Below are 232,725 nucleotides of genomic sequence, written 5' to 3' on the forward strand. Positions count from 1 at the left end.
AATATGTACTTTCCAAAAGGTGAAGGGCATGTAGCTTCTAGGCTACTGTTGGAGGGAAGCTGATGAAGAGGCTCCATGGACTTCTCAGTTGTAGGGAATAATGGTTTTGACTGACCTTTTTTTTTTTTTTAAGCAGGATGATATATATATAACTAAGGTAATTGGAATCAGCTGGGGGTGGGGGGAAATCAGGCTCCAGATTGGACAGCTGAGCAATGGATAAGCAAGTCTCTTGTAGGAATACATTAAAGATAGTTGCAACTCTTCCTGTAGCAAGGAAGACCATTTATATTGGTACCATAATGGGTAAAAGACACCAAGATGCCTCTCAGTGCTAATGGCTTTCAATAGGGGGAAAAAAACTTCCTCTAGCAAGATGGAGGTGGAGATTACAAAAGAGGGAGTACCTTCTGTTAGATGGGGATCTGGAAACATTTTTGAAATAAAACAGCAAGGTTTTTTCCAGATGCCAAGGCACAAATATGTTCAGGCCGCCTGTTCATGCATTTATTTTGTCTCCTCTTTCCAGGATCTCTGTAACACCACATGGAGAGGCTCTCGGACACTCCTTTTTTGTCTTCCAACAAGGAAATAAGCAAAAGGATTGAGACTGCAGCTGATTAAATTAAGGAAACAAAAAATATCAAAGAGAAATCCATCAAATGTCATTTTTGGATACCAGTACAGTATCAGACAATGCAACCTGAGTGGCACCACAAAAATGAGAAACAGAGCAACTGTTACAGCAATGGTCAGGCAAAGCCGTGCTGGTGACTTTGGCTGTGAATGTCGCTGGCATAACTGTATTTTGACAAACAGGCTCAAACTGCAAATGACCATGACTGGAGTAAAAATGAGGAAAATGGTGCTAAGGAACATAGTTGTAGTATTACATGCTGGAGAGTATTGTTCTTTGTGTGAGATATATTCTGACCAGCAGCTGAAATATTCCACTCCTGTCATCAAGCAGGAGAGAACCCACAGAAGAGCACATAATATGGGTGAGAGATCTTTTGGCCGTTTATATTGGTACCATAATGGGTAAAAGACACCAAGATGCCTCTCAACGCTAATGGCTGTCAATAAAAAAAGACTGGTGTCATATCCAAAAAAGCTCAGGATGTCAAATGTGGTATACAGGTATTCAGTAAAATCTAATGTTCCACTCATCATTACACTGGCAGCAAAAGCTGTCATGTGAACAAAGAGTACAATGAAGTCAGCAATGGCCAGATTCAGTACATACACGGTATACTTAGTCCTTTTGATCCCACAGCAGAGAAACCTGAACACAATGCCATTGGCAATTAGTCCCAAAAGGTTGATAGGACTAGCAACATAGATCAATATTGTGAAGACATCACTGTTTCTGTAAGTCCCATTCAATTTCTGTGTCTCATTTGCCAATACAGCAAAGTTAGTGTGCGTGGACAAGGAGCTGGACTCTGTCATTTGGACAATTTAAGTGTGCACAATAATCTTCTCTTCCCTGTAAAAACAGAAAATAATTTCCATGATTAGGCTGCTCAGTTTTGATATTATAGACCAGCAGTCTGGTAATGCCCAATGCACATCTAACAAGAATGGGTACCTCTACTAACAAGAATGCCCACCTAAGGCAAGGAAAAGCAGTACTGCCCCGGAACCTTTTGCCACTTTGGGAAGTGGGGAGCAGCCAGCAATATGAACAAGGAATCCTATCTAAACTAATATTAGATTGCATGGATTTAAAATGAAGTTTGTTTAGTATTTTGCTTTAGTGAGGAAAATTTCAAGTGTATATTCTATCAAAGCCCATAGCAATGGAGGTGCTTGTATTTCAGGTTGGATCATCCCTCAGGAATGATGATGCAGACTGGTAAAACTCCCTATTTTCACACAAGGAGGGTAGGTTAGAAGTTGCATGTCTGCCTATTGGCCATGGATGCTGGAGTAGTGGCTGATGGGATTGTGTCTGTGTGTTTTTTCAGCTCTCCTCCCCCCCCCTCATCTAGTGCTAAACTAGGACAGGACCCCAACTTTGTTAGGCTGATGTTACTCCTGTGTAGATACTAGGCTGTAATCTTTCTCTCTAAAAGCTATGCATATGGATAAGAATGGATATTTTAATAGTAAGAATTAAAAGTTCTACATAGAACAGCTTAACACACAATTAAGGTCATTATATAAAAATAAAATATTAAACATCCTCATACATATACCAATAAAATACTATAAAAGTATCCCAAATTGTGTAGTAAAATTGTGTTTGCAAATGAGCTAAAATCTTAAAAGCAAGTCAGTTCAGTGCTGTGATGCCAAACAATTTGAAGTCTGAAAGTCTTGACCAGTATATCAAACATGCTTTGACTTTAAAGTCTTTCTCATTGACTTTATCATGTGCTATCATGAGGGCATAACTCCTCCAGACTTCTGTAAATGAAACAACTAAATTCTGTAAAAATTACTACCTGCCCCTCATTTGTATCCCTCTGCTCATCACCTTATGGAAAAACAAGAAGGAAACAAGCTTACCAAGTTCTCCTACTCACTTAGTGACACATTCTTCTTCTTATGGTTATAAGGCCCTGGTTATAAAAATCAAAATGCATAAGCTAAAAAAGTAGCCATGTCCTGCAAAGTTACCAGGGACATAAAATAGGCCACATTTGTCATCTTTTAAATATGCTCAAGGAGGCTTTCATATATAAAATTGTATCAATCACCCAAAGTTCAGTCTTTTAAAGGGACCATGTTCTTATACTACCTAAAAGGGTCTTTTGTGGTGTTTTGGTTTAACTTTTGGATCAGAGATACACCCTGTTTTGTGTTGTGATTACGTTACTCCAGTGTAACCAGGACAATGGGCTAACTAGAGTATAGGATTGCCCAATTAAAAGCTTACATGCTCCCCAACAACTTAATACCATCTGATAAAATAAAACATTTCCCCTGCTTTGTATCTTCTGGTGTATTATTATACTATTACAGAAATAATAATATCTTAGAGACCTCTACCATAATCATCATCTGATCAAATGATAGAGATAGTGTAATGTTAGAACTACAAACATGTTAAGCATTGCACAAAATGCTTAGTCTTGTTTTCCAATAGTAAGCTTTTAGGGCAAGGACGAAAGCTTTCCACTTCCAGTGGCAGATATATGTATGTTTTTACTTTTCAGATCACAAAAGGAAGCAATTTGTTCAGCTTCTAGTGTTGTGAGTTATTTCAAAACCTGGACTGAGACACGCTGCTCTTTTCAATATGAGAAATCTCTGACCCCAATTTAAAGGCCATGGTTCCATGATTCCATGGGGATTCTCTCAATCTTCTCAGCCTGGAAGCCATTTCTAGCAGAAGGCTGGTCTCTGATTTGGACTGGAATTCAGCTTAAATTGTTTGTGCGTTACAGTATAAAAGAATGAGAGCCAAGAGAAACTCTTTAGTGAACATACCATATATGCCCTAAAAACAAACATAACTATATGCAGTGTTTGGTCCCAACATTTAGAAAGATGACAACTCCCTGTTAGGGATGTGTAAACAGGTTCAACATTGAATGGGTTCAACATCAAACCGGTTTAGTTCAGCAGTTCGGGGTCAAACTGAACCATCCCCTGTTCGGTCTGACCTTGGACCAAACCCCACCTGGGTTTGGGGGCTTCTCTGAGACTGCGAGTGTGTGTGTGTCCCCTGCAGAGGTTCCCCTCCCCCCGCAGGCCTTCCTTGTGGCAAAAATCGCCCGGTCCAGGCGTTCTTCGGCCCTTTCAAGGCCTTTCACATATTGCAGTAGCCATTTTGGAGGCTACCACACATGAGCAATGCACAACACGAATGACAGGTATCGAGGATAGTGATAATTTGTAACTATAGCATAAATTTGACTCACACCCCCAACTGAACTGGGGTGGGGGGAACTGAACTGGTCTAGTCCTGTTCGGGTCCGCTTCAGGCTCGAACCGGACCAGGCCAGCTGGTTTTGTGCACACCCCTACTATTCATAAAGGTCTTTCTTTTTTATCCACACATTGCTAGACCAAATACACCACCACACTACTGTTCCTAAAATGTAGGTCCTATTACAAATGTAGGTCCCATTCCTATTCTGTTCCTAAAATGTAGGTCCTATTACAGAACATATAATGCAAACAAATGATCCAGGGCAAACTAAGGGCTATTATATCAGCATAAATTATGCAACAATGGATGACTCACTGTTCAACGTTTGGAGGATGTCCTCTGCAGAGGCCTGGTCTACACATGCAGCAGAAAAGAGTCCTGAAATAGAGTACAGACTAAAAATGGGGGATGCACTTTTTGAATGCTGTCCTTGATAAACAAAACTCTTTGCAAGCTTAACACAATAAGGAGTGATCTTGGCTAGAACTCAGCAGGGATTTTTTCATAGTGGAAAACAGTAAAAATGCAGAGCCAAGGAAATGCAGTCAAAAGTGTTACAATCCATTCTTCCATCTCAGGATACCTCATTCTTGTTGCATATGTAGACCAGGCTTGAAAAATATGTCTTGGGAGTAATATGAATGCTATATCTGAGATGATGGTTGAGTCATAATGGCTCATCGGCACACAGAAGTCATGCTACTACAGTTGTCAAGTGATAAACTACAAGCATATATGAACCACCTTTGTTTATCTAAACGGCCAAGACTGATTCAGAATAAATTAAAACCTTCAGGTAAGCAGGAGTTTTGTTTACATAGGGTTACACTGATACACACACATATGGGAGATTCATAGTGAATTCAGCTAACCAACATTTCTGAGCAATTGATGTTTGGCCAACAGCAGCACCCAGGCATCAGGGACCAAGAGCACTTGAGTCCATAGAATGTCAAGAACTATTACTACTACTATGTGTGTGTATACATATGTGTGTGTGTGTGTGTGTGTGTGTGTGTGTACATAGTAGTGTGTACACACTACTATGTGTGTGTATACATATACTGTTCTCCAGCAAACGTTATCAAAGAAACCATATCCCAGAGCTCCTTGGGACACTGGCATGAGCATGCTCAGCAGAAACCTAGGTGCAAGGAACTGCAAGAGATGTAGCTTCCAGAGCACATGATATCCATAGTAATGGCTAGATGTCCTGGAAAAACAATTCCCAGAGTCCCTGGCATCTAAGATGCTTCCAGTGCAGCTGGGGCAGTCCAAGACATTTTGCTGCCTGAGGCAAAGGACAATATCACCCCCATCTGCAGGTGGGTGCTCAGCATTCTCTGGCCATGCTGCCAAGGCAGTGGTGGAGGTGAAACATGAGCATTCGCAGACTAGGCCACCAAGCCAGTGGTGTTCCTAGATGAAATCAGTGAGGGAAGTAAGAGCTGCATCTCAGTGGGGTTAGGAGGGGAAAATGAAGAGTGCCACAGCAGGGCAAGGAAGGGTGGTGGCAGAGAACAGCCTGTGATGCCTGTGATGGCAAGGGCCTGGCACATTCAGCTTCATGTTCCTCCCCACACTCACACCACACGGAAGGGCTGTCCCTGATTGCATAATTGAAACCATCTAGGAAAAGCTCCAGGAAAACCTTGGCATCATCATCATCATCATCATCATCATGTAACTGGGAAAGAAAGGAGACAGCAGGAAAGTGAGCTTGGGGGCCTCATGGGGGGAGTTGGAGGATAGTGCCATTGCACTCCTGATGATGTCACTGGCAGACATGGTTGGCTTCAAATGTCAGAACTGGGCTAGGCAGAACAGAATGATTTTCTGTTTCAGGGGAGAGGGGAATAGGTCAATTTGCTGACCTCAGTTCCACATTAAGCTGAAGGGACTTTCCACATTACTCCACAGACACATTTTGGCTTTGCTCTAAAAACTGTTTCATCATATTTCCCTGCTTCCTGCTCAAAATACCATGCCTACAAATATGGGGGTGCAGCTCCTGGGAAGTGTTTTTGTGCCATTTTTGCTCCATCATGTTTCTTGCAGCAAATAGTTGTATGTGTTGTGAGCATCCCAACTTCTCTTGCAATATCCTTATTCCCCTCCCTATGTGATCACAAGTGTGTTGTATCTAAATGCTTTATTAGATATTTTCATCAGAATATGATAGATATCGAGAATAGTGATGACTTGTAATTAAAGCATAATTTCCCCCTGCATAATTCAATTAAATAATCAGTTTAAACATCAAGGAAAAGGAAAAAAGGGAGGGGGGAATCATCTGGTTTTTACAAATGAACATGCACTTTCACCATGAATAAATGTAATTTAGGGCATTAGGGTCATGTATTGGATTTTTGACATCTTCTATATATCTTCAGAAGGCTTCCCATCTGGCATAGTATAATGTACTTTGGACTCGATGGGTATCATTTTTCAAGAATAAAGACACTTTCTCCATAACCATTGTAGACCTTATTTTGTTGAACCATGTTCTAATCAAAATGTGACCTCTTCCCCCCACTGTGAGGTGATAGTTAAAAGGCTCTTCTTTTCCACTCTGTTTGACCTCATTACAGGTAGACCTCATTATCAGCATGGTGTAGGGGTTAGAGTGCTGGACTAGGACCGGGGAGACCTGAGTTCAAATCCCCATTCAGCCATGAGACTTGCTGGGTGACTCTGGGCCACTCACTTCTCTCTCAGCCTAACCTACTTCACAGGGTTGTTGTGAGGAGAAACCTAAGTATGTAGTACACTGCTCTGGGCTCCTTGGAGGAAGAGCGGGATATAAAATGTAAAAAAATAAAATAATAATAATAATAAATAAATCCGCAGGGGTTTCATTCTTGGCTGAAGCCGTGGATAGCAAAACCGTGGAGAATGAGGCATTAATGCAATGGGAATTGGAGGCTTAGGTTTCTGGAGACTAAGAAAATGGATTTGCGGAACCGCAGATGTTGGGACCACAAGGAACGAGGTCTACCTGTTGTCAAAAGGCTAAAGAGTTCTTTATTCAATGTAGTCGAATAAATAATTCAGTGAGTTTCAGTCCAGCTCTATATTTAATATTGCTCCAATATATTTATGTACATGTAGCCAAAATCTATATATTTAATTTTCTTAAATGTACCTGTCGCTAATCCCATGTGTGGCAGCTTTCATGAAAGTTTGGAGAGCTGCTGGATAGCAATGGGGAAGGGTGGGGGGAACAAAATGGTTGCAGCCAGCTGGTGGGCCCAGGAGTTAACAGTGGTAGCCAGCCAATGGCCAGCCAGCCAGGAAAACGACAACGGCGCTGGCAGGCAGGCAGAGAAGGCAGGGGTGGCTGGCTGTCACAAGCTCACTCGATGGAAGGCGCTGGCCAGAAATATATGACACAATAGCCAGTAGCTCAAGTTTCAGTTTTACTGCTAAATAGTCAAGTTTAACAGTCTCACCACAAGAATACAGAAGTGAGGAGTTAGAAGCCCAAATTCCAAAGTCACAATCTCTCCGACATAAGCTCCAAGCAGATTTGACGTGTTGTTTCCAGCAGTTTGTTCAAGGCACAGGCTGCCTGATTTATAGCCAGCAGCCACGTGCCCTTAATCAACACTCCACCCCCGCCAGCTGCCATAAATTCAATCCGGCTCCTGCTGTCTTCTTGCCAGTCAACTACTCCCCTGTAATTCCCTCACCTGCTGCTGATGTTTTCCCCATCTGCGTTCTCGAGGAGATAGTGGCCGTTCAAACTCTGGCTCAGATCCTGGCCCTTCTCTCCAAAGACCACCTGGCCCTGCTGGCCCTTCCTGTGCCAAACACTCGCCCTGGCCTGTCTCAATTACCTCCCCATTCACATCACCAGCCTGCTCCTCCTCAGGCGCCTCCCCACTTTCTAGTAAGTCGCCTGCCTCCCACTCCTCTCCAATGTCCTCGAGTAGGGGCACGACACTGGTGGGCAGCCAGAGGGAGGGCGGCCGGCCGAGAAGTGGCTGGCTAGAAAGCAGAAAGCCTGGTCGGCTGGGTGGAGGAGTGAAGAAGCAGGTGGGCCAGGTGGGCTGCCAGCCAGAAAGCGCCAGGTGGGGTGGGGAGAAGTAGGCGGGGGAAGAAGCAGTGGGCCAGCTGGCTGGAAAGTGGGGAGGGGGTGGTCAGTGGTGGGGGGAGAAGGACAGGACCAGCATAGGCGATAAAAGGAACCTTTTTTCCTGCAGCCTTTCAACACAAATGGGACATGCCTGGATTTGTTGCAGCTACATTTGAAAGGGTAAGATGCCATCTGGTTAATATTTTAGAATTCTCTTCTTTAATGTTCAAAGAAGAAGAAAGCATTGACTAGAACTTCCAGATATTCTTCCATTGATTATCAGTGATTTCTTTGGTAAAAAACCAGCTTGATCTTCATGGATAAAATGCCTCAGTATAACCCTCATTCTTCTTGCCAAAATAGCAGCAAAAAGTTTATAATCATTATTTAAAAGTGAAATTGGTCTATAGTTTTTAACTAACGTTACCAAAGAGACAATTGAGAGATAATGTCAGAACAGTCTTGAATGTTCTGGAGTATTATGAAAAACATAATGATAAACAAATGGCGATGATCTTTTTGGATGCAGAGAAAGCCTTTGACAATATTTCGTGGCAATTTTTGTGGAGATTACTAGAGGTAATGATTGCTGGCAATAATTTTATTAGGGCAATTAAGACAATTTATTCGGCGCAATATGCTAAAATTATTGTAAATGGGGAACTATCAGACAATTGTGTAATACAAAAGGGACAAGACAAGGATGCCCACTTTCCCCATTGCTTTTTATATTGGTTCTAGAAGTGCTCTGCAGAACTATCAGAGAAGATGACAAATTACATGGTCCCAAAATTGGGAAACAGGATTATAAACTGAGAGCTTTTGCAGATGATGTTGTGCTGTTTCTAGAAAATCCAATGGATAAGATTGAAAGACTCTTGGATAAAATACAACAATTTGGCCAACTGGCTGGATTTTATATAAATAAGACCAAGACTAAGGTTTTAACTAAAAATATGGACCAGAAAACTAAAGACAGATTCTCTCAAATAAGTGAGCTGAAAGTGGAGAAGAAAGTTAAATATCTGGGGGTTTGGTTATCAAATAACAACTCCCTGTTGTTTATAAATAACTATGTCAAAATATGGAATTCAGCGAACACTGATCTAGAAAGATGGTCCAAAATGAATCTCTCTTTAATGGGAAGAATTTCAGTGGTGAAAATGAATGTCTTGCCTAAAATGTTGTTTCTCTTTTAGACTATTCCCATAATTAACACTTTAACTTGTTTCAAGCAATGGCAGAAGGATATAACTAAGTTTGTTTGGCGGGGAAAAGACCAAGAATTAATTTTAAGAATCTAACAGATGCAAAGGAAAGGGGTGGTCTTACCTTGCCAGACTTAAGGTTGTACTTTGATGCTGTTTGTTTGACATGGATAAAAGAATGGATAACGCTAAGAAACCCTAGAATTCTTGATTTAGAAGGATTTGACAGAAGGTTTGGTTGGCATGCGTATTTATGGTATGAAAAAAGTAAAATACATAAAGATTTTTTGAACCATTATGTGAGAAGGAGTTTAATGAGGGTGTGGTTAAAATATAAAAATTGGTTTGAACCTAAAACTCCATTATGGGTATCTCCGATTGAAGCTTTATCATGTAAAGAAGTAAATATGCAAACAGGTTGGGGTACCTATAGGGATTTGGTACATTTTCACAAAAAGGATTGTAAGTTAAAAAGTTTAATTGAAATACAAGATATAGTTAGAGATTGGTTTCAGTATCATCAGTTAAATGAGATGTATAAGAAGGACCTTAAAGTCGGATTTGAGGACCAGACTTCAAATTTTGAGAAGGAATTATGTCAAAATGATGAAAAATTAGTTTCTAAAATGTATAAACTGTTGCTTTTGGAGGAGACAAGAGAAGAAGTGGTTAAAACAACTATGATAAAATGGGCTCAAGATGCGGGGCGTAATATAGAAATGGCAGCCTGGGAAAAGTTATGGAAAAAGGATTTAAAATTTACTGCATGTTATGCTATCAAAGAAAACTATTATAAAATGATGTATAGATGGTATCTGACACCAAAAAGACTGGCTTTAATGTATAAAAATGTTTCAAACAAATGTTGGAAGTGTGGACATTCTGAAGGCACATTTTTTCACATGTGGTGGACCTGTGGGAAGGCTAAAGCCTATTGGGATATGATATATAATGAACTAAAGAAAATATTTAAAATGACATTTCCTAAGAAGCCAGAATCCTTCCTGCTGGGAATAACACAAGGAGCTATCTCTACAACCAATTTAACATTTTTTATGTATGCCTCTACGGCAGCTAGAATTATATATGCACAGAAATGGAAGTCTAGTGAACTGCCTTCAAAAGAAGACTGGCTGATAAAAATTTTGGAATATGTGGAGATGGCAAAACTTACAGCACTATTAAGTGATCAAAACTTGGAATGTTTTAAAGAAGATTGGAAACCATTTTTGTTGTATTTAAAAAATTACTTCCCTACTATGGACTTGACAGCAGGGTTTGAAATTTAGTATAAATCGCAGGTTGGTTAGTTTAATTATCTTCGTAAGGGCTTGAACTTATGTTTTGAATTATTATTATAGCAAGGATAAATTTTATAGTTGATGATTCACGAAGAAATGTGAGCGGGAAGTCCATCTTTTATGTGTGTATTTGTAATGAATGATTGCTATTGTTAAAATTAATAAAAAATGAATTTGGGGGAAAAAAAGATTATCAGTGATTTCTTGATCCAAGTCCTGTGCCCATCTCTTTTTATATAATAAGATGCAATTCGATTTTTCATTTAGTAGTACGTCATATTTTTGAGATAGTAGTCCTTTATTATATGTGGTATTGTCCATTATTATTTTTTTGAAAAGTGTTTTAGTATGAGTAGATTTTTTTGAGTATGGGCATTATCATGTGAGTTATTTGATTTTATTCATACTATGGGAGATGTGTATCTTTTGTTCTAGCAATTAATTCCTGCTTTGAGATTATTTTGTTTTTTATTAACAACATTATGTAATTTTGTAAGTCCTTATTTTCACTAATATTGAAGTGAATTGACTTCTATAGCAGGCAAAAAAAAAAAAAAAAAAGTTGACCATGATTTGGGGTTATAGGTGATGGATATGGCGTAGTCTCAGGTTTGTTTGCTTGTATTTCTACTCATTTTGCATCAGTACACAATGCATCTAAATATAATGTATGTCAAAGAGAAGGACTCTCTCAAAACAAAGTTTCGTAATGGTAGAAACCAAAACCCCTACACTTGATCTTGGGGCTGAAAAGGAGGTTGAAAACAAAATAATAATAATCTCCACAATTTTGTGGTTCTATATCCATCAGCATTAACCACCAAGACAAATAATTATCAGTCACTTTTGCAAATTCATCCTAGTCAGAAACTCAGTTATTTCATGTAGCATTTTTACTACTTCAAACAGCAGAAGCTTTAATCAGACAGAATAGCCACAAAAGGGAAAGGGTTAGAGAAACCATCCTTTCTAAGTCTATTGGATCACAGTTCTTTCCATATATTGCACTCCTTATTATATGCCTGGAAGAATGTATACATTTTATTCATCAATGAAAATTAATAAGGTCTTCCTAAACCATTTTTTAATAATGTGTCTGGACTAGTTCATGCACTTTCTGCTTTGTTGACCCAGATTCTAGTAGAAAAACATGTCTAAGAACATACAGATTAAGAAAAGAAAGAGAATATACTGTAGGAAAGTACATGTAAGCAAGAAATAAGGAAGGAAACAATATTTTTTCTTGGAGAAAATATAAGGCACAGAAGAAAGCTGCATTCCCTGAACAAACCTGAACACTTTATAACAACAAAATGAATGCATCTTATTAGAATTACTTACCAATCTTTATCTTGGGTGGCGTTTCAATAATGTTTCTTTGGGAGGAGTCCAACTAGGGAAGAATTTGTGATCTTAAAGTTCTATTATGTTGATAGCGTGAGAAGAAATATAGCTGAGAAGAGGAGAAAGATATTCCTTACTCCTGCTTCACCTGCCTTTGATTTAATCACTGGCCATTGTTGGACTTGTACTCTTTTATCAGTGCTTTGCGGAGTGAATTTGGCTGCCGTGCAAGTGCAAATAATTATCTGAGAATATGAGGAAATGGAATATGTTGTTTTCTGAAGCCTATGACACATCTGGCCAGATGTTGTGTGGATCCTGTGATGACTGCCTGTGCCCATTGAATGTTCTCACTGTGCTCTTGGTAGAGGCTGGAAACGTCATGCATGCATACCCCTAAACTGATGCATTTTGCATTCAGGAGCAATCAGTGCAAAACAGATAAAGTCCGGAGTGTTTCCGTTCAGCTAATAGGAGTACATTGGCCTCTTTTTCTCACTAGTTTCTATAGGAAATCACAGGAGCAAATGGTACAGTCTTTACTTTTATCCCATGCTCTGTAACTTGCACTCATGACCATTGTTAATCAGATTTATTCTGTGGCAATAGGGGATAAAAGTGACACAAGGTGAAAAAAGTGCTGTTTAGAAGCACCCATAGATAATACCTAACTTTCTCTGGGTTATGGTATTCCTGGTATAGCAAACAGGAATTTTAAAGTTAATTTACTGAAATTAGAAATAATTGGCTAAGAAATAAAGGTTTTGATCTTGGCCTTGGCGTCAAAATAAAATAAAAGATAAAACTACACATTAGACCACATACATGTAACAAAACACTGACACCCATATAAATATATATAAAATAGCCTTTTTAATAGCCTTGATCCAATTAGTAAAAACACAGCTTAATCCTGTCCATGTTTACTCATAAAAAAGACACGGAGAGCAATGAAACTTGCTCCCAAGTAAGTGCATATTATAGGACTGTAACTTGAGGCTGATTAATTGTTTGAGTTTTTCGTTGTTTTTAGTTTTTAATGAATGCCATTAACTCGTAGATAAAAACAAGAGCTCTGTAGTAAGAAATATACTTGTATTGTTTTTAGATAATGTGTGGTTTGTGCTGCAGCAGGTATAATCTTAGAAAAGGCATTCTCTCCTATTTTCTTTATATAGAATTCGCTAAGGCATACCCGTGGCTAATCCCATGTGTGGCAGCTCTCGCGAGAGTTCGGCGGGGACAGATGGGGGAAAGAAAATGGTGGTGGCAGCCATCTTGTGGAATGTGCTCCCTGCTGAGATACAATCTTCCCCATCTCTGGCAATTTTCAAAAAAAAACTGAAAACCCATCTTTTCACCCAAGCTTTCTCAGCTTCCTAAATTTTGGAGGTTTAAATATCTGGTCTATTTTAAAATTCAAAACCCGACTTTGGGGTTTTTAATCACTGTAATTGTTTAATTGATGTTTTAAAAAGTTTTTAGATTGTTAATTGTTATATTGTTTTTAATTTATTTTAGCTCTTTACTGTTTTAGTGGTTTGTTTTGATTGTAAACCACCCTGAGCCATTTTGGAAGGGCGGTACAGAAATCAAATCAAATCACTCAATCAATCAATCAATAATCTGGCTGGAGGGCTGAGAAATAATGGTGGTGGCGGGCAAATGGCGGTGCCGGTGCGTGCAAGGAGAAGGCAGGGGCGACTGGCCAGCTGGCGGTGGGAGAAGGTGGGGGCAGGCGGGAGAAAATGTCGACAGTGGGGGTGGAGGGGAGGGCGGGCGGGTAGGGGAGGAAACAGCAGCGGGGATAACTAGAAAGCCCCAGCCAGGCCAGCCAGCAAGTCACCCCTGCTAACTTGGCAAGGAGGCACCTTTTAATGTGGTGATTCTCTTTATTTAGCCAGGGGAGAGTAACGGGCCCTATTCACCCCCAGCACAGTACCTCCAGTGACTGTTGCTGGTGCCTGTCTTGTGTTTCTTTTTTATTGTGAGCCCTTTGGGGACAGGGATCCATCTTATTTGTTTATTATTTCTTTATGTAAACCACCCTGAGCCATGTTTGGAAAGGCGGTATAGAAATCAAATGAATGAATGAATGAATAAATAATAAAAGCACCACCGGTGGGCAGTGAGGGAAAGCTCCGGCCAGGTCGGTCATCGAGGGATAGTGGATGGGATGGGGAGAACGGACTGGGGCTGAAGGGGGGGAAATGAAGATGGGGAGGAGAGATAGGGAGAATTAGGGGCACAGATGCTCTGCGCCGAATCAGCTAGTTTTTTATTAATCATTTATTGAGTAATTTCTCCCAAACAAGGAACAATTTACAAAAAGAAAAGAAATGAAAAGTTAAGAGGCCTTAGTAGGAGAAATGTAACAACTTAGGAAAGCCCCATGAGATTCAGCTGGTTCAGATGTCAAGTATAACCACAGTCTTGGTTCAGCACAATGTCCCCAGCCTTGGGAGCATCTTTTTCCTTCCCTTGCCTGTGCAGGCCTCAGCAGAATTCTGCTTCCAACTGAGGTTAAAAATAAACCAAGTTTGGTTTTAGGGAACTCGGTTATGATAAACCAAGATTGGGTTTTATGTCCAAATTGAACAGTCATTTTAACCTCAGTCAGAATTTTGCTGAGGCTCCCAGTGGCTGGGGAGGCAAGATCACACGCTCCCAGTGGCACACCTAGGTAATTTTGGAACCCAGACCTGAAGGGCTTCGGAGGCCTCCCTTTAAAGATTTTTTTAAGAACAAAAATTATCTCCCCACCCCCAGCTCTGGCTGCTTGTTTTCAGCACTTCTCCTTGGCTGAACATTTTTGCAGAAAGCTTTTGTCCCTTTGCTGGGGGTGGGGGTGAGGAGGGGAGAGTTCTCCTGGCCTTCACCAAAGGGAACTGCTGCAGGGAGGGTAAGAGGGGAGAGTTCTCCCTTTTACCAGCAGAAGGAAGGCGAGAGGCCTGTGCAGTCTCTTGGGAGGAGGGAGGGGAGCTGGAAGGTGCTTGATGCCCTCAATCCTTATTATATGGTCCACGGACTATCATGAAAGCTGTGTGAACTCGACTGCAGCACACCAACTTTCCAAATGCAGTAACTCCAAGTTAATTAATGTTAATGAGATGTTTGACATTAATAAGTAGATGTATGTGCTTCAGGATTTACCTGCTTTTCTCTCTATTAATGATTTACCTTGATGGTTAGCAAGCAATGCTACAAAATGATTCTGTGACCACACAAGATGTTTCCATTACTTGTATGTTTGTTTTTCTTCTGATCAAATTAAAAAAAATGCAAAGAAATCTAGAAAAATGAGTGAGTGCAAAACTTTTAAACTTGATTGTAGTTTATAGGAAATTGTCACCTATCCAAGACTGTCGGGTTGAATTTGCATATGTTTACACTAAGTACAGAAGGGGCTGTCCAAAAATGATGATTCTAGTACTTAAGTATTTTGAACATTTCAGAAACTATCCATCATATTTAAGGCTTTTTTTAAAAAAAAAGACCTTATAGCAGGAGATAATGTCTTGCTGTAGGTATATATAATATCAACTTAAAGGTTTGGTCAAGTCACCTAATGGTGCAGCAGAGAAATGCTTGACTAACAAGCAGAAGGTTGTCGGTTTGAATCCCCGCTAGTACTATATCGGGCAGCAGTGATATAGGAAGATGCTGAAAGGCATCATCTCATATTGCGGAGGAGGCAATGGTAAACCTCTCCTGTATTCTACCAAAAGAAAACCACAGGGCTCTGTGAGCACCAGGAGTTGAAATCGACTTGATGGTACACTTTACCTTTGGTCAGGTCATGGCTATAGTCATTTAAAAAACAGTTCCACAAATCACAAGAGTGATTTCGTTACTTCAGAGGAATTGCCCTGATGTACCATCCAAAACTGTAATTTCTGTAATTTGCTTCTTCTAATATTGTAAACCACTTTGGGTGCCTTTGTCAAGGTAGAAAGGTGGTATAAAAATGTAGCAAATAAATAATAATAAATAAAACATCAGTCAGTCATTGTTTTGTTTCTTTCTGTGGACTTTTTCATGCTTCCTGACTTCTTTAGAATATGTTTTTCTTCATGACACTTCTCTGAATCATGAGGCAATCTATCCAGATATGATACTGTTTCTATTTGCTCTTAATTTCTCTGTCTTTGCACGCTTCCTCATTCTTTCCAGCCTTCTTCTGATCATTAAGATCTGCCATGATTCTTGGAGATCAATTTAATGAAACAGAGATTGTTACAGGCCAGGCCTGATCTATATACTAAACATGCTCATTAGCCAGTATATAAAATAGGTCTGGACCAAGTTCTTTTGTATTAGTGACCACGTATGATCTGGATGCAAGAAGAAAGGAGACCAAACCAGTCCTCAAGATTCAATGGGCTTTATTGAGTTTAAAAGACCTAATCTAGCAAGGCAAAAAGCAGAACCCTCTATCAATTTTAGCAACAGTAACTAAACAGAACGTCCTAACCAGTACCAATATTCACCGTGTGCCTAACTAGCTTATGTGTGTGTAATTAAATCTTCCTAGATTCTAATACATTTCAAATACAGGCAGAAAAGAGGGAGGTGGGTTTGAGAGAGGCTGAGGGCTGGCATGGTTTGGAGTTAGTATAGGAAAGGAAGGGGAGAAGGGAGGGGGAAGGAGAAGGGAGCAGGGAAAAGATGGAGGGGAATCCAAGGCCTATAAAGGAGCAGCATATTTACCCAGGATCCAAGGCTGGAGAGAGAAGAATCACTTCAGTTGAAGAAGTGAGGCGCTGGCGGAGACAGGAGCTGTGCAGTTGCTTCAGATCAGGCAGCTTGGGCAGCAGAACTCAGGCATTGCTGTAGTTTCTGTTCATGAACAGAGTTCCTGCTTTGCCCCGCAGCTTTAGCAGCAAACTCTGGGATCTTGTGAGCAGCTTTGCTGTAAGCAAAGATTGCTCACTCTCTGTCTCAAAAGCCTCATTCTTATAGTGATTTTCTCTTTGATCCTTGAATAGAATCTATTCAAAGATCTCCTCTTTTCCTGGATGTCCAAAAGGTGATAACGTGCTGCTACCTTCTGAACAAAGTCTTAATTATTCAGGATATTGGCCAGATTCAGAGAGATCTCTGAATCTCATCTTCTGTAAACTGCGCGCTCAGGAAGGGAGGGGTGGGGAGCATTGCCCACAGCAAATCTGCATATTTGCATCCTTGCCAGTCGAAAAGGTGTTAAGAAGTCAAGAATTAGTAAGGGGATTCAGGATATTCTGTGTGAGACAGCAATTACATTATTTCTTATGTACCTTTATCCAGTGTTTTTCTTGTAATGGAAAACAAGAGAATATTTACATGTGTGGGACATTCAATACATTTTGGCTAGGACAGAATCATCAGTGAGAAGATACTTAAGCCCACAAGTATTTTCTCAGTATCCATTTGACTATATTGAATTTCTATAGACAGCAATTGTGCTAACCGTCTGGCAAGGATTAGCATGGATCTCTGCAACAGGAAAGAAGTTCATTCCCTGGCCTCTCTCACAGACACCTTGGTAGTCAGTTGCAATTTTGCATATGGATTGTAGCATTCAGCATTCAGACCTGGCCTCATTGTGTTTCCTTGCATATCCATTAACAACACAATGCTGGATTCCTCCTGCTCCCAGAGCAGTTGACCTGGGTGCCAGAGTTCAGGTATCATTTCATTTCTTGATAATAAATGAGGTCAGACACAGGCCTATATATTTGTCCACCAAGTATTTATTTATTTTATAATTTATATACCCCCTTTCTGTTAAGAGGCACTCAAGGTGGTGCACAACAAAACAAAATAAAAAGATATAAAACCACAATAAAAAGATGGATTTCTCAACTACTTACATCTGAAAGGTTGACTCTAATTGACATCAAGTTTTGTGTGTATGTACACACACACATATATATACATACATACACACACACTTATATGTCTCTATCCACCAGCTCCAGCACAGCATCCCTCTAGTGCCTGTTTGCTTGTATTTGCCTTATGTTACTTTTTAGATTGTGAGCCCTTTAGGGACAGGGGACCATCTATATTATTTCTTTTTCTATGTAAACCGCTTTGAGAACTTTGGTTGAAGAGTGGTATATAAATAGTCATCGTCGCAGTAGTGTGTATGTGTGTGTGTGTGTGTGTGGTAGAGTAGTTGTTTACAGTTGTTTATCTAGAATAAAAGAATTTCAAGTTTTATGTGCTCTATTCCTTACTAAGATTATGACAATGACTTGAGAACACCATACAGCATCAAAATATGCTACATGCTTTGGTTTAGAAAGCAGAACACTGCCACCATTTGGCAACAGCACAGTAGAATATTTGTGCTATGTAAACAGTAATCTAGAGCACAGTTTCTCAACCACCGGTCCCTGGACCGCTGACGGTCCGCGAAGGGTTGAGTGCCAGTCCCTGACTGGGAGTCAACACCCCCCCCAACAACTGCAATCAAGGCACTCACTTCCTCAATTTTGCACATGGCACAGAAGAGGAAGAGGAGGAGTATCACGGAGGCGTGGGACCCTGCTTTCACCTTGCCTCCACGTGCTGCTGAGATCTTCCTACAGCTATCTTATTCCCTGTCTTTACAGCTTCAAACTGTTTGTGGTGTGGGGGCATTGAGGAAAAGGTCTGGCAGCGGGCGCCACTTGAAGGGCTGCTGGTTCTTGCATGGTCATTGTTTGCAGCCAAAGGTTGGTTGACTGAAACCCAGCTGCTTATTGCGGCCGAGGCACCTTGAGAGGGAACACTATTTCCCTCTTGCATCGGTGGGGTGTTGTGGTCCCTCGGCCCCCTATAACTTCCTGGTCTGCACCGCCAGTGGAAGACAGCTGTCCATTTTGTGACCTCACCAGAGGGTGGAACCTCTGGCCGGGAGGGCTAAGTGGTGGAGGGAGGGAAGGCTTCCTTGGCTTGGGCTTTGCAGAAAGGGAGTGCAGGTGGACCTTCCTCGGGGGAGGGAGAGCAAGCACGCATAGCAAGGAGGGCTAAGTGGCAGAGGGAGGTGGCGTGGTGCAGGGCAAGAGGCAAGATACCATTTTGTGTGTTCATGCAAAAATTGGATGAATGGCACTGGAATGAAGTGATCCTGGGGATTTGATGCCCAGCGTGATTCGTGTTCGATCCCAACTGATTTAAAACCAGCTGCCTGTTGCGGCCAAGGCACATTGAGAGGGAACATCATTTCCCTCTTGCATTGGTGGGGCGTTGTAGTCCCTCGGCCCCCTATAACCCCCTGGTCTGCACCGCCGGTGAAAGACGGTGGTCCCCTTTATGACCTCGCCGGGCGGGGGGGGGGGGGGCGGACAACCTCTGGCCGGGATCATGAGGGCAAAGCAGTGGAGGAAGGGAAGAGGGCTGCCTTGGTTCGCCTCGCAGTGACACATGGGCAGCATGTGGGACCACATGAGCTGCTTGGCCACAAAGGCAGGCTGGTGTGATTGGCACATGCAGGGGAGTTGGGAGAGGGGCACAGAAGCATGCGTTGGGAGAGAGGATTGAAGAACACCTGCTACACTCTGGTGCGCAAGTACAGAGGCAGCAGCTCTTGGACCCAGGTGACCTTCCGAGTGCGGGCCGGTGCACCATTGCCTTGCCCACCCTGAACAGTGCCCAGCGAGGAAGACGAGGCATCCACCACTACAACGCCCCACGCCCCCCGTCATCTCAGAATTGTCCCCTTCCCTTTTACACTAGGTCCCCACCGCTCTTCTTCACATTTTCTTTCACCATTAAAAACAAAAACAAAAAAAACCCATTCCCAGCACCTGCCACATAACTGTTTTTAAGGAGTTTTGGAGGAGCTGCACGGGTTTCATTAGGTCCGCCTCACAACGTGCACATCTAAGAGCAGGATCCAGATCAAGCCAGCTGATCATGACCACGCAGCATTGACACAAATGAGAGATGATTAAAATAATTTCAGTGGGTGGTCCTGACTAACGTGGTCTGGATCCGGCCCTGCGACTACAGAACTCCTGCTAAAACTCCACCTCCATCAAGAGAGGGTTAAACTGTAGATTTCGGGCTCTACTGACAACTTACCCAGCTCTCCTCTCCTCACCTCCTTTTTGCTTTGCTTGACATCCAGCCTGATGAAGAGTTTTGGGGAATTCAAAAGCTTGCTTGTGTGTTGTTATTGTTGGCCCCATGTAGCTTTTGGATTTTTCTAATGGCCCAACATCCCCTCTCCACTGCGTAATCACAAGCACCCCTACCTCACACATACTGAAGACATACTGGAGACATATTTGTTCACCCAAGCTTTTAGATTAAGGGGTTCTCAACCTTGGGTCCCCAGATGTTGGTGGACTTCAACTCCCATAATCCCCAGCCATAATGGCCAAATGCCATTGTAGTTGGGGGTTATGGGAGTTTAAGTCCACCAACATCTGGGGACCCAAGGTTGAGAACCCCTAATATTCCATGTTTGCAAAAGATTCAAAATTTAATGATTTTAATGCTTATATTATTTTAATTGTAAACTGCCCAGAGATGCAAGTTTTGGGCAGTATAGAAGTCTGTTGAATAAACTTAAACTTGAAACCCCGATACTAACTGCTGGTCCAGGAAACTGCGCATAAAGAATGTAGCGGTCCTTGAAACTGTGCACGAAGAATTTAGCGGTCCTTGACTCCAAAAAGGTTGAGAAACACAGATTTTCTAGAGCAGGAGTGTCCCACCTTGGGTCCCCAGATGTTGTTGGATTACAGTACCTATCATCCCCATCCACAATGGCCTTTGGCTCAATGACATCTGGGGACCCAAGGTTGAGGGAGCCTGCTCTAGAGGGAAGGCTTTTGATCACAGATATTGTTGGGAAGGGAGTTGATCATAGATGTGTTTGCTTTATACTTTACTGCCAGTTCATTATTTATTTATTTGTTAAAAATTTCTTGTATACCGCCTCCTCCAAAGACTTGATGAACAACAACAATAGCAATAATTTTTAAAAAAACAACACCAAGGACAAAAGGAAGGAGGCATTATGCTTCCATTATGCTGTAAGGAAGGAGGCATGAGCTGCTACAATCAGGAATTATGCACCGCATCACATTATTCTTTGCAGAATGCAGTTGTGATTCATTACCACTTATAGCTGGCTACAATGTGGTAGGTACTTAGGGAACTGGGTCTCTACAGCAGGGGTGGTAGAATTCATACTTGTAGAACCTGCTTAGTTTTGTACTATAACCAGAGCCAGATAGCAACAATGGTGGGAGTGGAGAGGGCACACAGCAGCTGTACGTATAGAACTAAGGAGCAGGGCCCCTCTGAGCAAGTACTCAAAACCAGGAATTAGTTTCCAGGAGCAGAAGTTAGCTCTCAGTCCTTCCACTCCAGATGACTGACACATACACACATATACACACACTACTTTTCCTTCAAAGAGTTCAGGGCACAGTGAAGTGGTTCCTCACCAATTCTATCCTCACAATGACTCATGAAGTAGGTTAGACTGAGACATGAGTAGGTTAGACTCATGAAGTAGGTTAGACTGGCTCAAGGCGTCCTGGTAAGCTTTGTGGTAGAGCTAGGTCCTGAATACAGGTCTTCCTGCTTTAAATCCAGCATGGTAACCACCATGACCATAAGATACTGCTTCCCATGTCCTACATGGCCATTTATTTATTTAATTTATATCCCACTCTTCCTCCAAGGAGCCCAGAGAGCTCCCAGGGAGCCCATGATTATGTTTATACTCACAACAACCCTACCTGCTGTGAAGTAGGTTAGGCTGAGAGATAAGTGTCAGGCCTAGAATCACTCAGTGAGGCTATTCCCACGATCTCTGGTAGGTGGGCTAAGGGAGCTTAGCCTGTTTTCCAGGGATCATGGGAACCACCAGGCTTGCAGGCGAGCCCGGTGCTCCCAAGGTGGCTAGCCAGCCTAATTCTCCCTCCCCTTAAATGAGGTTAACGGAGCAAGCGCTCCGTTAACCTCATTTTTTTGCTCATGTGTCGCCGCAGCACGTGACGACACGAGTAGACCCCCAACCTGGAGGCTGCAAGCAGCCTTCCAGGCTCAGGGGTCTCTCCAGGATGCCCCCACGTACTTGTGCAGGGCATCCTGGAACTTCTGGGGGCCGCACGGCCTTCGATCCCCATAGCCCCGCTGGCTCCGTGACAATCCAGCTGACCAGCTACGAGCATTTGCTCGTCTGTGGGGAGAGTGGGCTAAGCCTGCTCTCCCCGCAAGCCCAACAGAAGCTCTTCTCACTGATCATGAGAAGAGCTTCACAAAGTTTCATGACTGAATGGGGATCTGAACTTGTGTCTCCCCAGTTCTAGTCCAGCACTCCAACTATTATACCATGCTGATGACTCTAACAGTTGCCACGTGTGGCTGCATGTTGTAAACAGCCAGTTCTCCATGTAGCTGCATCCACCACATGGCAAATGGTCATCTCTAATCATTGTCTTCAGTGCAGCTGGGTGGAAGATCAGTAAGAATTAAGGAATAGTGCTGTGTGACTGGACTTTTCCATCACCTCCTGGCTATGCTATTAGCTAGGATAGTGATTCCAGTGTGGTTCAGCAGTTAGAGTGTCAGACTAGGAGGACTTGAGACCCAGGTTCAAGTCCCCACTCAGTCATGAAATTCACTGGGTGACTTGTTCACTCTCAGCCTAACCTACCTTACAGGGTTGTTGTGAGCATAGTCAGGGAAAATGTATGCTGCCCTGAGTTTGTTAGGTGGGATAAAAATGCAATAGATAAAATAAGTAGTAGGTCACAGCAGGCTACTATGGAAAAATCACCTGGTGATCAAATGCAAAGAAAAAAATAAGCAACATAATCCATAATGCTCTATCCCCTAGAATCAATAAAACCTTACTCCTTCAAGATTAGGTCTGTACTTGCAGATCTACTCCAAAAGTAGATCTGAATCCCACACAACCTCTCATGAAGACACAACTGCACATGAGTATGTATTTGATCAACAAAGCTTGGAATTATTTTTGAAAACACACCCAGTAAAAGAGAGCTAACTGAATTCAACAGCTTGAGGTAATTCCCTAATTTCAGAACACTGTGTTTGTAGGAGGCATAATAGAGGAGCACAAAACTAATTACACTCTTAGAAGATTTATGGCTTAATTTGTTGTAGAGTTCATCTGGAACCTGTCCCACAACTATTTTCAGTGTCTTGGAATATATGCTGAAAAGTGCAACTTATCATTTCCCCTCATCTCTGAGTAACCTCCACCTGACCTGTATCAAGCACTACTAATGTTTTAGTTACTCTACAGGACAAAAATGTGAAACGGGGATCCATCGGAAGAGGAGCGCTTCTGGGAAAGGTGCCCTGGCTTCCCAAAAAGCTCAAAATCTCGTGATTTTATTAAACTAAGCACTACCTAGACTACACAGGGCTACTTCACACGTGTACATCCCTCTTTTCACACCTGCAATAGCAAGGGACAGATAGGTGGTTTCTATTGGTAAGCCATCCCAGTGACACTTTGTCACCGCACGCAACATATTGCAGAGGAGTCCTTTCACACCTCCAGCTGCTCCGTCTCAAGGGCAGAGTAAGGATGTCAAATCAAGTGAAGCTGACGCACGTGTGAACCAGCCTCATTTACAACTTTACACTTAGGGCCCGGCAACCTTCGACACAGGCTGCCTCTAGCACATCCGCCCACAGCCGTCCCGTTAGACGCCGCCCCCGTCCCGCGCCGCTCCGAAAGTAACTAGTCATCACGCCCCGCCTCACATGACTGCCGCCACGTGACACACAGCGGGGCCGGTCACATGAGCGTCATTGGGCTGGTGGGAGGGAGTCACATGATACTTTGGCTTATGCTCTTCCTTTTTTCCTGCTGCTCGATCATGTCCAAGGAGTAGCGTTAGCGCTGCTCTGGGATCTGCGCCCACCTTTGGCGCCGCCGTCCTGGTGCTGCGTCTTTCGTCCGCCATGAGGCGCGTCACCTTTGCCCCTGGTTGGGGGGCTCCTTCGCCCTGGCCCTTCTCACCTGGGGTTCTGCCCTGGCTGCATCTGCTGCTGCTCCTCCCGATTCTGCAGGGAAGTAACTCCGCCGACGCGGCCCAGAGCCGCAGCAGCAGCTTTTACCAGGACCTGTGTAGGTGAGTGGCAGCCCCTTCTTGGGTCTCCTTTCCAGCCATTGGGGAGTCGTATCTCATTAGCAACTGCAGGGAGAAGAAGTGGGGCTGCAGATGGGGCTGAAGAGCGGCTTGTAGGTTAGAAAACTCCCTGTGGGGTGGGGGAGATGGCTTCCATTTGTGTTGGTGTACAGCGCCTGGCACGCCGTTGCCAGGTATGACTATTAACTAAGAAGCGCCGAAACTCTTTCTTAACAGTGTTTGTAATAGTTATGAGAGAGCTTCAAGTTTTCAAAGTAGCCTTTTCTTACTTATCGTGCTCCCCCTTTTTATAGTGGGAATGCTTTCTTGTTGATAGAAAGCTGCCTTCCATCTAATCACCCAGGCCCATTCTGCAGCGAATAGAGTGGCTTCTCTCTTGTTTAAAACAAACAAAACAACTAGTGTTAATTAGACAAATGCTAACAACTTATTTTGTCAGGTGGCTGTGTTTCTTGAAGGATGGATACGCTCTGCAAGGAGTTATGTTAGGCGCTAGCTGCTGTGACATAGTGTAATGACTTCATTGTAAAGCAAGGTCTTTTAATACCTGGATGTAGCCTTTTTTCATGGTTTTTTCTTGTCTTTTGAAATAACATTCATATCTGGTAGCTTTTTAAAAAATTTCTGTTGAATCTATGACCCTTTGCCAGGGCATGTCTAGAAAAAATATCCCCTAGGGAATATTATTGCACAATGCATTTAATTACTCTGATTCAGGCTTTCCACTATGTAACTCTATAATTGTTGTGTGTTCATGTAACTTGTGTAGTTGGCTTGGATCCTGTGGGTTCAAAAGTATTGCATATGCTTAAAACATAATGTGTGCAACTGCAAACAGAACAGGTTTTTCTTGCTGCCAGCTTAATCTGGCACTTGCTTAAATGCTGATGAAAAGTTGTGTATTCTGGTGGCAGAACAGGAAGAGCTGTTCAAATAACATCCTTTGCCTCCTTTTTTATTGCATATGGCTCAAAATGTCAATGTGTTTGACTCTGTGTGGAAAGGAGGCTCAGCCACCTATTGCAAAGACAAGTTTTCTATATTTGCCCAGCACACACACACACTTCTTGCACTAGTTTGCTGCTTCTTGCTATGTTAAACAAAACAATTCTTGGCATTTTTTCTAGAACTTTGAACGCTCAAAGAGGTTATATATGCTCTTAGTAATCCCATTCAGTGGGTAGGCAACCTTTGGCATTCCAGCTGTTGAACTACAACCCCCACTCTACCATATTGAGGCTGGGGGTGATGGGAGTTCATGTTCAGCAACAGCTGGCATGTCAAAGGCTGCCTGTCCCTACCATGCAACAACCTTGTGTAAGGTAGGTCAGCATTGTTACATGCTCTTCATTTTCCTGAGTGAAAAGTTCTTGCGCAGTGCTGCAGGGTTTGGTTTCTCTTGGATGGGAGAGCACTGGAGGCAGATGGTTGTGTCCTTAATACTTGCTGCTTTGAAGTATGCAAGTAGAGTATAAGAGGTACTTGTTCAGCAGGCATTAAATTGACTGATGTGGCATTAGAATAAGAGCCACTGTTGTAGCTCCTCTGTGGGTGCACCCCCAGGACTAATGCCTGCTAAAGTCAGTCTCTCTCCCCCCTCTTAACTGAATCTGCAAACAGTGTGTATGTCTCACTCTGTAGAGGTATTTCCTAAGACCCCACTCCTTCCATGTGAATTGTCCATTCTGGAGACCATCCACTAACTCCCAGCAAAGGAAATTTGTCAGTCATCTCTAAATATGAACAAGCAATTGGCTGTGCAAACATGGTGGATATACATTTTCTAAACTATTCAAATTCAAATTGGATTTATATATATATATATATATATATATATATATATATATATATATAATATCTTATTTAACAAATGACATGGCTAAAGTTAAATTGCATCATAATGCTGTACCTACACTTAGTTTTTTAAAAACAATAGTGTTCTCATGCATATGGGCATTCATTTCAGTTCCTCTCATGAAAATAACTCCTGTCAGCTTGGCACTAGTAACTAACAGTTCTTCCTTTTTTGAAATTTCTGGGCTTTCACTCTCTGTTTCTGAGCAGATGCAAGTTACATGTGGGAAGAAAGTCTGGATAGTAGGACTGTTGCTGGTGAAGCTGGACCAAGGCAGCAGAGTTGGTTAAGTCAAAGAGATAACATAGAAAAGAAAGCAGAGTAGAGAGAAACCATAAAAACAAAAAAGGGAAAGCAATATTCAGTGCACAGCTTCCCCGTACTTGCCACACAGTTTGTCAGGGCTTCTAGTTATAAGCAAGACCTTATAAAATATTCTAAGATATTTTAGAATATTTTGTAGAACTGCCTTCCTGAGTAAAAAATGGAAAACATGTCAAGTGCTGGCATCACTAAAAGGAGATGCAGGGTAGCTTGACATGGGCAATGAATAAAGGTATACATTACACTTAAAAAAGGGCTATGTACTGTTATTACGCTTGCTCCAACACGTGTAACTACCATGTCTGTATCTATGCTTTTTGCCCAAATAGGTTTTTAGAGTTAAATTTCTCTAATCTTGCAAATGAGTATAACTAAGGATTGTAGGCAAATACCAGTCTTACAGACTACAGTACCCCTAGGGGAGCAAACAAGCTCAGAGATGAGACTAGAAGCAAGGTTCATTCATGCAACAGACACACAATGCAAAATGGCAACTTTGGCTGTGCCAAGGCTACAAACAATGCAACAAGAAGGGGGAACAAGGGACTGAGGGTTATGCAGGCAATTGTATGATGGAGGGAGAGTGTTAACTGAGCACTCTCTCTCCATCAGTTTCCCCTGCTAACTGAGCAGAGGCACTTTTTTCACATGGTGATTCTAGTTGTTGAGCAGGGGGAGAGCAACCAGCCCTACCAGCCCCAGCACAGCATCCCTCCAGTGGCTGTTGCTGGTGTCTGTCTCATGTTTCTTTTTAGATTGTAATCCCTTTGGGGGCAGGGAGCCATCTTTATTTTTATTTCTCTGTGTAAAATACTTTGGCAACTTCTGATTAAAAGCAGTATATAAATATTCTTGGTGGGCATTGCAAAAAAGCATAGGGGAAGGGAAGAAGGGGAAAGAAGTAAAGAGCACAGATCTGGAAGAGGGGAGAGAGAACTGTGTTAATCTGCTGTATCATGTTGTCAAGGAGTCCCTCCCACCTGTGAGGAGGGGAGGAGCTGGGGTCCCATATTAGGTCTGTCTGTCTGGAATACCACTCAGGGAGTTCAGGAATTCCCAGACAGTCAGAACACAAGAACAATCTCATGGAAGACAATACAGAGTTTCTCCAAGGACTCTGGTTGCAGAGAACAATCAGGCAGTAAACAAGTGTCCCATGCAAGGTATGCTCAAAGTCAGTGACTTAGCTAATGATTCTGGATCCTGCAATCCAGTGATCTCAGCTAGAGGCTCACCGACTTAGTGATTTCAACTCATGGAAGGCGGGGTTGGGAGAAGAATGAACACTGCTTCAAGTATTCTGGTGGAAGGATCCTCTGGAGCAGTTATTTGTCAATTTGTGTTGCCAAACCCCACATGGCAGCAGGCCTTGTGTTCTCAGTGTGATTGAGCAGGACTTGTGCCCTTAGAGTCATCACACTTAGGACAGAGACGCTGGACTTTTTGTACTCTGATAGGAAGGCACACTTTTTATAGGGTTCTGCTAGGCTAAGTCTCCAAAGATGTGGAAACTGCTACTCTCTCTCGCCCATTCAGGTAACTGGGGTCTTGAGAGAGAGGTGTGGGCTCAGTAATGGAATAGGTGCAGGACTATTCAGAAGATGATCAGGATAAAACAGCTATATTGTTTTCAGTCTACTGACTCCATGCAAGTTCCGGAGTTTGATTACATCCCTAGATTGAAACTACTTGTAGCCTTTGTCCACCAGAACTCTTACTTTCTGCACATTGCTCAGCAGTGGAGGAGCCACCCATTTCCAGGTGGGTTTCCCACTGGTAGAGTGTTTGTTATGACCATCAGGTCCTGTTGGAAACCACGTATCTTTCTCTAAGGCTTTAGATACTTATTTTGTTGCTGACTGCTTGGTTGGGGTTCCCAGTATGGAAAAAAGTAAGGTGGTGGTGGAAGCAGGCTGTCTGCTAGCACTATTTCTTGAGTTAGTAAAAAAATACACAAAATATACCCTCCTAAATGTTGTAAAATAATATGCTCTAGTGTTCACATATTTCACATACTGCAAATCTGAAGAGTATCATTGGGAAACTTGATTTAAGTTGGGGTTTTTTATTTAAATTTATCCATCCTATTTTCAAAGTATGATCTAACAGCTGTAACACCTCTTTCAGAGCAAGACAATTGAACAGACTAACAGAATCTACAATTGTAGCTTTATAAATATAAGTACAGGTGACCCTTGTTATTCATGGGGGTTTTGTTCTTGGCTACAACCGTCGATAATGAAACCGTGGATAACAAGACCTCAAGTCAATGGGATTGGCGGAGGGGTTGGTTCCTGGAGGGCAAAAAAGCAATTAAAAGCTGAAATAGGTGAAATGAAATACCATTCCAGGTGTCCAGCTGTCCATCAATGCCCCCCAAATGTCGAATTCCACGGATTTCCCCCCATGAAAAATCAAAGGGAATTAAAAACAACTAAGATCCACAAAAAGGCTCCTTTTAACAAAATGGTGGCTGGAAATTGCAGGTCATTTCTGGCCACCCAGGAATTACAGATAGGTGAATTTTAACCATTTTTCTATTTGTAAATAATGAGGTTGGGTCTCCATTACTGGACCACGGATATGCAAAACCGAGGGTGCTGGGACCATGGATAATGAGGGCCACCTGTAGCTAACAATGTATTTCTCCATCCCTATAGAGGTTCTCAAACTGGGGGAGAATTCCCTCTTGGGAGACACTCACTAGAATTCATCTAGGGAGTGGCCAAAGAAATGGCTTTGTTGCTCTGCCCTTGGCTTTGTGAGCAGCAGAGGATCCAGTTGTGTTTCAGCACCTGTCTCTCCCACCCCCCCCACCCCCGTTTGCTTCCCCATGTCTTAGAGGTCGGAGCAGCTCTTCGCTTGACATTCTTGACAGTGTCTTTTCCTGGATTTTGGATTAGTGTGCGAGCTGAGTACAAAGCCAGGAGTACAAAGTGAGAAAGCCATGAAAATATGGACTTTTTACTTGATTCCTACTTGTGTGAATTGGAGTTTTTGGCAGTTGGTGCTATAATGAGCAAAAACCTAGTGAAAATAACTTGGAATCAGAAACTGGGTTGACAGTCTCAAACACAACAGCCAGGTTAGAAAAACCAAGTAGGAGCAAGCAAGCTCATCCCCATTTAAAAGGTAAATCTCCCTGGTCAAATCAATGGCTGACACCCTGACTAACAGTGTGTCATGCACACTATGAAGCTCAAGCCCCGCACTAGTCTGCCATGCTTCCAAAGCATGGGCACTCTTCCACTCTTGTGCAAGATTGCAAATGCTTTGCAGAGCTTGCCTGAGCTCTGGGAGCGCTTTGCTAGACTGAAAACACGTTGCTGGACCCTCTCTGACATGTTTCTGGTCTACATGTCATTAGTCAGGATGTCAGCCAGTAGCTTTAAACATGGGAGTGGAGCAGTGTTCCCTCTAAGGCATGTGCACCCCTGTGCGCTCACAAGTTTTTGGATGTCGGCTCAGTTAATTTTAGATCCCGCTCTGGTTGAATCCGGATGGTCCCACTCTGAATGCATGTGTGTACCCACTGCTTTGATACTGCCACCCAGAACAAAACTCATTCCGCACATAGAAGAAAGAAGAGAGAACACTGGAGTGGAGCGGGGGTCACATAGCTTTTTATTTTAGGAGGTCACAGTATCCAAGTGTGAGAACCCCTGGTCTAGACAAAAAACAAACCACCAGCTAGGCCATCAGTGTTAATAGAAAGCTCAATGTATAGTCCTCTCACAAATGTTTTCAAACAGAGGCTGAATAGAACAGAGCTGTTGGAGGCACTAACAGTTTCCTGCATTTTCCTGAGTAGGGGGTTGGACTAGAAGACTTCCAAGGTCCTTTTAAACTCTAAAATTAAGTTGAATGTTTGGCCATCTAAGAGGCTTTGCATTTCTTCTTTTCAGACACCCCAATCTTTCTCCCGCCCCCATGCTGCAGGGGAACTATCGAAACACTTAATTCTTGGGACAGTACTGCCATTAAAACACATCTTTCCCTTGATGGGCTGCCTTTCCTTGACTAGAAGCTGGCAAAGAGGACTCCAGTTTCATGGCTTTTGCTGCTTGGCAAGAGACCCATAGACACACTTCCATGAAGACTGCAATGAGTTCCTGCCAAATCCCCTCAGCCTGGTTCTTTGACAGTGTCCTGCTTTGCGGTACTTAATACAGCTGCTGACAGATCATCTTTTGTAAAGTGTATTTCTGCCATTCCATTTCCAAAGAAAGCTCAGATTATTGCCCCATATTTCAGATGGGACCTGATGCTGATAAAAGAATGTGCATTGATGGCGGAAGTTAAGTTTGAACCAGGGACTTCCTTGGGTCTTGGTCTATTCTTAGTCACTATACTAGCACCTGTTTCTGCAGTTTAGTAGAAATTTCCCAGCTAGAAACTTTGGAAAAATGAAGCAGGTTCTTGCTCATGAGAGGGAAGAAGTTACCTTGACTAGTTGGTTAAATTATGAGGACTAACAAGTTTAAAGAAAGGCTCTTATGTATAATCTGAATGCATCATGTCCAGGAGCATGTGGGAAAAGTGCTTTTATTATGTGCAAAAATGCATTCAAGATTGAACCTCGGGCATTGACTCACTGAGTAAACTTTGCATGTCTAGGTCTTTGGGTAAAAGGTTGTGTTTTCATTTCATATTTTCTCTAATGAATGAAAAACTCCCTAGTATTGGTGGGACAGAGCAGTACTGCAGTGCATGCTTGGCTATATTCCCTAGAGCAGGCCTGCTCAACTTTGACCCCCCAGCTGCTTTTGTTCTGATTGATTGGTTAAGTGCCATCAAGTTGGTGTCAGCTCCCACAACCCCAGCTGCAGTGGCCAATATCCAGGGATTATGGGAGTTGTAGGCCAACATCTGCAGGAGGGCCGAAGTTGAACAGGCCTACCCTAGAGTCTTGTTTTTGATTGACTCTTGTATTGTGCCAACATAGAGCAATTCACACTCTACTACGACATAAAATAGAATATGGTAGATTGTCATATAATCATTTTTAGCCCGGCAAACTTGAAATTGCTCACTGGATAAGAGGCAGAATTTTAATAAAAAATTGGTAACAAACTGGTGTTAACTGCATTTTTTAGTGAAACTTGCATTTATTTGTGTTGGATTCTATAGGATGCATTGACTTTTTCATAAGAAATTAAGAGTCGGATTTCACATAAGGAAGCATATTGTATATAAATATCAAGATTACAAATAGGTGAGACTTGAAGAACTCATACTGAATTCAGCGCCAGTGCCCATACCAACATCTTGCACTCCACCCTCTTTATCTCTTTTATCTTGTGTGCCAAACTGTAATTATAGCTACATGTTCTTTCAACACTGTGTAATGTTTGTTGTGACATAGAACTTCAGCCAACAATAGGTATATATGGTATTTTGCTATGATACATCTCCTTTTCTTCTGCCAGCATTCTCAATTCGCTCTCCTTTGATGAACTTGATTGCCAAATCCTTGGGAATATTGTAACCTTTGGGAGCAAGCTACTCAAAATTTTTCATGTGTCATCTTGAAATGCTTAATGGCTTCTTAAAGGCAAGACTGGAACAAGAGACAAATTTAAGCTTGGATACTTTATTAAATATTTTATAATATGCTTTTCATAGTTTCTAGCTGCTTTATTCATAACAGATTAATCTCTAGCTGATCCATTTAAAATCTTATTTATCTAGTAAGTCAGACATCCCCCTTCATAAATGCGTGATAGAAATGCTGTCCTGTGGCAAGTATGGAAAGATTCCTCTTGAATATGAAAAGTTCAGGATTCAGCTTCCATATGCCCCTTTAGAAAGCGGTACCATTGTTTTACAGAAGAAAAGATAGATCATTTGGCATGGTGTGCCTTCCAAGTGTGGGCACAGTTTCTTTTCTACTAGAACTCTATGCATTTTATATTTTTATCATATTTATCATGCCCTCCAACATGCTTTCAGGGTGACTAACAAGCTTGAAAATAAAAATACAAAACAATAAACACAGCATAAGAATTCGGAGAGACCATATAACTCCTGTATTGAAGGAGCTACACTGGCTGCCGATATGTTTCTGGACAAAATACAAGGTGTTGGTTATAACCTATAAAGCCCTAAACAACTTGGGCCCTGGATATTTAAGAGAACGCCTTCTTCAGCATGAACCCCACCGCCCACTGAGATCATCTGGAGAGGTCCGTCTGCATTTGCCACCGGCTCGTCTGGTGGCCACTCAGGGATGGGCCTTCTCCGTTGCTGCCCCAAGGCTTTGGAATGAGCTCCCTATTGAAATAAGAGCCTCCCCATCTCTGACAGCTTTTAAAAAGCCTTTAAAGATGCATCTGTTCACCCAGGCTTTTAATTAATATTGTTTTAATGGTTTTAATGCTGTTTTAAAATATTGTTTTAAAATTTTTAAGTTGTTGTAATGTGTTAAACTTTTTGTTTTTGTTTTAACTAATGTTTTACTTTCTGTTTTTATTTTGTTGTAAACTGCCCAGAGATGTAAGTTTTGGGCGGTATAAAAATATGTTAAATAAATAAATAACTGATGATAAAGCACGGGAGGAGAGGACAATAGCTAAAATCAATAGCAGTTTTAAAGGCCTAGAACAATGAAGGCTTTTGTTTGGTGCTATAATGACGTCAGAGTAGGCATTGGGAAAGAGTTTCATAAATGGGACACTGCCACTGAAAAAGCTCTCTCCTCAGTTTCCACCTTCCTTTCCTCAGAATCTGGGGGCACCCTGAGGAGAGCCTCTGATGATTGCCGTCTCTTGGCAGGCTGACATGGAGGACTGAGATGTTGGTCTCTTCTAGACATTCCAATGGTGTACGAGTTGCTTTTCTGTGAGATTATCCCACAGTGCTGCTATAAAAAACATGTAGATGAATGAATGAGGGCAATCAGACATTGGGTCCTTACCTTTCACTTCTCTCCACAATTGTGAGTGAGTACTAAGGACCCATGCAGTTGGCCCCACCAGGGTGGATTTGATTTAAATCAAACTGATTTAATTCACGATTTAAATCACTAGTCAGTAAGGCTTGATTTAAATCATAGTTTTCTACATAAAGACTAATTCTTGCTGGTATAACTTTACCGGTAATATGCAAGTAGATGAAGATTTTTAGAATAACAACTTTTCATATTAGTTTTTTTATCCCCAGTTTAATAGGTTAATCATTCATATTTGGACAACTTTTCTGTTGTACTTAGGAAGGAGAAAAATAATCATTACCTTAATAATAACAATTTAAATAGATTTATTCAACTGAAACAATAACATTACAGCATATGTTATTTGCTTAAACAAACATCCATGTTTGTTAACTAATTTGGCTAAACAAAATATATATATTTTAAGAAACTTAGACTGTCAACCCAGCCTACACATGATAAACTTAAATACTGTCCTCTGTAGCTCACTCGTCATCTTCATCTTCTTCTTTGTTCATAATCTGGAAAAGAAAAACAAGCTTTCCTGCTTTATCGGGTCCCAAACGATTTCTCAATTTAGAATGAATGAGTCCAAAGGAAGAGAAGATTCTTTCAACGCCTGCAGAAGAAGCTACTGCTGTTAAAAGTGAAATCATTACTTGAACAGTCTCTAAATCCAAGTGCTTAAGTGACTTCCACCAGTTCACTGGTGTGACTTTCTTTAAAATATCTTCAGCAAACATATATTTCTTGAATGGTTCCCCTTTAGCTTTGAAGTTTATTATAGTTGGCATTACAGATGGATGATTGCTGGATACCCATGTCATAGCTAACTCCTCTTCCTCAGCACTTAAGTTTTGACCCTGGTACTGGATATTGACAATATTTGCCAAAAAATGAGCTGGAGACAGTACTTGTCCCATTCATTTTTTTAATGCTTGTAATTTAATTATGTCCATGTATAGTTCCGTTTTTAAGTGTTCACTCAGTTCCTTCCAAATTTCAACAGCATCAGCAATCAAACAGCTATTTTTCTGTATTTTGTTTAAAGATTCAGAGATGGGTTTCAGGATGCTCAGCATATGTTCAACATTTCTCTTAAGCCCAATGTTGAGGATTTTGGCCGTGACAGTGCCATCTCTTTTATCTCGATTTTGTTCACAAACTGTCATCAGAATAGGCCAGTTCTTGATATACTGCTCAAAACAGTCCACCACAGAGTTCCATCTAACATCTTGTGGGAGCGTTAGCTTGGTTCCACCCATCCTTTTCAGAGCTGCTGCAGCAAAGTGATTTTTACGGAAGTATTTAGCAATTTCAACAACATTAGTCTTTATTTCTGGAACACTTAAGTCTTTGGCTAAGAGGTGCAGCAAATGAGCACTGCAACCATATGTTATTAGCTTTGTATTCCCTTCCTGCTCTTCTAAATTTCTTCTCATCTTGGATACATTTGCAGCATTGTCTGTGACCAAACTGCGTACTAGACATTTGAATTTTTGTTCACATGTTATTATAGCTTTTACTGCCACTTCTTGTAAGTATTCTGCTGTGTGTGCATTTCCTGACGTATCAATTGTTTGTGCAAGGAAGACTTTCCCTTCTTCTGTTGTTATACAAGCACATACAATAGGATCATTGTGGACATTACTCCACCCATCAATACTTAGGTTAACAATTCTACCCTCCAGAGCTGTTGCACATTGCTCCATTTCTCTGTCATACACTTTATCCAGCAGTTTCCCTGCAACATCTGCTCTGCTGGGTGGACTGTATCCTGGTCTCAGTGACTGAACCATATTAATGAAATGTGGGTTCTCAGTCAGACGGAAAGAAGAGTTCGTTGCATAAACAAACTGGGCAATTTTTTCAATTAACTCTTTTTCTAATCTGCTAGTTTTTATCACAAATTTATCTATGGTGGTTCCAGGAGGGAAGGATTTTTTCTTTCTTTTAGGTGATAGTGATATGTGGCTGTGGGAGTCTGATGATGATGCTAATGAAGCACTATCCTGGATGGATAACTCTGAAACTGTAGAACAGGAGGATGGTGATCTTGAAGGTGGATAGTTTCCAGAATCCATGAATTCCCCTAAACAAAAAAGTCAATGCTGTTATTTTATTGTTTATACAATTTCTGCTTATTGTACACAGCACTGCCCCAAAAGGAATATTTGCTTTTCTTCATAACTGTACCAAATGACAGTAACATGCAGTAATAATAAGAAATATAATTTTGCTCAAACATGACAGTTCAAGGCAGTCTTTAGAAATATTATATGATTCAATAAAAATGTTTACCAACCTGAAGATCCTGCCTGTTCAAATGTGTTTCTTTGGTCATCTTCATCACAGCACTTCTCATGATGTTGCCTCATTCGGGCCACCAGGCCTTGCATTTCTTTGTTGCAGTGTTTGCATTTTGCACGCATGCCTGCCTTACCGATAGGTAAAGGAACTTCATTAAAATATTGCCAAACTGGGTCTCTTTTACGGCCTGCTGCCATTTTAGGTTTTTTCCTCCAAGGAAAGAATGTGATAAACCTCAGGTCATACACACAAAAAGATCCAAAGACTTGTCTGTCTGTGGCTATGCAGTATTGTGCTCAGAAAGTTTCACTTTCATTTTGTACTGCTTGTCTGCTTGTCCCTCCCTCCTCACACTTAGTTTCACTTTCTTCTTGTGCAGATCTATTCCACTCCAAACAATCAGAAAAATATTGTTTCTATTCTATTTCACTGAACTTCTTGAAACTTAGCACTGAAGGGGTTGATTCTGTATTCATAGGTTTGTAGAACAATAGGATTAAGGTCTTTTTCTCAACTCTGTTCATGTCATAACATTTTTGCTGTGAAGAAGAGGCATGTGATCTCTGCTGAGTCAAATTCAGTTTTGAGAACTGCAAAAGTAAACCAAGCATCTGTGATAATATCTTGTAGGCAGAGAAACTGCCCAATCTTACAAAAACCGCTGGAAGAGCATGACATTGTGAATGCATTAATGGAATTTATTTACCAAAAAAATTAAACATATACAGCCTTATTCTACATAATTAAAAAACTAATCTTTATTTCATGATGGAATAACCTTTGGATGGTAATATATTTTCCTCAAAAAGCATTTTATTTAAAAAAAATCCAATTTAAATTAAAAAAATCCAATTTAAATTTTAAAAATCTGATTTTTTTGATTTTTTTTTTTAAAAAGTCATTGATTTTTATCCACCCTGGGCCCCACGCATATGGTGGCAGGTCTTAATAGGAGCATCATGGCAGAAATCCACAGAAAAGCAGATCCAATGTGTTTCTGCTGCAGTGTCCAAAGATCAATATCAGACAGAAGATATCTGGCAGCATTCGATTAGGATAGCACCTGCAGAGTACTGTTCTCCTAGAATAAAGACAGAGCAGAAGGAAGCTGTGTGAAAAATAACACAGCTTCCACTTGTTCTAGTGGAAAATGTTGTGCTACCCCTAGGTCAGGCCTTCGCAACTTAGGCCCCCCAGCTGTTTTTGAACTACAACTCCCATAATCCCCAGCCACAGTGGCCAATAGCCTGGGATTATGGGAATTGTAGGCCAACATCTGCAAGAGGGCTGAAGTTGAGCAGCCCTGCCCTAGAGCAACATGGAGTATTAGCTAATGGCTGCACTACCTCTCATACTCTTATAAGTTCCAGAGAAGGTCTGTACTAGTGGTTGCAGAGCACTGCAGGATGCTAAGAGTTGCTGTAATCTTGTATGATGTTAACGCAACACTAGGAACATAGGAAGCTGCCATATACTGAGTCAGACCATAGGTCCAGCTTGCTCAGTACTGTCTACACAGACTGGCAGCGGCTTCTCCAAGGTTGCAGGCAGGAATCTCTCTCAGCCCTATCTTGGAGATGACAGGGAGGGAACTTGGAACTTTCTGCTGTTCCCAGAGTGGCTCCATCCCCTAAGGGGAATATCCTACAGTGCTCACACTTAGTCTCCCTTTCATTTGCAACCAGGGCAGACCCTGCTTAGCTAAGGGGACAAGTTATGCTTGCTTCTGGATGCTGCCTCGTATGGGGAAGGGTTAGAGAGTAGATCCAGGGAGTATGCGTTTCAGTCAAGTTGAGCTGAACTAGGGCTGTTTTGAATATTGCTATATCCATGGGAGTACCACCCACAGCTTGTTCCATATGGAAGTGGTAACAATCAAAGCTTTTCATCATGCGCATTGGCCCAGATGTCTGTGACTTCTGCATGCCAGTAACACTACATGCACTTGGGCGCATGGAGATTATAGAAAGCTACTAAACTGTACTAAGGCTTGCTTCTCACCTGGAATTTGTAACCTGTTCCAAATTATGCAATAGCATGTTGGGGTTTTTCACTGGTATGGAAGCAATTCCCTGTGTTTAAGACTGGGTAGACATTATGTCTGCCTCAGTGTCTAGAACACAACTGTACTCTGTGCACATTTCTGTCATTGCATGATTACCACCTGCCTTTTGTTACCTCTGCATCCATGCTGACTTCCAGCACACCATTTATTAGTCTTGATTAGCTTACTGTTTAGAACCAGCTAACACGTCCAGATCCTGCAAATCTTATTTTTTCACATATACTTAATGTTCTTTAAAACAAAGGTTTCAAAAGATGGCTTTTCCTACTGATCAACAGTTTGGCTGTGGTAGTAAAAGAGAATCCTTATCTCGCATACATGACTTCAAACTATAACTTGAAATCTCTCCAAAAAAAATGGTGACATAGCAATAAAATTTCCCTATGTTGATCCAGAGTCTGCATTTGCCAGTAGTGCAATGGAAGAATCTTCACAACACAAATATGAGCAAAAAGGCTGTTATCTTTAAGATCTTCTGAATAGCCTGGGCTGAAATGTGTATTAATCAATGTAGATGAGTGAAAACCAATTCTCTCTCTCCTCCTTTTCAGTTCTAAATGGGAAGCTGTTGATCCAGATACCAGCACACGATATAAAATAGATCTCTGTGGGACTGTCGCAGAGTGTGGAGGTTCCAGTGCTGTTTGTGCCTTTGACAAAAATGGTTCTGTATTCTCTGTAGGTAAGTCCAAAGGTTTGTTTACTATGTGAAGTTTAAAATGTAAAATGCCAGCTGTCTGCTTATCTGATTGTGTAGGCCTTAATGTTTCTTTGAGCTGAAGACTTTCTGTTTGGTTTGTGCTCCGTGTGTTCATGCTACATATCCACTGATCAACTTCAAGGCTCATGGGTCAGAGATCTGGGGTGGTGTGCAAAGGACTATTGCCAGAGAAGAAAAATGGCCTAAACAAGTGATTAGGACAGCTTTAAAGCTCACCTGCTTTTAATTCATGACCTGTGGTATGCATCAATTTGGTTTCTGTAGATGAATTGCTTTCTTGTGCTAGTTATTTGCATGCTTTTCATCCAGTACAAATCAATCCAGAATTTTCACTCTAGGCACAAATGACCAGGCTCAAACTATCATACTTCGGACATATTATGCAAAGACCCAGCTCCCTTGAGAAGTCTATAATGCTGGGGAAAGTTGAAGGAAAGAGGAGAAGAGGATGACCAGCAGCAAGGTGGATGGACTCTATTACAACAGCAATGAATGCACCACTGAGAGACTCTAGAGGCCAAGTTGAAGGCAGATCATTCTGGAGACAATCTATCTATGTGGTCGCTAAGAGTCGACACCGACTTGATGGCACTTAATCAATCTAGTCTAATTGAGCAGGCCTGATCTAGACCTATTTCAGACTGGCTTTTCAGGTGGGCTGTGGGGTGGAGACTGCCTTGGTTAGCCTGATGGATGATCTTCGATTGAGAATTGACAGAGGGAGTGTGAGACTGTTGGTCCTTTTGGACCTCTCAGTAGCTTTTAATACTATCGACCATAGTATCCTTCTGGAGCGTCTGAGGGGGTTGGGAGTGGGAGGCACTGCTTTGCAGTGGTTCTTCTCCTGTCTCTTGGACTGATTCCAGGTGGTGTCATAGGAACATAGGAAACTGCCATATACTGAGTCAGACCATTGGTCTATCTAGCTCAGTATTGTCTTCACAGACTGGCAGCGGCTTCTCAAAGGTGGCAGGCAGGAATCTCTCTCAGCCCTATCTTGGAGAAGCCAGGGAGGGAACTTGGAACCTTCTGTTCTTCCCAGAGCGGCTTCATCCCCTGAGGGGAATATCTTGCAGTGCTCACACATCAAGTCTCCCATTCAGATGCAACCAGGGCAGACCCTGCTTAGCTATGTGGACAAGTCATGCCTGCTGCCACAAGACCAGCTCTCCTCTCCTAAATGAATAACTACTGGGAGACCTTGCTCTTTAACATCCACATGAAACTGCTGGGAGAGACCATCAGGAGCTTTTGTGCAGGGTGCTATCAGTATGCTGATGACACCCAAATCTATTTCTCCATGTCAACATCATCAGGAGAGGGCATAACCTCCCAAAATGCCTGCCTGGAGATGGTGATGGGCTGGAGGCTGGATAACAAACTGAGACGGAATCCAGATAAGACGGAGGTACTCATTATACTCCTGGTTGAAACTCGGGAGATGAGTTTGATCTGCCTGTTCTGGACGTGGTCACACTTCCTCAGAAGGAACAGGTACACAGTCTGGGGGTGCTTCTGGATCCAAGCCTCTGGATCCAAGCCTCTCCCTTGTGTCGCAGGTTGTGGCAGCGGCCAGAAGTGCCTTCTATCAGCTATGGCTGATACACCAGCTGTATCTTGAGATAAACAACCTTGGAACAGTAGTACACAGTGTTCTCTCTAATTTTCTTCATCTGTGTGTGGAATTAGATTTGTTCTGGGTGGCAGTATCAAGGCAGTGTGTGCACACATGCATTCAGGGTGGAGCCTTACTGATTCAACCTGAGCGGGATCTGAAATGAACTGAGTGGACATCAAAAAATGTTTGAGCACATGCCTTAGAGGGAACAGTGGGGGTACATATGCCAGTAACCTCCAGACTGGATTACTGCAATGCGCTCTATGTGTGGCTGTCCTTCTGTGTAGTCCAGAAACTACAGTTGATCCAGAATGTGGCTGCCAGGTTGGTCTTGGTCATCTCGGAGAGACCATGTTGTTCTGGTATTGAAAGAACTACACTGGCTGCCGATAAGTTTCTGGGCAAAATACCAGGTGCTAGTTGTTACCGATAAAGCCCTAAACGGCTTGGGCCTTGGGTATTTAAGAGAATGCCGTCTTCATCATCAACCCCACTGCCCATTGAGATCATCAGGAGAGGTCCGTCTGCAGTTGCCACCGGCTCATCTGGTAGCTTCTCGGATATGGGCCTTCTCCACGGCTGCCCCAAAGCTTTGGAACACGCTCCCTGCTGAAATAAGAGCCTTCCCATCTCTGACAACTTTAAAAAAGTCTTTAAAGATGCATCTGTTCACCCAGGCTTTTAATTAAATATTATTTTAATTGTGTTAACATTTTGTTAATATTGTTTTAACACTTTAAATTGTTGTAATGTGTTAACCTTTTCTGTTGTCATTTATTTTGCTTTGTTGTAAACCGCCCAGAGACACAAGCTTTGGGTGGTATAAAAATGTTACTTACATACATGAATGAATGAAACTGTACATGGCTAGGCAGGATTATGTGGGCACCCTTATGCAAGGACTTATTTTGACCACCAGTCAGTGGCTCATTTGCCGAGGTAAATGATGATCAGCCTGTTCTAGATGGAGTGGCACTCCCCCGAAGAACCAGATTCACAGTCTAGGGGTGCTCATTGATCCCGCACGGTCACTAGAGGTTCAAGTAGCCTCTGTGGCTTGGAGCACCTTTTATCAGCTTCAGCTGATACTCTGTGACCTTACCTGGACAGAGATAGCTTGGCTGCAGTTACTCATGCAACCTCTCATATTACTGCAATGCCTTTGTATGTGGCCTGCCTTTGAGAACGGTCCAGAAACTGCAGCTGGTACAAAATAATGCTGCAAACTTTATTTACTGGGACTAGACATTCTGAGCATATTATGCTAGTACTTCATCAGCTGCACTGGCTCCCAGTCTGTTTCCAGGCCCAATTCAAAGTGCTGATTTTAACCTTAAAAGCCCTAAATGGCTTGGGACTCGGTTACCTGAGAGAGTGCCTTGCACCGTAAGTCCCAACCCGGACTTTAAAGCCTTCTTCGGAGGCCCTACTCTGAGTGCCCCTTCCAAATGAAGCAAGGCAGGGGAGGCTAGTAAGGAGAGGCCTTTTTGGTGGTTGCATCCAGTGTTTCCAGTGAGCGCATGCTCACATGTTTTTTGATGTCTGCTCAGTCAATTTTAGATTCTGTTCAGGTTGAATCAGAGAGGTCACACTCTGAATGCATGTGCGCGCACACTGCCTTGATACTGTTGCCCAGAACAAAACTCGTTCCGTACACAGATGAGAAAAATTAGAGAACACTGGTTGCACCCTGTTTATGGACTAGCCTAGCCAGTGAGGGTTGCCTGGCTCCATCACTTAGTTCTTTTAGGTGCCAGGTTAAGACCTTTTTCTTCACCCAGGCCTTTAAAACTCTGGTTTTCAGATCAGATTTGGCTTGGATTTTAACTAACTTTAAAATGAGTTTCTAAACTGCTTTGTATTTTTTATATTTTATTCTCTCCTTTTGTCTATTATGATTTAATGTGTGTTTAAATTGTATGTTTTAATCTTGTATTGTCATCTGCCCAGAGAACAATTTGTTACAGGGTGGCTAACAAATGTTGCTCTGATCTGGGTCATCTGCTTTACTGGAACCCAGGGCCTAAGTGTGTATTGTTGCAGCCCTCATGATTCAGCATTCCTTGAGAATGAGGGCTTGGCTAGTTGCCTTTCCTCTTTATTTTGCCACTTATTCCTGCCGTCTCCCCAGCGTTAGTGGAAGGAAAAGGATGTGGTATGGCCATCACAGTCCAGAAGCTTAATAATAAAAGCTGGAGTTGGCCATCAACCTCCCAAGTGACCTGAAGCAACCCACAATCTAAAATAGCAAAATAAGTACTAACAAAAAAGATTAGATGAGACCCAAGAAATGGAACACAAATGTTTGCTTTTTGCTCCTGTGTGAAGGCGAGCTAGTAGGCCAAAGAGCAAGAAGTGTCTCATGAAGACATGTGATAACTCCCCTGCGTTGGAGGAGTACAATAAATAGGATGCAACTCATAAGTTCAGCCAAGTAAGAATATCACATAAGGGGCAGAGATTCCCTTTCTGCATTTAAATCTCATAATCCATTTGCATGAATTCTAAGTTTGTATAACTTTCTGAAAGTTCTTTGGAGTGGAGCTTCCCAGCACAAAGGGCTCAAGTACTGGAATATGATCCTATCCTCTGCATAGGTCCCTCTTTTATGGGGCTCTGCAGAAGGGATGAGGCTGCTATGAAGTCTCATTCCCTGTACTGAGAGCCAGAGTAATGCAGGGCCAATGAAGGAGGCTTCTGAAAGTGAGTGCAAGTGGAGCTGTGCACTTTTGCTGCTTGCATGGAACACTACTTGAATTGTCTCAGTCCAAACCCTTGCCTGTACTGTTGCAGGTAACATGAAACTTTATTTTCTGTCTGATTATGACATAATTATTGCAAGGTAAATGCAAAAAACATAAAATGTTTGCCTACAAGGAATCCTTTCCACACCACCTTGTTTGCTGAGGAATGGCTGTATGCAGAGATTTCTGGGGTGCACAGTCCATCCATGTTGGGCTTCACTGTTGCCCCACTTCAGTTGAAAGCCTGCCCTAGACTGAAATGTAACATTTCAGCAAACGTTAAGCTATTGGAGACAAGTGTATGTCTTGCACACAAAATAGAAACATTGGGGAAATACATGCAATACTTGCTTATCAAGTTGGTGTATTTAAAATCGTCCAGACTAGTCATGACACATTACCACTGGAATTGATGAGACAAGTTAGTCATGACTAACTTAAGTCCAAATATTTCAATGGGACTTAGTCTGGATGCTGCCCCTTTTATTTTAAAGTAGTACATGAACAGATTTAATTTTAAATAAACTGTATGGAACAGAATTAATCAGGGCTTAATTTTGGAATTAATCTGGGTTTAATGTAGACTTGCCATTATCCTGCTGAAACTGAGAAACCCGTATTGGAGAAAACATCTGGTCCTAAGAGTGTAGCTTGTTTAATAATCTGGACAAAATCATGTTAATCCTACTGCATATCTTTGAATATTGAGTCCAGGAGCTTTGTAGCAGCATGAATAGGCTGTAACAGTATTGTGTAAATGCACTGTTCTTAGAATGAGAGGAACACAGTGAGAGAGAGAGAGATCTAGCCCAGTACTGTGGCCGTGGCTTTGGAAACCTGGTAATGAGAGGGATCACTTCTCCGGCCTTTCTTAGCAGGGGTGGCAGGGAGTTAACCATATATGTAAAACACTTTCCACTTCTGAGCTATGGCCTCTCAGTCAATTGTGCTCTCACATTCTAGTGGTTTGGTATGTTTAAAAAAAAAAAAGGTTAAGGCGAAGTAGTGAGCAGACTAGCTTTGACACCAGTCATGTTGCTGAAGCTTTGGTCTGGGTTGCAATTGGAATTCTCCAGGTTAGAGCTGCAGTCTTGACACGGATCACTTGGAAGGGAGAGGTGTGAGCCTGAACTAATGTACAACGATCTTTGAAAAGTAATTATGTAAACTACAGATTTATTTGCTGATTTCGTGGTATCTGTTTCAAGCATCATGGAGGCTATAGAGCAATGATGTAGCTGCATCTACACCACTGCTGATGGTGTAGAAGAAACCTAAGATGTTGATTTTTCAGGGCTCCGGCTTGTAGCAATGTGGTGTAGAAAACAGTAAGAGTGGATTATTTCACCTTCAAGTAATCAAAATGATAGCCATGTTGAAAACACAGCCAGATAAACTCTGTTCAAAAATTAGGAATTTGTTACTGCTGGCATTCCTTATGTTCAGACTCCTTCTGTGTCATGGGATAAAAGCTGCATTCATGGGCCAAGCCTTGGCATGAGTTCAGATAGCTACTAAAGTTAACTAAAGGGCATTTTTCATCAACTGTGTAGGTAATTCTTCAAACTGGGTGTTCCTAATACTGTCTTAAAGTGTGGGTTCAAATTCAAAAGTCCCACAAAAGCTTGTGTCAAAGAAACATTAGTTTTTAAGTTACTACAGGCCTTCCTGGTTTTGCTATAATTGGGCTGTGTTTCAGGAATGTTTGCGTGCTGGCTGAAGAGAATAAAAATCACTGCATTAGAAGCTGTTCACAGTTCCGATTTCAGTTTCTGTACACAGTTCCTTTTTCAGAACATGTAGCCTTCTCTCTCCTACCAAAACCTATGACATAATTTGTACCATTAAACCTTTATGTGGGTTTCATGTTAGCCTCCTGTCTTCCCCATAATTAAAATTTGGGACTCATGTTTGTACAGTCTACAGATAGGTTCTGCTGGTGATGACTCATTTTGATTCTCTACTTCTCATTTAGAACAACATAGGCAAAGAATCTGAAATGGTGCAGTTTGTAGCCACCATGCACAATCTGGCCAATGGAATGGCTGAATTTGCTCAACTGATGCATCTGGTAGTTGTGGAGATGTATTTAAAAGGGTGTGAATTAATGGCTTGGAATGCAGTGTGAATTAATGGCTTGGAAACCAGAAGTCAAGATTGGGGCTTCTACTAGCTTGTTCAATCTGCACATTTATTTATTTATTTATTTATTTATTGTTAAATTTATATACTGCCTTTCATTAAAGCAATCCCAAGGCGGTTTACAGCAAAAATTTAAACACAAGCTGGTTAAAAAGACACAGTTAAGATATTAAGTGGAAAAAATATATTAAATCTGATTAAAAATTTAAAACAAAAGCATAAAGGCAATACAGACGCCTCTGGGCGGAGAAGTGCTCGCGGTCGTTGGTCGGGAAGCGTTTCTGGATGAAGCTCTCCCTTGGCCGGGCCCCTGTACGGTGTGAACTGCCCTTCACAGTCGTTGGTCATGGCTTGTCTGCCCAGGAAGACGAAGCCGGCGCCCAGCGCGACCATGACCACCAAGGGCAGCAGCAGGAAGGGCCACGGGTGGGCGCCCACCAAGGCGCCGCGGGCCCGCAGCTCCCGCGACAGGAGCCACTACGCACAGTCCATGTGGCAACTGCACAGCGGCATCTCCCTCCTTTGCCCGCTCGCCCCCCCTCCATGGATGCCCATCTATGACTTGCTGTAGTGGATTGTGGGTAGTGAAAATATTTTTCTTTCCTGACTCAGGTCAGTTAATGAATAAACTTCCTGAACTGGTTTTAACCAGCTCCTTGCAGCCTTCTCAGTCAACTAGCTTAGGGATGACTCATATCAGCAATGAGTCATTTCTGCAGCTTGCTCAGAGAAGCTGCCCACAAACAATTAAAAATTGTTAATTTTCCAAACTCAGAAAAGCTAAGAGAGTTCTTTTAGGCTAATATCACTGCCACCAAGCACTCTTAAGACTTGCAGAGAGCCGGACAATTGGATCGAGTGCTTTTGTCCAAGGTCCCTCTGTAACTGGGTATTGGGCAAACACAAAAATCTGCTCCCCTTCCTAATAGGCAAGAATAAAACCAATTGCTCTCCCAGGTGTGTGCCTGCACATGGAGTTGATAGTTTGGCCAAGCTCTCATTGAGATGTGTTTTGTATTAGAGAAATCCCCCCTTCTAGCACCTCCTTTCTCCTGCTGGGTTAATAACCTTGGAGGCTTGTAAAAAGTGAAGAACAGAGAAAAAAACTTGTATTCAATTACTACAAACTGGTTGTCTCTGAAGCTTTTAGCTTTTTAGAAACATCTACCGGCTAGTCCATACTCTCTGCCAAGACTTCCTTTCTTGTTCCTAGAATTGCTCCCTGCAGGTCTCATGTCCCACCCACCTGATGGACTGATTGGTTGAGCCCTGGAGTTCACCAGTCTGTCAGTCAAGACAAGGGTTCACTTCCTGTTAACCCTCTAGAGCAGGGATTCTCAGCATTGGGTCCCCAGATGTTATTGGACTTCAACTCCCATAATCCCCAGCCACAGTGGCCTTGGGTTGGGGATTATGGGAATTGAAGTCCAATAACATCTGGGGACCCAACATTAAGAATCCCTGCTCTAGAGGGTGGGGAGGCTGGTCACTACACTCCCTTATTGTATCTGCCCATGACCCTACATATCATTTGCTAATCGGGTGAAGAGAAAATAATCTTATTTAGATGAGTTTTTAAAATTCCAATTATATTGTGTCCAAAAAATAACTTGGATTAAAATGAAATTAGAATGTAATGTACGGTAAATGAGTTTGATGTTCATCCCTTAATTAAACATGATTAAAGTGTGTTTTTCTAAATAAAAGGGGAGGGAACCATGGGGGGAATGCTTGCCTCAAAAGACAAATATTGTAGATTAAGTAAGGAATCTATCAAAAGCAATTGCTAAATAAAACACCCCAAAGTGTTATAAAAATGAAACTGCTTTAAAACAGCAGGCAAGTGCAGAACAGTGTGACAAAACAGCAGAGAAAAGTCGGAAGTCTGTTTTCAGTTAATTTATGCCAAGAATCCAGCAAAACAGTAGGTCTAACTGATGTCTGGGCATCAGTTGGAAAGGCGCAGCTCGACATCCCTGGGCTCCACAGTCTGGGTCTTTATTACTGTGGCGAATCACAAATATTTACTATTCCTTAATATTCAGATTTCCCCCTCAAAGAACAGTGTTTACCACCCTTTCTTCCTTTATGTTCTGGGCACTTGGTCTACAACCCAGCATAACTGACTCAGCTGGCCCTGATTGGGCTCTATGGCCCTTCAAGTAATGGCGGGTTCGTGGAGTTCTGGAAACATGCATGTACCCTACTTCCAATCTTGGGAAAGATATGCTGAGGTTGGGCATGTTATATGAACCCACCAGTCTCTGCATATCCTACCCTAGTTTTAATATGGAACCTGGCATCTGTCCCTCACCTTAGATCTTGGTTACAGATGACTGGTTCTGTAACACAAGTAGGGTAGACTGTGCTGAGTTTGGTGGGTTTGTATGTCAGCTAAGTTGTGAGCATAAAGTGTTTCAGATCCCTCAACAGCAATGGATTTCTAGGTGCCCTTAGTTTTGATACTGTTAGAGAAGACTAAGTTTATCATTACTTGATTGAGTTGCAACATTCTTGAGTTTCAAATGCCCATTTTAAATTCCTGCAGTATAAATGCCATGAAACAGAGGATGATAATTCTGTCCTTTGACTCTTTGTTTCCTATGCAGTTTGTTTGGAATCTGCTAATTAGACTCTTTTGAATAAGATCCTCATTTGTTTGTGAGGGAGGGGGAAAACCTAACAACAGTTGGTATAGGATGGATTAGGTTCCCTCAAAAGCTTATTGGTGAGCTCAATAATGGCAGCTGGTCTACCACTACTGAACTTTCTTGGATGCACACAGCTGAAGGGGAGTGATCCAGCAAATGTGCACTCTGTTTCTGGATGATAGAAACTTCATAGGATGATAGCTGGGCTCAACAGGACATGTTGGTACCCCATACAAATGGTGCACATGCCTTAGAACAATTCCTAGAATCCCAGCAGGCACAGAGCTTTTTAAAGGCAGAAAGTCTGAAAATCATTGTTTTAGTGGATAGAATGTCTAGATTGAAATTCCAGGCTGTGTGTACACTTGTTTGTGTGTGGTGCTAGACATGTCACTATTTTCAGTATTGGTTACTTGCTTTAAAATGCATGAATGAATAAATGGTAAAAGAGTGGCTAGTCTCACAGGGTTGTGGCAAGGATAAACTGCAGAACTATCAGTACTCTCTCCTGAATTGTAAGAAGGGCAGGCAGTGAAGCTAAAGAATACATGGTAAGTCTAGTTGGTGTGTGTTTAATACATTTGTACACTGCCCTATACAAAAGAGTCCCTGGGTGGTTCACAATATAAAAAACCATTGAAAACATTCACACAATTAAAACTTAAAATACAATAAAAACTCTAAAGCCAAAGCTTTAAAACTATCAACTAAAAGCCTGACTAAACTGGTATGTCTCTAAGTCCTTGTTAAAAACATTTAGAGAAACGGAATTAATTTCGTTAGGAAGCACGTTCCAGAGTCCTGGGGCAACCCTAGAAAAAGCTCGGTTGGTGGTGACTCAAAACCAGGCCAGTGGCAACTGCAACTGGACCTCCCTAGATGATCTTCAGGTGATGGGGTTGATGATGAAGAAGGCAATCTCTTAAATACCTCAGACCCAAACCGGTTAGGGTACAGCAAACAGCTTTGCTGTATCTTTGAGGACCAAGTTTGCATAAAGTAGTTTATATTTTAGTCATTGAATATGTAGATTTACTGTTCAGCTATAGAGAATATTTCATGTATTTCTGTGTTCCTAATTTTGTGGGCTCAAATATATTTTAAGTTATGGATCACCAAAAGCTTTTCTTGGCAGTTGTAACAGATTTCTTAGCCTTTAATATAAGTTGAGGTTCTGGAGAACAAGATATTGATTCCAGAAAAGTGCCATTAACCTTCATAGCCAGACTGCCCCAGCTGCTGAAGAATGGAGTTATTTAGGTAACAGTGCTGCTTAAAAGGAATCCATTAACAGCAGTGTCAAAGCAAGATGGAATTTGGATTGGTTTTTGCTTGCATTACATGGGCCAAGATCCAGACTGCAACAGTGGGATCTTCCCCAGACATATCTCTGGTTCTCTACTTATCAACATGGTCACAAGAGGGGTGAAAACATTAAATTAAGAACCTGGAACGCAAGAGAAGTGCCTCATATTCAAGTATTTCATAATGGCAACACACATAAACTAGTTTTAAAAACATAGACACTACATGATGTGGTACAGGAGGATTTAGCTGTAGAGTTGAGCAAGAATCTCTTATCTGCCTCTAATACTGTTAGGCTGCTATGTAGAAAAAGTGTTCTTGGTGTTATGGAACACGTGTTCATTGTCTAAGAATGTGGTTGGTTGACATACCTAGACATACCATGCAGGGTGCGGGGGAGGGGGAATCCTTGGACTTCAGTTTTTTCATTGAGACACAGAAGCTTCCTGTCAGGTTCATGTTTTAGAACATGTTAGAACAGAAGCCTACTTCTCACTGAGGTGGTAAACCTGTGTCTGGGCTGTAAGACTTCAGATTCAGTCTCTCATGATTAAATGTTCTCTTGTACATTCTTCCTAAATTCTAGAAAGGTTTAAGTTCAACAGACACTGTAATTCCTGGATACAAACTCTACAGAGAAAACAGGAGGGGCAGATTGGGGAGGAGTAGCACTGTATATTGAAGAGATAGAATCTAGCAAGCTAGAAAACCTGGGAGGACTGGAGTCCTCCACAGAATCACTATGGGTGACAGTATGGGGACTGAAAGGAAATGTTACTAGGGATGAGCTATTGCCCTCCAGATCAAAATGCTGAGAGTGATGTGGAGTTGTAGAAGCAAACTAGAGAGGCATCAAAGAGGCAGAGCTGTAATAATTGGTGACTTCAGTTACCCTTACATAGACTGGACAAGTTCATGTGTGGGTGTTGACAGAGGCCAAATTTCTAGACATGCTATATAACGGTGCCTTAGAATAGGTGGTCACAGAAACAACCAGAGAGAAGGCAACATTGCACTTAATCCTGAGCGGTGCCTAGGACATGGTGCGAGATGTCAGAGTTAGGAACATAGGAAGCTGCCATATACTGAGTCAGACCATTGGACTATCTAGCTCAGTATTGTCTTCACAGACTGGCAGCGGCTTCTTCAAGGTTGCAGGCAGGAATCTCTCTCAGCCCTATCTTGGAGAAGCCAGGGAGGGAACTTGAAACCTTCTGCTCTTCCCAGAGCGGCTTCATCCCCTGAGGGGAATACCTTGCAGTGCTCACACATCAAGTCTCCCATTCATATGCAACCAGGGCAGACCCTGCTTAGCTATGGGGACAAGTCATGCTTGCTACCACAAGACCAGCTCTCCTCTTCAGTTGTAGAATCATTGGTGGATAATGACTCTAGTGTGATCCAATTCAGCTTATATGCTGGTGGAGCATTCCCAAGGAAGTCCAACACAGATGTGTTGGATTTCAGAAGAGGAAACTTCTCAAAAATGGAGTGGTAAAAGGGAAGATGAAAGGGAAAGTCTGGAGGGTCAAATCACTCCAGAAAGCATGGAACATATTTGAACCCACAATAATAGAAACTCAGTTGGCATGTATACTGAGGATGAAAGGTACCACCAAGTTCAGGATGCCACTGGCATGGCTGACAAGTAGAGTCAGGGAAGCTATACAAGGGAAGAGAAATGAAAAGAAAGGAAGATAAATTTATTTGGACCCTTAGATGAAGAGGATGTGAAAGGGATTGAGGAGGATAAGGAGATTGCAGAGAAGCTGACTGAGTTTTTTGCATCTGTCTTCATGGTGGAGGATACTGAGCTTCTCAGGCCTCTAGGTTGAAGCACTGGACCAATTTGAGGTGACAAGAGAGGATGTTCTAAACAGTCTTGAAAATTTTTTTTCAAATCTCCAAGGGCAGTTGGCACCCACCCAAATGTTCTGAAGAAACTCAATTGTGAAATTGCTTATCTCTGAGCAAAAATAAGTAACGTGGTCCTACTACAACCAAGCTTTGTTCCAGAGGACTGGAAAGCAGCTTATGTAACTCTAATGTAAAAATGGGATTCGTGGGAGGGGATCCGGGAAACTACAGACTGGTTAGCTTAATGTCTGTGCTGGGTAAATTGATAGAAAGCATACTTACGGACAAAATTGTTAAACATATAGAATAACAGGCTTTGCTGAAGGAGAACCAGCATGGCTTGTGCAAGGGCAAGTCTTGCCTCACTAATCTTTTGGAGTTCTTTGAGAGTGTCAACAGACTTGTGCATAAAGGTGATCCAGTTGATGTGATATATTTGGACTTCCAAAAAGCTTTTGACAAAATTTCTCACCAAAGGCTTTTGAGTAAACTTAGCAGTCATTGAATAAGGGGGCAGGTTCATGTAAGGATCAGTAACTGGTTGAAGGCCAGAAAACAGAGGGTAGGAATTAATGGACAGTTTTCACAATGGAGGGAAGTAGGAAGTGGGGTCCCCCAGGGATCTGTACTGGGACCAGTGCTCTTTAACTTATTAAATGATCTAGAAGTTGAGGTAAATGGCGAAGCAGCCAAATTTGCAGATGACACTAAACTATTTAGGGTAGTGAAATCTAAAATAGATTGTGAGGAGCTCCAAAAGCATCTCTCCAAACTGGGTGAATGGGTGACAAAATGGCAAATGCAGTTCAGTGTAAGCAAGTGTAAAGTGATGTATATTGGGGCAAAAACCCTCCAACTTCACATATACACTGATGGGGTCTGCGCTGTCGGTGACTGACCAGGAGAGAGAGATCTTGGGGTTGTATTGGTATCTCATTGAAAGTGTTGACTCGATGCACAACAGCAGTGAAAAAGGCAAATTTAATGCTAGGGATCATTAGGAAGGCGATTGAAACTTAAAATGCTAATATTATAATGCTTATACAAATCTATGATGTGACCACATTTGGAGTACTGCATACAGTACTGGTCACCATATCTTAAGAAGGACATTGTGGAACTGGAAAAGGTGTAGAAGAGTGCAACCAAGATGATCAAGGGCCTGGAGCACCTTCCTTATTAGGCAAGGCTATAGCATCTGGGGCTTTTTAGTTTGGAAAAGAGGCGACTACGTGCAGACATGAGGTGTATAAAGCTATGAATGGAGAGAGTAGACAGAGAAATATTTCTTCCTCTCACAACACTAGAACCAGAGGTCATTCCATGAAACTGAAGGCCAGGAAATCTAGGACTGAGAAAAGGAAACACTTTTTCACACAGTACATAATTAATCTATGGAATTTTTTGCCATGGGATGTGGTGTTGGCCACTAGTTTGGGTGGCTTTAAAAGGGGCTTGGACAAATTCTTGGAGGATAGGTCTATAGGCCACCTCCAGCCTCAGAGGCAAGATGTATCTAAATACCAGCTGTAGAGGAGCAATGGCAAGAGAGAGGGAATGCCCTCTTCTGCTGCCTGTGGGCTTCTCAGAGGCATCTGATGGGCCACTGTTGGGGAAACAATGCTGGACAAGATAGGCCTTGGGCCTGTTCCAGCAGGGCTGTTCTTCTGACACTTCCTTGATTATATAAAAGCTGTTCAGTGTGACAAGCTAAACTATGAACAGGTCAAAATTCACAAAGCTTCATGCTACTGAGAAATGTCTGCCAGGGTGCCCTTGTTGGCTCTCTTATTTGCAACAGGTATAGAGTCTTAGGATGTGATAATCAAGATTGAGCAAGGGATTTAGAAGAAAATAGGGAAATAAAAATTTAAAATATCCTTAGAGACAAAAATATGGTATCCTGAACAAAACCAGAAGAAGCTATGAATGAAGAACCAGAAGAAGCTATGAAAATATACAATATTTTTGTATGTATTATATTTTTATATCACCTGATAAATCTCTAGGTGGTGTACAAAATTTAAACAGTATAAGTCACAGATGAAAATCCACAAAACACAATAAAAACAATAGCATAAAACAGTTATTAAAACAAATTATTAAAATTCTAATTAAAAGCCTGCAAGAACAGGTGAGTCTTGAGGGTCTTCCTAAAAACAGAGAAGACGCTCTTATTTCAGTAGGGAGCATATTCCAAAGCCCCAGGGTAAGCCCGGTCCTGGGTCACCACCAAATGAGCTGGCAGCAACCATAACGGGACCTCTCCAGAAGATCATTAACAGGCAGCAGCATTCATGATAAAGAAGGTGCTCACTTAAAAACCCTGGGCCCAACCCGTTAAGGGCTTTATATATGTTTTAACCAACACTTTGTATTTCGCCTGGAAACATAGCAGCAGCCAGTGCAGTTCTTTTAAAATCTGTGTTAAGTGCTCCCTTTGTATTGTCCTGGAGACCAATCTGGCTGCTGCATTCTGTACCAATTGTACTATGTACAAAGGCAACCCTATTTAGAGCACATTACAGTAGTCAAGCCTGGAGGTTACCAGCATATGTATCATAGTTTTAAGGTCATTTATCTCCAGAAATGGACATAGGTGATGTATCAGCCAAAGCTGATAAAAGTGCTCCTGGCCACAGGCTCAGGAGAAACCTGGGAGAGTTTTGGGTCCAGGAGCACTCCCAAGCTAGGTTCTGGATCTTTCAGTGGGAGTGTGACCCCATCCAGAACAGTGGTTTTCAGCATTCTTAAACAAGTGTACCTCTCCTGTTCTAAAACTTCAGTTAAGGTAGGGTGTATTACATAATGTAATAGACAAACAGCCAGGAATTGTGACCCCAACCCTCCAGAATTTTTTAAAAAATGTTTAAAATCCTATTTGCCCATTTCTTTTGTGGGTTGGGTGGTAGGTAGCCTACATCATGCCCTACGACACAACCCACTTTTGTGTCCCTAGGAGCTACTCATGTGGAACAATGGGGTGTTTCAAGCTTCCCTATTGTTTGCTATGGCTGGAATAAGCTGCACACAAGTTTTGCACTGCAGTTTCCAATGCATTTTGCAACCCTGCCTTGAGAAATATTGCAGAAGCACACAGTAAGAGGTAATCTGTCCCAATACAGAACACATATTTCAAAGACAGTCCAAAAATGCCCCCCCCAATTATTGACCCGGAATCCACTGCCAGTCACAATGCTTGCGCTACAGTAACATCATTGACACAAGTTGCTCTCCCATACACATTTATTCCTAGCATTGCAATAGCTGCCCCCAGCAGTACCCCAAGCATAGCCATAAGCTCAACTAGAGCAACTTTAGCCACACTTTGACTAAGTACACCTTGCAATGCAGATTGGAGAGCACACACACAGCTGCCACTGTCCATGTCTTGCTACAACACTATCTCACAGATAAACCAAACCACAACTCAAGGAAGGTTCAAGGGAGGCACCCAAGTTCTGCCTTTGTCAATCTGAGATCCAGCAAAGCCAGATAGTTATAGCAGCAATAGCACAGCTTTGTTCACACCCCCTGAGTCTGTAGATTGGGTAGTATATTTAATCTTTTAATAAATAAATATTATACTCAGTACTGAGAAAACCAAACAAAATCAAACCTTCCTTCCTTTAGTCCTGTTGTTTCCTCTTCTTCAAGAGAGGCACAGTATAAGGGCTTTCTCTCTTTCTGCCTCCCAGTCCCTTTGAAAACATCTTAAATTTGAAATTCCCTCCTTTTTGTGCCCCCCCCCCAGCCAATGGGGTCTCAGCTGCCCATGACAACACTTGATTTGTATACTAACAAGCCAACCAAGAAGCAAGGCGATCACAAGCCCATCAGCAAGGGATTGCTGTTTTTCAGCAAGGGAAAAACAGACATCCAAAGTGGTACTCAGAATGTCAAAACATTTTGATCAAAATGGTCCAAGCTTGTAACCCTTGAAACGACAGTGAGGGAAATACTTGGTGGTGATCAGAGACAGCATTTCCTTTCCTGCTGAGCCTCTCAGTCAGGCTGAGAAAAGACTGGGCTGAGCACAATGAGATGAGGCCCAGGTGCTGCCTGACACCCCTCCCCTCCTGGAGAGGATATGTCTTGATTTGTGAAAAGAATCCTCCAACCATGAACCAATGGCACAACATGTCAGTGAGTCAAGGAGTTGGAGGGCTTCACACATGCTCTTTGAGGCTTCAGAGTATCTCCAGAAGTTCATGTAGTTCTGGTTGAAAATTCTTGCCTTTCTTGCATATAACTCAATCTATTGGTAGGACATTAATAAATGTTAATCTAATGCTACTAGGCTTAAATCTGAGTAAAAAAATTGAAATATTTACATTATAGAAAAGCTTTACTACACTACCCTGATTTGTATTGATAGAAAGGAACAAATAAAATTGTTGAACAAATAGAAGTTGATACTGCATGGCTGGTGTATTATTCTTCACAAGATGAACCTTATATGTAGCAATAGCAATAGCACTTACATTTATATACCGCTCTATAGCCGGAGCTCTCTAAGCGGTTTACAATGATTTAGCATATTGCCCCCAACATTCTGGGTACTCATTTTATCGACCTCGGAAGGATGGAAGGCTGAGTCAACCTTGAGCCCCTGGTCAGGATCGAACCTGTAACCTTCTGGTTACAGGGCAGCAGTTTTACCACTGAGCCACCAGGGGCTCTTTATGTGTATATGTAGGGGATAATGGGTTATATCCAAGCCCTCATGAAATTAATGGAATGTTAGTTGATCTCATTGATTTCTGTGGTACTTAAATCATGACTAATTTAAGGTAAAACCAATTAAATATTGTAATTTTCATTTATAATATTTCCTTTTTGGAAGGGCAGTATATAAATTGAATTAATAATAATAATAATAATAAATAAATAAATATTGGAGATGTAGATATCAGTCTGCAGATTTCATTCACATCTGTTGTGGGTGCTCAGAGATTGAGTAAATTGACTTTGCTTGATGATCATAGGCCATAATAAAGAATCTGATCTGAGTAATATTGGCCTAAAATTCTATAAGAAATGAAATTATTTGCACTAACACTTAGAGCCTTCTGTCTGTCATATAAAATTATGACTCCTGTTAGGAAAAAACAGAATTCTTTCCTAATCTCTGGTTTGCTATCTGCTGCTAAATTTGCAGTTGTGAAGAATTGCCAGAGTGTAAAAATACCTACTGGAGTTTTGCACTTGGGCATGTTGCTCAAATGTACAGATTTTATGAGGCTGTAGTTGAAGAGACAAGACAGAGAGATGTGGTGCCCATTTATTGAATTAGGCATTTGTGGGAAGGGGAGCTTAGATAAACACAGACAAATATTTGTAACTGCTTTAAGTTTTGCAATTCTAAATTAAGTGTATTCTGACTGAGGTTTCATTTGTAACTACAATAGAAATGGTCTGTAACTATAGTGTAAAACATACTGTTTCATTTGTAACTACAATAGAAATGGTCTGTAACTATAGTGTAAAACATACTTTATTTTTAAAAAGAGAGATAAAGGTACAAACAAAAAAGGGAAAGAATCCTGAAATTGAATCTAGCATAAGAACAGCCTTGCTGGATCAGGTCCAAGGCCCATCTAGTCCAGCATCCTGTTTCACTCAGTGGCTCACCAGATGCCATGTAGTGGACCATGTAGCATCCTCTATAATAAAGTCCCTGGGTGTGCGCCCGTGTCCTCCAGTGTCTGCGGCCGTGTCTCCCTCGGCCGTTTTGGGCATGCGCAGAGCGCATGCCCAGAACGGCCGAGGGAGACACGGCCGCAGGCACCAGGCGGCCATGTTGGGAGCGTTGGAAGTGGTGGCGAAGCTGCAGCAAGAGGCGGCAGCGACTGGGGCCAATGCCGGCTGTGGCGGGGTGACAGGGCCCGGCGGCGGCGGCGGCGGGGCAATTGAGGGGTGATGGCGACGGCGACTGAGGCCCATGGTGGTGGCGGCGGCCGCGGCTGGGCGATGGGTGGTGGTTGCGGGCCCGGCCCGGCAGCGGACGGGCAGCCCGCAGTGGGCCCCGATACCGGGGCAAAAGGTGGGAATGGGAGGAGCGGTGGCTGTCCTGCAGCCGGCCGCAACGACTGACAAGCGGCGGCAGTGGCCACGGCAGGCCGCGTGGCATGGCGGGTCTGCCAGCGGAACAGGCCGTGGAGGCCAGGAGGAGCCCGTGGGAGACTGGGGTGCGACAGAACCGGGCGGCGGAACTTAACTGTTTGCCGCCCAGGAGAAGGAGCGGCGGGCCGGTAAGAAGAACTATAAAAATGCAGGGGGAGGGCAAGAGGTAGTGGGTCGGGGGGAGGGGGGAGGGCAAGAGGGGGTGGGTCAGGGGGGAGGGGGGAGGGCAAGAGGGGGTGGGTCAGGGGGGAGGGCAAGAGAGTGGGGCAGGAGGGAGGGGGGCAGGGAGTTGTTGCGGATGTTGCTTCCCTTTGTTGCAGCCGCGGAAGGGGGAATGGTGGCGGTGGGGCCCGGAGCACACAACCCTGCTGGGCAGGGGGGAGGGGGAAGGGGGAAGGACAAGAGGGAGTGGGGCAGGAGGAGGGGAAAGGGTGAGAGGGGGAGGGGGAAGGGCAAGAGGGAGTGGGGTAGGGGGAAGGGAAGGGCATGAGAGAGTGGGGAGGGCAGAAAGGACTGGGGCAGGAGGCTGACAGGAAGGGGAGGGTGAGAGAGGGGAGGGGGAGGGAGGGCAAGAGAGTGGGGTGGGAGGGAGGGGAAGAGAGGCAAGAGTGTGGGGCAGAAGGGAGGGAGGGAGAGTGGGGCAGTACTCCCAGAAAAGGGCCCCCACTCTCGGCCAGAGGAGGCGGTGGGCCCGGCCGGGTGAAGGATGACGCGGTGCGGCCGAGGCGGAGATAGCTGGCCCCAAAGGTCTACTAGCGCCCGTTATTTTAACGGGCTTAAAAATACTAGTTTAAAATAAAGAGCTAATAGAAACTTTGGTGAATCAGTGGCTAGAAAAATCTGATTGTATTAAGGAGATCAAGGCCTTGTATACAATATGGTTTTTGGCAGCCTCAGTTCTACTTATGATGATGGTATGCTTTCAGCAGGTTACTGTGTGGAAGGATGGGAGGAAATGAAAGGCATTCAGTGCTCAAAGCAGTTCAAGTTGTTTGAGTAGAAGATAAAATATTTTATTGTAGTAATAGAAAACACTTGCTTCATGGTTTGACTCACTTGGCTTGTATAAGCTTGTATATGTATTACTAGGGTTGAGTGGCTTCCTGTTCACTCTGACCCACATTAGGTTTTGCCTATCTTCTGGTTCAATTTAGAGAACTTTCTGAATTGAGGTATGTAGTCTGTCTAAATTTTCAGATTGCATCATGTTTTCCCATGCACACTTTACTTATAGTACAAAAAAGAGTTGCCGTATGATCCCTTTTTTGCACTATGTGCACCAGTAATAGGAATTACTATAAATTCCTGTTCTGGATGGGGTTACACCACCCAGAAAAAGCAGACATGTAGCCTGGGAGTACGTTTGGTCCCAAACCTCTCCCTATCTCTCAGCTTGAAGCAGTGACCAGGAGAGCTTTCCATCAGCTTCAGCTGATACGCCAGCTATGTCCATTTCTGAAGATAAATGACCTTAAAACAGTGCTGCGTATGCTGATAACATCCAGACCTGACTACTGCAATGCGCTCTTTGTGGGGCTGCCTTTGTGCATAGTCCAGAAACTGTAGCTGGTACAGAATACAGCAGCCAGGTTGGTCTCCATGGTTATCCGAAGAGCTCACATGACACCCATTTTAAAAGAACAACGCTGGCTGCCAATACGTGTCCTGGCAAAAAACAAAAGTGCTGGTTGTTGCCTATAAAGACCTGAACGGCTTGGGCTCAAGGTATTTAAGAGAACACCGTCTTCGCCATGAACCCTACTGCCTGTTAAGATCATTTGGGGAGGTCCAGTTGTGGTTGCCATTTGGGGAGGTCCAGTTGGTGGTGACTAAAAAACTGGGTCTTTTTTAGGGTTGCTCTGGGACTTTGGAATGTGCTTCCTAACAAAATTAGAGCCTCCCCTTCTCTGGATGTTTTTAAGGAAGGTCTGAAAACATACCTGTTTAATCAGGCTTTTAGTTTATAGTTCTAAAGTTTTCAGTCTTATCTATATTTCAAACTGTTTAAACTGTGTTAATGTGTGTGGTGGTGTGTTTAGATTGTGAACTGCCCAGGGACTAGCATATGGGATGATATAGAAATGTGTTAAATAAAATTAAATAAATTTATGAAATTCTCACCTGGGTTTCTAATTACTTGGTCATTTTTTTGGAGCTGCATTAGTGATGTGCTTGGTTTTTTATACCTGACTTTGCTGAACTTGCTCTGTATGTGTATCTTCCTGCAGTTGAAGTTGTGCTTGCAGGAGTCATTTAGGTTGCACTCCTACACACTTAACTTGGAATAAGTTCCATTGAATTCAGTGGGATTTGCTTCTGAGTAGACAAGCATAGGCTTGCTCTGTCAGCTTCTTATAATTGCCTTGTGTTCTACCAGCAGTAATTGTTAACTTTTCCTTTAGTAGTTTAATTAAGATGCTTTGTCAAACTTATCTGCATAGAACATGCTTTGCTACAATGGCTTCTTTAATTAGGCTGGCATATATGCAATACAAGCTTTATAGTAACTAAGCAATTAAGACTGAAACCCCAAAACAGAGCAGATACAGTTGACTCCTTCCTATGCTTGTTCTCCCCACCTGCTGCCGCTAAGGGTTTTCAGCATTCTTGAGAATGGTACAATATAAATACATACTAGTTCTGCCCATCTGTCTTGAGCTTTAGGTGTTCGGGAACAAAAGAGCAATTTGTGACCAGTGTTCTCTAATATTTTTTCATCTGTGTGGTGCAGAATGAGTTTTGTTCTGGGTGGCTGTATCATAGTGATGTGTGTGCACATACATTCAGAATGGGGCCTTTCTGATTCAACATGAGTGGGATCTAAAATTAACTGAGCAGATATCCAAAAATGTGTGAGCATGCGCACACCTTAGAGGGAACACTGTTTGTGGCTTCTTCTAGAAAGTTAATTAAATCCTCTAAGAATATGCTTCACTTCCCTGACATCTCTGTTAATATCAGGTCGGATCATTTTCTTTCCCTTTGCCCCTACCATTCTGGTGATGATTTAAGTTTCCCAGCAACTGGTTCCATGAAAATAGGGGAAATAGTTACTGCCGAACTCCCTCAGACTTGTTCATGCAGGTTGGCTGACTGATCTTCTGCCCTTCTGTGGAATATGATAAACCAGGGTTTCTTAACCTTGGGCCCCCAGATGTTGTTGGACTACAACTCCTATCATCCTCAACCACAAAGGCCATGTCTGGGGATGATGGGAGTTGTAGTCCAACAACATCTGGGGGCCCAAGAAACCCTGTGATAAATGATGAACCTGTAACTCTAAATGGTTGTTTTAAAAATAAACCATCTAAAAACTTGCTGCTTTCTAACTAGTTCAAAACTTAATTCAGCTGACAAATCTTGTCAAATGTGGTTGCGATATAAATAGAAATTATATTGGAAATATTTTAAGCAGCATCCAGAGTCTCTAAAATCCTAGACAAATTATTGGCTTCAGTGTATTATTTTGTATTGGAATATAAACATATTGGTACATGAATGATGTGGCCTGTAGTTTAGAAAGAAAAGAGCAGGGTGTGAATATCGAGGTACTTGCTGTAGAGTGGGTTGTTTGCCATGACTCAATCCCATGCTGCCCTTTGACCATATGAATACAGGGAATCGCATGGACTGGGTTGATCTGTGGGAGCACTCCCCACATGAGAGCTGGAAGATGTTAACAGTCTGCTTAAATGAATATAACGTGAATGGCTTGTCATGGTAGACAGTGGAAATTCTACATAGGGCATTGGAAGCAGGCATATACAAGTGACTCTTCTGGCAGGAGAGGTGTCACAGCTACTGTGAACTGAGGTAATTGAACTGCATTTTGCTTCAAAGGTAGTTTGTAAAATTCAGACTGCTAATCCATAGCAGAGGTTCTTCAACTGTCATGCATATCTGAATCAGCACTGTCCTAGCTGAATCCAGGCTTATACAAAATTTGTCAAGCAGTTGGTGGGTGTGATGGGGTGAGCCTACAGCTTTCCTACTGAGAGCATCTTTCTCTACTGGGAGACATGGCTCTCATGTTGAGAGCTAAACATCTGCCACAGTCGGCGTATAGAGAGAAACTTGTTTCATAGTGTTGTGGTGATTCCTTGATACATAAGTGTGAAGTCCTGAATTGATTTTCCATAATTATTTCTCTGGCTTAGGTGATGCTTCATTGAAGAAAACTTCTAAACTTCTCGTGGAGTTCAACACTACAAAAACTTGTTCACAGCACGGTACTCGGTTCCTGCTACAAAGCAACATTAAATTCTATTGTGGGAAGTCTCTGGTTAGTACTTGTGTGTTGTTAACAAAACAAACTAGAATGTTGATGCGAGTGCAATAGATCTCTATGCATGATCAATTCCCATGGCATTCTAGACCTAAAATGCATCCGTGCCCTTTCATCATTAGTCTTGCTAGGTTGTGGGGATATTAAAACTAGCTGAATCATTCATTCCTAGGGCATGCATGTGGCGCTGATGGAGGATACTGAAATGTGTCCATGCATGTGCCTCTCAGAAATATCTACAGATGCTCTAAGTTCATGTGACAGTTTCTGCTCTTATTTTGTCCCCCCTCCCCCTGCTCTGCTACTCCCATTTTACCTGGTCAGAAATTTACCTGAAGGAATGTAGCAGATTATGAGTAGCCATATATTCCTCAAAGAAACCTAGAGAGTAGATACTCTCAGTAACTCGCTGGAGTTCTGGTACTGACCCAGTTGGTGAAATTGCAATGGTGGTTTTAACTAGGACTGAACTGAAACAACTTGCCCAGTTTCTTGCTTGGTTTTTGTCAGTATCAAAGTGCCTCCAGCATGTTGGTGGCTTCTGACTCTTGTGGTTTGTCAGTACTATTCATTGTCTTTTATGTTCCCATTCCCAGCACTCTTTGTCCTTGTTAATATTTAATCTGGCTGTGATGACCCATGTGATGCCTAGTTTCATGATTTCATTTTTTGACATGGTGACCTTTAGTCAAAATCATATTGGTCACCACATCTAATGGGTCAAATGGCAGTGAGAATAAACATGCAGAAACAGCCACAAAAGCAAAAAGTGTTCTAAATAGCACAGAAACATATGTTGGAGGGAATTATGAAGCAAATATTGAAGCTAGCAAAATTTTTGGTTCAGCCCTAGTTTTAATCTGATAGAGCAAAAACATGAATATAACAGGAATAAAATAGGCAGCAAAATATACTTCTAATATGGCGTATGTGTTTGTATATTCCATGCATCTTCCATTCTTGGTATCTGTCAAATTCAGCATCCTAATAACTTCTTCTTTCTTTTCGATCTTAACAAGTTTATGTCCATGAAACCATTTAGGCACTATGTAGTTAAATGTCAGCAACCAAAAGGAGCCTGTGGTGGATTTCTGGTGCTGAAGCAAGGGGGCTTCATTGCTTTGTATGGCTATGCCTTCACTTATCCCTCCCACAACAACTGTAGCTCTTCTTTTGTCAATTCTTGTTCAACTCTGATTTTGCCATTGAACACGGGGATGTCTTTGAGTAAGTAACCGGTAGCTGGTGCAATTTGACTGTCCATAGTTCCCAAATGACTTAATCCTCTTTATCCAAAGCACCTTGGTTCATCATGCACATGTCTGTACCTCCAGGATTCCAGTTTCCTTATGCATATGGAGTGAAGTAGGCTCTTGCCTACAAAAGATCATTCAGCAATGAAGAACCTGCCAGAGCATTCTTATTATTCTAGGTTGAAGTCGTTCGTTTAAAATCTGTTAGATTAAATCAGCTTTCAGTTTCAAAATGTGAAACAGCAAATGCTATATTTTATCACTTTGTTCTTTAGGGTTCTCCAGAATTTGTGACTTCAGCTGAGTGTGTGCACTACTTTGAGTGGAAGACTTCTGTTGCATGCAAGAACGACTTATTCAAAGCAACAAATGAGGTAATGCAGGTTCTTGGCAAGCACACAGTGATTTTGTCTGCTCAAGAATCCATTGGATGCTTTGTCTATTTTGTAGGTTGCCAGGTTTGTAGTGATGTCATGGGCTCACTTAAACTGTGAAGTAATCATTTTTTTTAAAAAAACAACCACCCAAAACTTTGTTTGTGTTAAACATTGATTCTGAAGGGGCTTGGCACCATCACATGCTGACTATGCTCCCTGCTACTAGCCATCATTTCCTTCTCATGTTTAGGATAATGGTAATGTGGAATCTTCCATGTAGCTCTGGTCTGGATGCCACCAAGACATAGGAAATATATCTCCAATGCTTCCCTAAATCATGGAAGGAGGCCTTAAACTTCCCGGCTAACTTGGCAAAGAGGCACCTTTTAACATGGTGATTCTCTTTATTTAGCAGGGGGAGAGTAACTGGCCCTATCCACCCCCAGCACAGTTCTTCCAGTGGCTGTTGCTGGTGTCTATCTTGTGTTTCTTTTTAGATTGTGAGCCCTTTGGGGACAGGGATCCATCTTATTTATTTATTTATTATTTCTCTGTGTAAACCGCTCTGAGCCATTTTTGGAAGGGTGGTATAGAAATTGAATGATTGAATTGAAACTTGAGGACTCTACCCTTGCCCCTCAACAGGGTAAATAAGTTTGGGAAAGTGTGTGTGGAGCGGGGTATGTCATGCTCCTAATTATCATTGAGAGAATGATGGAATGGGCCTTAAATTAAAGAAGCTAATCTGGGTCTGATCTGAAATGAGCTCAGATTAACTTGTTCTGGAGGCACGTTTGGATCAGGCTGTTGGTTGAAAGGGGTGGAGATATATTTCCTATGTCATGGTGGCATCCAGACCAGAGCTACATGGAAGATTCCGCATTACTACTACAAGGAAGATTCTGCCCCGAGACTTTGATTTGGGGCGGTACATAAATATATTAAAATTAAATAAATTACCATTATCCTTAACGTTATCCTTAATGATGGCTAGCAGCAGGGAGCATAGTCAGCAGGTGGTGGTGCCAAGCCCCTTCAGAATCAGTGAATCAGGTGGGTGCAGCTCATCTGTTACATCTGCCCTTTTCATATTGCCCATATGCTTCTTATTGTTTGTTACTAATGCTCCACAAAGTGCTAAAGAAGGTTGGGTTCAGAATAAAGTGTACAGGGTAGGTGGGGGGATGGGAGGGAATGAAGGACTTCATACAAATTTTTTAATGTGGAAACTTTAACCAACCAAAATTGGGCAGTTTGGCTTCATGTATTTTTGTATCACTGCAGAGTCAGTTCCAGGTTTGGGGGAGGCCATCAGTCAAGATTTGTTTAGTGATCTCTCCTCACAGGATGATAGCCCTTCCTCGGTGCTGCTGCTATTGCTTACTTGCCCACCAGAGAGCTGATGGGCGGGCAAACAAGTGGCAGTAGGAAGAAAAAGGAGGAGCTGCCGCCGCCACTTTCTCTGGAAGCAAGAGAGAGCAAGCAAGTGAACAGGTTAATAGCAGCTGCTGTTCTGTGGTGGTGTTGCTGCTTGCTCAAGAAGGCGGGCAATTGAGGAAGTGCTGGTGATGGCAAAACCTGCCATGGGGGCTTCAGACAGTGATGGGTCTTTCTGTAGCATGGGGACCTTGGCATCTACCCTAAATGCTGACCCCAATGCTAGTTGTCTTATTTATTTCTGAACACACAGGCAATATGTGAGCAGTAACTAGTGGCATTGGGTAAGGTTGCACAACTGCTATGGGCACTGAGAAATTATCTGGTCTTGCTGAAATTGCTGGATTAGTACTGCACATATCTCTGTCTCAATGGATTTGTCTAATAGGTGGAATATATTTTTAAAAGTTTCTTAAGGTGGCTTATATAGATACTTGCATACCAGTTAACATTCAGCCCCTTCAAAAAGGCTTCCAGATAACCGATAAAGCAGCAGCTCAAACATTAAAATTAAAATTTTAATGTGGTGTTAACACTTTTATCTTTTTATGAATTTTAATATGTTTTGTTTTAATTCTGTACACCGCCTTGAGATTTTTATACTAGGTGGCATATAAATTCAATAAATAAATGAATATAATAAAAATAAGTAATGGCGGCGGCAGCAGCAAGTGACCATTAGAATCTAGGACAAATAAAGTCTTGATCTGGCACCTAAAAACTTGTTAAACTTGGTGCCTAGCAAGCAGCTCTGAGCCAAAGGTGGCGAATCACCACAACAAAGGCCCGTTTCCCAGTTGCCATCTGCCTGATCTCCAGAGGCCACCCAAGGGAAGTATCTCCATTTTTACCTTAAGAATAAGGTAATCTCCATGCTCCCTTGGAAGCATCTCCATTCTTACCTTAAGTAGCAGTCAAGTTCCTGTGGAGCAGTTGAGTCTTTAGAAATATGACTTTAAAACAGTGTGAACTTTTGTTTGTGACTGCTTATGTTTAATGTTCTAGGTGCCCTGCTATGTATTTGATGACGAGTTGAAGAAACGTGACTTGAATCCGTTGATTAAGACTCCTGGAGGGTACTGGGTAGACGAATCAGAGGATGACCTGGCGCTGTATATAAACCTCTGTAGAAGCATAGGTTTGTGTCTCAGTGTGCATTATGTGTCAAATGTGCCATAGTTCAACCTGTTTTCTGTGTTCTTAATCAGATTAAATGTCTTTGTTTTAATAACTTGACAAGAGCCATCCCCGGGGCAGTCAGTGAAATACTTAAGCAAGTAGAAAAACAGCTATTTTCTGAGATCAAAATGTTTGCAGATGAATTATTTCAAAGTCCTAGGAAAAAACTTCATTGCTCCCTCCCCGATTCCACCCCATATACTCTGCCTTCTATTTCTTTCTTCTCCTATACTCTCCTTCATAATTAGGTAGGGTTTATAACAGCATTATTCTTCAGCTTCCCCCCCCGTTCTTCCCCACCCACTGGATTAAATGCTTTATGCCTGCAACACTGAACTTTTTAGCCTTCTCTGTGAGGAAAAGGTGGCAGCTGGGGCACTTTTTCTAGCCAGTACAGTGTTCCCAGGCATTTGCTCTTCCTGACTAGCTAATGCTGGTGGTCTTGTGCCAATTCACCAGCCAAGGGTTTGAGAAAGGAGCAAGTGATAGGCAAGATTGTATTTCGGGAATTGCTCTAGAGGCAACCAATGCAACATTCCATCGTTCTAGTGGGTATTTGGATACTGCCACATTAGCTAGTGATCTTCTGATCTGTTAACTTATTAATGACCTCATGATGAGTGACTGTTACGGGTCCTGTGTTTGAAATGAACACTCTCACTTCTACTAAATCTCAAAATGTTGAGACCTGCTTCTGAGACAGATATCTCAAATTGGCTTTTGTATCCCTTTATATCAGAAGCATTGAGACTTCTGTGGCTTGCTTGATCTTGAACCTGATTCAGCAGTGTGTCTTCTCCAGCCCCACTAGATATCATACTATAACTTAATTGGCTGTGCCATAACTGGATGGCTCACAAAGTAAAGCAGTATAAGAGAACATATAATTAAAAGCACATTAAAACAAAACTGTATTTACCTGAATCAGACTAGTTTTTGCCAAGATTTTTGATATTGGAAATCAAGAGGTCATCTCAAATTGAGCATCCTGTTTGAGTAAATGCAGGTATAACCTATATTTAACCCCATTTTTTTAAAAGGGGTTCATCTTGAATTTAGTAGTCTTTAATATGGGTGAATACAGGCTTGGTAAAAATTCTTTATGTAAAAAGCTGAGAATAGAAGCTGCTTCACCCAGTCTAACAATTCAGAAATCTAGCCATAGAGCCTTATTTCTCCTACACTGAAAGATAGAATATTGGGGTTAATATCTAGTACTTATATTAACAGGAAAGTCATCGGATGATACTAGGAATTGTCCAGAGGGCACCGCAGCCTGTCTGTTGAAGGGCGATCGTGCATTTGATATGGGACGTCCTAAAGAACCACTCAAATGGCTTGGCAACAACAGGTATGTCTGAACCCTTCTGATCTTCTAAAGGGACTAGCCTTTGAATGCCAGTCATAGTAAAAGGCCCCAAATTATATAACTGTTAAGTAAAAAGAATCATTTGAGGACAAGATTTCCCCTCTTCTGTGCCACTTTTGAGAATGTTGGTAGCTTGAGAGTTGTGTCTCATGTCCTTTTCCTTTTATTTGTTTTATTGCACATATCTGTATACTGCCCAACTTGTGTCTCTGGGGCAGTTTATTGTTTACAATCAAAGTAAGTTAAAGAATTGAAACATTAAAACAATTTGTAACAAGAACATAGCTTTGGATTTAAATTGGCCCATGTTTGTGGAGCACAGCTGAGAAATGCTGCTTAGAAAACAGAACAGCCTAGATTTGTTTTGGCACTTCCAAATTATTATGCTTTTTTAAGGAAAGTTAGTAATTGGTGGTAAAGAGGACCATTATCCCATTTGTCGGAAGTAAGAATATGGCTAGGTGAAAACTTTACTACAAGAATAGGCAAATGCTGCCCTCGTATATTAGATCAGTATCAGGCTAACTTGCGAGTGAGCACCAAAATAAAAAATACATTCAAGTTTTTATTTTATTATAGAAATATGAGATTATGGGTGGTAATGAACCTGTGGAAGACTTATGGCCACTGACATAACATTTTAAAGAGTTGGCAGGTCAACATAATGATTGTTTAATTTGGAAAAGGCATATCCAAACTAAAATTATAAAAGGGAAACAGATCTGGGAGAGTATGTCTCACAGGAAGAATGGTCTTGATTATGGAAAGCTGTGACAAGGTATTTTGGCACTGTTGCTCTTAAAACTACAGTATCGTTTATACTCAGCCCTTGTAAGGTTGTCATATACATGTCTTGTCAAGGCAACTGTTGGAAATGCCACAAACCTAAAGCTGGTATCTATCCTATGTTTTGTATTTGTATTTTGATCATATCATTCTGGTTGAAAGTTTTGGATGTTTTAAAGGAGACAATGGGGTATGCTAACATATGATCCAAAACTTGATTGGTTTTGTTTATATACTTCCTGACTCCAAAAGTTCAAGGGAGTTCACACACAAAAAAGATAAGATAAAAGAAACTGTTAAAACAATTTAAAACACATTAGAGTGTGGTTTATTGTTGGTAGTTTAGCAACTGTGGCAAGACTTTTTGTATTTCATCTTATTGGAAAGATCTGCATCCACACCCATTAATAGATATAAATGTACTTGGAAGATTCCATTACTTGCAAAATTAACTTATTTTGGAATATCATAAATGAATGAAAAAGCAGAGAACTTTATTCAGTGATAGCTATCTATTTTACTTAACACATTTGTATACTGCCCAGAAAGTAGGTCTCGATGTTTTGGAACTCGACATCTAAAGATTTACTCCCTTACTCTTCTGTTCATGCTTGGATTGCGTTTTTGTATTAAATACTTGGAAAATATGGCCAGCTGGCAGTAATCATTCTACTCTTGCTATTCTTGCAGGTCTTGCATGTTTAATCTCTTAGCTTGAACTTATTTTTTCACTGTTAAATTTCTGTTGCTCTGTTTTTGTCCTCCAGACTTGAAGTGAGCTATGCAAGAGAACCTAGCGATGAAAAACCAGATTTTTGTGGTGACAGTACTCCAGCAGTGACTATTACTCTTGTGTGTCCACAGGGGAGAAGAAGAGAGGTAACACAAAGCTCTCATGGTGTGAAGTCATATTGCTCAGTTAGGAAGCTCTTGGATCAAGCCCTTAGCCCATTGATAAAAGGATATGTTTATGTTAAAGCATTAAGGATACAGTGTAGATTCCATATCTGAAACCCACAAAGATGAGAGAATGCAGGGTAGATTAAACCATTGTATATTAAAATACAAGTTTTTTATGTATGCTGAACTGTTTGTATTTAGGATTTAGATTTAAGCATAAGGGTGCACATAATTCTCTTGCTGAAGCATAGGTATCTCCTGTCCTGTGGTGGTGGCAGCAGCAGCAGCCTCTGGGTGCAACTCCATTTGCACTTGAGTGATGCATACTGGGGCAAAAAACCCCAACTTTACACATACACTGATAGGGTCTGAGCTGTCAGTGACTGACCAGGAGAGAGATCTTGGAGCCGTGGTGGACAGCTCCAAAAAGTGTCGACTCTGCATGGCAGTTGTGAAAAACAGAAATTCCATGTTAGGGATAATTAGGAAGGCGATTGAAAATAAAAATGCTAATATTATAGTGTCCTTATACAAATCTATGGTGTGGCCACACTTGGAGTACTGCGTACAGTTCTGGTCACCATATCATAAGGACATTGTAGAACTGGAAAAAGTGTAGAAGAGAGCAACCAAGATGATCCGGGGCCTGGAGCACCTTCCTTATGAGGCAAGGCAACAGCATCTGGGGCTTTTTAGTTTGGAAAAGAGATGGCTTTTCAAGCCATTGAGAGGTGTATATAATTATGCATGGAATAGAGTGAGTAGACAGATAAATTTTCTCCCTCTTTCATGACACTAGAACCTGGGGTCATCTCTTGATATTGATGGCCAGGAAACCTAGGACTGACACAAGAAAGTACTTTTTTCACACAGGGCATAATTAATAGATGGAATTTTCTGCCATGGGATGTGGTGATGGCCACTAGCTTGGATGGCTTTAAAAGGGGCTTGTACAAATTCATGGAGGATGGGTCTATCAATGGCTAGTAGCTTGGTGGCTGTAGGCCACCTCTAGTCTCAGAGGCCAGATGCCTCTGAATACCAGTTGCAGGGGAGCAGCAGGAAGAGAGAGGGCATGCCATCATCTCTTGTCTGTTGGCTTCTCAGAGTCATCTAGTGGGCAACCTAGTTAGCTGCATATTCTGTGTTCTGATAGCATTGACAGTGTTCTGAAAGCATTGATGCAGCATTTATCTGAAGCCTGCATATGACCCACAAAGCCAAGTGCCACCTATCAGTTTGCTGGGTGTGTGTGTGGGTGGTGGTGGTGTTTAAGCTTTGCTCATGGTGATAGTTTCTGTATAGGTTTTCTCTCCTTTCTGGGAGGTGGGTGGGAGAAGTAGCTACAGCAGCCCTGTAAATGCTCTTAACAGAGCGATGCTGTCAGTGTCATGGCTGTATAGGTAACATGGAGTTACTAGCATGACTCTGAAAAGTTGTGTTCCTGAATATACAGAGGGAGCCTAGACTTAATTGGTGAACCTTGACTTTTAGTAGATCAAAACCCTTGATTTAAGATGAATTCAGGTGTCTACAACTTTCACTTTTGCTTTAATGTGTAGACACTGCAGAGTAAGATGTTCAGCTAGACTTTGTGCCATGTGAGCAGTAAACAGTTAGTTGAGTTCCCTATATTATACTTGCTTTACAAACTAGGTTCCATGCACCCACATGTTGCTTTGGTCTTCCAGCTTGACGCTGGGCTGAGGAGGGGTATTCTGAGGCAGAAATCAGATGTGTTCAACATGTAATCTCACTTATTGGTGTGTTTCGCTTTCCTGTCAGTCTTTTACAAAGGTTGCAACCTCAGAACAAATTTCTCTCATTTTTAAAGAGACTGTATACAAAATAGGAGTGGAGCACTTCTTGGCATTATTTTAAAAACACCACCACCACACCTAGTCCTCTGGATGCCATGGATAATGTTGGAATTGTACAAGCATAATGTGGTGGTTGGGAAGTGGGGTTATTTCCTCCCCTTTAACAGGGATTATTCCATTATAAGCATCCTCATGTTTTTAAAAAAGATCGTTTAACTATCCTCCCATTTTTAAAAAGGATTTTTCATGATTTCACAGCTTTTTATAGGGCTTCTTCCATTGTTCTGTTGCCCCTTAACAGTAGGATTCAAAGGTCTGTACCGTTAGGCATCTGCTGCAGACACAAGAGGCTCAACTATCCAGCAGTCCTGCTCTGAATGGTGATAAGCTAGCACCATGTAGCTAACTTTTGACTCACTTGGTCCACACAACTTGCCTTCACTCATTCATTAGGCAGGCTGCAACCATCCTTGTCTGAAAAGATTCTCTTCCCAGGAGCAATCAAGCCATTTGACATGTGATTTTGTGTGTATGTGTACATATATAACTTGAGAACAAAAGCGTGTGCTCCTCCATAGACCTGGTTTTTTTTGTTTAAATAACTTCACAAGGATTTGGTGGGGGTTGTGGGGAGAGTGCATTGCCATTGGCTTAACTTATGTCACTTTCATGTGGAAAAACAGCTTTGAGGTGTCATCTTCCAAGCTGCTGCTGTTTGGTCATCTCTCAAAAGATGTACACCAAATTTGGATAGGAATGGCAATAGTAATCCAGATGCTTGATTAGATGGATGGTCTGGATTTCATGACAGAATTTTCAGAGTTTATAATGTTGGGATGCAATGTTTATGCCTCACCATAACTTTATAGATTTTACCGAGCTTGTTTAATATTGGAAATATCGTTGAACATTTCAGTAGGATAAGAACAGCCCTGCTGGATCAGGCCCAAGGCCCATCTAGTCCAGCATCCTGTTTCATACAGTGGCCCACCAGATGCCACTGGAAGCCTACAGGCAGGAGTTGAGGGCATGCCCTTTCTCCTGCTGTTACTCCCTTGCAACTGGTACTCAGAGGCATCCTGCCTTTGAGGCTGGAGGCCTATAGCCGTCTGACGAGTAGCCGTTGATAGACCTCTCCTCCATGAAGTTATCCAAACCCTTCTTAAAGCCATCCAGGTTGTTGGCTGTCACCACACCTTGTGGCACAGAATTCCACAAGTTGATTATGCGTTTTGTGAAAAAGTACCTCCACTTGTTGGTCGTAGATTTCCTGGCAATTCCCCTGAGGGAAATATCTTATAGTGCTCACATTCTAGTATCCATTCATATGCAACCAGGGCAGACCCTTTTTAGCTAAGGGGACAAGTCATGCTTGCTATCACAAGACCAGCTCTCCTTTCTCTCCTCCTCTCTCTCTTCGTCTTTTTTCTTTTTTTTCCCCAAGTTCATTTATTTATTTATTTTAACAATAGCAATATTGTCATTCATTACAAATACACACATAAAAGATGGACTTCCCGCTCACATTTCTTCATGAATCATCAACTATAAATTTTACCCTTGCTATAATAATAATTCAAAACATAAGTTCAAGCCCTTACAGACATAATTAAACTAATCAACCTGCAATTTATACTAAATTTCAAACCCTGCTGTCAAGTCCATAGTAGGGAAGTAATTTTTTAAATACAACAAAAATGGTTTCCAATCTTCTTTAAAACATTCCAAGTTTTGATCTCTTAATAGTGCTGTAAGTTTTGCCATCTCTGCATATTCCAAAGTTTTTATCAGCCAGTCTTCTTTTGAAGGCAGTTCACTAGACTTCCATTTCTGTGCATATATAATTCTAGCTGCCGTAGAGGCATACATAAAAAATGTTAAATTGGTTGTAGAGATAGCTCCTTGTGTTATTCCCAGCAGGAAGGATTCTGGCTTCTTAGGAAATGTCATTTTAAATATTTTCTTTAGTTCATTATATATCATATCCCAATAGGCTTTAGCCTTCCCACAGGTCCACCACATGTGAAAAAATTTGCCTTCAGAATGTCCACACTTCCAACATTTGTTTGAAACATTTTTATACATTAAAGCCAGTCTTTTTGGTGTCAGATACCATCTATACATCATTTTATAATAGTTTTCTTTAATAGCATAACATGCAGTAAATTTTAAATCCTCTTTCCATAACTTTTCCCATTTCTATATTACGCCCCGCATCTTGAGCCCATTTTATCATAGTCGTTTTAACCACTTCTTCTCTTGTCTCCTCCAAAAGCAACAATTTATACGTTTTAGAAACTAATTTTTCATCATTTTGACATAATTCCTTCTCAAAATTTGAAGTCTGGTCCTCAAATCTGACTTTAAGGTCCTTCTTATACATCTCATTTAACTGATGATACTGAAACCAATCTCTAACTATATCTTGTATTTCAATTAAACTTTTTAACTTACAATCCTTTTCGTGAAAATGTACCAAATCCCTATAGGTACCCCAACCCGTTTGCATATTTACTTCTTTACGTGATAAAGCTTCAATCGGAGATACCCATAACGGAGTTTTAGGTTCAAACCAATTTTTATATTTTAACCACACCCTCATTAAACTCCTTCTCACATAATGGTTCAAAAAATCTTTATGTATTTTACTTTTTTCATACCATAAATACGCATGCCAACCAAACCTTCTGTCAAATCCTTCTAAATCAAGAATTCTAGGGTTTCTTAGCTTTATCCATGTCAAACAAACAGCATCAAAGTACAACCTTAAGTCTGGCAAGGTAAGACCGCCCCTTTCTTTTAGCAATAGCACTTACATTTATATACCGCTCTATAGCTGGAAGCTCTCTAAGCGGTTTACAATGATTTAGCATATTGCCCCCAACTATCTGGGTACTCATTTTACCGACCTCGGAAGGATGGAAGGCTGAGTCAACCTTGAGCCCCTGGTCAGGATCAAACTTGTAACCTTCTGGTTACATGGCAGCAGTTTTACCACTGCGCCACCAGGGGCTCATTTTGCATCTGTTAGATTCTTAAAATTAATTCTTGGTCTTTTCCCCTGCCAAACAAACTTAGTTATGTCCTTCTGCCATTGCTTGAAACAAGTTAAAGTGTTAATAATGGGAATAGTCTGAAAGAGAAACAACATTTTAGGCAAGACATTCATTTTCACCACTGAAATTCTTCCCATTAAAGAGAGATTCATTTTGGACCATCTTTCTAAATCAGTTTTCACTGAATTCCATATTTTGACATAGTTATTTATAAACAACAGGGAGTTGTTATTTGATAACCAAACCCCCAGATATTTAACTTTCTTCTCCACTTTCAGCTCACTTATTTGAGAGAATCTGTCTTTAGTTTTCTCGTCCATATTTTTAGTTAAAACCTTAGTCTTGGTCTTATTTACAGTGGTCCCTCGACTTACAAACTACTCGACATAAGCATTTTTCGAGTTACAAATGGCAGTTTTAGATCCGGTTTTAGATGGGGTTTCCTCGACTTACAAATTTTTAGATGGGGTTTCCTCGACTTACAAATTTTTAGATGGGGTTTCCTCGACTTACAAATTTTTAGATGGGGTTTCCTCGACTTACAAATTTTTAGATGGGGTTTCCTTGACTTGCCTGCCTGTTTACTGCCTGTTTATTCTTGAAAAGAAATGTTCCTGTGCAGTTTGCAAGCCTTACTGGGGGTCTGGGTCTTTTTTCTAGGCTCCGGAACGCATTAATCCGTTCCCAATGCATTCCTATGGGAAACCGCTTTTCGACTTACGAATTTTTCGACTTACAAATGTGCATTCGGAACGGATTAATTTCGTAAGTAGAGGGACCACTGTATATAAAATCCAGCCAGTTGGCCAAATTGTTGTATTTTATCCAAGAGTCTTTCGATCTTATCCATTGGATTTTCTAGAAACAGCACAACATCATCTGCAAAAGCTCTCAGCTTATAATCCTGTTTCCCAATTTTGGGACCATGTAATTTGTCATCTTCTCTGATAGTTCTGCAGAGCACTTCTAGAACCAATATAAAAAGCAATGGGGAAAGTGGACATCCTTGTCTTGTCCCTTTTTGTATTACACAATTGTCTGATAATTCCCCATTTACAATAATTTTAGCATATTGCTCTGAATAAATTGTCTTAATTGCCCTAATAAAATTATTGCCAGCAATCATTACCCCTAGTAATCTCCACAAAAATTGCCACGAAATATTGTCAAAGGCTTTCTCTGCATCCAAAAAGATCATCGCCATTTGTTTATCATTATGTTTTTCATAATACTCCAGAACATTCAAGACTGTTCTGACATTGTCTCTCAATTGTCTCTTTGGTAAAAAACCAGCTTGATCTTCATGGATAAAATGCCTCAGTATAACCCTCATGCTTCTTGCCAAAATAGCAGCAAAAAGTTTATAATCATTATTTAAAAGTGAAATTGGTCTATAGTTTTTAACTAACGTTAAGTCTTGATCTGGTTTTGGGATTACTACAATATTTGCGTATTTCCACGAATCCGGAATAGAGCTCTTTGTCTTTTTTTTCTAAACTATATAGCCCCAGGTATTGTAGCCCTGCCTCATAGGAAAGGTGCTCTAGGCCCCTGATCATCTTGGTTGCCCTCTTCTGCAGCTTTTCCAGTTCTACAGTGTCTTTTTTTAGATGTGACCAGAATTGTACGCTGTACTCCAGGTGTGGCCACACCATCATTTTGTGTAAAAGCATTATAATATTAGCAGTTTTATTTCAATCCTCTTCCTAATGATCTCTAGCATGGAATTGGCCTTTTTCACAGCTGCCGCACATTGAGTCGACACTTTCAACAAGCTGTCTACCACGACCCCAAGATCCCTCTCCTGGTCAGTCACTGACAGTTCAGATTCCATCAACATATGCTTGAAGTTGGGTTTTTTTGTCCCAATGTGCATCACTTTACACTTGCCAACACTGAACCGCATTTGTCACTTTGTCACCCACTCACACAGTTTGGAGAGATCCTTCTGGAGCTCCTCAGAATCTGTTTTGGATTTCACTACCTGGAAGAGTTTGGTAACATCTGCAAATTTGGCCACCTCACTGCTTACTCCTTCTTCTAGATCATTTATGAGTAAATTAAAAAGCACCGGTCCCAGTACAGATCCCTGGGGGACCCTACTCATTGTGAAAACTCTCCATTTATCCCCACCCTCTGTTTCCTGTCCTTCAACCAGTTAGCAATCCATACATGTACTTGTCCCCTTATCCCATGACTGCTAAGTTTTCTTAGGAGTCTTTGATGAGGAACTTTGTCAAAACCTTTTTGGAAGTTCAGGTATACTGTGTCAACTGGATCAACTTAATCCACACACTTGTTGACGATCTCAAAGAACTCCAAAGGGTTTGTGAGGCAAGATTTCGCTTTGCAGAAGCCATGCTGGTTCTCTCCCAGCAGGGCCTATTGTTCCATGTGCTTTACAATTTTATCCTTAAGGATACTTTCCATCAGTTTGCCTGGAATGGACATTAAGCTAAATCTGCCTGTAATTTCTCGGATCACCACTGGATCCCTTTTTGAAAATCTTCCTTTTTGAATATAGGAACAAGTATATGCTCAGTATCCTCTGCCGTGAAGACGGATGCAAAGAACTCATTTAGCTTCTCTGCAACCTCCATATCCTCCTTAATAATCTCTTTCACTCCCTCATTATCCAAGGGTCCAACCACCTTCCTGGCAGGTTTCCTACATCGGGTGTATTTAAAGAAGTTTTTGTTATTCCCCTTGATGCTTTTAGCTAAATGTTCCTCAAACTCTCTTTTTGCCTCCCTTATTGTCACCTTGCATTTCTTTTGCCAGAGTTTGTGTTCCGTTCTGTTCTCCTCATTTGGACAGGCCATCCAATTTCGGAAGGAAGTCTTCTTCCCTGTTATGGCTTCCTTGACATTACCTGTTAGCCATGCTGGCATCCTCCTGGACTTAGTGGTACCTTTCCTCCTTTTGGGTATACAATCTAATTGGGTTTCGAGTAGTGTGGTTTTGAGTAAACTCCATGCATTCTGGAGCGAAGTGACTCTTCTGATTTTCCCTTTCAGCTTTCTTTTCACCATATTCCTGCTTTCTGAGAAGTTTCCTCTTTTGAAATTAGAAGTGTCTGTGTTAGACTTCTTTGGTGATTCGCTCCCCACATGTATGCTGAATTTGATCACACTATGGTCACTGTTCCCTAAAGGGTTGATGACACTGACATTACACACCAGGTCCTGAATGCCACTCAGAATTAGGTCCAAGGTCTCCTTCTCTCTGGTTGGTTCCATGACCAACTATTCTAGGGTACAGTCATTCAGCGTATCTAGAAATTTGACCTCTTTGTCATTACCTGACTGTGAATTGACCCAGGCTGTGTGGGTAATTGAAGTCACCCATTATTACTGCTTTTCCTTTCCTTGAAGCCTCCCTGATTTCCTCCTGCAACTCCCAGTCACTGTCAGCATTTTGATCCGGAGAGCGATAGCACGTCCCCAGTAGCACATTTGCTTTCAGGCCTTGTATTGTCACCCAAAGGGTTTCTGTGGAGGACTCCGGTCCACCTAGGTTTCCTACTTTGTTAGATTCTGTCCCTTCTTTGACACACAGTGCTACTCCACCTCCAAGGTGCCCCTCCCTGTCCTTTCTATAGAGTTTATATCCAGGGATAACAGTGTCCCACTGGTTCTCACTGTTCGACCATGTTTCTGTTATGCCCACTATATCAATTTCTGTGTTAGCAGCCAAGCACTACAGCTCACCCATCTTGGCTCGGAATCTTCTGGCATTGGCATATAAGCACCTTTACGCTGAATCTCTTCCCTGGTGTCTGCTATCTTTCTTTTGACTCTTTGACCAGCTGGCACAGTCTTCTGTCTGCTCTTTATGTGGTTCTGCTCTGTCCCCTTCTGTTTTATCTGAATCCTTTACACCCTCACACTTTAAAGGCTGGCATTTGCCGAACCGGATACTGTCCAGCTCTTATCGGCTATTCCCCAGGCATCATTTTAAAAGCTGCTCTGAGACCTTTTTGATCTTAAGCTCCAGCTGTCTGGTTCCACCTTGGTTCAAGTGCAGCCTATCCCTTTTGGACAGGCTTTGCTTGCCCCAAAATGTATGCCAGTGCCTAACAAATCTAAACCCCTCCTCCCGGCACCAGCGTCTCATCCACGCATTGAAACCCCTCAGCTCTGCCTGTCTCACTGTACCTGCATGTGGAACAGGTAGCATTTCATTAGGATGGCTAATGGATCTTTTGAACTAACGTATAAAAGGCTAAGAAGTGGTCCCAATTCAGCAAGTGCCCTTCTGCATATTTGGTGAAGTTCATGCCTTTTATAAAGACAGTTTATCCTGCTTTTGCATTGGAAGCTGTTTCTGAAATGCAATTGAGACGTCTGGAATTGGCTTTTGGTGCGTGAAGAGCAACTCTCTTCACCACCAAGAGTAAAAGAATGACAGGTGCTTCTGCTGTGTAGAAGTGAGCCTATAACCAGACTATTGTGGGAGAGCAGTCTAGTAAATCTCACTGAAATAGATAGGGCCTATCCAGTATATGGAAACATGTGAGTTTAGAGTTTAAAGAGGATGTAGGACACTGAACAATCTACTCACATGTTTACTAGGAGGCTATTCACACGATGGGACGAAATCTCACTAGCCCGGTGGTTCCTGAGCTGGTAACCCGCCCCTTGAACCAGGTTTGCAGAGTGAGCACTCTGCAAACCCAGTTTTTTGGATCGTGAGTACCTGTGGCGCGGCTCCACGCCATGGCTACTCATGAGGAGACCCCCGACCAGGAGGCTTAAAAGCAACCTCTTGGCTCGGGGGTCTCTCCAGTATGCCCTGCGCGCTCGCACAGGGCAATACTGGAGCTTCCGGGAGCCGCACGGCCCCTGAACTCCTCAGTCCCCACCGGCTCCGTCATGGAGCCAGCAGTTGTTTCCCAGTTGTCTGCGGGGAGAGCAGGCTTAGCCCGCTTTCCCCACAAACCCGGACAAAGCAGGTCTCACTGATCGTGAGACCCTCCTCTCTGTGTGTTAAACGTGTGTTACTATTACCTAATTCTGTGTCTTAGCCCATAAATATTGGGGTTTTACTTAAGCTAGATCTGAAGTATTTAACTTTTCTGGTTACAAATTTATCTTCACATCAGGACACAAATCCCAAACTCACTTCTCAAAGCAACTGCCAGTACAATATTGAATGGGTTACAGAATCTGCCTGTCGCAGGGACTACCTGGAGAGCCACAGCTGTGTTCTGACCAATGATCAGCATGATGTCTATGTAAATTTGACAGCCCTCACACAACCTGCAGGTAAGTGGCCTCTTTCTTTTTAAGTGTGAAGTAAAGGCATTTGCAGTCACTACCAGTTTTGATTTTTGCAACTCTAACACTAATGTTGGTAAGTAGTATAATCCTTCGTGGGATTGTGCCACTGATAGAATGTCGGTTGGAAAGTGTCTCCATGTGTGAAGTTCCCTACATGGGAAAAGCTAGGTTAGAAACTTTCTCCCTGATGTGTTGGTTTCGCACATGCACAGAGGCTGATGCAGAGCCATTTTAAAACAAGAGCTTTTGGAAGCGAAATGAATGTGAACTGTACCATATGCTAGCATTAAGATTTAGTCTCCTTGGTATTGAGGCTTGTAGAGAACCAGGAAGCTGTGTGCCAGATACTAAAAGAGTAACAGGTTTTTACAGAAACGCTCTGTTAAAATCCTGAGAATGAGATGGTGAGAACACCGTTGATCGTAAAGGAATCCAAATTCAGTTTGTTTATAATTTAAAAAATGGGGGCTTGTGTTCCTCACTTTGTGGCTGATGCTTCTGGGAAATGTTTGCATTGGCCTCTGAAATGGCTAATGCAAAGAAGTGAAAAGTGGTGCATCCACCGGGACGGTGGGCGCGGGGACACATGCTATTCAAAACGGGGTTGTAAAACTGATTGTGCAAGTGCTCGTAAGTGCCTATTTCCTGTGTGTATACTGAAATATGTTTACTTAAGATATGCTTCAGCTATGCTACTCCTCCCTTTCTTTAGGCTATCGCACTCCTTACTTAGCTAAAGATGAAAAAGAAGAATATTACTATTATCTGAATATATGTGGGAAAACAAGTGGAGGTAAATGCCATGATGAATATGTTTCCTCATGCCAAGTGAAATCTCAAAATTCTCAGTCCAGAATTGCAGGAAGGTTTGCCAGTCAGACCCTCAGGTGCGTACTCACTTCTCCAAAGAAATTTCCTAAGTTATGTGTTGGAGAAATCCCCCCTCACCCCCCGCTCAATGGCAGCTCTTCTTCTTTTAATTCAAGGTTACATGTTGGACAAGCCTGTTGGCAATAAATTCTGTTTCTTCTTCGCCACACTCACAATTTTGGAAGAAAAAAATATGTGAAGTTGGATCTGTGTAAAAGTGCTTTTCATAGCTATCATGTCACAGGCAGTTCCTAAAACTTCCTTTGTCTGTTATTTGGTCAGTTCTGCTTGCAACACTCTAACATTTCTTCCTCTCTAAGCTGCCCCACTTGAGGCATTCAGTTCATTTATCCTCTAAAGTGCTCATTTCTTTTAACAGTCTAGGCAGAACCCTTTTCTGACTTGCCATTATTTGATAGCAATTTTTTTAAAAAAAACACCAATGTACACAAAAAGGATGGCACAGAGAATTGAGCAACTTCTAGATGTGCCCTTCATTCATCCAATCTCCATTGCATTGTCCTGACACATGCAGGTTTAATTCAAGTTAATGAGGTTGGAAATGGTTTACAGAGTTAAGTTGGGTTAAATGAGCTATCCGGATATATTGTTAGTTTAGTAACCAACTAATTTTCACATTGTTAATTTTCACTACCTGAACTAAGGAATAAAATTCCATGTTGGTTTTCTGAATTGTCCATATAATGGGCCACAAGTATTTGGTTTCTGGTAATAAACCCCGCCCCCCAAAAACCCTTCCTCAAAGCAATGACTCAGACGAGGAACAAAAGTGAAATATACTTGTTCTGCAGCCTCACATGTTTAGATACTTGCTCTTTTGAGGGGAATGGCCCTGAATCAAAATCTTTGGCACTAGGCCAAGCATACTACCCAAGCTATATTACTGTTTTTCAAAACTGTTTAACACCAAAAAAATTGACAAACTGTATAACAGTTCACAGCCTGCTAGGTAATCATGGAGCTTTAGGGAACAAGGGTGTGTGTAATGATAAACAGTGCCTTTTAAACCCTGCTCATTGATTTTATTGTGATATTAGCAATGCATTGCTAGGGGTGGCAGAACATTTCCATTTAAGACAAGAAATTTGGGTCACAGAAATGTCAGTGTATATCTACAAAGGAGGATGTGGGTCTGGTGGATGGGCTATTGTCATAAGACAAACTACTCTGGAAGAAAAATTGTTCTACTTCTCAGAAAATATCAGTTTTTTTGTTAACTGAATTTTATCTTGGGTGCAAATGTGAAAAGTGAAGAAAAACTTGATGTATGACAATTTTAACTAAGAATCTTGATTGCATATTCACCAAATTTTTACAAAGCTGGAGCTAAATTAGATAACACTGTTGGAAATTTCTGCCGTTCTTGAGTCCATCTAAAGAGCCATTTGTGTTGGGTTTCTGATAACATTTCTTCCTTACATTGGATTATTACTAATCAGTACTTTATCTTTATGGTTTCTGAAATCAGATATGCTGATGGGGACCTTGTTCTAACATACCCAGGAGGAGAGACTTGTAGTTCTGGATTCCAGCGAATGACTGTCATAAACTTTGAGTGCAATCAAACAGCAGGTGATGCACATGCTAGTTACCTATTGCTTCGAGCAGTGTGTTTGCTTTTGCCATGTATCTAAACAAATCTAGTTTTTAAGACCAAAAGTTGTGCTTGTGTAAATGCAGTGTTGTCATTGTTGGTAGTGGAAGATGCTTTCCTGGCACACTATTCATAGCTTTGTGCTCCTTGGAATACGGAAGTATTTTCTAGTACATTGCATATCAGTGCAACTAAGGTATAATATTCATAGAGGATGTCAGTTTTCCAGAGCCCTCAGGCTGGCTGCTGTTGAAGGCATAGTGCTGAAGAGTCCTAGAAGAGTCCTTGGTCTCAGCTAACTGGACAATTGCCCACAATAATTTTATATAGCACAGTCCTAAATTCCTAAGAGAACCTTTCTAGCTTACATAGAAATGCCACAGACAGTTTTGGGCACTTCAGGGGCTGGCTTTTTTGTTTTCCTTCTCTTTTGTGGTGGTTTTTAATCTGTGCTTACTCTTCCTGCATTTTTTGCGAGAAGCCAATGATGGCAAAGGAGTCCCAGTGTTTGCAGGTGAAACGAGCTGCACATATTTCTTCACCTGGAAGACCAAGTATGCATGTGTTGGAGAAAATGGAGACATCCCTTGTATGGTTGCAGATAGGAAGAAGCACTATGACTTGGCACGACTGATTCGTCATTCTGGTATGTCTGTTTACAATTATCTCTGTGGCATGTGCTTCTATTATTTATGTCTTAATAGTTATTTTAAAAGTATTTATTATTATTTTAACATTTATAGCTCACTCTTCCTCAGAGGTGCTCAGAATGGTGTACATGCTTATTTTTATCCTCACAACAACCCTGTGAGGTAGGTTAGGCTGAGAGATACATGGCTTGCCCAGAGTCACCCAGTGAGTTTCATGGTTGAATGGGAATTTGAACTTGGGTCTCCCTAGTCCAACACTCTAACCACTATGCTATTATTAGGGCATCCCTGTCTTAAATGCCCTGGCAGGTAACATGTTAAAAACACAACTGTAAAAATTATATCCTGCTGCTAACCTAATCAGGAAGATCCCATACTATCCAGCAGCAGTATATCTGGTCAATGACCGGACACTGGTGATCTTCCAAAGCAAAAGGAGCTCATATTTGAATACTAACAAAAAATAAAATAATGCAGTTTCTGATAAATTTTCATAGGAACATAGGAAGCTGCCATATACTGTGTCAAACCAGTGGTCTATCTAGCTCAGTAATGTCTTCACAGCCTGGCAGCAGCTTCTCCAAGGTTGCAGGCAGGAATCTTTCTCAGCCCTGTCTTGGAGAAGCCAGGGAGGGAACTTGAAATCTTCTGCTCTTCCCAGAGTGGTTCCATCCCTGAGGGGAATATCTTGCAGTGCTCACACTTCTAGTCTCCCTTTCATATGCAACCAGGGCAGACCCTGCTTAGCTAAGGGGACAAGTCATGCTTGCTACTACAAGACCAGCTCTCAATAGATATTCTCTCAATATCAAGAACAGACATGGATATGTATTGTATGAAGATCTACAGTTATAACAGACTTTGTGGATGGGAAAGGTGGTACTTGATCACTAGGCAGAGTTGATTAGAAGTGCTCTCAGCAGACATTTTGCAGGTGATTGATGCAGTACTGCAAACATCATGATTAGCATAGGAAGAAGATGGGTCCTCAATCCACCTTTTGAGTGGTGGTCTTAGGCTAATGAGGGGCCAGTTAAGGCTGTCATTGCCTAGTCACCCAATGCATGATGAAGCGTGCATGTGTGTGTCTTCCACCCAGCAACCTGTCGCCCCATAGTTGTGTGGGGTGGAAGACCCCACCCAGTACTATGTGTCCTAACTGGCAATGAATCTTCAGGTTTTTAGATAAGTTCTTTCACAGCACAACCTGGAGATGCTGGGGGTTGATCCTGGATGGGCAGGGGCCAAAGACTCCAGGTGGTCAAGAACAATCTGAAATGGCCCATGGCTAATATCATTGTTCATTTTCTGCTCTTTATGGCTTTATATGATGACTTATATAATGTGTTAAATGCAACAAGGCCTAGCCCCTGCTGCTCCATAACTCTCTATCTACCAGTGTAGGCTTTGCCTTAGCTAATGATAGCCCAGGTTTTCTCCACACCATATAATCGGCTAGCCCAAGGGTTCCCAACATGTAGTACTCCAGATGTTGCTGAACTACAGTTCCTATCATCCCCAGCTATAATTTATTGTGGCTGGGGATAGTGGGAGTTGTAGTTCAGTAACATCTGGCATACCATGGGTTGGGAATCGCCTGGGCTAACCCATTGATCTCGCTTCTGCCTTTTCAGTTTTGTTCTCTTCCAGTTGTCAATAAGGGCTAGGCAGTATCCAAGCCAAGTTCTTGTATTTACACTCCTTGGTTGGTTGTGAAATACAATTTTTTTGCCTGAGATGTGCATTTTATTTTGCATGTTTGAAAAGCTTTAAGAAAAAGCAGGATAGCATCAAGAGGGTCACTACTGACACTCAGAAATGACTAGCACAGATGATCTTCCACAGGGCTATTCTTAATAGTTCTTTTTGTGTAACTTCAATTCCCTGGACAGATGTGACTTCTAAAGAGTTCTTAATGTAAAACATATCTCAATTCTAGAGTTGGAGCAGAATTGGGAAGCTGTAGTTGGCAACCCTGTAGAAACGGAGAAGAAACGTTTTTTCATAAATGTTTGTCACAAAGTACTACGGAATGGAGGAGCGATTAACTGTGCAGAAGAGGCATCGGTTTGCTCAGTTGGTGAGTGTGTACACTTGGTTTCACAGTATATAAAACAGCACAAAAGGTTCAATATCTGTTGCAGATTTCAGGTCTTAGCTTTTATAATTCTGTATCTTTCAGCTTGAGATGAATTGAGGTCTTTTCTCTCTATTTATAATACATAAATGCCCCGAAGAAGCTGAGATTAATAAATGACTGAATCTGATTTTAAAATTCTCTTAGAAAATATACAGAACTGTAGGTAGCTTCATTGGATTGTGAATCCTACCCCACAATGGATCAAAGTAGGATAACATCTCATTGGAACCAACATATGAATCACAAAAGATTAAAGAGTGAGCATTTTGAATTCTACAGAACTCTTCATCAGGCTAGATGGTAAGCAAGATTAGAGGGTGGAGGCAAGTCAGAGGTGTTCCAGTGGTCTGCAATTTGTAGAATTTAATGGTGAGTTAAGGGGTTTTATGTAGACTTGGATTAGCTTCAGGTGCGAGATGGCTTCATTACATAGCAGAAGCCTGCTAGGGTGAAGCCCCATGGCTGTGTGCCCATATTTTGGAAGTATAAAATAAGGATGTTACTCCACCTAATTCCCAGTGCTTAAAGTGCAAGAGAGAACTGCTAGAATGGCCTTCTTCCAGCATAAACTCATCTTCTGAATTAACCTCTCTTAAAAGGGGTTATTGATGTAGCCTTGCAGCTGAATTGTGCTAAACTTACCATTTGAATTTTTCTAAGATTTTCTGTTAAAGCAAGTATCCTTATTTTTCTTGTGCTTTAGACAAAAAGAATAATACAAAAAGTCTCGGGACATTTATGTCTCCTCCCACAAAAACTGGACAAACTATTCAGCTTCTCTATTCAGATGGTGATGAGTGTGAGCAAGGCAAGAAAATTCAAACCAAGATATCCCTTATATGCAAGCCGGGTAAGTAATGTTTTTCTAAAGCTTGGTTAAAGTAAAGATCTGTTCATATGGCATTGAACAGCTAAGCTCCCTGGAGGCCTAAAAACTGTGAAGGCAATGACAATGGGGGTCCAGAACCTGATCATCTTCTTAAAAGAGCAAGGATGGTGTTTGTGTTGCTCGATGGGCTGCACAAACACTACCCAACCTTGTGCCTCTCTTCCCCTGTGATGTTGTGCCTGCACCATTCTCTCTTGTGTTTGCCGTATTTATTGCTTTGTCAGACCTTCTTTGACTACTTATACACGCAAGGGAATGGGGCATGTTTGTTGGGATTACTGCCACCATTAAGAGCAGATTCACAGGAAAACTGACTGCTTAAGGGGGTAGGTGAGTAGGACCTGTCTAATCAATTTGTGTCCTGGGTTGATGGCCATGAAAACATGAATTGAAGACCTCAATTCCATTATAATGCCTTACAATCTGACTTAATGGCTTCTCAAGTGCCCTGAGATATGTGGAGGAAGGGTGGGGATATAAGATTATTATTAATAATAATCTTTATCATCATCATCTTACATCACATCCTTCCTCCATGTATCTGAGTGCAGCATACATAGGGTTATCCCCAATGAACTATTGAAGGCTGTCCGTGTTCTGTATCTGCTGGTTTTGATTGGTAAGCAGTTGTGAAGATCCTTATGGGTCAGAATTTCAGTCTAAAAAAATACTATGAATAAATGAATAATCCTGCAAGGCAGGTTGGGATAAGAGTGTAACTGGCAAAAGCAGGGCTATGAACTCGGGCTTCTCAATGCCAACACTTTTAACAATGATACTAGTACTACAGATATTCATATACTGCTTTTCAATAAGTACTCAGTGTGGTTTATGCAGAAAAAATAATAATGAAGATGCTTCCTGGTCCCCAAAGGATTCACAATCTAAAGAGAAACAGAAGGCACTCATCAGCAACAGCCCCTGGAGGGGTGCTGTGCTAGGGCTGTGGAGGGACAACAAACAAAACCATACTGGTGCACTCTTCTCTCCCAGATCAGTCTATGGGGAAACAATGTTAACGCAAGAGACTGAAGACTAAAGCCCAGGCTTCCAAAAGCTGTTGCAGGCTGTGTCAATGTATTCCTAAACTATAGACACTTCTGGAACCCATACACTCAAAAAGCTGGAAATAGTCCCTTCCAAATCTTTTGCATTCGCAGTCCAATACAAACCAAATTCGCAGCTTACGTGAGGAAATGCTTCTAAGGGACCCAGACAGGAGAGGGTTTTTTGTTTGCTAATCCACCATGTATACTCCAGTTATAGGCAGCACCCATTTTTAACCCATGGGCTGATAGTTGAATAGAACCCAAATCCACAGGATGTGGAATGAGGCCCTAGGTCAGTCACCACATTAAAAGAAGCCAAAATTAGGCTGCACGAATCCTCCTCAGAACTACTTGTAGCTATTTAACTGGGAGAAGGGAAGGAAATATCCACTCATGGGTCACATAAAAAGTCAGGTAGACATTTCTGCAGTAAGGTGTACTTAGCTACTGAAGCAAGCAAATCTGATCAAGTAGCCTGTGACAGGCTGACTTGAAACACCTCTAGTTTTGTGGGGTTTTTTTTACCAGCCTCTTGAAAATGAGTGTCTGTTTAGTTTAACACGATCTCTTTGTTTTGTTGCCAGGTGACCTTGAAAATCCTCCTGTTTTGATTAACTCTGGACAAGTTACATGCTTATATGAGTTTGAATGGCATACAGCTGCTGCCTGTGTCCTCTCCAAAACAAAAGGAGATGAGTGTAAAGTTTCTGACTCTCAGGCAGGTAAGTGTGTAACCTGTTGAAACTTCTAAATCAATGGATGTAGATGTTGGCCTTTGTCAAAGTTCAGCCTTTCAGTTGACCACACTCTTCATCTTGATTCATTTGTTCTGGATAGCTGTGGGGTGGGGGAGATTCAATTAATTAATTAATTAATTAACGTACTTTTATAAAGAAATTTCAGCTTTTGTTTTTTTAAAAAAAGAGCCTTGATTTGAATTAAATCTGGAATATAACATTAAACCAAATCAAACTGGTTCAGCACCTTGTCCTCCCCCTCCCCGCCTCCCTCTTGGCAGTAGAAATCAAATCCTTGCAGTAGAAAACCTTGCAGTAGAAATCCGAAGCATTGCTTTGGGTATTTTCCTGAATCTAACTGTAGTCAGTAGTGTAGTCAGTATTGAAAATGCAGTTTTGTGCATCCTTATGTACAAAACTGACTTAAGTTTGGATTTTTTGTATATATAATCTTGAGTTTCACAAAGCAAATGTGGGATTTATAAATGGTTCCACCACAGCACATGGAGTTTTTATGGAATCACTTTGCACATGTTGCCTGTAAGGGAAGCTTACTAAGTTGGTAAGTCGTGCGTTCATAAACCATCTGCATTGACCAAAGACTCTTATTCATTCTGATCAGGATTTTCTTTTGACTTATCACCACTGAGTGACACCTATACAGTAAACACAGGTGACTACACCTTTCACATCCATATTTGTGGTGCACTGCCAGACGAGCTTTGTGGGCCACAATCTGCAGCGTGTCAAGTAAAAAGGTGAGATTTCTCGTATGCTTCTTCCTACATAAAAGATCTCATGTAGTGGTAACTAAAGCTGCAATTCTAAGCTTAGTTGGGGGGGGGAGGGTTCCAACCCACTGAATTGAATGGGACTTCAGAGTGTGTTTAGGATCATACAGCTGCTGCTAGTACTGTGAATATTTATAGACTGCTTTTCAACAAAAGCTCTCAAAGCAGTTTATATAGGAAAAACAAATAAGATGTTTCCCTGCCCCAGAAGAACTCAGTCTAAAAAGAAACAGAATGTAGATATTGGCAACTCCTCCTGGAGGGATCATACTAGTTGCCGTAGTCTAAAAGATATCCCCTACCACATAAAATGAAAACGCTTTAAAGTAAAACATAGAAGTAATCAGCTGGGACCCAAAGAGCGGCTAAATGTGAGCCCATAGGCTTGTGTTCATTTAGTAAAATGTTTGACTTAAAGCACCAGAGGCCTCCCACAAGCCATGGCAAAACTACTTTTGCAATTCCCCTTGGCTTCACAGGTCATCTTTCTTGAAGCATGGGGTGGGGTGTGGGCTGTTCATCAAGAAATTCCAAAGTATGTAATGCCTGTATCAGTGACATTCTGGGCATGCACATCTATATCAGTGGCATTCTAGAACCTGGCCATAGTATGCATTTAAGTTTAATCAGCTGGAGTATGACTTTATAAGGATTTTCTTGTGAGGCACACCATTATTTCTCACTTGCTTTCTGTACTGAGGTGTAATCATCGTGATGTACACGCAGCATCTTAATACCAATTGTATTGTAAATGCTGTGCCTCCTTCACACTGGCACAGCTACTTTCAGTGAAAAAGGGCTGAACTGAACCACAGGTTTGGTTTTTTAGCCTTCTTTCCAGTAGGCTTATGAGATCACCCAGAATTCTCTATTTGTGTCCATCTGTGTGTGTGTCCATCCCCCTATCAATTTTGCCACGCTGGGACCAATAGGAACCAAATTGGGTACAGTTGTAGGGACACCTCAGTGGTGTAGTTTATGATGATGTCATCCACCCCAATCCAAGGTGGCAGACATGTACACTTTTGAGGCGCAAGTGAACTGCCTAACTGATTTGAATCAAATTTGCTAGAGCTGTAGAGGCACATAGGGCTCAAATGGTGTGGTGTGTGATGTCATCCACTCCAGTTCAAGATGGCGGCCACGTGAACATCAGAGGCACAAGCTGGCTAATCTGTGGATTGTCTAGCCAATTAAAACCAAATTGGGTGCAGATGCAGTGAGTGACATAGGGACACCTCAATGGCATAGATTGTGATGTCATCCAACCTGATCCAAGATGGTGGACGTGTGAACATTTGAGGCGCAAGTGCACTAACTTGAGGACTGTCTAACTGATTTGAACCAAATTTGGTGCAGTTGTAGTGGATGACACACAGGGACACCTTAATGCCAGGTCGGTCCAGAATAAACCTGAACCCATCCATGATTTGATTGTGGATGAAGGGGCCAACCTGGTGTGCATCACGGAGACTTGGTTGGGGGAGGCTAGTGGTCCAGTCTTGTCACAGCCCCAGCTTCTCCCTGCAGGGTATGCTGTAGAGGAGCAGGTGAAGGGAAGTGGGCGGGAAGGTGGAGTGGCTGTGGTCTATAATGATAACCTTTCCCTTACCAGGGACCCTGTTGGAGTATCTGAACATATTGAATGTGTATACTTAAGTTTGGGGACCAGGGATAGATCAGGACTTCTGTTGGTGTAGTGATCACCATGTTGCCCAACAGAATCCCTTAGTGAACTCACGGACTTGGTTGCAGAACACGCATTAGAGTCTTCCAGACTTGTGGTGTTGCGGGACTTCAATGTTCACTTTGGTACCAACTTGTCAAGGGCAGCTCAGGAGTTCATAGCGGCCATGACAACTATGGGCCTATCCCAAGTGGTCTCTGGACCGACACACATTGCAGGTCACACGCTTGATTTGGTCTTTTACTCTGATCAGGGTGGTGTTCCATGGGTGGGAATTGTGTGATTTCCCCGTGGTCATGGATGGACCACCATCTTATTAAGGTTAGGCTTACAGCCACTTCCCACCTCCGTAGGGGTGAGGGGCCTATTAGAATGGTCTGCTCGAAGAGGTTATTGGATCCAATAGGATTCCAAAAAGCATTGGAGGGATTTACTGTTGGCTCTGCTAGTGATCCTGTTGATGCCCTGGTGGAGAATTGGAACATCAAGCTCACCAGTACACACGATTGCTCTTAAGCGTTCCCTCCGACCCACTTTGAAACTGGCCCCTTGGTATACAGAAGATCTATGGGGGCAGAAGTGGCAAGGTAGGTGACTGGAGCACAAGTGGAGAAAGACTTGACTCAAATCTGACAGATTACGACATAGAGCACTTTTAAAGGTCTATGCTCAGGCGATATGTGCAGCAAAGAAGTGGTTCTTTTCTGTCAGTATTGAATCTGCAAGCTCACGTCCAGCAGAGTTGTTCAGGGCTGTGAGGGGGCTAGTATGTGCCCCGCCCTTCCTTTAATCAGAATTCGGAGCCATCAGTTACCCACTGTGATGTTTTAATCAGTTCTATGCATACAAAATTTCTTGTATTTGGGCTGACTTAAATGGAGACTCCACAATTGTTGTGGTGTTTGAATTGGAGGTGTCCAGCAACTCCTCTTATGTGGTTCAGCTGGATCGGTTTCAGACTGTGACTCCTGAGGATGTGGACAAGCTGCTTGGAGCAATGAGGCCTACCACTTGTTCTCTTGACCCGTGTTCAACATGGCTTCTTCTATCTAGCAGAGAGCCTGTTGTAGAAGGCCTGGTAGAAATCATAAATGCTTCTCTGAGGGAGGGCAGAATGCCTCCTTGTCTTAAGGAGGCAATTATTAGACCTATTCCAAAGAAGCCTGAATTAGTTTCCTCAGAGTTGAGCAACTATAGGCCTGTCTCCAACCTCCCATGATTGGGCAAGGTAACTGAGGGTGGTGGCCAATCAGCTCTAGGCGGTCTTGGAGGAAACTGATTTAGACCCATTTCAAATTGGCTTTGGGGCGGGATATGGGTGGAGACTGCCTTGGTTGGCCTGATGGATGATCTCCAATTGGGAATTGACAGAGGAAGTGTGACTCTATTGGTCCTTTTGGATCTCTCAGCGGCTTTTGATACTATTGACCATAGTATCCTTCTGGAACGTCTGAGGGTGTTGGGGGGTGGGAGGCACTGTTTTACAGTGGCTCCTGCCTCTCGGACAGATTCCAGATGGTGTCGATTGGATACTTTTTCCCTTTGAAATCTGAGCATATGTATGGTGTCCCTCAGGGCTCCATACTTTCTCCAGTGCTCTTTAACATCTACATGAAACCGCTGGGAGAGATCATCAGGGGATTTGGTGCGGGTTGTTATCACCATGCTGACAGATATCTATTTCTCCATGTCAACATCATGAGGAGATGCCATAACCTCCCTAAATGCCTGCCTCATAGCAATAATGGGCTGGGTGAGGGGAGAATAAACTGAGACTGAGAATCCAGATAAGACGGAGATACTTATTGTTAGGGGTCAGAACTCCAGATATGATTTTGATCTGCCTGTTCTAGATGGGGTCACACTTCCCCGAAAGGAACAGGTATGCAGTCTAGGAGTACTTCTGGATCCACACCTCTCCCTGATATCTCAGGTTGAGGTGGTGGCCAGAGAGGCTTTTTATCAGCTTCGGCTGATACGCCAGCTGCATCTGTTTCTTGAGATGAAAGACCTCAAAACTGTGGTACATCTGTTGGTAACATCCAGACTTGACTTCTGCAGTGCGCTCTATGTGGGGCTGCCTTTGTACATAGTCCGGAAACTCCAGTTGGTACAGAATGCGGTGGCCAGTTTGGTTTCTTCGTCACCTCGGATAGACCACATCACCCCTTTGTTGATAGAACTACACTGGTTGTCAATAGGTTTCCAGGCAAAATACTAAGTGCTGGTTATAACCTATAAAGCCCTAAATGGCTTAGGCCCTGAGTATTTAAGAGAACGTCGTCTTCATTATGAGCCCCATCTCTCATTGAGGTCAACTGGAGAGGTCCATCTCCAGTTGCTGCCAGCTTGGCTGGTGGCCACACAGGGACGGGCCTTCTTGGTTGCTACCCCAAGACTGTGGAATGTGCTCCCTACTGAAATACGATCCTCCACATTTCTGACAGTTTTTAAAAAGCACTTGAAAACCCATCTCTTCACCTAAGCTATTTCAGCTTTTTAAATTCTTAAGTTTTAATCTGTCTTTTATTTTTAGATTGCCTAAATTGTTTTAAGGCTTTTGTGTATGTTTTAACTTCATTTATGTTGTTAACTGCGCTGAGATGAAAGTTTGAGGTGGTGTACAAATTTGACAAATAAATAAATGGTGTAGTTTGTAATAATGTCATGCACACCAATCCAAGATGGTGGATGCATGAACATTTGAGGTGCAAGAGATCTAACTTGTGGACCTCGATTTGAACCAAATTTAGTCCAATTGTAGAGACAGTGAAAGGAAAGTAGGCTGATTAGTTCGTACTAGAAGAACTTGTTTTAACCTTGTGGGCTTGAATAATAGCCTCTTGTGAATTGGGGAATTGTTGCAAGTACACAAACAATCCCGTGAGCTGCTATTCTTTAGACCGTAGTTCCCAAGATGAATTACAACCTCCATCATCCCCAGCTGCAACCTGTGGAGGCCCCCTGGTTGGGAACCACTGGCATAGACTAAGCATAGAGTTCCTAGTGAAAGAGCATTTTAAATTGATAAAGATTTTCAGTTGATTGTTCACTCTGAGCTTGGCCTTTTACTCAGGCCAAGCATCAGTTTTCAGAAGATCAGATTCGTGTCAGGCTAGACTTGTAGTAGTCGCAGGAGTTGCTACTGACAAACTATGCTTTCTTCTACGGGACCCACAAAAAAGAGTATCTTTCTGGACCCACCACCATCCACTGTAGTAAGCAGCAAAAAAGGGATATTAAGCCAGCTGAAGGTGCCCAGACTAGGTGCCCAGATATGCATGAATCAGATTTTCTGATTCAAACTCATATTGAATTGATTCGTCAAATGCAGCTGGCTGTCTTGATAAATCACTCAAATCAATTTGGGTGATTCAAGTGCCATTTTAAGGCCCATTTTTCCAGCTCTCCTTGGAAAAATGGACCACAAAATGGCACTCCAATTGCCCAAATCGATTTGGGGTGATTCTCTTCAACTCTGTATCGAGTCTTTTGTTTTGAGGGTGATTCTATTAGAGATTGAATTGTGCATCCCTAGCCCAGACTTCCAGTGAAATCTGAGGACCCCATACAATCTAATACAACTATTTTTACACCCTTTAATGATTGTTGTGTTCTGCTTTCTGATTGGATCACACCTGGTTACATATTTTACATGACCAGGCTCCTAAGAACATACAAATTACGTCAATGTACAGGATGTTGGGGCTACTTGTGTCTCTGCTTTTAGCCTTCATGTTGAATCCTCCTAACATTTTTCGCAACACCTATGTTACTTCCCTGCTTAGACAGCTTCTGATTAACAAACATCTGTAAGGTCACTCTTGAGGACAAAAAGCCTACTATCCATGCAAATTCAAAGATTGGTCTCATCAATACAGTACTATTGCTAATATGCTTCTAATAACTGAAATCATGCAACTGAACCACTAACACTAGTGCCTTCATAACTCTTCTTGGGATACAGCTTCCAGCATTGTTACAGTAGCAGCAATGACCTTGCATGTTGTGATATTTAATGGGTAGCTTATTGGCTTTGTAGTTTGGGGCAGTTTTGCAAATGGTGGTAGAATTTACCTACTCTGATACATGGGCATAAACAATTGTGCCATGGCAGTTAAAGTAAGCCATCAGATTGGGCAGTCACCAAATATATTTTTTATCTTTTATTGATTTTTACATTTATATCCCCCTTCCCCCAAGGAGCCCAGAGCATGTACATGGTTATGCTTATCCTCACAACAACCCTGTAAGTTAAGCTGAGAGGGCAGTGGCTGGCTCAGAGTCGCCCAGTGAGTTTCATGACTGAGTTTGAACTTGGGTCTCACCAGCCTTAGTCCAACCACTACACTATGTTGGTGTATTCATTGTATCATTGAATGTGTTATATTAGCTTTTGCAAAGCAGGCCATGACTTGTTACTGTAATGCTCTGTCTTGGAGGGTAATGTAGATGCTTGGATGCTTGTATACCTTTAGGAACCCTATTTGAAATTTGCATTCATGTATACTTCTAGTGACAACACGAAGTGGAATCTGGGAACTCCCAGTTCTGAGCTTTCCTACTATGATGGAATGATTCAGCTGGACTATCAAAATGGCACACCCTACAATGACAAGAACAACACACCGCGGTCGACCCACATCACTTTCCTGTGTGACCGTGCTGCAGGTGCAGGTCAGCCCGAATATTTGGTAAGAACTGAATGTGAATATTTGCCTTCCTATTGTGGTGTTTCCTTATTGAAGCCCGAATAGCTTTGTGTAATGGGAAACTATGCCTTCCCCAGTACTTTCAGTGGGAATACCAGTTCAGAGGCACATTTTGTTATTACTTTTTAGAACTTCCCATATGCAAGCTGCAGCTTGCCTTGTAGTTTTAAAGGAGCTGTTATGACCTTCGGTAGTTCTAATGGTTGGGGTGTGTGTTTTCTTCTCCTGTGTTGTTTATATGGTCATGGTAACTTAGAAAGAAGAAAACTTCATATACAACTTCAAGTGGTACACCCAATATGCCTGTCCAGAGATTCCCATAGAATGTGCTGTAACAGATTCTCGGACCATGGAGCAATATGATCTTTCAAGGTAAGCAAAAAGCTGTAAGCACAAAATGTGGGTGAAGATGTTCAGCTAGCAAGTTCTTGCTGTCTGAAGTGTGAGCTTCCACTTCATTCTTAATGCCGTCCTGCATGTATCGGTAGTGCTTTTGCTGAGCCCCCAAATCTTGGAAATAAGTGCATGAATTGGGGAGGAAGGAATGTGTGGGCATAATGCTCTTCAGGCTTGTCCCTTTTTGTTGTTCTAGCTGTGAAGTAGTTGGTGGTGTTGAACTGCAGGATTTTGGGGCAGTCGGGTGGCAGTGCTGAACTTGAAGTAGCTTTCCTCACACTGAGACACAAATTGATTCCAGTAGTATTAGCATGCTTATTTCAATGAGATGTATGACTGGAGAAGGAAACAAAAGTTGCAGAATGAATCTTGTTCCTAAGTGTACTTTTAAATCTGAACTGATGTACCAGAGTGCAATATTTTTTCTCTCTGTAAACCTCAGTTTAATTGGAATGGAAAACTGGTATGCAATGGACAGCTCTGATCAGGGTGCACGCAGAAAATACTACATAAATATCTGCCGGCCATTGAAACCTTTCCGAGGCTGTGACCGAAGGGCATCAGTCTGTGAAGTGACATACAAAGAAATTGATGTGAGTATCTCCACACTAATTCTGAAAGAGCCCACAAACCTTTACATTCTATTAGTGCAAGATGGGCAAAATGAACACCTGATCCCACTGCATATTCAAGTGGGCATGTATACCCGTTCCCATTGTCGCTCTGTATTCTCGAATGCCGTCAAGGTTTCCTTCTCTCTTTGTGTTTATAAATATGGGCGATGACTACCCTGCCAGCAGAACTTCTGCTTCATTGGCACAATAGCAACAAAACTAGTGTTTTTTTGTGGCTCTTGGACAGTATCCAGACTATTGAAAGCAATTTAAGTTGATTGTGAATGAAAATCGGAAGTGTCTTACTTCCTTGCAATATGCATAAAATATTTGGTAGCTGTGTGCCTGTGTCCATGGGGAGCGTGGGGAAGCTTTTTTCAGATGCTTGCTATGAAATAGCAACCATCTTAATTGGCATTCTAGTATTTTAGTTCAGCTCAGCTTTTCCTCACTGTTAACCCCTGCTAACTGAGCAAAGAGGCACCTTTTAAAAGTGGTGATTCTCTTTATTTAGCAGGGGGAGAGCAACTGGCCCTATCCAACCCCAGCACAGCATCCCGCCCGTGGCTGTTGGTGGCGGCTTTCTTATGTTTCTTTTTTAGACTGTGAGCCCTTAAGAACATAAGAACAGCCCAGCTGGATCAGGCCCAAGGCCCATCTAGTCCAGCATCCTGCTTCACACAGTGTCCCACCAGATGCCGATGGAAGCCACAGGCAGGAGTTGACGGCATGCCCTCTCTCCTGCTGTTACTCCCCTGCAACTGGTACTCAGAGGCATCCTGCATCTGAGGCTGGAGGTGGCCTACAGCCCTCCAGCTAGTAGCCGATGATAGACCTCTCCTCCATGAAGTTATCCAAACCCTCTTAAAGCCATCCAGGTTGTTGGCTATCACCACATCTTGTGGCAGAGAATTCCACAAGTTGATTATGTGTTGTGTGAAAAAGTACTTCCGTTTGTTGGTCCTAGATTTCCTGGCAATCAATTTCATGGGATGAGCTCCTGATTCTAGTCCAACCAGCTCTCAGCAGAACAAGGCTCCTCCTCCCCATAACCGGCCTCCAGCCCCCATCTTGTATAAAAGAGTCCCCGTCACACACCCTTTGGGGACAGGCAGCCATTTAATTAATTAATTAATTCCTGTATTTAAACCGCTTTGGGAACTTTGGTTGAAGTGGTATATAAATACTCGTATTTGTATTTAGCACCCACTACGATTGGAATTTTCTCTCTCAGTAATGCTCCATCTTTGCCTGCATTTAAAACAAACCCTTAATCAATTTCGCTTCTGCTCTTTCCTTCTGATGGAGAAACTCTAACCGTGTATCTCTGGTTCAAACTCAAATCGTAGATTTCCTCCTTGTTTCCATGTGTAACACTGAAGGGAGCAATAGCAATAGCACTTACATTTATATACCGCTCTATAGCTGGAAGCTCTCTAAGCGGTTTACAATGATTTAGCATATTGCCCCCAACATTCTGGGTACTCATTTTACCGACCTCGGAAGGATGGAAGGCTGAGTCAACCTTGAGCCCCTTGGTCAGGATCGAACTTGTAACCTTCTGGTTACAGGGCGGCAGTTTTACCACTGCGCCACCAGGTAGTCCTATGTGTGCTGGTGTTTTATCAAGATTAACTCTTGATAATTGGGCAAAGAGGAAATATTTAAACTGGTGATTCGTATTTTAGCAGGGAGGTGGTAGCTGTCTCTATTCAGCCCAGCATTGCTTCTCTTGAGTGACTGTTTCTGGTGTTGTCTTTGGATTCCTTTTTATTTCTTCTTATGAGCCTTTTTGGGCCAAGGAACCACTTTCCTATAACCTTTGCTGTGTAAATCTCTTAGATTTCATTTTTTGCTGAGAAATGAGATTAACTTTCTAAAGTTAAATGAGAAATGAGCACTTTCTAAAGTTAAAGATTGGCTTAAACTCAAGATGCACTACACAGAATGACTGCATTTATGTGATTTCTGTATCTATATCTAAAAAAGAACCTTCTTGCATAATAGTCTTGTGCTTTAGAGCAACTTGCTTTTTTAATTTCAGGGTGGCTATCATGAAGTTGCTTCCAACAGTAACTTGGGGATTGCCAGCCATGGCCCAGTTATTGAAGAGCCTGGCAGAATCCTCCTGAATTACACGGGTGGCTCCCTGTGCTCCAGGGCAGATGGTGTGAACCAACCTTTCACAAGCCTCATTCATCTCCGCTGCTCCAAGGGCACGCTTGTAAGTTCTGGGAGAACTTCCTTCTCCTCCTATTGTGACTTCATCATGTGATTTGTCAATCTGTATCTAAGAGCAGTGAGTATCTGTGGGTGAATTTTGGATCCTCTTCAAGTCCCTTTTATGTGGCTTGGACCTGTAATGCACAGGTGTTCTTGTTGGTGTTGCATCACTTTCATGTTGGAAATGCAGTACAAGCTGCTCATCTGTTCAGGCAATCTAAATATGATTTAAAAGCTGTACAGTACAGCTTTTCCCCGGCAAATGGCCAGTCTCCTTATGGACAAGGTATTTTGTGTTTTTGTTTCAGTTATTGTAGGGAGAAATGAGCTAAATGCAATTAGAAGCTTGCTAAAAAATTACTAGAGTGTTAAATGCTGTAAGTTAAATGTAACAATTCAAAGAAAGACACTAGGGCTTGTATGCCAAGGATGATTTGGCAGTCCATGGTCAAATCGGACCCCATAGATTGTACCATGTAAATAGCCTCTGTGATGAGCCCCAGAAAGAAAAGAGGGTTGTGGGTGAAAAGCATTTATGGCAATGTTACTCGGACACATTGAAGTGGGGGTGGAAGTGTATTTAAATTTAGTCTATCCTCTGGGTCTCTCTGCAGCACCAGTCTGTGCCCCAGGGGCGTGTACAGAGATCCTTGTACTTGGTCATGTGTCTGTGTGCAGTGATCTGTGTATTGTAGTAGTAATCTTAGACTGGATAAATTGGGATACTCCTGACCCTCTCCTAAGGCCATGCACAGGGAAACAGAGGAACAAAGCAGCATCATTCTGAAATCCCTGCTTCCCAAATTGCATGGGGATGGTGGAACAGTAAGGATGCAGTTAGCCCTAGAAATTCAGTGGTGGCTCACTGCTAGGGAGTACTTAATCTACTTGGGGCTTAGCTGGTAGTGGAAGAAGCCTCTTCCCTGGAACATTACATTTCACAGACAGACGCTCTGCCTTATCTCCCCACCTCCACTCCATGGAGGTCCACCATACATGTTGTAAATATCTAACTTTCTGGTATTAGACATTGGACCACTTGGAAAAGTGGAATATTGTCCCTCCACCCAATTCCCTTGTCAAAGTGGACATCCAGAAAAATGTGTGCCTGAGCAGAATGCTGTCTACTTGGAGGCATCAAATAGAAAACTAGCAAATCAGTCCAGTGTGCTGCTAAGTAAAAGAAGAAGAATATCCAGGTTCAGAAATAAAAAATTCTGTTCAATAGGGATTTGGTTTTCTAGACACTTATCTGTCCCTTGGGTTGGCTCCAAATCCAGGAGTTGAACTTGGCAAGTATAATGTAAGATGTCAAGATTTTTCATTTTTATTGTGGATAAAAATGGAAGTCCATATGACCCTGTTCATGGGCATCTCAAGTGTTCATGCTGGATGCTCAGTCCACATACAGACAGGTGTTAAGTATGTAAATTAGATATATTTTCTACCAGTTTTACTTTTTTAATGTGCACATGTGAATGTAATCTGAACCTGTTGTATACAATAACAATTTGTATACAATAACAATAACAATGTTGTTGTATACAATAACAATACAATAACAATAACAAGAGGAGAGCTGGTCTTGCGGTAGCAAGCATGACTTGTCCCCTTAGCTAAGCAGGATCTGCCCTAGTTGCATATGAAAGGGAGACTAGAAGTGTGAGCGCTGTAAGATATTCCCCATAGGGGATGGAGCCGCTCTGGGAAGACCAGAAGGTTTCATGTTCCCTCCCTGGCTTCTTCAAGATAGGGCTGAGAGAGATTCCTGCCTGCAGCCTTGGAGAAGCCGCTGCCTGTCTGTGAAGACAATACTGAGCTAGAAGGACCAAGGGTCTGACTCAGTATATGGCAGCTTCCTATGTTCCTATGTAATTTTGAATATGGAACTGAGGCTGAATTAACAAATCCTTAGCAATGTTCTATCTATCGATAGAACAGCATTAAAATAAGCAATGCTTTTAACGGGGATTAATGAGTTTTATTGCTCCAGTAAATATCATGGCAGCCTTGGGTGGATTGTTCCAAGGGGGACTGTTCATGGGAATATCCTTCAGCCTTCTGCATTTCAGGCAGTGTTTGTCTTCGGGAATTGGAGCAGAGGGATGTGGAAGTTGCTAGGGTTCTCTATTCTTCCTCTGATCTCCAGCCCTAAACAAAGCTGGCTTTTATTGGGGCAAAATAAGTGCATTCTCTGCAACAAGTTTGATTGGCCACATAAAGTTACAATCTAATGAGATGCTAATTGGATTTTGCCATTTTAAAATGCTTGCCTACATAAAACCTGGCAGAATTATGTGGAATGTAACATACACTGAAAGCCAGGTTGGTGATCTAATTAACAATTCTTGTATGTGTTTACTTTTACCATACTTGACTCTCTGCAAAGCCCTTTAATGCCCAACAAGGGATACTGAGCTATACAAGGTACATAAACTCCCACCAGTACATGCTTTTTAGCTCTTTTGGTTTATTGTCAATGTGAACTGGTTAGCATAGGCATGCTTGGTGTGTAATGCATAATAAAAGCATTGCTCACTTTAATTTGTCTTGCTATTTTTTAATAAAACCTTGGAGGAGTTGCTCTCTTTAAAAGCTATTGCAGTAGCAACTGAAATCCCAAATGATTGTACCATACATTGTAGAACACCAAGATGATGCTTCTGTGGTACTTGTAAAGTTGGGTTGTTTGAAAATTGTTAACCTTAATGTTCTGGCCATTTGTATTTTCAGAATAGCAGCCCGCGACTCCTAGAAATCAAAGAGTGTGTCGCAACATTCCTGTGGGAAACTGAAGCTGCTTGTCCAGTCACAACCATAGAAGGCGACTCTGAGGTGAGGAGCTGGACATGCACAATCGTGTGCAGATTTTACCTGCATGCTAACTAGCATCCCTTACAGTCCAATCCTATTCATGTCTACTTAAGAGAAATGCTGGGAGAGTTACTTTTCAGTGTCCATAAGGATCTCAGGGTGTGGAACTTAAAAAAGAAAAGAAAAGAAAGAAAGCTTTATTGTAAACTTCTTGTCTGACCTTATGGCTGTGGAGCAAAGTGTGAGACAAGGACTGTGCCCTCTAAATGCTTAGATGCAAGGGAGCTGAATGTGACTTGTGAGGGTTTATGAACCTTCCTACCATAAAATTAACTTAAATTTTCTTGATACAGTTATCATGTGCTTTCACTCCAGTAATTTGATTCACTGATGTTAATCATTTGCAAAGTAGAGGCGTGTTCCCATCAATCAAGTACTCTGGTTCTTATTGGACATTGGATCTCGCTCAAGCATCCTGGAGTGACTGCATCCTCCAGGGTGGTCAAGCCTTCTCAGTCAATAATATGCTACTTAAAAGAGTGTACATGTGGCCTTTACAGATCCCTTAAGATATCTGTGGCTATCTGTGAAGGACGCACACTACAACTGGTATCCCTTATACTTGATTGCCTCTTGATACTAAGCTATACACACCACTTCCCTGCCTCTCCAGCCACAGAAGTGGCCATTGCATGTCACTATGCCATTGCAGGGCACCTCTGTGCCTGACAGTGAGGCAAGTGACTTCCAGGAAACTAACCCTCAAAACAAGCAAATGAAACCACTTGCAAAGTGGATGGAATCAGGTGTCGTCCTAGACCTATTGGTCTGTGAGCATACACAGATGGAATTCCAGAACTAATCTCACAAGGAGAAACCTACAAGTGAATTTCGAAGGAAATGCCAAAGCGGTAGTATGACCACACCAGTGCACAACCTTAAATAAATTAATATCACAACCTACAAGAAGTGCTCTGGTGTGGAACCAAGAAGTATGCCTCACTGGTGCCTATGCTCCTGGACTGGAGGGATGTAACTCCAGGACATACTGGGAAGCAGTGTACCTGTCCCAGACACATGGCAGAGGGCTATTGTGATGGCTCTGCTTGCCAGCCTCCCCCCCCCTCGCACACGCCACACACACACCACCACAGCCCCCTTTTCCATTCCTGTACATATGGTATCTTTACTGATGGTACTCCAAACATCTTCGCTTGTACCTCCAGCTCAAGAGCCCAGTATCTAGGGCAAAACAAGACCATGGTACTATGATGAAACTGATACTTGATTGTCTACAACACCAATCTCTTTCATCAACCCTAAAATTTAACCATGGTTTCATGTCACATCTGATCCCTTCCAGGAACTTGTGCTGTAATATCAGCCTAATCATTACGGAAAATGTCTGCCTTGCTTCCTTCCATAATGTCAAAGCATTATGAAGGCATTGTTTTGAAGGGTGCAAATATTTTTCAGTGTGAAAGTCTTGCTTGGATTTAATCTCTTGTCTCCCCTTGATAAAATATTTTTGCTTTCTGTAGAGCTGCTCTGTAAAGGATCCTAACAGTGGCTTTGTGTTTAACCTGAAATCGTTAGCTTCAAAAGCTGGATACTTCACCTCTGGAAATGGAAAGTACTACACGGTAATAACTTTTTCTTTCCAACCATAGAACTCCATATTGCCATGGTTCATTCTTTTCTGGGGTTTTTCTTGTACAAATTAGCAATTCAATACTCTTTCACAAAGACATAACAGAAGCCAAACATTAAGTTTATTCTTCATACATGAAAAGCAATAGCAATAGCACTTACATTTATATACCGCTCTATAGCCGGAGCTCTCTAAGCGGTTTACAATGATTTAGCATATTGCCCCCAACATTCTGGGTACTCATTTTACCGACCTTGGAAGGATGGAAGGCTGAGTCAACCTTGAGCCCCTGGTCAGGATCGAACTTGTAACCTTCTGGTTACAGGCCGGCAGTTTTACCACTGTGCCACCAGGGGCTCTTTAAAGACCTCTTAATCCAGTTTGTGATGAGTAATAAGAGCCAGAAATAAACTAGCATATGGGAAAACATGAGGAACATGGAAAAAACCTCTTAAAGTTAGAACTTAAATCTTACCTTCTGGGTCAGTTCAGACATCAATCAAAACTATGCCTTATTTCCGTGCAACACCCCTGAGCCTCAGGAGCACATGCTTCCTCCTCCCCTGCCTACACAAGTGTCTACTTCCAGTGTTTCTTTCATCGTCTCTCATCCTTGACCAATGCTGGTTTATTTTAACCTACTTTCTAAAAATAAACCACAGTCTGTAACCAACATTTTAAGTGGGCTACAGATTGCAACTTATTTTATGTGGGAAGGTTATAAATTGAGACTGGTCAGTTTGGATATCATGATTGATCTTTATTTATTCCAGCTGTAATTGACAGATGGTTGTATAAGCAGTGCACCCAACATGTGCACCCAACCCTCCAGTATGTTTGTGGAACTAGGCTTTAATCAGGACTCTCAGTGACCTTTGAAGAAGCTCAAAGAGCACTAAAGATGTTCTGACACTGAATCAATTTGCAACATGTATAATGGGGCAAGAATGAATGGGGATTGTCTAGCTATGAAACCAAGTTCTGATATAGTTACCCACTTAGAAGGTTGAGAATTTCTCCTGGTAAATGATGCATATGAGCCAGCGTGGTGTAGTGGTTAGAGTGCTGGACTAGGACCGGGGAGACCTGAGTTCAAATCCCAATTCAGCCATGATACTAGCTGGGTGACTCTGGGCCAGTCACTTCTCTCTCAGCCTAACCCACTTCACAGGGTTGTTGTGAAAGAGAAATTCAAGTATGTAGTACACCGCTCTAGGCTCCTTGGAGGAAGAGTGGGATATAAATGTAAAAATAAATAAATAAATAAATAAATATGATGTATTTAAATTTCTTAGCTAAATATTTGTGAACCGATAACAACATGTGATAACCCGGGTACTATTGAGGATTTTCCACTTGGTGGCTGTGAAACGGGCGACTTGGATCATATCGGTAAAGTGAAACTGAACAAAACTATTGAACTATCTACAGAAGGATATCTGTCTGTCACATACAGAGGTAAAGTTGCTTTGTAGCTACAAGGGCTTTATACAGATAAGTTTTGTAGTCTGGATCATAGTAGGCAGTATTTTACTTATTTACATTTCTATATTGCCTTTCATCCTACGACTCCAGGGTAGTGAACAAAAAATAGCCATACTTTTGGTCATTCAGTCTCAAATCTTCCTTGGGATGTTGTTGTAGGGAGTGAACATTGATGCTGGGATCAATAATATGTCAGTCTTTTAAAAAGATACTCTTAAATTCTAAATCGTGACAGCCAACCACACTTAACACTTATTTCAAACTGCAGGGCACACCATCTTGAACATATTTGACCAAAAGTCTCCCTTTCTCTTGCTAACTTGTCTGTCCCATTATGAGGCAACACACATTGGCTCAAACACCTGCCTTGTGCATCCTCACTTGGTCATCTGGCCCAACCTTTGTAGTTTTTGGACAACAAGCTTCCACAGCTGCTTTCCCTTCTGATTAAGAGATTCTGACAAAGTTAGTAGGTGCTGGGGAGACGGATAGATAAGCATGCCGCTATACATCCAGCATACTCTGTGTATGAATGTGTCATTGCTTCAGAACTAGAGTTTTCTTGTGGGCTTTGCTGAAGTGCTGATGCCCTTGTGTCTCAACCCGAATAGTAATATGTCCTGGAATCCTACTGTACAGCTCAATGAACTAACCAGTTTAACAGGGACACAAATGTTATGGGAATAAAGGTATAGTTCACAAATGTGTTTGCAGTTTTAAAGGGACAGTTGTAAATAGCTGGTGAGTACCTTGACTTGAAGCCTTTTCTTCTTCAGGACCTAATGACAATTTTGTCGTGATATTTATCTGCAATGAATCGTACCCTGGAGAACTCAAATTTGTGCATGAAGAAATTAATTCTGCACGAAAAATTCACAACATTTTATTTGAGTTTCACACAGCCTTAGCCTGCTTGCCTGCTCCAGTAGACTGCCAGGTTACTGGTAAGTAAAACAGACTTCCTGGAAGTATCAATAAACTCTACATCAGAGGACAATTTGTTAAGCTGTATTTGTTAGCTGCCCAGAGAGCAATTTGTTATGGGGTGGCTAACAAAGTTTTTTTTAAAAAAATATTATTACTATTACTACTGCTTCTGCTTCTTCTTCTTCACTGGTAGAGATTTCCTTTGGAAGGCATATTTTCTGCCTTAATGGCTGGCATGCGTTTCTGGGGAGCCTCTGAGTTGTCTCCCCCTTAAAATGTCTGAAAATGTTACAAGCGGTGAAAGGGCAGTTGTGGGAGGTTGCAAGACAATTTGAAGAATACGTGGAGTGGACAATGCAATGTCTCCTATCATTAGTGGCACACTAAAATCACATTTTGCATCTTCCTTGGAAAACATGAGTTTTGAAACTAGTTTATTTTGCTTCCTGAATTACTCTGGCTTAATCAATTGCCCAGTCTCTTGCCCGCCAATTATCCTTTGGGAGGGGAACAAATAAACTAAACAGAAATGTGGCCTGAGACCATCAGACTTAGGCTGCCTAGTCTTGTGATAGTACTGTGATAACTCATCACACTTGTGCCATGCTACCCTGACAGCCTAGTGACCTACCTGTAAGCCTTCTAGGAGATGCCACTTCCAAATTTTTCTTCCTGTGACTCTGCCTTGGATGACTAAATTCAGGGAAACTGGAGTCTTTTGAATAAGGTAGATTTGATTTAATAAAGTGTTTGAGGCTCCTGATTGTGCTTTCAGATTCTGCTGGCAATGAATATGATCTAAGTGATTTGAGCAGAGAAAATGATCCTTGGATTGCACTGGATACTTCAAAAGATGCAAAAAATAGAACCTTCTATCTGAATGTTTGCAAGCCTCTTCCCTCCATACAAGGATGCCCTGGTAAGCATCTTACATTTATCTGACTTCTGTACTGGAACTAGTTAATGGAGTATCATCCCAACAGTCTGTATCTCTCCTACTCCCTGGTCCCCTGACGGCTACATTTGCAGATTTTTCCTGCTTCACCTCTGGATGGCCTTATCTGGTCTACTCTGTTGTTTGGACAGCAGGTGCCATGACCCCTCTGAGTACTAGCCAGGTAATGCAGGGTATATGGGCAGCACTGTGTCAAGCAGCTGAGTGCAGAGATTTAATAATTCAGCTTATCCTCTAGTCCATGAAGAACTTCCAAAAAGGCAATAGCTGCCGCTTGCTTTGTCACATAGGGGTCTTCAGATGATACTTCCATTCCTTGCTGCTGAAAGAGGACATCTTGTGGGTTATGCTTCCTCTGCTGCTCCAGTGGCAGAACTATGCAAATTAACTTGGAAAGCTTAAATAGGCCTGGGAAGGATAACCCCATCCAGTTCTGATAGTCCTGTGTCTGCTCCAGAGACAGCCTTTCCCTCTTTGTCCTAAAAGCAGTCTCTTGTGCCACCGTACCTAATCCTTGTAGTTCCTTTGCTATTCTTTTATCCTACAGCTCTTCTCTCCTTGTTGATTATATTTATTTATTTTTAAACCTCTCTGTATTTTCCTCTATTCTGTCCTCTTTACCTCTTCTCTGGAGTCAGTAACTGTGATGCAGAGTGGTCCTCGAATCCAGAACATCTTCATTCCTAGGGGCAATCAAAGGAACACAATTTTGGCATACGACATGTTAAAAATGTCAATGCACCTGCATATCTCGGCAGCGGCTGCAATGGCAGCCTTGCCTGCAAACGCTCCCCTGTCGGAGATATGTAAAGCGGCAACATGATCATCCCCATCTACCTTCATAAGACATTACAAGATGGACAGTCAGTATTCCGCCAAAGCCGCATTTGGTGGAAGAGTGCTGCAGCGGGTATTCCTTCAGCAGTAGTCCTGGACTCTTCCCACCCGGGCTCATCAGCTGTGGCATGTCCCACGAGATGTCCTCTTTCAGCAGCAGGGAATGGAGCATTAGTTACTTATCATGAAGGCTTCCTCCTGCTGCTGAATATGAGGACATTTCAGCCCATCTGCTTGGGCTGTCCAGGTCTACTGCATGGACTGCCTTGCTCTCATATATTCTGTTACCTTGACTTGGCTGTTCAGAAATGGGTGGGGTTATCCTTCCCAGGCCTATTTAAGTTTTCCAAGTTAACTTGCATAGTCCTGCCCCACTTCAGAGCAAGTAACCAGTGCTCCATTTCATTCTGTTTCTGAGCCTTTTGATTAATTCAGAGACTGTCTTAGCTGCTTGTAAAGTAGTATTACCACACTTGCTTTGCACATGTGGATCCTGCCCGTGTGTGTGTGTGTGTGTGTGTGTGTGTGTGTGTGTGTGTTTAGACTGAGTAGTGAGAATTGGGGTGAAACCATAACTTGTAAGTGTGTGTAATAAAAGGATCACAGCCCAGACACAAGCAAATACCAGTGTTGGGGTACCCCAGAGTAGCAACAGGCTCAAGACAAGCTTTTAAAACAAAGCTTATTGATACAATCTTGAGCAGCACAGGGAGTGAAGGCATCTTCCAGGGAGAAGATGTGGTGGGGGTGGGGGGAGTGAAGGCTTTAATAGTGGCTGGCTTGGAGTGCGAACAAAGCGGTGGGGGAGAGGTGTAAAGAATGAAGAAAGGACAGTTAGTTGCTGATCTCTGCTGTTCGACGTGCAATGCCAAAGTGAGGACGTCTCACCACTGGGGAAGATTCCGGATCTGTTGCACAGGATTTGCCAATGGAGAGCAAGGAGGGGCAACTGGCCTGACAGCCAGGTTTTGTGGCCCTGCATGTGCTCACAGCTAGCAAAGGGGAGCCCTGGGGTCCCCAGACAGCTGGGCACAGGGATTGCCATGCGACAAGCCCACAGAGCATAACCCAGCTTCTGAGGTTTCTCTCTAGTATCCCACCCGGGAGTCTCTGGGGCTTTCAGGCAGTCAAGCACAGGAATAATTATGTGGCAGGCGTGCACAGAAAGTGTTCCACAGACTAGGAATTCCAAGAATGTCCAGGGCATTTTAGGCCAGGATTTTTCCTGCAGCTATTTCATGCAAGGGGCACTCACGGATAGTGAATTCTGCTTGGGTTTTTGACTACAGTCGTCTCAGGGGCTCTGTAGCTCAGTGGTTCATCTTAAAGAAGGGGGGAAGGAGTAAGTGCAAGGCAGGCAGGCACTCCACTGGGTGGGTTCCTGAGGGCCTTAATATGGCACTGGGTGCTTCCAGATTCCCACAGTGATGATACTTCTAGGAAGACAGGCAGGGGGAAACCACATGGGAAGTGTGGAGATTGGAGAGGTGGGGAAACTCTAGGGTTTCCGGGACCAGACTGGAGAGTTGTGTGTGCGGCTGTGCTTTCTCATAGAACAAAAGGGTTCTGTTGTGTCCCATCTGCATAACTGGTTTGAGATCTTGTCCTTGACTTGCATTCCAGGCTGTCTGAATAGATTAAATGCTACTCCAGCCTCCCTGCTTATCATACTACTTGATCAGGCATTTGGGCTCCCTCAAGGATACACATAATTCAGTGGGGTGCCTTGATGTTTGCCCGGTGGCCTAGTTAGCTGCATGATATTGCTGCTCGGTCCAAGCTGAGGTCAAATTGCCTCTGTGGCATCAAATGCTTGTTGATGCATTAGTTGCGTGTTTGAAAAGCCAGAGTTCCTAAGGTGGGAGGGAAAAGAGGCTGTCTGTTAACAGCGGTGGTATGTTACGGGGAGACCGATAAGTTTATAGAATGCTCACAACTAACCTTTTGACATTGCCTTTCTTTGCCTGCCTTCATAAGATTGATCTTTTAACATTTGAAATTATATTTTAGTGGGAGGGGCCAGAACAGTAGCAACTAAGGACGGTCTAAAAATCAAACAAACAAATAAATAAACTGATTTGCACATTTGAGCAGGCATTTCACATTGGGTTTTGAAGCACTGAACTGGTTCATGTTGAAGCCAGAACAAATAATGTGATATGTGAACAGTTAATATGAAGGTAGGGAAAAAGCTTGTGTGGTAATTCACCTCCCCCAAGACACTGTATACAAGGAGACATTTTAGAATCAATGTGAAGAGTTCCCAGTTCAGTGCGACTTGCTGACTGAATTATATGTAGCAACCACAGCTGATGATCAGTTCAGACAACTAACCGAAGTAAGAAGGAAAGAGACTTCTGACCTCTCTTTTAATCCTTATTCCTTAAGAATTAATGCAGCTTACTGTGTGAGATGCAAAAGCAAATGTGGAAATGTTCCTTTTGGTTGCAGCTGGTATAATAGGATCTTGTATGAAGCGTGATGGTAAAGGTCAGAATATTGGTGTGATTCAGACAAGTCCTCAAGCTGCTACTGATGGGTCTCTCAGTATTGTGTATTTGAATGGCGACAAATGCAAAGATAAGCAGTACTCAACACGGATCATCTTCCAATGTGATCAAGCTTTGGTAAGCTTATGTTTTTTTGTGTTGAGCATCTCGTGCTGAAATATTTAGATGCAATCCACCTGGCTACTTTTTTAGTCTCTACCTTGCAAACTTGGGGAATTCACTTGCCTCCTGCTCAGATTGCCTGTATTGCTTCAGCTCCCATTTCTCACTAAGCATAACCAGCTCAGGGTTTCGTCTTTTCTTTTCCCTCCCCACTCCCCAGCCTCAAAAGAGGTGGAAGGAGACATGCGTGTGGAGGACCTTTTTCTCCACTTCCAGCCTCAGAAGATCTAGTAGTCATCCCTGGCTAGAAGAAAGCCAATGTGCCATGTACATAGCCACTACAAAGTTGTCATTTGCTCAGTTGCTCACTTGGGAGGAACTGCTGCTCAGAGAGAGAAGCAAATTACAAGGCTGCAACATTTGTCCCTCTTCTCCAGCCTCATCTGGAGAGAACTGGAAACTTCAGATCTGGTTGCAATATTTTATCCTCATTCTGTAATAGTAAACAGTAACCAGTCTAGCTAGCACAAAGCAGTAGCAAATGCTTCCTGCTACTTGAAGGGTATAGTAACTTGTTCAGAAAGCAGATTTTAAAGAACTCTGCTCCCAGTACTGATGTGGACTCCATCTTTATGCTGAGATGGCTTAGTAATGTAAGTCATTGCCACAGTTAATAGCAATACTAGTTCCTACTGCTCACTCAAGAAAGATGGAATACAGTGTTCTCCATTCCATGTGGGTTCATGGATACAATTTTCAGATAATTATAGTGTTTGCAAAGTGTTAAATATGTTAAATAATAAATAAATATAAAGTTCACATGGTTCTACTTCAATCACATTAAAAGCTGTCCCCTTTTAACACATTAACACATATGACACATTATGTGCCATTGCCTGATGTTAGCAAGGTCTGCTTCCTACACGGAGATCAATCCCTGGGCAAATGGTATTATGTTGTTGTAATTGAAGCGTGGTGTATGTAGAATGTATGCCATAGATCCATTGATCCAACAATCACAGTTAATACACAATAATAGTGGTAGCAGCAGAAAAGACGTGAGCTGCACATCAAACTTAGCAGCACAATATTTGCCCCACCCTGCCCCCCAGTTTCCCACATGAACTGAAATGCAAAGTGACACTGACTTGTTCAGTGCATCTGGCTCAGTCAGAGGATCCGTAGACAGCAAGTCTCCTCTCAGGTTCATGTGTTTTCTCAACAAAAATAGTGCATTATGGAATTTGGAGAAACAGACTGTGCAGCTGGCACCTCGAACACTGGATGAGTTCTCCAGTGAATTGATTTAAGAAAGGGAATCAGTAGAATTGTCTCTGTGTTATAAAACTGACAACCTTTCCATCTCTCTGCTGTAGGGATCACCAGTGTTTCAACATCAAGAGGATTGTGAGTTTGTTTTTCTCTGGAGAACTTTAGCAGCTTGTCCGGTGCACAGAGCAGAAGGCAAGTATGAGTGTTTCATTCTGAGCAAGCCCCCCCCCCCCTTTGAACTGTTTTATCTGAACCTGTTGCTTTCAAAGTTCGTTCTTCAAGTCTAAATACTCCCAAAAGCAGCTGACAGCAAAGAGATGCAATAAAAATCATCATTCAAGAATACAAATAAAAAATGGTATCCAGATCAGCAGGCCCAAAAACCTGAAAGATATAGACAACTGATCCAAAAGCCCCAAGTAAACCAGATGGCCTTTAATTTCTTCAGATAGAAAGAGTAATGGGGCCAGATGTACCTTGCAGGGGAGCAGGTTCCACAGCATGGGGGCAATCGTAGACATGGCTTGCTTGCTCCCACATTGCCACCGACCTCGCCTTAGGTGCAAGAAGAAATGAGACCAGTCCTATCTTGAGCTTAAACCTTCCTCCAGTTCTTTTGTCAATTCCTGATACATGGCCGAACTGATTAACTTGCAAAGCATTAATGTGATTATGTAACTGATTAACTTGCAAATTGTAATCCTTAATGTAATAACATTGTGTATGCAGTGAATGTTCAAGTTATTTGACATGAGCTGCATCCAAAGAAAGTTAGTCCTAAGTCCGATTGATTTCAATCAGACAAGTTCGTCATGACTAACTTGAGTTGCATTAATTTCAGTGTGGCTTAGTTAGGGCTCACTGTTTTGGGTACAACTCATTATGCCAGAAAAAATATGGAGAATACATATAGACAATCCTGTGAGAATTGTATACATGTCCAGACTTGCTCAGTGTAGGCACAATTGCCCCTCAAGTGTTTTGCATATAGGAAATCTAAAGTTATTCTTAACTGCAGACCAGGTAGATGCCAATAAGCTTAAGTCTTATATTCAAATAGCTGTGTGCTCTTCATATCTCAGTATATCAAAATGAAACTCATTTGTAGATTTGCTGCTACAAAACTATAGTTGTAGTAATATAGTATATCTATATCCGAGGTTACTGCATTTTAAAGATTTGTCTCTTTAGAGAGACTTCTTAAATCTTGTTTGTTCTAGTGAGCTTTTAAACTTATAAACTTGGTTTTAATTGAGTCTAGTCTTAAATGAGTCTTATTAATTTTATTTTTGTTGTGAACTGCCCTGAGCCGTATTGCATTGGAGGGGAGGGATATAAATATTTTAAATTTATTGGTGAGGAACAGTAGGGTGCAGGTTCAATTCCCTACTCAGCTACAAAGCTCACAGGGTGACTTTGGACCAGTTACTATCTCTCATCCTAACCTACCTTACAGGGAAGTTGTGAGGATAAAATGAATAGGGGAAGAGAAAGAACCATGTTCACTACCCTGAGCTCCTTGGAGAAAGGGCAGAATATACACATAATTAATACAACTGTTGTTGGGAGGTACAGTGAACTTCAGAGAGGGGGAGAGGGTGAAAATTGCTCCCCCATAGCAAGTGTCTAGCCGGGATATGTATATGAAATTCAGTTGAATATGTTGACATTTGTCACAGCCCTAGTTAAGGTTTGTGTGTCTTGCTGTTCAGGGCAGATTCAAGACTAGGGTTTTGCAAGCTGGGATTTTTTGGAACATCTTATTTGAAATGGGCGCTTAAACAAGCTTTCTAATTAAGCGTGTGATAATTTGCAAATGGCTATGCTTTTCTCTGACGAAATGACTTAGCTTATTGACTGCATCAGTTGCAGTGGCATGAAACTGAAATGAATGATGAAGTAAAAAATGATTTTTTTAATTTAAAAAAAAAAAAAAGAACTACTCTGATACTGTTGGTCAGTGTTCTGACCAAGGAATTTATCACTCCTTGTATAGATTTTGCTCTACATTTTGGATAATGTTTCTTTATATATTGTATGTGTATCTGTGTCAACCTTTTCTTTGGTTTTTTTAAAGGTGAGAATTGTCAAGTGAGAGATCCAAAGTATGGCTACATATATAACCTGACATCACTTTCTGGAAAGGATCTGATAGTAAGCACTGAAGAATACAACTACTACTTCAGAGTCTGTGATAGCTTAACACCAGCCCAGTGCAAAGGCACTCCTAATGTGTCATCCTGCCAAATTAAGAAGCAAGACCCAGCTTTTAAAAAAATAGCAGGTAAAGTCATTCTGGGATTTACTGAGCTGCCTGGCTGTGTAAGAATGGGCCATGTGAGGCACTGAGGTGTGCTTCCAGGGCAGATGCCTCAATGGACCTTTTTATTTAAAATCTCCATCTGCTGTATAGAGGGACTATCCTTGACATTTTGGAAATCCCCCCTAGCTCATGGGTTGGTGATGTGACTGTTGAACACTGGCTATGGAAAATGGTGTTACAACTGTGCTCCAAGTTTAATACCAATTTCCATTTGACCTGAAGGTGTGATCCAAAGTACTGAAAACATCTTTAAAGCTTGTAAATGTTGGGGACCCTGTTGAGTTCAGACTCCCTTCTAGGCACCAAAGCTAAAGGTCGGATACACTGTGGGATTTCATGCTCAGACAATGGAAGGGTCCATGTATAAAAATATATTATACAGTAGCCCTTAATGCCTTATCAGGGTTTCTTAACCTTGGGCCCCCAGATGTTGTTGGACTACAGCTCCCATCATCCTCCGCCACAAAGGCCATATCTGGGGATGATGGGAGTTGTAGTCCAACAACATCTGGGGGCCCAAGGTGAAGGAACCTTCCCTTATATTATATGCTTACCCAGCAAGCTAGAGGACTAATGCTCTACATGGTCATGCTGGGGCGGGTTTTCAGTAAATAGTCCATGCACACTCTGTGCAAGCTCTCATCCATTTTCAAAGGACTTGTTGGGCTATTGTGAGGAGTGGCAGTTTCTGCTTTATGCTAAATCTTACTGAAATCTCATTTATTTTAGACATGTATATACCACCCTTATAAATAACTTACAAAAAACCTATTTTTTAAAACCTGCTGAACTTGGGGCAGATTTTGGATTAATCCCCCCCCCCGCTTTTTTAGAGCTTTAATTTTAATTCCTTTGGGGTACTTGGCAAACTATATAGCAGTCTCACTTTATTGTTTGCAACTAGCTGCTTATGGCACTAGCTGAATTCTATTCTGTTAAAAGTTCTAGTCTGAAGGATACTTCTATACTGAACAAGGAGGGGGGAAATAAAGACTTCTCCCACATCTGTTTTTTGATGCTACAGTATATTTTTTGCCTCTAGGATTACATACCACAAAGTTGACATATGAAAATGGATTAATCAAGATTAACTATACCAGTGGAGACATATGCCACAAAATATATAATCGGTCAACGGCCATATTTTTCTATTGTGATCCTAATGAGGACATGAAGGTAAGCAGACTTGGAACTGAATCTCTTCCCAAGTAATTGGATGAGATGATCAAAATTGTTGCATAAATTGCTTATTGCAGAGGTAGAGGAACCCCATATAGGCAGAGCTCAAACCATGATCCTGTGTGTTGTGGAAGATGGGGATTGCACAGGTATACCTTGCCTTGAATCCTCCTACCATCTGGTTGTCATGTGTACATAGAAACCCACATACATAGATGTTAATACACAAGTTCATTCCATGCTATTGTTCCCTCCCACACTCCTGATCTTAAGGGTAGCAATCAGATGTGTGTATGTAGGCCTCTATTTGACATCCATTTAGTCTGCTGACAAGTCAAAAATCTTTCATACGCACCCAGGAAGCAGGATGGACCAGTGTGATCCCAATTCTCCACTCCCCACAGACTCTGTAGAGGAGAAAGTGAATAGAGAAAATGTTCACCCTTGAATAAACTTAGAATCATAGGGGAGAGGGACCATAGCTCAGTGGTAAATTACCTGGTTTGCATATGGAAAGTACCAATTGCAGTCCCTGGCATTTCCCGGCATGAAGGGCATTGGGATGTCTGCAGACAAAGTCCCAACAGGTAGGTTGCTGGTGCATTCCCTACCTACTTCTATGGGCAGGAATGGTATTGTCCATACTGGCTCAAATCTAGCTGTGGTTCTAGGCTTGTGACAGATGGTATGAGCATTAGCTTTCATTTTATGTATGATGAACAATTCCCGTTGGGTCTTGTGTGTAATCATTTGTTCTATACATATTTGTCCAGAACAAAGATGTATAGAGCAGTAGTTGCTGTTGAATCCAACATAGTACTTCCCCAGTGGCTTCTTCTGGTGTCAGCTTGCACTTCTTGTTAGACTGTGACACTCTTCTGGGACAAAGAATCGATTTTTTAAAAGTGGTGTTAGAGCTGCACACTTTCAGCCTGTCTTGTTACGTAGCTTGTGTATCAAGTTTTCCCATTTCTTCTGTTCTTCTCAGCCAGTATTTCTGAATGAAACCGAGGATTGCACTTATATGTTTGAATGGCATACCCCTCTTGCATGTCCACCCTTCAAATATGTGGAATGTTCCTACAAGTAAGTTACTTAAAGTGCTGAGATAAATGTGTTCTTTCAGAGCTTGCTGTTCTGTCGGATAAACGGTGATGCACAACCCACTCTAGCAATAACTCAGTGTGATGTTTGTAGGAAAAATGGGAGGCCCCTTCTGCAGCAAAATGAAAATCCCTAACTACTAAGGGGTAGAGAGGTGCTAGTGGGCGTTAAAGGTCACCCAATTGTACAGATTTGCAGCTACTGGACCACAAGTAGTTAAGATCCTTCTCATAGAAAGAAGGCATGCCCATCATGATATCTGAAGAATGTGGCAAGACCTCTGCTTGATAAACTACACATTTTAAAAATGATTTGGACTGGAAACAGGCTTAGTCTTTAATAGCACAGCATTCTCATACTGTCAATGTAACGGAGGAGTCAGTTGGCTTTTTTGAAGGATGCCTCAATCGTCTCATCTTAAAATGTTCTGTTTGCTTTATTGCAGAGACAGTGATGGCAACTCTTATGATTTATCTTCTTTGACACGATACAAGCAAAACTGGGAAGCTATTTCAATGGCAGACTCTTCACAGAAATATTACATTAATGTCTGTAAATCTTTAGTGCCCCATCAAGGCACAGGTAAGAATCCAAAGCAGAACAGAATTGTTTACTCAAAAACTTTATGGGCAGGACTGGGTGGAATTCTGCATAAATACCCACCAATCTCTGCATAGGACAAATTATTTGGCAAAATGGGCTAACAAATGGCTTAAATTGGGGGGTATTTTTCCTTACACTGAACATTGTGTCTAAGTCTTTAACTATGTTTTTTCGGAACAGTGCATTGAATTGCTGATAATAATTTAAAGTAATAATCCTAGTTGCCATGTTGTTGGCAGAAAGATCTAGTTTTTCATTAAGACCTTTTGGACACATGGATTTCAGTGTTTAAATCCAAAAGGCTTCACACTATGGAAGCTTAAGTTGGGGGTCATCTCCCTTCTTGGAAGATAGAAGAACCTTTTCCACCCACTAAAAATCTCAAATCTTCTGATTAATGATTATATATTTTTAAATGCATAGTTAAGGGAGCCTCCATATTGGTTGTTTTTTTTATAATGGAGGATGTAGAGGTCTGCTAGCTTGTCCTACATATATTAAAGGACATGAACAAAGGATAACATAAACAACATTTGTAGATTGATAAGTAACACATGCTTTCCTAGTAATAATATTGCCATTAACATGATTTGCAAACTGTCTTAACTGAAGAGATTGTGAACAAGAACAACTCCCTCACTTTAAAAGAATTTATCTCCATTCTATTGATATCTGAATGTTCAAGTCGATCTCTTACATTGTACTTTCTGTGATATCCAATACAACATGGATCTGAACATCCAGGGAGATCTTGTATCAAATGTCAGTGCCTCCAAATAATGTTGAATGGCCCATGACATAGAACTAAATTCATTGGACCAAAATAACCTCTGCTGAGCATTCAAAACCTTGTCTTCAAATAACCTGATTCTAGAAATCTCATCTATTCGTCTTAAGGTATTAATAATTTGATAAGGAAACCCCCTTGATGGTGCATACTAATCTCTTCGCTAATGAAAAATATCAGACATGCACAATTGCCTTTTAATCTCAAAAATTGCCTAAATGGCATATAGTCTCAAATATGCTTGGGATGCAGACAAGGAAACCGCACCTCTGCACCAAATCTGGATTCAAATTTTAGATTTAGAGTGGAATAAAAATGTCTATTAGACCAAATCTTGGTCAATAAAATACTTTTAAAAATGCAGCAGTGATCACACAGTCATGTAGACAAGGGTAGGAAAACTACACCTATCTCACTGCATGTGTAAAACATTTTTTGGCATGCTCAAGATTAGTCCCATTGTTGGCCAGTCTCCCTTGCCCTCTCCTTTCCTGGAAATATGAGGGTCCTGCAACTAGGCACAATGAGCTGCAGAGGAAAGGGGAGATCAATGCAAACCACCCCTCCCCTGTGGTCAGGGGCGTAACTACCATTGGGCAGGGGGAGGCCGTTGTCTTAGGGCCCCACTGCCTCGAGGGGCCCCCAGACACATCACATGACTCCCCATTGCCCGCTGCCAAGCCCAGTATTTTTTTTAAAAAATTGTTTTTTACATGTTTGCTGCCCCGTGGCTGAGGGATGGCTGCCTGTGTGTGTGTGAGCTAGGGGTAGTCCTTTCCCACCCCTGCCCCGCAGCGGCAGCCTCACTCCCAGAGTTTCCTTTCTTTCAATCCAGATCGTACTCGCGCTGCGCAGCGCACTCTCTCTCCCTCCCCTCCTTTCCCCAGCTCCCTTTTGCCTCGGCTCTCATTGGCTGGCGGTGGACACATGACCATGACTCGACGGGAGCCCTCCACGGGAGAGTTCAGTTCAAAGTGGCCTGCCTGCCTAAAACCCACACTGATGCTACTTTAAGCAGTCTTGCTCTTTGTTGAGTACAAATCGGCAGACATCCAAACTTAGAGTCAGGAAGGAACTCAGATGCGCTCTCCCTATTTATTGGTTGCTCTCTAGCCCAATCTAGCTGAGCTGGCTTTCGTTTAAAGCACTGGAGAATTTGACGCTATTAGAGGAGATTGAGGTTGTAGCGGGAAGAGGAGAACTGGAGAAGCCAGTCGAGCATCCTCCTACTCTGTCCTGAGGTAGGCATTACCTGGTGGGGGAGACGTAAGGGTGAGCGTAGGAAGGTTGAGGGTTTTGCCCTTTGGGGTGGTGGGATGGAAATGCCACCCCCCCACACCTCCCCTAGGCTGCGACATTGTGGCACATTTCTGTTTGCATGTCTACTACTGCAGGGGATTAAGGCAGAAATCCTCCACACATTTACTAGGGAGTAAGTCCTATTGAAATTAGTAGGCTTTACTTCTGAGTAAACACACATAGGCTTGCACTATAAACTTAGTAGTGCTTGTATCTGGAAGGAAGAAAGAACCCACTCTTCAGTTTCTAGTGGGGTAGAGGAAGAAAGAGCTTCATTCCCTGGATTTGTTTTGAACTGGGAGTGAGTCCTTCCTTCTAAAACTTATCTGAAAAGGATAAGTTTGCATGTTACTCAGAAATTCATTTCACCGCGCTGAGCTCAATGGAGTTTCCACCCATTGAATGAATTATTGCAACCTCAAATTGATAAAGCAACAACAACAAAAGCACAAAAAACAGAGACCTGTGATACCTTCAGGATGCACACACAGTAGTAAGCATACACCATAGGTATGCTTACTCAGAAGTAAGTCCCATTGTGTTAAATAAGGTTTACTCCCAGGAATGTATGTGTGAGATTTCAGTCATAGACTGACTGTGGCATAAGCTTTTGTGGGCTAAAGCCCAGTTGGTTAGATGCAGAAAGCAAGTCCTAACCCACAAAAGAGAGAAATCTGATAGTCCTTTAAAGTGTGAAGATTTCCTTTGAGCCCGGTTATAGAATTGTTCACCAAGGAACAAGATGGTGTGGTGGTGTTATAATAAATAATAAACAAACAAATAAATAAGCTGGGGGGGGGGCGGATTCCCACTTGCTGCTGATCAAGAAAAGGGTTTCCTTCTGTTTGTCAGTGTTACCCAGCTGCGGTGCAAAGTTTTCTCTAAGCTCTTACATTTCTCTAGTTTTGGATCATGTTTTGCTTTCCATAATTGTTAGTTGCCTTGAGTCTCTTATGGCAAGAAACTCAGGGTATAAATTTTGGAGAAGTATGAGTTCAGGTTTGGCTTAATCTGAACCAATATTCAACCATATTGTGTTGAAGCATGTACAGATTGCATTTCTCATCTTTTAATAACCACAACCCACCATTCATGAACCTCGGATAAAATGCAGGGCATATGTCAAGGAATATAGTCTACTGGACAATCTAGGTGAGAATACAGTTTAAGATAGGAATATAGGAAGCTGCCATATGCTGAGTCAGACCATTGGTCTCTCTAGCTCAGGATTGTCTTCACAGACTGGCAGCAGCTTCTCCAAGGTAGCAGGCAGGAATCTCTCTCAAGACAAGTCATGCGTGCTGCCACAATTCCACTGCCTTCTCAGTGCCCCTGGCCCTGCCTGAGATAATAATTCTGGCAATTAACTATATAATTATATAAATATAGTTATATATAAGGCATCATCTCATACTGCGTGGGAGGAGGCAATGGTAAACCCCTCCTGTATTCTACCAAAGAAAACCACAGGGCTTTCGTGTTATCTATACCTTGCAACTAGTTGGAATAGTTAGCAGAGACATCAGGCCAGAGGAAGGAGAGGTAAGCAGTGACGGCAGGGTGGGGGGGCATTTAAGAATCTTGTCTCAGGGCCCACTCCAACCTAGTTACGCCCCTGCCTGTGGTATACATGAAACTATCTTTAGCACATGCAATGTTAGTCTGCCAGCTATTATACCGAATCAATCCTGTGCATTTTGTGAAAATCAACGTGTGCAATGACTATTACATATATATGGTCTTGGTTTACTTGACACGATTTGAGTTCTTGAAGAAAATGGAGTTCATATTTTGGGTGTGTGTGTAACTAAAAGAATAGAGGGATCACCATATAGTCATGCTGAGCACTGTCTTCTGATCGCTGGGGTGTATCTCTCCCTCATGAGTATAGTTTGTACTTTTATGCCATATCTTCAAACATGAGTTGTAGAAACATGCTCTTTCCTATTGTAAAAACCCAAAGCTGAGAACCCTCGGACTCATCCAACATTTTGCATGTACAACAATCTTCTAGCCGACTCTCGTTGTGTATGAATTTCCCCTGCAGCAAGGGAGGAGATGACCTATATAGATTCTTAGAATCAAGGAACACTGATTTGTATCTATTATATAAAGTGTTGGATATGGAAGCTCCATATAAATAATGCTGATGTAGGATGAATCATGTCGAAGATTGAAACATAGTGTTAGCTTGATGTGCACTGCCAAAAGAATAACAGGCGGAAGGACATCTATGAGTAGGAATTCTCACACTCATCACTCTATTTAAAACTACCCTACTGCTTTTGAAACATTCTACCTAGTCTTTAGTTCATATTTCCATATGTATATGATGTCATGGAAATATATTATAACCTGCAACTGAAGATTAATTTGGTACTATCCTTGCAGGCGTATTAGAAAAATAAGGTATTTGCACTAGTCCTGGAGAACCAGATTTTTTTCCAGTGGCCGGAACAGGGTTTAAGTAAAGTTGTCTTTATGTAGGAGTTAGTTTAATGCTGTGTCAGGCATATAAAATAATGCTACTATAGATAATACAGATGTTTAATCCAGAATCTCTTGAGAAATCAAATACAGGAGAACCTCGCCATCTGTGGACTCGCCACCTGTGGTTTGGCTTATCCATGGCTTTTTACCCAGGCTTTTACATAATTGTTTTTACTGCTGCTTCTGTGTGTTTTTATCTGTTGTTTTTATGCCTGTTTTTATGTTTTTATACTTTTTAGCTTGATGTTTTTATTGTCTTTTTATTGTATGTTTTAACTTTTGTAAACCACCTTGGGGTTGTCTTTTAACGAAAGGTGGTATATAAATGCAAAAATAAATAAAATAAATAAATATGGTCAGGTAATGGACACCCAGCTTCTGCATATGTGTGTGTGGGGGGGGGGGGGGGGGATGGAAAATGTGGGGTTAAATTTGTGGGTTTGTGGGTTGGGGTGTGTCTGGAAATTACCTCTGAGATCATTTCCAGCTGCTATTTTGTGGCTTGTTAGTTTTGGCAAAAAAATTGCAGATGTGGTTTAAAAAATTTTTTCGGAGACTTTGGGACTGGAGGTGGAGGGAAAGAATCATGGGACTCGTGAAGGCTCACGGAGCACGTTAGGGCACTTTATTTGGCCCATGTTCACTTCTGGGGGGATGTTTTTAGTGATATTTCTGAAGTCTGGGAACCTAATCCCCACAATCTCATAGACTCAATGCCTCATTATCCTTGACTTCAGGGGGATGGAACCCCTTCAGATAATGAAGTTCTCCTGTAAAATGAATGTGTGCACCTGCCTTAGGAATGCTTGAGCAACTAGAAATGTGAGAAGCAGTCATTGGCTGAAAAATCAGTATAAAAAGGAAACTAAAAACTTAGTTCATTTTAGAGGATCTTGTTGTAAACATGGACAAAGGACTTAATGGCAGGTAGATCTGTATATCTGATATCACTAGACTAGTTTTGTCCATTATATAGATATGGCATACAGGTAGGGATGTGCACTGAATTGCTTCGATGCACATCCAAGGGCTTTGAGGGGTTCCCTTAAGAAGAGCTGGGCAGGTCCTACCTGCCTGTCCTCAAAGCCCCCGCCAGCCTGCTGCCGCACTACTGCTATGGAAAGATTTCCATGCAAGCAGCAGCTTGTGCTGCTTGCCCCTCTAAAATGCTGCAACACGGCAATGGTGCCCATCGCCGAAGCGCGGCATTTTAGAGGTGCAAGCGGTACAAGCTGCCACTTGCACGGAAGTCTTTCCATAGCAGTAGTACCGCAGAGGGCTGGTGGGGGCTTGGAGGATGGGCAGGTAGGTCCTGCCCGCCACCTCTTAAGAGAAGCCCATGCCGAATCGTTTTGGTGCCTCTCCAAAGAGGTGCCAAAATGCTTCAGGCTCATCCCTACATAGAGCTTGATTACATGTGTAGTTTCCAAAGTACTACAATCCTTACTTGGGGACGATTATCACTTCAGTCTTATGTAGGAAGGCATTTGTCTAAAGCTGCCCCAGTGTTAAAATCTGACTTTAGTATGCCAGAGAAGGATTGAAAACCTATCTGAAAGTGTGAAAGTTACCATATTGGAAGGCTAAACCATTCCCCCTGCAAATATGAAATGGCATACTACCTGCATAAGCATTGTGTATCACCTTAGAAAGGATTTCTTGCAGATATGTGACTCTGTGAGGTCATATCCCCCCCCCCCATGGTCTTGCTGCTATTTCAACACATGGAAACAATACTACCATGCTAGGGATCATGCTAGGGATCATTAGAAAGGGGATTGAAAATAAAACGGCTAACATTATAATGCCCTTATACAAAACTATGGTGCGACCACACTTGGAGTACTGTATACAATTCTGGTCACCACATCTTAAAAAGGACATTGTTAAACTGGAGAAGGTACAGAAGAGGGCAACCAAGATGATCAGGGGCCTAGAGCACCTTTCTTATGACGCAAGACTACAACACCTGGGGCTTTTTAGTTTAGAAAAAAGACTGCGGGGAGACATGATAGAGGTCTATAAAATCATGCATGGTGTAGAGAAAGTGGAGAGAGAGAAATTCTTTTCCCTCTCACACAACACTAGAACAAGGGGTCACTCCATGAAATTGATTGCCAGGAGGTCTAGGACCAACAAACGGAAGTACTTTTTCACACAATGCGTGATCCACTTGTGGAACTCTCTGCCACAGGACGTGGTGACAGCCAACAACCTGGATTGCTTTAAGAGGGGTTTGGATGACTTCATGGAGGAGAGGTCTATCAATGGCTACTAGTCGGAGGGCTGTGGGCCACCTCCAGCATCAAGGGCAGGGTGCCTCTGAGTACCAGTTGCAGGGGAGTAATGGCAGGAGAGAGGGCACACCCTCAACTCCTGCCTGTGGCTTCCAGCGGCATCTGGTGGGCCACTGTGCGAAACAGGATGCTGGACTAGATGGGCCTTGGGCCTGATCCAGCAGGGCTGTTCTTATGTTCTTATACATCTTTTTGTCTGCCAAATTTAGGCTTCTGTTCATCGGATGCTTCAGTCTGCCTAATGGATGGGTCCAAATATGTCAACTTGGGTCAAGTGGCTAAGGGGCTACAATGGGAAAATGGCGTTCTTGTTCTTAAATACATCAATGGGACAAACTGTCCAGATCAGATTCGCAAGAAGTCTACAACTATACGCTTCAAGTGTGATGAAAGCAGAGTTGTAAGTATGCTTCAGTAGGTAGGATTTTATAATGCTGCAAGGGTGGGGATTAGCTGTGCAAAAGTGACAAGATTGGAACTTGGGGTCCCAGGCACACATCGGCAGCTGATAGGTGGTGAAAATTTCTTTGCCATTTGGCAGGATGATACAGATGACACAAGCTGTCCTGGAGTGAGAGAGCTAATTCTAGGGTAGTCGATTATCTGTATTGGCTCGATGTAGCTAGCGAAAGAAGAGATCAGGCCCAGAATGGGTTGCTTGTTGGCGAAGGATTCTACCATAGATAAGCCCTTGAAATATGTTGAGGTTCCTTCAGTTAATCTGTGTTGGTAGTGGTAACTTGGTTTGGGCTTAAACGTCTGTATAAAAATGGGCTGCTTTCCTGTGGCAGTTATTGCTGTACTTCATTGCTTTTCCTAAATATCAAGACTGTTGAATGAAATACAGTACCAGAAGTTTTGCAAATGTTCATACTCTAATAATTTTTTGTTCAGGACTCCAAGCCAGAACTAATAACAGCCATTCAAGAATGTGACTATAGCTTTGTGTGGTTCACTGCTGCTGCATGTCCTCTGAAAAGCAACGTGCAAAGTAACTGCAGAGTAACCAACCCTTTTACAGGTAACTTCTCTTAAAGACACATGTGGGTCTGACAGGTTGAAGAAGTTGACATTAGCTCAGACCATTCTGCCCAAGTACCTGGCTTGGGTCTCTCTCTTCCACCCAATTTCTTTAGGGATAAGTTAATAGCCACCCCAGGAGATCCCACATTCATTTGAATGTAGAATCCACCCTGTCCTTGTAATATTGAACCACATTTAAAGATGTGGAAAATAGTGAGAGAAATCCTATTGGCAGCCACAAAGTCTGTCTTGTGCCTCTTGGTACCACTCCTGTTCCTGAATCTTGCAAGTATTTGCCATTCTGTGAAATAGCAAGGAAATCTGTGCACCCACATGATCTATATGGGGGTTTTCCCTGGAAGACTGAGACTTTAACCTTCCTGCATCAGAGAGCTTATGCAGATTAAGGTGGTCTACTCTGAGGAAGAAAAATGCCTGAATAATTTTCTGTCCTATTTGGGTGATCAGTTCCATTGCTTTGGGCAGTTAATGGTAAAAGATCAGATTGTGGCCAGCAATTAGGGCAAATGATGTAAGGCAGCCTCCATTACCTCTACCATTGTTTAGATTCTGCTTGCCTTTTAGTAATACAGGTCGGGAATCCTTTATCCAGATTCCCGAAATCCAGAAAGCTCCAAAATCCATACATCACACCGAGAGGAGAAAAAAAATGCTTGTAGCTTCAACCTCTCCCTCTCCCTCTCACACACACACACACACACACACACACACACACCCCTCTCTCCCTCAGCCCCCAAACCAATCCTGGCCCCAACTCAGCCGCTAACAGAGTATATACAGTACTGTATAACAAAGCAGCAAAAAGCCTGCAATTCAGAGATAGAACTTTAAGGCGGCTCTGTAATTGGCTGGGAAATGTTGGGGCCGGGATTGGGCGGGACACACAGTTTTCTGGAGCGCTTACGGCCCCTAAACTCGCTGTTGTTGCTTCCTCAGCTCGTTAGCTCCCCTTTTAGTTCTTCCCCTCAGGCTTTGCACTCTGCCTTTTGTTTACTACCTCCCAAGCACTGCCACTTGCATGCTTTTCAAGCCAGTCTGAGAGAGGGGAAGGAGTGCGATCCCATTGAGAAGCGTGTTCTGAGTTTCATTTCCACCTAAAATGCTATGTTTGAGTAAATTCAATAGTTATTTGATTATATACTTTAAATAAAACCTTAAAAAAAAAACCCATTGACCTTTCATGCCCAAGACATCTCATTTATGAAAATATTCCAAATTCTGGAAAAATCCCAAATCCGGAACACCTCTGGTCTCAAGCAGTCCAGATAAAGGATTCTTGACCTGTAGGAATGCTGTTGATACTCCATTTTGAAGGTCACGTTAGACAGTTAAATTGAGGCTTGCCACAGTGCATGTGCTCAACAAAGAGATGCAATCTCTTTGAGATGCAATCAAAGAGATGTCACAGTTGCCTGAGCTATATGGTGTATATGTTAGTCACTTTCATGCTTTTGCTTTTTAAGTGTACACTTAAACATCATAGGCATCACAAACAAGTAATGTGTAAAGTGGACCTTAGCATTGGATTTCTTGTAATTGATTTTACTTGGTGCCCTCCTGCTGAAAAAGTGTAGTAACTTAAGCATCTTTAAAGAGAAGGTTCTGATCCTGAACTAGTTTTCTCAATGGAAGTGGTAGTAACTCTCTCTCCCCTGCCACCCATTTTCTTGCAGGTCATCTCTTTGACCTTAATCCTCTGAAAAGACATGCCGGCTACAATGTCTCTGATGTCAAGAACCGAAGAAAACTCTGGCTGAGTGTGTGTGATGACGAAGCTAGAAGTCCATGTGGTAGTGGTGTTGGTAAGCCTGGTTTTTTCCATCAGCAACTAATTCATGGACACGGAGCCCAAGAAGAACAGTCTTCATGGGATAGGGTAGTCTTATAAAACTATATTTTCTTAACCCCAAGCTAACATGACAGTATAACAGGAACATCTGACTTGAGGGTAATATACTGAAAAGTATGCATCCTAAAAAGCTTCTAACTTACACTGGGTAGCATCCAGAGTAAAACGTATGTGTGTAGAATTCTTCCAATTGTACAATGAGGGGAGGGCAGTTTTAAGAGATTCACACTTCCTCTGCATCACCTTCTGCCTGCTGGAAAAAATATGGTCTTCAGCACTGAACCCTCGTTAGCAGATTTGGGGTGGGGTGGGGGGCTGCTGCAGTGGAAAGAGGGAATCCTCAAAAATCCCCTTCCCCTTGTGAGAGTGGAAATATTCTGCTTGTGTAACTGGACACGATTACAACAGGAATGCATGCAACATTGAGAGACCTTAGAGGCCAAGTTGAAGACAGATCATCCTAGAGAAAATCTATCTATGTGGTCGCTAGGAGTCGACACTGACTTGATGACCCTTAATCAATCAATCAAATCAACATTTACTTTGGATGCTACTCATAGTCTATGGGGCAGATAGGACAACACCTTTGAACCTGAATTCTTTCACTGCCTCATAGTGGGGGAGCAAAAGCCTGGCTCTTTCCCATCTGCTTGGCACACCTGTCTCACTTCTGCTGCCACCACTGATTCACACATAGGTGATACCTTCTTAAATGTTTGTGCATCCACACAAAATCAATGCATGTGAGCTCAGACTTTGCAGTTGGTTTCTGGAATTTACTTGGGATACTGACTGAGTTATCTAGACTTGTGTGCCTTGGAATTTACATACATACATTGTGTATGCATTGTATTTACATACATACATTGCCCATAGGTAGATGGCTTGTACTGTTTGAGGTTGGACAGGCGTTGGGTGGGTTGGGGATTGAATGTGTATTCTTGCTCCCCCACCACACAGAGTAGTGGATATAGGTAAAAGAGTCATCCAGCCCAGCAGAATGTTACAAGGGTAGATAATGCTGGCTGACTTTATTCTCTAAAAAGAGCTTAGCCAGCAGGCCACTACTACTCCCATTGTGCAGATGCAGAAAGCAGAAGTTGACGATTGACTGTCATAAGGCTGTGCAGTCAGTCAACTGATGATTTGAATGTAGTGCTTTCAGAGCCAGTGCTTTCCCCACTTCACCACATTTTGTTACTAACCTGCTTCCAATATTTACAACAAATACTTATGTATCACTTCTCAGCAAAAGTTCTCAAAATGAGGTTTACATAGCAAAATAAGATGGCTTCCTGTCTCAAAAGGGCTCACAATCTTGGCAATGGGTGGGTGGGAAACTGAAGTCCTAGAATGCTTTTTAGGGGGGGAAATCTGAAGTCCTCAAAGGACATCTTGCTCTGAACTGAACTAACTAGCACAACTCTTCTCAGTTATGTTTTTAAAATGTAAAATGTAGCAGACCAGAAGTGCATTTCGGAACTGATGGATAGCTCAGTGTTCATGACAGAAGGAAGTGTAACATTGCACTCTTGAACTTGTTAATAGGTGTCTGCTTCACTGATGGCCAGCGGCAAGTTAATGCTGGACAGCTGAACAAAACATTAACTTACGAGGATCAGACACTGAAGCTTGTCTTCAAAGGAGGAGCGCCTTGCCCTGGAAATCCTGAGCTGAAGTATACAAGCTACATCAGTTTTGTGTGCAAGTCTGATGCTGGATCTGATAGCAAGCCTGTCCTTACATCTTTCGATGAGAAAACATGTGCTCATTATTTTTCTTGGCATACTCCTTTAGCCTGCGAAGAGGAGAGAATGGTAAGGGAACTGACAGAGCTTCATCAAGGTCAGACTAGACAACAGAGGAAACGTAGCTTCTCTTGCAATAGGAGTGCAAAGTCCTGCTAAATAATGCACTTCTAGCCAGTAACTCTGGCACAGTGCAGATATACTGCTGCCCTAGGTTAAGGGAACAGAAGCAGGCCATGTGGGTGATAAACCAGGGTTAATGACAGTCAGTGCTGCACAAGGTGGAGGAGGAGGGAATTTAAATATAAGAGGGTGATGAGGAAGTGCAGTTTCATGGCCCAGTCTCTTAACCATGGATAGCATTATTTTTGTACCAGTCCTCTGAGTGTTTTGTTTAACAAACTAGTTGAAACGAATTATTTTATTGGTAGGTGAATGGGGACCTTTCCCCATATATTTAATCAATTAATATTTAGCGTTGTGCACTAGAAAATAGATCTTTGATCAATTTTCATCTAACTGTTCTCTTTTAGCAGTAAGAACTCCTGATGGTTTATATTTATATACCATCTGATCTGTGCATCTCTAGGCAGTGTACACAATTTTATACACAACAATATAAAACAGCCAAAACAAAACAATTTCATAGGAATAAAAAGAATCAAAGTTTAAATTTAATTTCTATCAATAGCCTGAGAAAACAGGTGTCTTGAGGGTCTTCCTAAAAGCAAATGGAGAAGGAGATGCTCTTATTTTGACAGGGAGCATATTCCAAAGCCCTGGGGCAGCAAAAGAGAAGGCCTAGTCCCGAGTTGCCACCAAACGAGCTGGTGGCAACCGTAACTGGACCTCTCCAGATTATCTTAATAGGCAAAAGGTTTCATGACAGAAAAGGTGTGCTCTTAAGTACCCTGGACCCAAGCCATTGAGGGCTTTATAGGTAATAACCAGCATTTTGTGTTTCACTCAGAAACATATTGGCAGCCAGTGAAGTTATATTAAAATTGGTGTAATATCTTTTGGGTTGTTGCAGAGACCAAGTCTGGCTGCCACATTCTGTACCAATTGTTGTTTCTGGACTAGGTATCAAGGCAGCCCCATGTAGAGGGCATTAGAGTAGTCAAGCCTGGAGGTTACCAGCATCAAGTCACTTGGACAAGCAGCTTGGTCAGGGCCCTCTTCTCTCCCCCTCCCCAGCACCTAGAGCCTGGCTCTGAAGCAGGCTGTGGTGGCTCACCACTGTTTTAAAGTCCTTTACCTCCAGAAATAGACATAGCTGATGAATCAGACAAAGCTGATACAAAGTGCTCCTGTCCACTCCCTCATCTCGAGAAACACCAGAGAGTTTTGGATCCAGGAACACTCCCAAGCTATGTACCTGACCTTTCAGTGTAAACCCATCTGTAACAGGCAGATCTAACCCATCTGTCGGGTCCTGACCCCCCACAGTCAATACCTCTTGTATTATTTGGATTCAACTTCAGTTTGTTATCCTTCATCCAGCTCATTATCACTTCCAGGCAGGCATTTAGGGAAGTTAAGCCATTTCCTGATGAGGCTGCTATGGTGAAATTGATTTGGATGTCATCAGCATATTAACACCCTGCACAAAACCTGATGATATCTTCCAGTGGTTTCATGTAGATGTTAAAGAGCATTGGTATGGAGCTTTGTGGAACTCCATACTTTAGTCCTTGCTTTGCAGAGCAGCAGTCTCCAAGTGAAACCAGCTGGAATCTACCAAAGAGGTAGGAATGGAACCACTGTAAAATAGTGCCACCCAATTGCACCCCACTCAGGCAATCCAGAAGGATACTATGGTCAATGGTATTGAAAGCCACAGAGAGATCCAAAAGGATCAGCAAAGTCTTACTCACTGTCATTATAGCCAATTGGAGATCATCAGGTCAGAGAGGACGCTTAGGAGTGATTGTCTCTACTGCTCTAGTGAGTTTATTCCATGTTTGCACCAGAGCATCAACAGAATCACCAGCAGAGCCAACTCTAAACCCTTCCAAGGCTTCTTTGGATCCAATAGGATTCCATAACATTCTCAGGCAGACTGACCTAATAGACCCTTCACCCCTGCAGAAGTGGGTTGTGGTTGCAAGTCCTACCTTAACCAGATGGTGGTCCATGCATGACAGTGGGGATATGACAGGAGTCCCTACCCATGGAACACTTCCCTCAACAGAGCAAAAGACCAGCTTGAGTGTGTGACCAGCATTGTGCATCGGTCCAAAGTCCACTGGGATAGGCCCATAGTTGTCATGGCCGCTATGAATTCCTGAACTGCTCCTGACAACCCGCTCCTGAAATGAACATTGAAGTCCCACACCACCAACAACTTGAGCAACTGCAATGCCAACTCCTCAGCCAGGTCTGTCAGCTCAGTTAGGGACTCCACTGAGCAGCAGGGAGATCGGTACACCAACAGAAGCCCCAGTCTATCCATGGTCCCTAGACTTAGGTGCACACATTCAATATAGGCCAATTCCCTGATGGGGATCCTGGTAAGGGAGATAATATTCTTATAGACCTCCCCACCCACATCCCCATACCTGCTCCACCACGGAGTAACCCACTGAGAGAAGCTGGATGTTGAAGTGTGTTACTGTGATAGATGGACTTAGGCAAGGTTTTCACTTGTCTTGACCAATCAGTAGCCACAAAGTAACTTCTGTCTTCAGCTCTGCTCCTAAACCATGTCTTAATGTCTTAAACTTAGCTGTTTGCTTCCAAGCAAGTGTGTTTAGGCTAGATTCTAAGTTAAGAGTATCGATACAAAGAAATGGGAACAGACGGTGGGAAGATGGGAGTTGAGATGAAATAGCAACAGTGAACCCAGTGAAATGTGCTAGAAGGGAAGAGCAGAGACCCTTACAATTTAAATGATTCATTATATATATGGGGCCCTGCTTGTTGGATCTCTACCACTAATAGCAGCTATTAGTGTTGATCACTGTAATCTTCTTTCCTCCCCCCTCAGGTGGAATGTTCAGTTAAGAATGGTAGTACAGAAATTGACCTTTCTCCTTTGATCCATCATACGGGTTCCTATGAGGCATTTGATTCTTCGGGCAGCCTGAATGCAGACTTCTATATAAATATTTGCCAACCTCTAAATCCAACCAGAGATGTCAACTGTCCACCTGGAGTGGCTGCCTGCATGGTCCCAATTAACGGTGGTCCTGTGGTAAGTATTAAAGCTGTCAACAGAGGTCATCTAGTCTCTCCTTTTTAGCAAAGGAGTTAATCTTTTTAAATGCATACTGTACTTAGTACATTATTTTTAAAGCTTACAGTTATGGTCAGTACTAGACATGGAAGCAGTGACCACTTTGGATGTCACATAGTTACACTGGTTCTGCAAGCCTTGCGAGCAGACTTCCAGTCCCATCGACATTATCTTCTGCAGAATTCTCCTTCCAACTGAGGCTAAAAACAAACCAAGATTGGCCATGATGGCTGGACAGACAGATATTTATTTGATTTAATCAACATCCTTTAAACAAACCCAGCTCTGCAACCCACTTGGGACCTTTAGGTTCAGGCCCCACTTAAAGGAAATTAGTTGGAATAAACTAAGATCAGTTAGTTTGGATGTCATGATCGATCTTGGTTTGTGTTAACCTCAGTTCAGAGTAGAACTCTGCTGGGGTTTGCACAGGCAGGGGAAGAGGGAACATACACACTCCAAGGAGCAGAACAAAGATTAACTATGGCTCTGCATGATATCTAAACTGATTGGTGAGTTAGCCAAAGGTGTAGGTTCCTCTGAGGAATAGTTGCATCGCTAATGCAAGGAATGAGGGCAGAGGGAGAGATGGCTTTTGCACACAACCACTACCCTACATGCATGCTCCCACTAAACTATGGTCTGGATCTAAGGAACTGCACAACTAGTCATTTTTCACAAGATTTCAGACTTGTCGCTTCAGCAGCATCTCCCCTCACCTCGTGGCAAACCTCTTTCAGAGCTGAAGAGTTTCAAATGCTGTTTAAAAGTGGTTGTGGCAAGGAGGGGGCACAGATTTTGGTGTTTGCTATTCAAAGGAATCAAAGCCTCATTGGCATGTTCAAACACTCGGACTTATATCTCTAAACACTAAAGTAACTTTTGTTAAATCTATCCACAAAAATATGATAGAATTTAGGGAAGGTGGTTGTATTATGGCCCAAACAATGTGGTAACCTTATTCTTTGCACTATATCTTCCTGAATTAAGTGAGTTGTTCTTAGTTGTGCTAACTGTAATGGCAGACTTTTATGATGAACATTCATCAGCTCTTTGTGGGGTACTATTCTAAACATACAGAAGTTTTAGGCAGTTGAGAAACTGGCGTCCCAATCTTAAAATTAGGGTGCCAGTTTGAGTGTGGGGTTTGTTTTTTGGGGGGGGGGGTTGGAGCAGTACTGAAATCTCAGCTTCTTGTTCTAGCTGTGTATTTCTAAAAATTGCTTGTGCACCTGCTAATCTGTATTAGATGCTAAATGAAAGAAAGGAGTTGGGGGTGGGGGGAGATGGAAAAGCATAACTAAACTTCTCTTATTAAATCTGACTACTCCACCTACTCCAGATCCCTGCTCTCTCATCCAGATGAACTCACTCAAACCTTTTCTATCTGTGATGCAAAATGAGGACATAGATGAGGTGGTAGAACTGTGGACAGTAATGCATCAGATTGCATGTGGAAGGACTAGTTTCCGAATCCTTCCCTGTGGGAAAACTCTTTGTAGTGAATTAACTTATTGGGAGAAAAGCTATGCTTCTTGGTTGCTGCGATCAAAGCCATCTCGATGGGTTATTCTCCTCATGTGCTCCAGGGCAGGACTATGTTAATTAGCTGGAAACTAGAACAGTCTAGAGCCTGAGGAGAATGACCCCAGCCAGTTCTTACAGTCCTGCGTTGCTCCAGGCAGACCTTTCTCTCTCTCTCTCTCTCTCTCTCTCTCTCTCTCTCTCTCTCTCTCTCTCCCCCCCCCCCCCCATTTCTTCTGGTTTTACTTCTTAATCTGATATTCCTTTTCCATTAGCACACTCCTTGTTTCCTTCCTTATATCTCTTCTATATATATCTTAAAAAAAAAAAATTCTCACTTTTCGGTCTCGTTTTCTCCCCTGCCCTTTCCTTCTCTGGTTCCCCTTTCCTTGCATCAAGCACGCAGGAACGCAAAGAAATATCTGCGTTCCTATGGAGGAACCCAGGGAATCCTTCCCAGAGGGGACCAGAGCACCCGGTTCGTCGCTCCCTATCGTGTCCTTGCTGGCTACCGGCGAGTCGTCCAGCAGGACGCTGGAGACAGCTGCAGTGAGTTTCCTGCTCTCGGGCTTCAAAACCCGTAGTAAGATGGCCTGAGAGCCAGAGCAGAGGTGGGCGAGGCAGCGGAGCTTTCCTCCCTCAGTCTCCTGGGCAGAGTGGCACGACCTCCCCTGGCTAATCCCCCACAGACACAGACAGAGATCAGGGCAATATCGGAGGCGGCCATTAAGGAGGCAGTAAAAGGTTTTCCGTCTAACCAAAATGGTGGGGCATGGGCGAAAGGCCGCCAAAAGCAAGGGCGCTACAGAGGAGGCCTCTTCAGGATCCATACCAGTGACTGCAGTGAGCTCTGCCCGGGGGGGGGGGGGGTGTTCCTCTAGCCCCCCCGCCCAATCTACCAGCTTGCCCAAATCAGTATCACCATAATGGCAAGCGTGGTTTAAAAATGCCATAGTAGAGACAGTTTTGCAGCTGAATCCCAACGGGAGGAATTAAAAAAATCTAAGAGGCGTAAGCGTGAGTCATCCTCATCAGGGGACTCCTCTTCAAATTCTCCCTCCCCTTCTCCCAAAAAAGCTAAATGAAAGAAGAAACATATTAAGAAGTCTTCTGTTAAGAAAACAAAGACTCTGGTTTTAAGTGCCATGCAGGGCCACTCCTTGGAGCAGTCAGGCTCTGATGCTGGGGACCCTACCCTGCTGAATGTGAGGCAACTGGCCACCACAAGCCAGGGAAGACTCCTAGTGGCCTAAATTGTGACCTTGAAGGGGAACATGTGGGTATGGGCAAGGATGTTCAGGATATGGGAACCAACTTTGACAGAGAAGAGGGAGAGTGGTTGGTGGGGAGAGGGCCCTGATTCATCTAACGTGTCTCAACGCCTATTTGTACCTGAGGATTTTAATCCTCTAATGACAAAAGTACGAACAACCATAGGTTTGCAGTCTAAGATTATGGCAGACTCTGCTCCTACTTCTACAGGGTCTTTCCTAAGGCTAAGCCTAAAGATATGCTCCTCCCATTGCCAGACTGCTTTACTGAAACTATTAAGGAGAAATGGTCTCTCCCTGCACTAAATAGGAAATCTATGGCGGCAGCATCTCTCTTCTATTCGTTCCAGCAGGAACCTTCAAACCTTCTCAAAACACCAAGCACAGATGGCACAGTTTGTGTCTGGCTCCCTGATCCCCAGGGATAGTGAGGTGTCCCTAAAGGACTCTTCAGACAAAAGGGCTGAGATCGCTATGAAGAGGGTGCATGACACTTCATCACTTGCTACTCGGGCTTCCACAGCCACATCCATGGCAGCAAGAGCCAGTCAACTTTGGCTAGATGATCTCCTCAACGATACCCCTTTGGATCCAGTACGCCTCCGTCAACAGCTTGTGAAACTTCAAAAGCGCAAGTTTTTGTGTCAGATGCCACTTTAGACACCATCAGGTTCTCCTCGAGGGCCTCAGCCACAGCAGTAGTAGGGAGACGCCATTTATGGCTAAAGAGCTGGCAAGCTGATTCCACTTCCAAGACCAATTTAACGGTAGTGCCCTATGAAAGCACAAAACCTTTTGGGGAGGCAGCTCTCAAGGATGTCCTTGTAGAGTCTAAGGACAAATGAAAAGTGATGCCTTCAGCCCCACGCAAGCAAGAAAAACCAAATTTCAAAAGGCCTTTTCAGTCCTTTTGCCCCTTTCGTCCCTTCTTCAGGTCCCCAGACAGAGACTTCAGGCCTCAAAGTGGGGCATGGAACCGCCAGTGCTTTCCAGCCAGGACCACAAGAAATAGGCAAAGCTTCTCCAGCTGAAGCAACCAAAGCAGCAATTATGACTGCGACCATGCGGTCCGGTGGAGCCACCTCGCAGGCTTCTTCCATGCCTGGGAGCAGTCCAGTTTGGACAAATGGGTCTTAAGCCTGATAGAACATGGTTATAGAATAGAACTAAACAACCTTCCCTCCTCCAGGTTCATCCCTACACCACGCTCCCACTCTATTTCCAAGCATACAGAGCTAAGCCACGCCATTCAACTTCTCATGGACATAGAGGCTGTGGAACTCGTTCCTCCCAATCAAGTAAGGGGGGGGCATTAATTCTGTTCTGTTTACTGTCCCCAAAAGGGACAGATCCAAAAGAGTGGTACTAGACCTGAAGTACATAAACAAGTGGGTACGCCACGTCCCCACTCAATGCAACTGACGCTATCTACCACAGGACAGTTTTGACCTAATCTTTTCAGAGATCAGTCGGGCACTTGCCCCACCGACAGTACCACTGATGTCACTAGCAAGGATCCTGGGGCTAATGGTCACCACCCTGGAGGCAGTACCATAGGCCAGGTTCCATCTCAAGGAACTATAATGGTTCCTCCTGCCCTATCAATCTGTGATTGCATAAAAGAAACAGCTCCTCTCACTTCTGCTTCACGTCCGCTAGTCACTACGCTGGTGGCTATCACCCCTAAATCTGCTGAAAGGCAAAAGATATGTGGATTATCCAAAAATTATTGTCACAACGGATGCCAGCACCAGGGGCTGGGGAGCCCACTGTCAACAGCTCTCGACTCAAGGGAAATGGTCATCCACAGAAAAAACAACAATCAACTGACTGGAGCTGAGGGCCATCCGCCTCGCTCTTCTCGCCTTCCAGCAATCATTACAGGGTCAGGATGTCCTGATAAAGATGGACAATACTACCATGAAGGCCCACATGAACAGGCATGGGGGTAACTGCTCCAAGTCCCTGCACAGGGAAGCAACCCTCCTGATGATGTGGGCAGAGAGACATCTATCCTCCCTCTCAGCCCATCATGTCAAAGGGATCTGAATTGCTTAGCCGACTGGCTCAGCAGGAAGGATCTACTCCCAGGTGAATAGTCCCTAAATCCAGACATCTTGGGCCAGCTGGCACGCAGGTGGGAGAGGCCATTAGTCGATCTCTTTGCGACACCGTACAACACCAAGCTTCCAAGGTTCCTGTCCAGATTCCCATGCAGAACCGCGGAGGACTCCGTCGCGCTGTCAGCAATCTGGCCAGAGGGAGTTCTATATGCCTTCCCACCAACTTTGCTCCTCTCTTGCGTACTCCGACGCATCAAGATCCTCCAAGCAGAGGTGATCCTGGCGGCCCTGTATTGGCCACGTCAGCACTGGTTCGCAGAACTCCTACACCTCAACACCGCAGAACCGTGGTTCCTCCCAATCGTCCCGGACCTCCTGTCGCAGGGACCAGTGAACCATCCCAATCCTGGTTAGTTTTGGCTAGCTGCATGGAGACTGAACGGAGGGTCCTGAAGAGCAAGGGTGTCTCCGATAAGGTTGCCGCCATGATCCTCGCTTCACATAGAGCATCCATGAATAGAGTCTACCAATGCACCTGGAGGGCATTCCTACACTGGTCGGCTCGCCACTCCGTTCCCAGTGGTCAAGCGACTATTTACTATCTCTTACAATTCCTTCAAGAAGGCCTTGACAAGGGCTTACAACCCAACACCCTGAAAAGGCAGGCAGCTTCCCTGATGAGTCTTATCTCAGGCCTATCCACAAGGTCTAGCATCGCCCACCCCCTCCTTAAACGGTTCTTGTGGGGGGCAACCCTACTGTCTTCTCCTACATTTCACTGATTCCCATCTTGGAATCTAAATGTTGTCCTGAGGGTCCTTCAACACGTTCCATTTGAACCCACCAAGTCGATTCCATTGAGACTGCTGTCGTTGAAACTGGCTTTTTTAGTTGCCATTATGTCCGCAAGATGTGTGTCGGAGCTGAGGGTCCTGTCAATTCACAGGGCTTCACCTTTGCAGAAGACTCCGTTCGCCTGATCCCAGACCCCTTTATCAGGTCAAAGGTTTTTGTCTGAATTTCACCAATTTCAGGACGTATTCCTACCTTCCTTTTGTCCACATCGTAAACAACCTCAGGAGAAACTGTGGCATAAGTTGGATGTCCGTTGCTGCCTAAAAACATACATCAACAGGTCAGCTTCATTCTGCAAAACAGGCTCCATTTTCTTTTTCTTTTTACCTCCCAGCCTCTACAGGCAAGGCGGTGACTTCTACGGCCATTGCCAGGTGGATCTGGGTGTGTATAAGCCTGACATATGAGACCCAAAAGATCCTGCTTCCAGCGAAAATAATGGCCCATTCTACAATGGTGGCGGTGGCCTCAGCCACATTCTCAACCAATGAACCAGTTCGAGAAATCTGTAAGGCTGCAACATGGAAAAACCCATCCACCTACACTTGCCATTATAAGATGGACATTTACGCCTTGGCCCAGGTGGCCTTTGGCTGACGTGTCCTTCAGGGTGTGCTCCTCCAGGAGTAGTCAAGAGCACTTCCTCCCTCGAGACGCACCAGCTTGGGTATGTCCCATTGAGATGGCCTTGATCGCAGCAACCGAGAATGGAGCATTGGTTCACTTACCAGGCTTCTTCTGGTTGCTGCGGACAAGGACTTCTTGGCCCACCCTGATATTTGCTCTTGTTCTGCACCGGGGCGGTCATTCCTTGGGTCATTCCTTCACAGGAACATAGGACCCAATGCCATTAGTCATTAGTTAATAGATGCTGCCCTTCTTCAATCTAGTATGGATCTTCCTCATAAACTTAGACTGTGCTGGTTTCTGCATCTAACCAATAGGTCAAGATCTCCTTCCTAACTTGGCCTGTAAGAACTGGGCGGGGGTCATCCCCCTCAGGCTCTAGACTGTTCTGTTTTCCAGCTAATTAACATAGTCCTGCCCGGGAGCACATGAGGGGAATAACCCATTGAGATGTCCTTGACCGCAGCAACCAGAAGCCTTCACGGTAAGTGAACCAATGCTCCATTTCTTCCTCGGGGGTGTGTGTGTTCTTGATGAGCACAGATCTCTTTAATATTGAAGGAGCCTTCAAACATTTTATATCCTGTCTATAACTTGACACACTACAGCTCAAGAACTCTGCCATTGGATTCTGCATTACTTACTGTATATATCATAGCCATTTCTGAAAGAGCTGAAAATGTCCGTATGGGCACATAACTAGAGCATCTGTGGGCAAGGGGGAGGCACTGTCAGACTCGGTGTAACCACAGATACATTAGTTTCTCATAATCTGAAGGGCGGGGCAGGGGGAACTAAGGGCCCCACCCTACCCTAATCTTCAGAATGTTTGTGGATTCAGAGGGCACTTAACAGACCACCAGGTGAACAGAACTAATGGAATTTGTAGGCAAGGCATGGAAAAAGGAGGGCTGGAACAAAAGAGTGGGAATTTTCTCAGCTTGAAGAATACTTCAAGACAGTCACAATCCCTTCTGCTTCTGAGGGGGAAAGGTGTGTAAAACCTTTCCCCCCTCATCAGCCATTTCACAGCTTTGTGTTTCTGTGACTGGGAAGGGGTTTGACACACTTAAACTCTTGGTGTGGGAGGTTAACCACCCCACCCCCCGGTAACCTAAAAACTGTGTGTGGGCGGCGGGGAGAGCACAAGCACTCTCTCCTACGGAACAGAGGGCAGGGGGGTGGAGTTCCACAATAAACTAACATTGACCATTAGATGCAGTCTATTCCACAATCTCTTTTCCTCCCTGCAACCTCAGCAAATACTGATGGAAATATTAAACTGACCCCTCACCAGCCATTATGTTACTATGTGAATACTGCTCTAATTGGGAAAAAAAACCTTGTGAAATTCTAGGGCTATATATATGGAGACGGATTGAGCATTACTGTCTGCCCCACCCCGCAAAAGACACCCCTGAAATCTGGGGTGGGGGGAAGGCATATGAGTAAGATCCAAATTAGAATAGACTCTTCTGTCTTTGCTAATGCTTGTTTTTTCAGCCACAGGCTCAAATAACACATGCACACCAGAGAGAGACTGCAACATTTTGTTGTGGGTCCATACTTGTTTTTCTTTGAACAGATTTACATCTGATGTCCATTATTTCAATCTTTAAGGCAGCTTTGGGATATTTGAATAAATGTGTATACAGCTTTAGTAGGAGCAGACTCCCACATTTAGATTTTCCACCCTGGAACAGACTCCATTGCTGTACACCTGATGTCTGCTGAGGTTCTGGCTGTCCCGGACTCAGTCAAAGCATCACCTGAGCAAAGAACAGTGTCCAGGTTGAGAGGAAGGATGGCTCCTGACACACTCTTCTAACAGATGGCTCCTGTTAAAAACTGAAAAATGTTTCTCTTTCCTTCCAGCTGATCTCCCTTAGTTTTCAGCTTCAACCATTCCTGTAGGACATTAAGCCATCCCTTGCCCCCTTATCCCTTGTGCAGGACTTCTAGGCATTCCTCTGAGTTCACTGACACTTGTTCAACTTGCTTGAAAAATCAGGCCAATGGTCTGTTTAAAGTATCATAGCAAAGTGTATTTTGTTTTTAATGTAGGATATTGGCCGCATCACTGCACCTCCTAAACTCAACCATGAAAAGAAAGAGGTTTATATTGTGTTCAACAGTACCACCACTTGTCCGGAAGATAAAAGTCTCAACTATTCCTCTCTCATTGTGTTTCATTGTAACCAAGGAACAAATCTGGTAAGCATCAATTTGTTTTATATTGCTGCCAAGCCTGGAGGGAACCTTTATCCTTCTGAAAAGGAATTTGAAAAGAAAGTAATCAAAGAACAATAGTCTATTACAAACTTTTCTTGGGAAAGTTTCCCCTCATTTTTCAGGTACTTATCCTATCCATTGCTAATTCTTGCTGATGGAAAAGTAGTAATGTATATGTTGCAGAAGTCCATCTTGGATTGCTACTCCATCTAAATAATAGACTTGCCAATCTGACCAGTGCCTTCTATCAATGGCCTGCAATGGAAGGCATTAATTAGTTTATGAATGGAAGACCTCAACTTGTGCCATTGTAGGTTGTAACTTAGACCCCATAGCCAGGTTTGAATGTGGACTCCAATCCTGCAAACAGAACTGTTATGGAAAACAAACATTTGGCAACCTGAATGGTGCAAAACTGAGTTTTACAAGTATTTCATTATTTTCAACTTTAGCCAAGACATGGAAAAGTGTATGACGATTTGGGAGAAGGGAGCATGGCATAGCAAGTTAGAAGGAGAGAACTGAAAATCTTCTCAAAGGATACACTGCTGGTATCCAGTGCAAAAGCACAGTTTCTGAAGCAACAGCTTCCATTCAAACATCTACATCCCATGATCGCAGAAGACATTAATATTTGCTGTACACTCCTGCTCCCTTTTTGATGTTCCACCTCCTAAGTGTGAACAGTAGCGCTGTTGTCTCATCCCACATGATCTTGGTGTTCCTGGGCTACTAGAGTTCCAGTTGGAAGAAGCCATGCTGTAACAGCAGTAAAGCTATTTGGGTAACATGAGAGGTCCTCTAGTCAGAACTCCCCAGCTATTAAATTACAATTACAATCATTTCTGGTTATTTGTCATTGTGGCTGGGAATGATGGGAGTTGCCATCGAGCAACAGCTGAAAAGCCTTGGATTGGCCATCCCTGATCTATAACATCAAATATGGACCAACTTCTTATTGGTTATTCAGATGCTATAAAGCATCTTTCCTTATCAAGTGTCTTCATCCAGATAACGAAAACAAGACTTGTTTGTGAATTGGAAGGCATAAAGCGGTGAAAGCTAAACAGAATATACATTAACACAATTTTGTGGGAGTTCCTGACTCCAAGGTACACTTAATTTCTAGAGATGGCAGCTGTTAATTCTAACTCTTAACCACCTTCATGTAGGCAACTGAAAGTCAGCCCTAAACCATTTTCTGTTCCTTTGCTTGTGTTTTGGTAACAGGGGAAGCCAGAAATGATCCAGTACTCTGCCTGCACATACATATTTGAATGGAGTACTCCAGTTGTATGCCCTGATAAAGTGGACGTTTTGGGCTGCTCGGTGACTGATGAGCAGTTACACTATGCTTTCAACCTAACTAGTCTCTCTAGACTGACTAACAAGGTGATGTTGTGCATGTAGTAGCTGCTGTGTCAAGTAGGGGAGTTGCATCTCTTTCCTGTCATAGAAAAGGGAAAGTGAGTTGGAGCTTCATGCCGAGCTATATGGCCATAGGTCAGAGATAGAACGCAAGCTCTGCATGCAGAGAGAGAGAGTCCTAGGTTCAGTCTCCAGTTAAGAGTGCCACATTTTGACAACCTTGGTGACCACTCCACTTAACCTCACTTGACTGTTCGTAATGAGTGCTATCTGTCACCAGAATTGCACCTCTTCATCTGCCTAGTTTGCATTTAGACCTGAACAGATCTGTATTCTGAACTAATACTGGAAGTTCAAATGCTAGATTGGTATTTCCTGAAGTCTGTCCCCAGGTCTCTCAGTATGAACTAGTAAGCTTAATTCTTCCAGGATGGAAATCCCATGTTAGTACACCTCCCTCCTTTTCTAAACAGAGTAGGAAAATGCAGTGGAAACCTCAGGAGTATTTGTCTTTGTGAGGAGTGGCTACATGGGAACTGCGCAAGAGAATGTTGCTGCCTTGTGTCAATATGCGAATAGCTTCAGCACCATGTAATTTAAAGATGTACTGCTAACTTGAAACTGAGGCCATTATCTGTTCATAAACAGCAGGCAATCTCACCTATGGCAGTCCTCACTGTGCTTATTTTTTTTATCCCCCCCACCCATAGATAGATATCTATAGGCTTCAGCATATAGAGACAGTTTAGCATTTTTCATATGCCCTGTTTACAATTCAGTAATGGTGCGGTGTTTGCTGTCCACACAGATTTCTTCTCAGTCTGGGATTTACCATATTGGGGTGTGTTCTAATGCAGCAGAAGTGCCCCAAGGAAAATGCAAAGGTGCAGCAGTATGCCTGGTCTCTGGCAACAATGCTGTCTCGTTCGGCAACTTAAAGTCAATGAAGATGGACTACTCGCATCAGGATGAAGCTGTCATTATGCAGTATAAGGGAGGTGATGTGTGTCCTACAGGTAAAGCTTTCTAAAAGTTGCTGCTAACAAATCATGTTCAGTTTATCTTTTGAAAGGCTCTTAAGCCCCCTACCATAGCTTAATTAGATTTGTAGTTGACCTAGCTCCCAAGGCCCAAAATACAGGACATGATTCCATTAGTTCCTTCCTTCCTTCCTTCCTTCCTTCCTTCCTTCCTTCCTTCCTTCCTTCCTTCCTTCCTCACAACAGTCCTTTGGAGAAGCAGGTCCTTAGAGAATGAAGCAACATGCCTAAGGCTAACCAAACTGAAGTAGCCCTTGGAATTCCCTCTAAGACAACAAAATTGAACTTCCCTGGAGTGTAGTGCACCAGGCTATGGAACTCCAGAGGGCTGCTTAGGATGTTCCTGTTGGCTTCGTATAGGAACCAGGGAGGAGGTAGAAAATTCCAGGTGTGCACATATTCATGATACTGAACCGTTGAGTTTCCTTGAGGATTGTCCTTCAGAGGTTGGCAAGATGTATGTTACAGACTCCCCCCTGAGCTTCTGGGCATTCTGAAGCCATGTGTTTCTGGCACTCTTTTCTAAAGTATGTATGAGGTGAGCAGGGGGAAACTAAAAATCTGGAGCAATCCTAAAATAATAGGATGACTGCAATTCCTTCTAAGTAAGTTGTATACAAGAAACTGCTGTCACCGGTTCTCCAATCACAGTATTAGTCCCTGTGGGTCACTGCCTAACAGTAAACGTCACTGGTAATAGCCTGCCTGTGAAAGACTTATTTATATTGATTGAAGTATTTATATTCCATAGGAGTAATCCACAGTAAGTTTTACTGATGTCTCCTTTTACAGTGACTGAAATGGATACGCCTTGTGTCTTCCCTTTCCAGTACAATGGTAAAAGGTATGACAAATGCATTTCAGAAAAAGGAGAGCGCCCCTGGTGTCCTACTACTGCTGACTTCAAAAGAGACAGAGCGTGGGGATTTTGTGCAAATGGTAAGCAAGGCTAAAAAACATGTCAGCAATGCATGGAGAGAGAGAGAATAAACATCCTTCCTATATAGTTAAAAAAACAAGCCATAAACTAAGGGTAGAGAGGGACACCATCCAGCCATGCTCTTCTATGTTAAAACACTTTAGCACATATTTAGGAACATACTGAAGTATTTTAAAAAAATGTTTTGTCCCATCATAGTTGGGGTACAAAAGTTGGACATGGATGTACACTTTTATCTTACAGTAACTGCACAGCGGCAATCTACTATTATTTTCAAGTGTGACGACAGTGATGCGAAGCCTCAGCTCCTGAGTGAGACACATGGCTGTGCTGTAACATTTGAATGGAAAACACAAATTGTTTGTCCGCCCAGGAAGATGGAGTGCAAATTTGTTTTAAAGCACCAAACATATGACTTGAGAGTGCTCTCCTCCCTCACAGGATCATGGACTTTTGCTGACAAAGACAGCTCGTGAGTCAGTTCAATGGAAATCTCACCAATTTTGTTGGTTGTTGGAGGACAAATGGCCATGTTGCACAAGTGGGTGTCAGCCTTGTGAAAGGAACAGAGTTTAGCAAAAGTGAAATGTGCCTGTGTCTCATTGACATTGGGATTAAGGTACACAGATATTGGTAGTCTGCTCCTGTTGACAAGCTGGCTTCTCTAGTCCTATGTAGGTCTCAATCCTCTCTAATAAAACGCTTGGTGCCCGTCCGTGGACGGGCACCAAGCATGTGTCCGTGCCTCCATGCCCTGTTCTGCGCCTGCGCAAAGCGCAGGCGCAGAACAGGGCAAGGGAGACACAACCACCGGCACCCGCGCGGCCATCTTGGGCGGCCAGAAGCGGCCGCCCCGAAGAAGCCGGAGAAGAGGCGGAGGGAAAGTGACCGAGGCGGCGGCGGAGCCACCGCCTCGGCCAAAATAGATGGAGGCCGGGGGCGGAGCGGAGGCCATGTAACCTTAAAAAAAATTTTACTCCCGCGGCCGCCGTCGCCGACCGCCCACCCTCCCTCCCAGCTGCCGAGTCCCCCTTACCCTGGCCGACTGCTGTCGGCCGAAGACAGCCCTTAATTTAAGAGGCAGAGAGGAGCTCGCAAGCAGAGCTCCTCTCTGTGCAAAGCCTCTTGCCGAACTGCCGCTTTGGGCGCTTGCGTCCCTTGCGCCCAAAGCGGCAGTTCGGCAAGAGGCTTTGCACAGAGAGGAGCTCTGCTTGCGAGCTCCTCTCTGCCTCTTAAATTATGGGCTGTCTTCGGCCGACAGCAGTCGGCCAGGGTAAGGGGGACTCGGCAGCTGGGAGGGAGGGTGGGCGGTCGGCGGCGTCGGCCGCGGGAGTAAATTTTTTTTTTAAAGTTACATGGCCTCCGCTCCGCCCCCTGTCTCCGTCTCCCTGGCCTGTCGGGGGCAAGTGCCTGGGCCGATTTGGCCCTTAAAGGTAGGGAGGGAACGGCGGAGGGAGGGGGAATGGCGGCGGGGGGCCAGGAGCGCCGTTACTAGCGCCCGTTATTCAACGGGCCAAAATTCACTTGTAAAAAGATAATGCACAATGAACATGTACCTCAATATTACCTTAGAGTGGTTTGCCAATTGGAAAAGGAGCACACATTGGCCAGAAGTGCCAGTGCTATTCAGTATGGCCTGCTATCATTGGAGTGCTGTTTTTGGTGTGACCCAAAGAGTGTGTAGAGCTGGAGAGGATTTGGAGGAGAACTGTGAAGGGTTAGAGAAAGTAAATAGTATATGAAAGAGTGGAAGACTGGATCTTAGAAAAAAAGATGAGAAGAAATGGCAATTGTCCCCAGATAAATTATTTATTTATTTATTTGATTTCTATACTGCCCTTCCAAAAATGGCTCAGGGCAGTTTACATGAGAAATAGAGAACTGTTCTCCAACTTCAGCAGAAAGAAGATTAAATTGGGGAAAAACTCAAAGGTTCTAGAGGCAGTTCAGCAATGGGACAATCTGCCTTGGAAGGCTATTGGGTGTTCTTCTGGAAACTTAAAAGCTAGACAAGAAAGGAGAGCTGGTCTTGTGGTAGCAAGCATGAGCTGATGCCTTTGCTAAGCAGGGTCTGCCCTGGTTTGCATTTGAATGGGAGACTACATGTGAGAGCACTGTAAGATATTCCCTTTAGGGGATGGGGCCACTCTAGGAAGAGCACATGCATGCAGAAGGTTCCAAGTTCTCTCCCTGGCAGCATCTCCAAGATAGGGCTGAAAGAGACTCCTGCCTGTAACATTGGAGAGGCCACTGCCAGTCTGGGTTGACAATTCTAAGCTAGATGGACCAATGGTCTGACTCTGTATAAGGTAGCTTCCTATGTTCCTTCAGATATCTCCTCCTGAGGATACTTTTAGAACATACATAGTGAATCTTCAGTATGGATGCCACAAGTAATGCAGGCGATGACATGCAGAATGAGACAACCTGAGTAAGAGTGGCAAGGTCCATGATCTGACAGAATATAAAGGGAAGGTGGGGGTGCTGGGCATGCACTAGAATGATACTGTCTTGTACTTTCCTTGTGGCATACTTGTCCAAAAGTGGCTGCCATTGCTTTAGATATGATTGGCACTCCGTTTCCTTGACTCTGAAACAAGCACTTTAGGATAAGGAATCTTACTCTGGAGTAGGAGATACTGTAATGTATATGGATTACATGATCTATGGGATATATTCAGCGTGTGTTTGTCTTCAGCATTTAGCATAAATGTTAAGCAGTCCACATTCTTGACATCTTAAGAACATAAGATAAACATTTAATTCATAGCTGATTCTTTAGCATCCCGATTGCCAGAAACGAGGATATTTATGAGTCTGGTCTTGGATGCAAAACCAGCTTCCTGAGCATCTCCATTTTAAAGAAAGCAAGTTGGAAGCAATCTTGATAGCGGCAAGAGCTACAAAGTCTGCTGGCAATGGGCCTGCTGAAATCCCAGAAGCCAGAGAAGCTGCTGAATAACCTTCCTAGGCTTAGGATATGGCTTCAGTGGCCTGCTGAGATTCATGCCCCTCTTCATGACTGGCAAAACCAGAATAAATTATGGAGAACAAATACAATACATTTCTACACTTGCTCTCAGTTTGTGTAATTTATGCAGGTTACAGTATTCAGCTTGGTTCAGCACTTTAAATTTTTAGCATGGAGAGCCCATAGCTGTGGCAATATGTAGTCATATGTTAAATTGACATGAGGCCTGTTCAAGTTGCGGTGCTAAGCTCCTCCTCTTTTTTTTTTTTTTTAAATCTGATTCATAGCTATTATATCAATCTCTGTCAGAGAGTCCATGAAGGCCCCCCTGGCTGCCCTGAACGTGCAAGTGTTTGCCGGAAACCTCACAATGGGGTTGCACAGGCTCTGGGACTGGTACACACACAGACTCTGAATGTAACAGGTATAGTATGCTTTCTGGAGCCGCGAAGGGGGTGGGGAGCAGTGTTCTCTCCAACTCTTTTCATCTGTGCGCGGAATGAGTCTTGTTCTGGGTGGCAGTGTGCGGATACATGCATTCAGAGTGAGTCATCAGAAATGTGTGAGCATGTACACACACGCACGCCTTAGAGGAAACACTGGTGGGGAGGAAATGTAGTTAATTATTCCCATTTGTTAGCTGTAGTTTTAAGTAAATGTTTAATCTGAAAAGTATTGTACATTTTAATATGCCTATGTACCTTTTAAGGCCAGTTTATTTGTCACATGGAACTTGGGTTTATTTGAAGTAAGCTAGGTTACTTTTATCAGCTGAAACTATGATATAACACTAACCATGGTTTGTTCATGGCTGTCTAATCAAGATCTGAGCCCCAGTTTGGAAGTTGGCTTGTATATCTTTTATTTATTAATTTATTATTAATTTATTAAACTTATACCCCGCCTTTCATTAAGAAAATCCCAAGGCCGCTCACAATAAAATTTAAAAACAAGATTATAAAAAAGACACATTAAAACATTGAGCTAAAAAATATAAAAACAAATCTGATTTTAAAAAATTAAATTAAAACACTAGCGTAAAAACATAAAAATAAAAATATCTAAGCTACACTTAACCTTAGCCACAGTTTTGGGCTCCGGTGCAATGCGAAAACTTTTCCCTTTGCCTCTTTTCCTCCGAGAGCTGTCACTCACAAAGATGCTAGCACAGAGCAGCCATGGAACATAGATATTCTAGGCTTCAAGTATTTCTCACTGGTGTCGGCTTGAAGTTTAGTTTGCCTAGCAATTGCTTAGGTAATCTCTCAATTCTTTGCCTAGAAAAAAGTAATGGAAAAGGACTCATGTTCCCCTTTTTAAAATCAGAGGCTTTTGGTAAAGGCCACTGCCAATAAATGCAGAGGGGACATCCTATTGTGATTTTTACCCTGAAGCAAAATACAACAGAATGCACATCAGTCTAGCATTCTGCTGATTTTGTGTTAGGAGTAAACTCTTCCCCATGATAGTCCATGGAAGAAAATCTGGCCTTGCATCTGTCAAACATGCCAGCACCTTTCTTCGCCCTCCCACAACTTGCATCCCACTCACTGCCAGATCTGAAGTGCAGCATCAGCACACTCACAGAAACGATTAAAAAAAATAGTACAAGCCATGCAAAAATTAATTTCCCAACACATGTCTCTCTCTTGTTGTATTCTATTTACTAACAAGTGGGGCTGAAAGGGTCTTTTCTTTTTCTGGCTAGCCCACTGGTGCCTTGTTGCTCCTTTCAAAAGGAGGCTCTTGTAGAAAGGAAAGTTCTGTAGACCTTTTGGACAACCCCACTCTAACGCTGCCTGGTAATCCTTCAATTAAATCTCCCCCCTTGCCCTGGTAACATTGCATCCACATAAAAATCTCCTCTCTGTGCTCCTTCCCTCTTCTGTGTGTCCTGTCAGTGTGTCTCCGCTTTGCTCAGGTGTGCAGTTACCGTCTGGTTATCTGCCTTCCACCTTCTAACAGAGCACCCCCCCACCTTGCTGTTTAAACCCAGATCTTATTTACAGAATGGTTCATTCTGTCCTTCCATTACTTCACTCCCCCTTCTGACTCCTGGTCTGTCTCTCAGCTTCCCCAGTAGGCATTAGCGTTGCTTTCAGGTAGTCTTGGAGTAGGTAGGGAATGGTTAACTGTGCTTGGTCACTCTGGAGAGGGGATTGATAGTAGCTTCTGTGTTTCCAAAAGAGCTTGCATTTGGAATCTGCACCTCTGTAATCAGACCAGTGGTGAGAGAGCTGACAAAGCCTTGCCAGGTGCTTCTTGGCACTTCCATGGGAGGGTAGGAGAGTGGGTAGGATCCAAATGAATGAAGATACAGTAAGACAGACGAAGTGGGATCAATTCTCTCTGTTAAAGTAAACCTAAGCTACAATAAACCTTGGTTCTGTGTGACATCTGAACTGGCCAATACTCTTAAAAACATCTGAAATCCCTGTTGTATATAACTTGACATTGCATCTCAGAGCTTCTTAAAAGCTAGAATTTTAAACTGAAAAATGGAAAGTCCTAACTATAACCAGCATTAAGGAGTGCAGCACAATTCCATTCAAATCAATAGGTTTCTGCTCTCCTCAGTTATAAATACACTTGCAGAAGTGTTAGTAATGTATGGGAAACCAACTATTCTGAATATTGCTGATTTTTACTCTTAGGTTAGGATTACTGTTATTCTTTGAAACCAAAACACACAAACTGATATTTTGTGTTTGACCATATGACCCAAGCATAAAACCATGGGCTTTTGCTATATTGAACCCATACCCTTTGCCCAAGATAATGCTTCAAATTCAAAGTTAGACAATCTGGTGAATACTGTCACCAGAGTAGCTGGCTTGAATGGTCTTCAAATAATTTTTTAAAAAATCATGAGTTGCTTTTGGGTTGCTAATCTATTAATTTACTGCTTAATTAAAGTTAAAGTTATTAATTCACCTTGACTTTTTTCAGATAATAAGATTCTTGTCAGTTACTCCAATGGTCATGAATGTCCACAGAGAAACAAAAAAGCAACAACTGTGATAGAACTGAAATGTGGGAAAACAGTTGGCCTGCCAAGGTTCAGTAGGTAGGTATAGAGATTGACTGGCCTTTTGTGGGATACTAGGGGCCACCTCCACATGTTACTGGAATTAGCAGGAACTAAAGAACGTGGCTTGGATTCTTCAGGAGAAACTGGGAGAATTGTAGGATTTCATAGGGAACACTACAATGAATAGCAGCAGACACATTGGAACGCATAATATCCATTGGCTCGCAATGTCTATACACTTATGCACTGAACATGAGAAATTATGAGCTTGAATTCCTGGTATAGGAAAGGAAAGGTTGTGCCGTCGAGTCTGTGTCGACTCCTGGTGACGATGGAGCCATATTATTTTCTTGGTAGAATACAGGAGGGATTTGCCATTGCCATCTCCTGCGCATTATGAGATGATGCCTTTCAGTACCTTATATCATTGCTGCCCAATATATGTGTTTCCCATATTCTGGGAATAGGAAGGTAAATATCACTTGATGGGGTATGACAGAGACTTGGGATGACTCCCAGACCTGGAATGTAGCAACAGAAGGATAAAACAAGATTTAAAAAAAGAAACACAGGGAGAGTAGCATCATATGTCAAAAATATGTACACCTGCACAGATATCAAAGATGGTATTGTAGGTGAGTACTGTCTTGCCCATAGTGCACCACACGTTCATGGGGAATCTGGTGCTAAATCCTTCATAGATGATCTGATTCTGGGTCAGAGTTTCGTACGTAGATGAGCAGCTCCCTCACTGTGATGTATTGAAAGTCAACCCTCGACAGTATCTTAGTGGAGAGCATTTGGATAAAAACACATGAGATGTACTTTCAAATTGTATCATCTTTGGGAAATCCTGGAGAATGGCTGAGGTGCCACATGACAGGAGGCAGGCTCATGTTGTCTTGAGCTTGAGCAAGGAGGATCTAGGAAAACTACACATTGATTAGTCTGACTTTGATACCAGGAAGGATACTAGAGCAGATTATAAAGTATGATATGACTATGTAGTGATTAGGAGAAGCTAGCATGGATTTGTCAGAAATAAATCTGCTAGACGAGGCCTGCACCATATAAGTCCCGGAGGCTAGATCCATCCAGCAGGGACTACTTTATTGTCCCCAAGTTAGGAATATCCTGCATCAACACAGGAGCTGGAAACTGCCTTTTAGCACCATCCTATGCATGTTTGTTCAGAAATACGTTCCATGTAGTATCTAGTGAGGTTTACTCCCATGTGTAAGTATTATTATTATTATTATTTTGATTTCCATACCACCCTTCCAAAAATAGCTCAGGGTGGTTTACAAAGAGAAACAATAAATAAATAAGATGGCTCCCTGTCCCCAAAGGGCTCACATTCTAAAACAAAACATAAGATAGACACCAGCAACAGTCACTGGAAGTACTGTGCTGCGGGTATGCCTAGGACTGCAGCATGAAAGCAGACAATTTAGGGAGAGGACTTGGTATTTGGGGCTGGCAGGCACTCCGGTGGCCCCACTGACTGAGCCAGACCTATTTTCTGGCCACTATCCTTAGTTAAAACCGTGAGTCCCTTGACAGGGGGAACAAGTAACAATATTTTTGCTTTTAATGTAGTAATGTACTAAAAATTGACCTCAGCCCCTGCACGCCAAGTTGGGGTTGGTTCTGATGCATCCGTTTGAGTTGTGCAGCACTGTGCAAGACTAAACTTTTACTTGGCTTACTAGTTAAACTAGTAACTAGGGTTACTAGTTTAGTGAACTGTGGGAATGCTGTGGAAGTAATTTACTTCAGTTTCAGCAAAGTATTGGACAAAGCTCCTCGTGATATTTTAGTTAGTTTAGATGCTGTCGTTAGATGGACTTGCAACTGGTTGGAAATCATGGTCATACAAAGGCTCCTCATCAAAGGAAAGTTTTGACTGGGATGCCACAGGGTTCTGTCCTGGGCCTACTACACATTTTTATTGTGGCTAGCTTTGTTTGCCATAGTTTGAAACTTACAGTAATCTTCTGCAACTTTAAGTTCTGGAAACAGACACTTATAATGTGAGAGAGTTCTTGGCTTGGTGTGCCCGTTGGTTTCACTCAACCAAGAGCTGTAGATTAGGGATGTGCATGAACTGGCAGACGGCTGGTTTGGCACCGGGGGGGGGGGGGGGTTGTTGGTGGTTACATTTAAGGATCAGGGATGGTGCTTTTGTGAGTGAGTGCGCACACACCCTGCCACGTTTCCCCTGCCAGCAGTGACTTCAGAATCACAGGTGTGGGGAGGTAGCATACCTCCTTGCCGCCCCGGTCACTGTCGAACTTGTTTGATGCTGATGAGGCGGCGAAGGGGTACGCTGCCACCCCATGCCAGCAATTTTAAAGACAGCACTGTTGGGGGAGGAAGCAGTGGATGGGTGTGTGTAGAAGTACCCTTCCCGCTCCTTAAAAGTAACCCCTCTGTACTGAACTGCCAGACCTTCAAACCGGTTCAGTGCTCCACAAAAAGACCTCTGAACCGCTTCATGCACATCCCTACTGTAGAAAACATAACATGCACAAATCTTTCCAGAAGTTCCTGAAAGCTTCTCTTTCTGCAGAACTGTTGTCCTTTACATCATGATGTTTTACTTAGTGCTACTGAAGTTTCAACACGATGGCACAATTCTGTTTCTGAAACAAGAGGATACCTCTCTTAGATGTGGGACACCAGGATCCGTGGGGGAAAGATGCAGTCATTTTGCATGTAGTTTTATAGTAATCTTCTATTACACTGGATTTTCTAGAAGTTGATCCACTCTTCGATTGCTGGAAAGAAGGAATTGTTGCAGACCTAGCTATTTTGGAAGTTGGAGTTGGGATTGTGGTGTAGGACAGGTAGAAGTTTGGATATATGCAATGCAATTTCTTAAGTTGGTAGAAAACCTGTTAAAGGGGCACAACTTTATAAAGTTTGAGAAATACCACATGGCAGATTTGTATTACTATTACTAATATTTATATGCCACTTTCCAACAAGTTTCCAAAGCAGTTCACATAGAAAAATAATTATTCTTATATGCTTGCATTCACAGAAATATAGTAAATACCCTAAAAATAAGTTGTAACTTGCCTCTTATCCATCAGCCTCTACTGTAAAGCTATATATGCTTATTGCTGATGAACCTTTTGCTCAATATGTCCTGTTAGAATTGAAGAAGAAAACTGTGCCTATTATATCACATGGGAAACCCGGGCTGCTTGTGCAGTGAAACCGCAAGAAGTAGAAATGAAGAACGGCACTATTATAAATCCAGTGACAAAGGGGAATTTCAGTCTGGGTGACATTTATTACAAGTAAGTAAACTCTGAGGAAAAGGATTACTAAATGGCAGTGCTGCAAAAACCCAGCTGCCCTTGGTTCCTAGTGACTGACTAATAATCTGATTGTTAAACAGTAAACTCTCAGTACTGTGGTTTATAACAAGATACAGGAAATGTTTTCTATGGGATGAAAGCAAAAACTGGTCGCAAATAGAAGGATGAATAAGTGGTTTCACTTTTTAAAAACAAAAACACACTGCACACTAGAAGTACTATGTGCGAATCACTTTTCTTCAATTATTCCGTTCGCTGTTTTATAGGTTGTGTGTGTCTATTGTATATGCAAGTAGTTCTTGAGTAAGACATTGAGTTGCTTACAGTATATCGGCCCTTCTCCTTTTTGCCCCAATTTTTGTTTGCTTTTCATTCTGTTCCTTGTCTTGGGTTTATTGTCCTTCCTTGCTGTATGAAGAGATGTTAATTAATAAATGTATTACAAAGCCTCTTAAAATGTTTTTTAAAATGATCTGCAGAGATTAACCAGATGGAAAAACTTCTGAGCAACCCTTCTTTCACTCCCTTCAGGAATGAGGACTTCCAGGGCAGCAGTGTGTGTGTTGAATCTGAGGAGGAGGGTTTGTTGTCTTGTTAAAAACAAAAGCTTTGCTGGTGGGAAGGGAGAACTGTTCCTCATTGTGCCCTGTAAGCTCTCTTAATGAATCAACTCGTTTTTGTATTCATACTTTGGAGTGTGCACCTAAACTGACTATATGATTACACTTGTATAAATACTTAAATATGATTTTTGTGTTGACATGTTCATGAATATAAATGTGTTGATGAGTGAAGTTTTAGGCAAGGGAGAGGCAGACAAACTAGATTATTTTTTAAAGGGCCTTTTTGGGGGGGCATGTTCAGTGTAACTTTCATTGAAACCAGTGAAGTAAAACCTTTTGTTACTGTTTCCCCTTGGACCTCTTGTACATTTTGTTGGTGTTATCACTACTTCTGTATGTTTTATACAGAAAAACCTATTTTCAGTGACATAATGCAATCAATTATTAATCTTTCTCCCTACGCTGTCTGGGTCCTCTTGGATGACTTCTTGTTTTCTCTGAGCTGCTTAGGTTTCTAGATGTTCATCCAGTTGCATGCTTTGAACCAGAAAATGGCTAATTGCAACTGTGACATACAGTAAAAGGAGGTTAGCGCTTTCCCCTTGTACAGCATTGCTGCCAAAAATCCCCTCTCCAAAAGCACCGCTTGCAGCAAATAACCACTTTTTTTTGCAGGAGACAGTCTTGAGGGGGGAAACAGGGCAGAGGGAAACTAACTTTCCTGTCTCTTACACGGTCATAATTGAGTTGTTTGTGTCTGGTGAAAGAAGAGCTGCTTGCCATTGGGAACATACCTCTTAAGTGTGCAATTGAATGAAGATCTAGTTTCACTCTTATTTTTCCTCCTTCTGCTTCTTTGGATCTTCCTAGTTCCTGAACTCTCGATGTTGTCTGTGTTCCCCTACTCCTATTGCTAGGAATTTGGATGTAGCTGTTTTGCTTCTTTATCTTTCCATTGCAGATGCAGGACCTCCGTAAATAATGTTATCACTATTTTTCAAATGTTCGGTTTCCCCCTTGAAGAAAAATGTTTTATTCTAAAATCCTTTCACACTTTTATCCAGGCTTGATTATTGCGATGCCCTTTTGTTGGTCTCTACTCTATTCCATTTTTAAATCTATCCTTTCCTCATTCTGCAGCTCATCTCATCTTTGTCTAGAAATACAGCCATGTTTCTTCTTTCTTTGCACTGACTTCATTTCTCTTACTTTTGCTTTAAAATTATATAACTTGTACTCCTCTTTGTTTCTCACACACAAGAAGTGTGTTCATCCTAGAGATCTGCATTTTTCAGCAGCAACAAACTTGTGGCCCCTTTAAGGCAGGCCTGTTCTCGCTTTGAATCAGGGCAGTCACCATGCCAGCTCAGGGATGTCATCAGGCTATGTCAGCTCCACTGGAGAGTGGCTGACCCAGGGTTGGAGTTGAGCACAGGCAGTCAGAAGCACTCTCATCCTGATGGGCATTACCCACCACAGCTGCCCAGCAAGGGGGTGGGCTGGCACCTGCACATCCTGTCCCAGGGCTCACTCCAAACTTGCTATACCCCTGAATAGCATTAGGTTTTAATGGCATAATATACTTGGGAATATAGGATACTTCAAAAACGTATAGATTCGTTGCAGAGGGGTTCTGGTGGTCCACTTGTTGGATGGATCTGGACCTGCCATTTCACTTGGAATAACACAGCCATCTTGAATGGGCAGCACTTAAACTGAGTTAAGCAAGATCATCCTGAAGCTTTTCTTCTTGGTGTTAAATATGATTCAAGTTGTACATGGTTTTTTTCTAAACTGAAATTTGCTCTGTTTCAGACTATACAATGCTTCCGGCGATACTAGAACAAATGGCGATATCTACATTTATGAAATTCAGCTTTCTACTATCACTGATTCAAAGCACCCAGAATGTTCAGGAGCTAACATATGCCAGGTTAAAACATCAGATACCCGCTTTAGGAAAATTGGATTGTCAAGTGGGGCTAAATACTATATCCAAGGTAAGTACCTCTCCCCCCCCCCCGCCTTTAATAACTGATTACTTTATAAGATGTGTGTTAAAGAAGCTTCAACATTAAGAGGCGTATGTTTGTTTTCCCAAATAACTTGAGATTCACCTTACTGGTTTCCAAGGAGTTTATTGCTCTTGCGTGCAGAAATGAAGTGCAGCTATTGAGTGCTTACATTAGAGTTTGGCAACTGGTAGCCAGTCCAGCATCTCGCCTGAAGGGTGTCGTCTGCAGCAGCCTGCACCAGGTTCTTGGTCAAGGGCAGAAAAGATAGAGGAATGCACAGGAGAGAATTCTCACCTTCATGCACTTTTCTGGGTGCCTCTTCCCTTGACTAGGGGTGTGCATAGAACGGATTTGGCTGTTCAGTTCAAATTTCAGGGGAATTGGAAGGAACCAAATTCGAACTGAACCACTTGTCTGTGAGCCAGTTCAGTCAAACCAGCCAGAGGTCTGGTCCCTTCAGTCGAACTGGTTCACTCCGGTTTGACCCAATTTGAGGGGCTCTGCTTGTAAAGAGGAATCTGGTGAGGGATTCCCCTGTTACATGAAAAGGGGAATCCTGCTTCTAAAAAGATTCTAAGGGTAGCTGGTCAGGGTGTTGGGGTGGTGAGAGGGCACCTTACTGGCTTTGGTCCCAGCGGCGCTTCCCCCCCAGCTGCGGCCCAGTTCCGGCCTCCACATATGCGCAGATGCTGGACCAGGCCACCAGCAGCCTGCACTGCTGGGGGGTGGGGGTGGAGTGCTGGCATGGTTAAAGGAGCCAAAGCTGATAATGTGCCCTCTTGCTGCCCCTGGCCACCCGTAGAGGCAGGATTCCTCACCGGATTCCCCTTTACAAGCAGAGCCCCTTGAACCAGGTCAAACCAGTTCATATTGGACTGAGCCCATCTGGTTTGAACTCGGACTGGCTGCCTTTTTTTTGAGGTCAATCCAGTTCGAACTGAGCCGGTTCAAACCCAGTTTGATTCGAACTGGTTTGGTACACCCCTACCCTTGACTTCCTGACCTTCTGGGTCAGGAGGTGAAGATAGAGTAGCATGCACAACACAAGAGATTTCTTCTTGCAAGGCTGCTCTTGGCCATTTCCAAGCTCAAAGATGATGATGTCTGTGTTAGGGAGAGGAGTAAACAAGAAAATGAATTCTCCCTTTTCGTGACCTTGACACAAATGGGAAATGTAAGAGTAACAAGAACCACCTAGATAAGAGAAAATGGCTTCCCTTGTGTACACTTGGTGGTTTTTCTCTTGCCTCACTCAACAGTGCCTTAGCTTGAAAGGGCAAAAAAGGAATGGTTGGTGTAGAGGGGTTTTGTGAGGGGGGAAATGCTTCCTGGATGCCCCTGCCCCTCCACCTTGTTTTGCTCTTCCTGTTCAGAGACAGGCAAGAGAGGAGAGATGAACAGAACACAAAAGGAATTGATTCTTTCCCCATCCCTTTTACCTCCAACTCTTCCAAAGTGGGGCATTGTGTGCAGATTTGCCAGTGAATAAATTTGGAAAGGGCTGGTCCCCTCTTGTTGCCACTCAGTGGCCCACAGGTAGATGTTTATATGCTGGGCAGGAGTTTAGTCTTTCCTATATAAACTTTATTATATAAACAGAGGTGAAGGAGTATACTGAAAATCTGTACAGCATGGACATCAACATCCAAGATACTCTAGAAGATATTCCCTACTTGTAAGAACCTCTAGTACAGGAAGATGAAGTTATATCAGCACTCCAGTCATTACCAATTCGGAAGACTACAGGAATTGATGGAATAGCTACAGAAATATGGCAAGCAACAGAGGAAGAATCAGTCAAGGCTCTAACCAAACTGGACAATGACACAGCGGCCAACAGATTGAAAGAGGTCAGCCATCATACTCATACCAAAGAAAGGAGACTTAACAGATCGTGCAAACCATCGCACAATATTGTTAATTTAACATGCTAGCAAAATAATGCTTAGGATAATCCAACGCATATTAGAGCCCTACGTGGAAAGGGATATGCTGGATATTCAAGCTGGTTTCAGAAAAGGCTGAGGAACAAGAGACATTGCTGATGCATGCTAGATAATTGAGACAGCCAAAGAATTTTTAAAAAGTCAATATGTGCTTTGACTACAGAAAAGCCTTCTATTGAATTGACCATGTCAAGTTGTGGAATATCCTTAGGAAAATGGTTGTCTCAGAACATCTCATTGTTCTCATGAGAAACATATACAAAGGACAGGAAGCTATAGTCCAAATGGAAAATGGTGAAACAGACTGGTTCCAGATCAGCAAAGGAGTAAGACAAGGCTGTATACTTTCTCCTTCGTTATTCAACATATATGCTGAACATATACTGAGAGAAGCTGGATTGGAAGAAGAGCATGGTTTTAAAGTTGGAGGAAGAAACATAAATAATTTGTGCTACGCTGATGACACCACTCTGATAGCTGAGATTGCAGATGATCTGCAAGCTCTAGTAATGAAAGTCAAGGAGCACAGTGAGAAAATGGGACTACGACTAACCCCTGCTAACTTGGCAAAGAGGCACCTTTTAACGTGGTGATTCTCTTTATTTAGCAGGGGGAGAGTAACTAGCCCTATCCACCCCCAGCACAGTGCCTCCAGTGACTGTTGCTGGTGTCTATCTTGTGTTTCTTATAGATTGTGAGCCCTTTGGGGGCAGGGATCCATCTTATTTATTTATTATTTCTCTGTGTAAACTGCCCTGAGCCATTTTTGGAAGGGTGGTATAGAAATCGAAATAATAATAATAATAAGCGGCGGCGGCGGCAGCTTATTTTTGCATTTTTCAGTCAAGAACCAAGCAGGAAAATGGAAAAATAAGCCACTGCATGATCAATATTTGCACAATATAACTGGAAAATCAAACATCACCAGGACCTGACAATAGCTTAAGAATGGCAACTTGAAGAAAGAAACAGATGGTTTAATACTGGCTTAACAAGAACAAGCACTAAGAACAAATGCAATAAGAGCAAAAGTCAAAAAATCCAAAACAAACAGCAAGTGCCGCCTTTGAAACGAAGCTGGAGAAGACATTTGAGGATACCATGGACAGCCCAGAAAACAAACAAATGGATCATAGAACAAATCAATCCAGAATTTTCACTCGAGGCACAAATGACCATGCTCAGACTATCATGCTTTGGACACATTATGCAAAGACCCAGCTCCCTTGAGAAGTCCATAATGCTGGGAAAAGTTGAAGGGAAGAGGACAGCCAGCAGCAAGGTGGATGGACTCTAATAGGACCGCAATGAATGCACCACTGAGAGACCTTAAAGGCCAAGTTGAAGACAGATCATCCTGGAGAGAATCTATGTGGTTGCTAAGAGTTGACACCGACTTGACGGCACTTAATATAAACTTGTTCAGTGCTGTCAAGTGTTTAGTGCCTGTGTTTATTGCTTATGGTGATAAATAAGACCTTACTCAACACATAAATGCATTTAATACTAAGTTTCTCAAATGTGGGTCTCCAGATGATGTTGGACTACAGCTGCCATAATCTCCTGCCAAGGCCATTGTAGCTGGGGATGATGGGAGCTGTAATTCAACAACAGCTGGGGACTCAAGTTTAAGAACTACTGCACGAATACATGTGCATACACATTTCTCTCTACAAAATGCATAACCTACCTCACAGGATGGTTGTGAGGATAAACATAACCATGTACACTGCCTTGGGTTCCTTGGAGAAAGAGCAGGATATAAATTAAAATTAGTTTTGCAAATATTCTTATTTGAGGTATGCACAAAGGTTAACCACACGCTAGGAGTGCACATGTCTGGCCTGAAAAGAGTTTGAAAAGTACCTATTTCAATGTTGAGTCTTGACATTTTAGCTATACAAAGGGAATCTGGTTACCACCCCCTGCCTCCAAGACGAGAGAACTTTCTGGGTCTTATTATTTATTATTTATTTATTATTAAAACTTTTATACCGCCCTTCCAAAAGGCTCAGGGCGGTTTATTATGAATGGCAGGTTCATGTTCAAAATTACTTGTGAAATCATTCTAACCTTCTTCCCTTTTTTGTAGATGATGATTTGGAAGTTGTGTTCTCCTCCAGTTCGCCATGTGGTAGAGACAAAACAAAGTTTGTATCGTCAACTATTTTCTTCCACTGCAGCCAGCAGGCCAAGGAAGGCATCCCCAGTTTCCTTCATGAGTCATCAGACTGCCAGTACTTATTTACTTGGTACACCTCAGCAGTCTGCCCATTGGTGTAAGTGAACTCTTCTCCTGCATTGATTTCATAGAATAATGAGACTTGGTTCTTACTACATGGAATAGCAGAGCTCTCTGAAGAGCCCATGGGAAATGTATCATGAGCAGCATCTGGTGACGGAACTCAGTGCTAACCATAGCACTATGGCAGTCATTCCCTAGTGCAGGGTTTCTTAACCTTGGGCCCTCAGATGTTGGACTACAGCTCCCAGAATCCTCAGCTGCAATGGCTTTTGCTTGGGGGTTATGGGAGTTGTAGTCCAACAACATCTGGGGGCCCAAGGTTAAGAAACCGTGCCCTAGTGCTTTATAGAAAGCTTAGGAACTACATTTGGTAGGTTGTTTGCTCACCTGACTGCCCCTGACTTTGGGGCCAACATGAGTGACTTAATTTGAAGAACATTTTGTGCATGCTGGACAGCTCAGAGAAGCAGGGATTTAAACCATTGGTATGAATGTAGTTGTTAACAACCTCTTCAAAAACCACATTTCTCTACATGCTTCACCACAAGTAGCTTGGCAAAAATGTTTGGTATTCCATATCTAATCTGTAAAAGGCTATCGAGTACTGTTGCTCCTGTGTCTGACCTCATCACAGTTTCTTATGTCACCTGCAGAAGCCCTGCGAAGACAAATGACCAAATTTCTGTGGAAGATCATGTTTATAAAGGTCTCTCAGGAAGAAGCCAAGCTGTTGGTGCAGTGCTGAGTTTGCTGCTTGTGGTTCTTACAGCGTGTCTAGTAATCCTTTTACTTTATAAAAAGGAAAGAAGGTAAGTCTGAAAGAAGGATAAATAGTTTTTTCCCCCCTCTTGACTTCCTGGCCTCTTCATTCTGCTCCATGCTGCTTGCAAACCCCTGTAAACTAGTATTTTAGGGTGCTTCTGGTTTGGATTTGAATGCCATGCCTGCAAGGTAGTTTATCCAATGCACATGAATCTTAGTAGGACAATGCTGATAACTTCTAGCCCAGACTGGCTTGGCATAATGACTGCAGCAGAAAACCAGCAGCAAGAGTATCAAAGGTCCCAATGCTAGTGATCCCTCCTCCTGGAGGCCCTTCCTTTCTTGGTCACAGCTGTTCTTAGGAAAGCTGCTGTCTAGATAATCCTCTAGATCAGGCTTCCCCAACCTGCAGCCCTCCAGATGTTGCTGAACTACAACTCCCGGCATCCCTAGCCACAAATTTATTGTGGCTGGGTATGCTGGGAGTTGTAGTTCAGCAACATCTGGAGGGCCGCAGGTTGGGGAAGCCTGCCTAGATGCTCAGCTACTGCTATTGGTGTCCTGCTCCTGCGGTTACCTTTTTGCTTCTTACTGTGGCCAAGGAGCTTCTTTCCTCCACTTTACTATCATGACAGCTTCCTCTTTTCTTTTTCAGTTCCCTTTACCATAGTTGCTGTTGCTCACCAGTCTCCATTCTTATCTCCCTCTTTCTGTTATAGCCTCTACCTGCTGAAGGGGCAGTTGCACGGTGGGGGACACAAGCTCATGATGATGCTCATGCACATCTATCCCTTGCAAATTCCCTTCCATGTACTTATGGGGCAATATCTGCAGTTGATTGAACAAATGATGATGGGTGGTTTGGGAGCTTGCTCAGCGTAGGTTACTCATCTCAACCATAAGTCCTGCAAGTTTTCTTTTCAGCCATTATAGTGGAAATGTAAACCGCATGTACATCCACATGTAATTGCTTTATGTAAAATTTGAGGTAGGGTTGGGCCAGCAGTTATGAATGGAACTGAATTAGTGGGTGTGTGATAGAGTGAAATGTCAAAGTGTGTAACACTAGCTTTTTGTTTGTAGAGAAACAGTGAAGCAAAAGATAGCCAACTGCTGTCGAAGATCATCAAATGTTTCCTATAAGTACACAAAGGTAAATGCTCCTGGGTATATAGGCATATCAAAGGTTTTGCTATTGAAGGTGAATGGCCCACATAGTTGTGAAAGCCATTAAAATCGATTGCACTTAATTTCATGCAAGTGTGTGTGTCATGAGAGAAACAGGACTAACTTTGATCGGGGGGACCCATATATAGCACCGACTTCTGAAACCTATTCATAGCATCCAATTGTCAGCCCCATCCCCTCCCAGTTTGGAATAGTTCTATGAAAAATATTTTTCCACTTGTTTTGCATTTGAGTAACCGTGGGAAACATTGAGAATATCTGGCTGTGTATAGGACTATATTTTAAGGGATTTAAGACAAATGCAACACTAAACGAGCTAATTTTCAAGCTAACAAATATTGACTGGACATCAATAAAGAGAAGATTTCCAAAGACAGAAGCTCAGCAAACAGTAGGCAACTCCCTGATATGGTGAGCAGACCACACTTCTAGGGATATACAAATATTTGTTGAAGCAATTCCAATTTCCAGCGTGTTTAGAGTAAATTGTTTTTCAAGGAAATGGCTAATAGAAATTACTGCTGTGCATGCGCACTTTGCCGTGAAGGAACAGTTGTTTCAGATGTTTTAATCTAGTGATTTCTAGTAGCTGTTGCTTCTGAAGAGTGAGTAACTCTGCTTGTTCAGTTAGGATTACTTCAGGAAAGGATTGTTTCCTGAAGGTTCCCAGTAGGAAAAATAAAAGGGGAGGAAAAGAAAATGTGTCAGACTTGAACATCTGTAGAGTAATAGTGGAATGCTCTTAAAATGCTATTCACTAACTGCACTCCCTTGAATGTGACAGATAAACACTGAAGTGAGTGAAAATGAAACCGAGTGGCTCATAGAAGAAATTGCTTCACCAAATCGCAAGTCTAGAAATGACGGGCAAGAAAATGGACACATCTCCAGTAAAGCAGTTAAATCGGAGGCCCTCACATCCCTTCATGTGGACGACATGGACAGTGAGGATGAAGTTCTAACGATACCAGAAGTGAAGATTCAGTCAGCCAGGGCTGTCCAGACCAGAGGCTCAGACATAAGTAGGCCTCATTACAACGAGGCTGTTAACTTTTCAAGCAGCAGTAAGGCTGGTCTGCTCAATGGCCGCAATAATAGTAAAGGCAGCGCTGCTTTTGGCCAAAGGAAACTGCAGAACTCGGCAAATACAGCATCATTTCATGATGACAGTGATGAGGACTTGTTGAAAGTTTAACTCTGTTGTGCCTAATCGAAATTCTGTGTATATGTGTGTGTGTGTAAATATAAGATGGTACGACAAAACACCAACCAAATATGAAGACTTTAGCTGCAGATGCCTTTTGCAAGGGAATGGTTCAAAGGGAACGTGGCGGGGGAGGGTCAGTCCTTGTTGTTAATGACTGATTTAGTGCTGACTGGATTTCTGGCACCAGTGAACTGAATGATGACAGTTCTCCCCCTAAGTTAGGATTTGTGCTCTTTCCCCTTACTTGGATTCATAGGGGCTGCAGAATGTTTTCAAAGGGTATGATCAAATCTGAATGAACCCCTCAGCTTCAAAATGAGGCTTGCATTTTAACATTCTTATCTATTTATTGCTCTCGCTACTCAGGTTCACAGGAAATAATAGGCAATGTGTCCTTCCTGCAGGCAGGATATTGGTTCTGCAGATTGACTGTCCCATAAAGTGGAGATGAGGGGTTTCCGTGCATTTGCTAGGTTGCTTTTGATGTATGTACATTTTGGAGCTGGTTTGAGAAAATTGCCTGTAAATTTGATTCCTGTATTCTAACTTAAGATGGCTGGTTATGATTTGAAAATGGTTTTTACTGGAAGATACAGATATTTATAGCTTTAGCCTAGAACAGTGGCTGTTCTTCTTGCATGATAAGTCTCGGGTGTTTGGGTATAAATCACATGAAGTCTTTAATCAGTATTTACAAAGATGTTGGTGAAACACCAGAGCTCTCCCTGAACTCTAATTACACTAAAGAGAATGTGTCCCTTCTCCAGATGAATTCCTCACTGCTCTTGAAGGGACTGAATTTCCCTACCACAGCTCCTCTCACCAGAATGCTGCTGTGATGTGAAGAAAATGGTACCTTTTTTAAAAAAAAAAAAAATAATATCCTGCCTCGGGGACTAGAAAGATGGAAAACCTTTGTCCACTTTGGAAAAATAGCTCTTCTAAAATAAAAAGTTCATAACCCCACCATGTGGAGCTAATTTGTTCCAGGCCAAGCTATACGATTTCTAGAACATCAGCTTCACTGCCCTGGAAGGTGTGTTGGTCCACTTGAAACCCACAGGCCCTCCGAATCCTTTATTGCACAGGTACGTACCCTTTTTTATATATACTTGGGGTATTGACAATGATAGGCAAAAGCCTTTCAGTACTCCCTGAACACTGCAGTAAAAGTGATATGCTGGATTAAATAACATCATTGGCAAGACCAGATGACGATCCTCCAGTTTCTGCAAGCACTTGGCACCTGCTCAGTGTTCCATGGTCTTTTGGGCAACGAGAGAGGTTTTATATACCATCTAATGGTACTTGTACTGACCAGACACTCTTCTTTCTTTGTACCTTTCCTACCCAGAATGGTTTCCATAAGGTTCCCATTTGGAATCTGATTTAATGTAACAAAGTGTTCAAACAATTTCAATAAAAGCTAAATTACTATGTTCTGTAACAATCCATAAGAGAAGTAAATTTTTTTCTCGTTTAAATATATTTATAATGGGTCTTTAAACGAAGGAGTTTTTAGTTTCTGCATTAAAAGCATGTATGCAATTTCAGAGTTTAAACATCCAACAAACCATATGATGTGGTATCAATTTGAAATTGTCTAAAATGGAATTGCTCCAGAATTATCCATGTAGACAAAAGGACACTCCACTGTGTGCTTGGAAAGGGCTTGATTATAAGTACTGATTTGGGCTGGCTGCTCTGGAGAGGGTGACACTTAAGCACTGAAAATGGTATCAATGAGAATGAGACAGAACTTGGCGACAGGCCAGCCTCACTTCATATGCAACAGAACTACAGAAATGCCACTGCATGTGGGAGCTCCCTACTCAGTGCACACTTCCAGTCTTCCAGCAAAAGGGTGAAAGAAGTTAATCAGTGACCAGTTGTTCTGCTCAGGCCAATGTAAATCCCAAGAAGAGTTTAAATCCTCCTGGAAGTACTGAGCATGTCTTCCTAACATTTGTGAGCTGTAACTGTGGTCTAAGTTTCTCGTGTATTTTTCCTTGTTCCCACTTCCAGCAGAGTATGGGATAGGGTCACATGATGAAACTTTCTGCACCAGAGTTTTCCATGCCCATTGGGGTTGCAATGATTCAATACTGAGAGCAGGCAAGGTTATGTCTTCGCAGCTGTGCCTCTTGCACATTAGAGAACAAGACATGAAATTCCCTCTTGAAAATACAATGCTGGAGAAGACCATCTAAAACTGTCAACGGCGTAAAGTGAATGCATGTCATAGTTGTTGCATCCTGATCCCACTCACTTTTTAATGACACTACATACATACACTTCACTCTTTCTCTTTGTCATAAAACATGTTTTGGAAATGACAGCTGTTATGCATCTGGTCTTATCGACATAATATTGTCAAGTGCATCTTTTCCCTATATTAATAACTTTACCTTTATGTTAGTATCCGTTTTCAAGGATAAGCTAAGGCAATTTAAGGCTACCACATGTCTGAGCAATACAGGAATGGATGTGGAACTTAGCATACTTGAACAGCCCGCAGATTAACAATACCTTCCTTTGTGGGGAGAGGGGATGAAGTTCTTACTGTATTGCTCTTCAAAGAGTGATTTATCCTTAGAGGTTTATGCTTAGGAAAATGTATGCTTTAGTCAAAGTGATGCCGGTCTAGTAGGGATGAGTTGCACACAAGTGGGATCACTCCAGATAACACAATACTTCTTGCAAGAGAAGACTGCCTTCTGTGACAAGCCTTAATATCCTGCCTGCCCAAAACTATGTCTTCCTGCAAAATGCTGTCAAGTATACTATCCCAGGTACAGCAGTGATCTGCATTAATACTGGAGTCCAATAAAAAACCATTAATTGGTGGTTCTAACCAATTAGATTTATTTATCAGCATAATAGACATTGGGAGCTAGTTTATCCTGAGAATTCTGCTTATACTTGATCTGTCTTTGGGAAAAGTCTCAAAGAATAGAAACATATACTTGCCTCTGCTAGCTTCTTGAGAACTTCCCCTGCACAGCAAGTTCAGTATGTTTACCCTCAATGCTCTGCATTGGATGACTTGTCTCCAGGTGATGTGCAGCTGCTTGCTGAGTTCATGAGTTTCCACAGTGACAAACTGAGCAAAACTCTACATTCGCTGCAGGAGAGTTCATGGCAAATATCACCACCCCTTTATGTTGCCAATGGGGTCAATGTTCAACAGGAAGTACTGCACACAGGGTATTTTTATGGGACTCATTACCACTAGAGGTGGTATGGCCACTAACCTAGGTGTTTTTAAGGTAATTTAAATAAGTTCAGGGAAAACAAGTCTTACCAATGGCTACTAATCATGTTAGTTATCTGCTATCTCCCAGTTCAGAGGCACTGCCCTCTGGATGCCGGCTGCAGGGAAGCAATGGTAGGAGACAGCTGTTTTCTACATGTCCCTTTTCTGTGCTTCCCAGGGTATCTTCTTTTGTCACTTTGAGAAATGGGACTAGATTAAGCTTTGGACTGATCCAGCAGGGCCCTTCTTTTAACTATCCACTGCTCATTTTTAACATTGAGGGGAGACAACCTTCACTATAGATGTCTCATAACTTATCGGGTGGTGCGGGTGGTTAGAATAGTTGCTGTTATGAAGTCTTCCCTTTTCTCCATGCCTTAAAAGGTAAAGTGTGCCGTCAAGTCGATTTCAACTCCTGGTGCTCACCGAGCCCTGTGGTTGTCTTTGGTTGAATGCAGGAGGGGTTTGCCATTGCCATCTCCTATACAGTATGAAATGATGCTTTTTAGCATCTTCCTATATTGCTGCTGCCTGATATAGTCCATGCCTTACCTTTGAAAAAAGGCTGGTCCCTCCTCCCCCCAAAAACAAAAAAAAACCCAACCCCAGGAGTTCTCAATCTTGCTTCCCAGACAATGTTAGACAACTCCCCTCATCCTCAACCACAATGGCTGTTGTGGCTGGGGAGGATGGGATTTCAGCAGCCTCTGGGATCTCAAGGTTGGAAATCCCTGCCTTAAAATGTATAGTGAGGACACTGCACAGACACTTCTCCATGGATGCTGAATTCTCCCTGGATTCAAACCACCTAAGTATGCTGCCATCTGGCCATGTTAACCTTAATGTAGGAGCATGTACCCTAAAACATCCCTAATACCAACCAGCCTACAGTCTGTAGCTGTGTGTGGTATGTGTACAAACAATTTTTTAAAATAAGCCAAGGTGTTGAAAATTGCTGGTTCTCAATCCAGGCACAGGTGTGTGTTGTAGCAGTGGCTGGCCATTCTTTGGCAAACTTGTGTGTAGGGCAGAATCCATAATTCCTCCTCTTGCCTACAGCGCTCGGTTATGTCAAAGCTCTGACATCCAGTACTTGGAACTGTGCGTCCATAGTACAGAGAACCAGTGCTGGTAATGGGAACTATCCAGCTTACTCTTTTTGGGGTACACAGCTCCCAGTCCACCAGGGGATGCGAGTACTCGGCTTGCGTGTATGCATTGCTGGGCTGGATCAACTGATTATTGGGTGGTACTTTATTGGAGAGTTTAGTTGCCTATTTGCAAGTTATTGCTTTTAGTAACTTTTGCAAACAATCTAGCCTCGTATGCCCATGAGGTCTCACGGGGCGCACGGAAGGCTGAGTGGGCCCATTCCTGCCAGCAATGGCATCCTCCAGCCAGAAGTCCCCAAAGAGAACTATGCTGGCAAGAATGGGGGCATCCTCAGAAGAAACAGGAGCAGAACTAGCAGCCTCAGAACAAACAGCACCGACTCACACAGTGGAAACCCGGAGCTTGGCTACAGCAGCACCTACTGACCCAGTTAGCTCAGCCGAAGTTGGGGCTACTTAAACTTCTATTCCTCCTGCCCTGGGTCCCTCGAGGTCATCTAGTCTGACCGAAAATGCTCCTTCAGACCAGCTGTTAGTGTAGTTACCTGGGGACATGCCTCCTGCCTGCCATTCATGGTTCAAGGACTTGTTGGCAAGTTCCTTTGAGAGATATGAAAAGCTAAAATCCAAAAAGCAGAAGTGAGCCAAATGGGTCTCCTCCTCTTCTTCCAGTCTGGCTTTTTCCGCTTCGAAGGTGCCAGCCATTAAAAAAGTGAAGAAAAAGAGGAAACACAAAGTCTAAAAGAGAGAGATCTAGATCTAAACAGAGAATGGAGTGCACACTCATCTGAACTGTCTGAAGCAGCCTCCACAGGGCCCCAACCCCTGGAGGAACAGGGTTTTTGCCCACTGAACTGCCGTGGAGGCCTCCACAAGGACCTCCAGTCAACCTAATCCCTGTTATTCCTCTAGATGAGGACCTCATGGCACCTGACATGCCAGGCCTACCCGCTGACCCACTGGGAGGCAGGGATCCAGAGCAGCCACAATCTGAAGACGAACGGTCTGATAGCCTAGAACCTGAATCTTCAGAGGCACCCCTTATCGCCATAACAGTACATGCTCTGGATCTTAATCCTCTTTCCTCCCAGGAGGCCCAACCAACTAGTAAAAGTGCTCTGGTCTTCCCAGGTTCGAAACCTAATGATGTGTATCTTCCACTCCCAAAACAGTTCATGGAAGTGGCAAAGAGCGAATGGACTATGTCCACTTCGTCAAAAAGGGCTAATGCGGAGAATCTGCTCTTAGAGACCCCACAGACAAGCACATGGAAGAGGCCCTGAAATACTCACACGAGCCAACTGAATCGCCAATGAGGGCCTCTGCAGCAGCCTCTATGGTTGCGAGGGTGTCCCTAATCTGGCTGGATGATTTAATTCAAGATCCTCCTTCAGATCAAGCTAGATTGCGCCAAACACTCTTAAAGTTACACAAGGTACAGGCTTTTATCTCAGATGCTACTCCTGCGTTTTGCATCTAGGGCAGCTAGAGCCTCGGTGGCGGGCTATCAGAATTTGTGGCTAAAATACTGGCAGGTAGATGCTGCTTCCAAAACCAACCGGGCCCCACATGTCCCTTACGAAGGAGAAAAATTGTTTGGGAACGCTGCACTAAAAGACATCTTAGTTGAATCTAAGGAGAAAAAGAAATTTGGACATTGCGGTGAAGTCCAACAGATGGGTAGTCCTGATGCCACAGGTTCTCCACTCCCTACGCTGGTGGATCACTCCACCACATTTGTCTGTGGGCAATGAATTTCTGGACCCCCATGCCCAGTCATAGTAACGCCAGATGCCAGCAAGAGAGGCTGGGGAGCCTATTGCTTACGCCAATTTGCTCAAGGCAAGTGGTCGGGACAGGAGCACCAACACAGCATAAACTGGCTGTTACTCAGAGCCATTCAACCAGCCCTATGAGAGTGCCAATCCATGATTCATCACCGTCACGTCCTCATCCGCACGGACAACACCATGGCGAAAGCACACATAAATCACCAAGGGGGAACCAGGTCCAAATCTCTGCAAGCAGAAACTTTCCTACTCTTTTAGTAGGCAGAACACCACGTGGCATCCCTGGCAGCTCATATCGTAAAGGGTGACCTGAACACAGTAGCAGGCTGGCTGAGTTGCTCAGACCTGTTTCTGGGGGAATGGCATCTCAATTCGAGAGCATTCCAACAAATCACTGAACACGTCAGCTTTCTGACAGTGGACCTCTTTGCAACACCAGTCAATGCTCAAGCTCCTCATTTCTTCACTAGATTCCCATGCCGCCAAGCAGAAGCAGTGGACACGCTCTCCTCGCCATGGCCGGAAGGCCTCCTTTACGCATTTCCTCCCACTCCGCTCCTAGCACGTGTGCTTTGCAGAGTCAAGATCCTGAAAGCACAAATCATCCAGGTGATCCATTCTAGCTGAGGAGACCGTGATTCGTGGACCTCACCAACCTGTCCACAGAACCACATCTGGTACTCCCAGTCATGTCAGATCTTCTTCAGCAAGGACTGGTGTGGCACCCAGATCCAGGCTGGTTAAGGCTAATGTTGGAGAAATCTCCAGGAGTTGGTTTGATGAGCAGAGGCCACACCATCCATCAGGTTCAAGATTTATTGTCATGACATGCCGGGTGCCTGCACACACAGTAGACTGGGCAAAAGTGCTGTATACACAGATCTCACAGGAAACATAGGCCCACTAATTAGGGGCTTACAGCACACTTGTCTGAACCAATCACAATAGAATAAAGCTACAACATTATGCAAAGTCAGGATTGCAAAGTTTCTCCAATCAGGAGCATATAGCATAACCAGTTAGCCAATTACATTAAAGGTCAAACATCAGGCTATTACTAGCAACAGTGAGAGTATGCACCAATCACCATTTGCCAGCAGTTCTTAATACTTTGGCCTATATGTTGTTCCAATTCCTTCCAAACAGTACTTAGATGCATTCTGTTACCATAGCAACCCTGTAGCTGTACTGAAATCCATTTGGCCATGTTAACATTAATGTAACCCGTGAATCTAAGTATTTCATATTGATCTATATGTATTGATCCTAGGGTATATAGTTAATGGAGAACTGAGCTCTTGCTACACCATTTGGATGGTAGCTGAAGAGAGCAAGAGTCCCCTCCATCTTGTATTCCTGAATGTATGTCAGTGGGAAAGAATCTGCTTAGTATGCTTTGGTCCTCATACTCTGTGCCTCGCAGACCTTGTAGCTTGCAACATAGTATGTATTCTCTATGCCTTGCTTTGTTCTGGCCTACTGGTCAGGAGAGGTGATGATGCTGGTATCTGAACTGCCTCCTAGAGGCTGCATAAGCACTTCTTTAACAATGGTAGTATTGTAAGCCTGTTGGCCTAAATTGGGTTTTTACTACTGGACTACCTGGCTGGCTTGTTGTGAATGATGATGTATTCAGATGTATCAATTGTTGTATAAAAGCTTTGGACGGACACCATCTTAGGTCCGTCTTGTCTTTGGGAGCTATCCCCTAGACGGCCACTTTGTTATTCTGCAGAATTCACTAAAGTTTCTTTGAACTATAAAGTTTTCTCCTCCTTGGTACGTACAAAATTGGCTATCGTCTACCAAGTAGATAGTAACCCGTTGGTTAACAGCAAGTACCATAAAACATCCCTAATACCAACTAGCCTACAGTCTGTAGCTGTGTGTGGTGTGTGTGTACAAACAAATGTACAAACTTAGAGGAAATCCAAACTTAGAGGCCTTGCCTAGAATCTTGACTAGGCCCAAACTAGACCCAAATAAAGTTTTTCTTCATCACTAGCCACCTGGAAACTGAACGATGCATCCTAAAACAGCACAGCCACTTGGCTAAAGTGCTCAACACGATGCTCACATCCAGGCGGCCTTCCACTGACAGCATCTACCAATACACATGGAGATCCTTCCTGAGATGGTCAGCACTCCACGGAGTACCCAAGGGAACAGCCACCATGAAACATCTGCTGCAGTTCCTACAAGATGGGCTGAACCAGGGACTATCTGCAAACACCTTGAAAGGTCAGGCCGCGTCAATGGTGGGCCGCATCTCAGGGACATCGCAACGATCCATGCAGTGCCATCGTCACCTGAAATGTTTCCTAAAGGCTGCTACTCTTCTGTCACCTCCAGTGGTCCATCGTTTTCTTACTTGGAAACTACATACTGTCCTAAAGCCACTCCAGGCCTCTTCCCCTGCCCTTCAAGCCTCTGTCCACGATCCAGCTCCGCATACTCTCCTTTAAAGAGTATCCCTCTTTTATGTCCCTCACCGGGTCCTGAGATCAGCTACAAGTAATACCTTGGTGATCCCAGGCCCTAGGGATATTAAACTGCTATCAACGAGAGCCAGGGCCTTCTCAGTGGTGGCCCCGGCTCTATGGAATGGTCTCCCGGATAATATTAGAGCTCTCCATGATCTGTTGGCTTTCCGTAAGGCATGCAAGATGGAAATGTTCTGTCGGGTGTTCAGTCACTGAGATAGCTGGTCGTAGAGTGATCTTGTAATCCATGGTTACTATGTCATGTGGAATGAGTACTGTATGGGGTTGGGGTTATGACGTTATGGAAGATGTATTTTATAGAATTGTGTTGCTGTGTATGTTATAGCTTGTAAGCCACCCTGAGTCCTATGGGAGTAGGGTGACATATAAATCTAACTAACTAACTAACTAACTAACTAACTAACTAACTAACTAACTAACAAATTGGCATTCCTCATAGCCATTACCTTGGCACATAGAATGTCTGAGCTCAGGGCCTTATCTATACACAAAAACTTTGTATTTTCTATGCAGACTCTGTGAAACTCATTCCAGACCCCCCTTTTCAACCTAAGGTGGCTTCACCCTTCCATGTCTCTCAGGATGCTATTTTGCTTGCCTTTTGCCCTAAGCCAATTCACCTGGCAGAGAAGTTCTGGCACAAGCTTGGTGTCTGTAGATACCCTAAGGTATACATTAAGCGGACAAAGCACATTAGAACTTCAGAGTCACTCTTTATTTTGTTTTTGCCACATTCTGTGGGCCAGCCTGTCACATCTGCCACCATAGCCAGGTGGTTGAAGGTGTACATAGCATTGGCCTACAAATCACAGAATCTCAGGGCACCCACTAAGCTGTATGCCCACTCCACTAAGGCTGCAGCTGCATCTGCAGCTTTCTCTATGAACATTCCTGTCCAGGATATTTGTAGGACAGTTACCTGGTGGATGCCTTCCACACTTACTAAACATTATAGATTAGACACCTTAGCCACTGCTCAGGCAGCTTTTGGAAGGTGAGTCCTCCAGCAGGTACTCCCTGCAGAGTAGGCACAGCACACCCTTCCTGGTTGGACTTAAGGCTGTGGTATGTCCCTACGTGTGAGACACCCTTGGACTACAGCTGCAGAGAACAGAGCATTGGTTAATCACCGTGAAGGCTCCTTCTTGCTGCTGAGTCCAAGGGCGTCTTGACTCTCCCTATGACACCAGTGCCTACTTTCCAGGGACCTTGGGGTTCATTCATTTATTCATTCATTCATTCATTTGCCATTTTGTCTCCCACTCCCCCAGTTTGGAGAGAGCCTCTTGGAGCTCCTCACAATCTATTGTGGATCTCACTACCCTAAATAGTTCAGTGTCATCTGCAAATTTGACTACTTTGCTACTTACCCTAACTTCTAGATCATTTAACAAGAAGTTAAAGAGCACTGGTCCCAGTACAGATCCTTGGGGGACCCCACTTCTTACTTTTCTCCATTTAGAGGACTGTCCATTTATTCCTATGCTCTCTTTCCTGTCCTTCAATCATTTATCAATCCACACATGAGCCTGTCCCTTTATTATTTATTTAAAATATGTATACCCTGCTCCTCCAGTGCAATACTGCTCAGGGTGGCTTACAACAATAACATAGACACAGATACAAGTAATAAAATAGATTTTTTTAAAGTCAGATTAAAAACAATTGTTAGGTTCAAATTAAAGCTGAAAATTATAAGAAGCTAAAGAAGCTTTATGCCATGACTGCTAAGTTTTCTTAAGAGCCTTTGGTGGGGAACTTTGTCAAAAGCTTCTTGGAAGTCCAAGTAAATAATGTCAATTAGTTCACCTTTATTAACATGCTTGTTGATGTTTTCAAAGAACTCCAAAAAGTTGGTGAGGCAAAATTTACTTTTGCAAAAGCCGTGCTGGTTCTCCTTCAGCAGGGCCTGTTCTTCTATATGTTTAATAATTTTGTCCTTTTAAATATGCTTTCCATCAGTTTGCCCAGAACGGATGTTAAGTTAACCAGCCTGTAACTTCCCGGATCCCACCTGGATCAGTTTTTGAAAATCAGTGTTACACTGGCTATTTTCCAGTCCTCTGGTACAGAGCCTGTTTGTAGGGATTAGGTTATATATTTTTGCAAAGTAGTCAGCAATTTCACACTTGAGCTCCTTCAGAACTCTTGGGTGGGTGCCATCTGGCCCTGGTGATGTGTTAATTTTTAGTTTTTTCAAGACAGTTTAGAACATTCTCCTCACCTCAAATTGGCTGAGTTCTTCAGCCTCCAAGCTTGAGAAGCTCATTTCCAGAATGAGTATGTGGTCAGTGTCATGAAGACAGATGCAAAGAACTCGTTCAGCTTCTCTGTGATCCCCTTAATAATCCCTTTCACACCTTCATCATCTAAGGGTCTAACTGCCTCCCTGTCAGGTTTTCTGCTTCTGATACATTTAAAGAAGTTTTTGTTATTCCCCTTGACACTTCTAGCTCTATGCTCCTCAATCTTTCTCTCTGCATTCCTTATTGTCTCCTTGCATTTCCTTTGCCAGAGGTTGTTCCTTTCTGCTCTCCTAATTTGGGCAGGGCTTCCATTTTCTGGAGGAAGTCTTCTTCCCTCTTATAGCTTCCCTGACTGTACTTGTTAGCCATGCTGGCTTTGTTCTGAACTTGGTGGCACCTTTCCTCCTCCTTGGTATACATTCCAACTGAGCTTCTATTATTGTGGTTTTGATTAAGTTCCATGCTTTCTGGAGTGATTTGACCCTCCCGACTTTCCCTTTCAGCTCCCATTTTACCAGTCCTTTCATTTGTTAGAAGTTCCTTCTTCTGAAGTCCCAACGCATCCCAAGTCCACGGTCCACCATGCTCCCTCAGGCCAGAGAGCAAAGAGGAAGAATAGAGACTTTTCTCTTGCCTCCTGTCAGTCACAGTAAATAGGGGTGGGCTGAAGGGTTTGGGTTAGTTTTTCACTTCAACTCCACTTCAGCTCCCACAGACAGTGTTTTGCCTTGCCGGGAGGGAGGGAGGGAGTGTGTGTGTGTGTGTGTCAGTCAAAGCACGCCAAATCCAAATGAGCCAACAAGCTTCACACAGCCCTAGCCTAGAGCATGGGTGGGAATCTTTTAATTCAGAGATAAGCAATCTCCAATCAAATGCTTAACTGTATGGGGTCAGTCACAATCTTATGAAAAACTACTTGCTTCATTGCTGCTTAATCCCCGAGGAGCTTCATGGGCCACCCTTCTGGTCAAGGCCTGCCCAAGAATGATCAACCTAACCTTCCTCTGGAGATTTTCTCTCCTCTTCTCCTTCCTCCTTCTCTTCCATCTCCTCCATGTCATTAAAATCATGTATACCAATCCTTCCCCTTTTATCCTGACAAGGATGCTTTGAAGTAAATTAGGTGAGAAAGAATAACTTGCCTACCCAAGGAGCTTCATGGCTGAGTGGATAATCAACATCTGAGGCAAAGGCTAATGCTCAGCCCACTATTCTACGCTGGCTCTTACCTGCAGTGCTGTAAAATTGGGTCAGACATTCTTGCAACATAGCTGATCTCTTAGATGCCTAACTGTGTTGGACCTGTGACTCCATAAGCGTTGACTCTCGACAGCAGTGACCTCCTATTGACCACAACGGACATTAGAAATAGAGTTAGAGAGTGTAGGAGTGCCCCCCTTGTTCTCTCTGTAATCTTCAATCTCTGCTCTAGGTCTCTTCTGACTGACTTAAGATCTCAGTATACCTAGTCTCTTCCTCTTTATTCTTTTCTTCCTTCCTTCCACCATGAGGAAGCTAGTACAGGGTGCAGGCTTTTCTGTCTAAGTTTCTGACTTCTTTAAATAACCCTTTACTTGTTTTAGACCTTAAACAATTGTCTCCAGATCTCCTCCTTAAGCTCTGCTCTCATCAAACTGGGTTTCTCTGCTAAATGAGAGGTTGATTCAAATTCTCCCCTACAGACTGTGCAATCAGCATATGATGAAGGGGTACCTTCATCACTATACAGAACCTTTCTTGTCCTGCATTGATGGCTCCAAATGTGTCCACAGCCTTGTTACAGTACAATTATTCCCAGAGGCTTTTTAAGGAGGCAAAGATTTAAGATAAGGGCAACATTGAACTGATGCCTCCCTACTGCCATCTTGGAACAATCCAGCTGTGACTGCACAATAAACTTCAAACATGGACAAATGGCTGGTGCTGGTGGCTAGGTAACAAATTGGCCTTAAGCAATTCAATCTGACTTCTTGAGACAGTGACATATAACATGCAATGTATGTAGGCATGAATTTAAAGAATGACGGATCTCCAGTACCCTCAGCCAAGCCAACTGAAATATCTATTAACCAGCTGTAAACTTTATAAGCCAATACTCCAGTTATTCATTGGCCTTACACCTTACAGATAGCAGCTTCCCCCCCACCTCCCCGTATCTTGAATTCTGGTGGTTACCTATTAAAAAGATATAAGGAACCAGAACATGTCCTCTATACAGATCTGCTGACCTTGAGGATGTTGTAAAATCTCTCCTTTCTGAAGTTCAGCTGTAACATGGGCATATTAAATGCTTCATTGTAAATAAGTCAGTTCCCCGGATTCTGTCGTATGCTGACATTGTACTGTTGCATGTCTCCCTCTTACCCAAATTGCGAGAAGTTTCAAGGCAGATTGACTTGGATTTTCATTTCCTTTGGAAGAGAGAACTTTGGAGACTTATGCTGTGTTTGTATTATCTGCTTCATTCACAAAGCATGGGGAAATGCTTGACTAACAAGCAGAAGGTTGCCAGTTCAAATCCCTGCTGGTACTATATCAGGCAGCAATATAGGAAGATGCTGAAAGGCATCATCTCATCCTGCGCGGGCAATGGCTATAGTGAACCCCTCTTGTATTCTACCAAAGACAACCACAGGACTCTGTGGGTGCCAGAAATTGAAATCGACTTGACGGCACACTATACCTTTAAATGGAAGCAAGCAACATGTGCATTCCTACCAAGTACCTCGCACCAGATCCCCAGAGAGAGACCCTCTGTCTTATAAAGTGCTAGCAACTCACACCTTGTTCTTTCTGACCCTGTCCTCATCTGTCCTCAACACTATGTGCCTTTTCACACATGCCTGGTATCCACTTCCTCTTCTTAGCTGGGGTGTGGGTGTGGTGGCAACTCCCCCAGCTCTGAGAGCTTGCCCATTCAGAAATACTTAGATTGCCCACTCTCTTCCAATCATTCATTCCCATTCAGGAAACCAAAATCCTGAGTGGTTATCCAGTGATCTATCTGACCAAAGGAATGGCCTGTTAGTAGCCAGAACAATACAACAAACAGAACGGAGGAAGGGAAAGGTTCAACAGCTCCCATTGAGCCGATACCATCACCAGAATCACGGCAACACTTTCCCTCAACTATGCCACATAAGGCTGAAGGGTGGGTAGGGGGCACATCTGGAGAGATCTCCACAAACAGGCTCTTTGCACATAGACTAGTGGCATGTCAGGAGGAAATCTAGGTTGAACTTTCTTCCTTGACATGCTAGGTGCAGTGGTTCCTCTAATTTTTTTCACATGTGTGCGGAATGAGTTTTCTTCTGGGTGGCAGTATCAAGGCAGCGTGTGCACACTTGCATTCAGAATAGTGCCTTCCTGATTCAACCTGAGCAGGATCTAAAACTAACTGAGCAGACATTTAAAAAAAAACCATGTGAGTGTGTACACATGCACATGCCTTAGAGGGAACAGTGGCTAAGTGTGGTGCTGTAGTATGATCAATGAGATTTTTTAATGTGGATCATGCTGCATTCAACCTCCACCCTCTGCCGCCCCCTGCAGTAGACAGTAATACACTTCAGGAAAAGGCTTTGTCGAGGCACCCTTTTCTCCTGCATAATTGGCTCTTATGGGGTAGATCAGTGTTTTTTAACATTGGGCCCTCAGATGTTGTTGGACTACAACTCCCATCATCCCCAGACATGGCTTTTGTGGCTGAGGATGATGGGAGTTGCAGTCCAACAACATCTGGGGGCCCAAGGTTAAGAAACCCTAGGGTAGATCAAAGCTCTACACTTGGGACAATCTTGAAGTGGATGCAAAACCTGCTCTCCACCACTGATTATTATTAACCTGGCCTTTATGGACATGGAAGCGAGGGGTTACACAGAGATGCACTGCATCTCCTGGAGTCCCAGTAACATGCAGGGCCTTCCTCCCCATGATGTCCTTTATAGTTATGGGTATTTTGTTCATATATTATCAATCTCAGGGTGAAGTTAGGTAGCATATGAGGGACAACAGAATGTTCTCCAGAAAGCGGATAATCTCTTCTTATAAACACAGCTCCAATGTCCAAGGCTGGCCAAATCTGCCGGCAGGGGGGTTGTTTACCTTTGTCAACTTGCTTTGACATGAGCAATGATTCTCTCTTGCAGTGATCACATTCACATTTTTTTTGGCATGTCAGTTACTAGTTTCCAACGTGAGAAGCAATGTTGGACATTTTTGCTGAAAACAAGACAGAGGCCAAGACAGGGAAAAGGGAGGCTTAGTCATCTTGCTTCCTTCTCTTAAGGATCACTTTTCCAACCCTGAGAAACCCTCTTCTACAGGCTTGATTTCCAACAAAACTTACATAAAAGTTGCAATCAGTGGCTTAATAATTTATAAACGATCACTCTGACTTTTGGTCAAATGGCTTGTTTAAGCACATTTTATTCTTGACACAGTTAAGAACACTGCTGTGAATAACAGCCATATGCCAAAATGCCAAACTTAGACGATATTTTAGAGCATATCGGGGAGTTTGACCTGTTCCAGAAGAGGGCCTTTTTCCTCATTTGTTTGCTCTCTATTGCCTTTGCCCCAGTCTATGTGGGTGTCGTTTTCCTAGGTCTTATTCCGGAACACCGTTGCCTGAGTCCCGGAGTTGCCGAACTGAGCAGCAGGTGTGGCTGGACTCTTTCTGAGGAGTTGAATTACACCGTTCCGAAGGGGAAGGCCAATGGAGAGACGTTCACCGGTCAGTGCATGAGATACAACGTGGACTGGAATGCAACAGAACTGAGCTGTACAAACCCACTAGAAGGCTTCACCAGTGATGGGAACAGCAGCGCCTCGCTTACCACCTGCCAAGATGGCTGGGTTTATGATCCCTCAGTGCAGTCCATCGTGAGTGAGGTAAGGCCACACAGATGCCTTTCCTAAAACTTATCTTCATCACAAATAAGGAACTTAAAGCAGCGGGGGCGGGGGGAGTGTGGATTTCTTTAACTATCATTGAGGCATGTACAAGGGGACTTCAGAAAGCAATCGCAACATTCAGCATAGAGTGCGGGCAGTAGTTGTGCCACCACTTCCAACATTTCATTAATTTTACAACTGATTTCATTAATGCTACTACTGCATTGTGACAGGCATGATGCTTCATTTGGAACTAGATTAAACGTTGCAGCCATCCGCATTCTTCACTTTGTGATCTAAAAATGCTCTACTTTTTGGCAGACCTTTTTGGGGGGGCGGGATAGATGTGTACACTTCATTTGCTGCTGCTGTTTGTTTGGGAATGCCACTTCAATCAATTGCCTCCACAAATTAGGGCGCATTTGGTCACTAGGTAAGATTCACTACATCTTGCGAAAATGTGCGTCTCTCCTCAAAGTAGGTGAGGGTGCTAGCAAGATTCAAGCAGAGTCAGTGTCAAGTGATCAGGAAAGAAATCTATAACCATATCTTGCAAGGCTGTAGCCGGGCTTCCTCGCTAGGTGGGGCTGCCGCATTTCTAGGTGGTGTTTCAAAGACATGAATGGAAAATCAGTGACTTTCTCATAACCAACAGAGGCTCCTATAACCCTGTCACCAAGCCCAAGTACCTATGTGTATCTAAGTGTCTGTGAATTGTTAGCATCAGCCACACAGAAGCTGAGGGAAAACTGTTTAGGTTCATAAGCTGTTTTCTACTTATGATTACCTTGCCTATATAAATGATTATTTTTCTTTTAATTACTCCTTATTTATTTTATTTTATTGTTATTTATTTATTCAATTTCTATACTGCCCTTCCAAAAATGGCTCAGGGTGGTTTACATTAAAACAGAACAATTAAAACCAATTAACAGTTAAAAACAGAGACTATAAAACAATTAACAGTTAAAACATTTAAAACAGTTTAAAAACCCTGGAAAACCTGGTTACAAGTTAAAAACATTTACAACAATCTAAAAACCCTGGAAAGCCAGGTCAAACAGATAGATTTTTAGAGCTCTCCTGAAGGCCAATGATGAATTCAAATAATGGATTTCCGCAGGGAGCGCATTCCACAGCCCAGGAGTGGCTACAGAGAAAACCCACCTCTGAGTCGCCACCAGACGTACCGGTGGTAACTGGAGATGGACTTCCACAGAGTTCTTATCTCTTTTATTGCAGTCATTGTAGCAAAAGTCTTTTCTTCTTCAGATCACTTAAACTTAATAAGAGTAATGGTGGTCTTGAAAAATCCTCCAAGGGAGATCTTGGGTAAGTAGAGCTGGACGCATCATATGGATGGAGTTTGAGAAGCTAGCTACCACTTTGGCATGGGGTGGGGAGTAGGCAACAGCTGCCACTGACTCTTTAAATTTGTATCTGGACATTTTCCTACTCTAAAAGGAAGCTCTCGTTCTTTAAATGGGAATTCAAAAATCTTTCCAACAGCAGGCATTGTAAATGAGGCAAATAAGCATTTCAGGTGGGGCAGTGCACCTACTGATCCCACCCTAGTGAAGGCCCTGAATATCTTGGGCAAAGACTGAGTCAGAAGCTGTTTGACTGGAGTCATACTTGGGTCCAGGGAGAAAAGGATCAAGAATCCATAGTGTGTTGAGTCAGGAGATCAAAGCTGTGGGAAGAGCTGGAAGCTGAACCAAGGAGTCGGTAAACACTACAGGACAACCGTGGTGATAAGAGAGCTGTGGTGGTGTATGGAGACATCTTTGCCTAGGCTGGCTAATAAGGGGAGAAGCACAACGTAAGATCACTTGAAGCTGTCCTAGCCTAAATTTCCAAGGAACAGCTAGGTGTCTAGAACTTGGCCTATCACGAAATTCCTACATCCTGACCTGTGAATCAACTGTGACATCTTTAAGAATTCCAGTACAAGGAGGATTCAGACAAGTCATGCTTCATTGATCACAGTGCTGGTCCATTCCCTCACCTGATGTTCAGTGGAGTCACTCCAGACAGAATGGAGGAAACTGGACCTGTGTGAGAGGACCAATATAGTTTCAAGGAAGGGATATGGAGGGAAACAGAAAATGCTGCAATGGAAGGAATCCTGAAATCCTCCTCAAATTTGTTTTTCCTTGGAGGAAACCTGACACTGTCTTTACAATTTCACTTCCAACCATTGTGAAAGATCTGACCAGATTGAATCAGCATCTGAAGTCTTAAATAAAGAGACAGCAGCAATCTTGGGTCAGTAAAAAGTGGATTTTTTTTAACCCCAGATATAAATTGGGCTGAACTCTAGCGCGCAATGAAAAACCTGAATTGTGTGTGAAGTGCTCCTGGATAGCTTGCAGGGATTTCAGGGTAAATCTGCCCAATATGTGAATGCACATCCTCCATTCCAGAGGAGATGCAAGCTAAAGGTCTTTAAAAGCCTGTATGAAAAACTTCCTGGGTTCAGTGCTTGCCTCATCTGTAAGCAAGCAGGTATAGCAGGGGGCCATGGGACACATTGGTTCTGGGATTGCATGACTGGCCGACCTGGCCAGCTCCTCCTCAGACTGGGTACATGATGAGGCTGACATAAGGAAAATTGTTCACAGCAGTCCCATTAAAATTAAAAGGACAACTTAAGCATTGCCTAACTGAGAGTTGCACAGTTACGTCCTGTTAACTGTTGTTGGACTACAATTCCCATCATCCCTCACTATTGACCACTGAGGCTGGGGGTGATGAAAGTTGTAGTCCTAAAACACCTAGAAGACCAAAAATGTGCAGCCCTGGCCTAACTTGTCCTTTTAATTGCAATTAGACAACTTGGAGTAATTTTCCTCATCTTGTCAGCCAGTGTACCCAGAACCAGAATGTTTATACTGGAGAATATTATAGTAATTTGAGATCATTTATTATTTTGCTCTTTGTCCCTGCAGTTTAACCTGGTGTGTGAAGACTCCTGGAAACTTGACGTTTTCCAGGCATGTGTTAATGCTGGATTTTTCATTGGCTCGGTGTATGTTGGCTACATAGCAGACCGGTAAGTCCAGAATGATAGGTACAATTAAAAATGACTAACATGCCAGATCAATTGTCCTGAAATTAGTAAAGTGATGAAACTGAACTTATGTGATTGGAACTGAATCATGTGGGTCACTTCGTTTAAATTATTTAAAACATTTCCTAATGTAAGGAAATTCTCACCTTGGTAGGCATCTCAAAATTTGGTACTTCTTGAGATCTTACAAATGCAGACTTCTTTGTTACCATATAGACACCTTGATTGAAGAATGCATGCTTTCATTAAGGCATCCTGCAACTGTATGTGCAAAATCAGATCCTATATGAACATGTGACTATTATAAAAGGATGTATTGGGGTTTGGTAGCACAGCTTTATTAAAAGGAAACTAACCCCTGCTAACTTGGCAAAGAGGCACCTATTACCGTGGTGATTCTCTTTTATTTAGCAGGGGGAAAGTAACTGGCCCTATCCACCCCCAACACTGTACCTCCAGTGACTGTTGCTGGTGTCTATTTTGTGTTTCTTTTTAGATTGTGAGCCCTTTGGGGACAGGGATCCATCTTATTTATTTATTATTTCTCTGTGAAAACCACCCTGAGCCATTTTTGGAAGGGCGGTATAGAAATGAAAGCAAGCAAGCAAACAAACAAAAATATAAAAAATAGCAAATCTTGTCTCTTTGCAATTTATAACACATTGGTTGGTGCCTCCCTTGGCCTGAACAGCTTTTTGTTCAGTCCTGATAGTTTAGTTTAGTTTTTTTTTTGTTTTTTTTAAATGAGCAAGGCAGGAATGTTTGTTGTTCCGTTCTTACTCTTTTCTTTCCTCCTGCTTGGAATGCACATAGCTGGGCTGGAGCTGCTCCAGAGCCAAGACCATGTGGCCGCAGCTATTTTGAAATGTCCTGAACAAGGACTTTTGGAAACGGGTAACTAAAGCATGTATGTGCTTGCTTTGTACTTTTGTATACCATTGTAGCTACAAAATGCCAAAATACATGTTCCTATCTATGTTTTGAATTCCAAGTGATCTGATTGTCTAATAACAGACTTAATTTTATCTATTGTATTAATGTGCTTTTGGATGTGAATCTACATGCTTCAATTCTCTGCTGTGCTACATGTAGCTGAGCTTATCAAAAAGAAAGCACAGTGAGGCAGGGCAACCCAAATTAGGCAGATGACAACCCAAAGAAGGTTGCCCTAAAGCAGTGAAGGATTTGAACCTGGATTTCCCAGATCTGAGCCCCACGCTGTTGGCTCACTTGACTTGATGCGGTCAGACCTGTCACTTGATCAGGAACAGCCAGTCTGGTTCATTATAGATAAACCTTTTCAAAGAAAAACATAGGTTGTGTGACGTGAGTGAGCAGGCCTGTGCTATCCTCATCTCAGTTGTAAATGTGACAACATTGTATAGCTATTTTCTTAGTTAAAAGGATTAGCACGCTCTGTAGCTTCTGAGGGAAGTCTTTCATCCAACAGGTCATTTTACATGGAAGCTTGGAGCACAAATGGCAAGAAGTATCATTATCTTACCATTCCATATCAGCATTAATCACGTAAAGTTTTTTCAGCTTCTTTTACAAACCTTTCACTGCTTTCCTGTTAATCACAGGCAGGTAAACATCTAAGGTATTTACAATAACGCACATTAAGGTTAAAATATATTAAAACTTATTAAAACATATTATTAAATAAGTTTAGATATTTATTAAATAATAATAAATATCATTTCCCCAATCTGTATTCTATAATCTCTATCTGTATTTTGGATCCTACTGAATCTTTTCTTAAGCTTGTCACTATCTTCAATACAGGTTTGGACGTAAAACAAGTGTCTTAGTGACTACCCTGATAACCTCCATCTCGGGCGTTCTTGTGGCCTTGGCACCAAACTATTTATGGTCTGTGATATTTCGCTTCATACAAGGACTAGTCAGCAAGGGCAGCTGGACGGCAGGCTACATCCTAAGTAAGTCTGATGCTTTCCTTGAGAGGGGCATTAACAGATGAGGGAAACTGCCCTTTCACAGCAGTGAGGATCACAGGAGTGAAGAGAGACAGTACTTCCTAAATGAGTTGCAGGTAGTATGATAGGACATTGTCGCCCGTGGTGTATTATTATTATTACTAGTATTTTTAAGCCCGTTATGATAACGGGCGCTAGCTTTCTCTCCCGCCTTTTTGTGTTCTTGACCTTTTTTTTTTTAACCTTTCTGTTTGTGTGTCTGTCTGTCTGTCTCTCTCTCTCTCTCTTTTTTTTTTTTTTGCTTCCCTCTCTCCCCTCTCTCCCTGGTTGTTGGTTTTTTTTTTGTCTTTGTTTTTGTTGTTGTTCTTCCTTCTCCCTTATTTTGCTCTTATGAACTCATCAGTCTTTTATTCGTCAAATAAATGTTTTTTTGTGTTTTTTTTCTATTTTGGTTCTCCCACCTTCCGCTTTTATAGTATTCCGCCGCCTCTGGCTCCCTCCCTTGCAAGGAGAGGGACTCGGAGCACCCCACCCACCAACCTTCCCGCTGCCCATAGTGCCTCCTGCTCCCGTACAGCCCAGACCCTTCGCCGCTGCCTCCTCGTTCCTTGCGGCTGGTCCGGGATCTTTGCCGCCGTGTCTTCTCTTTTAGGGGCTTTTATTTGTGCTGCCCGCCCTTGCCGGCTCTCGCCGAGGTTTCTTCTTGTTAGCTCTGCGGCGCGGCAAGGAGCTGCCACCCGCGGCTGGTCTGGTGCCGTCGTCGCCTCTTCCTGCCCCCGCCAGCCATTGTGTTGCCCGCCCCCGCCGTTTCTCCCTTCCTTGCCTTCCTCTCAGTTCTTCGCGGCTGGCCTGGTGCCGCCACCACCGCTTCTGCCTCCCTGCGGCCGCCTCTGCCCTTTCCTGTGGCCGCCTTTGCATTTCCGCGGCCGGGCAAGGATCCAACATGGCTGCCTGTTGCCTGTGTCTGTTTCTGCTTTGGCCGTTCTGGGCATGCGCTTCGCGCATGCCCAGAACGGCCCAGGGAGGCACGAACGCACGCCTTGGTGTCCGTCCACGGACGGACACTAAGGCTTTTATTAGAGAGGATTATTATTATTACATTTATATCCCGCTCTTCCTCCAAGGAGCCCAGAGTACTACATACTTAAGTTTCTCTTTCACAACAACCCTGTCAAGTAGGTTAGGCTGAGAGAGACGTGACTGGCCCAGAGTCACCCAGCTAGTTTTATGGCTGAATGGGGATTTGAACTCGGGTCTCCCCGGTCCTAGTCCAGCACTCTGTATATGTCTGTTTCTTCTATCCTACTGTTTTCTCTAGACCAAACAGGTTTTGCACATTTTTGAAGCATTTCAAGCATCCCTGGGAGAGTTTCTCCTTGTGATCTGCAATTGGGGCCACTCAGAGTTCCAGATTGGGTGGAATAAAATGTAACAAATAAATACTAAGGTCTACACAGGTGCCCGGCATATATATGGAGTGTCAGGAGGTTCTGTAAGAATAGCCCAGCCTTATTGTTAGCAAGAGGAAATGGCTTTGTTTGGCTGATCCAAAACAAAAAACAAAACAAAACCCCAAAGTTTAAACTCATAAATTCATGTGGAAGGAAAGCCGGAAATGAGCAGCAGACAGTAGAGCCTGTGTGAAGTTACTTGGGACTCAGACGGTGGAGGGGAGGTGGAAAGTGCTTGCCTCAGCACATCAGGTTTTCCAGAGGTAAAGAAGGGGGCACTGACTTGCCCCTCCTTGCCCCCCACTCTCCCTGCAGCCAGCTGCCACCATGCCCCATCCTGCCACCTTCAGCGGCAATCTTTAGGGGGCAAAAGGGGGAACTTTCCCCTCACCCGGTTGCCCCCCCCCCAGCTACTGCCACCACAGCTTTTTTTAAAACTGAAGTAAAAGGGGGAATTTTCCCCTTCCCCACTCCCTGGAGCTACTGCCACTGCCACCACCACATAGTGGTGGCTTTTTTGGTTGTTGTTGCTTAAGGGAGGCAAAAGCCTTTTTGCCTATGGGCGGGAAAAAGGTTAATCCACCCCTGGGTAGTCTGAGAATGGATGTGTACAGAAAGACATCAGATGTAATCTTTTTAATTAAATAAGACAGTTTCCACCCTAGGACTTTAAAGACCAATGAACCATACTCTCAAATGTTACATCTACATAGAAATTGTAGCACATCTTTTTTTCTTTCCAAAAACAAGCGAATATCCTGGGGAGGCAGCTACAAGAAAAAGGCTACCTGAATAGAGTCATAAAATGGGCCTTTTATAAAGTTAAGGCCACTAGCAGAGAAAAAAATTTAGTAGTAAAAAAACACTATTCCAACAGTCTCAGATAGAATGATTGTTCCAATTACTTTTAGTAGGCATTCTAGTCATAATGAACACATTAAGAAGCACTGGTATTTGTTGAGGGATATTCCCAGATGTGAGAAGCCACCTATGTTTGTACATAAACGAAGAAAGCACATGAGGGATATTTTAGTGCACAGTGATTCATCAGGAATGAGAGCTGGCACCTGCCATGGGAGTATGCCAGCAGGTCAATTTTGTTGTGGTAATGCCACATGCCACAATTCTGTTAGACTTCATTTACTTGAACTTCCTTTTATTTTGTGGGAATACAGGTGAAACTCGGAAAATTAGAATATCGTGCAAAAGTCCATTAATTTCAGTAATGCAAATTAAAAGGTGAAACTGATATATGAGACAGACGCATTACATGCAAAGCGAGATAAGTCAAGCCTTAATTTGTTATAATTGTGATGATCATGGCATACAGCTCATGAGAACCCCAAATCCACAATCCCAGAAAATTAGAATATTACATGGAACCAAGAAGACAAGGACTGTAGAATAGAACAATATCGGACCTCTGAAAAGTATAAGCATGCATATGTATTCAGTACTTGGTTTGGGCCCCTTTTGCAGCAATTACTGCCTCAATGTGGCGTGGCATGGATGCTATCAGCCTGTGGCACTGATGAGGTGTTATGGAAGACCAGGATGCTTCATTAGCGGCCTTCAGCAATTCTGCATTGTTTGGTCTCATGTCTCTCATCCTTCTCTTGGCAATGCCCCATAGATTCTCTATGGGGTCAGGTCAGGCGAGTTTGCTGGCCAATCAAGCACAGTACACTGTATACTTTTCAGAGGTCCGATATTGTTCTATTCTTCAATCCTTGTCTTCTTGGTTCCATGTAATATTCTAATTTTCTGAGATTGTGGATTTGGGGTTTTCATGAGCTGTACGCCATGATCATCACAATTATAACAAATTAAGGCTTGACTTATCTCGCTTTGCATGTAATGCGTCTGTCTCATATATCAGTTTCACCTTTTAATTTGCATTACTGAAATTAATGGACTTTTGCACAATATTCTAATTTTCCGAGTTTCACCTGTATATACTTCAAGACTTTTTAACTTGTCGTACAAAAGAAGCAATATACTTGATCAGATGCCCTTGTTTGCTGATGTATGTGGGTAAAACCCTCAGAGCCATTAAAACCAGGATCATAGAGCACAAGAATTGTATTAGGAATAAGAAAAAGCAAGCACCACTAGTAAGACATTTTTGGGAACACAATTCTGATGTATTGAAAAGGCCAAGCATATGAACAAAAATATCAATAATTGGTTACTGTAAAAAGAATTTTTAAAATATGTTTTTCATATTTGTCATAGTTACACACACACATACACACACACACACAAACTTGGGCCCCTTTTGGACTGAATGAAGACATCAGTTGAGGAATTGGTTGTTAATAGATCTGACCATTGTTTGAACAGTGAATTTCATCTTCATTTGTAGTACAACACTAATGACTTCTCAGTTATAGTTGGATATTATGAATATACGTAAGCGGTTAATATGTTTTGAGGATAAAACCATGCTTGAGAGTCAAGACATCTAGGAGGACATTGTGGAGCCAGAATTAGGCCCATGAAGGGTTTTTCTAATATCACAGAGACTCTTGTTTGACAAGAGAGGTTACAGCTGACTCTTATTTAAACCCTTACCAACAAGGGCAGTGTTGTCTATACTGAGAACAGGAAGTATCGGCTGATAGTCATTGGAGTAAGACATCAGTGGATATAGTAAGTATATGGTAGTGTATTTTTGAGAGATTTATCTCAGGGGTGATTATTGTATTATGGAATATATGGAAAAGTAAATACTTGAAATGTATTGTGTTTCTTACAAGTCTAACAATAGAAGATATGAAAAGGTAGTTGGGCAGATACTATTCCCTTTGTATCATGAGTATTATACAAATACGAGCCTGTAGAAAGGAGTTTTCTGGTCATATTTGAATGTAGTTACATTGAATTTTATAGACTATGCTGTTTATAAAATTGGAAGCAACAGGTTAATATTGGTAGCACATGTATGATGCTAAGGGAATTGCTTTATAATAGTTGAATATTTAATGTATAGATGTCTGGACTACTTATTTCTTACAGAGAGACCTTGAAGATTATGTAGACCAGGAATAGGTTTAGTATTGTTGTTTAGTTATCATTACAAGAATCACAAGGATTTATTGGGTATATGCCATGGCAGAAGGCCTTCTTAAGGCCCAAACATGTTTGGCATTATAAAAAAGTATCAAAAGAACTATCTCCTTGCATGATTTGTGGTTGAATCTTGGTCCTACAAGAAAAGTCTATTGGATTACCCATTTGCTAATCTAGACATTTGGGACTTCAGAAGGACTCTTGTGAGAGACTGGATTACAAGTGTGGGACTCCTTTTCAATTGCTATGTGCTTTGAAGAACCAAGTCAAGAAGGACATTTTGGGTTTAAATCACATAGGAATCACTTGTACTCTGGTTTTGATTGATATTATACTAATTATAATTGTTTTCTATGCATATTGCTTTATATTGCTATTTTAGCTAAGTTGTAATATTAAACATTGTTAATATATGGTCTAAAGGACAGCATATAGTCCCCTTCATGTACATCTTTTAGGCATGCATGTTTTTTCTATCAGATGGTAACTTTGTTTTGGGTTCCTTTTGAAATATCTATTGTAGTGGTGGAACTCATTCGTTCCTTTTAAGTATTGTAATTCAAAAGCATGACACAGTCCCAGCCAACACAAACAGCCAGCTGTTCTACACAGCAGGCCAACCTTTTCTGGATCAAAGGGGAAGCTGGTCAGCTCAATTTCTCATCAGTTTTCCCTGGGGGTGTGTGTGTGTGTCTTTAAACATCCCTCCTCTTCTCCCTTCCGGCTCCTGATTAGCCCACGAGCTGGCTGGGAATGGACAGCATGCATTCGCCCTGATGCAGACACAGGGCACATGTGCCCTGCATTCCCAGCTGGCTCACAAGCCAGTCAGAAGCAGGAAGGCCTTGTTCTTCTCTGGAGAGAGGAATGGGGCTTTTTAGCTTCTGACCTACCCACAAGCTGGCTGGCAAGCAGCAGCAGGTGATAGTATTTGCAGCAGCAGCACAAGTGGCTGGCTGGCAGGAGGGGGAGGCAGGTGATGAACAAGGTGGCCCCTAGACCCTGGGCGGGGCTTCGCTTGTTTTTAGAACACAAGACGTGTTCTAAATACCGCTAGCGCCAGCTCTGCATCTTGTATATATGCAGACTGTAAGTCACAAAAGCCCCCTTCCCCGCCCATCTCTACGATATGTAGAATGTACCACCAAAAAGAGGCAGACAAATTGGTGTGGGATATGCTCCATTTTCAGGCAATGAGCTGGCTGACATGCTCCATTCTCAGGCAATGCCTATGTAGGACTGACATCACACTCCATTATCTTTAGATGGTGGGAACTTTGGGAACTGGCTCCAAGGCCTGGTTTAAACATCATGCCAAGAATGGATAAGAAACGCTTACTCATGTGGTGTTCCATGTGCCCAGCTTCTCATTTAAACTGACTTGTCTTCCCTACATAAGTTGGGACACTGACTTAGGTAGACACCTTTCTGGCATGCTAACACTGTACATACAGAGGCTGAGGACTCAGTTTAAACATCATCCCAAATGATTAATGTATCTCATTTCTCTCATCTCACTACATCATTCTTTTGTACATTCCGCATGACTTCAAAACCAAGCCTAATAGTATCAACTATCTTTGCACCTGAAAATATTAATACTAAGACCAAATTATTTCTTTTCCAGTCACTGAAATTGTTGGTCCTGGGTACCGGAGGACAGTGGCCATTCTATATCAAGCAGCATTTGGTATTGGCCTTATTATTCTTGATGTCCTTGCTTATGCAATTCCCCATTGGAGATGGCTTCAACTTGCTGTTACACTGCCAACCTTCTTCCTTATGCTCTACTACTGGTAAGGTGCTTTAGCTCTGTTTCTCTTCACTCTTTATAAAAGCCAGCCCTCGACATTCCGTCACTCTCTAGAGCAGGCCTTCTCAACATAGAACCCCCACAAGCTGTTTTTCGACTACAACTCCCATAACCCCCAGCCACAGTGGCCAATAGCCAGGGATTATGGGAATTGTAGGCCAACGTCTGCAGGAGGGCTGAAGTTGAGCAGCCCTACTCTCGAGTGACCAAGAAATAGAAATGAGGATGGAACAGTGAAGAGTTCACTCAAATATAAGTGAGGTTGTTTCTCAGTGTCTTTAGGTGACCAGGGACAGAAAGCAAGTGTGGCTCCTTCCTTATCCTCAAGTGCACTCCTCTTACTTTTCTCATGTAAGTGCATACTTGCCATTTGTACCTTTTGGGGAAAAGCAATGTGTTGCATTTGATGACAATGTTGCAATACAGTCAAATCCTTCCCTTCATCCTGCTGCTTCAGAGAGGTGTGGTGAGGAAGGGGGAGATGCCACGGAACTCATAGACATCGTGATCAGCAGCTACCCACTCTGAGTTACTTGCAATATATTATATTTTGATGAAGGCAAATATCCTACCCCCACAATACGGATTAACATGGCATCATGACTGGTGTTTTGCTAGTTTGATATAAGTAGCAGCACAGTGACCGGTGTAGATTCAAATGAGAGCCAGTGTGGTACAGTGGTTAGAGTGGTAGACAAAGACTGGAGAGACACAGGTCTTCACTCAGCCATAAGTTAGTCACCATCTCTCAGCATAACCTACCTTGCAGGGTTGTTGTGAGGATAAAATGAAAGTGCTGGGTGTGGGAGGCATGCATTGTGCCTGAGCTCTTTGGAGGGAGGCTGGGATAAACATGTCATAAATAATGGTGCCTTTACTACAGTCAAGCCTCTTTCCTCCTGTCCAATCCCATACACTGATGTGCAGAATTGGATGCATCAGTACGTGATTGCCTGGTGCCAGGAACACCACACTTCAGAGTTGCCCATTAGTGGGTTTTGTGTGTGTATGTGTGTGGGGGCAGCCTGGTGATATGTGCAGATACAACTGGAAAACTAACTCAGAGAGGGAAAGCGAGATTCAGTAGAAGTTCATGTTTGAATCTAATTCTGCTATGATAAATCAGTTAGTATTGAATGTGCCATGAGTCTCTTTATCTTGCTGAAACCAACATGACTACTCTTCTAAAATCTGATTTTTGCCATGATTCTGATGCCGCCTGAGTTTCTTTGCAGGTGTTTACCAGAGTCTCCCAGATGGCTGATTTCTCAAGGGCAGAATGGCAGAGCTATGAAAATTGTGGATAATATTGCTAAAAAGAATGGGAAAGTCTTACCTGCCTGTTTTGAGGTGAATCTTAAAGTTTATGTTTATGAAGGAAAATGGCTCCATTGGTGTGTTGCTGGTAGTGTAAGACCTATTAGTAGTCATAGTAGTGGTTGTAGTAGTCCTGGTAAGCTGTTTGATAGCAGAACTCAACAGCTTTATAGTACAGTTGGGTTTCATTACTCTTTACCTATCAAGCACAAGTAGAGGTTTTTGTCTTCTGTGTAGGACCTGATATCTGGAACAGAATTAAGATTCTTCAGGGCCAAACTACACAGTACATTAAAATACATAGTTTGTACGTGCATGTTTCCCCGCCCCCCTCCCAAATTTAGAGAAGCCGGGTGGGGGGACATCAGGTCTGAGGCATCAAGATGGGTTATTTTTCCCATCACACCATGGACCTGGCCAAAAAAAACCCAAAACTATTCTTGAAGTCGCTGTTAGGCCCAGGAAAGAAGCTTGAGCTGGCAGCAATGGAATAAATATCCTCTCCCTGCTAACAGCAACTTTAGGGGCACAATTTTTTGTCAGGACTATGGTGCAAGGGGAAAGCATTAAATGTCATTTCTGTAATTGTTATTCTGCAGCCAAAAACACACCATGAGGTTTTTCACATGACTGCTGTATGTGGGGCTGGGTGGGGGGAGGCAGGATTGTACCTACCTTCCCCCACATGACCTCCTTTCCCTTCACTCTCCACCACATCTCTCACCTGCACACACAATTGCCACTGTGGCAAGCAGCATGGCGACCTGGGGGGGTCAAGAAAATGAAGCCTGGCCTCCAAGAATCCCACAATGTGGAACTGCTAGAAGCCAGGTCACTTTTTCTCTTAGCCTCTATCATTAAAATGTCTGCCAGCAGCCCAAAAGGAGCTGCTGGCAGCCCAGCTGCCCCCACGATTGGGTGGTGAGGGAGGAGTGTGTGCACATGGCCTCATACCTCACTTTTGGCCCGGGTAAAAAACCTGGGCTACCTGAACAAGGAGCACCAGGATTGGGACCGATGCTGGCAGTTCTCATGAGCAGCTCTACCTGGGAAGGTTGTGGTAGCCCAGGTAGAGCTGATCGTGAGAACAATTTCTGTGTATTTAATGTGTTCCTGAATCAGAAAATTTTGGAAATACACAATTAGATTTCTGCTCTATTCTGCAATATAAAATGATACAATTGTCTCTTATTAAAGCTATTCTTTCTCCTTTAGTTGATAGATATTTTATGCTTTCCATTTATTATTTCTGTTTTTACCTAAATAAAAGATTATCATTAAATAAGCGTCAAATAAGAAGCACCATTTTTATTGACTGTCAATGCAGTTACATATTCAATACAATTGTATGTCTATTGAATACTGTCAAATATCAACTAACAGCTACACACATGGACAAATTTGTTGGTACCCTTACAGCTCATTGAAAAAGTGTTTTTTATGCCTCCTGAAAAGCGATTAAATGAAAAGCAATTGTCCCATGTATACCTGCATGCCTTTGATATGTCATCAAGTAAAGCAAAGCAAATGTGAAAAGAGAAAGTATTGCTTATTCTACAAAGATATTCTAAAGTGGTCTGGACACATTTATTGGTACCCCTAGAAAAGATCATAAATAAGATCATAAAGTTCAAGGTCGATGAGACTGTAGCCAACCTCCCTGGACCGCGGCTGCAAGAGGAAAATTGACCCCAGAATGGGCAGAAGGAAAGTGAGAATGGTAGACAAAAAGCCAAGGACAACTTCCAAAGACATACAAGCTGAACTCCAAGGTTAAGGTCCATCAGTGTCTGATCACACCATCCCTCGCTTTTTGAGTGACAGTGGGCTCAATGGAAGAAGACCCAGGAGGACTTCACTGTTGAAAGAAAAACATAAAAAAGCCAGACTGGAATTTGCTAAAATGCATATTGACAAGCCACAATGCTTCTGGGAGACTGTCCTTTGGACAGATGAGACAAAACTGGAGCTTTTTGGCAAGTCACATCAGCTCTATGTCCACAGATGAAAAAATGAAGCTTTCAAAGAAAAGAACACCATACCTACTGTGAAACGTGGAGGAAGCTCGGTTATGTTTTGGGAATGCTTTGCTGCATCTGGAATGGGGTGCCTTGAGTCTGTGCAGGGAACAATGAAATCTCAATACGATCAAGAAATTCTTGAGCGAAACGTACTGCCCAGTGTCAGAAAGCTCTGTCTCAGTCGCAGGTCATGGATCCTCCAACAGGATAATGACCTAAAACACGCAGCTAAAAGCACCCAAGAATGGCTAAGAACAAAACATTGGACTATTCTGAAATGGCCTTCTATGAGCCCTGATTTGAATCCTATCGAACATCTATGGAAAGAACTGAAACATGCAGTCTGGAGAAGGCACCCTTCAAACCTGACACATCTGGAGCAGTTTGCTCAGGAAGAGTGGGCCAAACTACCTGTTGACAGGTGCAGAAGTCTCATTGAGAGCTACAGGAATCGCTTGTTTGCAGTGATTGTCTCTAAAGGTTGTGCAACAAAATATTAGGTTAAAGGTCCCATCATTTTTGTCCAAGCCATGTTCATTTGTGTTATTATTTGAAATATTCTGTTGCATCAAAACTCTAAAGCAAAGTCTGATTTTTGTTAAATGTGGAATAAACTGATTGGGTGCCAATTATGTTTGTCAGTTTTGAATTATTTCAGAGACAATTGTGGGTTCTTCTTTTTTCGTGGAGGGGCACCAACACATTTGTCCACGTGTGTATGAAGTATAAAGGTTGAACATAAAACATTGAAATAAAATATCATTGGCTGACAAATAACAATAAAACATACAGTGTATTTGGTGAATTTTTGGAGGATATCCAATTAATACTTGGCATCAAAATTCAGAGTTATCTGGAATCTCCCTCTTTTGTTAAGAACTGGAATATTGTTATTGCTCTCTGTCTTATTGTTGTTTTAAATAAGCGTTATTTTAACGCTTTCAATTGTAAGCTGCTTTGATGGCTCAAAATGTGGTGGGAAATGGCCTACAAATGCCAATAATAAATAATACCTGAGTCCTTTACCCCTGGTTGATGTTGCAACAGTTCTCCTATAGAGTATTAACCTTGAAGAAGAAAATGAAGGTGGAAAACTGAGACCTTCACTGATCGATCTTGTGAGGACATCACAGATGAGAAAATACACATTTATTTTGATGTATAACTGGTAAGAGTGACTCTTCATTTATTTGCTTTCTTGTCTTTGTTCCTGTGTCTTCCCTCTTCTCACATGGAACCTTGACTACAAACTCTGTCCTATGTGCATAAGTGTCTATGCAACTAGCCCCCTTTCATGCAGTCTGTCCATCCCTTTTTCATAGTGAGCAGGGCCTACTTGTACCAACATGTAGGCCTCGACTCACAGTCAAGGTTCTATGTAGGGTGGAAGAACTTAAACCAGAATCATTCCCATGAGGAGGAATAGCAGCCCCTCGGTATCCCCTTCTGAACCCTATCTTCTAGGAGGAAGGAGCACCACCACAGCATGGTGCCTCCAGTTCCCAACTCATGAAGGCAATCCAGAAGGATACCATGTTCAACAGTCTGAATCTATCTTTACTGTCTGTCATGTCTCCTTTCATCTCAGACAGATGAAAGAAGCATGTATAGGAAGTGCAAGGTTATAAGAAAGAAAAGGTACATTTGTGAGGCTTTCATTACTATTTTCAGCATCTGAGAGAATGAAGGTAAACAAAAATTACTAGGTATTATCCTAAAAGGTGGTAAAATACTTTGGGACTGAAGTGACCTCTTTTAAGCAAATTGTACTTCTAGAAATTGTGTTGCAAATTTCTCCAAGGAAAATAGCATTGTTGTCTCAGGCTAAATTGTTTTCATTGTTAATCATGGTTGCTCTTCTTTTCCTAGGTTCACAAGTGCCATAACATACCAAGGACTCATCATGCACTTAGGAATTCCTGAAGGAGGCAGTGTTTATTTGGATTTTTTCTACTCTAGTCTTGTAGAATTTCCAGCAGCTCTCATCCTTATCCTCACAACGGAGCGACTGGGCCGCCGTTATCCCTGGGCTGCAGCAGATCTGTTAGCAGGAGTTGCTTGCCTTGTTGCAGCTTTCACTCCAAAAGGTACATGGATAATTTCCATTTTCCATCACCCTGATCCAGGAGAATAGAGTGAAAACACTGCAGCATTTTTTATCTGCAGAATGATTGTGACATGTCTATTTCCTAGGGCGGTGCAGTCATATCAGTCTGACAGGAATGTCAGACCAATATTCCCACTATTGGGCACTATTGGAAAGATTTCGGAAATGACAAGAGGGAGCCCCAATAGTCAGAACTCCAATTAAAATCCCTGTTGTTGTATCTGAACACCTTCTACTTCTGACATTCCTGTCATCCAAGTCTCTCCAAATTGGCTTCTGGGGTGGTTTTTAAGGACTGCACCACTAAAATAAGGGGCGTATGGGGGGACACTGGGCCAGAGGGTCCCCTGCATTGGGGTGTCTTTGCCCTCTATCTGAATATTGAGGACACGGTCCCTAAAAACAACAACCTGGGAACTGGCTTGGAGAGACTTGCTCTGCAAGTTGACTCCTGGGCTGGGTTTTAAGAACTGCAGCTCTGAAAATGGGGTGGGTAGGGGGCAAACGTTACCCCCCCCCCACACACACACAGACATAAGGCCCCCCCATGGGGGCTACCTTTCCCCCTACCCTTGATTCTGAGGGTACAGTCCCTTAAATCACCAACATTGTTGGTAAAATGTTGTAATTCTAATCCAATTCCAACCAGCCAACAGTTTTGCTGGGGGCATGTTGGCCTTCCTGACAATTTCCCTTTCGAGTCTGGTCAGATCAACCGGATCCAAAAACTTTTATTGTGCATAGGCCAGTATTTCCTACAAGATGATGAAAAGGAACCCCATTAAGCCTGTCTTTCCTTCTATTTTAGCATAACAGTCCACACAACCATTTCAGGCAGTCACTTTGGGTACTGTGTTTAAAGGCGATACTAACTGTTCAGTATAAGATGGTCAAGGTAATCCACCATGTGATTTAAGAAGTGTGGTTCTTAAATCTCACCCCTGATTAGATGCCTGACGCCAATATAAATGATGCTGGAGCTCAACTCTGATTGCACATTGGCAGCTGTCATGCACATTCTGAGAAGTAGATGGCTGGATTTTTTGAAGTCTTGTGGAGGATGCCAGGACACAACTCTTAACTTATTCCCAGCAGCCAGCCAACAGTTAAGCAAATGATAGTCCAAAAAGTGCACCCGTGATTATTTAATCATATAGGATACCGAGACACAAATCAGATGACGTGCTGTTACCCATGGTGTGCAATCCAAAAAGTGTTCCCCAGAATTCTCCACTAGTTAAGTACAACAGGAAATTTGCTTTGATGAGAGACAGTGGTGAGATGTGTACACATGATGGGCAACAGTAGCTCTATCAGACTACTGTTCGTAAAGCTGGGTTGCTATGGATGTTAATCATAGGGGATGGGAATCACTCTCTAGCTTTTTGGAATGCGAAACCAGTTGGAGCTTAGAGGTATTCCTTCAACTAAGGGGAGGGGGCAAAAGAACAAATAAAAGCTCTTGAGGCTGCTTGTGTGCGGCTCTGAATTGACTGGAGGTATAACCCTTGAGATGCAGGAGTCTGGATTTGTTGCCTGCTGAAAGAGTATCTTCTTGTGATATGCTGCTTGTATACTTGTAAATAAAGCCAATATTACAATGACATCTTAAATCTCCAGTGCTCTCCCATCTAAAGGAAACTAAAGCTGGTAACATTGCCCTTGGAACTTCTCACCACTCAAGTAGGGAGAGTATTTACCATAAATTCTCTGGAGAACTATAATTTGTCTCCATCTTAGGTCAGCAGTGTTAATTGTCTTCTGGCAACGAGCCACTTGGAAAAATGATGTATTAATGTTTACTTTCTAGATATGCACTGGCTAAAGATTATTGCAGCTTGCCTGAGCAGACTGGGAATCACTATGGCTTTTGAAATGGTTTGCTTTGTCAATACTGAATTGTATCCAACATTTCTCAGGTAGGTGTTTTTCCTGTCAAAGGAAAGGTGACTTTTGAAACCATGCAGTGTTTATATCTGTGGTTTACACAGTTATTACAGACTTGGAGGTACAGCAATGATAATTCATGCAGTTGAACAATAGGAAAAATATATAAAAATAGTACCTGCTATGCAGTGTCCAAGTGGAAAACCTTTGCAGGGAGCCCAAAGATATTTTGTTCAAGAAGGAACCACTCCCCAGCAGTTTCCTGGACTATTCAGGAAACATCTGGTTGGTATTGTGAGAAGCTGCTGTACTGACTTGCTCTTTTCCTTTAGACCTTCTACTGATAATTGATGAGGATGAGAGAGAGCACGTGCATACAAAGAGCAATTAATTACATACTCTCTGTTCTTACAGCTGGCATATAGGAAAGCAAAAAAAAAAAAAAGGGGGGGGGGAGGTTGAAAGACATTAAACCAAAAAGGGTTTTTTTAGTCAGAAAAAAATATTTGTTTTTCTTTCGGAAAGATGTTCACATTTGTTTATTTAAAAACTTGCACATGAAATGGCCAATCTACCTTCATCTAAGTTGTTACATATATAATAGTAGTTGATTAACTTATTTGGTGAAATGGGGCTTTTGCTATATAGTATTTAGATGTTAGTTTATGTCCTCACAATACCTGTTTATGAAAACTACTAGTAATATAAAGCTTGGGGGCTCAGGGGTTCTTAATGTCCCCCCCACCCACCTGATGCTAGGAAGGAAGGGTGATTGATATACAGCAAAACTAAACTCCCGACACGTGAATTTGGTGAAAATCTCACACACCATTTCCTCTTATTTCAATGGTCTACATTCCCAGTTCTTGAGAAATCTAAACTATTCCCCCAGAGTTCTAGTTCCACTGAAGTTGAAAAGCTCCCAATATACAGTGTCCTCCTGAGCTAGGTTGTCTCAACTAGCTTGAATGAGGTAAAGATAAAGTGTGCTGTCAAGTTGATTTTGACTCCTGGTGCCCACAGAGCCCTGTGGTTGTCTTTGGTAGAACAGAGGAGGGGTTTTACCATTGCCTCCTCCCATGCAAGATGAGATGATGCCTTTCAGCATCTTCCTATATCTCTCCTGCCCGATATAGTACCAGTGGAGATTCAAATTGGCAACCTTCTGCTTGTTAGTCAAGCATTTCTCCGCTGTGCCACTTAAGGTGACTTTGAATGGGCTACTTACTATGATTTTTGCCTGACAAAGTTGATGACTGATCCGGGATGTACCAAAAGAGGTTTAATGGTCCTTAATGTCTCATTATCTCTCTGAAGTCCTGTGAAATGACACCATAAGAAAAGGAGGGAAGGCCCAGTGTTCAAATTACAGTGTTCAAATTACAGGTTACTCCCTTGCTAACTGAGCAAAGAGGCACCTTTAAAAAGTGGTGATTCTCTTTATTGAACAGGGGGAGAGCAACTGGCTCAATCCAGCCCCAGCACAGCATCCCTCCCGTGGCTGTTGCTGGCGTTTATCATATGCTTACTGTATTTTCAGATTATGAGCCCTTTGGGAACAGGGATCCAAATGTATTTGTTTTTTATTTCTCTGTGTAAACCCCTTTGGGAACTTTTGTTGAAAAGTGATATATAAATATTCACCGTAGTAGTAGTAGTAATAGTAGAGATGGAAGGGGCTCAGACCCTTACTTTTAGGGTTATTGAATTTGAAGTCTTCTTCAGGAGGAAGGCCATGATTTTGCTAAAATTGGAGGGAGTCAGCAAGTGGGTCTTATGATTTTTATTAAGGAACCTCCTATCTTTTCCTCCATAATTTTGAGTATGGGGAGGGACAGGTAGAAAAAGTGGCCAATTTGAATTGGGACACAAAGGCAAGGAGAGGAGAGCGTTTTAGCTGGACTTGAAACAGCTTGAGGAGTCTGTGGGGTCCATGCAGTTGCACTGAAATATCAGAGGTAGGATCCATGGCTATGCTGGGAGTCTGTTTGCTTCTGCTGCTTTATATTTGTTAGTTAAAGATATATTACAAAGATACCATGAGTCTCTCCTGTACTATATTTTAAAAAACCTAAAATAAAACTTGTAGCACTACCCCGGGCTTATTGCCACTCAGGGAAGTGGGGAACACCTGACTTCCTATGTGCATTATGATGGAAATGGGTTGAAAAACTGCCATGTCTGGGCATAGACGACTGTGTGCAGCCCATAAAATTAAAGGTCTGGGAAGAAGTGGAATCTTTCTCATATCAATAAATGAACTGTGGAAATAACTGGAAAGTCTGTCTGTCTGTCTGTCTGTCTGTCTCTCTCTCTCTCTCTCTCTCTCTCTCCCCCCTCGCAGGTCAGAAAAGTGGTTGGAATGTAGGCATCTCTTCCTCTTTAAGGAAGAAATAGTTATATCAATTAAAGCTTGTTCACAAAGCGTATACACAGCTTATTGCTCATCAAACCAATAAGTTGTGTACAAGCTTTGTGGTCAACCTTTAATAATACTTAACACTTGTATAGCATTTTTTCAGTTTGCATTCACATATATTATAGGAAAGAATCTTTTCAGTAACCCAGTAAAGTAAGTATTGTCATCCCCATGTTGCTGCTGGGGCTGAGGTGGGAGTGGTTTACTTAAGACCACCAGGTAAATTTGTGGCAGCTGTGAGATTCAAACCAGGGAAGTTATCTGCAGTGCAGTCATATCATACCTTTTTCTTTTTAATCAGAAACCTCGGTGTGATGGTCTGTTCTTCCCTCTGTGACTTGGGTGGAATAATATCCCCATTCATTGTTTATAGGCTGGCAGAGATTTGGCATGAGCTACCTCTTGTAGTCTTCAGTAAGTATTTTCTAATATTCTAGGATGACTAGCTTAGCAGATTAAGAATGCCCAAATTATTTGTTTTTGTTTTATAGTTAGATGGTATTAAGATGGCACAGTGGGTCCATTTGAAGGACAAGGGGCAAAACAGTCTTTCATTCAAAGTCTAATATTTTTCTTTGAGATATTGTTGTGGTGGTTCACTGGCCATTTATATGAGATCAATCCAGTGTATGGTCCATAAATCACCATATTAGCCTCTCTAGGAATATTTATCTGACTTTTAGCCCAATCTTATTTGTTTGCTTGAAAGTAGCTCCCTCTGAGTTCAAGGGGATGTATTTCCAAGTGAGTGTTCATAAAGTAAAGGTAAAGTTGTACTGTTGGGTCAGTGTCGACTCCTGGCGCCCACAGAGCCCTGTGGTTGTCTTTGGTAGTATACAGGAGGGGTTTACCATTGCCATCTTCCGTGCAGCATGAAATGATGCCTTTCAGCATCTTCCTATATTGCTGCTGTCTTATATAGGTGTTTCCTGTAGTCTGGGAAACATACCAGCCGAGATTCAAACCAGCAACCTCTTGCTCCCTCGGCAAATTACTTCTCCGCTGAGCCATTACGTGGCTCTGAGTGTGCATAGGGCAGCCTTAATTATTATGATGTATAATGTAGTATGTTGTATCTTGGGTTCTCTAACTGTGTCTTTTGTGTATTTAATTGACAGCTGTAGTAGTGTTAATTGCTGCTGGATCAGTGCTACTTCTGCCTGAAACCAAAGGGAGAACTTTGCCGGAGACCATTGAAGATGTAGAAAACTTCCATAGGCACCATGCTAGACAGATTAATTAAAGACAAATTAGTGTTAAATATTAATTTTAAGATGTTCTTTCAAATATTGCTTGAAAAGAGTCCAGCTTTGCTAACTAATCAATGTGAGCCAACATGCAAGAGTGAATGAGTGTGTGAGAGAAACTGATGAACACATTCAGTGAAGCATATACATATAAAACCGACATGTATTTGATTGGAATGATAGTTCCTAGAACTGTCCTTAAAAAAAAAAAAATCTACTAGACGATGTGTTTTTAAACAGGCACAGTCTTACTGTAATCTGTGATCATTTGCTGCTAGAGGCAAACACCTCAGGCCACATCATTATTGGGCTGGCCTTGCATATGAATCTACCTTATATTGGGTGAATGACACATTAAGCTGAACATTATATTAGGACACCCACTTAAGCCCAGGAGCTTCTTGTATTTGACTAAACACAGCCACAGGGGGATCCAATTCAAATTGGGACTGTGATGTGCAGGGGAGGGGTTTAACCGCTTCCCCCCGTACTGTTTTCCTACTAAAAATCTCATACCCTCCAATACCACAGCACCACTTCAGAGGCATAGAACACCTTCAAGGGGTGATTTTCAGCATGAATATGGTGCAGGAAATTAAACCCTCCCTCCTGTGTACCATGATCCCAGTAGGGATCCCATCTCCCCTCCACCCCACACAGCTACTTTCTGTTACATAAGAGAAACATCTGGGTTTAAGCACACCTCATAATGAATTTTTTGTTGCAATGCGCAGTTTGGCGTAGGAACATAGGAAGCTGCCATATATTGAGTCAGAGCATTGGTCCATCCAGCTCAGTATTGTCTACACAGACTGGCAGTGGCTCCTCCAAGGTTGCAGGCAGGAATCTCTCTCAGCCCTATCTTGGAGAAGCCAGGGAGGGAACTTGGAACCTTCTGCTCTTCCCAGAGCGGCTTCATCCCCTGAGGGGAATATTTTACAGTGCTCACACTTCTCGTCCCCCATTCATATGCAACCAGGGTGGACCCTGCTTAGTTTAAGGGGACAAGTCATGCTTACTACCACAAGACCAGCTCTCTGGCTCGTTAAGTCACTTGGTCCATTTAGTCTAGTACTGTCTGCTCTAACTGGAAGTAGCTCCCCAGAGTTTCCAGACACCAAGGAAACTTCCCCCATCCCTATTCCTAATACTCAAGGCAGAGTTTATTCTAAGCCCCACCCCCCACTTCACAAGAAGCTTGTGCAGCTCTCCCCCATCCCCAATCCATGAGCACCTCCCACAAAAGAAAAGAGAACATATCAGTGGGAAGGGAAAATGAGAATTAATACAGATCTTAAAACACAGGGAGGGAGGGAGGTGCCTTGTGAAAAATGGATAAGATTATCTTCCTTCCCTAAACTCAGGACTTCCTCCCTGCAAAAAGTGTAACTGGGGGGGATGATTATAATTTATCCTCTGTAGAATTTATCCTGTATAACAAAATGGGTGTCCTGCAAAATATGTTGAAGGTTCTTTATAGTAGGAATATTAGGTTCTAAAGTGGCCACAGAATAAAGTCTCATGACAAGATGACTGCTCAAAGACTGCATAGCTGTTGCTGCTCTGAATCAACTTTTTCTGCAACCCAGTTGAAGGGGCCATGCAACAAGGAGAGCAGGTCTGGCTTGAACACAAAGAGATTTAATTTTCATCTCACATGGTGAACATTTGGAAATAAATCCACCAGGAATTGAGGGAGAAGCTTTCAGAAGCCACACACTTCACCACAAGGGAAGAAAACTCTGCATTAGGAAGCAGGGGAATGTAGACAACTATACAGACTATGAAGCAAAACAGAATGAGACACCTGATATGCTCTCCGGAAATGTATACACACACACACACACACACACACACACCTTAATTGTGTCTGAAAGTCCTGAGATCTTAGGCCAAACCCCGTCTGTAAAGCCTGACATAGAGGCCCCATTCACATATAACACCAAGCTGGAGTTGAAGGAGGCAGTGGTTGGAATCCATGTATGTCTGAATGTGTGAAACTGTGGTTGTGCGGCAAAAGTGATCTGCAGTTTCTCTCTCCAGACTCCAATTTAAACCTTCAGTTTGTAGTGAGTTTCGCTGCTCCAACCTGATGTTTGAAGGTAGCAGTGTTACGTCCAAACGCAGACTCTACCATTACTGGGGTTTTATGCTGTTCCTGGAACTGAAATCATAGGATGGCCCAGACCTGCCCAGGAATGCACCTGTCCATGCCAGCTGTGCTTCTCACTGGCTGCCTCCTGGAGCACTTGCCCCATTCTCATCTGGCAATGAGAGTACTACGGAGATTGCTGGGATGCAGCTTTGGTGGACCAGGAAAAGGGACTGGCTCCCCTACCCTGAAACCAGAGGTTGCTGGGCTGCAGTTGGACAACAAATGTCTGTGATGCGATTCATGATTACAAAAATTAACCTCAGGTCTGCCATTATGTGCGAATGGGGCCTCTCCTGGTCTTAGGCCTTGTTGCAGTCTTACTGTCTTTCTGAGAGAGCATGCTGCTGCTGGGTGGGATGTTTGAAAAGCTTGTGCTAAACTGAAATTTCTGGAAGTCCAGTAGCAATAGCAAGAGCAATAGCACTTACATTTATATACCGCTCTATAGCCGGAGCTCTCTAAGCGGTTTACAATGATTTTAGCATATTGCCCCCAACATTCTGGGTACTCATTTTACCGACCTCGGAAGGATGGGTCAGCCTTGAGCCCCTGGTCAGGATCGAACTTGTAACCTTCTGGTTACAGGGCGGCAGTTTTTACCACTGCGCCACCAGGGGCTCTTTTACCACTGCGCCACCAGTAGTATGAGTGTTTTTCAAGAATTCTACATTTCTTAGGGAGGATGAAGGGGGTACAAAACTAATACAGACAAAGGAACAACAGGGCTCCAAAGGACTCTGGAAATTGTAGTGTGACATACTAGAGGTCCGTGTCCTGTCTTGTAGCTCCTGTTGGAGTTGGGAGGAGATAGAAGAGTAGGAGGAAGATAACTCTTTGATTACAAAGTGTTGGAAGCAGAGTTGACCTGTTTGACTACTGTCTCTTTTGCTGTCTGCTGAAAGATGTAAAGGGCCGAGAAGGAAGAAGTCACTTTGAAGGCTGCTGCTGAAGAGAACTGTAGCTGCTAGAGTCCGTAGTAGGTTGCTAAAGAAGCCAGCTTTCACTAAGCCACTTTGTCTTGGGAAAGAGTTTCTTGCTGGTTCGTACAAGGCAAGCACAAAGCCAGTGCTGTGTGGTTTACATATTCAGTTATTCTGCTGTCTTACAGCCAGTCATTTGTATCCTACCTTTAAAAATCCTCTTGGTAAATCACTTGTTATACTATTTCATATCAGAATGAAAAAACACCCATCCGATTCTGCTGGTACAAAACCAGGCCTTGTACCAGGTACAACGCTGACTTGTACCATCCAACAATGCACCACCACCTATTGCAGCTTTGCTAGCTGATATACTTCATGTGCCACCTACCTAGTCACTGCTAAGCTGTTTATAGGTAGAATTCAATTAGTTAATACATGCTTTTGACCAGTCAAGTAGTTGGCAATTAACTATTGTCAAAAAGTTATTTTGTCATAACTATTGACACAAAGTTATGAAGTTTGAAAGGAAACATCATCTTAAGTTTCCATTTATTTTATTTTCCCCTCACCTATTTCTTATAGGTGACTTTCTTATATGTTTCTTATTAAACCCCCATATTGCCCACTGCACAAAAACTGAGTTCCCACTGCATAAAATATTAGAATAAACCCTGCCCTGCTCTCCTCCCACCCAGCATCAGCATGATCAGATTGCTATATTTTTTTCTTCCCATTCTTCCATGGTAACATGTTGGCAGGGGGGAAGAAAAACAAGCAGGCTCTCCAGGCTAGAGTCACATGCTGCAGAACCAGAGCTATTCACAGCTGGCCCATTGCTCTGGGTGTGCAGAATTGTGGAATGTAGTGTTTGTAGAAACACATAGTGCTGCTGGACTTCCCAGTTCATCTTGAGAGGGGTGGTGGTGTTGAATTGCAAAATGAATCTGATTAGTTTGAAATAAACTATGTGATCTCAGACACTGGGTACACCATGGGAAGGGCAGGTGTGCATTCACACATTGGGCGGATTTACATCTAAGTCCGTGCAAGATTTTGGGGAGCGCTCATACATGATTTGGGTTGCTCCCTGAGCATTGGAGCTTAGCCTGCATTATCTTTGCGCTAAAAAATTTCCACTTTTTACAGCAGCTTTTGGATATACTTTGATATATCTGATATACATCATTTCTTCTGAGATGATATATATCTATATATTGATTGCTAGAGATATGGGACAAAAATGGTTTAATAGATCTAGCAATGCCACTCATTCCTTTGTGCAAATGATGCCTCCCACTGTGCACATTACATTCAAAATATAATTGTGTGTAATGCTACTATCTGCCTGCTTCTGCTTGGAGTCCCCTGTGAGACTATGGCCTGCTGTCTCTGGGTAACATCTGTGGGAAGTGTTTGCAGGACTGGGTCCAGGGGTGGGTGACTCAGCAGTTCCTAGAGTCAGCTGCGCAGCTCTGGGCCTTTATAGGAATGCTGCCTGTGGTGGTGGGCCTGCCACTGGTGGGGTCACCCCTTGTGGGGGAGCCACTTCAGGGGATGGCAAGAGCTAGGCTGTTTGGCTCAGAGTCTCTCATGGGTGTGTAAAGGTGGGTGGGTATTTTAATTCAGCTTCTTTTTGAAATCCTGGGTGAGTTGAGTTTTAATGTGTCTGGATCTGTCAGGAGATGGGGAGATGGGGATGTGTCCACTGATTATGGGGCAGCTATTCCAGTGGTGGTGGGGAATAGAAGAAATAATGTTGACAGGTCAGCAGGCCATTGCAGGGGAAGGGAAATCAGAAACTTAATTGCTTTCTCCCCTTCTGGCTGTCCTGCCAGCTCTTTGACCTTTGGAAAGCAATGCTAACCACCCACAGAGCCTCGTCTTGCTCCTTTGTAAAGCCAGGTCGATCCAGAATAAACCTGAAATCATCTATGATTTGATTCTGGATGAAAGGGCTGAACTGGTATGTATTACAGAGACTTGGTTGCGGGAGGCTGGTGGCCTGGCCTGGTCCCGGCTTCTGCCTACAGGGTACTCTGTTGAGGAGCCAGAGAGGTGATGTGGGCAGGGAAGTGGAGTGGCTGTGGTCTACAAGAACAATATCTCCCTTGCCAGGATCCCTGTCAAAGTGTCTTACCATATTGAATGTGTGTACCTAAGCTTGGGGATCAGGGATAGACTGGGACTTCTGTTGGTGTATCAATTGCCCCGCTGCCCGACGGAGTCCATAACTGAACTGACAGACTTGGTCTCAGGCTTGGCGTTGGAGTCTCCCAGGCTTGTGGTGCTGGGGGACTTCAATGTTCACTTTGGGACCAATTTGTCTGGGGTGGCTCAGGAGTTCATAGCGGCCATGACGATTATGGGTCTATCCAGGGTGGTCTCGGGACGGACACATATTGCTGGTCACACACTTGATCTGGTCTTTCACTCTGAACAGAGTGGTGTTCTGTGGGTGGGTACTTCTGTGATTTCCCCATTGTTATGGACAGACCACTATTTGGTTAAGGTTGGATTCACGATCCATCCCACCTCCCCGGGGTGGGGGCCCTGTTAGGATGGCTCTGCACAAGAAGGTTACTGGATGCAATAGGATTCCAAGAAGCCTTAGAGTGATTTAATGTTGGCTCTGCTGGTGACCCTGTTGACACTAGTGATGGGTCCGGACCGGTCCGGAGGCCATTGTAAAGGCCTCCGGACTGTCCGGACCGGTTCGGACCTGGCCGGTCCGGTCCGGGTGGAGGAGGTCCTTTTAAGGGCGGGGAGGGTTTACTTACCCCTCCCGCTGCTTTGCCCCCTCCAGCACCCATAGTTACTGTAGAAATTGGGACGGCAGGATACCTCTCCGCCGCCCCTTCTTTGCCCCCTCATTGCAAAAGGCTGCGACAAGCCTTCTGCGCACATGGCGCGCGAGCTTCATGTCTCCCCGACGCAATGGGCAGACTGGGCCTCCGACCGCTGGAGGCCCGGTCTACCAGCCGGGACGAGGCCGGGTAGACTGGGCCTCTGGCAATTGGAGGCGGGTAGACCGGGCCTCCGGTGGTCGGAGGCCCAGTCTACCTGGCTTCGTCCCGGCGGGTAGACCGGGCCTCCGGTGATCGGAGGCCCGGTCTACCCGTCGCGTCGGGGAGACGTGAAGCTTGCGTGCCGCGTGCGCAGAAGGCTTGTCGCAGCCTTTTGCAATGAGGAGGAGGAAGAAGGGGCGGCGGGGAGGTATCCTGCCGCCCCAATTTCTACAGTAACTATGGGCGCTGGAGGGGGCAAAGCGGTGGGAGGGGTAAGTAAACCCTCCCCGCCCTTAAAGGAACCCCCTCCACAGTGCCGGACCGCAGCTGTGCGGTTCCGTGCACACCCCTAGTTGACACTCAGGTGGAGAATAGGAATAATCAACTCACCAGGGCAGTGGACATGATCGCTCCTCAGTGTCCTCTCCAACCTGCTTCGAAACTGGCCCCTTGGTATATGGAAGAACTACGGGGCTGAAGCGCCAATGGAGACAACTAGAGCACAAGTGGAGAAAGACTCGACTCGAATCCGACAGATTACTACATAGAGCACATTTGAAGATTGATGCTAAGGCGATATGTGCACCAAAGAAGTGAACACGTTCACATCCGGTGGAGTTCTTCAGGGTTGTGAAGGGGCTAATGTGCGCCCCTTCCACCTTGAATCAGTACTTGGAACCAACAGTTATTCTCTGTGATGTCTTTAATGAGTTTTTTGTGGACAAAATATTTTGTATTTGGGCCAACTTAGATTCAAACTCCACAATTTTTACAGAGTCTGATGCTGAGGTGTCCAGCAGCTCCGCTTATGTGATGACCCTGGATCATTTTCAGTTCATGACTCCTGAGGATGTAAACAAGTTGCTTGGAATGGTGTGGCCCACCGCCTGTCCTCTTGATCCTTGCCCAACATGGCTTATATGATCTAGCAGGGATGCTGTTGTAGAGGGCCTGATAGAGATTATAAATGCTTCTCTGAGGGAGGGCAGGATGCCTCCTTGTCTTAAGGAGGCAATCATTAGACTGCTTCTGATGAAGCCTGCCTTGTATCCCTCGGAGTTAAGCAGCTACAGGCCTGTCTCCAACCTTCCATGGCTGGGCAAGGTGATTGAGAAGGTAGTGGCCTCCTAGCTCCAGGTGGTCTTGGAGGAAACTGATTATCTAGACCCATTTCAAACTGGCTTTTGGGTGGGCTATGGGGTGAAGACTGCCTTGGTCAGCCTGAAAGATGATCTCCAATTGGGAATTGACAGAGGGAGTTTGACTCTGTTGGTTTCTTTTGGATATCTTGGCGGCTTTTGATATTATTGACTTTTGATATTATCCTTCTGGAACATCTGAGGAGGTTTGGGATGGGAGGCACTGCTTTGCAGTGGTTCTGCTCCTTCCTCACGGGCAGATTCCAGATGGTGTCCCTTGGAAATTGTTGTTCTTCAAAATCTGAACTTTCTTATGGTGTACTTCAGGGCTCCATATTGCCTCTGATGTTGTTTAACATCTACATGAAACTGCTGGGAGAGATCATCAGGAGACTTTGTGCAGGGTGTTATCAATATGCTGATGACACCCAAATCTGTTTCTCCATGTCAACATCATCAGGAGAAGGCATAACCTCCTTAAATGCCTGCTTGGAGGCAGTAATGGGCTGGATGAGGGATAACAAATTGATGCTGAATCCAGATACGATGGAAGTTCTTATTACTTATTGTGCAGGGTTGGAACTGGGGAGACAATCTTGATCTGCCAGATCTGGATGGGGTCATACTCCCTCCGAAGGAACAGGTACACATTCTGGGGATGCTTCTGGATCCAAGCCTCTCCCTAGAGTCCCAGGTTGAGGCGGTGGCCAGAAGTGCCTTCTATCAACTTTGGCTGATACGCCAGCTGTGTCCATTTCTTGAGATAAATGACCTCAGAACAGTGGCACATATGCTGGCAACCTCCAGACTGGATTACTGCTATGTGCTCTATGTGGGGCTGCCTTTGTATGTAGTCCAGAAACTACACCTGGTTCAGAATGCGGCAGCCAGGTTGGTCTCTGGGTCATCTTGGAGAGACCATATTACTCCTGTATTGAAAGAGCTACACTGGCAGCCAATAAGTTTCAGGGCAAAATACAAGGTGCTGATTATAACCTATAAAGCCCTAAACGGCTTGGGCCCTCTATGCCCATTGAGATCATCAAGAGAGGTCCATCTGTAGTTGCCACCAGAACGTCTAGTGGCTACTTGGGGACGGGCCTTCTCTGCTGCTGCCTCAAAGCTTTGGAATGCGCTCCCTGATGAAATAAGAGCCTCCCTATGTCTGACAATTAAAAAAAAAATCTTTAAAGTCACATCTATTCACCCAGGCTTTTAATTAAATATCATTTAAATAGTTTTAACATTGTTTTAAAATATTGTTTTAAAATTTCAAATTGTTGTAAAGTTTAACTTTTTACTGTCATTTATTTTAACCAATGTTTTAATTTCTCTGTTGTCGTTTGTTTTAACTTTAAAAAAACTTTTCTGTTGTCATTTTTTGTTGTAAACTGCCCAGATATGTAAGTCTTGGGCAGTATAAAAATATGTTAAATAAATAAATAATAAATAATAATGTGACATGATAACTATTTGGTGGGCTTTAGTGAGTAGAAAGGCATTTCTTAATTTCTGTTTCTTCAAGCACTCAAGAATCAGAGGAGACTGTTAAGCAACATGAAGCAACAAGAACACCCAAATTATTGTGGCACCTTCTAGACAAATTAGTTTATTGCTATTTATCTTGAGGTTAGACAGAAGCTTATGTCTTCAGATTCCTGGAGAGGATGGATGAGATAGGAGCGGTGTTGTGTATATGCATGTGGTGAAGTATGTTAAACAAAAGACACTATCCAGCAAAAATTAAACACTATGAGAGCTGCCAACTCCCATTGCTCTGATTTAAGAATTTGGTTTTTTAATTTATTTAACATATTTAATTAACATATTTTTATATGTTAACACTGCATTAAGATCAATGGAAATTTACATGCACTGAGGTTTCTCTTGATAGTGCCCAAAGTTAGTAAAGTAAGCACTAAAGATAGGGAAAATCAAAACATTTGCTAGAACATAAATGCTAAACAACAGTAGGGCTCTTAAGTATTGAATACACTGCATAGTCATTACTTCTCTTGTCCTAGGGGCTGTCTGATTGTCTGGATGACACAAAAGGTATAAAGAAGCTCTCTCCATTCATTTTCACTTCTTGTTTCTCGCCAACAGTAAGAATGTGGTTTCTGACTTCCACTCATCCTTGTTACTAATTTGAACATGAGATCTCAAACTTTGCGGTAAGGAGCTTCGATAGAGCTCTCTCTAACACTCTCTCTAACACATTTAGTGGCTAACTTAAGTTTCTAGAAACTTGGGGCATGTTTTAGCCAAGTTAAGCATATTTACATCTATCTTCTATATATATAATTCTCTAAGGCGTACTCATGGCTAATCCCATGCGTGGCAGCTCTTACAAGAGTTTGTGTGCCACAGCACTGTGGTGACTGGGCAGTGGGGATTCCATATGCAGATAGAGAGGAGGAGCCTGTGATGGTTAACGTTATTTGGACTGCATCTGTTGCTGGTTGGAAGATGTTCTTGATTGTAGAGGAGAGCTATCTATCTATCTATCTATCTATCTATCTATCTATCTATCTATCTATCTATCAAAGGATAGTGGGCAGGGGTCTGCAAAAAGAGTGGTCATGAGGGAGGAAAGAGCCCCTTCCGGAGAAGAAGGCTGTCATTGTGTGAATTAGATGAGGAAAGATGAACAAGGTCTGTTAACTCAGGAAGAGCGAGAGAGAGAAATAAGGGAGGGGAAGAAAGACAGAGGGGGAGAGAGAAAGAAGGAAGGGCGAGAGATGGGCCCAAGCCTGTCAGTGGCCTGAGGGGAACGAGCGTCCATGGCGGCACCTATTGGCATCAAGTCAACTGCTGCTGCTGCTGCTGCTCCTGCTCCTGTGGGGAGGAGTGGGGCTCAGGTGAGGGTGGGGAGGTCTTTGGGGATAGGGGGCTGCAGCTTGGCCAAAAGGCACCAGCAAAGCTGCAGCCGTGACCAAGAGGGGTGAGGGGGACGGAGTAAAGGGAAGGAGGAGTGACCAAGAGTGGTGAGGGGAATGGAAGCAACTGGATGGAGGAGGAGGAGCAGCCAGAGTGCAGCCCAGGTGAGGGTCTCTGAGATCTCTGAGGTGAGGGGGGCTGTGGCAGGGGGTGAGGGGAGCTATCAAGTACTAACGCACAGATGCTCTGTGTGGGTTAAGCTAGTTGCATTGATTTCAATAAGAGAGAACTGCACATCTATGCTTAACCTTTCTGTGGAAATCATTAGGACTCAAATATGCTTAACTCTGGCTGGATCCTGCCCTTGATTTAGCTTAAATTCAACTACCACTATTATGTGTGAGGAAAATGGATGCCTGCCAGGCTGCTAACTGAGGGACTGGGAGGTATCGTCTAGAAGGTTCTATACAGCACTGCAGAGTTCTTTGAAAAGCTACTTGAATAATGATAAAAAGAACTGGAGGGAACAGAAAATTTAAATAATGATGACAGTCTAGAGAGGTTTATGTTAGATTTTGTCTTTCAAAGTTCCAACAAAGGAAGCTACCCACTCCAGTTACAGAGTGCAAAGTTCTGTTGCTGCAGTCATCTAAAGAACATGCATGGAGATTGTAGCACAATCTAAATGAAATAGGTTTATTGGTGGAGTACATTCTGGATAGTAAAGACCTAGTCCTGTCTAAAGGCTCCATAATGGATAGGTGGGGAGAGAGAGATGTCTCCATCTACTCTCCAAGAGGAAAGGAAGTGGACTGACTCCCCACAGGAAGTACCCGAGGAGTCAAGGCAGGGGTCAAAGAGTAGAGGTAAAGCAGGGACAGGTAAGGAGACACTCACTAACTACCTCTACTCCCAATGCCCCTAGTGGTTATTAGGACAGTTGGTGCAAAAGGTCGATACACTGGAACTCCATCTCCAACAGTTTATGCTTGTGTACATACAATGTTGCATTATTCCTTCAATGTATCATCAAAGGAAACGTCTGAATCTGGAGAATGCAGTTGCTCTCAATTTGGTGCCCCATCTGAGGTTTGAACTTGGAGATAAATTGTTTTTTCTTTGGGCCTTTTTTGCCTGTGGAAATAATGTCAGAAGGGCAGCATCAAATGATAAGCCAAACCAGCTTCTGATGATCACAGCTTTCTCAGCTAAATATTCAGTTTGTTACCATAACATTTTCAATAAAGTAACTGATATTGAGTAGAATCTAAATTCGAGCAGAGGAGCCATATGATTAGATACAGAAGTACTTCTAGATTGTGACCCCTTGCCTTGGAAGCACGTGGGTGGATGGCGATGCCTTCTCATTCTCTTGCAGTGCAGTCAAGAAGGAAGGTGCATCCCATTCTTTGACTTGGGTAACTACGCATGTGCAACACTTTGATGTTTGTGGTTAATAGGGATTGTAAAGTTTGATCCAAGCACTTCTGGGTCTGAGACTAGGGTCTCATCCAGTGAACTACCATGGACTGTGAGTTCATGACTCAGCCCTTTTCTGGCCCAGGAAAGTAGTGATAAGTAATATCAGTCACTGTGACTGGCAGACACAGTCTGCAGCCTCTGGATTTGCCAAGTCTGGTATAATACAGGAGTCCAACCTTCTGCCTTGGCTTGGTTAATGGAGCAGTCCCTTCTGTTTGCTACATTTCAGGCACTACCCCTGGCCTGATGTGATTAAACTGAGGCCAACATGATTAAATTTAGAGCCTGCCTTGGTGTTTCGAGAGGGCTAAAGTGAGACCATTGCTTTGGGGACCAGGCTGATTCAACTTGGCCAAATTCAAATCAATTGCCTTGATTTGCAGCTGAAGTTTCAGTGTCTCCCCTCTCCCTCTCCTGCACTTACTTTATTGAGCGCCCAGGGGGAGCAAGATACTCCTGGCAGCAATGGAACAGCAGCTGTGACGTGCAGGGCTTATATTTCAAAAATCCTGGAAGAAGATTTTTTAAAAAAATAAAAACCTGCTGTCTTAGGAGGGAAAGGCATTGGGTACAGTTTCCAGGAAACCCTGCATCTTTCCCAGGACTGCAAGATTTAAGGGGGGAAAAGAAGCTGTGTGTGTTGCAGCTGCTGTTCCTCATTGCCAGAAGCACTCCAGCTCTCTTGGAGCCCAGTAAGATAAGTACATGATATGAATGTTGGGAAGCCACAAGGAAGCTTCAGAATTGATTCAGTCAGATCCAGCTTGTGTTCAACCCTTTTCCAACCCCAACCAAACAGTGGTTTAGTTCAAGTGGGTGGATCCAGTTTGCAATTGTTCCTGCCATTGAAGCTTTGCACTGGCCTACTGGCTAGTTTGGGGACCCTGAACTGGAGAGCACACGTTTAAAGTTTACATTTGGGTATAGCTACTTCCATTCAATTATTCTTCCTTCTGGTTCTATTATATTCTACTCAGTGATACTGAGAAGATATTGTTCATTGCTAATGCATTCTCTTTTGGGTATGTTATACAGGACCATACCTGTGCATGTTTTCAACATCTTCAACAGTCTCAGGTAACATTTTTCCTTTGGTTTCAGGTAGGAGCAGAACCAGGCCCCCATCAATAAGGCCAATCACAGCTTTAAACAAACACAACACAAAGAAAGGTTCAGTTGAAGCCATGGCACATGGTTGCTATTATAGCAGGCAATATTAATGTGTGTCAACGATCTGTTAATTGTGTCAAAAATGAATAGTTGGAGTATATGAAAAGAAATGACAGCATTTTGGTGCAAGTTCTGCTTTCTTCAAAGCATTTTTGAGTAGCATCATTTTCCTCTGAATCCTCTTTGGATGGAAAAATTACTTGTGTTTTCTAGGAAACCACAACACAAAAAACACTGGCTAATGTTTTCCTTTACATATATGCGCTTTAAAATTCAGAGAAAATAGAGTTTCTAGATACATACAAAAATGAACATACAAAACTGGGATCCTAGGAACAGGCATATGTGTAATCACGCCACAGAGAATGAAATCTGACCTTTGAGTACTGAATCTGATGGTGTTTTCAGAATTTTAAGAATGTCAGTTCCTATACTGGGAGGTTCTATATTTTCTAGTTCTTACTGCTGAAGAAAAAAAATTGAAAATGTGTAGGCAGGTAGCAGACTGTCATTCTGCCAGGCTTCATTCCCATAACTCCTGTCACTGCAAGCCTCTGCAAGCCTCTCTCTACATAGCAGGGATTCCCGGAAGAGGAGAGCCCTGGTTTCCAGTGGCCCTTGGACATTGGCCTCACCCTACAGGGTCACAGGCAGGGGTGTGCATTCTCACATGCGCATGTGGGCTGGAAGGGCACAGGGTTTGACAGCAGCCTGGTGGCAATCACCGAGACTGGGACAGCACTCATCCAAGTATCTCTGCCTGCAGCTTTCCTGTATAGAACATCTTCCCTTGCTCCCCTTAATCTGCCGAGAGAGAGAGAAAGAGAGAGAGCTGGGGGATAATGGGCTAAGTCTCCAGGATAGAGAGGACCATTTCTGTACAACATGAATACCACCTTGTGCATTTGAAACTAGTGCCCACAGTGGGTTCTTCTCATGAGCAAGATTAGGGAGCAAATATCCCCACTTGGGGAAGGGGCTGGGCCCCCCTTTCCCAACATATAGAATATTCCTGCTCCAGGTTCCCTGCTTGAGTCTGCTTTTGATACCGTGACCTGGTCCTCCTCCCCTACCACATGCCAAATATTCCGCTCCCGGAGCTGTGATGGGGTATCCTGCTTATGTTGCCACTTGGAGTGTTTGTGCTTGTGAACATACATGACTGTTGCACTCTTCTTGGGTAGCAAAGAATATAGTGCCCACCCTGTCATCCTGTGCCCAGGTGGAGGGAGCAAGGGATAGAATGGGAATTAGGGAAGCCCCCACGCGACTGTGTCGCTTGACAGGCTGACAAGCAAACTGGACATAGCTGTCAGCCAGTAACCATGGTTTCATACATTCGGGCATAACGGAGCTCCAACCTCAGCCAGATTAACAGTGGTTAGCCGTTATGTCTGAATGAGGCCTAACTGTATGTACTAAGGAAGTGTATCGTCCAGTGGTTCACAAATTGGGAGCCTCCATATTGCTGAACAACAGCTCCCATCATCCCCAGCCACAATAAATTATAGCTGGGGCTCATGGGAGTTGTAGTACAGCAGCATCTGGAGGTTCCCACTTTGGGAACCACTGGTATAGTCCCTTCTGTCTGACTCTCTTTACTTACTTACTTTCTACTAGTTATATACCACTTTCCAACAAAGTACCCAAAGCAGTTTACTTAGAAAAATACAAAATAAATAAAATAAGATGGTTCCCTGTTCCCAAAGGGCTCACAGTTTTTTTTAATTAAAGGGGTGGTGTCTTTTTAAAAAAACTTCTTACCTTTAGTTACATCTACAGCTGATGTTCCTTCAGCACAGTTCCCTAGAAAGTTGTTTGGCTTATGGCCGTAAACAGAATAATTGACTGGTTCCCTAGACAGAATTATCTGTATATTTGCTACATTGTCAGCCTAAAAAAACAAGACAATATTCTTACCAAAGACAACAAGGGGAAGCTCGTGCCACACATCTGCCAGTCTATAGACAATGAATGGGGCTATGATTCCACCAATATCACACATGGAAGAGCAGACAAGAACTCCTAGATTTCTTTAAAAAAAACAACACAAAAAATGATTTTGATCACCGCCATCTTTATTAATTGTGTATCTAAAAGTTTCGGAAACATTTAATGTGGTATTTTGTCAGGCATACTACTCTATGTCTAAAGGAGCTCTGGTTCTGTAAATAGCCAAACATTCCCCACCCCGGCCATCTCTTTGTTTTGGCTGAAGAACCAACCCATCCCTTTCAGTGGTAGCTGAGCTTCCACCAGCCATAAATGCCGCTTCTAGTACCATACTTGTGCTGAAAAGGATGGGCCAGGAAACCAGCCCCAGGAGGTGAACTAGGAAAGGAGTCCGACTAGGGGAGGAGGTAGGAGGAAAGTGGGTGGGGTGTCTGGGTGGAGCTGAAGGAAGTGGGGGAAGCGGATCAGTGCTGGGCCCTTCTTTGGGTTGGAGATGTGAGGGGGAGGAAGTGGGTCATAATGGTGGAGGAGGAGCGAGGGCTTGGAGGGGGAATGACTGGGAGAAGCTGAAGCAAGGGAGGAGGATGGGGCAAGAGTAAGGGTAATGGTAGGGGAAAGGGCTTGAGCTCCATCCCAGGACAGGTGATCTATAGCCTGGGGTAGAAAGGGGGGTATTTTACCCTTTTTTTAAAATGAAGGCAAAGGGCAGATTCTTCCATATGGGGGTAGAATGATTGTCTAAAGCGGGGCTTCAGTTGCAGACATTTTTGTAATGTTCTGCCATGAAGCAAGCCACTTATAGGAGTTTTTGGATGTGGTTTTTTAAATTAAAGGAAAAAAATTAAAAACCAACAGTGTGTCCAATCCATTTTGATTTAAAGACACCTATTCCTCCCACCCTGCCCTATATCTCTGCTCAATACCAAAGCCCTATGGCAAGCCAATCCCTAAATATTCAAGTGGGGGAGATAACCACAAAAAGGTTTTTTCATTACTAAGGCTGGGCTGGGCAGAGGGTCTGCAGAGAGCTCTGGTGCTGGACACTCTCTGCCTGCCTGCCTGCCTGCTTGCTTCTTTCCTGAGCTTCAGGCAGGCCTGCATGGAGGCCTCTCTGGAAGCCCCGCCCACCTGCCGAACAGCTGAGAGGCAGAGCTCTAGCAGTTTGCCTGGGAGCCTTTCAAACTATACACAGACACAAAGATTGACTCCGACTTGGCTGCAGGGAAATATAAGTGGCTGGACTGCAGGAGAGAGGAGGGCAGGCTACACTGCAGTGTGCCCAGAGTGGAGCCTGTGCCAGCATGGGGTTCCAGGCAATTGCCCCGGTCGCCCCACCCTAAGGACGGCCTTGCTACTGAGACTGGAGGTGGCCTTAGCCACAGACTACTAGCCATTGATAGACCTGCCCTCCATGAATTTATCTAAACCCCTCTTAATAAGAACCAGAGGCACTCTTACCCCTGAATTTCCAGGCTGAAGTCCAGGGCCCCCACAGCTCCTGGTGCCCCCCAAATCATCTTTAGTCTGTCCCGCATGGTGTGATTGCCCAGCCAAGCATGATGATGCTGAATTTGCAGGGGAGGGGCCTTTAGGTCCAGGCTCCAAAATTATCTAGGTGCACCTCTGATAAGAACATGTGGTTATATCCCCCCACCCATAAGCAGTACTACACTAGTCCAAACAGATTGTCTGGGAAGTTTTTAGTGGCTGACAGGATGAGGAAAATTACTCAAAGCAGTCCTATTGGAATTAAAATCCTGATTTAATTGCTACTTCCTGTTAGCTCCTTTGTTGTTTCCTTCTTTCGCTGGGGACTGTTTTCAGGGCAATTTTGTTTCTCTTTTAAACTGACCCTGTTTAAATGTGGCTGTTAGCCACCTGGATCGTCTTTCAATGGAAAGGTGAGTCATATAGGTGAGTCATACACTTTCACAAGTCTTTACCTTAGTGCATGATAAGCAGCAGTTAATAATAAAACATACACAGCTTAAACGGAAGACTTTGAACAACTGGCACTTTTGACCATTCCACCCTAGAGTACCTTTAGATGGGTTGTTTACCTGAGGAATGTTGGGTATAATTCTGCATTGACTAAGCAAACCATTTCAAAGCACATTGTAATGGCCATTCTGCCTAAGCAAGCTGCAGTCGCTTTAAGCCAATAAAGATCTAAAAAGACAGTGTACAGTAAAGTATTAGCTGTGGATGCCTTGAATGGTTTCTTAAGTGATATTAACAGATATATCTAGCTAGGAATGCTACTTTATGGGGCAAAATGATCTTCCACACAATACCTTTTGTTCACATGGCATCTGATATTTGTCATCAAGTAATGGATTCACATTTAAACACACACACACTGAACATTGCATAGAAAACCTGGCTGATGTACTGCACAGGGATATGTCAGCCTAGTAACTTTGCATTTGCACAAGTTTCATAAATGCAACATTACTAGGCTGACATCCTCTTGAGATGTATGTCAGCCCCTGTCACTTTGATTGTGTATTTGCAAGATGAAAGCTTGTGAACAGATGCCATCATGCAAAAGCCAGTCCATTGTGCTCTCAGTTCTTTTGAGATTTGTAATCCTGTTGACAGTAATGGCTGCCATCACATTTTCTTATTCAAATATTGCATGTACAGCAATGAAGAGGACATCTTGCCATCCCATGCATCGTCATACTGTCAAGTTGCACTATGCCTCTTCTACATATTTATTAACCCAGTGCAAAACACACATATAGGTCATTCTCACAACCTGTGAGTAGGGTGGGGGAAGGCAGGATGAAGATGTCATCCACCCCAATTCAAGATGGTGGACAAATGAACATTTAAGGCTGAAGTGGGCTAACCTGTGAGGATGGTAATTATCAATTAAGATTATAGTGAAGCAAAGTAAGCAGATTAGTTCTTTTACCAGAATTACTTGTTCATCTTAAAATCATCTTCTCAAGATGTACCTTTCCCCCCCACAGGGAGAAAGGCAGAAAATAAAGGACTGCACTGTATCTTTTTAAAAAGATTACAGAAAGAAAATATATAAAAATAAACTTCAGAAAAAGAACTCACCTTTCGGGACTAGGGCTGTAACAAGGCAGGTGATTCCAGCCATAAAATTTGCGGTAGCCCAGGGATAGCGACGGCCTATGCGGTCAACGGTGAGTAGGAGTATAATGGCAGCTGGAAATTCAACAAGAGCAGAGTAGAAAAAGTCCAGATAAATGTTGCCGCCACCAATTCCCATGTGCATGATGAGGCCCTGATATACTACCGAGCTTGTGAACCTAGACAAAGAATGGAGGCCAAATGAAAACAGTACTTCCCCCAAGGAGTTGTTCATTCAGAAGGATCAGCCTTATTTCTGGCCAGATTTCAAATATAGCTTAAAATGCAAATATGGAGCATGACTGGAGCACGAGTAGTCTGTGTGTGCAGCCCTGAGGAGTGGTGCTGTAATGTCTGCAAGGGAAGCGAATCACAGAGGCTCTCTCATTGACAAGAATGGCCAGCACCTTGCATTGCCAAAGGGGGTTGAGGGGCTCTATTGATCTCTGTAAAAATCCCCTCTTTGGGAGCTATGTACAGGAAAGGATGGAGAACCATGGAGGCTCAGTGATTTGGGAAAATGTTGCATTTGCAACATTTCTATTTAAAAGTTTTCTTTGAACTTTTCTTACCAAGTATACATTAAAATGAGTGTGTGTTTCCTTATCTGTGGTGTTCTCACCAGATCCAGAAATGAAGGGCCGAGTTTTTCACTTACTTCTTCCTCAGCCTGGAGATTCTAAAAGGACAAACAAAACAACATTTGGTATAATTTGTGGTGGAGGGGTGTGCAAAGAAGTCTGCTGGGCTCAAAGGGTTCAGGTCATAGTTTCAGAGATTCCTCTTAGAATTAATTGTCACTTAGGTACATTTTAATCGATTTGCCTGAGAAATCTTTTGTCAGTCACGAGACTTTAATAACTGATGAAAACTCTTAGAAAAGAAGATTTGTGAAAACATTACCAAAAGTTATATTGTGGATTTAAAACCACACACAGATATACTCCTAGTTCAGATATATGAATGTGGCGTTGTGCTCTCACTCTGAAGCTGCTAAATGTGCATATATCTCTTTCTAATGAGGTCTATAGTAGCTTGAAAGGTGATACATTTCATCCAGAAAATAGTATGGGTACACTTTTTAACAAGTTGTTCTGGTAAGAACTAATCTGCCTGCATTCCTTTCACTATAATCTTAATTGATAATTACAATCTCCACAAGTTAGCCGTGAATCAGGATGGGTGACACCATTACAAACTATTCCAATGCATCCCTACAGCTGTAGCAAATTTGGTTCAAATCAGTGAGTTGGTTCACAAGTTAGCCCACTTGTGCCTCAAACGTTTATGCATCTACCATTTTAAATCATGGTGGATGATATCATCACAATTGGTTCATATTTGGTTCAGGCATTGCGAAGTTTATAGCGGGGAGAAAGGTTGGAACTCCAGTAAGTCCGAATGCGGGCAACTGCAGTTTTGTGCTGAAAGTGACCTGTGGTTTGCCTCACCAATCTCCAATTTGAATCTTTGGTTTGCACAAAGGTTCACCACCGAGACCTCCAGTGTGACCACCAAAGAATTATGTCTGAACCCGTACACTGCCATAACCACAGTTTCATGCCAATTTTGAAGTCACTAGCGTAGAGGCAGCAGCACAGACACGCCTGGGATTGCACCTGCTCCATGCCTGAGGTGCTTCTCGCTGGCCACCTCTCCAACCAGCTGTCCAACCCCTCCCGTCATCTTCACCTCCTGCCACAACTATGGAGTTGCCTGGCAACAGGGATGCCACCACTTTGCCACCCTGGCTTGCCAGCCTGTCAAGTGGCACAGCCACAGAGGGCCATTACCTCTTCCCACTCTGTCCTTTGCTCCCCACACCTGGCAAGTGGAAGGGGTCAGGATGACTGGATGGGCACAAAGTGCTTTGCTCCCTGAGACAGAAGCAACAGCGATATATGCTCACAAGCAGAAACATTCCAGGTGGCAACACAAACAGGGCACCTCATCACAGCTCCTGGAGTGGAACAAATGGCTGGGAGGGGGTGCCCGGGGCCGGGTTTAAAAGGCAACCCCAACCAGGGTTTCTTGAGCAGCCAAGTTCTATTTTTTTCATAGAAAGGTTGGGGAATGGGGGCCCAGCCCCTTCCCCGTGTGGGGTTTGAACTCCCTAGGCTTACTTATGAGCAGGGTTGGTCACCAGGGTCAGTAGCGCTCCTGTCAAAGGAGAGTGCCCACTACTGTGAAGACAGAGTATGTCAACCCTGGGCAGACCATGACCACACAAGAGAGTGCCAGGCCATGGGGAAACCCCTTCACAACTCATAAGAAGAACCATCTGTGGGGAACAAGGCGAGGGCCCAGATTAGTAATCAATAATAATGCACGATGATAAAACAACTCCTTCTCCCATGCTGGAAGAATATATATAATGCTGGGGAAAGTGGAAGGAAAGAGAAAGGGACAACCAGCAGCAAGGTGGATGGACTTGATTACGACAGCAATGAATGCACCACTGAGAGACCTTAAAGGCCAAGTTGAAGACAGGTCATCCTGGAGAGAATCTATCAATGTGGTCACTAAGAGTTGACACCGATTTGACGGCACTTAATCAATCAATCAATCTCCCATAGACCACTCTCTCACAAGAATGTCAGGCCATTGGGGCTTTATATTAAGCCAGGTTTCTCTTTGGAGGAAAGCTGCGGGGACAGGTCCCCCGGTGTCTGCTCTCCCTGTATTGGTGATTGCTGCCAAGTGGCTGTCAAAGCATGCCCACTTCCAGCCCGTCAGCCCATGTGGACATGTGCACTCTTGTTTGTGCCCTGAAATGGTGATCTTGCTCTCCTGGGGTCACTGAAAATCGGGGATCTCCTCTCCCATGATTCCCTGCGCCGGCAGATCAGCATACAGAGTAATGCTGGACAGAACCTGGGAATGTTGAATGGGTTTATAAGTCCATCTCAGAACCTGGTATTTCCCTCGTCCATGCACATAGCTAGGCTATGGCACATGGAGTGTCAACATCTCCATTGGATGTGTGCAAGGTTTTACAGGGAAGGGCAGGGGGAGTGGAAAATATTTTGTTATATGTTTTACTCTGAGGATTTGGGGGCCCCACACAAGCAGGGCCCCCTTTGGTGGGTTAGCTCAACTCGTGAGCACAGAGTCCGAAGTGAGACCTAGGGCTCACACCCTGTGGTCCTCCCCAGTAGACCGGCCATCTCATGAGAGGATATGTCCACCAGCAGCAAGTTGTCATTGGAGCTGGAGTTTGGTTTGTTTTGCATGGGCTGCTTTGCCAGGATGATCCCTCACAAGAGCATCCTAGATCACAGCAGGACAAACCCCCACCCCCAGGGTCCTTTGCCCTCCCTCATGTACATATCTCCTCCTAGGAACTTTTCATGATCCTTCCCTTTCCTGAGTAACAGGAAAATAATGCCCTCCAGCCCCTCCCCCCAAATTGTGCGTTTGCAGGACTATTTGCGTGAAGGGCTCGGGGGGTGGGGAGGCCGTGCCATCACTGTCCAGAAGAGGCGCTGGAATGGCATGGCATTTAAAGGGATTTAAATGCCCTTTCAATGCTGAGGACAGGTGGACTGCTCCAAAAATGCATGATCATGCTTGGCACCCTGCCTTCAAGATTGTGGCCAATCTCAGCCACCCCGCTGACGTGATGATGCTTTGCCCACAGTCTAACTGTGGGGCTTGCTAGGATAGGCCTTGGCTGTCGGGCAGCAGGGTAGGGCTACCCTCTCCTGCAACTGGACAAACATCTGTGACGGGATTTACAAATTGAAACTGCATGATCGCCAAACTCCAGTTTCATGTTACATTTGAATCTGCTCTCTCTCTCTCTCTCTCTCTCTCTCTCTCTCTCTCTCTCTGTGCTGGGTGATCTCATAAGTTTACTTTCCTTAGGCTAAAAAGGGCTCCATGTGCATGCCTTGCCTTCTACACTGGGGAAAAGAACTGCATGTGGTTCCCTTTCCAGCTAAGGATTATAATTTTAAATACATTTAAATAACTTCATCAGGAGATGTTTTTGGTTTTTTAGCCTACTTTCTTTAAGGAAAGTAAGCCAGACTGCAGTTGGATGAATGTCTGTGATGTGATTCATGGTTTCAAATTGAAATCGTGTGGTAAGCGTATGAGATCACGCAACATTGCGTGTGTGTCCATCCCCTATCAACTTTGCAATGCCTGGACCAATATGAACCAAATTTGGTATAGTTGTAGGGATACATAGGCACACCTCAACAGCATAGTTTGTGATGATGTCATCCACCCCAATTCAAGATAGTGGATGCATAAATGTTTGAGGAACAAGTGAGCTAATTTGTGAGCCACCTAACTGATTTGAACCATTTTTTTTACAACTATAGAGACACATAGGGACACCTCAATGGTATAGTCTGTGATGATGTCATTCACCCCAATTCAAGATGCTGGATACATAAATTCTTGAGGTACATGTGGATTAATTTGTGGACTGTCTAACCAATTTGAAGCAAATTTGGTACAGCGCTAGTGGCTGACACATAAGGACAACTCAATGATATAGTTTGTGGTGATGCCATCCATCCTGATTCAAGATCACTGCTTTGCAGTGGTTCCTCTCCTACCTCATGGGCAAGATCACTGCTTTGCAGTGGTTCTGCTTCTACCTCATGGGCAGATTCCAGATGGTGTCCCTGGGCTACTATTGTTCTTGCAAAACTGAATCACTCTTGTGCAGCAGCCCCCAAATCAACACCCAAACCTATTTCTCCATGTCAGCATCATCAGGAGAAGGCATAACTTCTCTAAATGCCTGCCGGGAGGAAGTAATGGGGTGGGTGAGGGCTAACAAACTGAGGCTGAATCCAGATAAGACGGAGGTACTTATTGTGTGGGATCAGAAGAACTCGGGAGAAGATTTTGATCTGCCGGTTCTGGATGGGGTCACGCTTCCCTGGAAAGAACAGGTACACAGTCTGGGTGTCCGAACCTCTCCCTGGCGTCCCAGTTTGAGGGAACTTTCTTATGGTGTCCCTTAGGGCTTCATATTGTCTTTGATTGTTGTTTAATATCTACATGAAACCGGTGGGAGAGATCATCAGGAAATTTGGTGCAGGGTGTTATCAATATACTGATGACACCCAAACCTGGTGCAGAGAGTGCTTCTGGATCCAAACCTCTCCCTCATGTCCCAGGTTGAGGCGGTGGCTAGAGGTGCTTTTTATCAGCTCCGGCTGATACACCAGCTGCGTCCCTTTATTGAGATTAACGACCTCAAAACAGTAGTACATATGCCGGTAACCTCTAGGCTGGATTACTGCAATGCGCTCTATGTGGGGCTGCCTTTGTACATAGTCCGGAAACTACAGTTCGTTCATAATGCAGCAGCCAGGTTGGTCTCTGGGTCATCCAGGAGATACCATATTACTCCTGTGATGAAAGAACTACACTTGCTGCTGATATGTTTCCAGGCAAAATACAAGGTGCTTGTTATTACCTATAAAGCCCTAAACAGCTTAGGCCCTGAGTATTTAAGAGAAAGTCTTCTTTACCATAAACCCCATCACTTGTTAAGATCATCTGGAGAGGTTTGTCTGCAGTGGACGCCAACTCGTTTGGTGGCTATTCGGGAACGGGCCTTCTCCATTGTTGCCCCTGGACTTTGGAATGTGCTCCCTGTTGAAATAACAGCCTCCCCATCTCTGGCAACCTTTAAAAAGGCACTGAAGACAGACACATTTACTCACCCAGGCTTTTAATTAGATTTATGGTTTTAAATTTTTACTGTTGCTTTAAATGATTTTACTGTTAATGAGTTTAATGTTTAAATGATTTTAATTGTTTAATTGATTTAGTTTTTATTTTAATTGTTTTGTTTTTATTTTGATGTAAACCGCCCTGCTCTGAGCCAGTTGTGGAAGGGCGGTATATCAATCAATCAATCAATCAATCAATCAATCAATCAAATAAATAACTAAAGGTGGTGGATGTGTGAACATTTGAGGTGCAAGTGGGCTAACATGTGGACCGTCTAACTGATTTGAGCCAAATTTGGTACAGCTGTGTTGAGTGACACATAGGCACACCTCAATGGTGTAGTTTGTGATGATGCCATCCACTCCAGTTCAAGATGGTGGACACGTAAGTATTTGAGGCACAAGTGGGCTTGCTTATGAACTGCCTAATCAATTTGAACCAAATTTGCTACAGCTGTAGCGACATCTCAACAGCATAGTTTGTGATGATGTCATCCACCCTGATTCAAGATGGTGGATGCATGAACATTTGAGGCGCAAGTGGGAACCGATTTGGACTAAATTTGGTACAGTTGTAGGGACACATAGGTACACCACAAAGTCATAGTTTGTGATGATGTCATCCACCCCAATTCAAGATGGTGGGCACATGAAGGTTTGAGGTGCAAGTGCACTAACTTGTCAACTGCTTAAACGATTTAGACAAATTTAGTTGTAGGGATAGTGAAAGGAAAGTAGGCAGATTAGTTCTTTCCGGAACTACTCATCTTGTTTTCCATTGGTTTATAATCTCCCTCAGCCAATTACTCGTAGAACATAGGAACAAAGAACATAGGAAGCTGCCATATACTGAGTCAGACCATAGGTCCATCTAGCTCAGTATTGTCTACACAGACTAGCAGCAGCTTCTCCAAGGTTGCAGGCAGGAATCTTTCTCAGCCCTATCTTGGAAATGCCAGGGAGGGAACTTGGAACCTGGATGCTCTTCCCAGAGTGGTCTATCCCCTAAGGGGAGTATCTTACAGTGCTCACACATCAAGTCTCCCATTCATAGGCAACCAGGGTAGACCCTGCTTAGCTAAGGGGACAAGTCATGCTTGCTACCACAAGACCAGCTCTTCTCTCTATCTTTAGGGCGCGCGCACACACACACACACACACACACACACACACACACACACATCTCTTACACAATTTCTTCTGTCTACAAGTCTGAAATAATGAAGGAAATGGAAAAAAACAAATATGTAATTACTCTTGTTTCATAAAACTCCTTTTAGAGTAAGGCTGGAATGGTGGGGGGAGGAGTTTTGTGTTTGTTTTTCTTGTAATGTGTCTCGTGATGTCTTTGACAGCGCTATTTTTGCTATTTAGGCCAGCATGAAAACAGAGTGCTTGGAATTTAAAATTTATCACTGGAGATTTTTTTTTGGCACAATACCCAGATGCAAGGAGGAAAATATGGTCACATATTTTAAAGAGGCTGTTTCTCTCCTATTCATGTTCCTTTTGAAGCTGTTTTATTGGTTTCATGTTATATCTCTCATACACACATACGTGTATGTGTATAAAATTTTGTTTTCTTTTTGAAACCCACCTTTCCCCTCAGATGCTTCGGGAAGTGTACATTTACCATTCTCCAGGTTAACCTGGGTGAGGGTGGCTGACCAAAGATAGCTTCATAGCTGAGCAGTTATTTGAACCTGCATTTCCCTGATCGAAGTTCAATACTACGCTCTGTTGCCAGATTTGGCTTTTTAAAAGCCAAATTTTGGGTTACGGCCCATTTGACTCACGAGTATACCCCTTAGGTTCTGGCCACCCACTAGAACACACTGGCTCTTGTGATTGTCACTTAGGGACACCTTAATTGCTTTTTGAAAGGTTGCCTGAGAAATCTTTGTCAAAGGACTTTAATAACTGATAGTGCTACTTACAGAAAACGCACTTCTCTGTCATGAGTGTCTTTCCCTTGGAGAATGCAAGCCATATCACATAGTGATTATGGATGCAGATTTCTTCCTTTTCCTGATTATATTTGATTTGCTCATAGGGAATTGCTCATAGAGAGAACACTGAGTTTCCACGTAAAGTGAAATCTGAGATACATTTGGAAGGCTCTGCTGAGGCAAAGCATCTATTTCAAATGAACTCATAATAATTTTTATAAGATTAGTAGCTGATCAACTGTTCAACCCTACATCAGTCTTGCAACAGAATGTTTGCACAGATGTACAAAAACACTCTTGAACAACACACAAGAATTGTGCAGATGCAGTTGCATGATAGAGGTCATTATTTTCAATATTTCCTCTTGTGCAACTGCTCAAATACTCAAATGATATTCATCAAGGAGTTGTCTGCAAGTTGCCACTAAATTTGGCAAAAGCCAGAGCACAGCAAACATAAAAGAGTTTCCAATCTACCATCTCCCACAAAGAGATTGGCCTGAATTCAGCCCACTGTGGTGAATATTTTGTTGACGAGTGATGTGCCTTTCTGTATCAAAACATTTTCAAACACAGGATTGAGTTGTAGGAATATTCCTGTGTTTTGAAATTCCTGAAGATATTTTTACTCTCCAAATAGATTGAAACACCTACAGGAATTTCAAACACAGGAATATTCCTGCAGCTCTGACTTATGTTTGGAAACATTTTGGAACAGAAAGATACGCTGCTCATTGACATTATTGGTCTCTTCAAATTGATTCTGGTGAATTTTGATTCTGGTGAATATAAACATTGAATAAATGCATTTTGTTTGTAATTTTGCAAGAGAAAGAGATTGGATTACCTCTACCAAGGGAGGCAGATTCTTCCGGTTGCCCTTGGCAATGCGCTTAATAATTTTCAAGGCTTTGTCACTTTCTTTCTGGGCTATCAACCACCTTGGGGACTCTGGAAGGCACCTAAAACACCACAAAATCAGACATAATTGGACAATAGTAAAATATATGTGATTGTATAGCATGTATTGGAAGCCATTCATTGCTGAGCTAGACATTACATTGACATGGGGGACCAGCATCCTGATGGCAAGTATTTCACTCCCATCCTGGTTCCATTTTACACTATATAATAATAGGAATTCCCTTAAATCCAATAGTAGGTCTATATTGTCCAATTTCCAATTAGAAATGGTGCCAATTAGAAATAGTGCCCTTTGGCACCATTTTATGAATTTAAAATATCTCTCCATGTCCCTGTGTTAGAACCAGATGGGACACTTAGATAAAAGTTTGATAATGGGTGTGTTGTTTCTGGAAAAGTAAGGTATACTAGTGTCTTGTTTTATCACTATGCATTTAGTTGTGCTTTCTCATACTGACAATTTACTTAAATTGTTCAATTATCTTTTAGGACTGTAATGAAATCTTGTTTACCAATAATACAGCAAGAAGAAGAAGTTGGGCAGCGTAACAGCAAGTTGTAGCCATCTCCAGTAAGGTATTGCATAAGCAATAGCATCCAATATAAGAAGTCCAGCGGTGAAGGCCATTTGGTAAACGATGCTTACTGTTTTTCTGTGGTTCAAGCCAACAAACTCTGTGACTTTAAAATGTAGGGAAAATATTATCAACACAGATAAATAAACCGTGTGTGTGTGTGTGTGTGTGTGTGTGTGTGTGTGATCTGAATATTTCTAGTAGAATTTAGAACCCTGTATTTTACTGAAGTTTTACTGAACTTCAAAGATTCCATAAACCAAGATCTAGTAAGACTTTTCACAGTAAGGAAATGTTTGAGCTTTCTCAATTAGGCTTCTAGAAAGTGACGGACACTAATATGTCTGTTTACAAATCAAAAGCATCCAATAAATTCATCATGCTTTATGACACTAAATAATGCAGATAGTTGCTACCCTATGCACCCTTATCTGAAAGTTCTGTTAAAAAGCTACTTCTGTTTGCTATTAAGTGGTGTATTTCTTGAAACTTATAGTTGGGTCCAGCCAGATGTCACATAAATTGATCCATGGAAACCAATGTAAATGGCTCTGAACTCCTTGAAGTAAGAGGGTCTGCTTCCAAATAAAATAAATATCATTAGAGGATAGACAAGATAAAGCTCTGAATGAAACCACCATAGAAAATTGTTGCAAAATTGAACATTTAATCTTGCATTAAATTTTACCATCAGAAGTTATTCCATTGATGGATTGATACTAGAACTACAAAATCATTAAACATTATTATTAATTTGCCTTTTAACCAATAAGGTTGGCTTTGATCTGAAGGTCTTTTTGTCTCGTGAAAAGCCTCCTCCTGAGAGATAAGTTTTTCTCACTTAGCAGAAGAACATTGCATGAAAAAAGTGAACGCAAATCCAGCATAGCTCTTCCATTTGTACAAGCTCTTGCACAAGACATTGCTTAAACGCTTTAAAGGTAAAGGTAAAGTATGCCGTTGAGTCGGTTTTGACTCCTGGCGACCACAAAGCCCTGTGATTGTCTTTGGTAGAATACAGGAGGTATTTACCATTGCCTCCTCCCACACAGTATGAGATGGTGCCTCTCAGGATCTTCCTATATTGCTGCTGTCCGATATAGGTCCCCCACCCCCACCACCACCCAGACTATGGGAAACATATCAGTGGGGATTCAAATTGGCAACCTCTGGCTTGAAGATAATCAAGTCATTTCCCCACTGCGTCTATAATTTAATAAACAAAAGCTACAATCCATTATTAAGATAATTTAAATTTTTTTTCTTGTTTCACTCCCTAGTGAGACCCTACAACCAAAGCAGTCAGAATAAAATCTCTATTTTGACTATGGAGGCAGATGTGGGAAAACGGAAGATAAAGGAAGCAATATATATAGAACAGCTTTGTCCCACTATAAATTTAAAAGAGGAAATGAGGGAAGTGATGAAATTCATTGGCTTTTGAGCAAGGGTGTGTATTTTCACTTCCCCCCTCCTTATTATGAGATTTATAACATGATTGGCTGGTATTGATATTGTAATAGGATTGGCTATTTGTTGTCAGTTTGCTGAGTCATGATGCTTCTTTAAGAGTATGCATGCTTCAACCACTAGTGAATAGCACTGAAGTGGACGTGTTACATCAAAACGTTTGCTAGTTCTGGACATCTGTTTTATGTTTGGGGGACGGGTTAATGCATTAAAAGAGGTCTCAGAGAAAACTTGTGGATTTTGGAATATGTATATTTCGTCGCCATTATACCATCTTATTCAAAACCTAAGTGTACAATTAACTCATAATAACGCAAGGCTATAAATCTGGGCTCATAATTTCCTAATGCAGTTGTGTTAAAATAAAGTTATTGGGTTTTCTGCCTCTTTACTTAGGAAGATAGGAAGCTTCTTCTGCTGAGAGACCATTGGTCTGTCCAGGTCAATAATTATCTACACTGACTAGCAGTGGTTCTCCAGGCTTCCAAGCAGGGTTCTTTTCCCAACCTTTCAGGAGATGCCAAGCATTGAACCTGGGATGTTTTGCATGCAATGCAGATGCTCTGCCAGTGAACTACAGCCTCTGCCCTTAATTTGTTTCCAAGAAGGTATAACGATATATAAACAAGACTTACTCAGGATGTAACCTGTTAACCAGCCTCCTTTGCTGACCAGTCCTTGTATCAAACGGAAGACCACCATCCATGTGTAGGTAGGCGCAACGGCCATGAGAACACCAGCGATGGAATTTATAAGGATGGTAATCAACATGCACAGTTTACGACCAAACCTATTAGAGAGAGAAAGACACCTGCAGTTATTATGCATATAAAAATAGGGAGTGGGAATGACATCACAATGATTGTTTGCTATATGAGCTTTTAAAAAAAGTAATTACTCCCCCCCCCGCCATCTCAATCTTTTTAGTTTATTAACTTAACCTTTTTTCTTTCAGGTTTTATACAAAGCAGTTTTTTAAAATGTCTTTGCAGGTTAACATACATCAAAGCAGAATTTTCTATTAATTATCTAGTGGTTAGAGTGTTGGACTAGGACTGAGAAGATTCGAGTTCGAATCCCCATTCAACCATGAAACTCACTGGGTAATTCTGGGCCAGTCATGTATCGCTCAGCCTAACCAACTTCACAGAGTTGTTGTGAGGATAAACATAACCATTTAAACCACTCTGAGCTCCTTGGAGGAAAAGTGGGATATAAATGTAAAAATAAATAAATAAATATTGCTTCATTGGACTATTTCCTCCAATCTGCAATTCCAGAATATTTTAGTTATCTTATTATTGCTTCTTTGATAAATGCTTTTTGCAAGCATAAGAGTGCAGTATAATTAATGGCAACAGTCTGTTTGAATGCAGTTTCACCCCAAATATTGCTAGAATACATGTCATTGAGTGCCCCCTCTTAAGTTGGATACAATATTTTGCAGGGTTGAACATGATATGAGATTCTTGCCCATGATGGGCACACACTCTTCTTGCTATCATGTGTTCACATGTCTTGCAAGTTTTTCTACTGTAAAGGTGGCCAGCTTGAGGCCAGAGGCGTATCTAGGGAAAATAGCGCCTAGGGCAAGCACTGAAATTGCGCCCCCTGTCCAAACATCTGACACCCATCTTTCAGATAACTTTACCATAATATCAGCTCAAAAATACAAGTCAAGCTCGTTAATCTTTTAATATTTCAAAAACTATTTAGCAGTGGACGTAGCCAGACCAAAAAATACTGGAAAACTACAAATTTCAGTATGCTGGGGCTCATGAAATACCCAAATACAATGTGGAGGTGTACTTGGAAAATTAAACAGAAGTGCCTGTCTAATTCTCTACTATGCATTGTAGCATCACTATTACATAAGTTTTAAAAATAAATGGAGAATTTGACTTTTCCCAGATACTCTGAAAATAATTAAAGGATATGCAGAGTAAACAGTGTCACTGCTTGGAATATATTCTAGTATTTCAGAAAGACAGTTAAAATGAGAGCAAGAGAGCAAGAAACTCCCAGTGGGGCTTAATACTAAGGATTTCACACTGATTCAAAGACAAACTCACCATAAATAGCCATATTATTAAGACATCACATTTAACTCACTTATCACAAGTTGTTGTTGTTTCCCTTCTTTTTCTTGTATTTATGCTGGCCTTGGGCCGAAATAAACCAATACATACATACACACTTATCACAAGAAGGAAAGTAAGAACAAATGAATACAATCCTAGATCATAAGCTTCAGCTCAGTATTCACAAGCCCTGATTCTCTGTACATAGTGCCAAACTGAATATGTGTACAGTGACATATTAAAATTTAAAAATATTTTTAAACAGTAGCCCCTTCGGGGCGCTTCCTATAGGCCGTGGGCGGGGGGGGGGAGTCTGCAAAGGTTACCCCTTCCTCCGCAGGCCTCGAGGGCCTCACAGAGACCATTTGAGCATGTGCAGTGGCCATTTTTAAAAATAATTGGGTTTTTTTAAATGGCCACTGAAAACAAAATGGCCACCGCACATGCTCAAATGGCCTCTGCAAGGCCTGAAATGGCCTAAGGCCTCAAAGAGGCCATTTGAGCATGCGCGGTGGCCATTTTGTTTTTGGCGGCCATTTTTTTATTTTTTTTATTTTAAGAAATTGCGCCCCCCCTCCAAGTGACACCCGGGGCACGTGCCCTGCCTGCGCTACCCTAGATATGTCCCTGCTTGAGGCATTCCAGCTGTGTAAGACTACAACTGCCATCCTCCCCAGCCACACTCTCACTAAGTTACTTCTTATAATCCAGTAACAGAGCCTGGGGCTGGTGAGCCTCAGGTTGGACAGCCTTGTTCTAGTTTTGCAAAAACCTGTTAAGTAGAGATGGCAGCATGGCAAACAGAGTTGGTATGTTTGCTGTGGGAAACAATGACTTTATTTTTTTCCATCTAGTGGGTGGGCTACCTGGAATAAAGCTAGGTACTAATGACGAAGCATGTAGGTGCTCAGCAGATAAAATGGAATAGTAGTCAATTAGAATAGTAGTCAATAGGAGTCAGTGTGGTGTAGTGGTTAGATTGCTGGACTAGGATCAGGGAGGCTCGAGTTCAAATCCTCATTCAGCCATGATACTTGCTGAGTGACTCTGGGCCAGTCACTTCTCTCTCAGCCTAACCTACTTCACAGGGTCATTGTGAGGAGAAACTTAAGTATGTAGTACTTGCAGTTTCACCCCAAATATGAAGTCCCTCTGGGCTCCTTGGAGAAAGAGCGGGATATTAAAATGTAAATAATAAATAACAATAAATTCACACCTAGATAGTTAAGGCCAGTTATTAATGCAAATATTTGAGCCATCTCAATACATAGTGGCCAGTTTAAAATTCAGTCAGAAGCAATTTTATTCCTCAGCATGATGTACTCCACTCTGCATAACCTTTGGGAATCCAGATACATGTACTGAGCATGTGTGAATAGCGCTATTAAGGAAATGACCCCACCGGGAGCTTTCCAAACAGGTCTTTTGAAGCCCTTTAACCTGCATCTCCTCTGGAATGGAGGGGGTGAGTTCACATATTGGCTAGGTTTACCCTGAAGTCCCTGCGAGTTATCGGTGAGCAGCTCACACACGATTCAGGTTTTTCACTGCACGTTAGAACATAGCCTGATTTATACCCGGGGTAAAAAAAAATCCACTGTTTGTGGCGGTTTTTGGGAACAACTTCGAGTTTGCAGTAAAGTCTCCCCAGAAACTTGCAGAAAAAACTACTGTGCATAAAAGTCCCTGGAGAGATAAAACATTACCAACCTGTCTGCCATGTATCCAATGCTTATGGATCCAACAAAAAACCCCACATTAACACATGATTGACACAGGTCCAGTTTCCAGGCATCTTCACACACCAGATTAAACTGAAAAGAACACATCCTGATAAAATACATGAAAATGAATCATAGTCAGTCTCTCCCTCCCTCCCTCCCTCCCACCCACCTTCCTAAGATTACCAAAAGTATTCTTCTTTACCCCATTTGGGGTTAAGTGAGATTTCAGTATATTGTCAAGAAATTCCAAATCTTTCCAGGAGGAACTCTAAGATTTTCTACTGGTGAGTGCTATGGCTGTTTCATATCAGGCTCTGTTAATCATCTGCACTGACCATAGCTGAATACATCCCAACAGATATAAACAACATTCCTCATTCTGAAGTTTTGGGCCTGTTTTAAGTATGGGCTATAGTTATTCAAAACATTTATATACCACTTTTTTACCATTGTTGGTACTGAAAATTATGAACAACATATTTTAAAAAACACAGCATTATATACAATTTGCACAGCAGCAAAAAACACGCTAAGATTAGCAGTTACAAACAATATTAAAAAGCAGTGTTAAAAGCAACCACTGTGGGGATGGGAGGAACCATACACAGTAAATTAAATACAATTATCCACCACAAGCCAAAATGGTCATGGTGCCTAAAGGATGACAATGAATGCTCCAGACAGATTTTCTTTGGGATGGTGTTCTACAATTGGAGTACAATCACAAAGAAGGCCCTTTAAGCAAGTGATTAGCAGAGAAAATCTGGAGGCAAAAGCACCTAGAGAAGAACCTCTGGTCATGATCTTAGCTGCTGGGCAACTGAGATGTATGAGAACAAGTGGTCTCGGATCCATTTGCATTTAGTTCTATATGTTGGCGTTATCTGCAAGCAAGCAGCTAAAAAAGTGCATAAGATTTCTTACCTCACTCACGATGGATGATCCTGGGAAATCATAAAGCCAGCCATCTCGGCAAGGAGTGAGAGGAATACTACTTTTGTTCCTGTGAGTGGTGAATGTATCTAGTGGATTGGTGCAGCTCAACTCAGTTACGTTCCAGTCCACATCATATCTCCTGCATTGCTCAGTGAAAGTATCCCCATGGGAGTCTCCTTTTGGAAGCGTGTAATTCAGCTCCTCTTTAAGGTTCCAGCCACACCTGCTGCTCAGTTCTGCAACTCCAGGACTCCAGCAATGGTGCTCTGGAATAAAACCTAGGAAGACGATACCTACATAGATAGGTGGAAAGGCAGCAGAGAGTAAGCAAAGGATAAAAAAGGCCCTTTTCTGGTACAAGTCAAACTCCCCAATATGCTCTAAAATGTCATCTAAGGTTGGCATTCTTGCAGCTGAGGCAACTCATTGCAAATAGCAAACTCATGTGCTCCTCTCAGCACCACTCTGCATTTTGCTGGCAGCCAAGCTGTTTAAAATAACAGCATGGGAGCAGACCAAAAGTCACAGTGAAGCTGTTAATTCATTTTGTAAATTGACAAACCATGCATTACAGGCTTTACTTCTAATGTGTCACTTCACACTTGAATGTTCACGTCCTGCACATTCATTCTTCGAGGTTTCCCAGTCTTGGAGAACATTATACTCATTAACAAAACCACATATGTGTTGCTCAGGTTTTGTAAACTACGATGCTCAGATTAAACTACAATTCTATAATTTATTTATTTAAAAGAAATTGTTAAATATAATTAATTTAATTAATTATATTTATAATTAAATAAACTATATAATTTAATTATAATATAAATTATATAACGAAATAAATTATATAGCTATAATTAAATAAATAGAATAAAATTAAAATTTATTTTAGGAGAGGAGAGCTAGTCTTGTGCTAGCAAGCATGACTTGTCCCTTTAGTTAAGCAGGGTCTGCGTGGTTATATATGAATGGGAGACTAGAAGTGTGAGCACTGTAAGAGATTCCCCTTTA

At 42.8% G+C, this 232,725-nt stretch overlaps 4 protein-coding genes across 9 annotated transcripts; 2 read left to right on the forward strand and 2 right to left on the reverse strand.

Annotated features, from left to right (window-relative positions):
* Window positions 1-507: 507 nt before the first annotated feature.
* LOC128339332 (proto-oncogene Mas-like) lies at window positions 508-1,484 on the reverse strand. Its single transcript, XM_053283050.1, has one exon. The coding sequence runs from the start codon at window positions 1,450-1,452 to the stop codon at window positions 508-510; it is 945 nt and encodes a 314-aa protein (XP_053139025.1). The 5' UTR covers window positions 1,453-1,484.
* Window positions 1,485-23,561: 22,077 nt separating this feature from the next.
* On the forward strand, window positions 23,562-161,837 carry IGF2R (insulin like growth factor 2 receptor). Its single transcript, XM_053294828.1, has 48 exons — window positions 23,562-23,912; window positions 37,967-38,097; window positions 60,737-60,861; window positions 62,393-62,491; window positions 64,937-65,069; window positions 66,341-66,461; window positions 68,033-68,144; window positions 78,146-78,308; window positions 79,036-79,210; window positions 80,683-80,786; window positions 81,290-81,454; window positions 83,398-83,538; window positions 84,302-84,448; window positions 86,121-86,258; window positions 86,896-87,031; window positions 93,268-93,445; window positions 93,720-93,835; window positions 94,302-94,452; window positions 96,518-96,697; window positions 99,430-99,531; window positions 101,052-101,153; window positions 102,457-102,619; window positions 103,423-103,590; window positions 104,349-104,492; window positions 107,817-107,992; window positions 109,354-109,441; window positions 111,327-111,533; window positions 112,615-112,748; window positions 113,740-113,837; window positions 114,301-114,437; window positions 121,541-121,731; window positions 122,226-122,352; window positions 124,049-124,177; window positions 125,773-126,041; window positions 128,962-129,168; window positions 137,615-137,764; window positions 139,013-139,174; window positions 139,959-140,166; window positions 140,983-141,129; window positions 141,374-141,602; window positions 144,389-144,525; window positions 147,051-147,168; window positions 150,294-150,440; window positions 152,840-153,024; window positions 157,078-157,264; window positions 157,884-158,039; window positions 159,076-159,145; window positions 159,965-161,837. The coding sequence occupies exons 1-48, from the start codon at window positions 23,743-23,745 to the stop codon at window positions 160,373-160,375; spliced, it is 7,434 nt and encodes a 2,477-aa protein (XP_053150803.1). The 5' UTR covers window positions 23,562-23,742; the 3' UTR covers window positions 160,376-161,837.
* Window positions 161,838-166,018: 4,181 nt separating this feature from the next.
* LOC128344538 (solute carrier family 22 member 2-like) lies at window positions 166,019-198,549 on the forward strand. Of its 6 annotated transcripts, none has more exons than XM_053294864.1 (12): window positions 167,511-167,764; window positions 168,551-168,786; window positions 175,902-176,188; window positions 179,143-179,246; window positions 181,050-181,204; window positions 187,352-187,520; window positions 188,773-188,887; window positions 191,934-192,043; window positions 192,745-192,962; window positions 194,793-194,901; window positions 197,590-197,702; window positions 198,407-198,549. In XM_053294864.1, the coding sequence occupies exons 1-12, from the start codon at window positions 167,751-167,753 to the stop codon at window positions 198,529-198,531; spliced, it is 1,755 nt and encodes a 584-aa protein (XP_053150839.1). In that variant the 5' UTR covers window positions 167,511-167,750; the 3' UTR covers window positions 198,532-198,549. The 6 variants fall into 6 exon arrangements, with proteins under 6 accessions (XP_053150879.1, XP_053150839.1, XP_053150848.1 ...); XM_053294873.1 differs by having other exon boundaries at window positions 167,513-167,988; XM_053294904.1 differs by lacking the exons at window positions 167,511-167,764; window positions 168,551-168,786 and adding an exon at window positions 166,019-166,190.
* Window positions 198,550-208,824: 10,275 nt separating this feature from the next.
* Window positions 208,825-232,116, reverse strand: SLC22A2 (solute carrier family 22 member 2). Its single transcript, XM_053294919.1, has 11 exons — window positions 231,700-232,116; window positions 230,762-230,865; window positions 227,606-227,760; window positions 225,438-225,606; window positions 224,849-224,963; window positions 216,923-217,029; window positions 216,315-216,529; window positions 215,303-215,411; window positions 213,210-213,322; window positions 211,163-211,262; window positions 208,825-209,771 (listed from the first exon to the last, which is right to left on the reverse strand). Exons 1-11 carry the CDS (start codon window positions 232,114-232,116, stop codon window positions 209,705-209,707), a joined length of 1,671 nt encoding a protein of 556 aa, XP_053150894.1. The 3' UTR covers window positions 208,825-209,704.
* Window positions 232,117-232,725: the final 609 nt, after the last annotated feature.

The sequence above is a fragment of the Hemicordylus capensis genome, chromosome 1 (assembly GCF_027244095.1).
Source record: "Hemicordylus capensis ecotype Gifberg chromosome 1, rHemCap1.1.pri, whole genome shotgun sequence".
Lineage (NCBI taxonomy): Eukaryota > Metazoa > Chordata > Lepidosauria > Squamata > Cordylidae > Hemicordylus > Hemicordylus capensis.

Coding starts and splice junctions, on each gene's coding strand:
- SLC22A2 (XM_053294919.1), bottom strand. CDS start 232,116: ATGCCAACCTTAGATGACATTTTAGAGCATATTGGGGAGTTTGACTTG. Junction 230,866..231,699: donor GATCATCCATCGTGAGTGAG/GTAAGAAATCTT, acceptor TGTTCTTTTCAG/TTTAATCTGGTGTGTGAAGA. Junction 209,772..211,162: donor GATGTTGAAAACATGCACAG/GTATGGTCCTGT, acceptor TTATTTCCACAG/GCAAAAAAGGCCCAAAGAAA.
- LOC128344538 (XM_053294864.1), top strand. Junction 192,044..192,744: donor TTTATTTTGATGTATAACTG/GTAAGAGTGACT, acceptor TTCTTTTCCTAG/GTTCACAAGTGCCATAACAT. Junction 197,703..198,406: donor GCTACCTCTTGTAGTCTTCA/GTAAGTATTTTC, acceptor TTTAATTGACAG/CTGTAGTAGTGTTAATTGCT.
- LOC128339332 (XM_053283050.1), bottom strand. CDS start 1,452: ATGACAGAGTCCAGCTCCTTGTCCACGCACACTAACTTTGCTGTATTG.
- IGF2R (XM_053294828.1), top strand. CDS start 23,743: ATGAGGCGCGTCACCTTTGCCCCTGGTTGGGGGGCTCCTTCGCCCTGG. Junction 66,462..68,032: donor AAATGGCTTGGCAACAACAG/GTATGTCTGAAC, acceptor TTTGTCCTCCAG/ACTTGAAGTGAGCTATGCAA. Junction 113,838..114,300: donor TATGTGGAATGTTCCTACAA/GTAAGTTACTTA, acceptor GCTTTATTGCAG/AGACAGTGATGGCAACTCTT.